A 224210-nucleotide genomic window follows, 5' to 3' on the forward strand; every position below is an offset into this window, starting at 1 on the left:
TGAACTGATCTGGGGTCCATAAACCAACGGATTCTCTTAACGTGACCATGACTTTCCTGCAAGTCGTCGAGATTTGTTTTCCTTAAACAGCCCAGGACCCGGCCCTTGCAGGGACCGGCCCTTGCAGGGACCGGCCCTTGCAGGGACCGGCCCTTGCAGGGACCGGCCCTTGCAGGGACCGGCCCTTGCAGGGACCGGCCCTTGCAGGGACCGGCCCTTGCAGGGACCGGCCCTTGCAGGGACCGGCCCTTGCAGGGACCGGCCCTTGCAGGGACCGGCCCTTGCAGGGACCGGCCCTTGCAGGGACCGGCCCTTGCAGGGACCGGCCCTTGCAGGGACCGGCCCTTGCAGGGACCGGCCCTTGCAGGGACCGGCCCTTGCAGGGACCGGCCCTTGCAGGGACCGGCCCTTGCAGGGACCGGCCCTTGCAGGGACCGGCCCTTGCAGGGACCGGCCCTTGCAGGGACCGGCCCTTGCAGGGACCGGCCCTTGCAGGGACCGGCCCTTGCAGGGACCGGCCCTTGCAGGGACCGGCCCTTGCAGGGACCGGCCCTTGCAGGGACCGGCCCTTGCAGGGACCGGCCCTTGCAGGGACCGGCCCTTGCAGGGACCGGCCCTTGCAGGGACCGGCCCTTGCAGGGACCGGCCCTTGCAGGGACCGGCCCTTGCAGGGACCGGCCCTTGCAGGGACCGGCCCTTGCAGGGACCGGCCCTTGCAGGGACCGGCCCTTGCAGGGACCGGCCCTTGCAGGGACCGGCCCTTGCAGGGACCGGCCCTTGCAGGGACCGGCCCTTGCAGGGACCGGCCCTTGCAGGGACCGGCCCTTGCAGGGACCGGCCCTTGCAGGGACCGGCCCTTGCAGGGACCGGCCCTTGCAGGGACCGGCCCTTGCAGGGACCGGCCCTTGCAGGGACCGGCCCTTGCAGGGACCGGCCCTTGCAGGGACCGGCCCTTGCAGGGACCGGCCCTTGCAGGGACCGGCCCTTGCAGGGACCGGCCCTTGCAGGGACCGGCCCTTGCAGGGACCGGCCCTTGCAGGGACCGGCCCTTGCAGGGACCGGCCCTTGCAGGGACCGGCCCTTGCAGGGACCGGCCCTTGCAGGGACCGGCCCTTGCAGGGACCGGCCCTTGCAGGGACCGGCCCTTGCAGGGACCGGCCCTTGCAGGGACCGGCCCTTGCAGGGACCGGCCCTTGCAGGGACCGGCCCTTGCAGGGACCGGCCCTTGCAGGGACCGGCCCTTGCAGGGACCGGCCCTTGCAGGGACCGGCCCTTGCAGGGACCGGCCCTTGCAGGGACCGGCCCTTGCAGGGACCGGCCCTTGCAGGGACCGGCCCTTGCAGGGACCGGCCCTTGCAGGGACCGGCCCTTGCAGGGACCGGCCCTTGCAGGGACCGGCCCTTGCAGGGACCGGCCCTTGCAGGGACCGGCCCTTGCAGGGACCGGCCCTTGCAGGGACCGGCCCTTGCAGGGACCGGCCCTTGCAGGGACCGGCCCTTGCAGGGACCGGCCCTTGCAGGGACCGGCCCTTGCAGGGACCGGCCCTTGCAGGGACCGGCCCTTGCAGGGACCGGCCCTTGCAGGGACCGGCCCTTGCAGGGACCGGCCCTTGCAGGGACCGGCCCTTGCAGGGACCGGCCCTTGCAGGGACCGGCCCTTGCAGGGACCGGCCCTTGCAGGGACCGGCCCTTGCAGGGACCGGCCCTTGCAGGGACCGGCCCTTGCAGGGACCGGCCCTTGCAGGGACCGGCCCTTGCAGGGACCGGCCCTTGCAGGGACCGGCCCTTGCAGGGACCGGCCCTTGCAGGGACCGGCCCTTGCAGGGACCGGCCCTTGCAGGGACCGGCCCTTGCAGGGACCGGCCCTTGCAGGGACCGGCCCTTGCAGGGACCGGCCCTTGCAGGGACCGGCCCTTGCAGGGACCGGCCCTTGCAGGGACCGGCCCTTGCAAGGGGACCGGCCCTTGCAGGGACCGGCCCTTGCAGGGACCGGCCCTTGCAGGGACCGGCCCTTGCAGGGACCGGCCCTTGCAGGGACCGGCCCTTGCAGGGACCGGCCCTTGCAGGGACCGGCCCTTGCAGGGACCGGCCCTTGCAGGGACCGGCCCTTGCAGGGACCGGCCCTTGCAGGGACCGGCCCTTGCAGGGACCGGCCCTTGCAGGGACCGGCCCTTGCAGGGACCGGCCCTTGCAGGGACCGGCCCTTGCAGGGACCGGCCCTTGCAGGGACCGGCCCTTGCAGGGACCGGCCCTTGCAGGGACCGGCCCTTGCAGGGACCGGCCCTTGCAGGGACCGGCCCTTGCAGGGACCGGCCCTTGCAGGGACCGGCCCTTGCAGGGACCGGCCCTTGCAGGGACCGGCCCTTGCAGGGACCGGCCCTTGCAGGGACCGGCCCTTGCAGGGACCGGCCCTTGCAGGGACCGGCCCTTGCAGGGACCGGCCCTTGCAGGGACCGGCCCTTGCAGGGACCGGCCCTTGCAGGGACCGGCCCTTGCAGGGACCGGCCCTTGCAGGGACCGGCCCTTGCAGGGACCGGCCCTTGCAGGGACCGGCCCTTGCAGGGACCGGCCCTTGCAGGGACCGGCCCTTGCAGGGACCGGCCCTTGCAGGGACCGGCCCTTGCAGGGACCGGCCCTTGCAGGGACCGGCCCTTGCAGGGACCGGCCCTTGCAGGGACCGGCCCTTGCAGGGACCGGCCCTTGCAGGGACCGGCCCTTGCAGGGACCGGCCCTTGCAGGGACCGGCCCTTGCAGGGACCGGCCCTTGCAGGGACCGGCCCTTGCAGGGACCGGCCCTTGCAGGGACCGGCCCTTGCAGGGACCGGCCCTTGCAGGGACCGGCCCTTGCAGGGACCGGCCCTTGCAGGGACCGGCCCTTGCAGGGACCGGCCCTTGCAGGGACCGGCCCTTGCAGGGACCGGCCCTTGCAGGGACCGGCCCTTGCAGGGACCGGCCCTTGCAGGGACCGGCCCTTGCAGGGACCGGCCCTTGCAGGGACCGGCCCTTGCAGGGACCGGCCCTTGCAGGGACCGGCCCTTGCAGGGACCGGCCCTTGCAGGGACCGGCCCTTGCAGGGACCGGCCCTTGCAGGGACCGGCCCTTGCAGGGACCGGCCCTTGCAGGGACCGGCCCTTGCAGGGACCGGCCCTTGCAGGGACCGGCCCTTGCAGGGACCGGCCCTTGCAGGGACCGGCCCTTGCAGGGACCGGCCCTTGCAGGGACCGGCCCTTGCAGGGACCGGCCCTTGCAGGGACCGGCCCTTGCAGGGACCGGCCCTTGCAGGGACCGGCCCTTGCAGGGACCGGCCCTTGCAGGGACCGGCCCTTGCAGGGACCGGCCCTTGCAGGGACCGGCCCTTGCAGGGACCGGCCCTTGCAGGGACCGGCCCTTGCAGGGACCGGCCCTTGCAGGGACCGGCCCTTGCAGGGACCGGCCCTTGCAGGGACCGGCCCTTGCAGGGACCGGCCCTTGCAGGGACCGGCCCTTGCAGGGACCGGCCCTTGCAGGGACCGGCCCTTGCAGGGACCGGCCCTTGCAGGGACCGGCCCTTGCAGGGACCGGCCCTTGCAGGGACCGGCCCTTGCAGGGACCGGCCCTTGCAGGGACCGGCCCTTGCAGGGACCGGCCCTTGCAGGGACCGGCCCTTGCAGGGACCGGCCCTTGCAGGGACCGGCCCTTGCAGGGACCGGCCCTTGCAGGGACCGGCCCTTGCAGGGACCGGCCCTTGCAGGGACCGGCCCTTGCAGGGACCGGCCCTTGCAGGGACCGGCCCTTGCAGGGACCGGCCCTTGCAGGGACCGGCCCTTGCAGGGACCGGCCCTTGCAGGGACCGGCCCTTGCAGGGACCGGCCCTTGCAGGGACCGGCCCTTGCAGGGACCGGCCCTTGCAGGGACCGGCCCTTGCAGGGACCGGCCCTTGCAGGGACCGGCCCTTGCAGGGACCGGCCCTTGCAGGGACCGGCCCTTGCAGGGACCGGCCCTTGCAGGGACCGGCCCTTGCAGGGACCGGCCCTTGCAGGGACCGGCCCTTGCAGGGACCGGCCCTTGCAGGGACCGGCCCTTGCAGGGACCGGCCCTTGCAGGGACCGGCCCTTGCAGGGACCGGCCCTTGCAGGGACCGGCCCTTGCAGCGGCCCTGCCCCTTGCAGGGACCGGCCCTTGCAGGGACCGGCCCTTGCAGGGACCGGCCCTTGCAGGGACCGGCCCTTGCAGGGACCGGCCCTTGCAGGGACCGGCCCTTGCAGGGACCGGCCCTTGCAGGGACCGGCCCTTGCAGGGACCGGCCCTTGCAGGGACCGGCCCTTGCAGGGACCGGCCCTTGCAGGGACCGGCCCTTGCAGGGACCGGCCCTTGCAGGGACCGGCCCTTGCAGGGACCGGCCCTTGCAGGGACCGGCCCTTGCAGGGACCGGCCCTTGCAGGGACCGGCCCTTGCAGGGACGGCCTTGCAGGGAGGTGCAGGGGACCGGCCTTGCAGGGACCGGCCGCAGGGACCGCTTGCAGGGACCGGCCCTTGCAGGGACCGGCCCTTGCAGGGACCGGCCCTTGCAGGGACCGGCCCTTGCAGGGACCGGCCCTTGCAGGGACCGGCCCTTGCAGGGACCGGCCCTTGCAGGGACCGGCCCTTGCAGGGACCGGCCCTTGCAGGGACCGGCCCTTGCAGGGACCGGCCCTTGCAGGGACCGGCCCTTGCAGGGACCGGCCCTTGCAGGGACCGGCCCTTGCAGGGACCGGCCCAGGGGTGGGGTGACTGGCAGGGAGGGCGGGGCGTGTCGTATTGCCTGGTCCCACCCACCCGCCTCCTGCACTCGGTGACTGGCAGGGAGGGCGGGGCGATTCGGGGCGGATTGCCTGGTGCCCCTCCTCCCCGCCCCCCCCCCCGCCTCCTGCACTCGGTGCAGCGCTGTGAGTGGGAGAGACGCTGTTATGATCCTTTCCGCAGCGAGAACCCCAATAGGTAACACAGAGAGAGCAGCGCCACTGCCGGACAGCGGGGGGGGGACCCCCGGACACTGGGGGGGACCCCCGGACACTGGGGGGGACCCCCGGACACTGGGGGGGACCCCCGGACACTGGGGGGACCCCCGGACACTGGGGTGAGACCCCCGGACACTGGGGGGGTGTGTGTGTGTGGAGGCGCTGCTCTGGAGGCGGATTTCCTGCAAACAGCTGAAGGATAATTGAAGTTGTTTGTGCGGGGCCTTAACCATCACTATTACCATCACCACAGCGCCCCCCCCCCCAGCCCCCTGCCCCCCCCAGCTCCCTGCCCCCCCTGCCCCCTGCCCCCCCAGCCCCCCCCAGCCCCCAGCCCCCCCCAGCCCCCAGCCCCCCCCAGCTCCCTGCCCCCCCCAGCCCCCAGCCCCCCCCAGCCCCCTGCCCCCCCAGCCCCCAGCCCCCCCCAGCCCCCAGCCCCCCCTGCCCCCCCAGCCCTCTGCCCCCCCAGCCCCCTGCCCCCCCAGTCCCCCCAGCCCCCCCCAGCCCCCTGCCCCCCCCAGCCCCCCCAGCCCCCTGCCCCCCCCAGCCCCCAGCCCCCCCAGCCCCCTGCCCCCCCCAGCCCCCAGCCCCCCCCAGCCCCCAGCCCCCCCCAGCCCTCTGCCCCCCCCAGCCCCCAGCCCCCCCAGCCCCCTGCCCCCCCAGCCCCCAGCCCCCCCAGCCCCAGCCCCCCCAGCCCCCAGCCCCCCCTGCCCCCCCCAGCCCTCTGCCCCCCCCAGCCCCTGCCCCCCAGCCCCCTGCCCCCCCCAGCCCCCTGCCCCCCCTGCTCCCCCAATATTGGGCTGTTTAAGGAAAACAAATCTCGACGACTTGCAGGAAAGTCATGGAATCAAATCCTCCACGTGTCTTTTATTTTAACGCGTGCAAAACGCGTTGTGTGCATTGTTTTAAAACCTCCGCTCATTAATTCTGGTTTCTTGAGGACTGAACAGATGCCGTTCGGATTCAGGTCTTTAATAGCACTTTTCTGTCACCAGTAAACGTGGACTTGTGCGCGACCGTTCCACAAGATACTTGTCTCTGCCATTAATAAGCCATTCTTCTCTCCGGCCCTCACTAAGCACTTTAATCCTGGCTTGGGCACGTGTGGAGGTGGCAGTGCTGGGAATTGGCTGCTTGTCTCTGTTCTTATGAAGCGTTTCTTTTAGAGTAAGGGCTGCTCTCATTAGAGACTCCTGGATTTATTAGCACAGCTCCCGTGTCTATTTAACTGTGTCTCTCTCGGGACAGGCAGCAACTGTGCAGCCACTCACACATCCTGATTGTTCTTCACTCAATGGCACCATTCTCCTGCCATCAGCTGCTCAAGCAAATTCAAGAGTTGGATATGATCTGCATGTGGCATGTTCTGCTAAATCGTATTTGTTTAAAACACGAACGAAACGGCATCGTTTTACAAGGTGCAAGCGATGCCTAATCAGTGTTGCACGCTTGTTCTTTCAGTGTTTTGACATTGCACGCATTGTGTGGAAACAGCTTCACGGGAAACTTACCACGGGTTTAATGCACATTTTCCTCTTGGTTATGTTATGCTATTAATAACGCTCTTTGCATTTGGTGTAGCTTCTTATCACATCAGAAGCACCCCTCAAAGCACAATTGCGCACAGCAATGTCCCACAAACAACCATCAAACCTGTGCCCAATTTTATTTGGCGGATTGGTTAGCCAGGACCCCGAGAGAAACTCAAATAGTGTCATGGGATCTTTACAACAACAACTTGCATTTATGCAGTGCCCTTCACCAGGGGCAGCATCCCGGAGCACTTGAACATCTCGGCAGGCAGGACCTCAGTATAACGTTACATCTGAAGGACTGCACCTCCCACAACACAACAACCTCCCCACCCCTGCCCCAGGACTGCATTGGAAAGTCAGTTTTGACTATGTGAGTTCGAGTTCCAACATGGGAATTGAACCCACAACCTTCTGACTCAGAGGCGAGAGCGCAACCATTGAGCCAAACTGACACAACTACTTCAATATGTGTAAATGCCATTGATGATGCATGCAATGTTTTAAGTATTCTGCTAGATCAATATTGAAAAAATGAGCGGCAGTTCTGTTAACAGGTTTCATGTCTACCAGCAATACCTTAATGAAGTCTTCAAAGCATTAAACTCCCTTCCCATTCTTTGTTTCAACAGGCGCAAAGTCACGTACTTCTTAGAATGCAACCAGATTACTGTTAAAAGTCATATGACTTTTAATGAAAGACTCTGAAGACTTATTTTTCTTTGTTAGTCAGGAATCTGACGCTCACTGAAACCTGTTGCTGTTTTAATATTTCCAGGTTCAGCTACTGTACTCAGAGTTTCTATTTCTGGAGTGCACAAATGGTTCCCCAGAGGAGGAACTAAGGTATTAAGGGCCTGAAAACTGATTATTTTCCAAAAAATAGGAATAATCCTATAGTTATAAATAGGTGTATTAGATATAAAGTACTACATTGCTGTATCCTGTCACTATCCTGTCACAAACTATAAAGTGCAACTTTTAATGTTAAAATAAATGAAATACCTAATACTCAATGATCACAAGCAACATAAAAATCTGATAAGATTTGATCAATAAGGTGTTCAGATATAAAAAATGCTGTAATGTTATTGTGGGCTTTCTTGGTCAGCCAGGTGTCTGACATGTGCAACAACAACTTGTATTTAGATGGTGTCTTTCATGCAGGGTAGCGTCCAGGAGAGCTTGACAGTGGTGGAGTCTGACACCAAGCCAAGGGGAGAGGAAGGGGACTGTAAACAAGCTGAAAAAGGAAAGTCCTTAGGCAGGATTTGAAAGTGGGGAGGAAGGGGGCAAGGCAGAGGGATTGAGGGAGAGCGTTCCAGAGTTCGGGCTTTGGCTTACGGGGTTAATGGAGCTGAGTGGGAACAGTCCCCTGTGATTGATCTGCCCTTCCAAGTCCTGCTGATGAGCCAGGCTGTGCTGTCATCAGGAGTGTCATGGAGCTCTGCGGACCCACCTGGCTCAGGTCCTGGACTACCGTGGCTGCTAGAGAGGGTGGGCTTGATCCTGACACTGCGTTGCCAAGTATTTCACTTTGGAGTCCAGTTCAGCTCCAAGGAGATCCCGCTTACCTCCCACCAAGGAGAATATTGTGTATAAAATTATCCAATTATATTGTATGTAGATTCTATTGTGTATCAATAGGTATTGTGTTATACAGTGCATAAAATTATATTGATTAAAGGATTAGCAAATAACAGATTAACATAGCAAATAAAGTATTAAATCAGAGTTTTAAACATAACAGATAATATATTCAATGGTATATTTTAAGAACATCGCTTGATTCTTTCAAAATTGTTATTTTCTACTGCTTTTATTTTATGTCCTTTAAAGGGGATGCAATTTTATGCCCAATGGTCTACTGGGGCTTGGGTAAAACACTTCAAACATTTACACTTAGGTAAATGTAAAACTGATGAAATTTACAATTGTACGAATTTGGCAGGATTATGTGCCTGGTCAAGTCACTGGTCAAGATTGTCAATGGTAATCTGCAGAAAATCTGTAATCTGTAATCTTCAGCACTGTAATAAGATCACTTAGAAGTAAAGAATGGAACGGCAACCTGATAAAAACAAGTGGAGGGCAGACCATGTAGCTTTGCTTAATCTGGTATAGAGTAGTGATTGTAAAGAGCAGCGTCCCTGAAGAGCTACTGTCTGAATTCTAGTGGGAGATTAAATTCTGTGTGTCAGAGGGGTGAGTGTTCAGCTGTTCAGGATCACAAACTGTTCTGGCAATGTACACTGAATTCAGCTACAAACACTAAGAGCCAAACTTTTAATGGAGAATATTAGGTCAGAATTGAAAATAATACAGAAGAATTAACAAAATGTTGGCTGGAATAATATGGACAACTCAAAAAAAGTAATATTTAATTCAAAACTAAACGCAAATGGACATTTACAAATCCAACTGCAAACTCAAATTTACTCATCAAAAAGCAACAAAGTGCCATGAAAAAAATTAAACTTTACATCATGTTTGGCTCACTTTAGGTTAAAAAAACTAAGTATAAAAGAGTAAAAATAAGCCATCAACATTCAGTAATGAAAATGGACACTCAGAATGTATGCAAACAATAATAGACTATTATGTAAATTAGAATCTGTTCAATCCAAACACAAAAGTGTAATTTTGGTAGTAATTCATTCAGACACAGTGGTGATAAAGAAATTGCTCAGTCTGGTAATTTGAGGAAAAAGTCTATTTATAGGTGAATTTTGGCCCTTTTTCATAGAAGCTTCCATGTTCATTTTCTGAAATCATTTCACAGAAACCTTCTAATTCATCAGTGCTCGAGAATCACATGGTTGTTTCTTCCCACTCCAATTCCACATCACCTATAAGAAATTCGGAGAAAGGTCAATGTTACCACATCCATCAACATATTCTATAACTACAGAAGTACACAGTGGAAGCTTATGTTGCAGTATTTCCCAAGCCTCCTGTTTCACAAACAGCAATAATGACTTTGATTGGTGCCATCCATTTGATTCTCGAACAACCTCCTATCTTCAGGAGCAGTAGTTGAAATAGAATTGGTGCTCCTAAAAGTTCACTGCAGATTTGATAGAGAAAGGATATTAAATTGATCTTATCTGCACTATAAAATACATGTTACCTATTACTGAACTAAATAGCTTAAGAGGGGTCACTGATAGTTACATGAAATGCAGACTATTACCTAAGAGAAAAATACAGATCATAACATTATAACATTGTCCCTTTCTGCTTTGTGTATTATGAGTTATGTAATAGAAATGCACCGCATTAAAAGGATAATTTGAGAAGCTATTTTAAAATGTTTTGAGAAACTAATTACTGAAAACAAATAAAAGAAACACTCATTTATTTGTATTTCTTTTTAAACCCTTTATTACTCCAGTTAGGTCCCCAATTCTGCCCTCTCCTGCAGCTGTGAAGGTGCCTCCAAGGTTCCTATCAATTCCATTCTGTGACTGGCCAACAGTAGGATAGTTGGACTTGCACTACGAGCTTTTCTTTCTGGTGTGAATGACAGTGATTTGAATTCTGCTCAGTGAATGGGATTGCACATGTCACTTCTCACACACTGTTCACACATGCTATCAGAAACACTTTATATATATAAAGGTACAGTACTCTTCTTTACCATGATATATTTCAGAGCACATCTGCCACTGGCAGTGTTATAAACAGAACAACAGAAAGTTGATCATTGATCGCCAAGTCGAAAAGTACCCATATGTGAGGCTATGGGACTGTAATATGACAGAAAGGTATTGCTGAGGATACAACTAAATTAGTACCGCTCTCACATTCTACAATTGTGTTCGTCCGTGCATAACATTAAAAACATATTGCAATATATTTAGCTACTTTATGAGTTATATGGAAATACAGGGCAGCTCGTTAGAACATCTAAAGCGCAGAACATCCAACTTCTGGGTCTGATTAGCTAGTTTCCTGCATTAAAACAAGGCCAACTTTGAACTTCTCGAGTTGCTACATACAGGAAGCTTCGTTGATGTCACTTTCCATGCACTGCGTATGCATGCTGTGTGTAGGAAGTGCCACCAATGTCACTACCTGCAGCCTGCACTTGCATTTTATGTGTATTTGTAGCAGGTTGCTGTGGACATCACTTCACCAAGGAAGTTACATCGGTACTTCTTGTATAAAGGTTGCATGTGCTACATGGAGGAAGTGATATCAGTAGTGACCTAATGACCCAGAAATTAGTCATTTTTCTACACTACATAATAATCTGACTTCTGAGATATTGAATCTAAATGACTGTTATATAATACGGTTCTTCTGTAGTACAAGGTTTTGTGTTATGCATTCAGTTTCACCAATTTTCTTTTATTACCTTCCATTGCATCCAGGGAGTCCATTTTTTGCAAAGCAGAATAATTTACAAACCACAGTGAACGACTGTTGCCTTTATTGTTCAGGAGATCCACAGCACATTGGTGTAAAAACATGTACTGCCCCTGCATTCAATGTAATAGCAAAACGAGAAATGTTACAAATTAGACAAAACCCAAATTGCAGCAAAAATAGTTTTAAAAAAGGTTTTAATTTCCGCATTAGTGCGGCAAATTATAACAATATGACTTAAGATAAATGTTCCTAACTATGATAAATAACTAGGATTCCACTTTTAAAACATGTACATTTGTGCAACATTATTGGATGAGTGTTTCATTTATTTTCCTAATCAGAAGGTAATACGTAGGTATCACTGTCAGTAACCAAATAACCCGCACACTATATCTTGACTGTGGAAGTGTGTTGTTGCTGTCAGATGTCACACTGAAAGGCAGCTGAGTGTTTGAGAGAAGGATGATTCAAGGTTTCTGAACTGGGTCTAACATGGGTCAGCTGCTGGGAAACATCATTTGTATTTAATCACACAAGGCTGTATTATATTGAGGATTTGTAACTCAAAGACTCCCAACCCAATTCATATATTTATGAAAATCAGAAACACAATTGTTGTTATTGTAGATAAATACGGTCTCCCAAGTTGTCAAGTGACTAATACATTTGTCCGTACCATGTCTTGAGGGAAAATACAATACAATTTATATTTATTTAGTGCCTTTCACATCAGGGAGCACTTCACACAGTTGGCTGAGCACCTGAATTGTGTGTGTGGGGTGGGAAGAAACTGAGTGGGGGGGTTGTTCACTGAGGGTAGGTACATTTGTTGGTATAGTAAAATCTGTATAACAACAACAACTTACACTTGTGGAGTCCTGTGGCTCAGTGGTTAGAGCACTCGCTTTGCAAGCGAGAGACCTGAGTTCAATTCCAGGCAGGGCGAAACCTTGGGCAAGTTTCCTTACTCCACACGCCTAATAATAATCCCTCCAAAAACCAAAAACAATAATAAAATTGGTCATTTTCAATCTACGACTGTTTGTGGGTCATTGCTGTGCGCAATTGGCTGCCGCGTTTGCCCACAAATATACAGTCAATTCACTTTACAGTGTGTTCTGTGAAGCGCTTTGGGACGTCCTCCTGACGTGAAAAGCGCTATATCAAATGCAAGGATTATTATTATTATTATTATTACACTTGTACATCACCTTTCACGTTGGAAAGACGTCCCAGGGCGCTGAACAATCAGGTGTTTTGGAGCCGATAAAGATAAAGCCTTATCTTTATAAAAATACCTTAGTCATATATGTAGCCTGAATCCCATTCAGTTTCTTATCAAAACCACTTTGATTTCTTTGCACTCGCTGTATTAATCATCTCTTGACTCGTAACAGAGCCCCCTATCCTCCATTACTCCCACACTTACTGGCTGCATTGAATAGCGGGAAACAGCATCCTGACCAGTTGATGCAATCGCACTTACCATCTGGCTGCATTGAACCATGGAAGACGTAGTCTTGATCAGTTGATGCATGCGCTGAAGAACGGCATTTCTCGTAATTCATTGCGATTCTAATGTTTGCCGGTAAGTGCGCATGCGGCGATGAATCAAGACACATCGAACTGTGGGAAACACGTAGTGTTTACCCATCATTGCATGCGCAATTACCGGCTGTGTTGACAAAGTACCGCATGCTCACTTACAAGATGAAATGAATTACACATGCGCAGTGTAGAATATTTAATAAATTGGATTTTAAAAGATTTATGCAGGTTGCCTGCAACTCAGACTTCGCATAAGTCATATTAAGTTTCATGTGAGTTTTACTCTTATATGAGTTTTATTCTGGGGCCCTGCCCTGCATGAGGGGCGTTATATAATTGCAAGTTGTTGTTATTATTGTACTTTCAATGTCTGGAATCCTGTAACGTTGTAAAACTCAGGGTATGGGTTCAAACTATGGATATTTTGACATACAAATAGGTGGTGGATAGGAATCAAAGATAATCTGGTGCATATTTGTGAATATCTGTAGTTTGCCAAAGTAGACGTTTCTTATTTTCTTACCAAGTTCTGCACCATGCACATTCGTTCATTTCGTAAGTCTGCCACTAATCCAAAAATGTCCACAAAGTCGTGGTGGTTCACATGCTGTATAAGGTGATCAAGTGCAATAAAGACTCCAGTCCTGCCTACTCCAGCACTGAGGGTTAAAGGAACAAACACAAATCATGTGTGGCTAATATTTTGAGGGCTATATGGACTAGATATTTCTGAAACTCACTTACAAATAGTGCAATAATATTTTTTTCACTGTATGCTTGAAATAAAATTAAATGCAACCAGTTCCTCCTATTGGGTCTTGTACTTAAAGCTCTAATAACATATTTGTCCAATAAATAATAATAATAATAATCCTTGCATTTGATATCACGCTTTTCACATCGGGAGGACGTCCCAAAGCGCTTCACAGAACATACTGTAAAGTGAATTGACTGTGTATTTGTGGCCGAACGCGACAGCCAATTGCGCACAGCAATGTCCCACAAACAGTCGTAGATTGAAAATGACCAATTTGTTATTGTTTTGGGTTTTTGGAGGGATTATTATTAGGCTCTGTGTGGAGTAAGGAAACTTGCCCAAGGTTTCGTCCTCTGCCTGGAATTGAACTCAGGTCTCTCGCTTGCAAAGCGAGTGCTCTAACCACTGAGCTACAGGACTCCACATTGAGTTTTCAGGCGTATTGTTCTATTCCTGATTGTAACTTCAAGGATTATTAGGATTATCCTTGTAAATTCAAGGATTATTCTGCAGGTCATTTCATCTTTGTAATGATGTTTTTAAAAATAAATTTCTCATCATTAAAGGATCATTGAAATTTTAACATGTCCAACATGATATTAGTTTAGAAGTTGGTGATTAGTGTTGAAAAATACTTGGTATATACATTAGTGTGAATATAATATGTGATAAGTTGCATTTGTTTATTAAGTTGTTGAGAACCTAGCCTACAGATGTCAATGAAGCATTCTATTCCATTTGTAAAGGAATTGCACTTTTGCAATCTTTGGCCAACAAAAAAACAATTTATGTCAAAATGCATTGAGCACATTTGCATTTGATTTTATTTAGTGCATAACATAAAGAATTTTTTTTACTTATTATTTGTAAATGTGTTACAGAAATAGTCAATATAGCAACCCAAGGAATTAATAAGTTTCCTTACTTTGTACTATTATTAATAAACATTTTCAAATTCAGTATAGCTTTCCAGTTTTATACCATGTGTATAAAATTGCATGAAATTGTATAAACATGTATATAAAATTGCCACAAGAAACAAATTAATCTGCTGGACATATTTTTACCTGCAATGTGCAACAATAGGTGTGCTATCATTGGCCCTGGATGCTCGAATTAGTTTCACAAAATGAATCAAAGTTGTGCTGCACTCAGGAACTCCATGTTCAGGCCAAGAAGAAAAGTTGAAATGCCTCACCATCATATAATCACCATCCTGTCCAAAACAGGTATTGTATTAAAACAATAAAGAAGGTGTCAATACAAGAACTCAAAATACCAGTAAGAATATGCTGTGTCAACTATATCTGGCAATTACGAAGGATTCAGTTTTTGCTGAGAATGGTAAAAGTAATTTTATCTATTTGAAAAATGTTGCGCACAAAGTTTTATTCAGAATGCATTTTTAAAATGCCCCTGTGTTTTTTGATCATCTCATGTTGTAAACAGAACAGAACTTTACAACATAGAAGAAGGCCATTTGGAAGTTAAATCCAATGAGATCACAGAGTTAGTCCATTTGCATGTTTGTATTATGGATAAAGCTAATAAAAAATATATAATTTTTAACAATAGCACAAAAGAGGAATGGAGATACCAGTAAATTATCAATCATATTTTCAGCTTCTGTTTGTTGATGATTTAGTTTGTGATTACTGCTGAATCAGCACCACACAATGACACTTATAGGAATAAATAAATTCATATGATTCAAGCGGAACAGAGCAAGTTCATCTAAAGTATTCAATACATTTTCCTACAACTTATTTTGTTTCAATCTTTGTTGAAGCAATTACATTTTCCAAAATATAACATGAAATCACTGTATATTTCAGTCCAGTTGATTCAAAATTCAACATACAAAACTATTCTGGGATGTTCAACAGTGTGATACCGAATGCATTTTGCAGTTACAGAAATAGAAATTATGCCCAGGAAAAATGGACCGAAATAAAGCATATGACACATTTTAGGATTGTTTCCCTCAACATTATACCCGAATATTATCTCTGTTAGTGTTGTTTGAATCAAGTTCCATTTGGTTGTATCTATTTCCATTGGGTAGGCAATCAATGACGGTTCTTTTAAATGGGTATGGGATGTTTACCATTCAATATGTTGGCAAGTGGTAGGAAACGAACGCCACACTCCACTTTTCTTGGGGATCGGCTTACATGTTTTCATAATGGTTATTGCTGATGCCAGCAAAGGACTAGGAAACCAAGAGATGGGTATTTGATCAGGGGTCGATAGTGACCCAAGTGATGAGAGGTCAGTTCATTCTGGTGACAACTAGTTCATAGATTCTTCCCAGGAACCATAACCTCTACCTCATAAAACACCTGCTGGGGATAGCAGTAGCCTAGATTTATTACTTTCTGATTTATTTGAAACCTACAGACATGCACAATTCCTTACATAGATGGAAGCAAATATTTCTGCTGAGGTTGTATTTTTACTGGGTATTAAATACAGTCTATTGCAACATGTCTGCACATAGATTAAAAAGTTCTAACCTGCTACCAACTCTGATACGTAAGGTTGGATAAGCCAGGCTGGGAATGGATTGTCACATGGTAAAGATTCAGTTCTGAGAAAGTGCATATGTGATCTATCTGTCAGGTCATGTATAGTATTATGTAAAGAGTACATTACTTGCAGAGCATTGGTTCCTGAAAAATTTCAAAGTGTTATGTGATTCATGGTAAATAAATGATCTCATGACTATGTCTTGCAATGCTACTAAAACCTATTTATAGTATAAAAAGGTCCAATGATTCAGTTCACGTAATATATAATTGGGCAGAATGACTTGTTTTGCTGCAGATTTCTTTTTTTAAAAATAAATCTTAGACCATTAATAAGTGATAGAGTGACCCTTTAAACAACAAATAGGATTACATAATGAAAACCGTACTCCCTTGTACAAAATGTGTCACAAATTAGTACAGAACTCCAGTAACATATTTACCTTTTCAATTTTTAGTTCTCGTGTAGTCCAATCTGCCTGAATGTCCTCTGTTATCTTACTGATTACAATATTTCCAAATACAGACACTGGCTTGTTGTCCTCAGGCCAATACTGGTGACATCGTATCTAAATTAACATAACTTTATTAATCAAGCATATTGAAATTTACTGTACAATATACATTTATGTAGCACCTTTCTTGTCGGGAGGGCCTCAACTGCAGGCAAGGCATCCGAACTGTGAGGTAGGAGCTGATGGGAGAGGGGGAAAATGACGGAAAGTATCGTCAAAGAGGTCAGTCTTTAGGATTTGTACATGGGCAGGGAGGGAGCGTGCAAGTCGGAGGGACTCTGGGATGGAGTTCCAGAGAGCAGGGGCAGAAATGTCTGAAAGCTCGGCCAGTGACGCTGGGGTGGATAGGGTGGGAGACATAAAACAGGGCAGGGACATGAAGCAGGTAAGTGTTTCCTGAGCGATGATAATATGAAGTAATATATATATATACACACACATATCTATATACATATTTACACACACAGGGTTTGCATTTATGTAATCAAATTAGGAATCAATTCTAAAGAGATATGTGAATAATTCTTAAGGGTAATTGAATCATCAAAAAAATCATGCTGAAAGATCTTGCCAGTCAAGTTAGCTAATCAATTTGGATTAATGGTGTTTGGATAAATAGTTCATCTTATGCTGTTGGCTGAAAATAGCAACGGTTTCACTGTTATTGTAATGGCATAGCAACCATTACTGTTTTTAACTACCAGCATAAAACAGATCCCCACTGTCCCCGCCTCCCTGAGTCTCATGTCCCACTGTATGTGTTCCCTATCAGAAACTTACTCTGCCTTTTTCAAAACATTGTGTTAACATAATTATGGATTTAGAACTAGTTTCCCAAATCATTCTCCAGAAATCCGCAACGGTTCCAGGTAAAGGACCTTGGGTTGCAATGAATTCATTCGGACACAGGTAACCCTATATAAAGAAAAACAGCAAAAATGTTCAAATGAATAAAATAGAAATGCCCTTGCAGGGACCGGCCCTTGCAGGGACCGGCCCTTGCAGGGACCGGCCCTTGCAGGGACCGGCCCTTGCAGGGACCCTTGCAGGGACCCCTTGCAGGGACCGGCCCTTGCAGGGACCGGCCCTTGCAGGGACCGGCCCTTGCAGGGACCGGCCCTTGCAGGGACCGGCCCTTGCAGGGACCGGCCCTTGCAGGGACCGGCCCTTGCAGGGACCGGCCCTTGCAGGGACCGGCCCTTGCAGGGACCGGCCCTTGCAGGGACCGGCCCTTGCAGGGACCGGCCCTTGCAGGGACCGGCCCTTGCAGGGACCGGCCCTTGCAGGGACCGGCCCTTGCAGGGACCGGCCCTTGCAGGGACCGGCCCTTGCAGGGACCGGCCCTTGCAGGGACCGGCCCTTGCAGGGACCGGCCCTTGCAGGGACCGGCCCTTGCAGGGACCGGCCCTTGCAGGGACCGGCCCTTGCAGGGACCGGCCCTTGCAGGGACCGGCCCTTGCAGGGACCGGCCCTTGCAGGGACCGGCCCTTGCAGGGACCGGCCCTTGCAGGGACCGGCCCTTGCAGGGACCGGCCCTTGCAGGGACCGGCCCTTGCAGGGACCGGCCCTTGCAGGGACCGGCCCTTGCAGGGACCGGCCCTTGCAGGGACCGGCCCTTGCAGGGACCGGCCCTTGCAGGGACCGGCCCTTGCAGGGACCGGCCCTTGCAGGGACCGGCCCTTGCAGGGACCGGCCCTTGCAGGGACCGGCCCTTGCAGGGACCGGCCCTTGCAGGGACCGGCCCTTGCAGGGACCGGCCCTTGCAGGGACCGGCCCTTGCAGGGACCGGCCCTTGCAGGGACCGGCCCTTGCAGGGACCGGCCCTTGCAGGGACCGGCCCTTGCAGGGACCGGCCCTTGCAGGGACCGGCCCTTGCAGGGACCGGCCCTTGCAGGGACCGGCCCTTGCAGGGACCGGCCCTTGCAGGGACCGGCCCTTGCAGGGACCGGCCCTTGCAGGGACCGGCCCTTGCAGGGACCGGCCCTTGCAGGGACCGGCCCTTGCAGGGACCGGCCCTTGCAGGGACCGGCCCTTGCAGGGACCGGCCCTTGCAGGGACCGGCCCTTGCAGGGACCGGCCCTTGCAGGGACCGGCCCTTGCAGGGACCGGCCCTTGCAGGGACCGGCCCTTGCAGGGACCGGCCCTTGCAGGGACCGGCCCTTGCAGGGACCGGCCCTTGCAGGGACCGGCCCTTGCAGGGACCGGCCCTTGCAGGGACCGGCCCTTGCAGGGACCGGCCCTTGCAGGGACCGGCCCTTGCAGGGACCGGCCCTTGCAGGGACCGGCCCTTGCAGGGACCGGCCCTTGCAGGGACCGGCCCTTGCAGGGACCGGCCCTTGCAGGGACCGGCCCTTGCAGGGACCGGCCCTTGCAGGGACCGGCCCTTGCAGGGACCGGCCCTTGCAGGGACCGGCCCTTGCAGGGACCGGCCCTTGCAGGGACCGGCCCTTGCAGGGACCGGCCCTTGCAGGGACCGGCCCTTGCAGGGACCGGCCCTTGCAGGGACCGGCCCTTGCAGGGACCGGCCCTTGCAGGGACCGGCCCTTGCAGGGACCGGCCCTTGCAGGGACCGGCCCTTGCAGGGACCGGCCCTTGCAGGGACCGGCCCTTGCAGGGACCGGCCCTTGCAGGGACCGGCCCTTGCAGGGACCGGCCCTTGCAGGGACCGGCCCTTGCAGGGACCGGCCCTTGCAGGGACCGGCCCTTGCAGGGACCGGCCCTTGCAGGGACCGGCCCTTGCAGGGACCGGCCCTTGCAGGGACCGGCCCTTGCAGGGACCGGCCCTTGCAGGGACCGGCCCTTGCAGGGACCGGCCCTTGCAGGGACCGGCCCTTGCAGGGACCGGCCCTTGCAGGGACCGGCCCTTGCAGGGACCGGCCCTTGCAGGGACCGGCCCTTGCAGGGACCGGCCCTTGCAGGGACCGGCCCTTGCAGGGACCGGCCCTTGCAGGGACCGGCCCTTGCAGGGACCGGCCCTTGCAGGGACCGGCCCTTGCAGGGACCGGCCCTTGCAGGGACCGGCCCTTGCAGGGACCGGCCCTTGCAGGGACCGGCCCTTGCAGGGACCGGCCCTTGCAGGGACCGGCCCTTGCAGGGACCGGCCCTTGCAGGGACCGGCCCTTGCAGGGACCGGCCCTTGCAGGGACCGGCCCTTGCAGGGACCGGCCCTTGCAGGGACCGGCCCTTGCAGGGACCGGCCCTTGCAGGGACCGGCCCTTGCAGGGACCGGCCCTTGCAGGGACCGGCCCTTGCAGGGACCGGCCCTTGCAGGGACCGGCCCTTGCAGGGACCGGCCCTTGCAGGGACCGGCCCTTGCAGGGACCGGCCCTTGCAGGGACCGGCCCTTGCAGGGACCGGCCCTTGCAGGGACCGGCCCTTGCAGGGACCGGCCCTTGCAGGGACCGGCCCTTGCAGGGACCGGCCCTTGCAGGGACCGGCCCTTGCAGGGACCGGCCCTTGCAGGGACCGGCCCTTGCAGGGACCGGCCCTTGCAGGGACCGGCCCTTGCAGGGACCGGCCCTTGCAGGGACCGGCCCTTGCAGGGACCGGCCCTTGCAGGGACCGGCCCTTGCAGGGACCGGCCCTTGCAGGGACCGGCCCTTGCAGGGACCGGCCCTTGCAGGGACCGGCCCTTGCAGGGACCGGCCCTTGCAGGGACCGGCCCTTGCAGGGACCGGCCCTTGCAGGGACCGGCCCTTGCAGGGACCGGCCCTTGCAGGGACCGGCCCTTGCAGGGACCGGCCCTTGCAGGGACCGGCCCTTGCAGGGACCGGCCCTTGCAGGGACCGGCCCTTGCAGGGACCGGCCCGGGGTGGGGTGACTGGCAGGGAGGGCGGGGCGGGGCCGGATTGCCTGGTCCCACCACCCGCCTCCTGCACTCGGTGACTGGCGGGAGGGCGGGCGTTTAGGATTGCCTGGTGCCCCCCCCCCCCCCGCCTCCTGCACTCGGTGCAGCGCATGTGAGTGGGAGAGATGCTGTTGTGATCCTTTCCGTAGCGAGAACCCCAATAGGTAACACAGAGAGAGCAGCGCCACTGCCGGACACTGGGGGGGATCCCCGGACACTGGGGGGGAACCCCGGACACTGGGGGGACCCCCGGACACTGGGGGGGACCCCCGGACACTGGGGTGTGTGTGTGTGTGGAGGCGATGCTCTGGAGGCGGATTTCCTGCAAACAGCTGAAGGATAATTGAAGCTGTTTGTGCGGGGCCTTAAACATCACTATTACCATCACCACAGCGCCCCCCCCCCTACCCAGCCCCCAGCCCCCTGCCCCCCCAGCCCCCCCCCTGCCCCCCAGCCCCCAGCCCCCCCAGCCCCCCCCCCAGCCCCCTGCCCCCCCAGCCCCCCCAGCCCCCTGCCCCCCAGCCCCCTGCCCCCCCAGCCCCCTGCCCCCCAGCCCCTGCCCCCCCCCAGCCCCCCCAGCCCCTGCCCCCCCAGCCCCCCCGCCCCCCAGCCCCCCCAGCCCCCTGCCCCCCCCCCAGCCCCCTGCCCCCCCCCAGCCCCCAGCCCCTCCCAGCCCCCCCCAGCCCCCCTGCCCCCCCCAGCCCCCTGCCCCCCCCAGCCCCCTGCCCCCCCTGCACCCCCAATATTGGGCTGTTTAAGGAAAACAAATCTCGACGACTTGCAGGAAAGTCATGGAATCAAGTCCTCCACGTGTCTTTTATTTTAACGCGTGCAAAACGCGTTGTGTGCATTGTTTTAAAACCTCCGCTTATTAATTCTGGTTTCTTGAGGACTGAACAGATGCCGTTCGGATTCAGGTCTTTAATAGCACTTTTCTGTCACCAGTAAACGTGGACTTGTGCGCGACCGTTCCACAAGATACTTGTCTCTGCCATTAATAAGCCATTCTTCTCTCCGGCCCTCACTAAGCACCTTAATCCTGGCTTGGGCACGTGTGGAGGTGGCAGTGCTGGGAATTGGTTGCTTGTCTCTGTTCTTATGAAGCGTACCTTTTAGAGTAAGGGCTGCTCTCATTAGAGACTCCTGGATTTATTAGCACAGCTCCCGTGTCTATTTAACTGTGTCTCTCTCGGGACAGGCAGCAACTGTGCAGCCACTCACACATCCTGATTGTTCTTCACTCAATGGCACCATTCTCCTGCCATCAGCTGCTCAAGCAAATTCAAGAGTTGGATATGATCTGCATGTGGCATGTTCTGCTAAATCGTATTTGTTTAAAACACGAACGAAACGGCATCGTTTTACAAGGTGCAAGCGATGCCTAATCAATGTTTCATGCTTGTTCTTTCAGTGTTTTGACATTGCACGCATTGTGTGGAAACAGCTTCACGGGAAACTTACCACGGGTTTAATGCACATTTTCCTCTTGGTTATGTTATGCTATTAATAACGCTCTTTGCATTTGGTGTAGCTTCTTATCACATCAGAAGCACCCCTCAAAGCACAATTGCGCACAGCAATGTCCCACAAACAACCATCAAACCTGTGCCCAATTTTATTTGGCGGATTGGTTAGCCAGGACCCCGAGAGAAACTCAAATAGTGTCATGGGATCTTTACAACAACAACTTGCATTTATGCAGTGCCCTTCACCAGGGGCAGCATCCCGGAGCACTTGAACATCTCGGCAGGCAGGACCTCAGTATAACGTTACATCTGAAGGACTGCACCTCCCACAACACAACAACCTCCCCACCCCTGCCCCAGGACTGCATTGGAAAGTCAGTTTTGACTATGTGAGTTCGAGTTCCAACATGGGAATTGAACCCACAACCTTCTGACTCAGAGGCGAGAGCGCAACCACTGAGCCAAACTGACACAAACTACTTCAATATGTGTAAATGCCATTGATGATGCATGCAATGTTTTAAGTATTCTGCTAGATCAATATTGAAAAAATGAGCGGCAGTTCTGTTAACAGGTTTCATGTCTACCAGCAATACCTTAATGAAGTCTTCAAAGCATTAAACTCCCTTCCCATTCTTTGTTTCAACAGGCGCAAAGTCACGTACTTCTTAGAATGCAACCAGATTACTGTTAAAAGTCATATGACTTTTAATGAAAGACTCTGAAGACTTATTTTTCTTTGTTAGTCAGGAATCTGACGCTCACTGAAACCTGTTGCTGTTTTAATATTTCCAGGTTCAGCTACTGTACTCAGAGTTTCTATTTCTGGAGTGCACAAATGGTTCCCCAGAGGAGGAACTAAGGTATTAAGGGCCTGAAAAACTGATTATTTTCCAAAAAATAGGAATAATCCTATAGTTATGAATAGGTGTATTAGATATAAAGTACTACATTGCTGTATCCTGTCACTATCCTGTCACAAACTATAAAGTGCAACTTTTAATGTTAAAATAAATGAAATACCTAATACTCAATGATCACAAGCAACATAAAAATCTGATAAGATTTGATCAATAAGGTGTTCAGATATAAAAAATGCTGTAATGTTATTGTGGGCTTTCTTGGTCAGCCAGGTGTCTGACATGTGCAACAACAACTTGTATTTAGATGGTGTCTTTCATGCAGGGTAGCGTCCAGGAGAGCTTGACAGTGGTGGAGTCTGACACCAAGCCAAGGGAGAGGAAGGGGACTGTAAACAAGCTGAAAAAGGAAAGTCCTTAGGCAGGATTTGAAAGTGGGGAGGAAGGGGGGCAAGGCAGAGGGATTGAGGGAGAGCGTTCCAGAGTTCGGGCTTTGGCTTACGGGGTTAATGGAGCTGAGTGGGAACAGTCCCCTGTGATTGATCTGCCCTTCCAAGTCCTGCTGATGAGCCAGGCTGTGCTGTCATCAGGAGTGTCATGGAGCTCTGCGGACCCACCTGGCTCAGGTCCTGGACTACCGTGGCTGCTAGAGAGGGTGGGCTTGATCCTGACACTGCGTTGCCAAGTATTTCACTTTGGAGTCCAGTTCAGCTCCAAGGAGATCCCGCTTACCTCCCACCAAGGAGAATATTGTGTATAAAATTATCCACAATTATATTGTATGTAGATTCTATTGTGTATCAATAGGTATTGTGTTATACAGTGCATAAAATTATATTGATAAAGGATTAACAAATAACAGATTAACATAGCAAATAAAGTATTAAATCAGAGTTTTAAACATAACAGATAATATATTCAATGGTATATTTTAAGAACATCGCTTGATTCTTTCAAAATTGTTACTTTCTACTGCTTTTATTTATGTCCTTTAAAGGGGATGCAATTTTATGCCAATGGTCTACTGGGGCTTGGGTAAAACACTTCAAACATTTACACTTAGGTAAATGTAAAACTGATGAAATTTACAATTGTATGAATTTGGCAGATTATGTGCCTGGTCATGTCACTGGTCAAGATTGTCAATGGTAATCTGCAGAAATCTGTAATCTGTAATCTTCAGCACTGTAATAAGATCACTTAGAAGTAAAGAATGGAACGGCAACCTGATAAAAACAAGTGGAGGGCAGACCATGTAGCTTTGCTTAATCTGGTATATAGTAGTGATTGTAAAGAGCAGCGTCCCTGAAGAGCTACTGTCTGAATTCTAGTGGGAGATTAAATTCTGTGTGTCAGAGGGGTGAGTGTTCAGCTGTTCAGGATCACAAACTGTTCTGGCAATGTACACTGAATTCAGCTACAAACACTAAGAGCCAAACTTTTAATGGAGAATATTAGGTCAGAATTGAAAATAATACAGAAGAATTAACAAAATGTTGGCTGGAATAATATGGACAACTCAAAAAAAGTAATATTTAATTCAAAACTAAACGCAAATGGACATTTACAAATCCAACTGCAAACTCAAATTTACTCATCAAAAAGCAACAAAGTGCCATGAAAAAAATTAAACTTTACATCATGTTTGGCTCACTTAGGTTAAAAAAAACTAAGTATAAAAGAGTAAAAATAAGCCATCAACATTCAGTAATGAAAATGGACACTCAGAATGTATGCAAACAATAATAGACTTATGTAAATTAGAATCTGTTCAATCCAAACACAAAAGTGTAATTTTGGTAGTAATTCATTCAGACACAGTGGTGATAAAGAAATTGCTCAGTCTGGTAATTTGAGGAAAAAGTCTATTTATAGGTGAATTTTGGCCCTTTTTCATAGAAGCTTCCATGTTCATTTTCTGAAATCATTTCACAGAAACCTTCTAATTCATCAGTGCTCGAGAATCACATGGTTGTTTCTTCCCACTCCAATTCCACATCACCTATAAGAAAATTCGGAGAAAGGTCAATGTTACCAACATCCATCAACATATTCTATAACTACAGAAGTACACAGTGGAAGCTTATGTTGCAGTATTTCCCAAGCCTCCTGTTTCACAAACAGCAATAATGACTTTGATTGGTGCCATCCATTTGATTCTCGAACAACCTCCTATCTTCAGGAGCAGTAGTTGAAATAGAATTGGTGCTCCTAAAAGTTCACTGCAGATTTTGATAGAGAAAGGATATTAAATTGATCTTATCTGCACTATAAAATACATGTTACCTATTACTGAACTAAATAGCTTAAGAGGGGTCACTGATAGTTACATGAAATGCAGACTATTACCTAAGAGAAAAATACAGATCATAACATTATAACATTATCCCTTTCTGCTTTGTGTATTATGAGTTATGTAATAGAAATGCACCCGCATTAAAAGGATAATTTGAGAAGCTATTTTAAATGTTTTGAGAAACTAATTACTGAAAACAAATAAAAGAAACACTCATTTTTATTGTATTTCTTTTAAACCCTTTATTACTCCAGTTAGGTCCCCAATTCTGCCCTCTCCTGCAGCTGTGAAGGTGCCTCCAAGGTTCCTATCAATTCCATTCTGTGACTGGGCCAACAGTAGGATAGTTGGACTTGCACTACGAGCTTTTCTTTCTGGTGTGAATGACAGTGATTTGAATTCTGCTCAGTGAATGGGATTGCACATGTCACTTCTCACACACTGTTCACACATGCTATCAGAAACACTTTATATATATAAAGGTACAGTACTCTTCTTTACCATTGATATATTTCCAGAGCACATCTGGCCACTGGCAGTGTTATAAACAGAACAACAGAAAGTTGATCATTGATCGCCAAGTCAAAAAGTACCCATATGTGAGGCTATGGGACTGGTAATATGACAGAAAGGTATTTGCTGAGGATACAACTAAATTAGTACGCGGCTCTCACATTCTACAATTGTGTTCGTCCGTGCATAACATTAAAAACATATTGCAATATATTTAGCTACTTTATGAGTTATATGGAAATACAGGGCAGCTCATTAGAACATCTAAAGCGCAGAACATCCAACTTCTGGGTCTGATTAGCTAGTTTCCTGCATTAAAACAAGGCCAACTTTGAACTTCTCGAGTTGCTACATACAGGAAGCTTCGTTGATGTCACTTTCCATGCACTGCGTATGCATGCTGTGTGTAGGAAGTGCCACCAATGTCACTACCTGCAGCCTGCACTTGCATTTTATGTGTATTTGTAGCAGGTTGCTGTGGACATCACTTCACCAAGGAAGTTACATCGGTACTTCTTGTATAAAGGTTGCATGTGCTACATGGAGGAAGTGATATCAGTAGTGACCTAATGACCCAGAAATTAGTCATTTTTCTACACTACATAATAATCTGACTTCTGAGATATTGAATCTAAATGACTGTTATATAATACGGTTCTTCTGTAGTACAAGGTTTTGTGTTATGCATTCAGTTTCACCAATTTTCTTTATTACCTTCCATTGCATCCAGGGAGTCCATTTTTGCAAAGCAGAATAATTTACAAACCACAGTGAACGACTGTTGCCTTTATTGTTCAGGAGATCCACAGCACATTGGTGTAAAAACATGTACTGCCCCTGCATTCAATGTAATAGCAAAACGAGAAATGTTACAAATTAGACAAAACCCAAATTGCAGCAAAAATAGTTTTAAAAAAGGTTTTAATTTCCGCATTAGTGCGGCAAATTATAACAATATGACTTAAGATAAATGTTCCTAACTATGATAAATAACTAGGATTCCACTTTTAAAACATGTACATTTGTGCAACATTATTGGATGAGTGTTTCATTTATTTTCCTAATCAGAAGGTAATACGAGGTATCACTGTCAGTAACCAAATAACCCGCACACTATATCTTGACTGTGGAAGTGTGTTGTTGCTGTCAGATGTCACACTGAAAGGCAGCTGAGTGTTTGAGAGAAGGATGATTCAAGGTTTCTGAACTGGGTCTAACATGGGTCAGCTGCTGGGAAACATCATTTGTATTTAATCACACAAGGCTGTATTATATTGAGGATTTGTAACTCAAAGACTCCCAACCCAATTCATATATTTATGAAAATCAGAAACACAATTGTTGTTATTGTAGATAAATACGGTCTCCCAAGTTGTCAAGTGACTAATACATTTGTCCGTACCATGTCTTGAGGGAAAATACAATACAATTTATATTTATTTAGTGCCTTTCACATCAGGGAGCACTTCACACAGTTGGCTGAGCACCTGAATTGTGTGTGTGGGGTGGGAAGAAACTGAGTGGGGGGGTTGTTCACTGAGGGTAGGTACATTTGTTGGTATAGGTAAAATCTGTATAACAACAACAACTTACACTTGTACATCACCTTTCACGTTGGAAAGACGTCCCAGGGCGCTGAACAATCAGGTGTTTTGGAGCCGATAAAGATAAAGCCTTATCTTTATAAAAATACCTTAGTCATATATGTAGCCTGAATCCCATTCAGTTTCTTATCAAAACCACTTTGATTTCTTTGCACTCGCTGTATTAATCATCTCTTGACTCGTAACAGAGCCCCCTATCCTCCATTACTCCCACACTTACTGGCTGCATTGAATAGCGGGAAACAGCATCCTGACCAGTTGATGCAATCGCACTTACCATCTGGCTGCATTGAACCATGGAAGACGTAGTCTTGATCAGTTTGATGCATGCGCCGAAGAACGGCATTTCTCGTAATTCATTGCGATTCTAATGTTTGCCGGTAAGTGCGCATGCGGCGATGAATCAAGACACATCGAACTGTGGGAAACACGTAGTGTTACCCATCATTGCATGCGCAATTACCGGCTGTGTTGACAAAGTACCGCATGCTCACTTACAAGATGAAATGAATTACACATGCGCAGTGTAGAATATTTAATAAATTGGATTTTAAAAGATTTATGCAGGTTGCCTGCAACTCAGACTTCGCATAAGTCATATTAAGTTTCATGTGAGTTTTACTCTTATATGAGTTTTATTCTGGGGCCCTGCCCTGCATGAGGGGCGTTATATAATTGCAAGTTGTTGTTATTATTGTACTTTCAAATGTCTGGAATCCCTGTAACGTTGTAAACTCAGGGTATGGGTTTCAAACTATGGATATTTTGACATACAAATAGGTGGTGGATAGGAATCAAGATAATCTGGTGCATACTTGTGAATATCTAGTTGCCAAAGTAGATGTTTTCTTATTTTCTTACCAAGTTCTGCACCATGCACATTCGTTTCAATTTCGTAAGTCTGCCACTAATCCAAAAATGTCCACAAAGTCGTGGTGGTTCACATGCTGTATAAGGTGATCAAGGTGCAATAAAGACTCCAGTCCTGCCCTACTCCAGCACTGAGGGTTAAAGGAACAAACACAAATCATGTGTGGCTAATATTTTGAGGGCTATATGGACTAGATATTTCTGAAACTCCTTACAAATAGTGCAATAATATTTTTTTCACTGTATGCTTGAAATAAAATTAAATGCAACCAGTTCCTCCTATTGGGTCTTGTACTTAAAGCTCTAATAACATATTTGTCCAATAAATAATAATAATAATAATCCTTGCATTTGATATCACGCTTTTCACATCGGGAGGACGTCCCAAAGCGCTTCACAGAACATACTGTAAAGTGAATTGACTGTGTATTTGTGGCCGAACGCGACAGCCAATTGCGCACAGCAATGTCCCACAAACAGTCATAGATTGAAAATGACCAATTTGTTATTGTTTTGGGTTTTTGGAGGGATTATTATTAGGCTCTGTGTGGAGTAAGGAAACTTGCCCAAGGTTTCGTCCTCTGCCTGGAATTGAACTCAGGTCTCTCGCTTGCAAAGCGAGTGCTCTAACCACTGAGCTACAGGACTCCACATTGAGTTTTCAGGCGTATTTTCTATTCCTGATTGTAACTTCAAGGATTATTAGGATTATCCTTGTAAATTCAAGGATTATTCTGCAGGTCATTTCATCTTTGTAATGATGTTTTTAAAAATAAATTTCTCATCATTAAAGGATCATTGAAATTTTAACATGTCCAACATGATATTAGTTTAGAAGTTGGTGATTAGTGTTGAAAAATACTTGGTATATACATTAGTGTGAATATAATATGTGATAAGTTGCATTTGTTTATTAAGTTGTTGAGAACCTAGCCTACAGATGTCAATGAAGCATTCTATTCCATTTGTAAAGGAATTGCACTTTTGCAATCTTTGGCCAACAAAAAAACAATTTATGTCAAAATGCATTGAGCACATTTGCATTTGATTTTATTTAGTGCATAACATAAAGAATTTTTTTTACTTATTATTTGTAAATGTGTTACAGAAATAGTCAATATAGCAACCCAAGGAATTAATAAGTTTCCTTACTTTGTACTATTATTAATAAACATTTTCAAATTCAGTATAGCTTTCCAGTTTTATACCATGTGTATAAAATTGCATGAAATTGTATAAACATGTATATAAAATTGCCACAAGAAACAAATTAATCTCCTGTACATATTTTTACCTGCAATGTGCAACAATAGGTGTGCTATCATTGGCCCTGGATGCTCGAATTAGTTTCACAAAATGAATCAAAGTTGTGCTGCACTCAGGAACTCCATGTTCAGGCCAAGAAGAAAAGTTGAAATGCCTCACCATCATATAATCACCATCCTGTCCAAAACAGGTATTGTATTAAAACAATAAAGAAGGTGTCAATACAAGAACTCAAAATACCAGTAAGAATATGCTGTGTCAACTATATCTGGCAATTACGAAGGATTCAGTTTTTGCTGAGAATGGTAAAAGTAATTTTATCTGTTTGAAAAATGTTGCGCACAAAGTTTTATTCAGAATGCATTTTTAAAATGCCCCTGTGTTTTTTGATCATTTCATGTTGTAAACAGAACAGAACTTTACAACATAGAAGAAGGCCATTTGGAAGTTAAATCCAATGAGATCACAGAGTTAGTCCATTTGCATGTTTGTATTATGGATAAAGCTAATAAAAAATATATAATTTTTAACAATAGCACAAAAGAGGAATGGAGATACCAGTAAATTATCAATCATATTTTCAGCTTCTGTTTGTTGATGATTTAGTTTGTGATTACTGCTGAATCAGCACCACACAATGACACTTATAGGAATATATAACTTCAGATGATTCAAGCGGAACAGAGCAAGTTCATCTAAAGTATTCAATACATTTTCCTACAACTTATTTTGTTTCAATCTTTGTTGAAGCAATTACATTTTCCAAAATATAACATGAAATCACTGTATATTTCAGTCCAGTTGATTCAAAATTCAACATACAAAACTATTCTGGGATGTTCAACAGTGTGATACCGAATGCATTTTGCAGTTACAGAAATAGAAATTATGCCCAGGAAAAATGGACCGAAATAAAGCATATGACACATTTTAGGATTGTTTCCCTCAACATTATACCCGAATATTATCTCTGTTAGTGTTGTTTGAATCAAGTTCCATTTGGTTGTATCTATTTCCATTGGGTAGGCAATCAATGACGGTTCTTTTAAATGGGTATGGGATGTTTACCATTCAATATGTTGGCAAGTGGTAGGAAACGAACGCCACACTCCACTTTTCTTGGGGATCGGCTTACATTTTTTCATAATGGTTATTGCTGATGCCAGCAAAGGACTAGGAAACCAAGAGATGGGTATTTGATCAGGGGTCGATAGTGACCCAAGTGATGAGAGGTCAGTTCATTCTGGTGACAACTAGTTCATAGATTCTTCCCAGGAACCATAACCTCTACCTCATAAAACACCTGCTGGGGATAGCAGTAGCCTAGATTTATTACTTTCTGATTTATTTGAAACCTACAGACATGCACAATTCCTTACATAGATGGAAGCAAATATTTCTGCTGAGGTTGTATTTTTACTGGGTATTAAATACAGTCTATTGCAACACGTCTGCACATAGTTTAAAAAGTTCTAACCTGCTACCAACTCTGATACGTAAGGTTGGATAAGCCAGGCTGGGAATGGTTTGTCACATGGTAAAGATTCAGTTCTGAGAAAGTGCATATGTGATCTATCTGTCAGGTCATGTATAGTATTATGTAAAGAGTACATTACTTGCAGAGCATTGGTTCCTGAAAAATTTCAAAGTGTTATGTGATTCATGGTAAATAAATGATCTCATGACTATGTCTTGCAATGCTACTAAAACCTATTTATAGTATAAAAAGGTCCAATGATTCAGTTCACGTAATATATAATTGGGCAGAATGACTTGTTTTGCTGCAGATTTCTTTTTTTAAAAATAAATCTTAGACCATTAATAAGTGATAGAGTGACCCTTTAAACAACAAATAGGATTACATAATGAAAACCGTACTCCCTTGTACAAAATGTGTCACAAATTAGTACAGAACTCCAGTAACATATATATTTACCTTTTCAATTTTTAGTTCTCGTGTAGTCCAATCTGCCTGAATGTCCTCTGTTATCTTACTGATTACAATATTTCCAAATACAGACACTGGCTTGTTGTCCTCAGGCCAATACTGGTGACATCGTATGTAAATTAACATAACTTTATTAATCAAGCATATTGAAATTTACTGTACAATATACATTTATGTAGCACCTTTCTTGTCGGGAGGGCCTCAACTGCAGGCAAGGCATCCGAACTATGAAGTAGGAGCTGATGGGAGAGGGGGAAAATGACGGAAAGTTTCGTCAAAGAGGTCAGTCTTTAGGATTTGTACATGGCAGGGAGGGAGCGTGCAAGTCGGAGGGACTCTGGGATGGAGTTCCAGAGAGCAGGGGCAGAAATGTCTGAAAGCTCGGCCAGTGACGCTGGGGTGGATAGGGTGGGAGACATAAAACAGGGCAGGGACATGAAGCAGGTAAGTGTTTCCTGAGCGATGATAATATGAAGTAATATATATATATACACACACATATCTATATACATATTTACACACACAGGGTTTGCATTTATGTAATCAAATTAGGAATCAATTCTAAAGAGATATGTGAATAATTCTTAAGGGTAATTGAATCATCAAAAAAATCATGCTGAAAGATCTTGCCGGTCAAGTTAGCTAATCAATTTGGATTAATGCTGTTTGGATAAATAGTTCATCTTATGCTGTTGGCTGAAAATAGCAACGGTTTCACTGTTATTGTAATGGCATAGCAACCATTACTGTTTTTAACTACCAGCATAAAACAGATCCCCACCGGCCCTTGCAGGGACCGGCCCTTGCAGGGACCGGCCCTTGCAGGGACCGGCCCTTGCAGGGACCGGCCCTTGCAGGGACCGGCCCTTGCAGGGACCGGCCCTTGCAGGGACCGGCCCTTGCAGGGACCGGCCCTTGCAGGGACCGGCCCTTGCAGGGACCGGCCCTTGCAGGGACCGGCCCTTGCAGGGACCGGCCCTTGCAGGGACCGGCCCTTGCAGGGACCGGCCCTTGCAGGGACCGGCCCTTGCAGGGACCGGCCCTTGCAGGGACCGGCCCTTGCAGGGACCGGCCCTTGCAGGGACCGGCCCTTGCAGGGACCGGCCCTTGCAGGGACCGGCCCTTGCAGGGACCGGCCCTTGCAGGGACCGGCCCTTGCAGGGACCGGCCCTTGCAGGGACCGGCCCTTGCAGGGACCGGCCCTTGCAGGGACCGGCCCTTGCAGGGACCGGCCCTTGCAGGGACCGGCCCTTGCAGGGACCGGCCCTTGCAGGGACCGGCCCTTGCAGGGACCGGCCCTTGCAGGGACCGGCCCTTGCAGGGACCGGCCCTTGCAGGGACCGGCCCTTGCAGGGACCGGCCCTTGCAGGGACCGGCCCTTGCAGGGACCGGCCCTTGCAGGGACCGGCCCTTGCAGGGACCGGCCCTTGCAGGGACCGGCCCTTGCAGGGACCGGCCCTTGCAGGGACCGGCCCTTGCAGGGACCGGCCCTTGCAGGGACCGGCCCTTGCAGGGACCGGCCCTTGCAGGGACCGGCCCTTGCAGGGACCGGCCCTTGCAGGGACCGGCCCTTGCAGGGACCGGCCCTTGCAGGGACCGGCCCTTGCAGGGACCGGCCCTTGCAGGGACCGGCCCTTGCAGGGACCGGCCCTTGCAGGGACCGGCCCTTGCAGGGACCGGCCCTTGCAGGGACCGGCCCTTGCAGGGACCGGCCCTTGCAGGGACCGGCCCTTGCAGGGACCGGCCCTTGCAGGGACCGGCCCTTGCAGGGACCGGCCCTTGCAGGGACCGGCCCTTGCAGGGACCGGCCCTTGCAGGGACCGGCCCTTGCAGGGACCGGCCCTTGCAGGGACCGGCCCTTGCAGGGACCGGCCCTTGCAGGGACCGGCCCTTGCAGGGACCGGCCCTTGCAGGGACCGGCCCTTGCAGGGACCGGCCCTTGCAGGGACCGGCCCTTGCAGGGACCGGCCCTTGCAGGGACCGGCCCTTGCAGGGACCGGCCCTTGCAGGGACCGGCCCTTGCAGGGACCGGCCCTTGCAGGGACCGGCCCTTGCAGGGACCGGCCCTTGCAGGGACCGGCCCTTGCAGGGACCGGCCCTTGCAGGGACCGGCCCTTGCAGGGACCGGCCCTTGCAGGGACCGGCCCTTGCAGGGACCGGCCCTTGCAGGGACCGGCCCTTGCAGGGACCGGCCCTTGCAGGGACCGGCCCTTGCAGGGACCGGCCCTTGCAGGGACCGGCCCTTGCAGGGACCGGCCCTTGCAGGGACCGGCCCTTGCAGGGACCGGCCCTTGCAGGGACCGGCCCTTGCAGGGACCGGCCCTTGCAGGGACCGGCCCTTGCAGGGACCGGCCCTTGCAGGGACCGGCCCTTGCAGGGACCGGCCCTTGCAGGGACCGGCCCTTGCAGGGACCGGCCCTTGCAGGGACCGGCCCTTGCAGGGACCGGCCCTTGCAGGGACCGGCCCTTGCAGGGACCGGCCCTTGCAGGGACCGGCCCTTGCAGGGACCGGCCCTTGCAGGGACCGGCCCTTGCAGGGACCGGCCCTTGCAGGGACCGGCCCTTGCAGGGACCGGCCCTTGCAGGGACCGGCCCTTGCAGGGACCGGCCCTTGCAGGGACCGGCCCTTGCAGGGACCGGCCCTTGCAGGGACCGGCCCTTGCAGGGACCGGCCCTTGCAGGGACCGGCCCTTGCAGGGACCGGCCCTTGCAGGGACCGGCCCTTGCAGGGACCGGCCCTTGCAGGGACCGGCCCTTGCAGGGACCGGCCCTTGCAGGGACCGGCCCTTGCAGGGACCGGCCCTTGCAGGGACCGGCCCTTGCAGGGACCGGCCCTTGCAGGGACCGGCCCTTGCAGGGACCGGCCCTTGCAGGGACCGGCCCTTGCAGGGACCGGCCCTTGCAGGGACCGGCCCTTGCAGGGACCGGCCCTTGCAGGGACCGGCCCTTGCAGGGACCGGCCCTTGCAGGGACCGGCCCTTGCAGGGACCGGCCCTTGCAGGGACCGGCCCTTGCAGGGACCGGCCCTTGCAGGGACCGGCCCTTGCAGGGACCGGCCCTTGCAGGGACCGGCCCTTGCAGGGACCGGCCCTTGCAGGGACCGGCCCTTGCAGGGACCGGCCCTTGCAGGGACCGGCCCTTGCAGGGACCGGCCCTTGCAGGGACCGGCCCTTGCAGGGACCGGCCCTTGCAGGGACCGGCCCTTGCAGGGACCGGCCCTTGCAGGGACCGGCCCTTGCAGGGACCGGCCCTTGCAGGGACCGGCCCTTGCAGGGACCGGCCCTTGCAGGGACCGGCCCTTGCAGGGACCGGCCCTTGCAGGGACCGGCCCTTGCAGGGACCGGCCCTTGCAGGGACCGGCCCTTGCAGGGACCGGCCCTTGCAGGGACCGGCCCTTGCAGGGACCGGCCCTTGCAGGGACCGGCCCTTGCAGGGACCGGCCCTTGCAGGGACCGGCCCTTGCAGGGACCGGCCCTTGCAGGGACCGGCCCTTGCAGGGACCGGCCCTTGCAGGGACCGGCCCTTGCAGGGACCGGCCCTTGCAGGGACCGGCCCTTGCAGGGACCGGCCCTTGCAGGGACCGGCCCTTGCAGGGACCGGCCCTTGCAGGGACCGGCCCTTGCAGGGACCGGCCCTTGCAGGGACCGGCCCTTGCAGGGACCGGCCCTTGCAGGGACCGGCCCTTGCAGGGACCGGCCCTTGCAGGGACCGGCCCTTGCAGGGACCGGCCCTTGCAGGGACCGGCCCTTGCAGGGACCGGCCCTTGCAGGGACCGGCCCTTGCAGGGACCGGCCCTTGCAGGGACCGGCCCTTGCAGGGACCGGCCCTTGCAGGGACCGGCCCTTGCAGGGACCGGCCCTTGCAGGGACCGGCCCTTGCAGGGACCGGCCCTTGCAGGGACCGGCCCTTGCAGGGACCGGCCCTTGCAGGGACCGGCCCTTGCAGGGACCGGCCCTTGCAGGGACCGGCCCTTGCAGGGACCGGCCCTTGCAGGGACCGGCCCTTGCAGGGACCGGCCCTTGCAGGGACCGGCCCTTGCAGGGACCGGCCCTTGCAGGGACCGGCCCTTGCAGGGACCGGCCCTTGCAGGGACCGGCCCTTGCAGGGACCGGCCCTTGCAGGGACCGGCCCTTGCAGGGACCGGCCCTTGCAGGGACCGGCCCTTGCAGGGACCGGCCCTTGCAGGGACCGGCCCTTGCAGGGACCGGCCCTTGCAGGGACCGGCCCTTGCAGGGACCGGCCCTTGCAGGGACCGGCCCTTGCAGGGACCGGCCCTTGCAGGGACCGGCCCTTGCAGGGACCGGCCCTTGCAGGGACCGGCCCTTGCAGGGACCGGCCCTTGCAGGGACCGGCCCTTGCAGGGACCGGCCCTTGCAGGGACCGGCCCTTGCAGGGACCGGCCCTTGCAGGGACCGGCCCTTGCAGGGACCGGCCCTTGCAGGGACCGGCCCTTGCAGGGACCGGCCCTTGCAGGGACCGGCCCTTGCAGGGACCGGCCCTTGCAGGGACCGGCCCTTGCAGGGACCGGCCCTTGCAGGGACCGGCCCTTGCAGGGACCGGCCCTTGCAGGGACCGGCCCTTGCAGGGACCGGCCCTTGCAGGGACCGGCCCTTGCAGGGACCGGCCCTTGCAGGGACCGGCCCTTGCAGGGACCGGCCCTTGCAGGGACCGGCCCTTGCAGGGACCGGCCCTTGCAGGGACCGGCCCTTGCAGGGACCGGCCCTTGCAGGGACCGGCCCTTGCAGGGACCGGCCCTTGCAGGGACCGGCCCTTGCAGGGACCGGCCCTTGCAGGGACCGGCCCTTGCAGGGACCGGCCCTTGCAGGGACCGGCCCTTGCAGGGACCGGCCCTTGCAGGGACCGGCCCTTGCAGGGACCGGCCCTTGCAGGGACCGGCCCAAGGGTGGGGTGACTGGCAGGGAGGGCGTGGCGGGGCGTGTCGGATTGCCTGGTCCCACCCACCCGCCTCCTGCACTCGGTGACTGGCAGGGAGGGCGCGGCGAGGCGGCGCGGATTGCCTGGTGCCCCTCCTCCCCGCCCCCTGCACTCTTTGACTGGCAGGGATGGCGGGGCGTTTCGGGGCGGATTGCCTGGTGCGCCTCCCCCCCCCGCCTCCTGCACTCGGTGCAGCGCCATGTGTGGGAGAGATGCTGTTGTGATCCTTTCCGTAGCGAGAACCCCAATAGGTAACACAGAGAGAGCAGCGCCACTGCCGGACACTGGGGGGGATCCCCGGACACTGGGGGGGACCCCCGGACACTGGGGGGACCCCCGGACACTGGGACCCCCGGACACTGGGGACCCCCGGACACTGGGGGTGTGTGTGTGTGTGTGGAGGCGCTGCTCTGGAGGCGGATTTCCTGCAAACAGCTGAAGGATAATTGAAGTTGTTTGTGCGGGGCCTTAACCATCACTATTACCATCACCACAGCCCCCCCCCCCAGCCCCCTGCCCCCCAGCCCCCTCCCCCCCTGCCCCCTGCCCCCCAGCCCCCCCAGCCCCTGCCCCCCCCAGCCCCCCGCCCCCCCCCCCTGCACCCCCCAGCCCCCCCCAGCCCCTCCCAGCCCCCCAGCCCCCAGCCCCTCCCCAGCCCCCCAGCCCCCCCCTCCCAGCCCCCCCCCAGCCCCTGCCCCCCCTCACCCCCCCAGCCCCCAGCCCCTCCCGCCCCCCCCAGCCCCAGCCCCCCCCAGCCCCCCCAGCCCCCCCCCCCCCTGCCCCCCCCAGCCCTGCCCCCCCCAGCCCCCAGCCCCCCCCAGCCCCTGCCCCCCCCAGCCCCTGCCCCCCCAGCCCCCTGCCCCCCCAGCCCCAGCCCCCCTGCACCCCCAGCCCCCTGCCCCCCCCAGCCCCCAGCCCCCAGCCCCCCCCCCCCCAGCCCCCTGCCCCCCCCAGCCCCCTGCCCCCCCCCAGCCCCTCCCCCCCCAGCCCCTGCCAGCCCCCTGCCCCCCCCCTGCCCCCCCTGCACCCCCAATATTGGGCTGTTTAAGGAAAACAAATCTCGACGACTTGCAGGAAAGTCATGGAATCAAATCCTCCACGTGTCTTTTATTTTAACGCGTGCAAAACGCGTTGTGTGCATTGTTTTAAAACCTCCGCTTATTAATTCTGGTTTCTTGAGGACTGAACAGATGCCGTTCGGATTCAGGTCTTTAATAGCACTTTTCTGTCACCAGTAAACGTGGACTTGTGCGCGACCGTTCCACAAGATACTTGTCTCTGCCATTAATAAGCCATTCTTCTCTCCGGCCCTCACTAAGCACTTTAATCCTGGCTTGGGCACGTGTGGAGGTGGCAGTGCTGGGAATTGGCTGCTTGTCTCTGTTCTTATGAAGCGTACCTTTTAGAGTAAGGGCTGCTCTCATTAGAGACTCCTGGATTTATTAGCACAGCTCCCGTGTCTATTTAACTGTGTCTCTCTCGGGACAGGCAGCAACTGTGCAGCCACTCACACATCCTGATTGTTCTTCACTCAATGGCACCATTCTCCTGCCATCAGCTGCTCAAGCAAATTCAAGAGTTGGATATGATCTGCATGTGGCATGTTCTGCTAAATCGTATTTGTTTAAAACACGAACGAAACGGCATCGTTTTACAAGGTGCAAGCGATGCCTAATCAATGTTCATGCTTGTTCTTTCAGTGTTTTGACATTGCACGCATTGTGTGGAAACAGCTTCACGGGAAACTTACCACGGGTTTAATGCACATTTTCCTCTTGGTTATGTTATGCTATTAATAACGCTCTTTGCATTTGGTGTAGCTTCTTATCACATCAGAAGCACCCCTCAAAGCACAATTGCGCACAGCAATGTCCCACAAACAACCATCAAACCTGTGCCCAATTTTATTTGGCGGATTGGTTAGCCAGGACCCCGAGAGAAACTCAAATAGTGTCATGGGATCTTTACAACAACAACTTGCATTTATGCAGTGCCCTTCACCAGGGGCAGCATCCCGGAGCACTTGAACATCTCGGCAGGCAGGACCTCAGTATAACGTTACATCTGAAGGACTGCACCTCCCACAACACAACAACCTCCCCACCCCTGCCCCAGGACTGCATTGGAAAGTCAGTTTTGACTATGTGAGTTCGAGTTCCAACATGGGAATTGAACCCACAACCTTCTGACTCAGAGGCGAGAGCGCAACCACTGAGCCAAACTGACACAACTACTTCAATATGTGTAAATGCCATTGATGATGCATGCAATGTTTTAAGTATTCTGCTAGATCAATATTGAAAAAATGAGCGGCAGTTCTGTTAACAGGTTTCATGTCTACCAGCAATACCTTAATGAAGTCTTCAAAGCATTAAACTCCCTTCCCATTCTTTGTTTCAACAGGCGCAAAGTCACGTACTTCTTAGAATGCAACCAGATTACTGTTAAAAGTCATATGACTTTTAATGAAAGACTCTGAAGACTTATTTTTCTTTGTTAGTCAGGAATCTGACGCTCACTGAAACCTGTTGCTGTTTTAATATTTCCAGGTTCAGCTACTGTACTCAGAGTTTCTATTTCTGGAGTGCACAAATGGTTCCCCAGAGGAGGAACTAAGGTATTAAGGGCCTGAAAACTGATTATTTTCCAAAAAATAGGAATAATCCTATAGTTATAAATAGGTGTATTAGATATAAAGTACTACATTGCTGTATCCTGTCACTATCCTGTCACAAACTATAAAGTGCAACTTTTAATGTTAAAATAAATGAAATACCTAATACTCAATGATCACAAGCAACATAAAAATCTGATAAGATTTGATCAATAAGGTGTTCAGATATAAAAAATGCTGTAATGTTATTGTGGGCTTTCTTGGTCAGCCAGGTGTCTGACATGTGCAACAACAACTTGTATTTAGATGGTGTCTTTCATGCAGGGTAGCGTCCAGGAGAGCTTGACAGTGGTGGAGTCTGACACCAAGCCAAGGGGAGAGGAAGGGGACTGTAAACAAGCTGAAAAAGGAAAGTCCTTAGGCAGGATTTGAAAGTGGGGAGGAAGGGGGCAAGGCAGAGGGATTGAGGGAGAGCGTTCCAGAGTTCGGGCTTTGGCTTACGGGGTTAATGGAGCTGAGTGGGAACAGTCCCCTGTGATTGATCTGCCCTTCCAAGTCCTGCTGATGAGCCAGGCTGTGCTGTCATCAGGAGTGTCATGGAGCTCTGCGGACACACCTGGCTCAGGTCCTGGACTACCGTGGCTGCTAGAGAGGGTGGGCTTGATCCTGACACTGCGTTGCCAAGTATTTCACTTTGGAGTCCAGTTCAGCTCCAAGGAGATCCCGCTTACCTCCCACCAAGGAGAATATTGTGTATAAAATTATCCACAATTATATTGTATGTAGATTCTATTGTGTATCAATAGGTATTGTGTTATACAGTGCATAAAATTATATTGATTAAAGGATTAGCAAATAACAGATTAACATAGCAAATAAAGTATTAAATCAGAGTTTTAAACATAACAGATAATATATTCAATGGTATATTTTAAGAACATCGCTTGATTCTTTCAAAATTGTTACTTTCTACTGCTTTTATTTTATGTCCTTTAAAGGGGATGCAATTTTATGCCCAATGGTCTACTGGGGCTTGGGTAAAACACTTCAAACATTTACACTTAGGTAAATGTAAAACTGATGAAATTTACAATTGTATGAATTTGGCAGGATTATGTGCCTGGTCATGTCACTGGTCAAGATTGTCAATGGTAATCTGCAGAAAATCTGTAATCTGTAATCTTCAGCACTGTAATAAGATCACTTAGAAGTAAAGAATGGAACGGCAACCTGATAAAAACAAGTGGAGGGCAGACCATGTAGCTTTGCTTAATCTGGTATAGAGTAGTGATTGTAAAGAGCAGCGTCCCTGAAGAGCTACTGTCTGAATTCTAGTGGGAGATTAAATTCTGTGTGTCAGAGGGGTGAGTGTTCAGCTGTTCAGGATCACAAACTGTTCTGGCAATGTACACTGAATTCAGCTACAAACACTAAGAGCCAAACTTTTAATGGAGAATATTAGGTCAGAATTGAAAATAATACAGAAGAATTAACAAAATGTTGGCTGGAATAATATGGACAACTCAAAAAAAGTAATATTTAATTCAAAACTAAACGCAAATGGACATTTACAAATCCAACTGCAAACTCAAATTTACTCATCAAAAAGCAACAAAGTGCCATGAAAAAAATTAAACTTTACATCATGTTTGGCTCACTTTAGGTTAAAAAAACTAAGTATAAAAGAGTAAAAATAAGCCATCAACATTCAGTAATGAAAATGGACACTCAGAATGTATGCAAACAATAATAGACTATTATGTAAATTAGAATCTGTTCAATCCAAACACAAAAGTGTAATTTTGGTAGTAATTCATTCAGACACAGTGGTGATAAAGAAATTGCTCAGTCTGGTAATTTGAGGAAAAAGTCTATTTATAGGTGAATTTTGGCCCTTTTTCATAGAAGCTTCCATGTTCATTTTCTGAAATCATTTCACAGAAACCTTCTAATTCATCAGTGCTCGAGAATCACATGGTTGTTTCTTCCCACTCCAATTCCACATCACCTATAAGAAATTCGGAGAAAGGTCAATGTTACCACATCCATCAACATATTCTATAACTACAGAAGTACACAGTGGAAGCTTATGTTGCAGTATTTCCCAAGCCTCCTGTTTCACAAACAGCAATAATGACTTTGATTGGTGCCATCCATTTGATTCTCGAACAACCTCCTATCTTCAGGAGCAGTAGTTGAAATAGAATTGGTGCTCCTAAAAGTTCACTGCAGATTTGATAGAGAAAGGATATTAAATTGATCTTATCTGCACTATAAAATACATGTTACCTATTACTGAACTAAATAGCTTAAGAGGGGTCACTGATAGTTACATGAAATGCAGACTATTACCTAAGAGAAAAATACAGATCATAACATTATAACATTGTCCCTTTCTGCTTTGTGTATTATGAGTTATGTAATAGAAATGCACCGCATTAAAAGGATAATTTGAGAAGCTATTTTAAAATGTTTTGAGAAACTAATTACTGAAAACAAATAAAAGAAACACTCATTTATTTGTATTTCTTTTTAAACCCTTTATTACTCCAGTTAGGTCCCCAATTCTGCCCTCTCCTGCAGCTGTGAAGGTGCCTCCAAGGTTCCTATCAATTCCATTCTGTGACTGGCCAACAGTAGGATAGTTGGACTTGCACTACGAGCTTTTCTTTCTGGTGTGAATGACAGTGATTTGAATTCTGCTCAGTGAATGGGATTGCACATGTCACTTCTCACACACTGTTCACACATGCTATCAGAAACACTTTATATATATAAAGGTACAGTACTCTTCTTTACCATGATATATTTCAGAGCACATCTGCCACTGGCAGTGTTATAAACAGAACAACAGAAAGTTGATCATTGATCGCCAAGTCAAAAAGTACCCATATGTGAGGCTATGGGACTGTAATATGACAGAAAGGTATTGCTGAGGATACAACTAAATTAGTACCGCTCTCACATTCTACAATTGTGTTCGTCCGTGCATAACATTAAAAACATATTGCAATATATTTAGCTACTTTATGAGTTATATGGAAATACAGGGCAGCTCATTAGAACATCTAAAGCGCAGAACATCCAACTTCTGGGTCTGATTAGCTAGTTTCCTGCATTAAAACAAGGCCAACTTTGAACTTCTCGAGTTGCTACATACAGGAAGCTTCGTTGATGTCACTTTCCATGCACTGCGTATGCATGCTGTGTGTAGGAAGTGCCACCAATGTCACTACCTGCAGCCTGCACTTGCATTTTATGTGTATTTGTAGCAGGTTGCTGTGGACATCACTTCACCAAGGAAGTTACATCGGTACTTCTTGTATAAAGGTTGCATGTGCTACATGGAGGAAGTGATATCAGTAGTGACCTAATGACCCAGAAATTAGTCATTTTTCTACACTACATAATAATCTGACTTCTGAGATATTGAATCTAAATGACTGTTATATAATACGGTTCTTCTGTAGTACAAGGTTTTGTGTTATGCATTCAGTTTCACCAATTTTCTTTTATTACCTTCCATTGCATCCAGGGAGTCCATTTTTTGCAAAGCAGAATAATTTACAAACCACAGTGAACGACTGTTGCCTTTATTGTTCAGGAGATCCACAGCACATTGGTGTAAAAACATGTACTGCCCCTGCATTCAATGTAATAGCAAAACGAGAAATGTTACAAATTAGACAAAACCCAAATTGCAGCAAAAATAGTTTTAAAAAAGGTTTTAATTTCCGCATTAGTGCGGCAAATTATAACAATATGACTTAAGATAAATGTTCCTAACTATGATAAATAACTAGGATTCCACTTTTAAAACATGTACATTTGTGCAACATTATTGGATGAGTGTTTCATTTATTTTCCTAATCAGAAGGTAATACGTAGGTATCACTGTCAGTAACCAAATAACCCGCACACTATATCTTGACTGTGGAAGTGTGTTGTTGCTGTCAGATGTCACACTGAAAGGCAGCTGAGTGTTTGAGAGAAGGATGATTCAAGGTTTCTGAACTGGGTCTAACATGGGTCAGCTGCTGGGAAACATCATTTGTATTTAATCACACAAGGCTGTATTATATTGAGGATTTGTAACTCAAAGACTCCCAACCCAATTCATATATTTATGAAAATCAGAAACACAATTGTTGTTATTGTAGATAAATACGGTCTCCCAAGTTGTCAAGTGACTAATACATTTGTCCGTACCATGTCTTGAGGGAAAATACAATACAATTTATATTTATTTAGTGCCTTTCACATCAGGGAGCACTTCACACAGTTGGCTGAGCACCTGAATTGTGTGTGTGGGGTGGGAAGAAACTGAGTGGGGGGGTTGTTCACTGAGGGTAGGTACATTTGTTGGTATAGTAAAATCTGTATAACAACAACAACTTACACTTGTACATCACCTTTCACGTTGGAAAGACGTCCCAGGGCGCTGAACAATCAGGTGTTTTGGAGCCGATAAAGATAAAGCCTTATCTTTATAAAAATACCTTAGTCATATATGTAGCCTGAATCCCATTCAGTTTCTTATCAAAACCACTTTGATTTCTTTGCACTCGCTGTATTAATCATCTCTTGACTCGTAACAGAGCCCCCTATCCTCCATTACTCCCACACTTACTGGCTGCATTGAATAGCGGGAAACAGCATCCTGACCAGTTGATGCAATCGCACTTACCATCTGGCTGCATTGAACCATGGAAGACGTAGTCTTGATCAGTTGATGCATGCGCCGAAGAACGGCATTTCTCGTAATTCATTGCGATTCTAATGTTTGCCGGTAAGTGCGCATGCGGCGATGAATCAAGACACATCGAACTGTGGGAAACACGTAGTGTTTACCCATCATTGCATGCGCAATTACCGGCTGTGTTGACAAAGTACCGCATGCTCACTTACAAGATGAAATGAATTACACATGCGCAGTGTAGAATATTTAATAAATTGGATTTTAAAAGATTTATGCAGGTTGCCTGCAACTCAGACTTCGCATAAGTCATATTAAGTTTCATGTGAGTTTTACTCTTATATGAGTTTTATTCTGGGGCCCTGCCCTGCATGAGGGGCGTTATATAATTGCAAGTTGTTGTTATTATTGTACTTTCAATGTCTGGAATCCTGTAACGTTGTAAAACTCAGGGTATGGGTTCAAACTATGGATATTTTGACATACAAATAGGTGGTGGATAGGAATCAAAGATAATCTGGTGCATATTTGTGAATATCTAGTTTGCCAAAGTAGATGTTTCTTATTTTCTTACCAAGTTCTGCACCATGCACATTCGTTCATTTCGTAAGTCTGCCACTAATCCAAAAATGTCCACAAAGTCGTGGTGGTTCACATGCTGTATAAGGTGATCAAGTGCAATAAAGACTCCAGTCCTGCCTACTCCAGCACTGAGGGTTAAAGGAACAAACACAAATCATGTGTGGCTAATATTTTGAGGGCTATATGGACTAGATATTTCTGAAACTCACTTACAAATAGTGCAATAATATTTTTTTCACTGTATGCTTGAAATAAAATTAAATGCAACCAGTTCCTCCTATTGGGTCTTGTACTTAAAGCTCTAATAACATATTTGTCCAATAAATAATAATAATAATAATCCTTGCATTTGATATCACGCTTTTCACATCGGGAGGACGTCCCAAAGCGCTTCACAGAACATACTGTAAAGTGAATTGACTGTGTATTTGTGGCCGAACGCGACAGCCAATTGCGCACAGCAATGTCCCACAAACAGTCATAGATTGAAAATGACCAATTTGTTATTGTTTTGGGTTTTTGGAGGGATTATTATTAGGCTCTGTGTGGAGTAAGGAAACTTGCCCAAGGTTTCGTCCTCTGCCTGGAATTGAACTCAGGTCTCTCGCTTGCAAAGCGAGTGCTCTAACCACTGAGCTACAGGACTCCACATTGAGTTTTCAGGCGTATTTTTCTATTCCTGATTGTAACTTCAAGGATTATTAGGATTATCCTTGTAAATTCAAGGATTATTCTGCAGGTCATTTCATCTTTGTAATGATGTTTTTAAAAATAAATTTCTCATCATTAAAGGATCATTGAAATTTTAACATGTCCAACATGATATTAGTTTAGAAGTTGGTGATTAGTGTTGAAAAATACTTGGCATATACATTAGTGTGAATATAATATGTGATAAGTTGCATTTGTTTATTAAGTTGTTGAGAACCTAGCCTACAGATGTCAATGAAGCATTCTATTCCATTTGTAAAGGAATTGCACTTTTGCAATCTTTGGCCAACAAAAAAACAATTTATGTCAAAATGCATTGAGCACATTTGCATTTGATTTTATTTAGTGCATAACATAAAGAATTTTTTTTACTTATTATTTGTAAATGTGTTACAGAAATAGTCAATATAGCAACCCAAGGAATTAATAAGTTTCCTTACTTTGTACTATTATTAATAAACATTTTCAAATTCAGTATAGCTTTCCAGTTTTATACCATGTGTATAAAATTGCATGAAATTGTATAAACATGTATATAAAATTGCCACAAGAAACAAATTAATTTCCTGTACATATTTTTACCTGCAATGTGCAACAATAGGTGTGCTATCATTGGCCCTGGATGCTCGAATTAGTTTCACAAAATGAATCAAAGTTGTGCTGCACTCAGGAACTCCATGTTCAGGCCAAGAAGAAAAGTTGAAATGCCTCACCATCATATAATCACCATCCTGTCCAAAACAGGTATTGTATTAAAACAATAAAGAAGGTGTCAATACAAGAACTCAAAATACCAGTAAGAATATGCTGTGTCAACTATATCTGGCAATTACGAAGGATTCAGTTTTTGCTGAGAATGGTAAAAGTAATTTTATCTGTTTGAAAAATGTTGCGCACAAAGTTTTATTCAGAATGCATTTTTAAAATGCCCCTGTGTTTTTTGATCATTTCATGTTGTAAACAGAACATAACTTTACAACATAGAAGAAGGCCATTTGGAAGTTAAATCCAATGAGATCACAGAGTTAGTCCATTTGCATGTTTGTATTATGGATAAAGCTAATAAAAAATATATAATTTTTAACAATAGCACAAAAGAGGAATGGAGATACCAGTAAATTATCAATCATATTTTCAGCTTCTGTTTATTGATGATTTAGTTTGTGATTACTGCTGAATCAGCACCACACAATGACACTTATAGGAATAAATAACTTCAGATGATTCAAGCGGAACAGAGCAAGTTCATCTAAAGTACTCAATACATTTTCCTACAACTTATTTTGTTTCAATCTTTGTTGAAGCAATTAAATTTTCCAAAATATAACATGAAATCACTGTATATTTCAGTCCAGTTGATTCAAAATTCAACATACAAAACTATTCTGGGATGTTCAACAGTGTGATACCTAATGCATTTTGCAGTTACAGAAATAGAAATTATGCCCAGGAAAAATGGACCGAAATAAAGCATATGACACATTTTAGGATTGTTTCCCTCAACATTATACCCGAATATTATCTCTGTTAGTGTTGTTTGAATCAAGTTCCATTTGGTTGTATCTATTTCCATTGGGTAGGCAATCAATGACGGTTCTTTTAAATGGGTATGGGATGTTTACCATTCAATATGTTGGCAAGTGGTAGGAAACGAACGCCACACTCCACTTTTCTTGGGGATCGGCTTACATGTTTTCATAATGGTTATTGCTGATGCCAGCAAAGGACTAGGAAACCAAGAGATGGGTATTTGATCAGGGGTCGATAGTGACCCAAGTGATGAGAGGTCAGTTCATTCTGGTGACAACTAGTTCATAGATTCTTCCCAGGAACCATAACCTCTACCTCATAAAACGCCTGCTGGGGGACAGCAGTAGCCTAGATTTATTACTTTCTGATTTATTTGAAACCTACAGACATGCACAATTCCTTACATAGATGGAAGCAAATATTTCTGCTGAGGTTGTATTTTTACTGGGTATTAAATACAGTCTATTGCAACACGTCTGCACATAGTTTAAAAAGTTCTAACCTGCTACCAACTCTGATACGTAAGGTTGGATAAGCCAGGCTGGGAATGGTTTGTCACATGGTAAAGATTCAGTTCTGAGAAAGTGCATATGTGATCTATCTGTCAGGTCATGTATAGTATTATGTAAAGAGTACATTACTTGCAGAGCATTGGTTCCTGAAAAATTTCAAAGTGTTATGTGATTCATGGTAAATAAATGATCTCATGACTATGTCTTGCAATGCTACTAAAACCTATTTATAGTATAAAAAGGTCCAATGATTCAGTTCACGTAATATATAATTGGGCAGAATGACTTGTTTTGCTGCAGATTTCTTTTTTTAAAATAAATCTTAGACCATTAATAAGTGATAGAGTGACCCTTTAAACAACAAATAGGATTACATAATGAAAACCGTACTCCCTTGTACAAAATGTGTCACAAATTAGTACAGAACTCCAATAACATATTTACCTTTTCAATTTTTAGTTCTCGTGTAGTCCAATCTGCCTGAATGTCCTCTGTTATCTTACTGATTACAATATCTCCAAATACAGACACTGGCTTGTTGTCCTCAGGCCAATACTGGTGACATCGTATCTAAATTAACATAACTTTATTAATCAAGCATATTGAAATCTACTGTACAATATACATTTATGTAGCACCTTTCTTGTCGGGAGGGCCTCAACTGCAGGCAAGGCATCCGAACTGTGAGGTAGGAGCTGATGGGAGAGGGGGAAAATGACAGAAAGTATCGTCAAAGAGGTCAGTCTTTAGGATTTGTACATGGGCAGGGAGGGAGCGTGCAAGTCGGAGGGACTCTGGGATGGAGTTCCAGAGAGCAGGGGCAGAAATGTCTGAAAGCTCGGCCAGTGACGCTGGGGTGGATAGGGTGGGAGACATAAAACAGGGCAGGGACATGAAGCAGGTCAGTGTTTCCTGAGCGATGATAATATGAAGTAATATATATATATATACACACACACATATCTATATACATATTTACACACACAGGGTTTGCATTTATGTAATCAAATTAGGAATCAATTCTAAAGAGATATGTGAATAATTCTTAAGGGTAATTGAATCATCAAAAAAATCATGCTGAAAGATCTTGCCAGTCAAGTTAGCTAATCAATTTGGATTAATGGTGTTTGGATAAATAGTTCATCTTATGCTGTTGGCTGAAAATAGCAACGGTTTCACTGTTATTGTAATGGCATAGCAACCATTACTGTTTTTAACTACCAGCATAAAACAGATCCCCACTGTCCCCGCCTCCCTGAGTCTCATGTCCCACTGTATGTGTTCCCTATCAGAAACTTACTCTGCCTTTTTCAAAACATTGTGTTAACATAATTATGGATTTAGACCTAGTTTCCCAAATCATTCTCCAGAAATCCGCAACGGTTCCAGGTAAAGGACCTTGGCTTGCAATGAACTCATTCGGACACAGGTAACCCTATATAAAGAAAAACAGGAAAAATGTTCAAATGAATAAAATAGAAATTTCCATACACACGACCTAACATTTAAAGAACACTGACTGAAGTTTCAGAAATTGTCAAGCCTCGGTTTACCAGTCTGTACAGATTGATTGTGTTTTGGTAGCAGTAACCACTGTAACCCATTCATTTCTGATCAAGTCAACTCTGTAATTTGTGAAGCAATGAATCCTCAAAGTCCTACGACACAATCTCCATGGGTAATACAACATTTAAAGATAATAGAAATGTCTTATAATGTTTAGTACAACGGATTTAAAATCTATTTATCTTGATCCCTTGAGACGGTCAGAGTACAAAGCAGAGTTGGACTTACTGACACATAGCTAGCGTTGATGAAATCAGACCCAGGGATACCAGCTTCAAGCATGAGCTTCACTCGGTTATTGTTATCTGCATGGAAGAAATGTCAAAGAGTTAAGTTCTTGTTTGGCATATCGTATTCGTATTGGTCCTTTCTAAATTATGCCTTTATTTCACATACATGGAATACACAAACTGGGAGCAGCTGTTCCCAATAGTTTATATTGCAGGATGTAGTTACATTAGTGGAGGAATGTCATGCTTTCCATCTCACATCACAGTTAATGCTTAAAACAATAAGAGCATTTCTCCCCTTATTAACTCAAAAATGAAGCAAGCAGTGACTATAGAGAGACAGACTCCTGTCTCCCCTGATAAGATCTTAGCCTTGGCTCGTAGGATCATGACAAAGATTACTAGGATCTTTGATCTGCTGAATGAAACTCACAAGTACCGCTGAAAACATAGTGTTGTGCTCCAAGGGAACACTCGTACACAAGCAACCAGATTCCACGGTTTTTACTTTTTTCCACTTGGGGGAAAAAACTTTAGCAAAGAATGCTAAATTGGCTGAACAGTCAGATTAGATTACAAAGCAGAAAAACTATTAAGTATATTGTTTCATGCACCTGCAGTTTAATGTTTGTATAACTGACATTAAAGCCAGGCCTTATGGTGCAGCAACAGATCTAGAAAAATCAAAAACAACCAGAAGGAGAGAAAATGAACAAGAATGTGCCAGATTTTGAAATATCTATATTAAACTAAATGTAATGTACTCACAAATTTTTATGTAATTATTCAATTTTTTTTACATAAAACATAACGTGTATGTATTATTTAAACCACATTTAAAATAGTTTCTGATTTTCTTTGGTGAACTTTAAACTTTCTTTAATAATTTTAACTTCTTTTTTAATATCATGTTTTATCTTTATCACACGGGTGGCGTGGTGGGGGGTTAACCAATGAATGTGCGTGAGAAACAATGGAGCAAATTGTCGCATAGACAGTTTCTTACTTCATCACGACTCGTGTTTGTTTTGTGAATTTGCACCGTTCCACCTCCAATTTAAAAATGATGTGCAGAAAAGCTGTGACCAAGTGCAAATGGGCTATTGTAGGCCTGGCTTTTGTAAATTGTAGTGTGCTGGACCCAAGCGAACTTAAAACAATCTCAGGAGTGTTCGTGAAAATAACATTCCCCACTGTGGTGTTTTGAGAAAAGCTTCTTTGTGAAAGGAAGCATCATTCTGCCGTAGATGGTTCTCAATCATGATGATAATTTTTTTTGGCAAGGAGACAAAGTTAAAGTGCTTGTAGATTGAGAAGATTTACAGTAATCTAAGTGTCTGGAATAGCCAAGCACAGTTTCTTTGAAAATTCCGCTTCATAGACATTGTGTTGACCATCTGGGAAAGTTAACACTTCAGCAGTTGCTTTACTTTGGTTGAGCACCGCAATCTACTGTAATGCATGTTTTAATGTTTAAAATGTTTAATGACTTTATATGAAGTAAAACTCTCTCCCCTCTGCCCCCTCACAGACAATCTCAAGCATTATGACAAAATCTTATTACCAGTGTTGACAATCTGCATCTTTCTCTTTAAAAATCTAGGTAATTGCCAACACAAGTTTTCTTCCTGTAACGGTGCTTTTCTGATACTGGGAATCAAAGTAAGATTAGAATTGTTCTCAGAATTAACCCTAAGGACATGTTGATTTGTAATGCGATCAGAGGCAAGGCAAAATTCCATATGAACATAGCAATGTTAAATGAATTTCAACACCATTACACTCTTTGAGCAAACACTGCCATTTGCTTCATACAATGTCTTTCTGAAAACACTTCAGCTCTTTGTTCTACAAAATCTTTTGAACAAAATCCTGAACCTTAACATTTTGACTTACAGGGTTTTATATTTGCAAAGCGGTTCTTGGATCGGTTCCAAGGCAAGTCAGCATCAGACGATGTGAGTTCTTGACCTACTTTTGGAAGTTCCTGTAACAAAGGAATATTTCAACGGTCACTTGGGATATCTAGGCCTAATAAGAATGCTCATGAACAGCCACTGGATCCTAGTTATTATTAAACTTCCTGCAAAAGAGATCTATTTTAAAAAAAGGTTATGCATTCCCGTTTCAGCCTTAATATTCATGGTATAAAACTATTTGCGATTATTCAAAGAGTGTAAACCTAAAGATGCAATAGCTATTAAAGCTGGAACCTTTTTTAAATATATTAAAAAAATGATATATGTCAGGCTGCAGGAAGAATCAAAAGTCTATTCATTTTTATCCTCTCACGGAAACCGTGGGTAACCTCTTCAAGATTGAGGCAATTTTCACCTAGAGTGAGAAAAAGGACAATGTTTCTCATGTCCCTTATTATCAATGCAGAACAAACATGAAGAGGAAATTTCAAATTGTTGCGAATTATTTTATGGAGGCGTGTTGATACATTTAAACACTACCCTAAGGTCATCAGTCTTCAAATGTAAAGCAACCTCTTCAATTTAAACCACTACACTTTCAGTGAGGTGAATGAGTGAGGTTAGATATCATGAGATTCATGTCACCCAACCCACCAAGATACCCGTCACACATTATACCTGACTGGTTTTAGTTCATATATGAATAATGTGGATACTTTTTTGGGTAATATTAATCATCCTGCTGTAAAAATGATTCTAGTTGAGTCCCATTCCAGAAAAGACTTAATAAATGTTAAACATGAATGAAACATAATGTCTTCCTCCCTGCCCACACATACATACATAATACTAGAGAGAAATATTGCTCAGTTTGGATCTAGGTTAAAACACAAAATGGGAAGAGAGAGTGAATGACAAGTCTGACTTTTGACATATACATAATGTTTACAGTGTACTGTGGATTTACAAATCATGTAATGAGAATCATTTGTGTGTAAATACAACTCCTGATCAATGGTACACAAAGAGGTGAGAGTTGCGTCGAGGACACTGTGAATAAAATGATGTACAGTCCCACACGTAGAGCATCTCCAACATTGAAAGAGTTAAAAAAAAACAGTATTTACATAATAAAGTATAATTTTCCTATTTCTGAATCACATTTTGTTTCCATCATTTTACTCCTATTTGAACTCTTCAGACTTCACATCAGCCTTCCTCAATCAGGGTGATGGGCCAGACCTAGTTTTCTTCCTAGTCATTTTCAGCTATTTGCTCAGAGATACAATTCCAAATACTGCCCGTGAGACACCTCTCACCTATGCTCTTCTGCTAGAGCTGCCTGCACAGAATAGCAAAATATTTTTAAAACTATAAATTTGCTAGATGAAACGCTCTCTCATTCACTATGACATCCTACGCCCTGGCAATAGAAATATCAATGTGGGGAGGTCTGCAGAGGTTCAGCCTACACTGACACGGTTGGTGAAGAGTTCTGATCAGGTTGCCACATATAGTGAAGAACCTAAATCAGTGTAACATTACTATGCAAACATTAAACCTGGTAATTAGGTATTGACTATCACGGTTGCAGTTCTTACTGGTCTCACTTGCCTCAAACTAGACATGAATTGTGACACATGAAGCTGCTAAATTCTTGGTGTGTTGTGACAACTGTTGGTGACATACCGAAAATTCTTCTTGAAACTTCAGATTGTTGTTAACACACAGGTCTTCAACATGTTGCAGGAATGATTTCTTGTTAACGGGTCTGTGGACAGAGGAAAATAAGACCAACAGTGCGTATGAAGTCCTATTATTTTGTTGCTGATGATAATCGTAGATTATTGTTAAGCAGTCTGCTGTTATGTCTATGTACATCTTTAGAATTCTGCACAACCATGCAATATTTACCGAGACAATGTATGTGGACGCAAAGCTCTTTACAAACTTCTTATTTGTACCAGAGGAAGATCTTGCTGGATTGGAAATTTGCAAAAATAATCCAAATGACTTCATTTTGATAATGACATGCTTCCTGCACTGCAAGGACTTTAAATAAGCCCGTATTGCTTCCAAAGCTAAAACACAGACATGTAAGGTTCATTCAGGAGACGGGCAGAAAGCCCTTCTCCAGTTACCATGCAATTAGTCATGCATTTATGATTTATAGTCCGGTTGGAGTTTTAGCTTTTAATCCATCCGAAAATGGAAGCAAAATCATAGATCGAATGCTATCAAAATCATGAAAAAGAACCATGAACAGCATCCTGCAATTGACTTACTTGAGAGACTTCCTATAACTGAGTAGCCTGCAATGTAAAGATTTTGTAAGGTTCCATAAAATACACTGCAATTCATTTCAAGACAGGATTATTAAGTTCAGAAATGTAACAAAGTTGTGGAAAATGCAACCAATCAAAAATTACATTTTACATAGAATATGGGATCACATTGATTTTAACTAAGGGAATTAAAATCCTCTTTGTAAATCTTTGGGATCTGACAAAGTGAATTTAATACAGTATAACTGAATCTTCACTACGGCAGATGGGGCAATGTTACTGCATTTTAAAGGATGCACACACACAGGGTCTGATGGTTATTCACTTTAACAGACTTTTCATAACATGAATGCTGTCACCAAAATTTTGGAATAACATGACTTGCTGCTATTTCATTTTTAAACCACAATCAGACTTTACAATTGCAACCATTTCACCTGAATATGAATTGATTTTACTTAGTGAATGCAGACTTAACTTGCTTTACCTTTTGTGTGCGTATTGTGTGCATAGCTATGATTAGCTGATGCATTAAGATAGGTGAGGTGAGCAAAAAAAATGGAGGCAAAAGTTTAGGACTTTAAAAATCTGCACAACCTTGAATGGGATACAAGTAGATGGTAGTTTAGCTGAATAGTTAAAAGTGAATTCCCTTTTATTCCATTGCTGCAGATAGAAGGACTTGACAATGTGTGTTAATAATGTAATTTTGCAAGTAATGGGGTTCAAGACCAGCAAATATCTTACCTAAAATGTTAACTGTAACATTATCAGGTGAAATTATACCTAATTCACCTACAGCTTTTATAAAAATATTGAAGTTTTTTTTTTGATCTGGGATCAATAATTTTAGATTACCTTAAATTCTATTATTTCTATTAATATTCAACTCCAATGAATTTATATATGCAAATTTGCCTTCTAAAACTCATATGGATTATAAAACTGGCCACTTTCACAGCTGTTCACATTGACATATTTACATGATTTTTATTCCCTAAATATGTCTTTCACATTTAGAGTATTGATTTTACTTTAAGCTCAGTTATATCTGATCTCACAGCTGGACTCTGAATAACTTTTTATAAAATTTGCTATGGTCATAAATATTATGGCAGGCTTGCATGACTACAACATTAAGGTACACATACACCCCAAGTGTTTGCTGAGAAACTGTAATCCACAATTTGATTGAATTACTAATAAAAAAACTAAAACACAACAGCATGCTCTGCAGTTAAGCGAACTGTTACATTGCAACTTCTCCCAGTGCTGTTATTATGAAGATACAGACATTAACAAATATTGTGACTTATTAAATAAGTTCAATCATTCAGCAACACTTTCATCCATTTGTATGTCATATCAGTGCATGCAAAATCCATCCACCATCAAAACAACGAGGAAAATATACTCAAAAGAACTCCAATCACTCTATTTTATGCTTAATTTGGTCAAGATTTGTGTAATATACAGTGAAGCGACAAAGTTGCAATCCACCTATAAGAAAGCTGGGAGAATTAAATTGACTGCACCAGCCCCCTGACTTGCTACCTGCATGCCAGTCGGCTCCTCCGCTAAAAAAAATACTGACCATCAGATCGCCACAGTTCCTGTATTATATATATGCTCAATGTAGGAAGTTACACAGTGGAAACCTGATGACTCAGAAATGGGCCATTTTTAGCACCCTGGGAAACACACAGGAAGTGAGTCACTGGCTACATACACATACACACTGTCAATCTGGTCCACACACCCTTGGAGGTATAAACAAACCAGTGCTCTCATGAAGCGTGTTATAACTGGTCTGCACTCTACCTTGTTAAGACATATATAAGTGGTCACTCATTCATTTGTGATTTAGAGGTCCATTACTAACATCACTATTCACTACCCCCAAATGATTGCATGGTGATAATTTTGCCTTTTTGGTCAGTTCTAAAGAAGTTCATTCTTTTTTTTTGCCATGACTGGATGTAAACACCTGCAAACCTGGAGAAGAAGCTGTAGGAAGAGTAACCAAGTCTACAGAGGCATTGATTTGGTTTGTCTTAAACAGCATTTCAAAGCCGCACATTTTAAACCCCATTAACTTTCCATGTTTCTCACAGCCCTCCACTTGCGGTACCTAGTTGCCGTGAACATTTTTGTCTTGGGAGGAATTACGATTAAGTGATGTAATTTAGAAGCTGTAATTTCTGTTTAAGCCCCACTTCCCCTGTCTATGACAGTTTCATGACTTCAGTGAGAATGATGTTATGGGGCTGGGGATTACATAAGAATTATTAGTCTGCAGGGACTCATAGTTCAAATCAGGAAAATAAATGTCATAGTATCCTAGGAGCCTGAGGCACAATAGTGGTCTGATTATAGGAGTAAGAAATAGTTAAAATCATCAACTAAATGGAGGAAGCAGCAAGTAACACCCCAACATGAATAACTTGTTACTGATATTTATATTTTCTGTATAAAGGCCCCTCATGTTAAAGATCTGCTTTCACAGTGACTGCAAATGTCTATACAGTAATTTTAGCTTGGACTAGAAAGGTGAGTTAATTATAATAATCTTTGTTCTGAAACTGTATTCAACCAGTTGAGTTTGAAAGTGTATTGCACTTAGGATTGCAGAGAGTGAAATTCAGCTAAAAATTCCCTTCTGAGTAACATCACTTGATACAGTTTGTTTGAAATTGCACTGAAACACATTGAGATAGCAAGGTTTCAAAAGAATGAGCAGTCCACTTACTGGATGACAAAAATTTCCTTGCGTCTAAAAAACAACGAGGAATAACTGAGAAGAAAGGAGCCATCAGAATATTAGTACATAAACAGCAATCATGTCAATATCAAAATAAATGTTCCAAGCTGTATGTATCAAGCATGCTTCAGTTTTTAGGTCAGTCTGATTAATGGCTCAGAGCATGTGCTGGTGACATGCAGAGCTGCTGTCAGCAGGTTAACCAGCTTTATTGTTGAATAACACAAGCAATTCTTTAAACAAGCCATCAGCACAGGTGGACGCACATTCCCACACAGGGTGCAGCACATCGATCAAGCAGCATATGCTCGAAAGCACCATCGCTCTGTGTAGGGTTAATTCTAGCAACTGCAAATTAGCAATTCACCAGGCTTGTACAAGCTTGTACAGCTTGTCATCCTTCGGCAGCACAAACAAACAGTCGCATAAACAGCTTGGAAATAAAAACAAAAGTACTTTTTGAAGATTGAAGTTCTCAAGGTTTATGACTGTAGGATGCTAATATTGTAACTCAAATGGGTTTCTTAATTTTAAATGAAAACCAATAACCTGAATGCATTTACTTCAGGTGATGACAGACATAGTTAAACATTACATACAGGTGGATAGTAGATATTGTATCTAGAAAGAGATGGAAAAACATTGCCTGTAGCTACTTATCGATGAGGAAAAGGCAACCCCTTACTATCAAGTATATTTGAGAGGAGAGCGTACCCAAAGATAATTATCGATGATCCTTGCAGTTGATATGCAACAACAACAATTCACATTTATATTGTGTCTTTCATATTGGGAGGATGTCTCAAAATGCTTCACACAGCTGACTAGAAACCCACCTGATAGCAACTTATCACATCATCGGAATGTCTCAAAAAGCCCTTCACAGGCTCTACTATCAATTGTAATGACTGTGTCCTTTGTAGGCGAATGCAGCAACCAAATATGCATACAATTTTAAACAGCCATAAAGTGAGTGATCAATTTTTATCTTGGGGGAATTGTTGGCCAAGACACCAGGAGAAACTTTTTTTTGGATCTTTAAAGTACACCTGAATAGGCAGATGGGGCCTCACCTTAATGTGTCATCTGACAGCCATCACCTCTGACAATGCAGCAATCCACTCCCCTAGTACTGTATTGGAGTATCAGGACTGGATTATGAGCTCAAAGTCCTGGTGTGTGTCTTGAACTCACAACCATTCATACTCAGAGAAAAGTGTTACCTACAGTCTGACATGTAAAGATTATGAGCAAAACATTGTATAGTAAGGATAAATTTTTGGTGTGGCTGAATAAGAACTAGAAAAGTAAAGTCAGTAAATGCCTAAAGTCGTTATTTAAACTGATGCATCTGCTGTCAGTATTTTAGATTTGTTATTGTAATTTCCTGATAGCATTTCTCACCCTTTAGACTTTTGTTAAAAAAAATTGGTGTCTTGTTTTAATCTGGTATCTAGTTAAGGTCATGTGATAATATCAACCTTTTTGAGTTAGGTAGCGTGGCAAGTGTTTATGTATAAACCCGGTGATCAGAACAATTAGTACGGGATGATTACTATTCACTCAAAATCACATGGTGTACTTGTTGGCAGGATCTTTGACTGAAGCAGGTCCTCATTTACTGTCGACTCTCATGGTAGTAAAATCCTTTTTGTTGAGATTTTAGACCAAGAAGCCTTGGGTATGTTCTTCCTCAAGGTCAGAGACAATCTTTACAAGAATTTGGTTGTTTTGTCAGGAAAATGTTCTGTCAGGGACTGGCAGTAGCTCAGGTCAAAGGTTAACAAAGGTCTTTTGGGCAGATAAAGTGAGCTTGCACTGGGAAGAGGGTGAATTTAAAGATTCAATGAACTTTTCAAAAAATTAAAATAGCTTCTACCCTGGCCAACAACCCTCCAGATTAACCGGTCAGGTTGTTTTGTAGGTCCTCACTGGTTAACAATGGCTGCTGAGTTTGTTTACGAAAACAGGCACTACAACAACACCTTGCATTTATATAGTACCTCTTACACAGGGTAGCGTCCCACTTGATTACTACACTTGGTAGTAATTACTTGTGAAGTGCTTTGATATGCTTTGATGTGACAAGGAGGTATAAAAATGCAAGTTGTTTCTTTTGTTATTAGAAAGAGCGTAAGTTCAACATATTATATGCCCATGTTGTTTAGCTCTGTCCCTGACTGTACATGTCATATATTTCACATCTTTAAAAAAGAATTAATTTGAAGCACGACATTCCAACATTAGCCGTTTTGTTTTTCATCCAACTAGTACTTTAGGAATATTTTAATGGACAACTTCCATCTAAAGAAACTTACACAGGAATTAGCAAAACAGGCACATGGGTTAACAAATGTGCCCATTGTTCAGAGATCTTCAAATCAGATCTTAGCAGTATATTGCATTTCACATAAAATAGCATTCATTTAAAGATTGTATGAATTGTTTATTTTCATTAGTAGATTTCAATGCAATATTAAGTTCATTTTGTTCCTATCTTTATTCACGCACAAAACTGTCATCACAAGTTACAGTATATCCTTTGAAGTGCTTTGAGAAATCCTCCAGTTTTGAAAGACACTATATAAATGAAATCCAATGATTACAAAATTATAACCGGTGAGCATATCAGAACCACTTTTGAAAATAATCTTTATGCATTCTACTTTATTTAACATATAGTTCAACTAACATTTTATGTTTCATACTTGCTTCCTTCAAGAATTGTGACAGTTATTATTATGACGGCCTCCAGTATTAAATTCGTAATTAATCACTGCTTCTGACAAACTGTGATACATAAGAATAACCAGGATATTTCCTTGAACTCTTGAACTTTCATGACTTATAATTGTTATTATTCCAGATGCACTTGTTCAAAGAAAGAATCCCAAAAAGCCCATTCACACGCAAAGATAATGCTAATATGAAGATGTGAAATATTAATAGGAAATGCATAACTGTATATGTAAAACAGATCATACTCTCACATTGATTACATGCCCTGGAAATTGAATAAAATATTTACTTATTCAAGGGTCACCTTCCAATAAAGCACTCTTCTCTTCAAAGAGTTCCCTTGTCCTTTACCCCTTCTATTTTCTTGCGTTTCAAAAGGAGAGGCAATCCACAGAAAAAGCACAATCACAAGTTGACATGCCAAACATCATGTACCTAGCAAAACATCAAACGAGCTATGCTTTCGTCAGATTTGTGAAATGCACCCAAGGTTTCAAAAGTGAGAGCAAGCATTGAGACATTTATTCCAGCCAGAGGGGAGATTGCCTGCTTTTATGTACACTGGTGTGAAGTGCCTAAAAGATGGAGTTTGGCCTTTGAAAAAGGAATTGATTGACCTCAGTAAATAACAGCAAAGCAAACACTTCCAAACAAGTAGAGGTCAGAATAGGGTCAGGAGTAGGACCACAGGCCCTTTGGTTGCCAGGATATTGGAAGCTCACCGTGTCAGGGTCTCCTCTTTTAGTTCCAGGTCTGCCACTGCAATCGTCTGGTCCAGCTTGGACTTTGTATCAATAATTTCGGCCTCCCTTGGGGAATATGTACCTCCTTCCTTCTGCTTTTGTCTTATTCTACAACATAAATTAAATAGATGGTGAAAAGTCAGTTCAATCCAAATGCAGAGCATAATAGGTTAGGTGGAAACATCTGAAGGTTAACAATATTTGTGCTCCATCTTCTCTGTCCTTTTGTATAATATTTTCAATATTACCCAGACAAGTGAAAAAAAATTCAATTTCTCATTTTAAGCAAATCAACTGCACAACAGTCCATAATTCAACATCAGTTAGTGCTCATGTGAATCACCACAAAATATACAGTATAAATTTGGGATGAGCCAGTGCGAATTATCCTGAGCCACCCTAGACAGTCACAGCAACGGAGTACAAATGCATCAAAAGGCAAAATACTGCAGATGTTGGAAATCTGAAACAAAAACAGAAGTCGCTGGGAACATTCAGCAGGTCAGGCAGCATCTATGGAGAGAGGAAAGTTCAGGTCAATGACCTTTCGTCAGAACTCAACTGCATCAATACTGGCTTTAATCCCCAGTGGAACAGATATATGAAGTCAATTAGATTGAGTGTGATAGTCATGCTCCCTGATCCCAAATACCAATCTTGGTGCTGAACATGAGCCTGAGTTCAGGCCCTCTTTGCTGAATAAAGGCTGCCATACTGGACATAACAGTTAAAAAAATACATCTGTATTAACTGCATTAAATAATGTAATGAATACTCTACAGCTTACTAATGCAGAGTTGAGGACATTTTTATTCCAGATTTATTGATGAGTCAGAAGAGATGGTCAGCCATCAATAACCCTTTATTCTAATCCAGAACTACCTGGCTCTTCCAGGCATATCTCCTCAAATTCAACCCCAGGGTGACCTCATTAATCTTCCCTTCCTACTAGCAGGATATATTTTTAGACATGGTGCATATTTTATTTACCCAAAAATGGATGTAGGACTGAGGTGAAGCACCAAGATTAGAATACAGAACCTTCTTAGTTTCAGTGCTCAATTAAGTCTGAGAAGCAGTAGGTAATCAACAACAAATTACATCTGTACAGGGCATTTCACATCAGGAAAACGTCCCAGGGAGCTGTTATCTGCTGGGACCAGGAGGAGGCTACAATTTATATCCTATAACACCCCCAGAAGTTTCAATTCTTGTTCACCTTACCTTGCAATCACAAAGATAGCCACGACAAGCAAGATGATAGAGAGCACACACAAAGTCACTGCAAGGATGATTTCAATAGTTCTTCCTGACAGACCATCTGCTGTAATAGAAAGAATACATATATATGAAATAAGGCCATAAGTCACTGTGCACAAGTCAAAATACATAAGTGTCCAAGATGTTCACATCAAAGAATATCTAATACTCTACAGCTTTTTGTGAGTTACTGAATTTTTATGACTGTTTTGCAACCAATTGTATCAGAAACCAAAGTGCAAATTTTATATCCGATGTCATCAACCATGGTTACAAATATTAAGTATTCATGCCTTAATTGCTAAGGCAATCTACAGTCAATATAATTTACAGGTATGAGTGGAAATATTTTGTCACAAATATTTTTTGTGCACTTACCTTACTGCTAGATTTATATTGCATAATATCTATATCAAATTACATGGCAAATATTATTTTAATAAACCTTTCTAAATTTACAGAGTGGTAACAAATAATGTTTTTCTTCAAATGGGAATAAATAAGTTAGAAATTTAAACCAGTGATTGAAAAAACAACCTTGGCATAGAAAAAAATTATATTTGGACGCTTTCATCCTAGGATCAGTACTTACGAGGTAGCATGTTTTATTAAATGGTGTTTTGGTTTTAGCCTTTTTTCAGATTTTACCAGCTTAGGCTTCACGATTTGCCATTTAAACCTCATAATATAAGTATAACCGTTAGTGTGTAGATTGGACTGTCTGGTTTTCCAATCATTTGACCTCTTGAACAGTTTGAACAATGAACACACACATCTAAGAACTGCAGGAAATAATGTGAAGTACAATTGGGAAAACACAAGACACTTGTTTCGCCAGCAGTAGCTGCATTACCTTTGATCTGAACAAAGCAACAAAGTTTTGTTTACACAGGTTTGTTTAACTGAGTGGATTAGACTGCTGTTNAAAAAAACATTCGACTCTACATTCTGGTTCTTCTGTATTATTATTTCTGCTTCTTATTACTGTTTATTAATGGTTGGAATTAACATTGCTTTAGAAACTGCTTTTAAAAATTGTATGTGGCAGATCTATTGAACTATGTTGTTTTATTTGATCTAAGAAATGTTCAAACGACATTCAAACCTAATGAGGTTAAATGTGGTGGCATAATTGACCTTTTTAAGTTGCTTTTTGCAATGACATATACTGTGAGGAACTCAGGAGCTTAACAATATAAATAACATTGAATATAAATAACAGAAGGCACTCCGGATGAATGGGAGCTATATATCACTTCACTGATGTGCCCTGTTTCCTAGAGACAGATGATTATATCCCAAGACAGGCTCTGATATCACTAAAGCTTCTTGCTTACACTAATCCTGTCAGTGTGAAACTCATGGCCAGAAAGGAGTGAGTTTGTGTTACACTGATTGAAGGGTCTTTATATTGTAAACTTTAGACGGAACGTTTCACTGCTCTGAGACGCTACCCTGTGTGACGGGCGCTATATAAATGCTAGTTGTAAAATTATAAAATTCATTTTGTAATATAAATGGAGGTAAAGACTTAGAAATATTGCGCTCTAATTGATATTATTCAATAAATATTTATTGCTAGCGATACTCTGTTGAACTCATCACCTGAAGAAAGTGATTCAAAATTATCTGAAAAATGTAAGATTTTAATAATGTAATAAGCACCACATAGAAATGGGTTTATGTATTAATAGTCATTGCATTTAATATAATGCCTTGAAAACATCTCAAAGCGTTTCACGTGATTTACTGTAAATAATAATAAACCCTGCATTTGATATAGCGCTTTTCACGTCTTCTGGACGTCTCAAAGCGCTTCACAGAACATGCTGTAAAGTGAATTGACTGTATATTTGTGGGCGAAACGCGGCAGCCAATTGCGCACAGCAGTGTCCCACAAACAGTCGTGGATTGAAAATGAACAATTTATTATTATTTTTTTGGAGAGATTATTATTAGGCGTGTGGAGTAAGGAAACTTGCCCAAGGTTTCACCCTGCCTGGAATTGAACCCAGCTGACTCACTTGCAAGGCGAGTGCTCTAACCACTGAGCTACTGGACTCCACAAGTGTAGTGAATGCATATTTGTAGATGAATGTAACAGCCAATCTGTGCACTGCAATGTCCCACAAACATTCATTAAGTTAATGACCAATTTTATTTTAGTTACTTAGACGTGTAAAATTAATGAGCACTTTGAGCCTTTATTACCATGGTTTTGTCTATCACGAGCAATGTTTAATGTTCATGCTGAGCAGACCTCGTCAAGAATAATCCATTAACCAATAATTACACCTGCTCAATAAAGTTATCGTTTGCTCCTGAAAACATGAAAGGTGTGTCTAATCCAACTAGGAATCATTATGATGAACAGAAGAAGGCAACTGAAAATAACTACTGAGAATGGTGACTTATTTTAACTGTTAATAAATCTTTCGCTTTACATTTAGAGCAGGATATAATTAATGATGGTTAAAGCCCTGAAGCTAATGACATTGCATTGTGCTGAGGGGTTGAAAATGTACTTGATTTGGCAGCAGATGTATTTTAAATACTAATTGCAATGTTCTGGTATGCTCTTGTGTTTTCTTTTTGCTGTGGAACTGGGGAAAGAAGAGTAAATATAGCACAGGCAGATTAAAGGGCCGTTACGTCTTCTCTGCTGGAAAAAAACTAATTAAAGAAATAATCACAATGACCATTCAAATGTCTGCACCATGGCGATCCATATTTTGTTTCATTTACTGAAACATCTGACGGTCAGGATGGTATTCCACTGCCCCACCTGAAAAACATATTTATTGACACCACTGGGCCAGACAGTGTTTGTACCAGTGTGACAGTGAGAAGTGATGGTGAACACACTACAGTGTTGATTTGTCTGACCCTGAGGCTGCCATATTGATATGGATCTACTGCACTGTCGTTAATGGAGAATTGAAATGCATCTCCTGGTTTGTAAGCTTCTAATGCCAACACGGCCGTGCATCAAAAGGCAATGTGCGCATTATGCACAGATAATTGAACACATATTAATTCTATGTTGGATCTGTTACCCAGGGTTCTGACTGGATCAGAGTATTCTGAGTCTGTAAACTGCATCTGGAAGTTTGTTGCTCGAAATTTGAACCTAGAACGAAAAAAAAATTTTGTGTAGAAAAGTACCTGTAGAAATTCTTAAACAGATATTTACTTCCAAGGACATCCTGATAGGAAAACATGAAAACAATTTAATTTAATGCAATCTAAGTCAAGGAAGATGATAGTGAACAAATATGTTGTATGTGTAAGCTGTCATTTTACTCTATTCAAACTTTCACAGTGATATAAATCGTACTCAAATTTTACTTACAGGTACTCTTTATTGGGCTTTAGAGGTCCATTGCAGATTTTCCCTTTACTTCCCACAGACTGACAGGATTTTTCAGCTCCAATGATATATGTCTCTTTGTTAACACTACGTCTATATTTGTTTTTGCTATCACATGACAGATTTGCAAATCCCTCATTCGCAAAATATGGTTTGGGCTTCTTTAAATAGGCTTCATACCATGTAGAAATATTTCCATTATTGATACCTGTTAAGAAATTTGACATAAAATTACATAGAACATTATAGCACGAAAACAAACTATTTGTTCCAACTCACCCAATGAGTGTTTCTACTGTACTCTACGTGAGTCTCCACCTCTCCTCATCCCCTCTCCCAAAACTTTCCCAAATCCTTCTGCCTCTTCTATGCAATTAACTGCATGTGAAGATGAACTTTGAAGCTCAGAACAGCCTGAGCAGCCTGGTGAACACAGATCGTGACAAAACGATAAATATTGATACATCAATATTTGCACAATTATCATGTTGCCACTACCTTGCAGCAAGACTGTTCAAGATTAATTTATAGTACAGTATTTTTTGTGTCTCTGCAACACTAGATTGTTCAATTCGTTAGGTTTGCAATCTGTCAAACTTTTTTCCATAAATTTTCACAGGCTGATATGGTCTACGGTGATAAAAACTCTTTTTGATTGCTCTGAAGGTATGATATCACTGTGATGTTTGGCTTGATAGTAACATCATTCCAAGATGACTAAGATGATAATAATTATCTTGAATTCAACACCTAAAATGCTTCATAAAGTTTCTGTAAAGTGTACTTGACTGTGATTGTATATTTGTAAGGTATTGTGGCAGTAATTTGCATATAGCAATGTTCCATAAACAGTTATGAAGTGAATGACCCAAGTTTATCTATTGGTTAGGTAAAATTCCCTTCTTTTTTTGAACAGTGCAATATAATTTTTATTGTCCACCTGAATAGCACCTCAGTTTAATGTTTCATCTAAATGGAATCTTGTTGTTGAAGGGTTTTATACAGCACTCCCCATCACAGTATTGGAGCGTCAGCTAGACTGTGAGCTCAAAGTCCTCATGTGGGGTTTAAACTCACAACCTTCTGACTTAGAGGCTTGACTGCTACCTACTGAGCCAGGCTGACACCAATACGTTACCAGGTTAAAACCTCAAGAGGAATCCCCCTGAAGAAACGCTCCTACCTCTTATTTCAGTCACAATTACTTGGACTGTCTTGACGGGTCCGTGGTCATCTCTGAAATAACAGTTCGGCATTCTGATCTCAATAGTAGTGGACTTGACTGACTTAACTCCGGAACTGTCCAAAGCAACAGATGGCTTTTGATCAGGTTTAGGTGGAGCTGTGGAAGATACAATGATCAGAATAACATTGGTCATACAGGTTTGTGTGTCTGGATCTGCTGTACACGTTTTTTTTCATTAATGGTCTAATTATAGTGATAAAGAGAATGTTTAATATAAATATATCTTCACACTGGATGTACTCTTGGATCTGTGCAGATAGCTCCTTAATTGTGATATTAATAAAACATTTGGAGCAGTGATTTGTCTCCAGTTTCAGCTATTTAGAACTCACTACAGCGAATACTGTGTATTTACAATCTTACCCCTGGAGTAGATTGTGCAGTCATGCCATTAGTCACAACACAAAGCTGTATCCACTCATTTCACAACTTTGCTTCATACGGATTTGCTGGTCATGACTCATTATTGATGGTTATGGAGGTCAATTTGAATGTTGGAACAACTGATGAGGGTTGGAAAGTTATTCACCTTATGGCGTTTGAAAACCTACCTTTGATGCCCATTGTTACTCTCTGTTCACTTGTCTGTGGCCCAACACCAGCTCCAGTTATAGCACGGACCTTGGAAAATATATTTTTGGATTTGAATATAGACAGGAAACAAACTTGCATTGCTCGAGTAAACCTTAACACATACCAAACATGTTCTGTTACTAAATTGTGACTTGCTCAGTTTTATGATCATCTTGAAAGAATACTTTGGGAACATATTAGGGAAAGCTCAGCTCTTGCACTGACAAGCAGCACTATCTACCAATGCTTAGGCTATTCAGCAAATACAATAAAACATGTCAATCTGATGCATTCATCCACAACTTTAAAATACAGCAAAATGTTTATAGGATTGTTACACAAGAATGTTACACAACTGAAACATGCCTCAAACATTGTTGTTATTAAATACTTTCTTATGTTTAGAAAACAAAGTTAGAAAGGATTTGTTTTTGAAACAAAAATAGCACTTACATTGCTCACAGTGAAAACAAAAGGATATAATGATGATGCAAAAATGTTTAGACGAGTTAACAGCTGAAGAGATGAACCAACATCTATATTCATAATCAATCCGGTTAAGAGTCTGCAATGCAGCTCTCATTAACATGAATACATTTCTTTAATAATCTTTAAAATGTTCTTACTTTTATTGTGTACGTGTTTCCACCTTTTAGCCCTTCTATGACAGCAATAAGTGATTGATTATTGTCAATAATTTTAAGATTGTCCACACGGATATCAGAAGTGTCCCCTTCTTTGTGAATGATAGCCTGGTAACCATTAATATCACCACTGGCGTTAGATGGTGGTATGAAAGACACATACACCTTTGTCACTTCATCAGATATCTCCTGAAGAGTAAAATTCTCCGGTGCACCCTTTGGCACTAAAAAAAGACAATGAGTAGGGTTTATTTTGCCACTCAAAAACTTAATAGTTTTAAATTATAAAACTCAAACCATTGTGGAAAGTTACATTCATTTTGTAAATAGTAGGGAGTTTCATGTACACATATAATGTAATAATAATAATCCTTGCATTTGATATAGCCTTATCATGTCTTCAAGGTGTCTCAAAGCGCTTCACAGGATAAACTGTAAAGTGAATTGACTGTATATTTTGTGGGCGAAACGCAGCAACCAATTAAGTGTCTCACTTAATTCAGTCATGGATTGAATTGACCAATTTATTATTGAAAAAATTTGAAGAAATTATTACCCCCAGAAAAGTGATCCGCAAATCGACTAACAACCAGGTTCCTACTTACTGCTAGGTAAACAGAGGCGTTTGAAGTAACTTGCCCAACATTTTGTCCTGCCCATGAATTGAACCCAGGTCCTCTCGCTTGCAAGGCGAGTGCTCTAACCACTAAGCTAAACAAAGGTAACAGCCACTAAGTTTGAATGCTCAAAATATTGAGGGGTGGGGGGGAAAGAGACCTTGCATAATGTATATCCCAAATGATTTTAAAATATGACTTAATGGCAGTAGAAGAAAGGCTTACCTGCTTCAAGTGTTCTAATAATGACAGGCTCACTGGCTTTACCGTGAACACGGGCCTCTTCCTCTTTGCCAGTAAATGCTATGACTGTCACAGAGTACCTTGTGAATGGTTTCAAACCAAATATTTCACAAGTTTTGTTCTGATCCACTGTTTTAAGAATGGTTATGTTGAATTCCTGGCTATCCTCCTATGTGGGAGGAAAAATACATTGTTAACACAATCACTTAAACCAGTTTTACTTAAATGTAGAAGCAATAATAATAATAATAATCCTTGCATTTGATATAGCGCTGTTCACGTCGGGAGGACGTCCCAAAGCGCTTCACAGAACACACTGTAAAGTGAATTGATTGTATATTTGTGGGCGAACGCGGCAGCCAATTGCGCACAGCAATGTCCCACAAACAGTCGTAGATTGAAAATGACCAATTTATTATTGTTTTTGGTTTTGGAGGGATTATTAGAAGCACTTTACAAAGTATGATATGCATGGATTTGTTTTATGTTTTGTCTCTTCTTACTTGTGCTTTTGTACACATTCATTGCACTTGTGAACATTGAATTTCCAGTTCTCAATCTTGCTCATGGCAATGAAGTCTCTAGTATAGCCGTTTGACTATCTATTTATGGTCATGTTCTGTCTTTATGAAAATCAAATAAATGGTGTATTTCCACATCATTTTGTGGTCACTTAATAATACAACACCTGCAAACTTCAAATCACATATAATTTTGTATAAAAGTAATTGCATGTAAGTATTGCAGCTGCTTTCCAATATTATTTTTCCTTTAGTTTAAAAGTCATGTTTGATGAGCTCAACTGTAGTCTATTCACTAGGTGCTGTTTGTACAGAAGAGCAGCTGCTGAAGCATTTGGTCAGCCGGGCTGTGTAATGGTGTTACATGGTACACTTTGACAGATGTGCCTCTCTAACCTCACGAAGAGCTAACCATGACTGAAACTACTGATGCACTAAACAGACTTTCATTTCCTTTACTGACAATCATGCCTTTAATCTCAGCATTTATTTGTTGAATACACTGTCTTGGCAATTTACCAATTGCTGTGCAAAATTGAAAAAAATGATTTTCTAGAACTGCAGCAACAATGTGACGAGGCACAATTGCCATGGCATTTCTTTAACACAAATTATTTCAATGGTTTTGTTAAATAAAAAAATATTCCTTTTGAATCAGAGGCTGAAAACTATTTGAAAATTAAACGCTTTGCAGTTTATTGGTAGTGTGGTGGCACTGTTCACTGCTGCTTTTCACTATGCCACAAAATGACTGGATACATCCATGGGTGCCTCAACAACAACAACAAATTACATTTATATATAGCACCTTTCATGTCAGGAGGACATCCCAAGGTGCTGGATAGTGAAGGGTTTTCACCCGAGCTGGGGCTGAAATTAAGAGGGGTGAAAGTCAGAAGATGACCGAAGGCACGGTCGAAGAGGCAGGTCTTGAGATGGGCCTTGAAGAAGGTAAGGGAGGGACAAATTAGAGGGGCTCTGGGATGGATTTCCAGAGGGTGGAGGCAGAGAGCCTGAAGGCCCGACTTCCAATGGTGCAGCGGGCAGGGCACATATAGCAGGCCAGTGCCCCATCCGAGCGGAGGGAGTGGATTTCTTAGTGTAGTTTAGCAGAGGTAGGGAGAAGGAAGACCATGGAGGGCTTTAAAGGTGAGGATGAGGGTCTTGAACTTGATCCTCTGGGGGATGGGGAGCCAGTGAAGCCGGGCGAGGGTGGGTTGAGATAAGGATGATTTCGATGAAGAGCCTCCATTCCTAATCTTCGCTCTGCTATCATAAGCAGAGGCCACGTGACACTTCCCTATAAGTAGAGAGGGACAATTCCCAGAAAAGCCAACTGGCCTACTACAAGCAGTGGCAAACACCCCAGAATCAGTCACCTGCTTGTACCTTCAGCTTGGGGTTAGTGCCTAATGAGAAGGGAAAGAAAAATAAATTAAAATTCATGCCTGTGCTAGGATAGCTCCCCTTCTTGGGGCTACCTACTCTTAATCCAATTCCCTCATCTTTCTCCACATGAGTATTCACCAATAGGTGCTAGCGTGAGAGATAAGTGGGATCAACAGGGTAGAAATATTCACAGTGCTACAAGAGTTAAGTTCAGAAATTGTCCACAAATCAGAAACCATTGCATCAGAGCCACATGATGCCTGCCTGTTTATCTACTTCCTGAATTTGGTGGTCAACTGCCCTGAAAACAATAGTTGATTATGCAAAATACAAAGCTTAAATTGTCTGTTTTATTTTTGTGGGATATAAAGTGGTGGTCTTACCGTTATGACATCTATAAGATAGGAAGTTGGACCTGTAATTATTGCAGACTGCTCCCAGGTAATTACAATGGTGTCATGGGATATTGCTGTAACAGTTATATTTTCAGGAGGGCCATCTGGATCTATAGAATACAAATTGCTTGTCAAACAACAGGTAAAATTGTCATTCAGCATTAAACACTTCCAAGCAAAGAAAATCATTGGTATCAACTTTGCAGATTCTGCTGACAATGTTGGCATAATATTAAAATTCACTTAATGGCTGTTTGTGGAACATTGCTGTGTGCACATCGGCTGCTGGGTTCACCCACAAAACATACAGTCACTGCGCTTTCCAGTACATCCTGTGAAGTGCTTTGGGATGTCCTCCTGACGTGAAAGATGCAATACCAAATGTAAGGATTATTATAATTAAAATTACTATAAACAGGCCAAGTTACCAACATAATTCATTGTCTTAGTGCACTGTTATACTGTCTCAATGTAACTATCTCCATTAAGACACTGTGCGATGGATAGATTCTATTTCACCGGTCTGGATCATGCAGCTGCATTTAGACACTTATACCTGTCACTGTCCTTCACAACTTGAGACGTAAGTTGAATCCATTCCTTTGGATACAAGATTTTTTTTGTAAGTGATAACTGTAAAGAGTCAAATATATCTAGAGTTCTGTTTCAGTAAAGTCTATGGTAAACACAAAAGTACAAACTAAAAATGTAATAATAATGATTCATGTATTGGGTATTAACCCCTTTCTTCTTGGGAGGATGTCTCAAACGCTTCACATGATTCACTTGTAAAGTGTAGTGACTGTGTACTTTTGTAAACAAGCACAGGAAATAAAGCATATTATACAGATGAACATTCTGCGGATTTTCAATACACAGAAAAATATACTTTTGTGATATTGAAGAAAATGATAATAACATGCTAATTCAAACAAGGAGAAGGTGAGGGAAGGGGTAAGGGATACTGTTTAAATGTTGAGAAACATTGTTGGATTGTTTTGAGAGACTGGATTGTGACTTCTCCATATCACACTTGACACTTGACACTAGGGTTTATCAAGCTATGGTTGCTAACAACAGAGTTCTTTTGTTGCGTATTTACAATGGAAAAAGATGGTTATTTTTAGTAATTACTGCATGATAGCTAAATTGTCTGGGGATCTTTACCATGGTCAACCACATCATGGATGTTTGTGGTTCAATTGCTGTGCGCAAATTGGTTGTCGCATTTGCCTACAAATACAAAGCCACTACATTTGACAGTAAATCTTGTGAAGTGCTTTGAGAAATCTCAACGAGATATTTTTAACCAATAATTAATAAAATATGTAGATAAGAAAAACAGTTTATTTAAAAAAAACTGGGTGATTACAAATTTAACTGGTCTTTCACAAGGATTTCCATGAACTTTTCTTGGCACAGTAGTAACTGTCACAGACTGATTTAAGATAGTTTTAAATCAAGTCCAGTAGGTACTGGTGAAGGATATTGCTCGATCTCCTGCTTATAAATCATAGCAATTTGCTCTGTAAGAATCCTCTGTCTTCATTCTTTCCTTCCTAGATAATCTGTGCACTTCCTCTTCGGAACACTGTTTCTCTCCTTTCCACAATAATGCATTTTCTGTAACTAATAACCATAATTTTCCGATTATCATGCTTCTATCGCAGCATAGGAATTTGGGCCCTAACAGAGGTCAGGACATGCCTTTTCTGCTCTCTCTATGTCAGGCTGCTGAAGCTGTGGCTAGGAAGGTTTGTAAGAGGGTAAATCTGGATATCACATCACTCAGTGGCTCATCCTCAGAATAGTTCAGGTCAGCCTATTAACAAGCGCGTCACGTCTGCCATTTGAGCTGATAACCACTGTACAGAAATATGTGTCCCGAGGTGTCAATCCTTTAAGTAATGCATGTACTTGTATATTACATCTTTCAACAGGGCTAGATAAATACTTTTAATTATTATGTATGCTAATTTTGTGTTGTTACAGTTAAATCTAATTCTAATCATTCTCAATTGTAGCAGGTGTTTTATTACCCACAAAATACTATGCAAAGCAACAGTGTAGGTAATGAAACGCCATTCAATAAAAAGCAGTCTTCTTGGTTGGCTTTACCTTTAGTGCCCAGGGAGAACATTTATTATTTAATCCTATTTTACTATGCTGTAAACACAATAAAAAGGTGCATCAAAAATTACTTTTTAAAAAAATACTTTAATAAATATTGTTTATAATGAGCAATATTTCAATTGCGTTGATTGTAATTTTTAAAGATCTTAAATGATGAAGCAATAGAAAAGATTGATTTTCTCTTCAATTCATGGAGTGCTGAAGGGGTTCAGTGGATCGAGTTTAAGTTCCTTCTACTGTTCTGTTGGAGTGTAAAGCAATTGATGCCAGAAATATACACTTGAAATATTTTACCAATATTGACTATTTTCTGTTTGACCAGTGTAGATAAGTACTCTGAGGGTTCAAAGTATTTGTTTGATGAGAAATCCAATAATATTTAATGTTATTAGCTTTTCCCAGTGTGTTTGTCAACAATCCACCCTATAGAATTGGTCATTTACTTCATGGCTGTTTGTGAGACATTTGTAGTGTGCAAATTGGCTGTCACATTTGTCTACAAAATATGCAGTCGCAGAACTTCACAGTAAAATCCTGTGAAGCACTTTGAGACGTTTCGACAACATGATAAGGTGCTATATCAAATGCGAGGATTATTATTAATACCAAGTGAGTAAAATACCAGTAATAAGCACTTACTGCAGTTACAGAATCAACTCATTCCATACTTACAGCCAGCTGCTGTCTTTGCAGAAACCCAAGCTGAATAGTTGCCATAGTCAGCATTTGTACTAGCAGCAACTCTAAACCTGTACCATCGGAATTTCTTTAGCCCTGATACAGTTGTCTCTATGGTATCATCATCATCATCCTCTTTGCCATTTGTATAGTCTTTAACTTCCTCAGTTTCAACACATCCCGAAGTTTCCCAGTCAGTGCATGAGGCAGAGCGTAGGTATACAGTGATCCTGAAGAACGTTATGTATCCAGGGACAATCTCTGGGAGTTTCCATCTCAAAGTGACAAATGTTGACTGGATGTTGACTACCTCTAGTTTCCTGGGAGCACTGGGGACTGAAAGAGTAGAATTATATTAATAATCGTTTGCATTTTACCAGCCTGTGTAAAATCAGTAACATTCAACTTGAGCTTCCTTTGAAAGATCAAACCAAGTATGTGCCAACATTTTTCTGCAATAATAATCCTTGCATTTGATATATGCCTTACCACGTCTTCGAGATGTCTCAAAGCGAATCACAGAATATAATAATAATCCTTGAATTTGATATAGCGCTTTTCACGTCTTCTAGACATCTCAAAGCGTTTCATAGAATATACCATAAAGTGGTATGGTCAAGACTATATATTTGTGGGTGAAATGTGATTATTACCCACGGAAAAAGCGATCCACCAATTGACTAACAACTGAGTTCCTACTTCTGCTCAGAGAGGCATGTGGGGTAAGGAAATTTGCCCAACATTTCACCCTGCTCGGGAATCGAACCCAGCTCCTCTTGTTTGCGAGGTGAGTGCTCTAACCACTAAGCTACAGGACTCTATACTAAGCTAGAGGACTCCATACTAAGCTAGAGGACTCCACTTCAGATAAGATCCTCCCTCGTACTAAGCTCAAAGCAGGTCTTACATTTGTTTCTTTGAATAGATTGCAGTATTTGATCTTTATAAATTCATCACATGTTAAACTATACAAATGGCAATACATGAACATTTGTCCATAGATTGACTAAGGGGTACTTAGTAATTGAGGATCTTTGCTAGCTGAACGGGGGAACAGCAAATTCAGCAAAGGATGTGAAAAGCCGATTCAAGAATATTAAAATGACGAAGTGAGTGCTGGTGATGGTACTGGCTTATGTGACATTGACCTGTAACTGAATCAAAAGGCATCTAATGCGTCAGGGGTCACGAGTGAGAGATCTGAGCCGCGAAGACCTGAAAGTGAGAGCTGGATAATGTAATCATGTGTCAGTCATAAATGCATTCTTGTTGTTGGCAGTATACCAACAGGCAATATTCAACATAACACTGCTGATTTCTGATGAATAAGCAATTTGCCTTTGGTGGCGAGACCACCGTGAAGAAGGGACTTTGTGTCAGCCGTGCTGTGCAACACTGCAGCTGCTGCAATCTTAAACAACAAATAACACAGTCACTCCACTTTACAGTATTATATCAAATGTAAAGATTTTTATTATAAACTTAAAAACATTTTTTAAAAAGTCTGCTGCTAACTATCATTGTATTTCTAATGGTAGAAAATAGATGATTACCTAGTCAGCTTTTTTCTAACTTTAGACATGGATTACAGTAGCAGTCAGAGGTCAGTGAGCAGAGTTGTGTGAATGGATTTATAAACACAACTGTTTTCTCCTGATTTGACAGAGGTGCGAGCAGGTAATGCAATCACAGCTGAGAATTCATGCTGTTCACGGAAATGTCTCAGATACTGCATCACAATAACAACAACAACAACTTGCATTTATATAGCGCCCCTCTTGCAGGGTAGTGTTGCAGAGCGCTTAATAGTGAGCTTTTAATGGAGAGCTTTGTCTTTTTTTCTTATATCCCACATGATTGCGGCAGTGAATTCTACACATTTCTAGGTTGAAGATGTTGCTACATGCTACATTTTGTTTTTATCTACCATGTAAACCTTGCGATATTATTCTGATGTGTGACTTTTTAATAGTGGTTTAAGTTGACAAAAGGTCCGGTCAGAAGGTTTTATCATTAGAGTCCTAGATGCGAGTGGAGTGAGGCCTGAATGTCTTTACAGATGAACATCAACCAAGTGGCTTTGCTAGGAAATGGAACTCAAATTTTATTGAGTAGATTTGAATGATGACGATGCCTGAGATTCAACCCTGCAGCTATTTAACTGAGAACCTTGGGTTAAAGAGTTGAAAATAAAATGTGTAGTCCTTTTATTTGAATTAAGTCAAATGTAGCACTGGTTTTGAAAAAAGGTTATTATAATTTTCTCCTAGATTCATAGATTCCAACATTTAACCTGTCAATCCACATAGGGCATCAATTGGTACCATTCAATCCAACATCATTGATACATTTTTTTAAAATTAAATTCCCTTTGTAAATTAAGGAGTGTAGAAAATGTGGCAATAGCATTGTTCAATTCAATTTGCCTTTTGCATCTTAAAAGATGCTGAAATATACAATGTGGGAGTTATGTGTGCTGGCAGATAAAACTGTGTAGCTCAGCCACAGCAGAAACCCTACTTGCTCAGAAACATAAGGAGAAGCTGTTATGCTCACCTGCCTCTTCAGATTATTTACTACTCAGATGTGGTCTGCAAAGCTGCTTACACAGAACACCAAAGTAGTGTCACGTCCACTTAACTTTGCAGGCAATAAGTCTGGAACTATGTCATGAACTCTTCTCAGAAACAACATAAAATAAATCAGGTCCCCTAAAGGTGAGACTTTTAACCAGTTTATAGATATTTACTGAAATTCCAGGATTGCGAATGCATATTTACAAGAATTGCTAATTCTACTGGGAATCATTTCCAAACTCTTGCACTCTCCCTCTCTCTCTCTCTCTCTCTCTCACACACACACACACAAACAGATACGCACATACATTCAATCACTCTCTCACACTCCCTTTCTCTTACAGGCTATAGTATAATAACAATTGTTCAAGTTCGAACAGTAAAATTGTCAGAAATTTACATGTCATCAATAGTGCAGTGATTTATTACCATAACATTTCAATAGTTCACAGATAACCTCAAAATAAAGGGGTTATCCTGCTCCATGTCCTCAAAGCAGCTAGTTGATCTTTGTGTATTTACAAAAATAACTATTTATATGCATAGGATTTAATTTCAACTTTATAAATGTAATCTAATCATTGATTAAAATTACTAACCTTAGCAAATAGATCAGATCAGCACTTAAGCCACATGAGTGAATTTCCTACATTTCCCATATGAAGAATAAGATATAATAATGTCTCTAGGCAACATATTATCTTAGGTAGATAACTGAACATTTCAGTAATTTCCAGTGCTATTGGAAAATTACACCTGAGAGAATAACATTTCATTACTGCAGGACACCAACAGCTCGCATCAGGATTGTAGCTTACATCCCAATGTTAGTTAGGTGTCAGCCTAGTTCAGATGGTAGCATTCTTGCCTCTGGCTGTGTGTTCAAGTCCTGTGTCAGGACTTTGAGCTCACAGTTCAGGTTGACACTCCAATACAGTACTGGGGGAGTGCTGCATTGATGGAGGCGATGTCCTTTGGATGAGACATTAAACTGAAGTCCTGCCTGTCTGTTCAGGTGAACATTAAAAATGCCACAACATTATTCGCAAAGAGAAGGGAATTTCTTCCAGTGTCCTAGCCAACAATCACCTCATTGTATCCTAGCTCAGTGGTAGCATTCTCACCTTTGGGTCAGAAGGTTGTGGATTCAAGCCCCACATCTGGATTTAGAATCATATAATCTAAGATGACAATGCAATGAAGTGCTGGGTGGGGAGGGTGTATATTGTCAGAGGTGCCATCGTTTGGATGAGACGTTAAACCGAGGTGCTGTCTGCTTGTCTAGGAGGATGCTGAAGATCCTATGGGACTATTTGAAAAGAGAAGAGAGTATCTCCCGGGGTCCTGGCTAACAATCCCCCGAATAAAAATTAGTAATTCACTCCATGGCTGTTTGTAGGACATTGCTGTGTGCAAACTGGCTGCTGTGTTTTGCCCTATATTACACAATCAAAACCACTTTATAGTATGTCCTGTGAAAAGCTTAGAGTTGTCTCGTGACGTGATAAGGCACTATTCCAAATGCAAGGATGATTATTATCAAAATTATTACAAAATTGGTCATTCACTTCACGGCTGTTTGTAGGACATTGCTGTATGCAAATTGGCTGCTAGGTTCACCTATAAATACACTACAGTCTACCCTGTAAAGCGCTTTGACACATCTCAATGCCAACATGATAAGGGGCTATATCAAATGTAAAGATTATTATTATGTTGTGCTTAGAATGTAAAGGTATGGAACATTCATTTCATTTAAAAGTGGCTCTGCAATGCCCTGAGCTGTCGGTCTTGTTTACACTCTGGAACGGACTTCACAACAACAACAAATTACACTTGTATAGATCCCTTCACTTCGGAAAGACGTCCCTAATATAACCACCTAAATTTATCCATGTGAAGTTGTTTAAAAGTTGCATTTGCAGCTTCCTTGACTTGGCACTTTCCCTGGTCTTTCAGCCATGAAAAAAAATACAGTGGGAAATACCCTTTACCTTGCAGTCACCAAAGGAACAAAGAAAACACCATCATCTGAGATGGTACTCCACGTCGCCAGAGGAATTAGCAATGGCTTTGTACCTTACAATGCTACTGCTGAAGGCCAGATTGACAGCCACCATGCTGGAAGGTAAATGTGGCATCAGGCAGAACTCTAACCCACTGGGGTCTTTTTTTTGTTCCATTCACTAAACATAACAAATTTTCTAATACAGACTTAGAAATGGCATTCCATTTCCAACAAGCCAACATCAAAAGATTCAGTACACTTGCTGAACAGAGCAGCATAACTTGATTCTGTTTCAATAGCCTCCCACTTTCTCATGCCATAAAAATTCAGTTTCAACTTTTCTGTCAACTTAACCCTTAGTGAGCTACTCAACGCATCAGTCTAAATCATTTTGTGCTGCCAACTTTACTTGTTTAAGCCTTCCAAAGCCCTGTCTCTGACATAATATAAAAATCACATCAGGAAGCAATCTGGTCGCATTGATGATAAAGCAATGTAATAGTCAATTAAAAATATCAATTGACTATCAACATGACTGTATCATCAATGTGACCACTTTGACTTTGGCTGTAAAATCTATTCTTATTATCCAAAAAAAGACAAAAAAAGTAAAAAGTGAAGAAACAGATATTAAAGGAAAAGATTACAAAAGGGAAAATACAGTNAAAAAAACACATGAAACAGGAGAATAAGATGATGAGCGCAGGTGAATTATTTAAAATATAATTTAACTTGATGACAGTCAACGAGTTAAGGGCTAAATGTTTTTAGAGTATATATATATACGCGGGTGGTGGGGGATGGTTAGTCCTTAACATTTTTACTCATGAAAAAAACATCTGGTAGCCTTCAAAAGTGAAGCGAATCTTATTTTTATTTCCAACAAAAATTAATTCAGGGTGACTCAGAGCTGGCTACATAACTATGACTAATTTAGTCTTTGCCTTCAGTACAGGCTCAGAAATTCCATATTACCTTTCCTGTACCAAATCGATCAGCCTCGTCCATCCTCACAAAACGATCATCAAAAAAAACTATTATACTTGGTTCTCATACGAAGCCACATCTTAAATCAATTAATTGCTATAAGGATAATTCTGAGAAAAAAAAATCGACATGATATATGACATTATTTTGCAATGCTCACTTGACCCTGGAGGGAATAGAGTGAGAAGGAATGCAACAAATCAGCCCAGATAGTTTATGTATGATATATTTTGGCACTAGATCAAATGAAACTCCGAAGCTTTATGTTCCTGGTTTAGTGCCTATATCCTTGGTTTTGTGAAAATTAGTCAAATCTTTGCAGCAATTAACCATGTGGTTTGGAGAAGAAAAGGTAACATTCCATAGAGTTACAAAGAGTGATATGGCAGAGATACAGGCCATTCAGCCTAACTAGTCCACACCAACGTTTATACTCCACACGAGCCCCCACACCTCCTATTCTTATTCTGCTATATGCCCTCCTCCTTTATGTATGCACCAGTTTTCTCTTAAACACATTTATGTTTTTTGCTTCAACCAGAGCTTCCACCAGTGAGTTCCATATGCTCACTGTTCCTCCTAAATTCCCTATTAGGTCTACCACCACTTATCTTATATTTATGTCTTCTTGCTTTGGACTCACTAACAAGCATTTTTCACACTCTTTTGTAATTCACACTCACAAGCAGTAATTTTCTTATTGCCGGTATGAACGTAGAACACAAACTCCACTGATTAACATTAGAATGGGTTGCAATTTTTTCTTGTTCAGCTGGCTGTCTGACACATGTGGAAACCCAGCGCCATGCTTAAGAATCTTCAAATCAAACTACCGAGAGTTCCACCTACATAGCATTTTTTTTTAAACAAAAGTATATCCTGTACAATAAACAAATTGTAGATTCTTCTGCCAAAGGTCTTGTGAATGAAACCTGCTGAAATTCATACCTGCTGCTGGTAATGTGCTGACAATGCAATTTGTGCCTTTTCCTTCTCCGACAGAGGTTGCAGTTACGACACTGAATTGATAGGAAGTATTTGCTTGGAGATCTGTAAATGTATATGCACGGTAACTGGGAGCAACTGTTTGATTATGATTTTCAAATATAAGTATATAATGAGTGATATTTCCATTTGGTTGTAACGGTGGGTCCCATTGGATGGTGACTGACTGCCAGCTTGATGCATAGCAGTGAAGATTTTGGACAGTTTCTGGAATTGCACATGAGGAAACAAACCATCACAAACTCTTAAAAAGATGCATCATTAATAATCTCAGTTTTCCTTCTGCATTGCAAGTTGTCACATCTCTCTAACACTGAAGGAAATGTACCGAAAGAACAAATCTACAGTGTATTTATAATAAGAGTGAGAACTCCTTTCTCTTTAAACTTTCTCATTCAAAGTCTAACTTTCTCCTCGTATGTGGGAGGGCAGGAGGGAGATAAAGAGGGTCCCACTGAACTGTCTCCATGGTGACATGCTTGGCAGTAGAATGTCAGAATCGAGTCAATCCTTTGTAGTGGTCTTATTAATAATCCAGTTTCTGAGCCAGGTGAATCCAAGTACTCCAGGCCACTGCTGATGGTTGACCAGCCAACATGGCTCATTGGAGGGGCAGATCAGTCACTTAGTTCCTATTATAACCCCGCAAGCCAAAGCCCTAATGGGTAGGGTTGTCCTAGTTGGACATACAGCAGGAGGCTTGCCAGACAACACTCTCAATAGCAAGCTATGTGATTTCAGCCAGTTACACTCCGTAAGTCCAACACACACTCTGAGGTCTCCAAGTCTTGGCTCTTGCCAACCTGCGGCTAATACTTTCCAGAATTAGGTAAGCAGGGTGCATCGCTGCAGAAAGAGGGTGCACGTTCCATTCCAGGCACACAGAAATCTCCAATGTGTTGGTGGCAAAGATATGTGGAACTCTCATTCTGGTTTGGCTATTCTTATGCATGGTGATCGGTTTGCTCATGTCTCAGACATCTGGCTGAACCCCAAAATAGAAGAACTTTGAGGAGTCAGTTGACAGATCTTTCAAAAGGGAGATCTTGATTGAGAAAGCACCACCTTATCCATGTTCTGAACATTTTAATTTACATTGAAGAAAATAAGAGCCTGGACATAGCCAAATGTGGATTAATTGTTTCCATTAAAAGGTGTCCACAAAATCATAAAATGCAGGAGTATGGTTCAATAATTAAGTTTTAAAATATTGCTATAATACTAAAGTCAAGCCTCTCATGGATTTAAATAACTTATAAAAATAGTGGTTTTATAAACAACAACAAGATTACATTTGTATAATCATTTAGAGTTCAACAAACCTGAATTATTTGTCCGGAAAATGACAATATTGCTGAATTGATTTCCATTCCCCACCTTTGTGAATGCTGACACACTGATGTAATATTCACCAGGCAATTCGAATCCAGTCAGATATGCTTCATGGAGCACTGCAGTTGTATTCTGGTAAAAAAAAAGTGGTATTGAGACATTTTATAAGTAAGAAATTGCACTTTAATGTAAACTGTACAATTGTATCATCTCTTGGGTAGAATATTGTGTGTACTGTGTCTATGAATATTACTTTCACTGAACAAACAAGCTGTCTGACTGTTAAAAATATAATTGAGTTTGTTGTTTCCTAACAATTGACAGATTTCCCGCCAGCATGATGTTCTTGAATAATAGATGGAAAATACAGTATTGATACTGGCAAAGGAAAATCTATGGAGTGGGGGTAATTCTCCACCTGTCAGTAGATGTCCCATCTTGGTGAGTGAACATTCTGTGCTGGTCAGTAAATCTATTAACCAGAAAAAAATCATCCCCAATATCTTCTTTCTGAAATGACTGAGGAAGTATTTACTGCTGATTTTAAAAAAACAGCAAGATTAATGCTGCTTAAATGATTATTTTACACTGTGGCTCAAAAACTCTAAATGATGGTAGGTGCTGTGCTGCGATGGGATTACATTGGTAAAACTGTAAGTAACAAAATGAGATCAGCAGTACCTTGAAAAATGTGCTTTGATTTCTGCTTTCAATGATTTTAAAACTGTAGAACTGCACAAGACCATTTGGCTTAGGACTGGGTTTCCACCGAACCAAGACAGAATCTGCTGAACTATTCACTATCTCCAGGTTTTGTGGAGGAGCCGATGGCACTGGAAAAAAGTCATCCAAACAAATCATACATTTTAAAATTTTAAAAAGCGATTGATTCATATGCCCATAATCATTTTATCAGCTAAAATGACACAAGGTTCTGAAGACAAGTTGGGATTCTGTTTTTGTCTGTTGTTACAGATAAACTTTTGTCATTCACAGTCTTATCAAATTGAGTCTATTTTAGTCATGAAAAAGCCATATGGTTCTGAAATGCAAATGTATGAACAAAACAAAGTTAACAATTAGTGGCATTTACCAAAAAATAGGTAAATGCTATTCTCAATACAGTTTATTGACAAATATATTTGGTATTAGGCTGGAGAAAGTGGTCACCTTAATAATGCATTATCCAAAAAGGGATGAGAATTTCTCCCGGTTTCCTGACTAACAATCCTACAGATCAAATTGGTCATTCACTTCATAGCTTTATATGGGACAATGCCGTGTATTGGCTGTTGGGATTGCCTACAGATACACAGTTGCTATGATTACAGTAACTTCGGTGATGTATTGAAAGACATCCTCCTGACGTGAAATATATCAAAATATATATCAAATGGAAGTATTATTATAATATTACAAGACAACTTGACCTGTTTATAAATATAATGGCCAGGAAATTTCTTGAGGCAAAGTAGAGGGAGCTTTACTCTGCAGTTGACTTATGTTGTATTTGAGGTCTACTCTGCAAAATATATGTGTGTTCCATTCCCCATCACTGGCAAAACCTTACGTTGATCTTCATAGTTATTTACCAGAAGTGTAAATTCATAATAATGCAAATACTGAAATTGAAAATGGATGAAATTAACTATCATAAACTATACAATGATTAGTATTCCAAGATAACTATGCGTTCCCTTTTCCTCTATGTCACCCGTGTGAATGGCAGGCCATCTAGTTCCACAACTCTTCCAATTTCCCTCTTGATGCTTCCAGAGCATTTTCCTGTGAGGAAAATATCACTTCCTTGATGAACTGTTAAGATTGGAAACTCATTATAGATGATAGTTGAACATCAATTACCATCTTACCATTTCATAGTAAAGCAAGCTGATGTATTGTTGCTATTCTCTCATTAGGTCATCTTATTAGGTCAATATATTCTTAAACTAATGTATGAAAGTCTTTCCAAATACAATACTGGCAATACTTCAGTTGATTGTTACTCACCTGATTCCTCTGTTAACACTGTGAGTGAAGAGGAGGGACCAAGACCTTTGCTTGTGTTTGCAGACACGGAGACATTATAGTGTGTGAAAGGCAAAAGGTTAGTTAAAGTAAGACTAGTCCTAGAGGTTGTTGAGAAATTAGTCCCAGACGGTCCATTGAGTTCTATGGTGTAAGATAATATAGCATCGTTCATTTCAGAAATTGGATTCCAGGATAACTGAATTGCTGTAGTTGATAGATTTCTATATGTAAGATTTGCAGGTGATGTTTCTGGAACTAAATTTTTAAAAATAAAATTAAAAATGTACTTTACCAACTGTCCCAGGACAATTAATACTCTGAATACGAGTAGAAATAATCAGTTAACATTGTAAATTAGGAAAGGAACACTTAATAAGGAATTATTGACAAATTAATCTTTGCAAGATACTACAAACATAAAGAGAAGAACATAGACGTATTTGTTTTTTGGAGCAAGCTGCTTAGATTTAAATGTTACTTTGCCATGCACAATGTTGCTACATTTCATTAAGTATTATACACAAAAAGATATACCATTCCATTCACACAATCTTCTATACATGCAAAATGCAATTTAAAAACTTCAGCCTCATAACATTTAAGTGGTCCTTTAAACAAGAACCTCAGATTTCAGTCATTAATTTTATTGACAACGGGAGAATCCAGAGGAAAACTTTAACGGGTATAAATATCATAAATATCATATATATGTATTTATGAAATTTCTTTTCTAAATGGGCTATGCCATGTATACAATACAGAACCTGTAGTAATCTCATAGTATCTGAGAATTTTTTTTTGTTTTCCTAGCCATTCACCTACAGTTAAATAATTATTTGTTTGTAACAGAGTAAATAAAATATTAGTTTATGTAACACATGGTTGTTTATCAAACTTGATTTATAACTATACAACATTAACCTTCACAGATGCCATGGTAGAAAATATGCTAGTATTTAATCTGCATCTGTTTACTGTTATAAAACAGTTACAATCTGTGTCACAACATGATGTGTATTTTAATCTACTTTGGGATTTTGCTTCCATTATCAATAAAAACAGTTCGTAAAAAAATCTGATTGTTTAGGCAGATTTTTTAAATCAGTCCAAATTAATATAAAATATTTGAACACAGTGACACTTTAGAATATCACATAATTGATAGGCCTTTCAGATATCAAATAATCCATTTGGGATATCATAGTATTTGTCATATTAAAAAATTACTTACTGCCTACATCTGTTCTGATATGTAGGATTGTTGTAGTATTTTCTGAATATCCTCTGCTTGTTGCAGGAGTGACACTGATCATATAGTCCGTGGACATCTGTAGTCCTTCAATTCGTATACTTGTGTCAGTAGTAATTTTGGAAAACTTCTGGCTGTGTGACTCAAGGACTCCTACGTCCCAGAAGATGTGGTAGAATACTTTTCCATTTGGCTGAAGAGGTGGGAGCCAGCTTATAGTTACGGATGTTGAAGAAATATTTTGAGAGGTAATATTTTGTACGGCTCCTTCTGGAACTACATAGAACAAATGCGGTAACGTTTAACTTAATATATCTACTGTAAAAAGAGAAAACAGTGTTCAACTCTGCAATAGTCAGGCAATAATAAAGCTGTCAAGACTATGTGATAATAAAAACATAATACCAATAAAATTATGAATTAGGATATTTTTCACTAAAATGCATTACTAAAAGATCACAACTGGTTAATTATGCTCAGTCATATCGTGTGACAAGGAAACATCCAACAGGTTTTATGTAGTGTTAATTAAAATGTGAGATGAAAGGTGAAAGGTAAAATTCTTGGGCCTCAAAAGGTTCTCCATTACAGCATAAGAGGTGCTGGATAAATCATTGCATGCAAGGTTTATGGCCACTCATTAGCAGGGCTCATTAGTGACTCATTAGATATTGATGAATTTAATTCAACTCATAATTTAGATATTGATGAATCAGCAAGTTTCTTCAGAATTTAGAAATTGTCTTTTCTCAACCGTGCGCCTCAATTCAGGAAGTAAAAATGAATCTTACATTTACTAAATCACAGGCTAATCAATAGTCTAGATCCCTTGAAATAGAGATTTCAAATGTTTTTATGTAATGTTCCCCCTCGGAGCTGAATGTCCCATGCACATCATCATCTTTCTTACTGAATGGTGAGTGAATGATATTTCAATTGGAAGGAACAGAACAAACTGGTATTATGGATTTTTAAGGTTTTTCTCCCTCTCTCTCTCTCTCTCTCCAAGGCCTAGCCTCACCTCACACTCCATTTCACTCACCCCCACACCCCCAACTTGGGTAAAATGCTGGTAAGACAAGAAAAAAACAGTAACCGGTGTACACCCCTCAGTTTGAAACACTCTGATCTAGAGAATACCAACAAATGTGTCTCTATCACATTTGTCTCTAAGATTTGTGACCCTCAGAACTTAGGAAAACATAATTTCATTTTTATCATTTCATTTTTACTGTGCAATATTATAAGTATTTGTTATAGATTTGTAATGCATTAATTCTAACAAAGCATGTTCCCAGGAATCCACTGTCAGTAAACAAAGTTGAATATTATATGCCAGTCAAATGATGCCGTACGTCTTGATATCTTACATTGGGTGTCAGCCTGACTCAGTTGGTAGCATTCTTGCCTCTAAGACAGAAAGGTTGTGGGTTCAAGACCTCAAGACCCATGTCCACATACCAATGTAGTGTTAGGAGAGGGCTGCATTGTCAGAGGCATTATCCCTGAAATAAGCCATTTAACCCAGGTCCTGTCTGCCTGGTCAGGTGAACAGTAAATATCCAATGGCACTATACAAAGAGAGAAAGGAGTTTCTCCCTGTGTCCTGGCCATCAATCCTCCAGATACAAATAAATTGGTTATTCACTTCATGATTGTTCATAAATTAAAAACAAAAAGTTCCATAATAAAAAGCGCTTTGAGACGTCTCAACAACATGACGAGGTGCGATATCAAATGCAAGGATTGTTTATTATTATGATTATGTGGATTTACGATAGAAAGAAAAGGTTTAAGCAACTAATGAGCATCATGTATTACACTTAACCTCATTAGTTCTGTTTTTTTGCATTTGAATGAAACTCACCATCTTCAACAGTGTACACATCAATCATTTCACTGGTCTGATTCCCATCTCCAAGAGGGGTACTGGCAGTTACCCACAGCTGATAGTGGCTGAATTTGGTCAAGTTATTCAATTGTGCTGAAACATTTGCATTTTCCACACTGCCTTCCTCATCAAAATCTGTCACATTCTGAAAAGCAAATATAAAGATTTTTTTTAACCTATCTTGCTTTCCTTTTGCATTTCAAGAATATAGGTATTAGCAACAAGAAATCTCTTGTTGTTTCCAAAGTAACTATTGAGAAATCAAAACACTGATTATTTTAGTTGAAGGTTTCCTCTCTTTGCCGCATCAATTAAGCAACAACAACTTACATTTATAGAGTGCCTTTCAGGTCAGAGGGTCATCTCAAAGTGATTCCCACAACTGACTAGGAGACAAACTCGGTGGTGGGGGTGTGGGGGGGATCCTGAGCGGAGAAGATGGATGAAAGTTGACCTTAAAACAGAAAATACCTACCAGTGTAAATACGCCAGAAGTATTTCTATAATAAATTGTGTAGTATTGAAGGTTTCCATTAGGTTTGTAAGGAGAATTCCAAAAAACCTGAACAGAAGTCGAGCTTATGTTAACATAGGAAACATTGCCTGGTGGTTCACCTGGAGCTGAAGCACAAAGATACAATATAATTCAAAATGATATTTTTGAAAAGAGTAAACGGGGTAATGCATTATTATGGAATCATAGGAGAAACACAGAAGGAGGCCATTCGGCCCATCATGCCTCTGCCGGCTCTTTGAAAGAGCAATCCAACTAGTCTCACTCCTTGCTCTTACTCCATAGCCCTGCTAATTTTTCTTTATAGATTTCCTTATCAATTATATTTATTTCTCCATCAGATTCTCATCAACAAGAGGCTAATTTATATATTTTTTAAAAATACCATTTACTATTACAAACAGTGTCACCACTCAAGTACCAGCAGGTTTCAAAACTCAATGTAAGCACTTACAACCCTCAGATGATCGGAATGTGATATTGTTGCTTTTCATTCCTCCATCACCATGCCTCGTATTCGCTGTTACAAAAGCATGGTGTTCGCGATTATGTTCTAAGTCTGTCAACAGTGCAGATGTCCCAGTCACATTTAAAGTGAGTTGTGTGGTTGTACTCCTGCAGATGAAGTAACACCAAAAAAAGAAAAAAAATCAACGCTCGTTCACATGATCAGTCATAAAAATGTTAAATTAAGGTATTAAGCCAACAATACCTTTGCAGTTTTTGTTTATAAGATGCACTTTAATTGATTTATCAGGTCAAAGGCTAATAAGACTTGTTATAGTCTGGAATGCACTGCCTGACAGGGTTGTGGAAACAGATTCAATAACAACTTTCAAAAGGGAATTGGATAGGTACTTGAAAAGGAAAAAATTGCAAAGATATGGGGCAAGATTGGGGAAGTGGGACTGATTGGGTAACTCTTCCGGCACAGAGCCGGCACATGCATGATGGACTGAGTGGCCTCCTTCTGTGCTGTAATATTCTATGATTCTATAATGAAGATTACCTACCCTTCAAATGAAGTTATCTTGAATACTCTCCCTCAATCGCACTGCCTTGTTCACTCTCTTCCCTTTTTCAAGAACCGCCTGAAAATCTTCCTTTTCATGGTCTTACAGTCACCTCCACCCCATCCCCACCCCCAGCTCGGAGGCAAGCTCTGCCACTGTTAAGCACTCTGACACGTGAACCTGAGTGGAGGGTGATATATACGTAGTTGTTGTTGTATCTTCCGCAAACCAAGGTTACATTAGGCAGTCTAACAAGGAAATCACTGGGGATCTGTAGGTCCGACCCAAGCATTCCTGGAGCCCCTGTGAACCCTTTTGTGGGCTTTTTCTGAAAGTCAATACTTGGTGCCAGGGAAGGTGGCAGGAGTAGGCAAGATAACAAAGGCTACAGCTTGGGATTGTGTCATGGTCCTTTCAACTACACAGAATTGCATGAAGTAATACAGCACGGAAACAGACCATTCAGCCCAAGCCCATGCTGGAGTTAATACTCACACAAGCCTCAACCCCTCCTAATCCCCTCTCCCATACCCCTCTATTCCCTTCTCCCGCTTAAATATGTTCCATTTTATTTTTGTCTATCTTCTTTGCAAAATGTTTTCACCTTCTTTGTGTTAAATGACTTACGTTGCAACCCTTCGAAGGGGCAGCCAGTAATCATTTGCCAATCCTTCACCAAGCATGTCATGTGTTTGCTTTTGCTTGTATAAGATGCATGCAACAATGTATACATAATATATAAGGTACATGTACCAATATTTAAAATATTTCCATGGCGTGGTCAATACACAGAGCATTTATTCCTCCATCTCACTTTCTTTTGTGAGGCAAATATTTTTACCTCTCAGCCAAGTCACTAAATTGAAATCCACCACCCCATCCCCAATAAGATCAAGCTATTCAATTTCCGAGGATGGAAAACTGATATCATTCATCTTATGTTGCTTGAATCACCCTGTAACTGGCTTATCATCATGGAACAGCAATGGATAGCAGGCATTAATTATTCTACGCCGCAGGCAGCCTAACAGGTGATATAAGTAGGCGAACAAAACATGGGAGAAACACAGGAGAAAAATCAATTATCATTTGATAATAACAGTGGAATAAATGGGAAAATGGCATGCATTCAAATTAGCAAGTGCTCTGAATGTTGAAAACCATGTTATTGTTTGCAGAAGTATCTTACCAAACATGAACAGTGTAGTACAATATAACTCCATTTGGCTCCAAGGGAGGTTCCCATGACAGACGTACAGTGGTAAAAGATAATTGTTCTGATGCCAATGATCGTGGAGGAGAGACAGGAACTGTTCAATGTGATTAAAACAGCAAAGTGCAGAATGTCAATGTTGGCTGCTACCAAATGGGGAAATATTAATACAGTAGTTGTCATTTTAAACATCTTCTTATGATGCCCTACAGGGGAACCTCTTTATAGCATGGTTGGCTGGATCCAGTTGCTCAGCGGCCATGTTATAAGCAAAGTGTTAAAAAATAACCCAAAGCTTTACCATTAAAATGCAACTACAGCATTATGTAACAAAGTACGGTTTATGTCATTATGTAATGCATTCTAACGCACATTGAACCTAGCATGCACTACAAGGCATCTAGATGCCTCACCAACCAGAAAGAAAGCAGCACTTCCTGACTTTTCCTTATTTGTAACAATAATAATCATTTATATTTGATACATCCCCTTTCATATAAGAGGAAGTCTCAAAGCACATCACAGGATACACTGTAAAGTCTAGTGACTGTATGTTTTATAGACAAACCAGCTGTCAATTTGCACACAGCATTGTTCCATAAACAATCATGAAATGAATGACCAAATGTATCTGTTGACCAGGAAATCGGGAGAAACTCCCTTCTCTTTTCCAAATAGTATCATGAGATATTTGACATCTATCTGAACTGTCAGAAGGAACTTCAGTTTAACATCTCAACTGATGGATAGCATCATCAATACAGTGCTCCCCCAGAACTGTATTGGAGTGTTATCCTGGAGTTCAAAGTCCTGACCTGGAGCTTGAACCCACAACTACCAACTGAGCCAGGCTGACACACAACAGGTGTTGAACTGTGTGCTTATCGGACCAGGATTCCAGCAAACAAAAAAGCCACCTTGATTCTCAAAGTTGCTATAAATAAAAGGTTCAGTTTTGAGGATTATGATTTAACCTTTGTGCTAACAAATTAACGAGAAGAAAACGTGATTTTAAATGATTTAGATTGCATTCTGAAAACTAAACGTAAAGCAATCAAAACAAATATTTCAATGTTCTTCAAAGTTTTACTTACCGTCTTCTCTGGTTAAAATGTACATTGATTCACTTTGATTTCCTTCGCCTTTGCTAGTACTTGCTGATATTTTTAAAATATATTTTTCATAAGTCTTTAAACCTACAACAAAATGGTAAATGCAGAAACAGTTTTGGTTTTGCATCACCAGTACATGCAAAACAAAATGTGAAAAGATAAGATATATATCTTTGAAAAGATATAACCACTCTTTAATTCCAGGGAAGGCCAGCAATTATTCTTGAACATACCTGTTATTTTAGCAGTTACATTTGTGCTGTTGATAATACGCTTTTCACTGCCATTCAAGGGTATGAGATATAATGTGTAGAAACGGATAATTCCATTTGGAGCTGTTGGTGGAGAGAAGAATACTTCTACAGCCGACGGAGAAAGGTGCACATACGTGATGTTTTGCGGTGGACCATCAGGAACTGCAATGCAAATAAATAAAAAATATGCTCAATAAAAAATATGCTCAGCCACATTTTGCTACCATTGAAAAGATATAACAGCTCTTTGCCATGAGTGAAAAATAAATAGATTTTCTGACAGCTTCATTTGACACTGTACGTCTATTCTATACTTGATACAAACTTAAGAAATGGAAAGAAAATGGAAAAATTGGAATCTCAGAATCGACCTAATGCTGAATAAGGCAAGTGTCTCAATATGCAGAGAACAAAAAAAAACACCATCTTTTCTGAGCTTATAAATAGAACACCACTGATCTTGTTACCATTCCCAAATTGTGTGCTGGCATATACAGTGAAATTGTAGTCACTCTCCCTTCAGGAGACCATTAATGAGGGCACTGCTGATGACAGCACAGCCAGCCTGGCTCATCGGCAGGCCTTGGAAGGGCTGACCAGTGCTTGGGGCAGGGAGTCATCCCACTCAGCTCCTGTTAATCCTGCAAGCAAAAGCCCTAACGGGTAGGGTGGTCCTAGCTGGACAAGCAGCGGGAAAGCTTGCTGGACAGAACTATCAATGGCAAGCTATGCGGTTTGAGCTGGCTGGACTCCAGCAGTACCCAGGATGCGTCCATCCAGCATTCCAATCCAATAATCTATCTCTGGGATTTCCACCTATGCATGTAGGTGGGATGCACGGAAACCTCATCTCAGTTGGGATACTATTAAGTATGGTGATAGGTTTCCACGTGTGTCAGACACCCGCCTGACCAGAAAAACAATGTTTAAACTCTGGTCAGTAGCATTTATTCAATTAAGTATACCACAAACTCTTATGTATGAAATTGTGAAGAACTCAATCTTGTCATTGGGATAGAAGGGCAGTGGCAAAACAGTTGTACTAGAGTTTAAGTTTTTGGTAGAGCATATTACGAGGAAGATTATCTAGAACTGCAGGAAGAATCTCAAACAACAGTCTGATTATGTAAAGCTTTTACCAATAAAGTTCAAAGTATTAGCTGTAGAAAAGTAGATATATTTAAGGTGTATTGTAGATTAAATTATTTCAAATCAATTACACCATTTCCATTGATGCTCCTATTAATTCAACTAAATTGTTACTTCCTGAAAGTAATTTAATGGTTTAAATGTAAAACCTCACCTCAATTTTGCATATCTAAAGATTATGAGTAACTAGTTACAAATATGTTACACATAACATCTCTCAATTTAGATACAAAAAAATACATGTAAATGCTATTGGTGCACACTTAACATAACTCAAGCATTTGTTGACACAGTACAGATTGCTGGAGGGACAAGATGCACTGCACACTGTTTGGATGAAATTATTGGTTTACGGAAGTTAACTGCACCCCATTTATGCCATGCGGGAATATTTGAGACCACTGCGAACACTATGAAACAGTACTTTGATAGCAGTCCTGACTGGAACCAAGCAGCAAAGTTCTTACTGGAAACTGTGCTATATTTGGTTCTTATTTCCACGACAAACACAACAGCAGCCACAAAAATAACTGAAAGGCGTGTGCTCTAAGGGCTGACATGTGAATCTCTATCAAAACTCAGCCAAATTGTGGAGTAAGTGGATTAAAAACTAAAACAGTGTCAAATGCATTTATCAGAATGGAACCAAACCCACAGTGATAGCACTTTGTTGAAATGGTTGTGCCACAGTGAAATGACTGTGCATGAAGTTTTCTCTGATAGCAAGTTTATTGAGTGAATAGAGAACTGATAAAGTAGATAAAGAGTTGTGAGATTGTGGAATGTACTAACTGCCTCAGATGACCATAAATGCACCGTACAGTATTTGAGATGTTTAAAGGAGAAATGGTTAGATACTTGGGTATCAAAGAGATATGGAGAAAGGCCAGGATATTGGATTAGAAAAATAAAGAGCTCAAGGCGAACTAATAAAATGATGCAGCAAGCTCAATGGGTGAAATGGTTTTTTACAGCAAAGGTAAAAGGGAGAGTCAAACAGCTTTGACATGAAAACTGACACGATGAAGTAAAAACATTCTTGCAACTGAATACCTGGAATCCTGTGGACACCCAGACTACAAATAATATTAGTTCAGTTCAGATATAAATTCACTATCCACTGTGAAGTTTATAATGGATAGACATATTTTGCTCCCTGTCAAAAGCTGGTGTGCAAGCTGTTTACTTTTTTTTACTTGTTTACTTTTTTAGCACATCACTCACTTGATTTTTCACTTGCAAACTCTGTAGTAGCAGAAAAAGTAACTGAGTATTGGGAAAACTTACAAATGTAGAGATGTCTCATATCGGGAAGCTTTTAATGGAGTCACAGACATTCCAATAATTTACAGTGTAGAATAATATAATACTATTGGCATTCAGTGGTGGGTTTTGTGAAACTGCTACCTCAGTGGAACTAATGCTCTTACAGGTCACATTAAAGGGCGGACTGCTAGGAGCTGTAAAGAAAGCAAGATGAGTTTGTACATTCTAAATCACGTGGACCTCTGGGCAGAGCAAAATATTGCTCCATTTGATTGTTAATCCTTTGCTTCGCAAGAAAAAGAAAAGCTTCCATTAAAGCGAATGGCCTTTAGGTGAAAAAATCTCCTGGTAGGCACAAACAGTTAAAGAGATTTCACAGCTACAGATGGCTTTTTTAATGGATCAGAATTATATCCCAGCTGCAGAAAACATGTTTGATGTATTGAGTAAGAGCTATAATTTCCCATTTTCCAAGTAACAGCAGTGCGCTTCCATGTTCTTGGCAGAAATATAAATTCCTAATACCCCAACGCTGTCTTACAGTGATAGTATTACAGATCAGTACTTACCATCTTGTTCAGTCACCACAAGCATAGTTAAAGACGTTAGATTCCCATGACCGTACTTGGTATACATTTACACAGAGACATTATAAGGAGTGAATGGCTTTAGGTTTCTGAGACAAATTCCTGTTTTTGAACTATTCATTGTGAAAGAATCAATCTGATTAGTGTAAGTGACTTCATAATTTACAATAATACCATTGGGTTTCTCTGGACGTGACCAGCTCAAGTACACAGCAGTTGCAGAAATATTTTTTAAAGGTCAAGTTTTACGGAGGTGTCTATTGCTCTGAAAGACTCAAAGAACATAACGCTTTGTTTTCAAAGACCTCCACAGCATTACTAATTTGTAACCCCTGTTCAGGAGATTGCGCCTGCGCTAGCTTTCAGTTTACAGTTCTGCATTTGACATTAATGACTGAATGGGGGTGGCAAAGGATATAGACTCCATATAAAGGTTTTATGTTTATCAAAATATGGACTTCAGTGTTAGGCTACAGACAAGTTTTGCACTCAATATACCCCAATATCACCTTTAAGGAATCCTAGTGTATGTGTGGTATAGATAGATCAGAGCGAAGTTTAAATTTCCCTCTACTTTTCCAAAAAACGAACATCGCAATTGGTTGCGCATTTTGCTCACAAAATATACAGTCAATTCACTTCACAGTATATTCTGTGAAGCGCTTTGGGACGTATCGAAGACGTGATACGATGCTATATCAAATGCAAGGATTATTATTATTATTAACATCTGAAAATAAATCACCATTCAACCACTATGACACTTCCATTCTTCATAGCTTTCACTCTGGTGTGTGTCTGAGAAAGCCAATCGACTCTAGTTCTGAGCTGTGCACCTGGCTTCAGTCAAACTGCTCAAACTCATCGTTCATAGTCCTTGTACAACCAGCAGAGATTCAATCCATGCAAGAATAAACCATTGTCTCACAGGGATAAAGTAACATGGTCTCTCCCTAATGTGTGTGTATATTTTTTTTGGGTGGGGGGCGTGGTAGAGAGAAAACGATATTGAAGCTGATTATGTAAGGGTCTTTACATTAACCTGACTCGGCAGACGGAACTCTGTTTAATGTCTTATACTAAGTATGGCACCTCAAACAATGCAGCATACCACCAATATTACATTGGAGTGTCAGCCGAGACTATGAGCTCAAAGACCAAATGTGATACACATGCACTAGCTCAAGGCATACAACATTTGCGACAATTCTCTGATTTTTAACAAAAAATGGCACAAAAAGTTAAATAAAATGGTGCGCTGCCTCACTCCCATGGCTCCTTTGCTGTTTTACAGATAATTTCGATCTGATAACTTCATAAGAAGTAACTAGTTGAAGAGATCACATTCTGAACTATTTTGAGGATCTAGGCAAAATCTTATAATCATGACACAACAATGAATGAAAATGTTACAGATCAAAATAAATATATTTGCAAGTCACAATCATAATTTATGGTTAATAGAATAAAAGAATAAAGTAATAAGAAAAATCTCAGCTTAAAATGAAAGGTACCCTTGTGTATTTCTGTGAACAGATCATTGCTACACTTTTTCTTACCATCTTCAAGAGTTTGCACAAAAATGTTATCTCTTTCAGAGAGAGAGCTTTCACCAATAGCAGTCGATGCTGTCAGTCGAACTTTATAAATTGTGTATTTTTTCAGATCTACAAATAGAAGCAGAAAAACAAAACAAGTTTTAGATTCTGTAGATAAGTTACTGTCAGAATAGCAAATTCAAATGTTCCTTAACTATTTCCTTGCCCCATTTCCTTGCCTTTGGCCCTTCCCTACTCTCCTTCAAAATCCATTTTAAGACCTATCTCTTGGACCAAACTTTGGGCTACCTTTCTTCTCTCCCCCCCAACCAGGCTCCCAGCTGGGTGAAACACTTTGAGACGTCCTCCCGACATGAAAGGTGAATAAAAATGTAAATTGCATTTGTAATTTTAATTTCAGTTGGTGAGTTTAAAAATGTACAAAAGCATAAGAATATTTCTAGGTATAATACTGCTGGCACAATATTCGACCAGTGAAGAGTAATTTGTTTTTGGTGGAGGCTATTTTATCAATTATGATATATTTGGAACCAATTCAAGACATAAATGATTTTTATTTATAAATCATTTGCAAATTTTTGGAATGTAGTGAGCACAAACAGCCTGTGAAATAACCAATCATCCTAACTAGAAAACAATTTTACTAGTAAATACAGTTCATGCCCAGATTACCGGCTGGGTTAACATTTAAAAAATTAACACAGTATAAATAGGGCATAAATAATTGCAACTTCTTTTAATTAGATGTTTTAAGTTTTTTTCCAAAAATAATAATGAAAATGATTTGCATGTTCACCCTCCACTGGTGAAATACAATTCATCACTGAGACATCGATTTTGCTTGTCTACACAATTGAATTCAGCTTGTTAGTAATTAAAATACCTGTTAGAGTAACGTTGGTGTTTACTGTTACTTTGTGAAAGGCTTTTTTAGTGTCCATCGCCACAGCATAGTAGATGGTGTAGTGAGTGATTACACCGTTATGGAAAGCAGGAGGGTCCCAAAATAAGAGAATAGATGTGGAAGTGAGATTTTTATAAATTATATTCTGCACTGAACTTGGCACTGAAAACAGTAAAGGAAAAAGTTTAGTTAACATTGAGAAATCTGAGACACCAAAGTAATGTTTAAAATAAACACCATAGTTTCTTAGGTAACATACCATGCTGCTGCGTCTTTAAGGATATATTGGTTGGTGGTCCCTCTCCAACAATAGTGAAGGCTGACACTCTGATAATGTAATCAGTGTAAGGTATGAGTTGCCTCACAACATATGACAGCTGCTCAGATGTAAGGTCAATGACCTGGAGACTGCTTTCACTCCCTGCACAAGGTAGAAAAAGCAAAACTTCCTCCGTCTCATATTTCTTACATTTCGTAAGGTTCACACACACACACATTTGTACTTGAAGACAAAATAAATGACTATGAAAATGTGGAAGCAACGCAGAAAGCAAAAGGCAGAAGCAGAAATAAATATTAACGCGCGCAATTGAAAATAACTTTTAAAACTCCCTCATAAGTGTTAAATGAGAACAAGCTGCATTAATAAAGAAGAGCAAAAATGTGGGGAGCGTTCCTAAAAACAGAAGAATAAAAGGGTTTTTTTTTGGTTTGTATTCTAGGAAAGCCTGACAACGATTAATGTAGATAGGACTTTAAATCCTTTAAATGATTCTTTAAATCCCATTCTTTATAAGAGAACTCTTGCTTGCACTGTCAAACACACATTCCTTATAAAGTATTTTAGTTGATTCTGAAAAGCAAGTGTATGCACTAATGACATCACCATGCTACAGGGTCATCTCCACCTGTTGTCAATGCATACTGGAGCAGTGACCTATTTACCTTTGGTGCTGTTTTGAAAGCCATTAGCCAAAGCCCTGAATAGAGGGGGTAGTGGGGAACCTGGAGGTAGCAAAGTCTCCACGGTCCCACCTGCCTTGACAACTGTCATAACTGATCTTCTGTGTAACTTTGCTCTTGACTGAAGAGTCCTGCTGACGGTAGGAGGAGATTCAAAGGGCCCCAAGGAGTTAGAGACTGTCTGTGTGGTAAATGCAGTAGTGTAGAATCCAGCAGAAGCCACCGAGTGAGTCGTGGCAGGCAGTGATGTTTTAGGATAAATTACTGGTGAAGAGAAAGCTTGGGCATGCGATGTTAGTTGAGCAGGTGAAGATACAGTTGGGTCTTTTTCATAAAAAGTAGATGCCTCGGACATTTCAGTACGAGAAGTGCCTATTATTTCAGCGAGCGCAGAAGTTGTCGAGATTACTGCGGGCTCTAATGAGGACTCAGAAAACAGAGCAGATGAGCCTTCATATAAGTCCGTAAATATCAGTGCATCATCCTCAGAAGTGGTTATGATCGTATTTGATTCTGTATCCAACGTACCAGTATTTACTGGTTCAGGAGAGGTATCAATTTCCTAGAACAAAAAAAGTTAATAGTCTTTTAGACAAATTTAAATGGACTGATATTAAAAGAGTTAAGAGTCTTTTTCTGGTATCAGATGATTCGCTTTGGTTCACAACACATAAAGTGGTTGGTTTGAAACAAATCAAGCAATATAATTTAGTGCAGTATATTTGGTCTTGTTTTTAAACTGTGATCACAACAGAATAAACTTAATTTTTTTATGTGGAGTCCTGTAGCTCAGTGGTTAGAGCACTCGCTTTGCAAGTGAGAGACCTGAGTTCAATTCCAGGCAGAGGGCGAAACCTTGGGCAAGTTTCTTTACTCCACACGCCTAATAATAATCCCTCCAAAAAAAAAACAATAATTAAATTGGTCATTTTCAATCTACGACTGTTTGTGGGACATTGCTGTGCGCAATTGGCTGCCACGTTCGCCCACAAATATACAGTCAATTCACTTTACAGTGTGTTCTGTGAAGCGCTTTGGGACGTCCTCCCGACGTGAAAAGCGCTATATCAAATGCAAGGATTATTATTATATATTGTAAAAAAAGCACAGGTCTTTTTGCTTTAGGTTACACTTATTGCATGTATAATGAGTGCACCATCTTAAAAAAATCAAGAGCTTATTATTTTAGGTGTCCATTACATGAAAGTCATCTGGGCCCAATAGTTCAGAGGTTGCCTTACAAGCAAATGGCCTATTTCCAGTTGGCACGTACGTCACTTCCTGTGGACTGTGCATGCACACAGTAAGTGTGATTAGCAATGCTGCCTGTGCATAGCACAGATAAAAGAACAATAGCAATGCTTCCGCTAGAAATTACATCAGTGATGCTTCCAGTGTATAGTGCGCAATACACAGGAAGTGATGTGATGTGATAGTACCGGCAACTCGATGACCCAGAAGTTGTTCAGAGTGCTAGAAATGTGCGTGAATCACTCTTCCGGATAGTGTGGGTCCACAGAATGTCAGCATGTCATCAAAGTGTGCTACAACAGGGATCCCCTACATTTCATTGTGGTAATCTCTCAGGCGCAAAACACAATGAAAGTACATCCAACTCTTTTTAAGGGATAGTTTATTCTCTTATTGGAAGACGTCAGTTATCATCTGTTCACAGCTGAAAATTTGGCAACAATTTTTGATTCAGCAATTGCTTGCATACTTTGTGGAAATTATTTGAAGTGCTCCCATACCATTATTGCTTTTAACCGCTTTATGATCCATCTGATGAACCCAATGGCTGATCACCAGCAATATAAATCAGGGATAAATATGATATCAAGTCAGAGCTTGAGACCTTTTTTGGACTCATAAAGTTAATTCTGAGCTCTTCTGTTGCCCTAGCTTCAAAATGCCTGAAGATTTTGTGGCCAAATGTACTGCGTTATTTAGTAATTAATCCCGCTACGAAGTCTCACAATAACTTCTCTTTTCTAACGTTTAAAATGTGTTAATGGTCTGAAATTGTTGTTTCTGTAATGAAGCCTTGTTGACTGATGAGAACACTTGCTGCTTCATTGCGAGTTCCCACAAGTTTAATACTGACAATGAACGTCCACAATTACTCCCTTACATACGAGTGAAGATAAAAGGAAACACCAGAAAATTTCAATCATATTAGAAAACACTTCTTCAGGTGCAAAATGTTCAAATTCATTCTTCAGCAGAAGGATGGTTTATATTTTTTTAAAAACAAAGTGGAATATTTAACATCATTTTACATATTTACATGGAATATTTTACATCATAACATGTATGAAAAACAATGAATATTTATAAAGCCTAAATTCCACCTTGTTTTAACATTAGGACCATTTTGTCTAACACTTTGAGACCATGCAAAATTCTTAAATTTGGAATCCTTTCAAGAACCATGGAAACCAACATTCCAATTTAAAATTGAATTGAAGTATTTTCCACACGTCTGCATGATCCTAAGATTGAAGACAAAATACTCTTGCAGGTTACCACTTAGTGGCATTTCAGGCCTATAATTTCCAAATAAAATACAAGGGGGAAACAATGTACCTGGAGGTTTTCAGTCAAGATTATATTTTGTACAGATGTTTGTGATTTCGTTAGCAGAACATTAATTCGATACCGGGTAATAACACCATTTGGCTGGCGAGGCTTTCTCCATTCCAGTGTCACAGACTCAGCTTCTACTTCTGTTGCTGTTAAATGAGAGACTTTGCCTGGAACTTATGAAAAAAAAGCAGAGCAGTTAAAGTTAAAGATTTTCATTATAATTTTGAAAATGAAGCTTTAGTAACATTCAAATTTTNAAAAATACCAGGGATACCACAAGATATCCCTGCCTACCGGGAAAGTAATTTATATAGTTAACTTAACTATATACTTAATTATATACTTAACATGGTTAATCACATGACCCTGTTTTATTGCATTTAAATGTAAGGAATATATGGGGTGAAATTCTACCTGGGTTTAAATTTACTCAGTTTATGTGGTTCTCAATAGAATTTACCCAGAAAACTGTCTTACATATTAAGGCTGTAACTAAGATTTTTGATTTGAACGCTCTAAAATGCCACATAAGTAGAGTAAATCTTTTCCCAGGTGGAATTTCTCTCCAATAAAATAAATCGGGTTAAATTACTGAGCACTGTGTGGCACACTAAGGCGTGCTTAACTGCTTCAATGTATTGACCTAAGGAATGGTGGGATACTGTTCCACAGCCACAATTCCTGAGTTTTAGATCTCAGCCATACCATCAACTGATCCTGCAAGACTGTGTTTTCTCACAGGGGTTGAGAGAAAATTAATCAGTGAGTAATCCAGGATTATTTTGTGCACCTCCCACTGTGATATTCGCAAACAACAAATTTCAAATCCTCAAAGTCAGCAAACTCCAAAAATGGCTGGCGAACATTAGTCAGAATCGTTCTTGGAGAAAATGTATTCCCACTTAGCATTTTTTCCTGTTATCTGTCAATTGCTGCCATCTAATGGTGGCAGTGTAAAAATCTTCATTCTCTGCTGTAACACAAAAGAAAAGTCACCAGGCAAAATGATCCCTATCGCAAAACAAATGTTTCTGCATTACCTTTCACTACCTTATTGGAAATTAATTAAGAGTGAGATGGGAAAGGAAGGCATTCAGCCAGACAGGCAGAGATGCATTGAGAGAGAAAAGCAGGGATCTGTTTACACCTTATTGTTATCTGTCAGTATACTGAATAAATTGCTGTTTCAGTTTGAATTGTGCAGGCAGTAACAAAATAGCATTTTGTTTTAACCTTAATGTGTTTGCAATCGAGGCTCTTAAAAATGCCTCCCTCCCATTCTGGTGGAGAAAAACTGGTGGGGAAAAAATTCAAATGGGAATTTAATTAAAATCACTCATCCGAATCACCTAAAAGTATGAAGTGTTATGTTATAGACATTTCTATTTCAACATTGTGCAGTAGGTTTACACTGTACCTTCTGGAGATGTAATGACTGTCACATTGGCTTTTGGTCCAGGTCCCACTGCCGTCTCTGGGGTAACAATGACTTCATATTTTATAAAAGGCAGCAGATTCACAAAGAAAAACCTAAGGTCTCTGGTGGTGTTATACGATATTCGTCCTAAATCCAGATAGATAAATCATTATACATTGCAAATAATTTAAATAGAAAGTGTTTGAGATTACTGTAGGGCCATCAGGCATTAGTTTGTCTCCATTGGTAGCACTCACAAATCTGGATCATAGGCTTGTGAGTTCAAGCCCCAAGTTGGGATTTAAACTCATAGTCCAGGGCAGTACTGGAGAAATGCTGTATTGCTCACTTTGAGATGTCATCCTGATGTGAAAAGCGCTATATTGAATGCCAGGATAATTAATCGTTATTATTGTTATTATTGAGGTAACATTCTTCAGATGTTGTATCAGGTTGGTCAGGTGAATATCAAAGATCCCATAACACTGTGGGTTTCGGACACTCTTAAGAATAGTGATGGGTTTCTGCATGTGTCAGGCACACAACCTGACGCCAAAATAATAGTACTGGAGAGCAATGACATCTCAGATTTCAAGCTCTCTACCCCAGCTCTACTTTATAATATTTTCAACTCTATTATAGACTGAACAGCTGGATTCTAATGCATGGCTTGTTTACTTTGTGATACATAATAAACACCTATCCATGAAATGATCACTTTTTAAAACTAGGGTCAGTTTAACACTATTAAAGAAGGTTGCAGCATAATTGGAAGCTATGCTGTGTGCGAGGCAGTGTTTGAGTGCTCATTCAATTAATTCACTGCTCGTCAGCAGTTGCACTCTATGTTGCAGAGGGGCCTGGAGCATCCAGTATGTACAGCCCACTTCAGCCTACTGTTCAACCAACTAAGCGATGTGAACCTACTAGTCGAGAGTATCAGACTCTGCCCACTAAGCAGGTCAAAGTCATTTGCATCGTGTCAGCTCCAGCTGATCTTCTGGAACCCACAAAATTTGAATTCACAGTCACAGCCCTTCTCTCCTCCATATCACACACAGATATTTTTCCAAGTGTTTGACCTTAATCTGTGCCCTTTGGAGTAGAGTTTCAGATAAATTAGTTCACTGTATGTTGGACCAATCAGTTTATGACTGACACCAATACCAATCCAACGCTACCTTGACAACTGTGTAATTTGTACAATGTGTTCTGAATTTAGAGGGATGTTTTATTCCAGCAAAAAGAAATGTAAAGGAAGTATTTGTGGATCAGGCCGATTGAAATTAGAGAGTTTTTCAGTTCTCTATTTGACTTTCCAATGCTGTTAACAAAGGAGTCACTGAACTGAGATGGCAAGCGACACAGTGGTCCAAGGATTCATTCTGAGGGGACTGAATTAAATAGGCCAGAGCTTTCCTTGTTGTTGATAGCAACATAGTGTGAAAAAGCAGAATAAACTAAAATTAAAGTTTACTTTTTCTGCATTTATTTTTAAAGTTTTAATAGTTTCCGTGTAAATTAGCTATTCAAAAGTCGACAGTAAAAGAAACAAATCACTTTCTGGAATAATCACACCACTTACCTGAAGGCCCTCGAAGCTCAACTCTGTAAAATAATCTTCCTGTTATAGTCAGTGGTGGATCCCAGTTGATTATAAATGACTTTGATGTGAGGTTACGGAAGACTAGGTTTTGAGGTGGTTCTTCTGGAACTGAAAATCATTGTTCAGCCTTTAGCTCAGTGATCACGAACTGTTCAATGCACATTGATGAAATGCAATTCACCAGAATATCACAGTTAAGAATGTTACTTTTTTAAAATATATTAATTTTTTTCTAGCACAAACTACCTGGCAATGTCACATGGACTGAGGTTCAAGGTGTTTAATAAAGGGCAGATCTTACACTGAGACTAAACATAATGAATAGAGTAAGTCAAGTATTAACAAAGGTGTTTCTTCACTTTACAGAAACTTCATATGTAGCATTAATAATACAAACATGACTAACATATAATACATCCTTACCGTTACAACAGAAGACCGTTAATTCAGCAAGGAATAAAATTACTATTATGTTCATTTCCAGCAGTTTTAGAGTTTTTCATATGTTTAAGCAACGTTTCAGCAAAGCTGGGTTTTCGACATGGCTCACAAACAGCCTCACTCATCCTTAGTCTTGTAATATGCTCTTGTAAGTGATCCTTCCATAATCATTTTCATTAAATGATCAGTCCGCAGAAATCTAGTAGGATTAACCTAAAACTCACTGACAATCCCATTCTAGCTGTAAAGTTCAAGGCTTTGACAAATACACAACTTTCATGAAGTAAAGAGCGATAAAGTGCCAATGCAAACGTTTACAAAGAACAGGGATTGATCCTGGAATATGTTGTGGCTATAGGTCATGCCTTTGCATACTTAAGGTCAACATGCTTTTTTATTAGTACTACTGACAGTCTGTTGACATTCACCAGATGGTTTCAACTGAAAACTCACTGAGGAACTGAGAAAGCTGGGAAGTTCTGCCTCCTACTGATCCGTGGGAAATACAGATGTTTGCGCAGATGGAATACACCTTAGCCAAGCGGGCATTATTTTCTGTTTGCGTAGAACATTTATGGCAAAATTCCTACATTTACATGACAAAATGACAACACAGGAACATCTCTCTTAAATTACATTTGCGAAGAATTTCAATTGTGTGTGGCTCAGTGAACACGGCTAATTACAATTTGCAAAACTCCCCATGGTTTAGCTGTAAGTGCGTCATTGACTGGATCGAGACATGAATTGCTACATTTCCAACAGCTGTGGAGAATTAAGCACAGATAATTATGATCTGGCTCAGGCAAACTTCAATGTAAGAACTTTTCATTGGTTGCTGGCCTTCAAAGCACTTTTTGGAAAAGGTTCCTTCTGCTTTCCCAGTGAAAAAGTATATCGCTGAGGTTAAATGTACTGCTCAAAATGTACACAACTGGTCAGCTCAGGGAGACAGGATAGTCTGCAGGCAGCCCAGGGGTTCAAGAAATACAAACTAAATTTACATTGATAGCACAGTTTTGTATTACTTTGTTCCTGACATCAAGAAAGCAAGGTTAATTCTAAAGTGTTGTGTTTAATCAGGGAGTGGCTCTAACATTCCACTGATATCTTTAAAGCCAGGAAAGAACAGATGGTATAGATCATTCCAACTTTTGGATGAGTTTCTATGTAAAAGAATGCTTAGGAGGTTGTTACAGTTCACAGATTTCACATAAGTCATGAGGCAAGATCAACCATCAAATAAATATATTAGAAATGTTTTTTTTAAAAAAGAGTTGTGCAATTCTAAAATAAATTATTTTTCTTTCTCTGTTCAAGATCTAACACCAGATGTGCTTAATACTGATTCAAAAGCATATTGTTTTAGTTATACAAACATCATACTTTACTTGGCTGATGAAAAGTTGCACTCAGTGCAACAAAGAACTGATGTTTTGAATATGAATATGCATAGCAAAGAGTGCAACAACACTTACTCCACTCTGGTGTTCTGAACAAGGCACTTGTTATCTGACCTTCCCCTTCTTTGGTAAACGCAGACCCTTCACACAGGTAGGTGGTGTACGGGTTCAGATGAGTCACCAGAACGCTGGCAGACTGGAGTGCTACTCTCCCTGGGTTTTCCGACGTGACTGATTGAAATGCAGTGCCAGCAGATGCTGAAGTTGAAAGCGATGCTGAAGGAGTGGTACTTGATGAAACGTCATCCTACACAACCACAAAAGTCAATATTCACCTGTAAATCACTAATCAGTCTGTGTTTAGAATTGTGCCAAGTAATCGTCCCGTGTTAACATTGCATTCGAGGACAGCTTGGAAATACAACTCATTGGAACAGAATTGGAAGAGACCTAGGAACAGCCAAATTAAGATCTAGAGACTATTTATGCAGAACTTTCACTCAGATGCTTACATGGGATAGGATTCAATAATCATATATGATCCGTGAAAAGATTGACTTTCTCATTTCTTTATATTGTTAAATAAAAGTTAGTTCAGTCTTTTTTTTTAATTAAATTTAATGTTGTGATGAAGAACAGTAGTATGGTTATTTGGAAGGATGAGAATAAATTGGCTGAAAGGCCTCCTTCATCTTGTGATCTTTTGTGATCTAAAGCCCTGTGAGATAGATATATTTTGGTACATTAGAAAATTGGATTCAGTATATTTTTGAGTGGGTCACATTTCACAAAACCTGCAGATTTTCTTGGGGTTTTTATGCATAATTGGTTCATTAAAATAATTATTTCAAAACACTGTAAAAAGAAAGATAACTGTATTTCTCAACATATAAACCATGCTGGTATTCAACAACTTGCATTTATATAATAATCCTTACATTTGATATAGTGCATGCAAATGATGGCACCTCCACCAATGCAGCACACCCCCAGCACTGCAATGGAGTGTTAAACTAGACTTTATGAGTTCCAAGTCGAGACACGGGGCTTGAACCCACAACCTTCTGACCCAGAGGGCAAATTTCCACCAACTGAGCCAGGCTAATACACAATTAACTTTAACCACAAGGAAAAACTGAGTAGGTTCTTCAAACTGAGTTCTTCTCACCTACCTCACATTGTGTTAAAGTGTTTGGGAAAAGCAAGTCTGCCTTCAGAGTCATATTTTTCGACAGCTTTCCACTTCTTGCAAATTTTACAATTATTCTGAATTGAGTAATCTTCCCATTCGGTTGTTGAGGTAGAAACCATGTCACATTGGCCGTTGTGTGATTGACAGCAGTTGCAGAAAGCAAGGAAACGGCACCGGGAGCTGGAAAACAAGCATGTAAGAAAAGTAAATTCAATGTTCTGAAAACATTTTACTTGACCTTTCAAAATGGCTGCAAGTGCTTTGTATGGAAAGGTGTGTTGATCATTTCAACTTAGTGAAACAAACCCATAAAACAAAAATATTCTTAACACGTATAATTATTTTTAGACTTCTCTGCTTCTGGTCCTGTCTCCTCTTGCAGAGATGTGGGTCCACAGGTACTGGTTGCCCTCCAGTATCCCACCCATGGGATCCTTGGCACTAATATCTTTAAAGCCAGCCAAGAACAGAGTGGCAGCAGCCCACCGAACTGTACAGGGCATCGCAAGACTGACCTCTCCCTATTCAGCTGCCCCACAATGCTCAATAATAGAGAGGGCTGAGGTGCAGGAACTTTGTCTGGTTTTAGCCTCCCTAACCCTTGGGTGTCTAGGGCCTAATTTACGTCCATGAATTTGTTAAAACTAGCAAGCTCATGGCAAACTAGGATTCAAAGTAGTGAGCTACTGGTCTGTAAGCTGCAGCTCCATCCACTGCACCATCAGGGCTGTCAGACATGGACAGGTTCACAGTGCTGCACGGGAGCTATTTTAACATTAGGACTGAAGTACATATTGGAATGTAGTGAAGGGATTTTTTACTGTGCATCCATCCATTATATATTTGACTTAATAGTGTTTCATGGTGCCGATTCGATAACAACTTTAAGAGAGAAGCTAATTGGGAAGGACAAGTTTGCAGGGCTATGGGATTTGCGGGGGAGTGGGATTGACTTGGATAGCTCTTTTCAAAGAGCCGGAACAGACATCATGGGCCGAATGGCTTCCTTCGTTGCTGTAGAATTCTATGATTCTATGCTGACACTGGGCTAATGCATTTCATGATCTAGATAACTTTGGAATTCTGCGTAAGAGAAAAATAGTAAAGATCATCGTCTTGTTTTAAAATTGATCAATGTGACCAATGACACTTGGCACACAATGATTTTCCAGCAGTGTAAATGTAGGTGTAGCCTCAAAATGATGACAATAATATTAGACTTACCACTCTCTGCTGTTACAACTCTTCGAAAGTTACCAAAAGCTCCAATACCTGCACCATTTTCAGCTGCAACCTGGTATTGTAAATAAAATGCAACATGAAATCAGTATTGCTCTCTGAAAAAAAGTTTAGATATTAACACCCTGAAACTGTTGCAGAATCTAGTTTTAAAATATTCAAATTTTTACAACTGCTTATTTTTTAAAATAAAACAGTATGATGACAAAAGGTATAATGTTTATTCCTTCTTCGTCTTATGGGAACATGAAGTGGCATTTTAAAATATATAACAGGTGTGATTTTAAACAGATTTTTCTGATTTTTTAAATCAATATTGCAGCAATAACCTACATTCATATGTAGTGTTACACATTAAAAGAAATTTCAAAGAGCTTTATAGAATGAGATTTATTAGAAATCCACGGAATGTTTTTGTGGAAGCAAAAACAGGCATATAATTTGTGCCAGCAACTTGTATTTCATTGAAAACAAAATCTTACCTGAATTTTATAAGCTGTTCCTGGTTTCAGGTTATTGAGAAGGAACTCTGGAGTTTCTGAATTTGTCATAAGTTGGATAAAGCTGGCTTGTTGAACAGGACAGACCTCTTTGTACTTCACCACATAAGAAAATATCCTTCCACTTGGACTCAAGGGTACACTCCAAGCCAGCATTATTGCAGTGGCGCCAATTGGTTCATCTACAATATCATATGGAGGATCTGGCACTGTGAAAAATAATACATCAATATAAAAAGTAATGTAATATTATATGGAGTCTTGTAGCTTAGTGGTGAGAGCACTCGTCTCACAAGTGAGAAGACCTGAGCTTGATTCCCGAACAGTACGTGATGTTGAGCAAGTTTCCTTACACCACACACCTCTGTTTACCTAGTAGTAAATAGGAACCCGGTTGTTAGTCGATTGGCGGATCGCTTTTCTGGGGGCAATATCCCTTCAAAAAATAAATAATAATAACTTGGTCACTCAATCCACGACTGTTTGTGGGACACTGCTGTTTGCAATTGGCTGCTATATTTCGTCCACAAAATATACAGTCAATTCACTCTACAGCATATATTGTGAAGCACTTTAAGACATCTCGAAGATGTGATAAGGCGCTATATCAAACACATGGATTATTATTATTATATATGGATATATGTTGATACATAGCGTTACCCAGCAATGAATAATGATGAACATCAGACAATGTACTATGGAAATTAATAAGAAAGTTAATATGAATTCACAAAAAAAATGGAACCTTTATGTTTGTGGCTATAATAGCCCTTTATATTAATGAGTTTATTGTTTCTAATGAAATCACACGCCTATTAACTATAATCAGCAAAAATGGAAACTCAGTAAATGGTGAGAAAGGCTTACGTTTGCACACGTTGCAAAGAATAACATAGTGTGGAATTGGTTGTAAGGCAGCGTTAGCCCTTTAGGTTGAGATGACATGATAAAACTTCACTCTTTTACTTCATAGTTTCACCCAATGGTGCAAAATTTCATTGGGATACAGGTGAGTTAATGATAGGATTTCAAGAGTAAGCAGCACAAGCCNTTTTTTTGACAACGTAAGAAATTCCACAGGGCTTTTTGTTGGAATAAAACAAATGTGCTAGTTCCATCAAAACAACAACAACTTGCATTTATAAAGCGGTCCATCGTCCAGGACAGCTTAGCAATTGCGGAGCCTGATGCCGAGCCGGGGGGAGGGAGGAGGTGACCGTTTGTACAATCAAAGAGAAAGGTCTTATTTTTAATGACACTCGATTAACCACTTACGTAAGGCCCAGTTATCCTCAGCAATGAATTGAAAAGACTGCCAAGCATATAAGAAAATAGAACTGACTAAAGTGTTGATTTTTTTCCCCTTATATGGACTACCCAGAATAATTTCGTACCATGTTGCACATAGACTTGCTACGTGTTATTTGACAATCTGAACGACAACATCCTGACAACATATTAGAAAAATCACAACTAAAATCATCATCTCAACCAGCAAAATATCTGTAAAACAGCAGATTCAGCATTAACGTATGAGACAAGGTTTACACGCTTGAACGTCCATCTTTCCTCGACAAATAATTAATAATGAAATAATGGAAACATTATCTAATTTGAACTCTTGCCAATTAATAAAATGCTGGATTCCTATTACAGTGTTACCCTGTGGCTGCGCTACATACACGTGTATACACATAAACAGTGGATTTCTGTAGCTGATTGGTTAGAGCACTCGCTTTGGAAATGAGAGACCTGGGTTCGATTCCCAGCAGGGTGAAACCTTGGGCAAGTTTCCTTATTCCACACGCCTGATAATAATCCCTCAAGAAAATAAAACAATAATAAATTGGTCACTTCAAGTCATGACTGTTTGTGGGACACTGCTGTGCGCAATTGGCTGCCGCATTTTGCCCACAAATATACAGTCAATTCACTTTACAGTCTATTCTATGAAGCGCTTTTAGACGTCTAGTGAAAAGTGAAAGTGAAAAGTGAAAAGCCCTATATCAAATGCAAGGATTATTATTTATTATGTAACTGGCCGAGAAACAATGTTAAAACCCAATTACTCAGACAGTGGTATTGGCACTTAATTATTTTTCCACACCTTCCACTTCGTAGCTGTGATCTTAGCTTTTTCTGGATTTCAAACTGATCTGCCAGCCTCAGTTTGTATACATAGTTGTATCCATGTTACCAGAATCTTATTAGAGATTGACTGAGCTACTGTTTTTGTTTATTGCCGGGAAAAGCCTTTAAACATTCCTTGTTTTCAAATTTCAATCTAGAAAAAGTAAGGTATGCTAAAGACAAACAACGGTCATAGCCTTTCCCTCATCTCTATACAGTATTGTACAGCAGGTTATTTGAATGGAAAATCTTTAGGTTTTACACGACTATAATCTAGATATCATAACTCCAGTCACACACCACCATTTCTTGTTTGGAATGTGCTAGTACACAGGTTGTTAAATTAGTGGATATATAATTATGTTACAAACAACCAGTCATAAATATTCATGATCACATTGCTGACTGTAGTTTATTAACCTGAAGAAAACAAAATGGATTTAGAATTTAAGTCTGTTTTAGCCCCTTCTTTGAGACACAGCACCATTTTCTTAAGACTATCAAAAAAAGGCATTTTGCAGCTGTTTTATAACTATTTGGCTTGATTTATTTAAAAAACTAGAATCATTAATTTTATTTTATTTGGTGCATTCCACTGAACTTACGTAAAGGGTGTGTGACTTATTCTTATCTCCATTCCAATGGTGGAACTTATTCCCACCGTAAACTCTTTATGCTGTTCGCATTGTATTTAACTACCAAATTCAGACAATGCAAGGCAAAGTACTGCAGATGCTGGAAATCTGGTATAAACACAGAAGTTGCTGGGAACACACAGCAGGTCAAGCAGCATCCATGGAGAGAGGAAAATGAGTTAAAGTTTCAGGTCTATAACTGTGCAAGGTTGTAGTGATGTTTTTGACATCTCAGATCTCATCTAATAAACAATTTATATAATTTCAATAAAAATATTAATTCTAATTTCAGAAAAGCAATCAACTTATTGTTTGAAAAAACACTATTCTGCGGTTTAGTAACCACTCAGAAATATGCCATCAGTTAAAACATTTATAAAATGTATTGTTCATTATCACATCTGCTTATTTTTAAAAAATCACAAACAGTTTAACAAAATGACAATCAACCTTTATCATTTCACAAATAGGCACATGTTCCCAAATGCAACACACCTACTTACAAGATTCATTTGTCGTAAATGATCTGCTGACAGACTTGCTAAACGATGAAGAGACTGAAGAGACAGTGACGGTGTAATCTATGCCAGGGGTAGCACCAGAAACAACAGCCTAGTTAAGTACAAGCAAAGGCAAAATATGATTTGAGACAAATATCCAATTGAACAAATGTAGAACTATCAAATGCTATTTTGCGTCACCAAGTTCAAAAAGTCTTTGTCTTTTGAAAATACTGTGTGTACATCCAGTTTCCAATACCTTAGCTATCTGAACTAAAACAATCATTAACTTCATCATAAGTCAGTGATCATGAAAATCATATTTAAAATAAAGTGAATACCTTTGTCCTTGTGGCTCCAAATATGAATGCAATTGAAGATAAAATAAACAGTGCCATCATTATTGCATTGTAGTTGTCAGCACAGTTCACTGAAGTTCGGCTGTGCCTACTTCTCTCGATTGGACTATGATATGGGACAGGTCATTAAACATTTAGCAGACCTGCTGGGCAGGCTGCGTAATTAATGTCATTGTGTTGAATATCACCACACTTCCTGCACTACAGTATTCATGAACCTCCAACAAATAACTATACCTGAGGTAAATCCCTCAAAAAGTTTATGAGGTTCTTGTAAGAATCAGCAAAATGGAAACAGGCAAAGGTAGCCTGGTTTTCAATCGTTTTTCAAGCAATTCTAGCTTCATCCATGCATGTGCATATGGTCAATTACTTTATAGTGCCTACAGCACTCTAAGAATCAACCCTTCCTTATAGGTCACTTAATGAAAGTCATACCTGGAAACTACCATCCCCCAAGTCTGTGACATGAACAAAGCCTTGATCAGGATCAAGATCCACTTTGTAGCGATCCACATGTCCAAAAGGCGCTCTCCAATGCACAACAAACGATCTTGACAAAACATTTGAAATTTCCAGCATCCGAGGTTTTTCGGGTACTTGACGTAAAAACAATATTTCTTTTTTGGAACTTTTAATGCATGTATGCTTCAGAATATTTTAACTATGTATAAATATTACCAGAATTTAAAAAAAATTAACAGATACTTACAACACAAATCTTATTTTAATTATTATAATTAGAAATAATGGGGTGAGAGATCATATGTTACACAAACAATTGTCTAATATACACTTAAAACATTCTACAACCTGATGTCCTCCCGATGTGAAATGCGCTATACAAATGTAATTTTGTTTTGTAATTTGCCTTGAAAATGCACATTTACTTTGAATAGGATTATTCTATTCTATTCTCTAAGCAAATTGTCGTGTGCATATATGGAATTCCTGAGCCTTGAACACACAATTGCTCCCAAATGGTGTATGTTGCAGTAGAATGCAATTCTGCCTGTCTGCACCGCTTCCCAAATGACATTGATAGCATTGGTGTACCTTTGGGATGATAGTTTTAATACATTATTAAATTTAGATTATAGTTTTAATACATCCTCCTGACATGAAAGGCATTATATTAAGGTGTATTGTACTAACAGAGATACTTCTGATAGACTGCGATGACATTAGCAGCTGCAGCAAAATAACAAGTAGATCATTGGAGGCCTTACTTGTTGTTACTCTCTTCACAATGAGGTCACTGCAATCCTTGCCTTTAATGGTTTTCACCTGAAAAATATATTCTTCTCCAGGAATAAGGTCTTTGATCCTAAACTTATTGCCATGTATAGTTGTTTCATATATTGCTTTATTGCCACGAGACAAGAAGTACTTCAGCTGTGAAAAGATCACAAGTAAAATTGGTATTTATTTTAGGTGTATTGTATTTATAATAATGTGATTATGAACCTATAAACATCTGGTTAATCATCTCCAAATTCTGAACTAAGTTCAGTGTAAAGAGGAAAATATACCACACACAATGGCTTGAAATAGAAAGATAGTAAGGCAGGGTAAATGGCAGGACAGGAATCATAATGTATATGTTTATTTCTATAATGAAATGATCGTGCAAGATGATAAAAATAGGAACATAACCAGGAGTTAGTACTAGAGGAAAAAAATTAAACTGCATCTGCCCCCGCCACTATTCTATATCTTCCTCCACTTTCTTTAATTCTTCTTCAAAGTTTGCATTACACCCAATGTATTACCATCAGGAAATTAGATATCACTCCTCCCAGCCTTATTTTGGAATCATTTACATACAATTTCATACATCAGGATAAAATTAAACAGGATTGAGCACAACTTGAAGAAAATAAATTCCACAAAGTGCTCGATTTCCAGTTGATTTATTTTGATCAACATGTTAAAATGAAAAAGCAGAATTGAGTGTTATAACAACAGAAACAACTATTTGAATATATATATATAATTCCCTTCATGTTGGATAATGTATTGGAGAGTTGGATGCTGAGCAAGAAGGAAAGGGGAGATGATAATACGTGTGGCCAAAGAGGCAGGTTTTAAGGTGGGATTTCAAGATAGATGGGTGGTGGGGGAGGCAAAGGGAAAAGGGGCAGAGTTCCAGACATTGGGAGCATAATGACTGATGGCTTGGCCACAAACAATGGCATATAGGGAGATAAAGATACATATATATATATATGTATAAAACAGATGAAGTATCAGTCAGTAGTGAGCAGGCAGAACGTTTGGTTGCAGCCATACATTTTTCTTTTGATATATAATAAAAGATATGATGAAGAATCGCATCCAAATAGTTAACATGTATTTTGCTCTCCTTCAAATACTAATTGCCTTATTGTGGATTTCAAGTTATTTGTGTTTTCCTTTTGTGCTCTTTATTGATCGTGTTTTGTGTCCTGAACCAGCAGCTGAATTCTAGCTAATGTCTAACCTTACATGTTTTATGATAAAATATAATGTTGTACACTGGCATAAGTTAGACTTACTCATTGTACAGATACTTTGCTACAACTCCTTCTCAATTATTACTCTAACACTCAAATATATCTAAAAAGAACAAGCTATCCATTAATTAATTTTACATGAGTAGAAACTTAATCCAGCTTTTACAGGTCCATATTGCAAGGTGACCCATCTAATGATGCCTGAATCATTAAATATTAAAACATAGCTTCATTTGTTTAAAAAAAAGATCTCCATTTGTTTCCCATAGATAAGGTGTAAATTTAGTAAAGCAAAATTAGTTTTCTGCATCACCAGGTATAAAACAAAAACAAAAGTATAATTTAATAATTATGTTATTTTAAGAGTATATTACAATTAATAGCAAACTTTTAGTAAACTTACGCATTTGCCCATAAAACATACTTCACATGAAGCACTCCTATGAAGCACTTTGAGACATCTTCCCAATGTGAAAGGGGCTAGACCAAATATAAGGATAGCAATACACAAAAGTTTTACTCACCTTAAAAGCATCAAATTGCCCCCGAGGAGATTTCCAAACCAGATAAGCTGAATTCTCATCCTGTTCAACAAATTCCAAATCTGCTGGAGGTTCAGGTACTGAGCAAAACAGATTTCTTATTACTATCATTATTACCACTATTTTTATATTATTATTATTTTCAATATTTCAGTCCTAACCATCTAGGACATACATGTGACGTAGTGTACATACATGAGCAATATGCATATTACTAAATGCAAGTTTGGCAGGTATTCTTTGCAGATACAGAATATAATTTTGAAACCAACACAGAAAAATATTCAATAAAATGTACTGTGTCATCACTGTATATGGTACAATAATAACATCTCAGCAGCACAACAAGAAAGCGTTGATTTAACTTCAGCTGCTGTCTTCAAACACTGGAATGTTCTCAGGTGTGAATGTTAAGACATGAGAACACATGATAAATGTGTATTAGCTATCTGGTTATCAAAACGTATCCCCATTTCCCACTTCACATTGAGTGGTTTGCTACAGTGCTGTACCAAAACTCTCGATTTCAAGATCCTCACACTTGTCTTCAAATCCCTTCATGCCCTGGCACTGCCCTACCTCTCTGACCCTCTTACTCCCCAACCCATTACCGCTGCTCCATTCGACTGGCTCTGGCCTCCTGCTTGCTTGTCCCACATGCCCTACTTTCCACCATCGGTGGCCGCACTTTCAGGCACTACATCCCGAAACTCTGGAAGACTCTTCCTCTATCCCTTCGCCTTGAGCCATCATTCCCCATCTTCAGGTCATGCCTGACAACCTTCCTCTTCAACTGTGCCTTCGGTCACCTCCCCCCTCCATCCGACTCGGTACTCCACCACTGCTCAGCGCTCTGGAAAGCTACCCTGCATGAGTGGTGCTACATAAATGCAAATTGTTGTTGTCTCATAATTACACAAACCATAAACACAAGCACGCTAGCCAGTCAACATAGGTGTTTTTTAATTAATTAAATTATATTGTCATTTTCAAAGTAGTCACTGAAGTCAGTGTGGGAAAAAATTAAAGCAAACTTTAACAGACTTATTGTACAAGCAGTACAGCTTGCCTCTCATTGAGTAGATCACAATAAACATATGTAAGTCATAAGTTCAGGTCTACCTGATTTTAATTGAGTACATTCTTTCCAGGTGTCCACCTGGCTCAACAACAATTACATTTCTAATCGTAATTCAGTTAATAAGACTCAGACTCAGTTAATAAATTGTTAGAGGTTCAGCTGCAAGTTAAACTGATGTCTGCATGTTCACATGGACGTAAAAGAACCCATTGCACTAATCATAAAGAGGAGGGAGTTTTCTCCCAGTGTTCAAGCCAACAATCCTCCAAATAAAAAGAAATGGTCACTCACTTAATTCCTGTGTGCCCAATGGTTGCTGCATTTGCCTGTAAATATACAATTACTAACCTTTAAAGAAAAAAACTCTTGTGTTTTGAGATTTTTTGGTGTGGTAAGATACTATATCAAATGCAAGGATTATTATTAATAAATGCACCTCACAGACTGGCTGAAACCAGTGTCAGGAAATATTCACAACTGATATTATCTGGAATAATCATAGCACAGCCCAAAATGCCTCAACCATCTGATTGGCTGAGGCTATCTAATGGTGTGTCATCAGAATAATTTGTAAAATAAACAATGATGAGATCCATATACAATAGTTACATGAATATGTTCATAACAAGTACAAATGCGGGGGGAGTTTTACCAAGACATTCTTGGCTTTAATAATTAAACTTACATGTTCTAACACTGATTGTTGTGGGGTGGCTTCTCTTTGTTGACCGAGTTGTATGAATGGTTACAAAGTAGATGGTTCCTGGTGTTAGGTTGTCAAAATTATATATTCTGTTCAAAATCAATCACAGAAAGAAATTGCTACTTATATTAAGTCATCTACCAAGTCTTCTGTTATTCAGTATACTGTATATTAATTACATGACATGTTACGTTTACTATAATTTAATTACTGTGGATAAATAATATTACAGTCATATAGTTTAGATTATTTACAATTGAAATGCGAGGAAGGCCTAATTTAAAGATCATATTAATATCTTACCGGGGGTGTGTAACTGGTAGTTTGATTGTCTGAAGGATTTTTTCACGGGATAGTGTAACATTATATCCATCACATGAGTCAGCTGGTTCTTGCCAGTTGACACTTATTGAATTAGAAGTCTTGCTATAATTAAAATATTCCACTGGGCTGGGCACTGAATTAGAAAAAATACTCATAACAATGAATGATTGGTTAACAATCAATTATTTATAAAAGAACTCAGATTCAACATTTATAATAATCCAAAAGTGATGTGCATTTATGAAGAAATGGACAAATTATTTTTTCAACAAAGAGCAGAGGCAGTAAATGCAATTCAATCCACATCTGAAAAAGATGTGATGCCATTTGACACCATACTCTTTTATTAAATGAACATTTGGAAATGAAATTTGGCTAAATAGGACTTTTTATTCTTCCATGTGTTCACCGGAAATAATATAGAGCGGTAAAGTACCAAACATACAGTCAATTCACTTTACAGTATATTCTGTGAACTCTTTGAGACGTCTCGAAGACGTGATAATGCGCTATATCAAATGCAAGGATTATTATTATTATATAAGTATCAGAACCTCTCATCAGTGGAAAATCTATATGACAGTCGACTACTATTATAAATAAAATACAGAAATAACTATTGAAAAAGCTTTAAAGAATATTGAAAATATTATATTTCCTTGTAAACTATCGTAATCCATGTCTTTAGTTTTGAAAGCCTACTGAAGAGACTGATATCTGTTAATCAATGATGTTGTATCACATTTATATTTAGAATTAATTTGGCATATTAAAATGCTGTAAAATAAAACTAATCTTATTGCATCCTTACTTGTAAATATTTGCTGTATTACTTGCGTGCTATCTCGGTAGCCTTCCTTCTCTGTTCGAAGTGAAACGTTATACAATGTTCCAGGGGCCAAATGTGTAAATTCTGCATGCTCTTGTTTGACCTTTCTAACCTGAAAGTGGTCAATTACACTATCAATTTGACAGTTTTGTTACACTTCTCACTCAACACACATATTACGAAACATATTTCAAAAATGAAAGTGGATGTTAACCAGAAAGGGAAACTTGTCCTAAGACAATTGGCTAAAGATAATTTCAGAACATTAGGGAGGATTTACTGACTTCTAAGCTAACTACGTATACTAACAGATATTGATGGAGCAAAAGAAAGCATATTCAGCTCAGGGTGCAGTGGTCACTATGTTTTTTTTTAAATGTAGTTATACTTCCGATCAATATAGGTCTACTTTAGAAAAATATTCTTATTCCTATCAATCCTGAGATCTAAATGTGTATGTTTTTTGACATTTAGAACTATCAGTCATGCATATGGGCAAGATATCAATTAGTGTAAAGATAAATAAAACAAGAATATTGCATCACTGAAACTTATTTATACTTAAACCTCTAATCACATGAAATTAAAATAATGGTCTTAAAATACACAGCATTATTGCATATTTTCTAGAGTGTATACTTTCATATAAACAATGAGGCCTCATTTGTAAGTTACCATCAGTTGCATGTCACAGTTTGTACATAAAACTTCATATTGGTAAAAGTGACCATCTGCCTTATCCCACAGCAATTCCATTGATGTTTCTGTAACTCTGCCTTCACGCACATTAGTGGGTGGTGCTAAGCCTAGAACATACAAAGTTCATCAGTTTTACCAAACTGACCCAAAAATAAATTGGATCATGATATGTGCTTAAAAACAACATAAATTACTCCCAAAGTTTACAAGGGAGATACAGCTGGCCAGGTAACTATTGCAGCAGTTACTGGATCACATCAGAAGAAAGATTTGCCTTTGTTACATTTCACTTTGTACCAGAGTAGAACACATCATCATTTCTGCTTCTAAATTGATGCAAGTCAATTAAAAGGTTATTGTGGTTTACTGTTTGAACTATACATGCAAGTTATGGTTGTTTTTAAATGGATCTTAGTGCAACACAGATACTCACATGTTTTCACAACTGGGACTCGATAGACTTTGCTTTTCATGTTGCCACTGGTGGTATACATGGCGAAACTGTACTCTCTGCCTGGTACCAGGTTTTCTATCGTTAGATTTACATCTCCCTTTGCTGCAACTGTTCTTTCGATTTCATCTTCATACATAACATTAAGACCATCGTATGAACCAATGTTTGGCATTCCAACATACAGCACTGTTGAGTGAGTTTGAACATCAATTGGAACAACTATTTCAACAGGTCTAGGCTCTGAAATAGAGAGACGAAGGAAACATCAAGGTCACAACTGATAGAAATCAAGATACTTTTAGCTATTTACTAATAGAATGCCATAAAAATTCTCATTCTCAACATTTGACTTACTCATGGTTTGCGTGATAATGTTTGGTTCACTTCTCTTACCACTCTTTACCATTGCCACTTCAATATCATAGGTGATACCAGGAATCATAAAATTACATTGAAAGGTAGTTTTGTTTATATTAGAGTTCGAATGTTCAATGACGACATCACCACTTTCACTGATTTTCACTTGTATATAGTATTCATCAATGTCTTCAGATGGTGGTTCCCAATTCACAATAAATCTGTCTTCCCAAACATCCTCATGGTTAATAAATACCTTGGCAGGAGGGCTGGGAGCTAAATAAACATTGAATAATTAGTAAATTGGTAGTATATAACTTCTAATAATTTACCCAACATAACAGTCTTTCCTTTTTATTATTATTAATAACAATAATCCTTGCATTTGATATTGTGCCTTTCAGTTCAGAAGGAAGTCTGATCACGGAATTTACTGTGTGATGAGACAATGTCTCAAAGCACTTTACATGTATTATTTTAAAGTGATGTGACTGTGCACTTTGTAGGCAATTGCTTAAGTCAAATATGGTACGCAGTTAATTAGCTCACTTTCCTTGTGTTCATTCATCATGTTCCTCTAAACTTACCTGTGGATGCAAGTACTGGTCCCTCAGCACAACTTAATGATCCTGATTCAGCCACAGTTTGTACATAAACTTTGTAAGAGTGTAATGGCTTGAGGTTTCTGAGCACCACAGAGGTTTCTTCACTCCTGGCAGTTTCAGTGCCCTGATTATTTGATTCAAATTCAATGTAAGTGACAAAATAGCGCTGAAATGATGCATTCTGTGAGCTGTCAGGAGGGGTCCAATGAAACCATAATACAGTGGATGATACTTTTCCAGATGTAACATCTCTTGGTGGATTTGGTCCTGTCAAGTTGCAATGAACAGTCATCAAATAATAGAAAACATATTGATACAGTATAGCACAAACAAGATAGAAAGTGAATTTTGAACTGAAAACATGTTCAACAACATACCAACATAATCAAAACCATATGTTACAGTTTAATTACAAAGTATAGAGATAACCAACGTTGTGCATCTAGCTGGTCCTGTTCAATTTGTGACAAGGTATTCCTTTATAATCCGATTCCCAGACAAAATTTAAGTTGCACAGAATGTAACACTGATGGTACAATCTCTTAACAGTGCAAAGTCTTTACAACTTACGTGTGTATAAACTCAAAATTGGACTAAGAGTTATTTGGGCTCCTGCCACATCTCTTAACTTCAATGCAAAATAGTAGAGGTGTCCAGGGTACAGACCAGAGATAAGTATTCTTGTAGAGTTTGGTAATATGCTGTAGGAATGTCGGTTTTCGTCAGTAGTTTGGTACCAAATAAATAGTTCGGATTCGGTTGTGAATGAATCTTGTAAATCATCCCAGACAAAGGTGGCTCTACTTTCTTGCACATCTACTAATTCTAAACGAACATTCTTTGGAAGAACTAGGACATAAGAACAAAACACTTGAAACGCACAATGCTCAGAATCATTGAAAAAGCACAAATATGGTAAAATTTCAAGTAGATCTGGATTGAATCTGTTAACTTGACATTTCAGTGTGTGTACAATTTGACAAATTGCTGAATTGAGTTTTAAATCTGAAGCTGGCTTTCTAGTAGTTTTCTGTAGAAAACTGAAAACAGGCTTCGAAATTAAACACGGTGTTTAGGAATTCTGGACTCTCTGAAATGTTACATTAATAGAGTAAATCCAAATCATGGTGTCATTTTTATTCAATAGAATGTTAGCATGCTACCGAAACCCATGTGGGCTGAATATAGATGACCTAGTTGTTAATTTGGACATTTCTTGTGGTCAGCCAGGTGTCTGACACATGCATAAACCCATCACCATGCTTACGAGTATCCAAACGAAACTGAGAATTCCATGCATCCCACCTACACATGGAAATTCCAGAGATGACGTGTTGGAGTGGAATGCACAGTCTCTCCCTGGAGGGACACATCCTGTTTACCTAATTCCGGAAAGCATTAGATGCAGGTTGGCAGGAGTCAAGGTTTGAGGACCCCAAAGTGTGCGTTGGCGTCTGACCAGCTAAATCCACATAGCTTGTCATTGACAAGATTGTCTGGCAAGCTTCCCTGTTGCTTGTCCAGCTCAGACCACTCTACCCATTTGGACTTTAGCTTGCAGAATTAACAGGAGATGAGTGGGAGGATTCCCTGCCTCCAGTGACTGGTCATTTAGTTATAAATCTTCTGTGCATATTGCAGAGCCAATGTCAACATTAATAAACACTCATGTGCTTCCTAGCATTGTTAAGCAATCACTTAACAGCAGCTAACCAAAACACAATGTGTGAAAAATTCCTTTTACGATCAAGTTAGTGTCTCTGACACGGTGGGCTTATTCTGGAATTTTCCATTACCAGTGCATGTCAAAGACTTCACACTGTGCAGCCAAAGCAATTGAATCATCTTCATGTGCAAAGCAAACCTCAAATTAAAAAGAAAACCAAAATGCAATCGAAAAGCAGCAGAGATTCGTATTATTGCAAGTCTTAAGGTACAACAATGACTATTACCCAGCGTTTAATTCTCAACATATGATACACTGACAGATAGAAAAGTAAACTAACTACACTCCAGAAATTGAACAGGATAATTATACATTAGTATTATTATTACTGCAGCTGTTGTTTTGAATTAGCATTAAATAGCTTAAATTCATTTTTGGAGTTCGTTACTGCTAGCAATATAACGTTAAAAGTGTGTTACCTTCATATTCACAAATGTATGGTAAAGACAGAAAGCAATAAAACTCTGTAAGCACGTAGTCAGGGCCTATTGGATTCAATTGCAATGCAAAGCAATCAGTCTCATTTGATGGAAGATTCTGCTTAAAGATATTTCTTAGATAGGCAGATTTGTCAGTCCACTGAAGATCTCTTTCTGTCTAAGGAAAGAAGAGGAAAAAAATATTGCTATATAGATCTGTTGCACAGAGTAAAATTAATAATTTCAACTCATACTGGGATTTGTACACTTTCTGTTTGAAGTAACTCTAATATCAATTTCTTAAATCCATGTGCTGTAGCATTTTCTCTACAAGGTACTCTCCATTTTGCTGCACAACCATTCAGCCTGAAATTTCATGTTTGGGCTATTTTGGCACATCTTTTAGGTTACCTCATGAGTGACTATAGATTACCAGGTAGAGATGAAGATTGGCTATCTTGATTTCATGCACCTGTTAAAGACATTCGTGACCCAGTGACTAGAGAGGGCACAAGAGGGGTTTAACATGCCCTCTGATTTTCCCTCCCTCATTCAGATAAAGCTTATTGCTTCTTCCTTTTCCTATACCCTCATAGCATCGCTTAGGAATCAAAAGTGGGAACCAACGTTCTGCAGCTCTGGGATATAACTTGATGCGTCAAAATAGTGAATCAATACATCGCAGTAGGGTTCTAGCCTGCTTATTTTCAAGCACTCTGGGATGCTAACCTGCACGAGTAGGACTATATAAATGCAAGTTGATGTTGTCGTATTTGTTGTTGTTGGGATGCTAACCTGCATGAGCAGGACTATATAAATGCAAGTTGAATGTTGTTGTATTTGTTGTTGTTTATGGTGTCTTCATCTATTGTCAACTATTTCTTTCTATTTCTTCCCCAATGTGTTTCAGTGGAAAAACAATTGCAACAAAGTTAAAGGTAGTCTTGTAAAGCATGTGACTTGATAGTTTTTTTTCCTCAGGGCTAACCTACTTGTCTCCATTGTGATGGTAGTATTCGGTTTCCCTCTTATACCTCAAAAAAAGCATGTCGTGTAAAAGGCTGACTGTTGGAAATAGGAATGTTTCCCTGGCAAAACAAAGCAGCAAAAAACAATGCTGTGATTGTTACTGACTGTGATGTCTAGAGTCCTGTTTGGACAGTTGCTTAACAATTCCGGCTCACATGATACAATTCTTATAGAGAGAGACACTCTTGGTTCAATCCAGGTAAAGTACCTATGTGTACCAATAATCTAATATCATACATTCCCATTTTTGTGATTGGTTTAGGATAGCAAAATATTGTTAGATTAATATCCAATATCTATTGCTGTTGTAATTTGTTATGCATGACAGTACGTCTTTCAACCTTCTACAACTGTGGTTATAATCTTGAACCATACTGTCTCCAGCACAGACCTTGGTTCTTGTCTTCAGTATCAACAATTAATTAGACATTTGAGTCTTTGAGTTAAAGTTACACTGTGCCTGTCATACACTGAAATTTCCATTCAACTTTGACTGAAGACTATCCCTGTGCTGCCCATTAACTCTTGTCACTGACTTATTCAACAAATCATCACTGAACTTTACCACAGAACATAAATTTACTGCATGCTACATGTATGTGAGATGCAGCACACAACATCTGAGTTTAGCATTTAGATTGTGAAATTATATTTTAGGAATAGATTTTGTAAAAATAAATCAAGTGCAACAGTGTCCTTTATTTTGGCCTTTTTAGTCATTTGAGACTGCAGCACTGAATAACGTTCATGTGTTAAAATCAGAGCATGCCTTCAGATGGATGAGCTTTTCTCTGTAATCTTAAATGCATTGTGTTCAGAGGGCAGCAATCATCTCGACAACCACTATCTCCATTTAAATTAAACACAGTTTCAAGAATGCTGGCAACAACACAGCCATTGAGAGGAGCTCACCACTTTTCATCCATTAGAAAGATAATTATCCACTAACAAAGGTTATTGGATTGTCCACCTTTTTAAAATATAAAAATACAGTATTCACAATGACGTTTTACATATTATACATAACTCAAAATTAGCCCACACGTCAGAAGAGAATTTTTTTGTAAACAAAATCCATGGAATGCATTAACGTTTGTACATCAATTACAATAGTTCATATCTATAACTTAAAGTAATCTCTTTGTAAACAGTTACTGCCTATGATTTAGATTCAGTTAAAAATACCTAATTCAACAATAACCTTTTTTTTCTGGAAACAGCACATTTTGGAAGGTTTCATACAAAAGGAAAGACATTGAATCTACTCAAAATAAAAAACAACTTCTGTAACAAGCAAAACTTCATAACAGCACTAGATACTAGATTAATATTGTAAATGTTTATAAGAAAACAAGTCTGATGCAGTAAATAAATACTAAAGTACTATTTCTTTTTTCTATTCTGTCCAGGGACTCCATAAAGATTAAGTATCATGCTGTCAAAAGGAAGCATATTCTACCTAATATACCATTCAGCATTAACTTCATTATGAAGTTCAAACATGAGCAGGAACCACTCCCTTGGTTAATTAAATTGGCCAAACTCCCTCAGCAAGTAAATCAGCTGTCTAAAATATTCAACAGTTCACAATAATAACCCAAATAATGGTGTACCAATTGCAGGAAACTGATAATTAATTGTATAGTTCATAGTAACAAGGACTTTCAGACATATTGTACATATATGTTGTAGAAAAAAAACATTCCGCAATATTGTATTAAAAAAATAGGCATATGAAAAATTAACAGATATAACTTGTTAATTTGGAATTATAAAAATAATAATCCTTGCATTTGATATAGCTCCTTATCACCTTGTTGAGACGTCTCAAAGCGCTTTGAATTGCTAGATTAGAAAAGTTTTCAGAGATTTATATTTTGATTAATGCAGAATGTTTTTAAGGTCAACTTCAGTTCTGGTTATACTAAAAAGAGGATTATGAATGCTATGTTCTTTCCAGTGGAAACAGCAGAGTTATTAATATCAAGTGGAAAACATGCTACATGCAGCATTAGTATAACGTTAAACAGCAGCTCAAAATAATGCACTTCATTCATCTCATTCATTAAAAATAAATAATTGTCTTTGACTGAGAGTCACTCAATCATTAGGTTAAGAGGTCATGTTTACCACATCTGGGTCATCTCTAAGCCACTAGCATTTGCATAACCAACTGGTTGTAAAGTGTAATGTTTGTAATTTTAAAACATAGTTTCGATTCACTTGTTCCTTTATTTAAACCTTACACTTCCACTCTCTTCCACAATCTGCCCAGTCCCTTTCTCAGAATCCTTTTATACTTGCTTGCTTTTTATTGTCAATGTCCAATTGCCAATTAAGTCATTAAAGTAATATGCAACAAATATACTATACACACTCCGCAATCCAAAGGGTGATTTGCTAAATAACATTTTTTTATCAAATTTGCAAAACTTCAAATTGTTACAGCAACATGATTTGAAGAAGGGGAAAGAAAAATCGAACTGCTGGAAATCTGAAGTAAGAACAAGAAATGTTGGATATTCACAGGCAGACAATCAGAACCTAGTTTTTTGGGGGTCTTATTTTCCCTAAGGTAGCTAAATAGTTTAGGTCTGACACCAGGAAATATTTATTTCTATAAAACCTAATCAGCAGCAGGAAAGATGTTAGAACCAGGATTCTGGATTTGCTTAAGATATAGTATGATGCTGTACTGGGAAGATAGTAGATTTGGTATTCTGAGGCAATGGGATAATAGGAAGATAGGATTCTACCATCTGAGGAATGACAAGCCCAGAAACGACCACTGCTTCATCTGTCCATTCCCATTTTCAAATACTATTCATCTCTAGTTCTAGCTCACATAACCCTTTGCTTGAAATTCGGTCTTGAACTGGCCTCCTTGGCAAATTGCTCCGGATGTTAACTGCATACAGCAGCACAGGAGGTCTAGTCTGCCTGACAGATAAATGTTAAAGATCCCATGGCATTACTTGGAAAGAGAAGGGAGTTTGTGTTGGTATTCTGACAAACAAACCCAGATACAACTGATCATTTACTGTTTGTGGGTCATTACTGTGAGCACATTGTGTTCATCTAATATAATCAAATTTGTAGTTGATACAAATACAAACACTCCACTTTGCAATAAACCATGTGAAGCACTTTGAGATATGTTACAACATGGTAAGATAATAATAATCCTTGCATTTGATATAGGCTCTTATCATGTAGTTGAGATGTCTCAAAGTGCTTCACAGATTATACTGGATGCTGTATCAAATGCGACAATTATTATTGCATGTTAATTACCCTCTGTGTAATGTAGTTAAATTGAAACTTTCTATTCATCTTCCCCTTTTGAAATAAGACCAAGACTCCTCATTGTGGATCTCCTGATCATATTCAATAATATCATATTGGACAAAATGCTTTCTTCAACTGAATCATAATTCAACTGATTTGCAATATTTATGAAATCGAAGATTTGACACTCACCTCAATGTCATTCAGACCAGTCCATAGCATGTTGTAATTATTCAGAGACCTGAGGTGCGAGGATATGAGCATATGTTCTTCTTCAGTATTTATGTCAAGAAGGTGAGCTCCAGTTGCTGCTGATTCACAGAAATGGAGTGCCTCTTTCCATTTCATGTGCTCTTTTCTTATCCAGTAACAACTATATTTTGATCCAATCCAGTCTGGAGGACATGACACTATAAAGGCAACAACAGTATGATCAGCTTATGAAACTGCAAGTCTTCCATAAGCAGAGCAGATAAAGAAAGAAAGTTAACAACTTGACACCATTCAATCCTTGTTACCATAGAATCAATCATCGAATTATACAGCATAGAAGGAGGCCATTTGGATCATCGTGTCTGCCGGCTTTTTGAAAAGAACTATCCAATTCAATCCCACTCCCCCGCGCTCTCCCCATAGCTCTGCAAACTTGTCCTCCCCTGTTATAGTTTACAATAAACAGCTGTATGAATTTTAAATTTTTTTTTAAAAATACTAACTTTCTCCTTTTCTGCATCTCAAACTGAGAAGTATAGATTTACATGTAACAGAAACCATTGAGTGAATGGTGCAAGTGGACATCCTCATGACTGAGTCTTGACAGTGACAGTTAATGGATTATTTCCCTGTTATAATGATAATAATCCTTGACAGTTGATGTAATGCCTGTAACATTGAGAACATCGCAAAGTATTGCACAAAGTTTCTGTAAAGTGTAGTGACTGTGTATTTGTTGACAATCGTGACAACCTGTTTGCGTGCACCATTGACCCACAAACAGCCATGAAATGGATGTCCAATTTCTGTTGTCACGACACCAAGAGGAACTCCTGTCACTTTTCGAATAGTGCTATGGAATCTTTAAAATAAACCTTATCAGGCAGAGGGGACCTTGTTTCAATATTTCATCTGAAGGACAGCACCTCAAAGAATACAGCGCTTCACCGGCATTATAAACTCAGACCCAACATAGGGTTTCATCCTATGTTGGTTTGGGTAGGGCACTTCACAACAAAGCCCAATTTATTTCTATTCATACGGTTTGCAACAATTTGCCACAGTTTCCTTGGACTAGACAAATGGGAGGAAATATCCAGGTCATGCAATTCGCATCACTGTCCAGTAATCCTACTGGAAAGTGCAAGTGTCTAGCTATCAGGTGAAGACATTATCAATTGCAGTGTATTAACACATTGTATGAACAGATTTACATATTGAAGTGTAAATCTGTGCCAGTCAGGAGAAAAAGGGAGAAAATGGTACCACTAAACCTAATAACACATAGAAAATTATTTTGCACTGATCAGTAAATTTACCAACCTTGGTTGCATGCTTGTGTGATGGGATTTACCAGCAGTGTATCCCACCCACAGTCTTTGTTAATGCCCAGACTTTGAAAGCCACATTGGCATTGTTAAATCAATTGATTCTGACCTTTATGCCAATAACACATTGGCTCTTTTATAAAATATTCTGCTTCCCCCAACACCGAGTTTTTAATCAGTCACAATGCCAACTAAATAACATATGAATTTGAACTAAATTGTTTTTCATACCTGTTTCGATGAGAATATCAAAGATTTGCGTCAAATTTATTCCAACGAGATGCACTTGCTTGAATTCCAAAGAGAAATTATGCAGCGTTCCAGGTGTTAATTCATTCCACACATACTCAGTTTTATTCAGTGGAATAGTGTGTGAAGTGAAATTAAGGGTTATCACAGCAAGAAGTTTTAAATCTCCAAACTCCTTCCAATCAAATAAAACACTCGTTGCTGAAACATTTACTTTTATAGCAGCTTCACTGAGCAGACCTGAGAGATAGAAAATGTGTTAGTATTCCTGTTGCCAAAATATTAGCTATACATTTTGAATGCTAAGTTAGGTTTGTATTCGTAAGTCTCAACAGTTTAAGCTTTTACCAACAAACAATCACAAGCAATACATATTGTTAATTACATTGTTCAATAGCAGTTTTCAGTTTTATAATGGCAGGTGTACTGTAGTTGATATCAATCAAACTAATATTAATCCCCAGTAAAAATACATTTTTTGACAAATTATTCCAGTGAATCTTCAGAATTAATAAAGACTGAGATTGCACTTAGGAAATGCTGTATCTATCTTTCAAAAGCAAATATGCTCATATACTGTTAACCTTATAAGCAACTTACATTATCAAATTTACTCATTCGTAAAAAAAACCAAAGAATTATGTATGACTTTATTTTGTTTGAGCTCTGCTGTATAATATTATTGCAATAACTTCCATTTTGCATAAGAGTACTAAGAGATTCTTCATTAAAAAAAAGATAATCAGGCTACGTGTTATTGAAGACATTTCAAGGTTACAGATTTTTTAAACCAGTGAGTGCAAAGTACCTCTATAATAAACTCCACATGTGAGGAATAAAGCAATGTTTGATGGGGAATATTGACAGTGAGGAATGAGATGAGGGAAGTTCCATCTCACAGAGAATAATGAGAATTGGATAGATACTGAGCAATACAAATAACAGTCAATTCACTTTACGGTATATTCTGTGAAGCGCTTTGAGATGTCTCGAAGATGTGATAAGACGCTATATCAAATGCAAGGATTGTATTATATTGAGCAATATTGTGGAAAGCTAGGGAAGCAAGATCAAGGGAGGCTTGTAATACAGTATTTGGGCCAAGGAATAGTCTGTGGCGAAGAGGATTCAATGGGCCACAGGGCCTTAGGAAATCCTAATTTCCTATGTTCCTATTAGCAAATTATTCTTTCCCCTCTCCTCGTACACATACACAAATACACACACAAACATACCACACACAGACAGAAATATATAACTTTAGTACATGAATATTTTTAATTTGTCTAAACTCTGCAGGTTTTACAACTGCTGATCACAATGAAGGTTATCTCCTAACAAATGTTTATTAAAGGTTCCGATTAGTATCATGCATGAAACCTTCTTAGTTTTCTACATATTTACAAGTTTCCTACACTACAAAGTGACCTTTTGGAATAAATTAACCTGTGAGATTCAGACTATTTTGTGTTAAATCATTTTCTAAACATTCATGTATTGCAAGTTAGAAAACAAGGACTGATTTTACAACTTGCAATATAACGTCTCATGGCTTGGAGTGCTTCACAAAAACAGGGTGAAATGTCAAGAGCGGAAGGGGAAGCTAGCCATAGGTGCAGTCAAAGAGGTCCTTTTTAGGCATGATATAAAGACAGTTAGAATTCAAGATCCTCATCCTCACCTACAAGGCCATTCACGGCCTTGCTCCCTCCTACCTCTCCGACCTACTATCCCCCTACTTACCTGCCCGTACCCTCCGTTCCTCTGGCTCTGGTTTGCTCCACATCCCCCACCCCAACCGCCCTACCATCGGGGCCGGGCCTTCAGCCTCTCAGCCCCGAGGCTCTGGAACTCTATCCCTCAGTGCCTTCGCCGCCTCCTCCCTTTCCTCCTTCAAGGCCGGTCTCAAGACCTTTCTCTTTGACCGAGCCTTCAGCTCCCCTCTTGACTCTCTACCCCATCCTCGCTCCCTCCCTTCCCTCCCCCTGACCATTTCCCCCTTGCTCGGGTCCCAACCCAACTGTACAGCGCCTTGGGACGTCCTCCCGACGTGAAAGGCGCTCAATAAATGGAATCTTGTTGTTGTTGTTGTTGTTAGAGAGGGGGTGAGATAGAAAGGTAGATGGAGGGAATTCAATGGTTGCATCAAGGAGAAAACGACCTCAGCAGCGCTTTGCATGCACAATGCGCAACAAGTGACGCCAGTGGTTATCTCATGACCTGAAAGTTAGCTACGTTTTAGCAGGAAGCCGGGTGTACCATACTTCCGGGACAGCACAAGTGACTGAATTAAACGTAAGGGCACAGAAGGACACTCAAGCTGTAACCAAAGAGTGTCCCGAAAAGTATGTACGGTAAACTTGTGCGTACGGTGCACAACGGGGCGCCTTCTGAAAGCACCAAGTACGCCTTATCCGGGTGTGTGCAGGTGCGCACATGGATGTGGTGTACACAGGGGCAACTCCCAACTGTTTTAAAGGGAGTTTCCCAAAAAACGTGTGCACAACCTATGTGCGGTGAATGAATGCACTGTAAACAACGGAATTTTTTTTGTATTGAGAGAAAGGGGAAAAAATGGAACAGAAAATATTGTATGTTGTGTTTGTTTGGGATTTTTGTTGTACCAAATATTGTATTTATAAATAAATATATATATTTTTAAAAAGCATAGTAGCCCCTCGCTTTAAGGGAACCAGCACTCAACAGATGGCAGTTCTAATACGGCAGTCCTGTAGAATTATTGTAGCAGAGCAAATACTTACCTACTCATTAGCCTTCATTTCCACTGAATCATAGAAAATGTTTTTCTGATTCTCGCCAAGTCCATCTGATTGCAACTTACATAAGTTAAGACAGCAAACTGGTGCTTACGTGTCGTAAAAGATTTGCTGTCCAAGGGTTCTCCGTGTCTCAGCGACTTTGTACTAAAGTAATAGTTTGTATCTTCATGAAGGTCACTCAGTGTGATACTTGATCCTTGAACAGATTTCTGAGGAGCAGAAAGAAACTGTGCTGGTTTAAAATTTGAAATGAACATGTGAGTCATTGTATGCTTAATAAAAAGCGTAGTGCATAATTACTCATGGGCATGAAATAATAACTATATCTCTGAACAATTTGGCCCAACTGGTCCATGCTGGTGTCATTCACTGGGATTTCACCTTTCGGCACTGCAATGTTCTTTGTAAAGATATCAGCTACAAAACATTTAAAAAAGATAACTTACAATTACATGTCAAGTACATTACAAATGATAACTAAAAGTTGGCAGGCATTCATCATAATAATAATGCTTACATTTGGTGTAGCCCATTTCATGTCGGGAGGATGTCCCAAAGCCGATTATAGGATAAACTGTAATGTGCAGCGATTGTACAATGGTTGTTGGCCAGAACACTGGGAGAAACAACCTTCTCTTTTTGAATAGTGCGGTGGGATCTTTAACATCCACTTTAACAAGCAGACATCATCCTCGGTACCTCAATGCAGTACTGCATTGGAGTGTCAGCTTAGACTATATGAGTTCCAATTCCCAATGTGGGGCTTGAAACCATAGCCATCTGACTTAGAGTCGAGAGTGCTACCAACTGAAAATAAAGACATTCAGCTCTTGCACCAGAAACCATCCATTCCTTGAACAGTATATGAATATATTATGTTGTAGATAAAATACTTGTTCAAAAAATCACGTTGTTTCAATCACTTGATAAAAGTCAGGTCATAAAAATTAGAAATATAACATAACGTGGTAGATTTAGTTATTGTGATATCTTTACCGTGGTACTGGAAAAGGTTGGGGCCAGTGTTCCGTATGTTATTAGATAGGTTTCTGTCTGTTCTTCAGGAAACACGTTCCACTCAATCAACACCCTTATTGTTGAACGATTCGCAGCTAACTGGCAATTCAAGCATCCTGCAAACTAGAATTAGTGCTGCTTACTTACATGTCAGTTGTGGTGATAACAATAAAAGTAACATATAATCATCATATCACAATGCTAGAAGCAGAGGAATTGAAGTATTAAACTTATTTTAAGGGTTCAGAATATCTAGTCTGACACAAATTGATAAGTAAAATAATACGTCTGAGGATTTTAAACTGATATTCAATCTATTTTGTAGATGTTCTCTCTGTAAACGCAGATAGATGAATTGCAATATTGTACATGCAGATTCATATCAACTTCAATCCTGGCCTTGATAACAATACAAGTAGCATATAGTCTAGAAATCTAGAAGGCTGGAAACACATAAAAGTAACTTTGAATCAGATTTCTGGACAAAAGAAAATCTATGTGATGTATCTAACTTTGGGGCACGAACAGTACAGCAATCCTCAAATGGTTAACAGCAACAACTTGCACTTATATAGCAGGGTAACATCTCAGAGCGCTTAACAGTGGCGGAGCCTGACTCCGAGCCAGGGGAGCTGGGGTGAGGGACGGCCATAAGAATGGTTTGGGTAAGTTAATTCAGTAATAGTCTGACTAGGTCAAAGCATTTTTGACATCAGAAGACAATTTGGCGATCAAACATATTTTTATTGAACTTCTTAAGTTGACACATTTGTTTCACTGTAAACACTATCAAAAGGAGATTAAAAAGTTAAGCTTTTCATTTGGCTGTACATTTTTGTCTAACTACACTGAGCAGATTCTGTTAATAATTAATAGAAAAAAATTCAAATTGTCTCTCTGGTACTGTGATTGTTTTGTTCTCCATAACCAGCGCTCCAAGACGCTGTCCTGTGTGAAGGGCACTATATAAATGCAATTTGTTGTTCTTTGTTATTTTATAAAACATGTGGCTACCGCACTCATTGCATAAACAGTTAAAATGCTCCAAACTTCAATACTATAATAATAATATAATAATAATCCTTGCATTTGATATAGCGCTTTTCACGTCGAGAGGACGTCCCAAAGCGCTTCACAGAACACACTGCAAAGTGAATTGACTGTATATTTGTGGGCGAACGCGGCAGCCAATTGCGCACAGCAATGTCCCACAAACAGTCGTAGATTGAAAATGACCAATTTATTATTGTTTTTGGTTTTTGGAGGGATTATTATTAGGCTCTGTGTGGAGTAAGGAAACTTGCCCAAGGTTTCGCCCTCTGCCTGGAATTGAACTCAGGTCTCTCACTTGCAAAGCGAGTGCTCTAACCACTGAGCTACAGGACTCCACAAGCTACAGAACTGAGCTACAGGACTCTACTAGCTGGAAAATTGTCTCAACGTAGTTACCCCTAATAGATCTTCATGTTTGATTATGTTGCATGTTACAATGTATTCACAATAGTCTTCCTAAATGTAGCAAAGCGCAGAGCGAAAACATTAAATTCAAACAAGAGAGAATTTGAATTGTTTAAATGTTGCCAATGGCCACACACTATAATCATCAGTTTACGCTGCTGAGATAATTTCTGCCTTAATAATAAATGTATTCCTACCTGAAAAACATACTTTAGAAAACACAAACACAAAAGGGACTGGTCCATATGGGAAATTGGTTTCATTCTGCCTTGTGTAACATTCAAATGCAGCTTCTCAGCATCACACAGCTTCTACTCCACAACAAGCTGCAAAACCAAATGAAATCAAAACTAAAAGTGAGAAACATGATTTTTACTTCCTGCTCCTCGCAGACAATGAACAGCATGCCACAAAAACAGATATTAGTAACCAAATCTGTAATAGCGTTAATCATCCTTTAAAATCTTTGGGCCATCCATTGACTTAATTTAAAATAATAATAATAATAATCCTTGAATTTGATATAGCGCTTTTCACGTCGGGCGGACGTCCCAAAGTGCTTCACAGAACACACTGTAAAGTGAATTGACTGCATATTTGTGGGTGAACGCGGCAGCCAATTGCGCACAGCAATGTCCCACAAACAGTCGTAGATGGAAAATGACCAATTTTTATTATTGTTTTTGGTTTTGGAGGGATTATTATTAGGCGTGTGGAGTAAGGAAACTTGCCCAAGGTTTGGCCCTGCCTGGAATTGAACTCAGGTCTCTCGCTTGCAAAGCGAGTGCTCTAACCACTGAGCTACAGGACTCCACAAATGGACTATTGGTAGAGTGGAGCAGTGCTAATTTGCATTGCTATACTTATAATATTGTGGTGCAATGCCGAGTGCTTCCAGCATTGCAGCAATTTGGACTGAGAAGCCTAATCTTTACTTCACATTCCACTTTGAATCTAGGGCTGCTTTTGAACAAATACCCAATTGCAGAGTTCAGCTATGGGCACTGCACAATATTCATAAATGAGTTGTTTGTTAATTAATAAGTGTTCTCCTAAAATGTTACAGGAATGGATTGTGATTCATAATTCTGGTACCTTGACAAAAAAAAGTCATTAAACATAAATGAGACTTGACTCTGAGCATTGGTAAGATTTTCAACAGTGGGGTGTCATACCTGAACACAATCCTGTCCACACTTGATGGCTGCATTCACAACCCCTCCAGCATGGTTCGCTGGGTCAGAAACAGGAACCCTGGATGAAACTTCTTTCGTTCTGGCTCTAGTACATTGAACGCAATTCTCATGTCCCAACTGTTGCCCCAACAAATATCAGCAAACTCAGCATAAACTCAGCATTTGACAAGTTTCCACTCCAGACCAGTACTGTGCAATATGGTCCAATTCTATATAATAGACCAGTATTGTACAATATGGGACAGTGCTTGTGATTTGTTGACCAGTATCTGGGTGATCTGGGCTAGTGCTGTAAAATCTGTGGACCAGTGCAATATATTAATGCTAACATACTGTGTAATATAGATCGGTGGTGTGCAATATGGACCAAAAAAATTCAAATTGTCTCTCTGGTACTGTGATTGTTTTGTTCTCCATAACCAGCGCTCCAAGACGCTGTCCTGTGTGAAGGGCACTATATAAATGCAATTTGTTGTTCTTTGTTATTTTATAAAACATGTGGCTACCGCACTCATTGCATAAACAGTTAAAATGCTCCAAACTTCAATACTATAATAATAATATAATAATAATCCTTGCATTTGATATAGCGCTTTTCACGTCGAGAGGACGTCCCAAAGCGCTTCACAGAACACACTGCAAAGTGAATTGACTGTATATTTGTGGGCGAACGCGGCAGCCAATTGCGCACAGCAATGTCCCACAAACAGTCGTAGATTGAAAATGACCAATTTATTATTGTTTTTTGTTTTTGGAGGGATTATTATTAGGCGTGTGGAGTAAGGAAACTTGCCCAAGGTTTCGCCCTCTGCCTGGAATTGAACTCAGGTCTCTCACTTGCAAAGCGAGTGCTCTAACCACTGAGCTACAGGACTCCACAAGCTACAGAACTGAGCTACAGGACTCTACTAGCTGGAAAATTGTCTCAACGTAGTTACCCCTAATAGATCTTCATGTTTGATTATGTTGCATGTTACAATGTATTCACAATAGTCTTCCTAAATGTAGCAAAGCGCAGAGCGAAAACATTAAATTCAAACAAGAGAGAATTTGAATTGTTTAAATGTTGCCAATGGCCACACACTATAATCATCAGTTTACGCTGCTGAGATAATTTCTGCCTTAATAATAAATGTATTCCTACCTGAAAAACATACTTTAGAAAACACAAACACAAAAGGGACTGGTCCATATGGGAAATTGGTTTCATTCTGCCTTGTGTAACATTCAAATGTAGCTTCTCAGCATCACACAGCTTCTACTCCACAACAAGCTGCAAAACCAAATGAAATCAAAACTAAAAGTGAGAAACATGATTTTTACTTCCTGCTCCTCGCAGACAATGAACAGCATGCCACAAAAACAGATATTAGTAACCAAATCTGTAATAGCGTTAATCATCCTTTAAAATCTTTGGGCCATCCATTGACTTAATTTAAAATAATAATAATAATAATCCTTGAATTTGATATAGCGCTTTTCACGTCGGGCGGACGTCCCAAAGTGCTTCACAGAACACACTGTAAAGTGAATTGACTGCATATTTGTGGGTGAACGCGGCAGCCAATTGCGCACAGCAATGTCCCACAAACAGTCGTAGATGGAAAATGACCAATTTTTATTATTGTTTTTGGTTTTGGAGGGATTATTATTAGGCGTGTGGAGTAAGGAAACTTGCCCAAGGTTTGGCCCTGCCTGGAATTGAACTCAGGTCTCTCGCTTGCAAAGCGAGTGCTCTAACCACTGAGCTACAGGACTCCACAAATGGACTATTGGTAGAGTGGAGCAGTGCTAATTTGCATTGCTATACTTATAATATTGTGGTGCAATGCCGAGTGCTTCCAGCATTGCAGCAATTTGGACTGAGAAGCCTAATCTTTACTTCACATTCCACTTTGAATCTAGGGCTGCTTTTGAACAAATACCCAATTGCAGAGTTCAGCTATGGGCACTGCACAATATTCATAAATGAGTTGTTTGTTAATTAATAAGTGTTCTCCTAAAATGTTACAGGAATGGATTGTGATTCATAATTCTGGTACCTTGACAAAAAAAGTCATTAAACATAAATGAGACTTGACTCTGAGCATTGGTAAGATTTTCAACAGTGGGGTGTCATACCTGAACACAATCCTGTCCACACTTGATGGCTGCATTCACAACCCCTCCAGCATGGTTCGCTGGGTCAGAAACAGGAACCCTGGATGAAACTTCTTTCGTTCTGGCTCTAGTACATTGAACGCAATTCTCATGTCCCAACTGTTGCCCCAACAAATATCAGCAAACTCAGCATAAACTCAGCATTTGACAAGTTTCCACTCCAGACCAGTACTGTGCAATATGGTCCAATTCTATATAATAGACCAGTATTGTACAATATGGGACAGTGCTTGTGATTTGTTGACCAGTATCTGGGTGATCTGGGTTAGTGCTGTAAAATCTGTGGACCAGTGCAATATATGAATGCTAACATACTGTGTAATATAGATCGGTGGTGTGCAATATGGACCAATGCTGGGTGACTGTGCCTTTAATCACAGGGTTATCAAAAAGAGGACCTGTACCTATAGTTCTAAACTCATATTTTTAAACACATCAGTATTGATATGGAGCTATAACATCTCAAAACGGTTCGCAAAGTTTTTTTTGGAAAAGTGCAGTGACTGTATATTTGTAGGTGAACTCTGCAGCCAAGTTGCAAAGTCCCACAAGCAGCCCATGAGGTGAGTGAACCTACTTTATCTGGAGGATGGTTGGCCAGGACGCTGGGAGCAAGTAATCCTGTTGAAAGACAACCACCAGCTTTGACCCATTCATTGCCTGTCCACTGTGGATGGTTCACCTAAAGCAACAGGAGCCCTGGAAAGTGAAGAGCAAATAACTTAAAAGGCAGAAGTTCTGCTGCTGTCCAGTTTGGAGCTCTCCACCAGCACAGCCAAATAAATCAGCAAAGGCAGGAGAGAGGCGAGGAGTCAGAGACATCTTTCAAGCCAACTATTAAATGCTGGGGTTGTGCGGGGGGGGTGGGTGGGGGGTGGGGAGGGGGGGGGGGGGGGGGGGTTGCGTGCATTTTGCACGTGCAATTTGAAACGACAGACATGACCCAAAAGTAACTTAGAATGAATTACCTGCACTACCAGCACAGCTCTCAGTGTGGGACTCAGCTCGAGCTCAGCTCAGGCGTTTAAATCCTGTGCTTCCCGTTTTGTTTGCTGGAGAGGGAGGGAGGGAGGGAGGGGGGGGAGGGAGGGGGGAGGGAGGGAGGGGGGAGACTATTGCACTGTGCACCCCCTCGCTCTGTCTGCAGCCCCCCCCCCCCCCCCCTCTTTTTTTCTCTCTTTGTTCCTGAAGGATGATGTTACCATAGGGATGGAGGTTGGCGGCTCAGCGCGGCTTTGATTGACAGCGGCTCAGTGGGTGCGCTCTGGGGGCTGCGGAGAGCTCAGCGCAAAAAAGAGGAGCGCCCGCAGGCACTGTCAGCCCGCAAACCCTCCACTGTCAGCCCGCAAACCCCCCACTGTCAGCCCGCAAACCCCCCACTGTCAGCCCGCAAACCCCCCACTGTCAGCCCGCAAACCCTGCACTGTCACCCTGCAAACCCTGCACTGTCAGCCCGCAAACCCTGCACTGTCAACCCGCAAACCCTCCACTGTCAGCCCGCAAACCCTCCACTGTCACCCCGCAAACCCTCCACTGTCACCCCGCAAACCCCCCACTGTCAGCCCGCAAACCCTGCACTGTCACCCTGCAAACCCCCCACTGTCAGCCCGCAAACCCTGCACTGTCTCCCTGCAAACCCTGCACTGTCAGCCCGCAAACTCCCCACTGTCAGCCCGCAAACTCCCCACTGTCAGCCCGCAAACCCCCCACTGTCAGCCCGCAAACCCTCCACTGTCAGCCCGCAAACCCTCCACTGTCAGCCCGCAAACTCCCCACTGTCAGCCCGCAAACCCCCACTGTCAGCCCGCAAACCCCCCACTGTCAGCCCGCAAACCCTGCACTGTCAGCCCGCAAACCCCCCACTGTCAGCCCGCAAACCCTCCACTGTCAGCCCGCAAACCCCCCACTGTCAGCCCGCAAACCCTCCACTGTCAGCCCGCAAACCCTGCACTGTCAGCCCGCAAACCCTGCACTGTCAGCCCGCAAACCCCCCACTGTCAGCCCGCAAACCCTGCACTGTCAGCCCGCAAACCCCCACTGTCAGCCCGCAAACCCCCCACTGTCAGCCCGCAAACCCCCCACTGTCAGCCCGCAAACCCTGCACTGTCAGCCCGCAAACCCCCCACTGTCAGCCCGCAAACCCCCCACTGTCAGCCCGCAAACCCCCCACTGTCAGCCCGCAAACCCCACTGTCAGCCCGCAAAACCCCCACTGTCAGCCCGCAAACCCTGCACTGTCAGCCCGCAAACCCTCCACTGTCAGCCCGCAAACCCCCCACTGTCAGCCCGCAAACCCTCCACTGTCAGCCCGCAAACCCCCCACTGTCAGCCCGCAAACCCCCCACTGTCACCCTGCAAACCCCCCACTGTCAACCCGCAAACCCTCCACTGTCACCCTGCAAACCCTCCACTGTCAGCCCGCAAACCCCCCACTGTCAGCCCGCAAAACCTCCACTGTCACCCTGCAAAACCCTCCACTGTCACCCTGCAAAACCCTCCACTGTCACCCTGCAAAACCCTCCACTGTCACCCTGCAAAACCCTCCACTGTCAGCCCGCAAACTCTCCACTGTCAGCCCGCAAACCCTCCACTGTCAGCCCGCAAACCCTCCACTGTCAGCCCGCAAACCCTGCACTGTCACCCTGCAAAACCCTCCAATGTCAGCCCGCAAACCCTCCACTGTCACCCTGCAAACCCCCCACTGTCACCCTGCAAACCCTCCACTGTCAACCCGCAAACCCTCCACTGTCACCCTGCAAACCCCCCACTGTCACCCTGCAAACCCCCCACTGTCACCCTGCAAACCCCCCACTGTCACCCTGCAAACCCCCCACTGTCACCCTGCAAACCCCCCACTGTCACCCTGCAAACCCCCCACTGTCACCCTGCAAACCCTGCACTGTCAGTCCGCAAACCCTCCACTGTCAGCCCGCAAACTCTCCACTGTCAGCCCGCAAACTCTCCACTGTCAGCCCGCAAACTCTCCACTGTCAGCTTGCAAGACCCTCAACTGCAGTGGAAAATGGACATAACAACAGCTCCAAGGGCAATGCTCATTCATTTAATCCTGATTTACTGTTCCCACAATTTTAATGCATGTTCTTAATCCTATTCATATTGGACTGGAAATTATTTACCATTAGTTGTTAAGACATTCAATTTGCATACATTGGGTGTTGTATTCTATGACACATTTAGTGATGATAATAATAATAAACACCCACACCAGTGTATCAGTTGCTCTCTAAATGTTTCTGCAATGACCAGGTTTGCAGTAAGGAGGTTCTTTTGGCTGATGTACAAAGGCAGCAGTGAAATGGAACAATAAACTAGCACAATGTGATTTTTTTTCGCTTTCTTGTACTTTTCTCTCTTTTACATCTGAAGGTATTGTCATCGATTAGTACAAGAGTGTGGCACTAAACTGTTAAAATTTTCAGGGACGAGGATCAAACAAGCTTGTTCTGTGTGGTTGACCTGAATAATATTGCTGAATAATATTGTGAATGAGAATGGGGTGGGATGATTCAGGGGTAAGATGTATAACCTCCAGTCACAGCCCATCACAAGAGATTAGCTGGAGGCTTAGCCTCCCCCAAATTTTGTAAAATAAAAACTGTAACTTTAAAATATTAAAAAATATATAAATAACACAAAATGGGCATCATCATAATAATAATCCTTGTATTTGTATAGCACCTATCATATCATTAATATGTCCCAAAACACTTGACTAGAATTGCAGTAGCATGTTGTCACTGTGTATTTGTAAGCGAAAGTGCTTACGTCTAGGAAAATACTGAAATTTTCATTTAATAAGGAGGATGTAGGAGTCTATTTCATTTAGTTTAGTTGTATATTATGTTTACTTACAATTATCTTTGTGTGGAAGGAGGCATGTAAAGTATAACGCCACCACCCCCGGAATTCTTTCCTCAACGTTGAAAAGAGTTTTAATGGTATGGTTTACAGCTGTTTGTGTGATTTCATTTTAGCTTTGTTTTAAAACAAATGCTGGCATTTTATTTTAAATGGTTAAAATTGTTCCTTGTCAATTGTATGTTTTTTCTAGTATGTCCTTTGGATAATAATTTTCAAAAATTAGAAGAACATCAATGAAATTAGGATCTTGGAATATCCATAGTGTAGCCATAAGTTCCCAAAGAATTAAATCTACTTTGTTGCCTTTTGCATACTCTCATTATGAATGCCAGTCCTGGAAAAGTCACATACAGTAAACTTCTGATAACTCATTACTACATGGGAATAAGGACTTGGTAATGAGTTACCTGGAGTGGCAAGTTAGGCATATGTATCAATACATAAATAAATGCAGCCAGAATATAACATTAATAATAATCCTTGCATTTGGTATAGCATCTTATCATGTCTTTGAGACATCTCAAAGCGTTTCACAGAATATACTGTGAAGTGAATTGACTGTATTTTGTGGGTGAAATGCGGCAGCCAATTGCGCACAGCAGTGTCCCACAAGTAAACTTGCCCAACATTTCGCCCTGCCAGGAATCGAACTCAGGTCCCTCGCTTGCAAAGTGAGTGCTCTCATCACTGAGTTACAGGACTCCGCATAGGACTTCTGTAGTAAGCTACAGGACTTCACATCATATTCACATCATTATTACTTAAGTGGTAGTGACAAGTTAAGCCAGGGTTGAGTTATCAAGAGTTTACTGTAATTCCAATTTAGCTCCAAGTTTCTGAATTAGAATTACAGTAAACTCTTGATAATTCAATCCTGTTTAACCCCCACCCCACCCCCAAATATTTAAATAGGGCTGCTGTTGTGTGTATACAAAATGTGTATTCAATTAAGATAGGGTTAATGGAAGTCTTAAAACTAGATTCTTATGCTCCACTGTATTGCATTCTATTTAAAAGGATGATGGATACTTTAAAATGTATTCCTTCTGACAATGTAAGGTTTTCAATGAGAAATATCATCATGGGTTTGTGCACTGATCATCTTGGCAGTTTCTATGAACCAGCAGTTGAGGAAAGGGTGGAAATATCTGGCAAGGGTACCTGACTGGCTGAGAACTGCTAAATAATACAATACCCCGCAGTTATCCATGTCTACATTCCTGTTGTTTTTGTTGAACACCACTCCAGGTGACAGAGAGACTGGAGTCTAAAGTATATTAATATATGCAAGTAGCATTCCTGAGGTCATCTTATTAATCATTTGTACTGTATTTACTGCATCACCAATAATTTCAAACATCCACGTTAACTATTTAGTATTTATTTTGACCTTGAACTTTATGTACAGTAGTCACGCTCAGTCATTTGGTATCCAAAGTGCCTTCATGTTATTCTGGGGTACAAAACACTGTTAAGCGAATAAAGGTTCTGTATAAATGCTAAAGAAATGTTTCAAATACATGTAATGGAGAGTGGATATTGCAGAAGCCACAGTAATTTACTGCAACAATATTTTTTGCAGATTCCGGGAAGCAATGGTAATCGTTTGAATATGGGTTCGGAATATAACTTGTGCCGCAATACAGTTTGAAATGCATAATGTCAGCAATTCTTTGAACATTTTACACTCCTTTACATGTTAGCTGATGGCCCCAAATGACAGGAAAGAAAAAAAAACATTTCAACTACAGGTACTTATGAAATGTATAGGAATTGTATTCAAAACAAATTAAGAAACACATACTTGAGTATATAAAGTAAAGGTTTCAGCCATGTTTGTATTTCAAAACAGGAATAGTTATCACTCAAACAAATTAAACAGTGTTTAAAATAAGTACAATGTATAATTTTCACTATGTATCCAAATAAACTTGATCCAACACTAACCTTGGCAAAATAGTGTAACCACTCACATCAATGCAACTGTTGACAAAGTAACATAATTCTATAGTTAATTTACAAGTGTTTATTATTAAACAAAAACAAGGTTTGATGCTGCTCAGAAATGCACTTTAAAAGAGCTGTAGACTAGAAGGAAGATTAACATATTTAATTCCATCTACAGGAACAGTCTGTTGGCTCTTGAAATATAAAGTCTATCCAAGTTGAATTTCCTGTGCAGAAAAGTGGTACAATCCGATCGCTTAGCCCACCTTCTCTGCAGCATTTGCAGAATTTTGCATAGCCGTTGATATTGGAGTTGAAAATCACAGCAGATGGGCATTTGCCATCACAGGAAGCCACGTTTACCTGGCAAGAGGAAGAATAACTTGTTCAATCATCCTGGTTTACAAACTAGGATTGTGCTATAAAATCTATCTACTAACTACAGATAATCTGTTAATGTTTTGCTTGATTCTCAAGGACATACTTTTTCTAAAGCAAATCATTCCGTTTTCTATTATTTAACGTGCCTTTATGCAAAATGCCCGAGATAGATTGTATGAATGGAATGGGCACTCCGTCTCTGTGGAGGGATGCATCCTGCTTACCTAATTTCAAAAGTATTAGGCACATGTTGGCAAGGCTTGGGGTCCCTAGAGTGTGTGTTGGAGTGCTGCTGGAGTCTAACCAGTTAAAACTGCATAGCGTGCCATTGATAATAATACTTTCATTTGATATACCGCCTTATCACGTCGTTGAGACATCTCACAGCACTTCACAGAATATACTGTAAAACAAATTGACTGTGCAATTTCTGAGTGAAATGTGGCAGCCAATTATGCACAGCTGTGTCCCACAAATAGTCGTGGATTGAGTGACCAAATTGTTTTTATATGAGGGGCTTATTACCCCCTTGATATTGCTGTCTTGGAAGCTTCTCCGCTGCTTTCCAGCTAGGACCACCCTACCCATTATGGCTTTGTTTTGTAGGGTTAACAGGAGCTGAGTGGGATGACTCCCTGCCTCCAATGACTGGTCTGCCCCTCCAGGTCCTGCAATGAATCAGGTTATCTGTGCTATTATCAGCAGTGTCCTGAAATACTGCGGACCCGTTTGGCTCAGGAACTGGATTACCGAGACTGCCACAGAGAGCTGGCGCGATTCCGATATTCCTTTGCCAAATATGTCACCTTGGAGCCAGTTCAGCTGAGCTGGTTGCTGAGAAAACTGGAAATTAAACAGCACTTCTAATATTGTTTTGATCCACAAACATAAATGAAATTTGAGTTGTACATACAGAACTAGTGGTGCGGCAGTCATCTTTTCTGATGATCATTCTGACAGCTAATTTCTGGCAAGGCTTTCCATCTTCTTTGCCTAGTAACAAATGAATACATTATGAAATTTTAAACATTGGAATACATTGTTATTATGCCGTTGCAAAAACAATCATTAATATTAATCTCAAATTGTGCCCTTATCTGTTTCATAAATAGGATGAAGTCATTAAGAGCTTGAATTGTCTTAAATTATTGCACAGTAAAGTACAGATTCAAGTCTTGAGCATTAAGTCCAACCTCATCTTAGTATTTTCAGATCAATGACTTTCTATTCCAATTTCTATAAAGTGATAGCAGCTACAATAAAACTTGTACACGATCTTAAATCAATTGACTGAAGGAAATGTTAATCATAACTTCTCCTCATCTCTGCATAGTATTAAATTATATCCAATAGAAAACTTTGATTTTACTAATACAGTGAAACACCACCAATCCTTGCAATTAATTTAGTGCCTCTAAATGCCAGGATGTCTCAAAGTACTTCACAGAATTTACTGTAAAGTGTAATGACTGTAATTTGTAGGCGAATCTGTTCATTTGGAAATAATTTCATATTATAATCTCAGAACAACACTCAGTAGCACTTAAAATGACACGTCTGAGAATAACACAAAAAGGTAATGGAAAAATATTTCACAAAAAAGAAATTTACCACATGGCAGAGCCCCAGCCTTTGCAAAAAAAGAGATTAATTGACAAGAACTCGGAACATTGAGTCAGAGCACAATCTCACACAACATTAAGCAACATAACATTAAGAAACCATTAGCAATAAGAACATTTCCCATTAAGAGCACGTGGCTATTTAACATGAGAACATTCTTGGTAGATTTCACTATACTCTCCTTAACCATGGAACCGACAGAAGGATTTCTAGGAAAAAAGTTTGAAAGAAGAGCCATATTTTATCTCATTAACTACCGACCAACATTTCATTTTAAACCTAACTTCTTGTCACGTTTGCAATTGATACTGATAATTGAGTGTCACATATGTAATAAATACTGCCGGTGTCTGAAATATTGTATCACCTGCCTTATGAGTTTAGAATCAGCTTCTTGAACTGGCAAAAGGGAGAAAAAACAGTCACAAAGGAAGCTAGGTCAAAATGGAAGGCACATTGGAATGGGATCTCAGAAGGTATCTGCTGGGATTCTCCTGTTCCTAGTATTACAATATAATAACAATCTTTGCATCTGATAATGCGCTGTACATATTGAGACGTCTCAAAGCACTTTGCAGGATTTTACAGTGAGATGTAGTGACTGTACATCTTCTATTTCCTACCTCTTTGCCCTCCCTCACCCCAACCCTGCCCCCACCATGCTCGGATCCTGATCCCCGACTGATCAGCACTTTGAGTTGTCCTCCCGACATGAAAGGCCCTTTACAAATGTAATTTTGTTGTTGTTGTATTTTGTAGGCAAACTACAAAATATGTACATAAATTATCTGAATTTGTGGAATCATTGCAAAGTAGTTGCATTTCCAGGTGACAATAAGCTAAAGTTGGAGGGGAACGGGATAAGGACCATGGAATCACAGGGGGCAGCAAAGATCTAACAAAGAAAACAAATTGAACTGAATTTCAATACAATTAAATAACAAGTTACTACATGTAGGATGACCCCCATAAAGAGAAAGGGTTGAGTTATGTGCAATAATTAGGTAAGAAAGTTCCAGGTGGAATTTCATCTTCAGTGTGCCTTAACCTCAACTTTGCTCAGTTTCGTCTAGTAGAAATCTTCCCATTTCCTACTGATTCTGACACGGTTTGAGTGAGATTCGCAATTGAATGACAAATTACACATCAGCACATTTCAGTGACAAACTAGCAAACGTGGCTTGTAAAAATAGGGTGGGAATCAACTCCTGTGAGTTGGAAGATGGCACTTAAAAATAATTAACAGCAAATAACATGGTTACAAAAAACAACTAGCACATCATCTCCATCTACCACCCTCAAAAAACAAGTAAAATTTATTCTATGAATAATGTTTTAAACATCATGCATTTCACATAAAATTGGCTTATGGTAACATTTTTGTCGTCGAAAAAGACACTGAAATTTAAAAAATATATACAGTAATGGGAATAGTACCTGTGTCACAATTAGTACTACCAGTAGGGACTACTGGGCTAATGGTAAAAGGTAATAAACCCAATCCAGAACCTGGCAGAATTATCAATATCAGTTTATTGTAAATAACAGTGTAAATTACATTGAAATATGACAATTTCTGGCATGCATTAGATTAAGCTGGTACGTAAGAATATGTTGCTGTTTTAAATGGGTTAAGTATAAACACAAGCTGGTGTTTGAACTTGGAAGGCCATTCAAGTGCACATGCTTTTAGTCTGTGATGGCATGTTTATAAATCAACACTAAAGAATCACAGGTAAGCAGGTGATTTGGTGCAATCTCTGCAGTCACATCAATTTATGATGATGTACAATTCTGAAGTATAACAGTTTTTTTGTGTTTGTGCAAACTGCTTTCCCTTGCAATGGATTTTCTTTGGAAAAATACACACACTATAATGGATGTAGAAAGAGTTAAAAGGTTAAACAGCAATATTTACTTTGAATTGTTAGTTCCCCCCACACCCCCATTCAGTTGCATATGCTTGCAGTTTGCAGCAATGAAAAACAAATAATATGAATGAAAAAAAGCAAACCTAAAGGAAAGAACATTTAAAAAAAATTAGAAAGAAAGGGGTTTACATGGAATGATACATGATAAGGCAGAGGAACAGGCCATCGGCCCAACTAATCTGTATCTCTGTATAAGTTCATTCGAGCTCCCACCCATCCTATTCCCCTCACCTGTTGTTCCTCCATTGAGGTTTGTGGAGAAGTTAATATATTCAAATCATTCAGAAAGTAAGTTATTCTAAGAAAATAAGCAAAGCAAAGCAGTGTTGCCCTCCCCAGCTAACAGAGGTTAAAGGTTTTGAATAAGGTTCATTGAAAATTAAAGAAGTGAGCTTCAGGCTGATAACTGCATGAGTTATTATTGTCTCTGTTCCACACTTATATCTATTGAAGGGAAAAATAATCTAAAGTTGCAATTACAGTTTTGCTTCAATGTTATTACAGTATGTTATTCCAGAATTCTGCCAGACATTAAGGTACTTCCAAACTGAATGGAAGGGGTGTTAATTCCTAATTATATTCCTAATTTACATTTCCAAAGAGGAAATAAGGTGGCATCTATTTCTTGTTTACTTAACAGTTATACTCCAGAATAATAAGGTCGAGATCAACCGTGCCAGCAGCCCGCATGGTTTAGACTGCAGCCCCAGAGAAGCAGTGCAATAAGACGGACACGACTTTTTATAAAATGTTATCTTAGCACCGTTCACCCAGATTCAAATACTACATGCTTTCCTCCTTCATTCTCCCAGTAATTCAGTTTTATACCACAGCACTCCGAAACCAAAGCCAAACAAGCACAATATGCAGCCTTGCTCACTTACAAGTCTTGCAGCAGCCATCCACGTAGGTCTTTACGATTCCCCCATTCTGCAAAAATGTTAACATTTTAACACAAGTACCATTAAAACGGCCTAACGCCTTTTGTTAGTGATCACAGGAATGCATTGCGTTAAGTTTCCTGCAGTGGCATGGTGGCAATTACTAATTTCCAATATTGTAGCTTCACTCAGATTCTCTCTTTCCATTTGGGTGGCAGTACATGCCAGGTTACGATTCCATAGCAAGATTGAGTTCTCTGGTCCTCATACCACATAGCCTTTTTTTATGTCTGACACTGGATAGTGGCTATTGACTGACATCTACCACAATTATACATTGCTGGCTCGTACACACACTTCCACATGCAGGATAATGTATTCTCAGCTTTCTGTCAATGTAGAACTGTTTGCCTGACAAGCCAGTTGTATATGTGCAGGAGAACTGCAACGTATCAATAATTCTATGATATTGCACACTAGAGGCAGCAGCACCAGAACAATTTAATTTAAGTGCTAGTTTGAATCGCTTATATTTTCTTCAACTAAATACAGACCCTCACAGTGGTGCAAATAATTATTAAAGAGGCACACGGAAAGCTAAACTTAACTTTATTATAGGAACACAGGTCCAAAAAAAAAGACTATTATACTCTGATTGCTCTCACATCAAATACCATGTCTTGTCATCTCACATAACTCTCTAACTATTTCTTTAAAGATAAATCATTCGAGTAAGCATAGCATTCCAATACATTATACATCCCAATGTGATATGCAGAAGGGATATCTAGTGCTCCAGTGTGAAGAATACAAACCTGTATACATTCAGTGTCATTAAACGGTGGGCAGACAACTCCAGAGCCAAGTATCGCAACCCCAACAGCAGTCTCCAGACATTCATATCTGATGCAGTTTGAAACCCAAGATGTTCCTGCCTGGAGTGAGAGACAGTCAGCATAAAGAGAGTTACAGTATCATTGCTTCAGCTGCTATTATTTTACTGAATTTAATTTGAATGTAGAATAATGCTCCGTTCATTCTGTACCTTTACCCAGGGAAGATGAGTAACCTATTCAGCTGGCTCCAACAATTTATTCGTTCACAGCATTGCTTCTTTAAAATCTGATCCCTGGTCTAATTTGAGCAAATAGGTAAGAGACATTTGTCCTGCAGCCCAATAGTTGCTCTATAACAAAAGGACAGTTGGGCTATCTATCTAATCTGGAGGACTATAGGTGAATCTTGGCTGTTTGAGAACAGGAAATGGGCAACATCTACAACAGCTGCTTGTGGGTTAGGAAGAAGGGGGCTGAGATACACAAACAGCATAGACTGGGATTTAAAAAGTCTGATCTATACAGCCATCACTTAGTCTTTTGCATAGACATGTGGATACACTGAGTTCAAACCTTAGATTTTGCTTGTGATACAATTAAAGGAAAGTGGATTAGAGGTAAGAACTGTTCTAATGGTCAAACATACCTTGTTTAAAATGGTTTCTCCACTCTCATTCTCAGATGGGCATGAAATATTCTTACAAGAACCACAGCAAAAGTGAGGGTCAGATGAAGGAATGTAGACTTGATGCTATTGATAAGTAAAATAATACAATAAATCCACAACATTTCCAAAATGTTGTATATTTTGGGCAATTATCTTGACAGTATATTCCGTGAAAGCACCCAACATAAGGTGCTAAATCAAATGCAAGAATTATTACTATTAAAATTGCAGGGTCTCTGATAAAAGTCGTCAGTGAAATCAGTTTAGCTTTGGGGTAAATCAATACCAATAAGGTACACTACCAACCCAAGCTAACTGTGAATTAGATAAAGAGAAAATGTAGATCAAAACTGTACAGGCGTGTTTAATTGTGTAGTTATTATTATTAGTTTACCACCAACGAAAAGCATTAAAGGTAATTATTTTCATTGATGAATTATTATACAATAAGACTTCTGGATAGACCTAGACAGCCTTCAAAAGAGGATACAGTCAAGTTCTCACTAGTGGCAGTAAATGTTTATATATACTTACAGGTTCACATTTTTCTGAACAGGCAACTATGTTAATCTCCATTGAATGGAACTCAGTAACAGGATCTATCGAGTGCAAACAATTGACTGTGTGACACAGTTCACCTTCAAAAGACTGGATCATTGACTGGCCAGGTTTCAAGACAGTCACACCTTGGAACAGGCACACTTTATCCTTTTCTGAAACAAATAATAAATCTTAATGTGTATAGCGCGACTTACAATTACACTTGATTTATAACCAAAATTATTCAGCTAAAATAGTCAGCATTATTACTTTTTAGCATTTATCCCCATTTTTAATACAATGCTTCTTAACGCTCAATCTAGTAACATTTCATAGTCTGAATAAAGCTATCAGGGTACAGTAACAACTGCCTACAATCATCAACAAGCAATTGTAAAGAATTTACAAAGGTGTGGTAAGTGCATTTAATGCTTCATAACCTTAATTTTTCTGCACAATCCAATAAGGACCAGTAACAATGATCAAAACACAGGCTTTGATACAACTTACTGCAGATATAGCGAATGCAGCCACAGACATTGTGAAAGTCAGGATCCTCTTTGAGAACTTCTCCCTGAGTTTATTAATAAATCAGAAACTTGAATTATTCATCAAATTTTTAAAAAGTACTATTATAAAGCAACATACAGCAACAATGCAATACAAAGTTAGCAGACAGTGTACTGAATCCTTGTTTTACTATTGGATGCAAAAGAAAGTATTAATGTAGAGTCAAATCACTCGGTCTGACGATAAGGCCAATTATTATCTCAGCATTTGTGAGTCATCTACTAGTGATTATATTGAATGTTTCAATGTGTTTTATGCTGACTTGTGGGTACATTAAAGCACTTCTCAGTGCCTTATGCATTAACAGTCCAGAATAATGAACAACTGTATGTTCATCATGACCATAAGATTGTGTTGTAATTGAGAATATGTACATAGATGCATTAGCTTCACTTCGTTCTTATACAATGTACCACATTACACCAGTATAAGAAAGCAACTAGGTGATCTAAAAGAGAACTTAGGAGGAATTTCTTCCCACAGATGGCCCTGATGTAATGTGGACGGGCTGTTTACAATCAGGTTTCCTGCTCCAATAGTGGAAATTAAACTGCTTTGTTTCCAGCAGTGTAAACACAGCGATAACAAACCAAATGGAGAATATTCTCACTAAAAATACTTAAACGCACCACTTTACATGATGTAACATCCGAAATTTCACAGTTGCATTCTGGAAAACAAGAATGGAAGAGGTTTGAATATTTCAAACGTCCCCCGACCCACCCACTCCACCATTGGCAGGAGAGCCTTCAGCCACTCTGCCCCCAACCTCTGGAATTCCATCCCCCAATTACTCCACGTCGCCCCTTCCCTAGCCTCCTTCAAGACCCGCCTCAAAACCCTCCTCTTTGACCATGCCATCGGTCCCCCCCCTTTCCCCTCCCCTCCCTTCTGCCTCCCTGACCCCACTCGGGTCTGAAATGCTGTATACTGTCCAAAGCCTTGGGACGTCCTCCTGACGTGAAAGGCGTTATACAAATATAATCTTGTTGCTGTTGTTCAAAGCAATCTTAATTCATTTGAAACTTTCTGCTTAAACATAACTTAAGTGGTCGTTACCGCATTGCCATTCAGGGCAGCAGATCTCTGGAACATCTTTCTTTACCAACTTTGTTCCAGATTCACAACTCTTGTCAGGCGGAGGACACATATTGGCATCACAGACTGAAGGAAAAGGGGAAATGGAGGCAAAAGAAGAATCACTTCAGAGTATTTATTTCAGTAAGGATTTAAATGCTTCATATTTGCATAGGTTAACAATACCATCGTTTTTTCAAGCTTGACTCTAAGGTGCTCAGTCAATAGTTCATGTTCCAGTGTGAGACACAGACACGGTTGAAACACAAGATGCAATTTGCAATGCAAAAACAAAAATATTGTTGACTCGAGATTACTTATTTTGTGATGCTAATGCACCAGGAATAAGTGCTTTTGGCACAGGGTGCTTGCTGAAATTATCAACCCCTTTCGTGGAAGCATTTAGCAGAGAAACAAGAGAGCAACATAAAGGAGGAACAGGAGGTGATTTAAGAAACAAATATGAAGCTCAGAGAGAAAGAGGTAGTAGATGCAGGCAAGCAAAAGATGGCGGGAGGGAACAGAGAGGAGTATGGAAAGGAGACACCAAAGAGACAGAGAAGCAGAGACTCAGAAAGGATTAAAACATTTAGATAATCCATCTCCTCACATTCATTCTTATCCCATAGACTTCACTTACATATATGCAACATACATAAACTACTATTCTCCATCACACATTGAACAAAGAAGAAGTGAGAGAGTGAGGTGACCATAGATGCGATCGAAGAGGTAGGTCCAGATGTGATTTAAAGATGGATAAAGAGGTTTACTTTGAAATGGTCACAGAATGTTGTAACAGCAAAGGTAGTGGTTGACTCACCACAGTGGTACAGCGGACAGCACCGGTTTGTGCTGTTGAGATCTACTGCAAGGATTTCTCCTTCACTGCATATGGGAATTGGGTCAATGCAAGATTCACACACTGGAAAATTAAAAAGGAATTAAAGAATGAGAAACTATTCTCATTATGTAAATGCTAAATATTTTTAAAAGCAAACATGGCATTTATTTGCAGTAAACACCTGATCAACCTTTTTTTATAAGGAAATTAAGGTACTAATGCTTGATGATAATAATTATCAATCTTGCATTTGATTTAACAGATTATTGTGTCATTGAAACATCTCAAAGCACTTCACAGGAATTATTGTAACATGTAATGACTGCAGGCAACTCTTGTAGCACAAGTTTTAAGTCTAACTTTTAATTGTGATGGCCATACAATCTAGTTGATAAGAGCAAATGCTTTTGGTAATCAGAAACTTCTGACGTTATCCATTGTCAATATCCATATCTATTTATCCTCTTAATTTTTTTTACATTGGGATTTCTGTTATATACTCGCTATATACACATTGAGACTCATGAACATCAACCATCATACTACATGTAGAAAACAGACACCATTTTTTCGAGTCTCACAAGGATATGGGTGAATAGCAAAAACAATTGGAAACTTTTAATGAAAAAATATTTTACATACAGTAGATTTTCTAGTATGTTGCAGTCATGGCTTGGCATGCCATATTCTTACCACATTGAAAGGAGAAACAGCAGGAGTAATCCTTGCGCACTTCGACAAGAAACTGATCCTCCCTACATTCAGGGGGTGAACTAGTTGGGCAGGGCAGTGGGTCACATTCTGTGCAGGAAAAGGAAATAGACAACATTACGGGGGGCTTGTACTCAGTGCAGCAGCTTCACAAACACTAAAAATAATAATCACCATTTCATATTTTGTATTGTTCCAGCATTTAAAACAATTAAATATTTTCAATGTTCTTCATTATCCCAACTTTCACATTTGATAAACTTACTTCAATATACTTTTCTGATCTACACAGGAACATTTTGAGTAGAATTTTGCTTGTGATAACCAAAATCTTTTTACAAATAGACGTATCCATTATGGAAATTGGCCACAGCTACTTCTGCTAAAGTAGTTCCCTCCAGCCTATATTGTAAGATCTTCATAATTTCCAAAATTTGTTTATTCTTCTATTATTATTACCTCTCACAATATTATCAAAATAATGAACATGCAAATGAAAAGATGCAAGTAAGGCTATATGAATATCTAGATTAATCCAGACATAAAAATATGCAATTCAGTCCTTTCCCTGAACACAGGACTTGAATCTCAGATTCTCACAGTGCTTATTCCTGTTAAATCAATCTCTGACAACTTACCACATCTGTAATCAGGACAACATGAAATGCTGCTGTAGCCTATTACCAATTTATTTCCATTCTCACACGCTGGAACTTCATTGCCACATATTGTCAGATTGCATTCTGAAAATATAAGTGATCAGAGGATTTAAATTTTTCATGACAATATTAACTTTTGCTGCTTTAAAGACACAGTGCACTTTTCATTGTGATACATTCAAAATTATGCTTTATATATAGAAAAGTACCCATCATTATTTTACAGCACAGTAGTTTATTTTGACATAAGATCTCTCTCTCTCTCGTTTGCCTTTGTCACACTGCGCGGTGAGCTCAGAACTTTACATTCAAAAAAACATGTTCTGAATATTATGAAGTAGGATTATAAACCAAAGATCTTTGATCATATTGAAATGGAAACATAAATTTGAATTCAATTCACTTTCAAATACCTCTAATAATGTATTTTTTAAACAAGGGTACAGTACTTCTTATTAAAAAAGTTTCTGCCATCTTTAATGAAGTTTATTGTATTGCTCGATACTAATTAATTTAACACATACCACAAATCTTCTTTGGGCAACAGACTCCCTCCTCAATGACATTGATAACCACTTCTCCCTCCCGTTCACAGATTGGTGATGATACTTCACTGCAAGTGGGTTTCACTGCAATAATTGTTCCATTGTCCAAGCATTTCTGCATACAGCATCCTCTTTGTGATCCATTCCAAGTCTCACTCGCTGACCTTGGCCTGCCTTCATTGTCCGTGCAAGCTGGGGAGATAAAATACACAAACAAGCAACTAAGCAGCAAGAATTAACTGTCCAGTCTCAGGTTGACAGTAATTTTGCACTGTGAAATAATGTTTATGTCTCTGTCCCTCAGTGTCTATAAAACAAATCAAACACTGTACAGATCCAAACTCCTCACTTCTCCTCACTACTCATGTGATCTTTAAAATAGTCCACCTTCACCAAAAGAGAACAACAATAACAACTAACAAGATTACTTACTGTTAAGGTTGTAATACGGGAATAAGAATGACAAAAATGGATAAAAGTATAAGCAATTTCATTGAACCCAACATCTGAGAAGCTGTATATATATAGTAGCAATTGTAGCAGTTGTTACCAATAGGCAATTGCCAATGGCTCTGGATACTAACCGCACTGTTGCTCTGTAACACAGTAGTTAGAGTCCGGTTGATGAAGTACAGTTCCGTAGGGACAGACACAACTCTCGCTGATGAACAAACAGGTTGAATCATTCTCCAAATAGAAGTCCTTATTCTGGCATGTTTTACTCTCACAAGCTGGTACACAAGGTTGGTATTCCATACCCATTGGGCAGCTAAGTGCTGTATGTACCGAAGTAAAATAATTATTAGATTATTGAACATTTTTTTTCAAATGTAGACTGTAGAGTTTACTTAAAACAAAATATGTTAAGATTAAATTTTTTTATGATATAAAACTGACAATATAATATCGCATAGCAAATCGAATTCTGTTATTGAAACTTCTGGATCACAATTATATTCATCATCATTTATTGCCCTTTGGGATGTCCTCCCAATGTGAAAGGTACTATATAAATGCAATTTGTTGTTGTACTACAGAAATCCAAATACTGGGTGTACCACTGAAAAAGACACATCTGAATCTTCTATGTCAAATGTCTCTGCAGTTCCCACTTACGCCCGCTAAGTGATTGCTATTCTGTTTAAACAGCTAAACTGATTACTGTTGCATTGTGTCCTTAATATTAATATTGAAATCTGGTTCTCCACATTATTTGAGAGGCCCTATGCATATAAAAAGAGTGTAGATAATTGGTCATCAAGCAAAATACAAATTGGCTACAATATTAATCAAAATGGTATAACTTTCAGCATAAGTTATACTGTCACATTGTGTCAGCCCTTGCGTGTCTGCCTATCTGTAACTCTATCTTTAACTCAACATCGTACATAAACAGATTTCTAAATAAACACTTGCCTTCACTCTGCAGGTTCGTAATCACCCTGTGCAGGAAAATTGAATTCCGACTAATTTATACACATGTGCATAACTACATTTTCCCCCCAGTATTGAGGCCTTGAGTTCAATTCCAAATTGTAACCCATTGTGAATAAATTGACCTGAGGAAAGTTGTCATTGCAAATACCCAAAGATGTACTATACTTTGTTTCAAAGAACTATGAAAAGTCTCAATTTTAAGAAAGTCTTACAACTTACGACAAAAGTTTGGAGTTCTCCACTGAATACAAATGTTGTATTTGTTGCAAGCAGCTGCATATACAGCCAGAGCATCGCACTGATGGGTCGTGTAGTGAAAATCCCGAATCCACAGCTCACAAAATATCTCTGGAGTAACCTTAGGGTGAAAAGGAACATCAGATACAACATGAAACAATCCATGCAGCACCTTTCAAACTTGGTTAGAAATCAGCCTCTACTATTCTAATCGTGTTTCATATACCCAGCATTTTCTGACCTGGTTTACTATTTCATTGCTTTTGCTACAAATCTTTGAAACTGAGCCTGAAATGAAACAGAACTTACTTACCTGAATATTTCACAACAGTATCAAATTATACATATTGTAAACTCTAAAATATATATTGCCAGTGTATTGTAGTGGGTTAGGGTTACATTTTAATTAATAAAGCTGTTCCTAATGTTTGAGAATTTTTAATACTGTAGTATTAGTGGGGGGAGGAGGGATAAAACACTGGACAATGTGCATTACAGGTCAACACCCACAGTCTCTATTGTAGAGACTGGGGTTATTGCTGGGGTTTAGTTTGTTGTGTAGTTCATGTTACCTGGCGAGGCCTTTATATTTGTAATTCATCTGTCAGATATCAGTGAATCTAACCTACATAATATTGAAATCTGTTCCACTGATATATTTCACCACGGAGCTGTACTGACTGGTACATTTAACAGCAAATATTGGCTACACTTACAAATGGATTCCGTTCCAGTCAGTAATTGCTTATTAATGTTTGATGTATTCCACTACCAGAATCACAAGATCATAATAGAGGTTTGAATGAAGAAAGCCCTTCAACCCATTTCATCTACTCATTCCAGAATACCTTACCATTACTGCATCTAACTTTTTAAATAAGCCCAATGTCCAGTTCTCTCTGCTTCATGTTAAACTAATCCAGCTGCTGATACACTTGCAAAGAATTTAATTCCTTGTGTCTGCGCTAAACTTGCTCTTCACAACCCTAAACCCATAAATGAACCCATGTCCTGCTGCCTTGGCATATCTGAAAGTGTCATTATGGATTTATTTTCTTTCTCCCTTTTAACATTATATAATAACCCTTGTGCTTGATATAGTTTGATATATCTTGCCAAAATGTCTCAAAGTGCTTCTCAGGATTTACTCTAAAGTGGTGTGACTGTACGTGTTGTGGGCAAGCCTTAACCACTCTTAATCAGGTCCCTTTGTGCAACTATTTTAGTAACCCATGACTTACATTTGGGGTTACATTCTCTTCTCAATTCTAAATTCTCTTCTTACCTGCTGGTGACACTGTGTCCAGGGGCTTTGGTTCAGCATTTCAAAACAAGCAGTGCAGTTGGCAGTGGTGCAGTTCTGCTTTCGGCATCTAAAACAATCAGTCTCTCGTCCAGATGTTTCAACCATCCAACTCTCAAGGAAAAGACCAATATTTTCCACTTCTGTAATGAAGGTCCCATTTGGCAGCTTGAGGTCATCAGCAGGGCTGCCATTACAACAGCCTAAAACCAAAAGAAATTCATTGGCCTGAGAGTTAGTGGTAGGATTACTATTGCAACTGATCCTGCTGATGAGTTAGACCAACGGCAATCAGGCCTATGCATTAAGTTAACTTTATTCACATACAGTGGGATGTACAAGTAAAATGTTCTGAATTAAATATAAACTGTGTAAGATCATTGTGATAATTCAGCAAACAATTCCTCTATTGCAAGTATTGCAGGTACTTTATTTTTCACTGGCATTATGTATTACTTAGCACCATCCAAAGCATTTTTGTTCAAACTTATATTTATTTGTTCCAATGAAAGATTAACACAAGTCTCACACTATGCCATTTGTTATTATTATAATATTTTCCCAATAGGGAATTAGTATCTAGAGTTTACTCACCACACAGCCCTTTAGTGCTTATGGTTCTGTTGGAAGGCAAACCAAACTCTAAGACAATAATGCCTGTGCTGCGATACCACTGAATAGTAACCCCAGCTGGGGTATGAATCAGGTACATTGTTCCTGTGTCCACTATATGGAAGCCAAGCTTTGTGAATGGGAGCCGAGCATGTCTAGAGTTCACCGTTGTCTGGAAACCAAAAGCACAATCAGTAAATCTCCTTATAAAATGTTCAGCGCAAGCTCTACAATTACACATTTTTAACTATTCATGATCACAGATTGATGTACAGTGATCACAGATTGATATACAGTGACTTTATTAAGTGGAGTTTATTAAGTCACTGTCAGTCAATCTGCACGTCAATAAATAGCCTTTCTGCACACGATTTGCTAACCTTTGGACAGAGGGTATGATCTCAAGAAAAATACTCAGTGTTTACTTATAAATCTTCAAGCTTATTTCAAAATATAGGTACCATTTACTGCCCTCTTAAGACCTTTTGTTGGGGACTGTGGCTCTAGGCTCTTAGTTGAGATTAATGCTTTTCACATAGATCTTGGCAGTCAGCAAAAAAGAAGAGGGTTTCAATTTAGTCTGTATGGATTTATCTCAGAGTCCCTCCGTCTCACCCCCACTATAAACCCTGCCTTAAGGCTACCTCTTCAACTGCACTTTTAGCCATCCTTTCTGTCTCTCCACCCCCCAACTGTGTGAAGCATTTTGAGATGTCCTCCTGACCTAAAATGAGCTATTATAAATGTAAACTGCCAGTTGTGTATTTCTTTATATGAAATGATACTGTTAATACTTTCTAATGTGTTCTTATTTATTAATTTGAGTATTGGCCAGATAATTGTGGGTGTTTGACCAAAAATCGCATGGTCACTCCACTTTAAAGCGCTGTGAAGCACTTTCGGTTATTCTCCCAATGCAAAACGTGCTATATCAAATGCAAGGATTATTATTGTTAAAATGAGTTAATTGTGGTACCAAAGATTATTGGGAATAGAATAGCACTGACTGCTCCCTCACTTAATAGAATCACTCTTAAAAGTGCAACTCACCGTCCTTTCCAGTCGATTGATCAGAACTTTGTGGGTCCTTGAAGTGATGTTCAGTTTTTTAAAGCACAATCCAGAATTTCCTCCAGGCACCTCAACAGCAAAAGCAGGGATAGTAAATAAACTAATTTCACCCAAACATCACCTTAGCTTAACTAAAGTTTTCAAACAAACAAAAATGAAATCAATGTGTACTTACAGGGCGCCTTATGGAATTTGCACTCTGTAATTACAAAAAATGTTTTGGGCATGTCAATAATCCAGCAATATTGTTATTTTTCAGATATAATAAAATGTACTTTAAAATACCATTCTTTAATAGTTATCTTTAAACATTTTCCATAATAAGATGTCAATGCAGTACAGCATTCATATTGCTGAAAACAGTATATATTAATGTATGCAATAATATATTAATATTTATTCATTCTTAACCGGTGAGACAGATGTCATTTAATTTCTGTGCTTTGAAGAAATTACCAAAATTTCACTTTGTCATCAGTTTTTTCTTTCTTTATCTCTTTCTCGTTTTATGGAAAAGCCATAACTTACCTCACGAGTGGAGCACTGTTCAATATGAGCAACGATAGTTTCTTGTGGTAGCAGGGTCAGTACGTAGGCTTCAGCATCATACACTCCCACATCATTGCCATCAAATGTGATTATGTGTAGGTCAGAAAACATTGAACAGCGACCTGAGATGTAAAATTATAATAAAGATTGTATCAGATTGTATTATATAACACATTGAAATTATTGGAAATATTTCACACTATTTTCACAATATTTTCCCCAAATCACGAAAATCTTTCCAACTAACGGATAAAAACAATGTGTGTGCATCTCATCGCCTGCATATACTATCAAGTTAAATATCTGAATAATACTACTATTAAACTAGGTATGTTGCAACAGTATTAAGGTGCCATAGTAAAAAATATTTACTTTATTTAGTACTTTATATTGTCAGAGAAGAAAAACATTATTGTGCTCACTAGCGACAAGTTTGTGAGGATATGTGCTTTCCAAACACTTCACATTGTCATACAGAAACTACAGGTGTAAAGCAAGGACAGGGGAGACTGTTAAAGACAGAGTCAGGGGCGAAAGAGCAATGAAGAAACACAAAAGACAAAGTTACAAGATTGAGAAATAAAGTGAAAAATCAGACTGTAAAGAGATCAGAGGCTGTACAACAAGACAGTGAATTGAGAAGGAAACAGCACTCAAGAGAAGTACACAAGTGAAAAACTCAAATTATCAGGAAGAGGTTTGTCCATGTCTATCATTGGTGCTCTGCTATTTCAAAGTAGGTATCACATTTTAGAACAATGGTACAATAGTATTAACTATTCGCTTGTTGTGAAGTAGTATGAGAATGTAAATCTAACACCCAAACTCACATGGGCATTCCCACTGAGGACAGCACTTATCACTGTTTACTTGGAGAGGCATCCCCAGAAAGCCACAGCTTGGCTGTGTCACGTTAAAAGTACACTGCAAAGAAATTATACAAAACAAAACAAATGCATCAGAACAGGTAAACACGCAGTACTACACTTACTCGTAAAACTGATCATTCACTTTATGACTATTTGTGGGTCATTGTTGCATGCAAATTTGCCTACAAATACGCAATCACTACACTCTACAGTCAAATCGTGTGAAGTGCTTTGAGATGTTTTGATGACAAAAGACCGTCTACAATATACAATAAATATTTTTATTATTAACATTATCCACCAACTACAAACAATGAAATTGTGAAAGAAATTATTGGACTATATATTCTTCAAGCCTGTCTTAGAATCTGGTCAAAGAGTGAGTGACATTGCAGGAACATTGGAATAATCTGCAGTCCAGAGTCTCATCCTTTTGGTAGACACCAAGGGTATGATGATAGATAATAATAATCTTTGAATTTGCATTTGATATGGTGCTTTCGCATTTGGCAGACATCTCAAAACGCTTCACAGGATATACTGTAAAGTGTAATGACGGTGTATTTTGTGGGGAAACACAGCAACCAACCTGAATACAGCAATGTCGCACAGACAGCCAATTAAATGAAATGCCAAGTTTATTTAGGGAATGTTGGCTGGGATACTGGGAGAAAGTCTCTTCTTTTTAAATAGTGGCAGGAGATTTTTAACATGGGGCTTGAACCCACAACCTTCTGATTTAGAGGTACCAGTGCTACCAACTGAGCCAGGTTGACACAGACTAATGATAGATAGCAATAATGACATCAAGGAGGATATATGAAATACAACTTCTTTTCAAAAGATCTATTGCTGTCAATAGCTATAATGTGCACTTTTTTTAAGTTTTAAAATAAATTACGGCCAAATGTTGTTAACGAAGTTACGCATTCTTTCTAATTAAGAAACTGCTCGTACTGTGCACTGCGGGGCAGAGGGTGTTGCTGATGGTGCTACAGTTTGAGAATCAGAGAGTGTAACTGAGCTGTCAAACGGAATTGCACTTTCTGGATGAGGAGCTGTTGCAGCCTCGGATGTGAGAGAAGTCAGGGTGGGAGGAAAAGATGAAGGCAGCTCGGAGACAACTGTTCTATAAGATGAGGAAGTAAAATTAGCTGGAACAGAGGATGTTGACGTGGAGGTTGCTGCTGGTGTGGCTTTCTCCTCAAAATCTGTGGCTGAAATCGAGCTGACTGTGAGTGGTACAGGATACATGGGGGGTTCTGGTGTAGGTGTTGCAGGTTTGGTTGGCTTCACTATCCCATCAGTGCCACTTATCTGGGGAGTCAAAACAGCACTGGTTGATGTAAGGATGAGTGTAGGTGAAGATTTGAATGGTGCTCTGGTGTGCCAAGTGTCCTGTATCTCTTTGGTTCCTGCTGCAGTTGCAATTGCCGGCTCTGTTGTTTTAGTTAGCGTTGTCCTCAGCTCGGTGAATAGCATTGCAGACATGGTTGTTGCCACAGTTGTCCGTTTTGTTGTTGTGGATTCCACGCTTCTAGGGGATGTGTAATACCTTGTCTGTAGGACCTGTGCTGTAGTTACCAAATGAGTGTCAGTGAAAGGTTGTCCAATAGTCACTGATACGGTTTTGTGTGGACTAGCAGATGATGCGGCAACATGGGTGCTCTGTGTGGAATAGCCAGTGGCTTCAGATCTTTTGGTAAAAGCACTGTGTGAAGCAGTAACTGAGGGAGAGAGTGTTTCTTGAGTCGCAGAAATGGGAGTTTTAGACTGGCTTGTAACAGCTGCTGTTGAAAAGTTACTTGTAGCTCCAGTAATCCCGACAGAAGTGGTGGTGAGCAGAGGCACAGTGGGTGTTGTCAGAGTTGAGGTTACATTAGCCGTTGCGGGAACTGTAGTGGAGCCTGTGACCTCTGTTGTTAAAGCACTTGAAGGTAACTGGCGGGAACTTGTGACAGCTGAACTTGTAGTGGTCCTGGCTGAAGATGCTGTCAATGCCAGAGGAGTAGTCAGTTGGGATAACAAAGTTGTTCCAGGTGGCATTATTGTTGTGGATTTTTCTGTCAAGCCTGTTGTCACCCGTAATGTTGTTGGAGTCACTGACCTAGCAGGAGGACTGTATGCTGCTTCTGTTGCAGTGGATGTTTTACCAGGTGTTGGAAGATAAGGTAATTCTGTAGCAGTTATATTGATACCTGCAATAAAATATGCAGTCAATGAATGATTCATTTTGCTTAAAAATTATCAGTATTATCTTTTTTTCTGTTAACTCCACTAAAGGGACAACTATTGATTCTCTTTCTAATTTTATTAAGATGTTTCCCTCTAATGATTCTACTGGTGCCACTCACCCTATGTTTACTCACACAGGTGGCCATTTTACATGTGTAAGCCTTGACAATGCAATTCACAGGTAAATCAAATCACATCCTCCCCATTAGGAGTCGCTCGGTTGTGATGAGGAGCAGGAGCCATATCATATTTTTACCCCTTAATCAGAAGCACGAAGCTCAGTTGTATTGCTGGGCTTGAGATCAGCAATCTCATCACTGACCAGGAACAAACCTGGAACCTCCTGACCTGCAGGTTAATATAACATCTACACATTGTTAAATCAAAAAGCTGAGAATTATTGTTCTTTTGTAAATAAGGATTAGAATTCTAACAGTTTATTCCCTTACTGTAGCCTCCCTGTTCCTTGTTAACTATAGTATTGTTTTCAAGGGTTCGCTTTAGGTATGGAACAAGACTGTAATTACTCTAATTTAAGCATATCTTAATTCTGTCCAATATTTCTTTTATATTATTTCACAGACCAGAATACCCATCATTTCCTATTAAATAAAAGCAGCTGGCATCTTCTTCAGCAATTCAGCCTCTGCGAAAACTGAATGGAAATATAATAACCTTGATAAATGAGAGTGCAGTAGTTGTCATTTTGTGGCTCAAAGATAAGGGGAAACTGAAATGAAAGCATAATTTTTCTGACCAGCAGGATAACAGGCTGAGCAATGTTAGGTACTTACACTGGAAGCTACTCTCCGACCCACCCTTCCCTCATGTTAGTCAGCAACAGACAATGCAAAAGGGGTTAAAGAAAAAGACACTCACAGTCCTCTAGATAAACACATCTACGAGTGACTTCATCAAGAAGCATAAGCTTTGGACAATGTGCCATACAGCCCTCTACTCTGCATGAGAGAAAAAAAAGATAAGATAAGGTTTGTTTTTCCCCTGGAGTTCACATCCTTCCATCTTCTCTGAAGATCTCCCTGATCCAGTGGTCAACTGCAACTGAGAGGACAGGGGCCTGTCTGCTCCCAGCCAATGCTGGCGGTGCTATGAACCAGTCAAAAGGAGAATAATAAACAATAACCATCTTTGCCTTTGATATTGTGCCTTTCACATTGGGAGGATGCTTTAAAGTCTATTCCAATATTTTCTGTAAAGTGTAGTGACTACGTATTTGTAGGTGAACACAGCAGCCAATTTGTGCACAGCAAAAACATGAAGTGAGTGACCAATTTTACCTGGGGGATTGTTTGCAAGGACACTTGGGAGAAACTCCCTTCACTAACTGGCTCTGGGACAACTCTCTTGGTGATTTTCCTTCTCTCCTTGCCATGGTCAGGCACTGCTTCTCAACATTTCCTCCACAGAAGTGAGACTTATTGGGAACTCATTAGAATAGGAGGTCAGAGCGGGAAAAAAATCTACAGCCCATTATTTCACATAACTGTGTATTGGTGGGGTTTGAATCCGCAATCTTCTGACTCAAAGGCAAAAGTGCCTCCAACTGAGCGAGGCTGACACAAGGTAATATTTGCTAGAACTATCAGTAGAAGAATGGGCCAGAGTCATAAACTGAATCCCAGCTTTAACTATCGCTCAAACTTCACCACTAACGTGAAGAAATAAGCTTAACTGTCAGTCGAACTACTTCGTGGTAATAAAGGGTGGCACCCAGTGGGTCCAAGGGGAATGACATGTTAGCAAGGCCAGTCATGTAGAATGAGGCTACATTTCTGCTGACCCACATTGACAGCAACTGTGCAGAGATCCACAGACCACGTTTTTTGCTCTCCAGAGTCACCTTAAAGGAGCTGAAAAGAATGATTTGGGGCAGAAATACAATTCACTATCAAATTCGAAAGCAAACATGCTCGATAGGCACTGAAAGCCAGCAAATCCTATTTTTAGCTTCCAACCTTTCTTTGGATTTTTTTAAGGGCTTTTTTTGGCCAAAAAATGGCTCAGTAGCAAAACGTGGTTAGAGGTGCCATCCTTTGGATTAGACATTAATTTAAGGTCCTGTCTGCCTGTTCAGATGATCCAATAGCAATGTTCAAAAAGAGGAGTGTCCAGGCCAACAATCTCCAAATAAAATTGTTTTTTCAATTCATGACTATTTATAGGATTTTAATGTAAGTGAATTGGCTGCCATGTTTGCCCTCAAATTACACAGTCACTTCATTTCATAACTTATTGTAGAGTCCTGTAGCTCAGTGGTTAGAGCACTCGTCTCGCAATTGAGAGACCTGGGTTCGATTCCCGGCAGGGCAAAATGTTGGGCAAGTTTCCTTACTCCACACACCTCTGTTTACCTAGCAGGAAGTAGAAACCTAGTGTTAGTTGATTGGTGGATCACTTTTCCAGGGATAATAATCCTTCAAAAAAAACAATAATTTGGTCACTCAATCCACGACTGTTTGTGGGACACTGTGTTGCACAATTGGCTGCCACGTTTTGCCCACAAATATACAGTCAATTCACTTTACAGTATATTTTGTGAAGCGCTTTGAGACGTCTAGATTATATCCTGTGAGGCACTTGTTCTCATATTTTGTCCTCCTGTTGTGAAAGGTGCTCTATGAAATGTAAGGATCATTATTATTAAGTCATACAAACAGCCATATAAATTAGTTCATCATATGTCACATCTGTGTCCTGCCTATTCAGCTTTCCTCCACTTCTGCAACTTTGCCTACCTCTGCCACTATTCTCCCCTCGGGCTGCGAAGACCCTTATTGATTCTTTTAGCAATTCTTTTTATACCAAGCTTTCCAACCTTTCCATCTACAAGATCATCCAGATCTCTGCATCTTATGTTCTCTCCTGCACTAGGCTCCATGAGCCTATAACCCCTTGCCCGTCTCCACTGGCTCCCATTCCCCAGAGCATTGAATTCAAGATCTTCTTCCTAACTTTCAAATCCTTCCACTGTCATGCTCCACCCTACTTCTGAGACCTTCTAAAACCTTACCAACCTACCCACTCCCTCCACTCGGCAGGCACTGGACTGCTTCACATCTCCCGCCCTGCCTGCCGCACCATCAGCGGTCTGGCTTTTAACTCCACCCTACTTCTGAGACCTTCTAAAACCTTACCAACCTACCCACTCCCTCCACTCGGCAGGCACTGGACTGCTTCACATCTCCCGCCCTGCCTGCCGCACCATCAGCGGTCTGGCTTTTAACTTTTCTGCCCCTATGCTATGGAACTCCATCATTCAAGGTCTGTCTCCAGACTTTCCTCTTCGACTGCCTTCGGTTCTCTTTCCCTACCACTCCCACTGCTCTTGGCCCCCAGCTCCCACCAAATCCAACCCCAGCTCAGGTACAAACCCTCAACTGTCCAGCAGCTTGGGACATCTTCCCGGCGTGAAAGGTGTTATGTAAATTCAAATTGTTGCTGCTGTTGACATTAATACACGCAGACACTTACAGGGGTAGAAACTTGCACGCTGTACCGTGGGGATCACTGCAGGTTTTGATGCATGGACTGGCACAGACCTTGTGTCTAAATTCACACATTGTTCTGTATGGAATAACTGTGCTGCTTTCTGAAAGGAAAGAAATGGTTAAATGTCCTGTGTCCTCATGTAATGCTAAAAGAAAATAAAGACGCCTCTAAGGCAATGATAACTACTCAGCTTACCTTTATGAATCAATTGTACGTTTTTACATTCCTATCCGGTTAAGACAGCCGTTCCAGTTTGGGCCTTCGCTCACAGGGTATATCTATGTCTCATTGATAAACCAGACAGGCTGGTTAACCATCAACAGTGCCTTCCATTATTGTAGGCATTACCAGCCATGTTGCACATTGGACCTCATCCCTCCAGAATACCAACCCCTTTGTTTTTCCATTGCAACATTAAATCAACACGATTTCATTTATAGAGCGCCTTTCACGTCGGGAGGATGTCCCAAGGCACTGGACAGTTGGGTCGGGACCCGAGCAGGGGGGAAATGGTCAGGGTGAGGGGAGGGAAGGGAGGAAGCGAGGATGGGGTAGAGAGTCGAGAGGGGAGCTGAAGGCACGGTCGAAGAGAAAGGTCTTGAGACCGGCCTTGAAGGAGGAAAGGGAGGAAGCAAGGCAAAGGCACTGGGGGATGGAGTTCCAGAGCCTAGAGGCTCAGAGGCTGAAGGCCTGGCCATCGATGGTAGGGTGGTTAGGGCAAGGGATGTGGAGCAGACCGGAGCCAGAGGAACAGAGGGTACGGGCAGGTAAGTAGGGGGATAGTAGGTCGGAGAGGTAGAGGAAGCAAAGCCATGAATGGCCTTGTAGGTGAGGATGAGGATCTTGAATTCAATCCTCTGGGGGATGGAACAGAGGGAGGTTGTGGGAGGGTCAAGTGGGGATAGAAGGCGAGGGGGACGGAGAGAGGGGGAGGAGCGAGAGAAGAAGAGTATGGGAGGTGATGGGGGCAAGAGTGTCAAGTGTGGAGGAGAGGGTGTTGTGGAGGAGGGTGAGAGCAGAAGAGGGGTCAGTGAGGGTTGAAGGCCAGAGGGAGAGGAGTTCAGAGGACTCCAAGGCAGTGGTTAGGGATTGTGGGGGTAACTTCTTCCAGGGGCGGTAGAAGATGGTGGTGGGTCTGGTGGAGGTGGGGAGGGGGGTGGAGGTGGTGAAGGAGATGAAGTGGTGATCGGAGACGGCCTTGTCGGTAATGGTGACATCCGAGACACTGAGGCCCCGGGTGATCACCAAATCGAGTGGGTGGCCGTGACTGTGAGTGGCGGAGTTGATGTGGAGGGAGAGGTTGAGCGAGGAGAGCAGGGAGGAGAAGTCCGAGGAGATGGAGCAGGAGGGGGTGAAGTGTAGGTTGAAGTCGCCCAGGATGATGAGGCAATCAGAGCAGAGACGAGAGATGTTAGTAAGGTAGAAATATCGGAGATGAAGGTCGGAGAGGTTTTAAGGGGCCGGTAGAGGAGGAGTATTTTTAGTGAGAGAAAGGAGGGTTGGGAGAGGTTGAGGTGCTCAAAAGAAGGGAAAGAGCCAGAGGAGTAGGGGGATAGGGCAAGTGGTTTCCTTGCGATAAGGGCTAAACCACTGCCACGGCAGCTGGGGCGAGGGATGTGATGGGAGGTGTAGCCGGGTGGTTTGGCCTCCGTGAGAGGGAAGGTGTCGCCTGGGGTGTGCCAGGTTTCCGTTAAGGCCATGATGTCAACGCTCTCATCAAGGATGAGATCGTTGATGACCAGGGCCTTGTTACAGAGGGAGCGGACGTTTTGTAGTCCGATGTGGAGGGAGCGGTTGACAGAAGGGTGTGTGGGGAGGGAGGGGGTCCAGGTTGTGAGGCAGAGGTGGGGGGAATGGGGATGAGGGAGGAGAGGTTGGCTCCCCGGGTCTGTGTCCGGGGTGGCTGGCGAGTGTGGTGGGGAATGGGGCAGTCGGTGTGGCTGCTGCTGGACAGCCAACGCCGAGTGCCACGGTGAGCCCGGCGGAGGATTCCCAGGCTGGAACAGAGGGAGGTTGTGGGAGGGTCAAGTGGGGATAGAAGGCGAGGGGGACGGAGAGAGAGGAGGACAGAGTGGGAGAGATGCAGAGGGGGGAGGGTTTGGGGGGGAGGGAGGAGGGGGGAGGGAGGGAGGAAGGGGGAGGGAGGGAGGGTGTGAGGGGGCTCGGGTCAGAGCGGCAGCCATAGTGCGCACGCGGGGACCGGGAGCGAGCAGTCAGGTGGATGGCATTAGCCCATAGGCTGGGCTGGGGCAGCCAACCCAATAGGACCATGGTGGTCCCTGATGCGAGCCCTGGGCGGGCGCAGAGGGTTTTTTTTGCATTTGCATTGTGTAATAGGCTGACAATGGCTAATGTCTGTCGGAGCTGCAGCATTCATTATTTCACCCTTTTGGAGACAGCAATGGTTGTCCTCCAACAAAAGGGTGAGGAGGTGCAATATCCTTTCTGGCAAAGATCTTGAGTACATGAGTAACACATTACGATAAGATTATCTAGCGACAAGAACAATAGCAACTTGCATTTATATAGAGCAATTCACACCTTGGAGTCCTTGTGATATCTTTTTTTTTGTAACTTTATATCGCGATTCCAAATTTCTGCTAACAATTACCCCTCAACAAAAATCAAAGCCATTCAGCACTGCCAACAAATTCTGTCTGCTCTGGTAGTACTTTGTAGACATCATACTGTATGACTGGTAATGTTACACGTTTAAATCAATCATTTACAAGTGCCTAGAGTCTGAGGAACTGATCCCTGTCTGTATCTCGCCTGTATCAAATTGGCTGGGATTTGCCACTGGTTCGAATGATCCACAAAAATGGGTCAAGAAATATTGTACATTAACGCCAAAGAAATTTTACCTGATCGTACTTCAGTTTTTCAGATGTCGTGGTACATTCTGTAAAATTACTTAAATTTACCTGAATTACCCGATATGGTTCTGTTAAAACTCAAATTGAATAAACAATAATATTAAAAAAATGCCCCTACAGGATGAAGAATGTTGGAGCCATTACAAGACATTCAGATAATATCAAAACAACAACAATGATTTCCATTTATACAGCGTTTTTCATGTTGGGAAGATGTCTCAAAGCACTTCACACGTTTGACTTGGCACCCAAGCTGCGGGCGGGGGAAGTTGAGGAGTTTGGGGGTCGGGGGGGGGCATGGGAGTTGAGGAGTTTGGGTGGGGTTGGGGCGGGTATAAAGATGACTGAAAGTGTGGTCAATGAAACTGCAATACTACACGAGCAAAATAGGATGATCACATTTGATGATCACATCAAATTATATCATAGTTTGGGATTTACTTCCAGGGAAGGGTTCTGTGCTGTTTCAATTGTGCATACATAATTCCAGTTTTTGTTCCAGTAACAGCTGTCAGCGAACTTCATGACCCTGATGATGTTTTCTCGAGGGGGTTGATATTTCTTGATGAATTTACTGCATTCTAGCGGAAAATACTTGCAGCTGATTATTGGAAGCTTCCACATCCAGAGTTTATAACATGGAAAATACATTGTTTGGTTTCTATACTTCTATCCGTGACATGGATTTGCCACATAATGCACTATCCAGAGGCTTTCACTGGAATGGGCGACACCAAAATAAACCAGAGGAAAAAAAGGAAAAGGAGAATTCACTTGTTATATTTTTTGCTACAGTTCATGAATGTTGCTGCAAATCACAAAGGTTTAATTTATCAGTCCACAGCACAAAGCAAGGAAGAGCAAACTTAAGAATCTATATTTGTTTTGTTCTTTCAGCTGTTCACTTGTCGGAATTAAATCTGTCCATCGATGACCTCCAGCACAGTATGCACTGCCAATATAGTCCAGCAAAAGGGCAGAGGTAACCCAACACCATGGAAATGTCGCAAGGCTCTTTGTTCGCCACATTATTGTTACTCCACACAGGAATTCATGTATAATCTATGAGCCCAGCAGGTGAGAATCTGACTACATCTGATGGTGGTAAAACGTTACAGCTTCTTGCTAATGTAATACTATTTTAGTATTTGGCCATTTATGGGACACTTGCTGTGTGCAAATTGACTGCCATGTTAACCTACAAAATAAAGTCACTACACTTTACAGTATATCCTGTGAAGCTCTTTGATATGTCCTCATGACATGAAAGACGCTATATCAAATACAAGGATTATTAATAATAGGGTTCATCATTAAGGATTATTATGAATAAGGATTTTAATATTAATAAGGATTATTATTACAATTAATTATTATTGCTTCTATGGGATGAAAATAAATCTACAACAATAGGATTATGTGAGATTCTGCATTTTAAAAACTATTCTCTCCTTAATATATTAAAGCAGTTTAAAAATGGAACACACTAAAAGGTGGTATTTCAACCAGCTACAGCATAGTTACATAATTTGCCGACATCTTTTGATTAGGTAAATGAGGGACCTTTTCCACTGATCAAGGGGTCAGTAACAAGGGCTTAAACTGAAGATTATCACCAAAAGTTTTTTTTATACACACACGGAGGGTTGTTGCAATGGAATGCATCAGGACAGATACACTGAACCAAATAACCTCCTTCTGTGCTACAACTACAATGTGGATCAGTGCACTGGCATGATTGATTGAAATTCGTTTTTTGGAAAATGCAACAGTATACATAGCAGTCAAGCCCACTGCTGTTAAGATCTACAACATTGCGTGGCACAGTATCATTTGCATTAGCATGTGTGCAGCTTATTTTCCTTCCTATAAAATATGAACTTTCAGAAACGGAGGCCGAAATATTTTTCTTATCCCAATATGTAGGCAGCTGTACCAGTTAGCAGATACGGTTACAAGCAACTTCCGTGAACAGAGCAACCTTTTCCCCTTTGGAGTATTAGCTGACTTTTGCTATGCAGAGTGTCATGAGTAAAATTCAAGGGCTGAGCCTACACAGTAGAGCCGCCTTGAAGAGAGAGCATTGTTCAGGCAAATTCTGGCTGCCCTCGGTTTGAATAGCTTTAGTTTCACCTCAATCCTTCTTACTCTCCTTTTACATTCCAGCACTTCAGGATTATGTAGTTACTATTGTACCATGGAAAATAACCTAACTCGGCAGCTAATCAAAGCTTGGCACTTGCATAAGGGAGCACAGGAGCCCAGTGCTGTCCTTTATACGGCAATATTTAATTACCATATGCTGAAGCCAACACTTTGGAGTCTTCATTACACTCCATGTGGAAATAACTGCTACAAGTGCAGTTTGGCCAGAGAAAAATCATGGGTAACAAATTATCTATCACACAGTTTCTGCAGGCCTGCATGTTTCCCACAGAGATGGAATGAAATGGGAATCCGAAGTGGTTTTGCTCTTGGCAACAGTATTCAAGCGCTTCAGCTGGAGCAGCAAGCATACTATTTATTGTTATTTTTACATATTGAAAATCCCAATTAAAACACATACTGTTCCTCGCTGCTCTTGCCAGACCCTTTTTTATTAGAATTTTATTTTATCAGAATGTTAGGAATCTCCAAGGCATCTAAAGCCAAGTAAAAGAAATGGCATGGCATGGACTTTAACCTTTACTTCCAGTTAAATCCCAATGACAACCATCTCATGTCATTTTCTGTTTCTGATCTCACTGACGTGGCATTTATTATTGTAAAGGAGAAATTCTATCTAAGTAACACTTCATAGTAAAACAGATTTTTAAATATAAAATGACTTGTTAAGTCCTCCATTTAGATACTAAAAAGCAGCATAAATATTACCTGTAAATTATATTTTCAGATATTTGCCATTAAAATAAATGAAAATTAACAATAACCTTGCCGTCTCTGGAACTGATTTTAACCTTGCAATAATAAACTTCTATTGATTGCCAACATTTGTAGCAAGGTGGCATAGTATAATATCCTGCTCTATTGTTTGAAATTAAAGGAATATGCAAGTAATAGAAAAAAGGACAAGTTAATATAAGGAATGCAAGTTGTGTTGCAAGGCAGACAGGATGGTTTTATGTTACAACTTCATAAACTGTCATTGGAATGTGCTTGTAGCATTTCTGTACAAGTACTATTCCAGATGTCATTCCCACAAATGTACAAAACTGAGGGACTGCTAGAATCCATTTCAAATTATTTCTAAACATTATGGGTTGTGCTAATTGGAATTATTGCACACTTCTAGCTATGTTCACCTCCAATATAGTGCCAGTAGTTTGAACAATGAAGAATCAGTTGCCATATGTGATATGATAACCATTTTGCCCCACGATGTGAGACAAAGTTGTATTTTACTAAATTGTGTTTGAATTGTTTATCTATTGATTGAAGCTGCGTTTTTTGCCATTGAAGGTTCTCTCCAACAGCCTCAGTGGGTAAATGCGCCAAGCTGTTCAGCTCAAAAGGAATGCAGACTTCATCCCCGATGTGTGCTGAGAAAGCTGATATCTGCCAGAATGGCCCCAGAGTTGGGAGACCAGAGAGGAGAATCGAATCAGCCAGATTCCCTTCTTTCAGTACTGAATAACACCCTATTGGAATGTGTGCAGGTGTGGACCATTGGTCTAACATGCTTTTTGGTAGCAAACACTATCAGCGTGAAACAAAATGTTTGCCAACTTTAGTAAACTGTAGATTATACCCCTTGGCAAGAAGACAGCATTTGTTCACAGATAAATGTACAAGATAGGAGGAGACCACTATCGTGATTCCAGCTAAGACTGAATATGCTGTCCTAATATGACATGGTCGCTCAATTTAATTTCAGTTTAATTTCTACTATAGCTAAGAGTATTTTGGCCCTGCAACTTTCTGTAGCTTATGAAAAATTGGGAACTATATTCCTAAACTCTCGCAATTTCCACCTTTTATCGCCATATGTATCAAGTAAAGACGACAGGCTGGTTGTCGGTTGCCTATGTTTCATAGTTAGTCTCCTGTACTAATCAATAATGATTTTCAATATATCAAAAAGATCCTTTATTATTATCCACGCTCCAAATGTCTCTTCTCCTATTTTGAAAGGACTGTCATTTCATGCCACTCCCTAGTACTTCAACTAAATGACTATTCTTTACATTTGAGCACAGACAATAGAGGGGGCAAGGGTACAACAGCCAAGCCTGTGCTCACCTGACATACACATGTCTATCTATTAAAAGCTATCATAAGGAGTGCTGGCTGAGATCAGCAAACTCAACCAATACTAGGAACACAACCTCAAACCTTCGTGGATTACATCATGATAATAAACTTTGCATTTGATAATAGTGCCTTATCACGTCTTTGAGATGTCTCAATGTGCTTCACAGAATATACTGTAAAGTGAATTGACTGTATTTTGTGGGCTACAGAATGTTACAGGGGCAAAATTTTCTAAGCTATAGAGGAAATTAAAATGAGTGACCATCTCATATTAGGACAGCATATTCAGTGAGGAATTGAGCCATGTAATTTCACCCACAAATCACATGGCTCAATACCTCACTGCACACTAAACTAAGAAATCAGGAAAGTTCAAACTCCCATTGTTTTATTTTCAATGTTTATGTCAAACTTAGTAATAAATAAGGGGATCAGTCATATTTGGAGAACACCAAACTGCAAGACCATGAGGATCCTTATTCCAAATGCCAGACATCTTCAAATTCCTCAGTTAAAAAATTATCCCTCAAACAAGCATATTTTTTGCCACAATCCAAAGAATCAGATACATCTTACACCACATACCTTCAATAGCAAAGCTGCTTGAGAGTTTAAATTTATCGGAGTAATCGTAATGAACTGCTGTCACAAATGATGGTGTGACTCTGACAAAAGCTCCTTTCCTATTGTATAATTCAAAGGTACTGTAGCCAGAGATCCATTTATTATGATGTTGGATGAATGAAGATTCTTTCCAGAAAGTTCACTGTCTCTCCATTTCTCCAAACGAAGGGAACCATTTACCCCAGCGTGTAAAAAATAATTTGGTCTTTCAGCAGATTCGAAGGAAACAATTGGCAGATCTGCAACAAGATATAATACTCAATCACTGTCTTGCTTTTATTATCATCAATAAGAGAATTCCCTCATTTTATAATTAAAACAAAATTTTAAAATCTACATCCAAAATAAAAAACGATTCCAAATGTAAAATGCCTTTGCCAAACTGTAATCTACACAATCGTCATTGTTATGATGAACTCAAAGTTAATCTGAAACTCAATTAGCTAAATGTCATCCGTTATCATCAGTTTTCATTTGCAAATGTCAGGCCAGGCAGATGAAAACTGAAAATAAAATACAAAACTGAAGTTATGGAACATTGCAGAAATGTTAAAGTTAAATAAAACTTACTGAATTGCCTTCCTTTGTATAGTCCAGGTGCAATCATGAAATTTATCAAAATATTCCCTCCAGCACAGTTTCTTTGACAAGGGAAGACATCCCCAGTTGTCATGTTGGCTCCGATAACAGTGTTATTGTACAAATAGCTGAGGAACACATATGGCCCTTCGCCAAGATCTGAAATATTAAACAAGATGCAATGAGGTTAGGATACAACAACAACAACTTGGATTTATATAGCGCCCTCCAAGCCGGATGGCGTCTCAGAGCACTTTACAGTAAGGGATCCCGGGCCCGAGCCAGGGGGAAGGGGAGGAAGGTGACTAAAGGCACGGTCGAAAAGAAAGGTCCATAAAAGGAAAGAAAAGAAAGTAATGTCTGTGAAATGTCTCAACAACATGATAAGATGCTATATCAAATGCAAGGATTATTATTATTATTAAACATAGAACTGTAGTAACCTATAAGACAAGCAAGAGTCCATTCAACCCTTTATTTTAGTGTTGGTGTTTGCTTCTCCAATGAAGCAGTCTATCCTAATCAGTTTTTCTGAATAAATATGCTATAGCAATAACTAATTGATATAGTTATAAAATGGACCAAATAATTCTGTAAAGGCAAACTTTCCATAAGGTATAATTACAGTAGCTAACATTTTTATTAAAAGTTTATAAAATTAGAGAATTAATTATTAATTAATATTATTAAAACTTGTATAAATACATGAACATTACATACCTCGGTTGTAGAATTCACAGTCAAAAGCTGAAAGATTAAAAACAATTAAAACTTAGTTGTGTTTAAATATTTGTTATTTTTTGATGAAATGTTCTGTGGGTCTTAGTTTACTCAGAATTAAAGTGATAATCAACAGGTGCCATTAATGTATGATTCGGGAGAAAATTCCACTCAGGTCTAGATTTACTAACGGAGCATTTTAGAGAGTTCAGAATTTGGCAAATTGCTGATTCAGTCTTTACTCTGAAGTCTGTTTGCTGTCATTCTTAAAAGAGCTTAAGAGAAAAACAACTTCAAAATTAAAGCTGTATTTAAGAATTTGCCAAATTCTTAAATGGTATATAAATAAGAGCAAATCTAGACCAGGCATTTCTGTTCAGATGTCCATCAAAGCTCAATGTCATCTTTACCCATTACCAATTTTCTTCAATGTCATATGTCAAAACCCACAAACTTAAGGCTTCAAAGAATATGCCATGCAGTCATTAATAAGAATTTAATTTCACCAGTTTCCCTTAAAATTTTGTCAAAGGGACTGTAATACATTAGCTTTATTTTAAAATGCACATGTAAATGATTTAACAGCATTAAACACAATCAATTCCTATATGCCCAAGTTTATGTACAACAGAACAGCTCATTGTATCAGAAAAAAATTGAAAGAAGCGTTCCTAAACTAACCAAATGAATTTCTACGTATTATGATAAATTAAATCATAACCCACACTATTTTGCAATACATTATTGGCCAAGAATGTCAGTGTGGATCATGTCCAGACACATTGTATTCAAATGTTCTATATTTACAGACGGAATATTTTGTGTTAAGTCAGTTTTTTAGAAGCAAATCTTATAGCGGATAAACAAACTATTACTATTTATTGTATACATTTTCCAATAGGAAAGTAAGGAACACGAAGACTATTCATCCCATTCAGTCAATTCCTTCCACCAAATCATGTACAATTTGTGTTGTCGTCATAAGCTGTCTCTACCACAAGAAATAAAACTAGCTAGGAATAAATAGGAAGGCATAGTGGTGCCAGATATATATAAGCAAAAAACATTTAACCTGATTGAATGAATTTCACAAATGACATTCCTATGTTGAAAACTGGACTGGAATGGAATCACAGAACATTCGATCATCCATGCCTGTAAGTCATCGTCAGTCATGATCAGAATAAGATATTCTTTCAGCAGCTTTTTAAACAAGTTAATTTCTTTAAAGGGTGGAATAAATTGGACATACTTTTAAAGGCTGTTTAAGAAGTAAATCCATTACAACAACAACTTGCATTTATTGCAAGACAGACACCATACTCTTTGGCTCCTGTCAACGTCTTCTCTCCTGAGAGTCTGAACTCCTCAACCACCCTGGGCTCTCCCTCAGACTCACCAACCCGCGTGCAACTTATGCGTGAGGTTCAATCCCCAGCTTTCGTTTCTACCTCATATCTATTCCCTGACTGCTTTTTTCTACCTCTGTTATGTTGCCCACCTCTGTCCGTACCTCACAGCCAATGCAGCCGAAACCCTCATCCATGCCTTCATCACTTCCCGGCTGGACAATTCCAATGCCCTCCTTACTGGTCTCCCCAGCTCCACCATACCCAAAATTCAACTAATGCAAAACTCTGCCACCCGGATACTCACACGCACGAAACTCTGTACCCTCATCACACCAGTGCTTGCCAGGCTCCACTAGTTCCCAATTACTGAACCTATCGATTTCAAGATCCTCTCACTCGTTTACAAAATCCCTTCATGCTCTTGCATCTCCCTACGTATCCGATCTGCTTAGCCCCTGCTCCTCTACTCAGCTGACTCTACCATCGGTGGCCATGCCTTCAGCCTCTACGCCCCAAAACTCTGAAAGTCTCTCCCATAATCCCTCCGTCTTGCCCCTTCCCTCCCCACTTTCAAATCCTGCCTAAAGATTTTCCTTTTTGATTGTGTTTAAAATCACCTCCCCCCTCCCTCTCCCCCTGGCTCATTGTCAGACTCTTGCCACTGTCAAGCGCTCCAAGACGCTACCCTGAGTGAAGGGTGCTATGTAAATGCAAGTTGTTGTTGTTGAAATGCATTAATTTGCTAAGTGAATGGAATTCCAGTAAAGTAAGGAATGTATTATATAATTATACTGCACAAGACCCACCAGAGCGCGAAGATTTCCCCCAGATTAACCTTATCTATTGTACTACTGAATGTTTCAAAAAGCTGAATGTAAATACCTTGCAATTGGGATTATGAACACATTATTTGAAGTGTGACACCAACCTGCGTCGGAGTGAGCCAATAAGCATCTGTGGGTAGGCTGCAATACTGGTACAGAAACATTCACAGTCCCCACCACAGTTACAGTTACATGTGTCTGTCAGGCAAGGGACTAATCAGCATGTTCGAGGAGATGCAGTAAGCGAACACTCTAGGTAGAAAGTGAATCGTCTTTGGGAATGTGAAGATAATTAATGCATTGGGAAAGGAGAGAATTGTAAATCAGGGAAAGGAGAGAGGAAGATCAGCATTAGATTCAGGAGGATGTCAGTCACAGATCTACAGGCACGTTCATCGATCCAAAGAAGCAAGTGTCACCAAGGAAGCCTTGGGTCTGGGAAACAAAACCCAATATCACGTCAGGAAAGAAGAGTGACCCTGATGTCAGGTTGGAGAAGAATAGGGAGCCTAATGGCCAAATTCCATTTGGTCCTTTTTCCGTCACAAACCCTAATGGCAATGAAACTTTAATAATTAGCTCCATTGATTCTCACAAAAGCTACCATATGTTAACTTATCAGACCATAGAAAACGATGTTATCCTGGCCTTTATTGTCAGCCTGACCCACCCCTCCCACACTCCCACCCCCACACACCCTTTTCAGTTATGAAGAAAGAAGTGTCAGTGCTTTTGAAGAATGTGCTGTTCTTTATGTACAAAACCACTCTCCATGATGTGGAAACTGAAATTTATTCCTGTTTCAATGCATCACTTTGAAACACATTTTGGCTAAATAGCTTCATCCATCGGTGCATCAAATTGAGAACAAAGTTGGTTTATTTAAAGAACGTGTCTCTGGTAATACTTACGACAAACACTGGGTGATCGCCAGTTCACTGATATTCCTTTCTGACAGCACTTGTGAGCATAGGCTGCAACACTGGTACAGAAACATTCACAGTCCCCACCACGGTTACAGTTACATGTGTCTGTCAGGCAATTCTTATAAAACCAGGTAACGTCGACCTGTGAACAACCAGATTTGTGGAGTAAACTACAAAAATACACAGTCGCTACACTTTACAGTGAAACACATTGAGATCTCCTCCTGATAGCCGCTGAATCAAATACAATTATTTTTACTCTTATTATGTGGTAAGGCACTGCCACCTGGAGGTATGTTACATTATTGCTGTTCTGACCAGGACCTCAAACTGTTCTCAGATGCTGAAACAACAATGCCTAAAATGAAAAACAAATCACCCCCCAAAAAAGTTTGCTTAAGTAAATAATAAAAGGCATAAAACCTAATTGATCTCAAAGACTCAAGGGTCTTCTGTTGTGTCAAATTGTCCTGAAAAAGCAAACTTTGAAAATGTTTCTTAATCTGTTACTGTTTATGAATTTAGGCAGGTAGCAGTGTGAATATGAAACAACTATGTATTTTCTGATTCAGCTGCACTTCAAGCCAGACCATCTAAGGAGAGGATTTGTTTTTGAGGGGAGGGGGGAGTTCCTTTATACTTGAACTCCCAGGCTTGCAATCTGAACAAGCCTCTGAGGAGGTGGCTTAAAGCAGTGTCACTTTAATATAGCAATCAGAACTACCATAACTCTCCCAAAACCAAAGTGCAAGCTGTCAATACTAAATGCATTATCAAACTGTCCTGTCCTCCAAAGAGCCCAACCTCTTGACTGCCTGATTGCTATTATTAAATAGATTTTAAGTGTCTATAACTGAACAAAGTGGGATATATAAGTGCTCAAGACGCTGCCGGTGTGAAGGATGCTATATAAATGCAAGTTGTTGTACAAATTGGTTGCTCCAGTTTCCTTCAAAGCACAGTGCGCCACAGTACTTGTACTGATTTAGATCCCTAAATACATATGTACAACTTTCAGAAGAAAACAGCCTTGCTGATCAGGGAAACTACAACAATGATATTGAAAATCACTCGATTTTACTTAATGTAAGTTACTGATCCCAGTGTCCTTCAAATAGCAAGAGTATCAGCAATTGTCTTCAAATAGTTTAGTAAATTGCTTGCAGACGGAATTAAAGTTAATTAGCTGAAGTATTAGTTACGTGCTTGGCTATGAAATAATTATGAACTTTTGACCCTCATGCCTTGACGGATTCACAAGTAATAATAATGAAATAAACATTCCAATGCATTCAGCAAATAATGAATGACGCAAGTAGCCTCTCCAGAAAGGCTAAATATGCCATAATTATTTAATTATATCAATGCAGTAAATGGGTATGGGAACATTTTCGATTAAGATTCGTGCTAAATAATGTAAACTTACCACATTGTGACAAGGAGCAAATACTTCGCTGAACAGAATGGCACATTCTCTCTTAGCAAATGGCTGCCGAATTAGATCTGCTTCACATGGCCTGGTGATATCGTCCCTACTGACACACTGAAAGAAAAAAGTATTGGAGACAACTGTAAATTAATCCATGTATTTGTCAACATCTTATTTGCAATGGTGATCTGCTGCATTCTCTCACAGTTACATAATTACATACATGTTGGAGGAACACAGGAAAACAGGAACAGGAGCAAGGCACTCAGCCCATCAAGCCTGTTGCACTAGTTGGTAACATTCTGACTTGGAAGTGAGAGCGTCAACAACTGAACTAGGCTGACAACTGCACAATGCAGGTTTTGTCAAATTGACCAATTAATAAGCTTCATCAAATTGAAAGTTTCATAGGAAGTTATTTGGAAGAATCAATTGGAATAATCAATAGTAGTATCTAGTAAATTACACATAATCATAATAATTCTTGTATTTGATATAGCACCTCATCAAGCGAATTAACTGTATATTTTGTGGACGAAACGCAGAAGTGAATTGCTCATAGTAATGTCCCATGGATTGTCATGAATTGAGTGACCAAATTATCATTTTTATTTGAAAACCCCAAATTAGGAGGGTGTCGATCTATCTCACAGCTTTGTCTTCCCTCGACACAACAAATACACATTATTTGCTGCCGTTACAACTGTCTGTACATGACTAGGGAAAAAAAAGTAATCTTACATTTATATATTTATATGCAAGGAGCAGACTTGAGAACCAAGTTAGCTTTTTTTGTTCCATACAATCTTATAACTATTTTAAATGCAATATTAATTCTTACCTGGCCAAGAGCCCAGCTGTCTCCAAACGCCTGAGTATTGCTCACTTCCATGTTGTTTGAAGTGGTCATGTCATTTGCTGTACTTTTGTCAAAATTTCCACACATGCCCATCAGTTTACCCTGGCAAATGGTATAAATTATAATCACAACTATAATTTAGCTGTGTATTTACCCAGTGAAAATGGTAGAAATGTATTTTGCTAATACAGAGGAAATTTTTATTCATAGAACTGTTTGTCACTCAAAGCCTGGAGGAGACTGGATAATTAAAAACGTCTACTAATTTTATCCTATTTTGTCTTCATGAGGAAAAGCCACTTGCAGCCAATATTGCAAAATATACGAGGCACAACGTCGAGCAGAATTTCAACCCACATGTGCGTTTTTTTTTGCATGTGCTCACTATCTATTCTGTCTGGAAACGAACCCCAAAATTCCAGCGCATCTTAACCTATAAATCCATTCTGTCTTTAAAACACTTCACGGGATTTATTGTAAAGTGTAATGACCATCTATTTTGTAGGTAGGTGAATGCATATTTTCTGCAGCACTTTAAAAGAACCAGACGGAATTTCGGACAGAGTGAGTTTTGGGGGGATGCATCAGCACTACTAATCCCATTTTGGCAAACCAGCATTGTGGAATTTCCCAATATCTGATCATTTCAAATTTTCAACTCAGTTCAGCACTCATCCCGACTGTGAAACATAATTTACTGTAGATGGGTGAGATCTCACAAAGTATCTACTTACCCTCCACTGAGGTCCAACCTGAATGTGCACAGTTGTCTTTTTATCCCAAAGGATTATAATCTCTTGCATTGGAAAGTGTATTGCTACATAGTACCCAGCCTTCCACAGTTGAAAATCATCCCCTTCTCTCTTTACACTGGATAAACGCTAGAACAACAAGCATTTACAAGTAATACTAGTGATTCTGTGTTGGGTTACAGACTTTCCAAAATACTTCAGTACATGCCAAAATTATTAAGCTTTGCAGTTACAAAGCATTCACTGGATAAATCAACTGAGTGAATCTAACTCAGTTTCTTGTAAATTCAATTTTCTTCTTTTAAATAAATAAAATTCATATACCTTTGTACTCTTTTGTTATTAAAACATTTTTCAGAGTTAACTTTGCATTGTTGGATAATTGTGGCACAATGAAGGCGAGAAATACCTGTATACTTAGACCACAATGTCTGTCTTAAAGCACTTTGTGGCTTTGTACAGAAATTGCTAGTACATTACACCAGTTATGTACAGTGTATTGGATTTTAGGTCCAATGCAGAAATTAGTGTTGTTGCAATACTGATTTAAATGTACAGCATTTAGCTACTACATAAGCATTAAAATATAGAGCATTTCAGTGGTTTGCCCTGATGTGTACGGCTCAATAATTGCACCATGTGGTACAATTATCCATATTTGCATGAGTGAACTTAGATACTCTTTCAGAACATAGAGTCTCAGTATTTTACAACCTGTCCAACCAGGTTTTACATGCTAGCGTATGAGCATGTTTTGCTTTCTTCCAAGCAACGATCAAGGAAAAAAAATCAGAATTAATTTACGATTAAGCAGCATAATTACTCACTGGCTTTCCAGAGTTGTCATTAAAATAAAGATGAGTCCTTCCAATGGAGATCATTAGGGTCTTCATGCAAATAATCCCACTGTCATAGCAATCCATATTCTGAGCTGATACAGAGACATTCAGTGCACCAGTGGTCTGGAACATAGGGGAATTAATCAGATACATTAGCAGGATTCTCACTCATACTGAATACAGCTTTAATATAGCCTATTAATATACAGTCCATTCGAAGTTATAAATGAATGTATAATTCCTTTGGGCTATCAATGGAAAATGCATTATATATCTCCCAGACTTTTTCATCTGTTGTTCATCTGTCCATGGCAAGTATGTAACATACCGAAATATGGTTCACTCGATTTGAATCAAACCTTTTCTCATTAAATATTGGGGCACTTTTCAAAGTATTTGTTTACCTCAGCGGTTAGGAGAGGCAGATAGAAATTGTCCATCTTTACTGCTAAAGTAAATGTTGTATTAATAACAATAATCCTTACATTTGGTAGAGTACTTTTCACGTTGGGAGGACATCTCAAAACACTTCACAGGATTTATGGTAAAGTGTGTATTTTATAAGCAACTAAAATGAGCTAGAAATTCAATAAAAACAACTAGCATTTATATAGCGCCCTTCACACGGGGTAGAGTTTTGGAATGTTTGATTCAGTTCAAATGTTTCCTTAATTTGACTGAGAGAATACATGAAAACAATTTCAATTGTACGGTATTAAAGTTCTCCAAAACATTTTTTTGAATTTTGTTTGTAAGAAGTTTCCCCCCATTTCATTAAATCGAAGAAATGAGAATTGTGGTGAAAGTCATTAATAAGTAGATAAATTATTTTGGATTTCCTCCCTTATTTTTTTTACGCCTTATTGTGGAGTCCTGTAGCTCAATGGTTGGACCACTTGCCTCACAAGCGAGAGACCTGGTTTAGATTCCCGGCAGGGCAAAACGTTGGGCAAGTTTACTTACTCCACATGCCTGATAATAACTCCTCAAGAAAAAAAACAATAAAAATTTGGTCACTCAATCCACGACTATTTGTGGGACGCTGCTGTGCGCAATTGGTTGCCACGTTTCACCCACAAATATACAGTCAATTCACTTTACAGTATATTCTGTGAAGCATTTTGAGACGTCTTGAAGACGTGATAAGGCACTATATCAAATGCAAGGATTATTACTATTATTACAGCTCTCCTTTGCCATTTAATGTCCCCTATTCAACACAGAGATCTGCTTCATCAGCTCCCATCCCCTAGTGGATTGAATTCAAGGGCCTTGTGTTCCTCTCCCCACCTTAATTCTGTGACGTCCTGCAACTCTGCCACCCCTGCTATTCACCCCACTCAACAAACAGCAGCCTCTTCATGTTTCCTGCCTGAGCTTTCAGCTATTCTACCTCCTCTCTCTGGAGCTCCATCCCAGAGTCCCTCCACCTCCCCCTCTCTACCCACCTTTAAAGTAAGCCTTGGGTCTCTCCTTTAGATCGTACTTTTGGTCACCTTTCCATCAACTACCAGTCAGTTTGTGAAGCGCTTTGAGAAATCCCCATGACGTGAAGAGCCTTTTGTAAATGTAAATTTTTCTTGTAATAGTTGGGTGAGAGAAAATTAAGATGATTCATCTTCTACATTCTTGCTTTCATTCTTTATTGGTTAGAGTCTGGCCTCTGCTCTTCCCTCCCCAATAGCAAAGCTGAGATCAGTGCTCAGTGAATGATGGATGTCAGTCACTTGCCACAGCAATTCATTAGTTGCTTATGTCTTAAGTGGTGCACACTGTTGTTAAACATTTGGATAATCCACACAAAAATACTTCCTTCAATTTGCTTTTAATTCTAGCATAACCACTGCTACTGTACTACCGAGTGGTCATTTTGGAAACTCCAAATGCATTCAATTGGAAACTCAAGGCTACTGATATTCAGGTCATTTTGAGCTGAAACCACTGAACAAAGCCTGTGCCCTTCAGAAATTACTGTAAGAATGTCAAGACCTTCATAACATCTGAGGATCTAATCTTACACAGCTCAGCATCTGCGAGAAGTAAATCCCTGACGTTTCTTTTCTGTGTCGTCTGAAAGGGACCTTTTGTTCGTGATTTTCTACCTAGCTGGTTCCACTGCATGCAGTTCAAAATTGCTTTCCTCAGGGATGAGTAAAACCTTCTGCATTCAAAATGAGATGGATACAGCACTCAAATCACAATTTGTGTGCCATATTCATTTAATTTTTTCTTTCTGGTTTTAGGTTACAAATTTGTCTTACTTTGACACACCTACCAGGAATATATCAAAACCACAATTAATAGTAGTCTTGTGTTATTCACAGTGTTAAGTTCAAATCTTTTTATTTTCAAGTTCTTTGAGAACTTCTCCCAACACGAAAGGTGGTATATAAATGTAAATTGTATTGAAATTGAAATCAAACGTATGATCCAATGACACATTCAGCTACTAATAGCATTTCCTAAATTATCACAAATCTGCAGTTTTTGAAGTGAGACAATCTTTTATATGGAAACCTACATATTCACAAGCAAATAGTTAAACTTGAAAAAGATGCAAATCCAGTGAGAAAAGACAAAAACATTAAGAAAACAAAAGACAGCAATACAAACCTCCACAATGTCCCCTAGGTCTGGGAAACAGAACCCAGAAAATTACCGAAACAAGTTCCTCTTTGTTTTGTAGTTTAACGTTGCCCTGTTTATCCTTTGGATTTGACATTTCATGGGGTTACGTTACAGCAATCCCGTTCTAATTAAAAATGCCTCTGATTTTCCCAAGATTAAGGCTTTGAAAAAGCCCAGGTATCTGTTTCTTAGTGATATAATCTGCCCCACTGCAGATTGCTTTGAGTTTGGCGGGGGGAGTTGTTGCTCTGCTCTGTGCTATTACTAGGACTGCGCGTTTTGAACATACATATTTACAGCACGTTTTAAATAACATCAGATAATCATACATGTGCAATTAAGTATAGCAGAGCATAAGATACACCTCTAATGACTTAATGAGGAGCACAGTGTGCTGGTGCCCGTAAGCACAATGCTACATAGAGCTAAGACAAGACTTTCACGTGCAATGGGGTGGAACGGGGTTGTATTCAGAATAAGATTCAAAAATATTGAATTCCGTGAGAATTCCACTTTGGGGTATTTCACACACATAAAAACGCTTTACAATATATCCTGTGAAGTGCTTTGAGACATCTCGACAAAGTGATAAGGCGCTATTAAAATTCTAGGATTAATATTATTTATTATTGTGTGAGAGGCACTATATTAGTGTAATTTGTTAGTGGTGTTGTTTGCTGGGAAGAGGGAGAGTGGCCGGTGCAGTAGAATCATAGGAATGAGGCAAGGTGGGGCCTGATTCCACGCTACTTTCCTTTGACTTATCTTGTGGTCTATTTTCTCCCTTAGTACAAAAACAGTGCTGTTACTCTGGCATCTCCCTGGTAACAAGGTCAAAAGCGGTGGCTGAGAGATCATTTGCAAACCTAACCTCTCAAGCAAGGAATCAGTGGCAGAAAGGATCTAAAGTGGAATAAAGAGCAAAACCGTTCATACCATTGTAATGTTGTGCAAACAAAGCTCTTCACAAACATTTGTATGACATGCTTACCGGAGCACAATTGGAAAGAAATAGAATAATTCAAGCTCTTTCAAACTGCAACACAACTTTTCAGTTTACAGTGGAAAACACCATTAGACTGGAAGGTATGCAGTGTAACACATTTGACTCATTTGGTGAAAGTTGACTATTCATTCCTAAATTTAATCCCAGAAAGAGGAATAAAGGTGTTGTATCCTTGGCTTTGCTGGGCTGTTGCACTTGCATATCCAGAAATGAAGCAGTTCAATAAGGTTAAGTTTACAGACCACTCAGCATGCGGTCACATAATGTACAAGTCTCCACAACAAAGCTCTCTTTCTGCAAATGCTAATGAGAGCGGTGGGGCTCAACTGGCTTTCCCCATCAAACGCACCATTCAAACAGACATTAAACAGGCCGTGTGTACTTTAGCCCAATATCTTGCACTCATTTTCTTCAAGATATTAATCCACTTTCTCTTAAAATTAAGGAATGAGAGGTACATGGTTAATAGAAAAAGAGTAAATTGGATATATTGTTCCATCAATTAGAAAAATGCGCGTGTAATTCAGCCCATAGAATTCAGTGATTTTGTAATGGATTCTCTGGATAACTGCCAATGTATTTTTTTAAAAATGCTGACTAAGCAAATACTTCGGACTCCTGAAAGACAAATTACCTACAAATGCAATGATAGACTTCATATAGAACAAAAGTGTGGAATTTAATTTGTCGTACTGCTGAAAGATAAGTTTCAAAGTCAATTCAAATTCAATTATTCCTAATTCAGGTTAAACGCTAGAAGAATGGTCCCATTTTATTGAAATCTAATCGCTAATTTAATATGCCTTCAGCTAAAGCAATGGATGTATCATTTGCAATAGGAAATAGCTAACATTTCCATAAGTGCTCTGGGAGAAGACTGGTACTTCACATTACCTCCAGAGCCCCAGTAAAACATGAACAGAAATCGGTTATTGGCCCATAGTCTCATTAACAAATGCACAGCAATAAAGCAGAGAATCGACAGCATGAATTTGGCTTGCCAGGAGCTGATTTCCTTTCCTAGTGAACAGAATTAAACCTGACGAATGACTCAAGTGGACTTTTACCCCCAGAGGTTCAGCAGGTGGCTGAATACCCCACAAAACTACCTCTTGTTCAATAACAGCCATAGGCAGGGCTGGCAGTAATCTTTGGGTCTCTTCCCCTCAGCAGAAGGAAGCAGAGTCTCACAAGTCTACCTTTCCATCACTCCCGTCTAGGGAATCTACCTTAATGATGCCAAATAGTGAAACTTCAGCAAAGAGTTAAAATATTTACAAACATTTGTATTTCCTGCCTCCTGCACTTCCCTTGTACCTTCAGCCACTCATCTCCAAACCTAGGCAACCCTCTTCCTCAATTCCCCATGCCTTGCCTTTTCCTTCCCCTTCTTTAGATCAAACCTGAAGATGCTCCTCTTCGACCATTCCCCCCTCTCCCAGCTTGGTGTCAAGCTCCATCATTGTTGAGAGCTCCAAGACACTTCCCCACGTGAAGGCCACTATATAACTTCAAGTTGTTGTTGTTCAGTTAAATGTAGTAAAGGAACCACATCAAAAAAGACAGGTGTGATGCAATTATTAGTCATCATTTGACTGAAAAATAAACTGGATCCCATCAGATCTAAAACTCAATACAGGGCAATCCCACTAAAACCTGATCATGTGGGCCAAAAATCTCAAATGAAGAATGACATTGATGTTATTTTCTTTATGAACTGTACAGGCACTTCCTGAAGTATGTGTGTTTGCCTACTAACGTACAGTCAATTCTCTTTCCAGTAAGTCCTATGAAGCCCTTTGAGACATGATAAGAATCCATATCAAATATGAGGATTATTATTGTTATTATTGCTCGTTATTATTATTGCTCTTTCGTTATCTACGGATATAGATTATTTTGATTCTGGAAATTGTCAGAGTCCTATCTTTGACCAGAGCATTTTTGGCTTATAAATAGATTTTCATAGTAGATTAAAAACATGGCTGAATGGATCACTGCTGCATAAAAATGCATTGTTAAGAAAATGAAAATGGCTTCAGTCAGTAGCAAATCTCCAGACGTGCATTGTTGACAGAAAGCTCATGTAAGTGATACATCTCACCTGTAAAACTCAATGAACCGATGCCAATATTCCTTTGCTATTCTACAGGTGGACGTAGTTGATACATTCTCAAGTTTTGTATCTTGAAATAAAATATCATGTATCTTGAAACAAAACCTAAGTCATAGGTGCTTATGGTGATTTATTTGAGGGTCATCAATCATCCTTAAACATAGAAAATAATTCAACTTAAGAATTCAAATAATGTTTAAAAATGTGCATTGTGACAGAAACGTGTACATAATCGAGCAATTGTATTGTATATTATTAACATAATTCTTTCAGACTTAATAAAAAATACCGAAACCTGCATTACCAGGAACTGAACTCAACAGAAGCTAAAACAAAATACTGCATGTATGCAAGTTATTAATTTTCCATTAATGCAGAGCATAAACGTTAAATATAGATTTAACAATAAAAACTACTCACCTTCACCAAATATACTTGACAGTCACTGACATAATCATACTCCAGTCCATCAAACGTCCGATAATGCCGATCATTATATATAGTGCACACTTCAGGACATGGGTGGTAGGTGCAGTTAAACAATCCTCTTTGACACACACTGTCAGAAAGTAAGTAAAGAATTAGAGGAATGAGAGTAAAAATTGTAACATTGGCCAAAATTACAGGGTGACTAAAGTCGTGATATTATTATTCTATTATCTAAAAAAAAACTTAATTTCTTTAAGACTTATTAGACATTGTAATGGTACCACAACTTTTTGGTCGCCCTGTATTTGTAATTCTTAACCACAGAATATCAATGCTTCAAGCAACATGTTTTTCCAAAATGTTTCTTTAACAAGTAAAAGGAGGACTAAGCCCTAGCAAATGGTCTGGTGGAGATTCAGGATTGGCTCCACAGAATCACTGAAATCTGCCACAAACTATTGTGCCAGTGCTGATTTGGGTTAGTAAGAGCTACATGAAACCCTTTACTTTCTGGAGTCCAGACATCCGGAATTCAGGCTTAGCTGGACCCGACCTAAAACCCCCCCAAAAAAAATTCATTGTACACTTTCATCAGCCCTGACAAACGGCCACATCGCACTGAGCACCCTCACTGTCCTTGCTGGCCTTCACAGGAGCCAACTTTGACTCTGATTATTTGAATCCTGGGAGCAAAAAATATCTTATTTGCTACCTTCTCCTCACAGGATTCATTTAGCTAGAGATTCCAGCTCGCCGGATTAGATTAGTTCGACCAGCTGCGGTTTTCATGTATTTACCTAGTCCCGTTCTCTCGTCTTTCCCCATATCCTCCATCACTTGATTTTGGTCTATTTAGATGGTCAATCACAGGGATGTCAAAAAAAGGAATGGCATTTAACAGGAATCAATTCCCCTCAATTCTCAAGAACCTGACTCAGTTCCACAGTTGGTGTATTGCATGACTCAGATTGGTTATTAAGGAAGATATTGAGAAATGTCACAAATTGAACCCCGTTCTGAAAGACTGCTATCTCTCCCTACAAAAAAAGAGGAAAATTGTTCCATTACCACTAGACAAGACTTTTATCATTGTTATGATATCATTGGCCTGTGATATCTTTTACCATGACTAATCTAAGATGTTACAACAGGCATTACAAACAAAGATAAATACTGTAAATAAATACCGTGCACCTGAAACTCGGATATCAGTTTGTTCTTTACTGCTAACAATAAAATCTTAGAAAGGAAGTTTCAGGAAATAACGTAGATTCATTTGAAAAATCTGAAATGGATTTGCACGTACCAAGTGTAACAGACAGAGGAGACCACTTCTCCTGGTAAATATTCCTGACCTTTCCAACGGCAAGGGCAGTTGTCGGGCAGAAAGCAGTCCCCACCGTGTCTCACCAGCCTGAAAAACAATGGAAAAACACAATCCAATTCAAATTCTACGAGTCTCTATACATCCATCACAAGACATTGCTAGAAAAATATAAGTTAAAAACAATTTCAGTAGTATTTCAGTAAGTTTACAAAATTACACTGCAAGAATAAATTGTGAGATTCACAAAAGGATGTCTGAAGAGCAAATTCTGGATGTGTCACCACCACAGAGCCTTGGACACTCATCTCATTCCAACTTCCGCAGATTTAATATCCAAACCAACATCTGGACAATTGCTCCATATCCAGAGTTCAAATGAATTGATAGAAATCATTCAAGTTTTATTTTATCTGCGCTCTAGTATTTAAAGCATTTACCCAGGAGGACAAACACAGCCTGACATACAAGGTGTGATGGGTGGACAGGTGAGGTTCATCATAAGGTTTTCACATGTGATTTCACACGCTGTTCCAGTCCAAGGCAGGCCAGGCGGAGGATCTCTGCAGTCAAAGTATCTCTTATTGTCAGGACACTCTCCAGGGTCAGGTTCTGGACACAGTGCAAACATAGCAATTGTTCATGGTTCACAAATAAAGGAATTAAGTTATTAAAATGTTACCAGTTACTGATCAAATTACAAAACTGCAATGAAAACAATTGGATAAACATCTATATTCCTACCTGATTCTGGAGGGGAACACTCCATCCTTCCATTCCTGCATAGACTAAAATACATGGAGAAATCACTATTTTGGCTGGTGGCAGATGTCATATCTTACTTGAAGGAGATGGGAATAGGGAGGTATGGGAGAGGGGATCAGAAAGAGTGTAGGCTCATATGGAATATAAACACCGGTATAGATTATTGGGGCCGAATGACCCGTTTCCATCCTTTCACAATCTATTTTTATTTCTATTTATCAACTTTAGAGCTGTCATGGTTACTGGCAAATTCTTCAAAGAAATCTGAAATGTAACAACACTGTTTTTTCCATTATTCAGTCAGATGTTCTAAATAGAAGATAATTACATGCAATGTCTGGTTATCAGAAAATGTCACATAAGTTGTATCAGTTGGGACCATACAGTTAATATGACTTATGCAAAGAGTTATGTTATGTGTTGTGTCAAACTTGCATAGAATATAAACTCCTGAACAGGACTTGAGCAGATGTATGACTTTGGCAATTGTACAATTTATACACATCAGACTTGTGCGAGTTTTATTGTATTTTTTATTGTTGATACATCTGCAACAATCCTTTTAAGCTGCAATTATACTGCACATGTTACTGTAATTCGTGGGGCAATGTGTACAATATAATGTCAAGCAGGGCAGATTTTGCTGAAGCTGAGTTTCTAAAAACACGCTGGTGCAGGTGGCTTGAGGAGTAATGCAACTCACTGGCACATAACTTGTACAGTGCCTTTTACGTAGATGAACGACTTGAAGTGCAAATCATGTCAAAACATTTAAAACTTCTCAGTGTTTTTTCTGTAAAGTGTAAAGTGTCTGGGACAAATGCAGCATGAAGTGAATAACCAACTTTTTTTTATCTGAAGGAGGGAATTGTTGGCCAGGACACTGAGAGAAACTCCCTTCTTCAAATAGTGCATGGTACTACTTAACATCCTCCTGAACAGACAGATGGGACCTCGGATTAACGTAATTTTGTAGCCAAGTTCAAAGCAATGTAAACCAGCCCTCTCCTCGTCTCATAGAAAACCTCATCCTTGGGAAAGAAAGATGTAATAAATTCAATCAAATTTAATCCAGACTCAGTAAAGGTTTAGAAACATTATCTTTCTAATTCTCTCCTAAGGGTGTCATACTTTGAATCACAATCTAAAGCAAAGAAGGAAGAGGAGAAATCTTACCATGGTCCTGAGTTACTGAACGTGACCTCTCCTGACTGATACAGTCCTCCGAGAAATTGACATGAGCACTGGGACCTGGAAGAGGAAGACAATGCTTCAATATGATTGAAAACTCCTGAACTATTCATTCATATTATTTAATTAATGTATAATAATGCGCAACTCGTGTCACGTAAAAGATATGCAAAAGAGGTAAAATGATCAATGTTAAGAAATTGCAAATTTAAAGACAGTTCCATTTTGAAGTCTGTAAATGTTCTCTTAACAAAAGCAGAAGTTATTTCCTGCCCAATCTAATAACCAATTAGCAAACAATGAAAGAAAAATGAGGAATAAGCTTCAGGGCATAAAGCAGGCAATGTGCACATTGATATCAATGTGCACGGGTGGTTAGTGGGCTGTCTTGCTCCCATTTATCCCCACCAGTATTGCCATAGTGACACAACCTGGAAAAGTAGTGATGGATTAGGATTGGGGCTGATAGGATTGTTTCTAAACCCTCAGACAGCCTTTAGAGGGGTAATAGTAGTAGAAATTAATTGAATTTGAAAGAGAATCCTCCCTTTTCTGTTCTTCTCCAGACTCTGATTTGACCCGTTCTCTTGCCTTGCTCCACAGCCAACAACAACAACTTGCATTTATATAGCACCCTTCATATAGGGTAGCACCCCAGAGCCATTACGAGGTGTTCATAAAACGTTTGTAGAGCCATGTGGCTGTTATATAAATATAGCAGCAATATTGGTTCCAGAGGCAGGGGTTCATTCTAAAGACTAAGTCATTCGCAAAGCAATAAAGCGAACGGAGACATGTGATTTCATTTATTATCAAATGGAAACGCTGTAATGCTGTAAAATATATAATGGCAAAATAAAAACTTACTTCAGGACACAGTGGCGCAACACCTCATGGTAGAATGTCCCATTCGGACAATTGCAGCCTTCAGCACAATCGTCACTGCAGACCTCGTTTATAGAAAGTGACTGACAAGTGCGTCCACAAGAGGAAGAACAGGTGTGATACAACATGTTGGACTGGCAGATGACACCTGTACCGAAGAAAAACATGCAATGTGAATGCTACTAAAAGCATAAACCAATTCACTGCGCTCTCTCGAAAGTGATTTATCAGAAGAGGGCGTTTTGTCTAGAGAGCTACAAATTATTGGGATGAAATTCCACCCAGGTCGAGATTTACTCTATGTAATATTTTAGAGTGTCCAGAATTTGGAAAACTCTTAAATACACTTCTAATTTTTAGGTCAATTCCACAAGCACTTTTAAGAACTAGAGGAAACCAACTTCAAAGTCGAGGCTTAAATCAACAATTTGCTAAATTCTGGACACTCTAAAATATTATATAAATAGAGGTGGAATTTCTCTCAGCTGTCTATCACAGCTCAATATCATTTCCACCCAATTAGCAATCAGTTTCTTTGATGTTGCACGTCAAAATCGCACACAAAAGGTTCACTTTGATCAAAGAATTTACTGTGCAGTCATTACGAAGCATTTAAGTTCACCGTTTTCCCATAACATTTACTGATGCATTCACTCAAAGAGTGAAACATGCTGCTCCACAACGGTCTCGAAGTTAGTCTGTGGTCAGCCAGCCAGAGATGCAATTCAAGTGTAATAGGACAGGCAGTATCAGTTTTCATCTCCCTGGATGGAGCACTTCATGTCTGTGATGTGTTCCATCCAGCAACTGGAGTGTGAACTGAGAAAATAAAAGTCCTCCAAATGACCTCAGTAATTCAGACTGATACTGTTCTAATTTGAGTGCCAAGCCCAAATATATACTTTACTTTAATAAAAACAGAGGGCAGGTCTGATGAATGTGAGCTATGTTACCGTTTACTTCAACCAGTGTGTTGCTACAAAGTGATCTGACAACTTACCACAGTCTGATACGACTGATCTGAAGTCAATGCGAATTCTGTGTTTGGCACAAAGAGATGCATAGTGTCCAAGGGCTGTACACATGCACAAGCGTCCACACTTGCAGGCATCATAACGGCACCGCTGGTAATAGGGGCTGGGATTCACAAAGGAATGGCAAGGTGCAAACAGTTCTTGATTGAGGATATCACACATTGTTGAAGAATACAAAGCTGGATGTGCAGATATTAAAACAGCTTTTAATAATCAGTTCTTATTCAAATAAGTTAAAACTTTATAAATTACTCTCAGAACTAAAGTAACAAAGTACATTTTCTACGACACCACAAGAATCAAACATAGATACCGTTTTGTTGATTTGTGTCACAGGGGTCAATCAGAGGGACATTTAGTGGTGTTACACACGCAGATGATATCTTCCATGCATTGGCGTGTAATTGTGGAGTCCCTTCAATCATACCTGCAGGTGAACTAGTAGTGAAGAAGGAAAACATTTAAAGGACAGTCAGCAAAATTCTCCATGCAAACAAACTAATGAAAAGATGATGTAAAGTCACTTAGGCAAATCCCACAGTCTAAGAGACTAGCTATTCGATGCATGTTTAATTTCTGTGTTCAATTTCTTCATTAAGTAAGATAATAGTGGATTCCATTATCAACTGCCTTCAAAACACCACGTCACAAGATATGTTGAACTGCCAGTTTTCTCCACTCGTTCAATTTTGAAGTATTTTCTACTTTAACCCACACCAGTCTCTTGATTCTGTATAACTCAAATAATTATTGCTGATATAATGCAGCATTCTACTTGGACTCTGAAGTCTATAAAGAAAGGGAGGTGACTCAATTGAATGCTCAACTAAAGTTGATGAATTGTTCTTGAACTGATCCAAGCATGCATGTCTTTAAAGGTTCAATTCCTAATCCAGACTGTACTTGTGACATACGTATTATTGGCAATATAGGCAGGTTATAACACTGCACAGGTTTGATATGCTGCAAACCAGCACAATCCCTCAGTTTTGGTCTAAAGGCATTTTCACAATTAGCATCAATGGATACAATACTAGAGGGCGATTTTCCAATCACCAACGAATATATTGACTTTGGCTGTGGGAATTTATAATGTTGTTTCCCTATTGCCTTTCCCGTTTTGATACTATCTCAGGAAGATCAATAAACAAATGATAATTATCACCAACATTTATGTCACATTTCTTAAGAGTTGTACTAAGTGTGAAATATATCTCATTTTTATTTAGCAGTATGAGCTCCAAGACTCCATCCGGTGTGAATGACGCTATATAAATGCAAGTTGTCATTGTTGTTATGAACTCACAGAAAGTCATCTCGTAAGTTTCCATTAAATGTTCCACACAAACCAACAGTTCCTCCCTTCCAACTGCTGTCAACCTGAAGATAGAGTCTTCCTCCTTCTTTGTCAAACTGTAGCCGGAGACCAAACGTTGTTTTCACTTGCACGAATATAGACGACAATTTACGAATTTCAGTAACTCCTGCGAGTAACAAAATCCGAACTTCACAAAACTTTACACAAATCAGGTTAATGAGTGAAAGTGACAACTTCCAATTTTTTTTAGCTTTACTGGAAGGATTTTATATTTTACAATACCAACTATTTTGGAATATTTATCTACTTTGAATGCATGATGTAGAAGTGGGCCAATTACCATTGAAGTACGGAAGGCTAATTGCTTGATTGATGCCAAGCTGGATTTCTCCTGCTCTGGTTAGGGTGATCTGTTTACTCGTATCCTCATCTATCAATAGGGTGACTGACTGAATGCAGCTGTGGTCCAAATTCTAAAAACAATATGAAAGAAACATATAATGCTGTGTTACCCAAACCAAATCTCTAAATCGTTTTTGATTGTCTCTACATTCAATTGTTTTACAATGAAGCAAATGTTCTCTAGAATGATACAAAAACCCATTTGTATTATTATTATTGTATTTGATATAGAGCCTTTCACGTCATCGAGACATCTCAAACCGTCACAGGATTTTACTGTGTATTTTGTAGGTATATTCTAGCACACAATAAGTTTTTTTTAATAATTTCAGAAAATATTCTTTTATATTGACACTGACTTGAAATGCTTTGAAAATGTTGTGATTTGATCCATTTGTGGAGTCCTGTAGCTCAGTGGTTAGAGCACTCGCTTTGCAAGCGAGAGACCTGAGTTCAATTCCAGGCAGGGCGAAACCTTGGGCAAGTTTCCTTACTCCACACAGAGCCTAATAATAATCCCTCCAAAAAAAAAAAAAAAATTGGTCAATTTCAATCTATGACTGTTGTGGGACATTGCTGTGCACAATTGGCTGCCGCGTTCGTCCACAAATATGCAGTCAATTCACTTTACAGTGTGTTCTGTGAAGCGCTTTGGGACATCCTCCCGACGTGAAAAGCGTGATACCAAATGCAAGGATTATTATTAGCGTTGGTTTAAAAGTTTGCATTTGTTGCTGGGCAAAGTTTATATATTTCCTTCCAGTGTTACATTTAAAACATAAAACATATAATCACAATATAGCCACTCCAACTACTGAGACCAATAATTCATCTTACAGGTGATTTTACATGACATTTCCCAATGTGAAAGTCACTATATAAACGCAATTTGTTGTGGCTGTTAATTGATCGAAATAGGAGGCAGCATCTGTGTCTGCAAAGAATACAACCAATTTGATTATGTTACCAAGTCTTTTTGTGAAACTGAAGCATACGGTTGTAAAATGTATAAACAGGATTTACATATGTTTGCCAATGTTTGACAATATGGCTCAGTAAAAATCTAGGTTTGACAGCCTTGCGCAAGTTGACCAATCTCCTGAAATTTAAGAGTTGACAGGAATTTTAATCCTGCATTATAACCGTTTCAATATTATTCTCCTACCTGACCACAGGGCACATTCTGCAGTGTCGCTGTGAATCTGTTACTCCTGTGACTCTTTGCAAAGATATACTGGCAGGTGCCAAGAAAAGTAAAAATCCGGCCGTCAAAAGTGGTGAAATGCATATCTCCTGTGACAGAGCATTCAGCTAAAAGAAAGGATAAATGTTTAGGAATTTCATCAAACCTTTCCCTAATTGTATTCATTTCTTCTTTTGCAGCAAATGACAGGACATTTCAAGTGTATCACTGGTTGTCATCTTCCTGAGCATCAATAATAATATACAACATTTTGTAAACACTATACACAACCTTACAACACAGTTATTACCTGGGCAATCATTGTCTGTACAGTTCCACACACCACCACTGCAAATGCTACAAAAAAAGGAACACAGCCAATTATTGCTCTCATCTGAATGCTGCATTTGATTTAATTTTTATCAAAGTAGGAAAGGAAAAAGTAAATATTTTATCATGTCAAGAACAAGGAAAATTAAAATGGGGTTTAGAATATTTTATTCTATGACTGAATGACTGAATGACTGATACAATGTTAAGACAAAGTTGTCTCTATCCTTTTCATAATCTATCAGTATTATCAAGCTCGTCTGATATATGGGAACATACCATTCATTGCAACCCTCCTGTAAGTGAGACCCGATGGGATAGATCGCTCCATGGTATATACATGGACAATTGTATACTGAGATGCATGTTCCATTCTCCATGATAAGTCCTGAAAAATACAAAAGATACAAACAAATCCGTGTTTCTTCCTCCTGCAGTCTGTCATTATGTGCACTGTACAGTTAATGAATTATTTTACAGAAGCGCTTATCTCCTGCTTTTTTTAACTGAGTGTGAGAAAAGATGTTAAACTGGTAAATGCTGGATAAGCAGCCTTTGGACTTGCAGTTATCATGTTGACAACCACAAGGAGGCTGTGAGGGTTCCTGCAGCCTCACAAGGTGCTTTAGTATATTTGTAGCTTCTGCAATGGCTCCTGAGGGATCACATGTGTATTTAGCTGTACTATCAGCAAGGTCACCAAACAAAAAAGCAATGTAGCAAGCGGAAGCAAGGAGAAGGCAACTTGTGACACTTCAGCAGCACTTCCCTATCAGTCTGTATATAAGTATAATTTCCAGAATTAATGATCATCCACCACAATCCCACTAGAGAATGGTATGGGTACAAAGTACTCACCGTCTGGACAGTAACACCCATCCAAGCAATGCAGGCTACTTCCCAGACATTCCTTTTCAAATGTGCAGGTGGGCGGGCAGCAACTGATGCAGTCACGGTGAACAAGACTCTCTTCACACTGTTCAACTTTAAACACAAGGGAAAGTCAGCCCAATTAATTCATTGTCTGAATTTTTTAATACTTTATTCGGCCATGGCCACTTGTAAGAGGGATATTACACTCACTTAAACTACATCAAAACACATCCATGGATCACAGGAATATCATCCGTGCATCATAATAATAGTAATAGTGCTTTTCATACAGCGGCTTATCTCAAAGTAGCCTCAGAGGTGACTGTGGTGTTGTGACTGTGTTTTGTTGGTTGTACACAGGAAATAATTTGCAACCTACAATGTTTCACGCACAGCTATGAAGTGAATATTTTATCTGGAGGATTGTTGGCTAGCACATCAGGAGAAACTCCCTTCTTTCTTAGAATAGTGGCATGGGATCTTTAATGTCCACCTGAACAGGGAAACACGATCTAACATCTCATCTAAAAGACAGCACCTCCAGCAATGCAGCGTTCTCCCAGCACTGGACTGGAATGTTAACCTGAACTGTGAGCTCAATGCCCTGACCAAAACCTTTGACTCAGAGGTGAGAGTGCTACCAACTCTTGTACTGCAAGAATATATTACTATTTGTGAGTATGTGTATATGAATGCGTGTTGACATTGTGACTAAAAGGTGGTACTGCTCCTGTGGCTTTTTTCTCTCTCCTATGAAGGCATTCTTCCCTTAATAAGTGTTAATTGGCCTTTGCAATCAGACATAGATAGAATTAAATGGCCGTGTAGCATAGAAACAAGGAAGTCAGCCAAACAAGTCAGCTGTTAGTTTTTATATTCCACATGAGGCTGCATCCCTCCCAATACCCCTCTCCTTTACCCCTCCATTCCCTTCTCACCGTATGTAACTGACAGGTTAATGCTTCAAAGCACCTTGAGCATTCTTGTCTGAAAGGTATTGCATTCAGGGAGACACCGCTGGCTAAGCTCCAAGTCTGGACTAAAGGATTTACAAAATTTCTTTTGCCAAATTTTTCACCTCAACCTCTTCTGAAGGCACTGTCTCTTGCCTGGGTTTGATTTTGTGGGCATCAGCTAGTATCTGGCTCAACTGACCAACTGAGAGCCTAGATACAGAATACTGTATTTGGAGTCCATTGAAAGACACAAGGCCTCCCAGCTCAACAATCTTATCCTCACCAATGGGACAAAAAAATCCATGCAACAACTTTGACAATGCACAAGTACAATGGGGAAATACTGTTAGAGGAGATTGTAAATGTGATTACAATGAATGCCAATTGGAATTTCAACTCTGAGTTGACCCAAGGCCAATTGTAACAACACAACAATCTACATTTAACGCCTTTCCTGAAAGGGCAAATAATTTGGTATTCCCAGCATAACAATTATAAGCGTTACAATGAAAGCAAAACTTACTACAAGCGGGGAAGTCATCTCTCCACTCCCGTAGAGGATAGCCGGCATGAGAACATGCCCTAGTGTACTCTGTCACTGATCGACAATAGGTTTCACTATCGTCCGTCCTGTTTCACAGAATTATAAGCTTAATAATAACAACAACAACAATCTGCACCAGCGTATGACTTTTATGTAGGGAGAATGTTTCAAAGCACTTTACAAATACATTGTGGGAGCATGAGGGAGATGGGAGAAGGGAGTAGAGGAAGATGGGAGGGGTGAGTAGAGAGAGGTACCTGAAGGCAAAGTGAAAGAAATTGGTTTATAGGTGGCTTTTGAAAGCAGTGAGGGATGGCACGAGGTGGAAAAATTTCAGAAGACAGTTCCAGAGGGTGGGACAAAGTATCTGAAAGCTTCTCTGCCAATTATGAGGTACAGCGGACAGAGCCATTAAGCAAACTAAAATTGGTGGCTTGGAGGGAGTGGTCAGGGAAATAGGGTCACAGGAGTTCACAGAGTAGGGTGGGACATGTCCACAGGGCATTTGAAAGTAGGGATGTAGATCTTAAAGATGGAGCCTTGTTGGGAAAGAATGCAGGATTGCTTGCATTTGATGTAGTGTCCATAATATGAAGTGAGCAATTCAGTACTCACGTGCATAGATCATTGATACAACTGGCGACATAGGAATTAGGCTGGACGTGGTTACGACAAGAAAAGAAAGGGAAACTGACCAGAACTTCACATTTTACAATGATATCCTAAAGAAAAAATAATATGATTTAGTAAGCATTACAAGCCGTTAACAATTATAATATACACAACTTTAACATAAGGCTACATTTTCCATATAATCTCTTTGTACAAAATATATTGGGAATCCTTTCTTTTATACAATCATAATACAATTCTGATCACGTAAGCTGACATGGGTATAATTCAGGATTTAATGGTAAAATTTTCCCCATACTTTTGTCATGTTTATCTTAATGAAACCACAAAGTTTTCTATTATCAATTGATCTTGCATCCTAAAATACCTTGTATTCTACAAAATATACAGTCAATACACTTAAAACTGTGAAGAGCTTTGAGACGAATCAAAAAATTACTTGTTATTCTGCCCCACAATATATGACATTACTGCATTATCTATGTATACTAGGTGTAAAGATTAATTTCCTTTCCGCAATAAACCTTCACCAATGCACAAAGTTTGAAAATCACTTACATTAACTGATTCTCCTTTGCCCCTGCAAGGGCTAGGAAAGTTGAGAGATACGGGTTCACATGGAGTATCAGAGGGAGACTGTGACATCCAACTGTTTCCAAAAACAGCAATGTCCTCAGTCAGCATGCCTGAAAAAAGCAAGAAGCCAATACAGCAGCAGAATAAAACACCCGCAGAATAATTTCTATAAAGAAGAATAAACTGGTGAGAAAAACTTTGACATCTATGTCAAACTGGTTTCCATATAATAGCTTTGGCTATTTAATAAACATCTCTGAATGAGACTGAAACTATTGTCAATTATTGGTGGATAATATGTAATCATTATGAAAAATAATTACATTATAAATGCTTAAGGCGTGATACTCCTTTGGCAGAAACTTAGTAGATCTTGGCAGTAAGCGTAATTATTGGTTAGAAAGCACTCAGCAAATCATAGGAAAGGTTCAAATTGGGAAGGCCCTCCACCTATGGTCCCATTAATTAGAATACCCAAGTGACCATCTCCCCTGAGTCCTGCGCCTCCTGATAACCCATTCCGGGGCTTGCGTATACCCTTTCTATAAAGAAATATCTCTATGATAAAAATTGTCATCCACAATTATGGACTTGTGCTCTATAGTCCTGCTGCTGTGATCTGAACCTTTTTTTCTTGGATTACTTTTTTCATCCACTTTAGCATCTTATATTCATCTATAATTTATCCAGGGAAAAATCTAAACACACATAAATGTAAAAGACTTGCTTACTGTAGCTCGAATTCAGATCATCAGACATGTCTCCATTGTAGTTGCCGCATAGACCACAGGATTTCCCTTTGTGCTCAACTGTAAGTTTGATATAAATACCAGAGAGTCCATCCCAAGCCAGGGAAAATCCAAATGTTGTTTTCACAAGAATGTAGTCAGCTAACCTTTCGAAGAATACATGTCTCACCATCTGAGGCAATTTCAGCCTAAGAAAGATTTAAAAATCTACAATGATTATAACAAAACAATATTAAGACCTACTTACATGCCAAAGCATTAATGCAACTCTGACATGGGACTACGAGGAACACGGTAATGTGTTACAGCAAACCCAAATGTCTGGCAATATTATCTCAAAAGGTTAAAAGTTGCTTTCTTTTTTATTGCATCAAATACTCAAATGTAACCTTTTACAATAAATTTGGACAAATGATACAATATGTTCCATAAAAGCAGGATTGTCAGTACTTGACATCACTTCCATGGCCAGATGCAGTCACAATTCTATGCAGAACCTACCTAGCCCATTTCACAAATATAAAACTCCTAAGCTATTAGCCCAGAACTTTTTCTATATTACAAGATGTATCAGTGGTAAACTCTACTGACGAATTCCCAATATAAAAGGATCAAGCATGCCAAAGAATCTCCATTTGAATTACTGTGATGAATATATTTAAATAATGCAGATCCAAATCGGTTCAATGTATCAATATCCACTGTTAATAACCCACTGTTGAAAAATACAATATTGTTTTCATTTTCACATAGACGTGTTTACAGAAGCATTAAGTACTGATTGCAATCTACAGGTAAAGTCCTAAAAGTTCTGATATAAGGTTTCCCTGTTGAGCATTCGGTAATTTCACAAGTAATTCTCCTTTGTCTGCTTCCAGTAGGAATCTCCTTTTTCTCAGCAATCTACATACATTTTAATGAGAACAATCATGGGAAGTTCACCTGATTCCTCCTTTCATAACTTGATGGCCAATAATAATTATTTCCTCTTCATTTGGAAAGAACAAGCTGATGGATCTTGAGCATGAGTATGAGGAGGTGCACGCTGCACTATTATGGACCTGAACATATAGGAAAAAGCTAGGCATTAAGACCAATAACTCCAATAATTTGTACAGTTAATTGATTTAACTGGATCATCATTGTTCTTGTTTTCTAATGGCTGAGTAGGAAGTGTTTTAGTCTGTGTCCACTACTGTTTATTATGGGGTGGTGTCTCAATCAATTGCAATACACCTGGTTGATCCTGCCATCAGCATATGCTTGTCTCATAGACATGCATGTCTACGTACACACAGTCAGTGCAGTGAAACTGTGAATCCCTCTTGAAATCAAAATTTGGCTGCTGAGCAATGATATATGAAGTTTGATCCCTGATAATAGCCTATGTTAGCAGATCCCGCCCAGGATCTCGAAATGCCTCTGTGTAAGAGAAGGGGAAAGTCAAGCCTTTGATCATTATCCAGTGATCAATGTTGAAACGTGGGCATTGTATGAGGGCAACATTGGGCTCAGCTACAGCTTGTTTGACTATCAAACAGTCAGCCAACAGCCACTGCCCAATCTCAAAAAAGATCACCCACTTGGGTGAGACACTAAAGTATTACTAGTGCCAATAGAATAATATTCCAGCAGGAATGAGGAGAGGAAAATTAGAAAATTAAAAGATACATTTTTTTTAACAGTGACAATGTAATAGATTTAATAACACTGTACCTGAACCACATACTGAGGCTGTGCTGTCCTGCAGTCTTTTGCAAGAATGTAGGAGCATTTTCCAGGAAAGTAAAAATAAATCCCATCAAAGGTTTCAAAATGGTATTGGCCCCACGATCTGCATATTCCTTCTCTGTTTTCAGCCATATTTAAAACTAATAAAATAAAAGTTGCAATATTCTGATTACATTTGCGCAATGTGCATTATTGCACAGATTAAAGGTGAAAAAAAATGTTTAGGAGCAGTTTGGTAAATTCCAACAATTAACATTGGATCATATTCAGTAACTATAGCAATATTTTGTGCAGTGTTTATATTGGGAAATGCTATTACAAGCGCACCAAAATAAACTTTTCCTCAAGGACATTGCTGGCTCCCGTGACTTCAATCGTATTGAGTTTGGCCTGAGACACATTGCTGAGGTAGAGTTGAGGGAGTTTTAAGACTATAACTCTACCTGATCTGCTAAATCTGTTGTGGGCATTTGCCCACAGACCATTGTCAATGTGACTGGATTTAAAAGCAAGAGAAACTTGTGTGAAAGGGAAAGTGTTCCATTTGCTAGTTCTAACATACCACACTTCGATCAGCACAAAATTTGCCAAAATTTATCTTATTTAGAAAAAGGAAAAATATCCCACAATATAATCTGATACCAACCAGTCTGACAACGAGTTCCATTGCCTTGAACTTCACTGCAATCACATGTGCCATCCTCGCCACAGAAGCCACCATTGAGACAGTCTTGAGGGCAAGCATCTGGAAGATCACATTTTATAGAAACTGTGCGTTTGTTAACAGAACAAGAATAACATGAAATAGAAGATACAATATCTTTTAGATTTTTAAATCGTTAAACCTTAAACCCCTCCTCAGTTCCCCACACACCTACCACACCCCCTCCCCCCACGCCTCACCGCTCACTTTGAAAGGTGCTATATTAATGTAATTATTGTTGGTCACTCTTTCAAAACAGAGACATAATAATTATTTAGTCTACGTCCAGATACCAATGCAGAAATAAATGAGCACCTGTAGACAATGGGCATAAAACAAAATGCGATGTTTATATCTAATTTACGCAGAAAAAACAAAGTCAATAATAAAATCAATTGTTATTTCTAAATTCTGGGATTTCTGCATGGGTATGAATTTCCCCCTAAAAGTACTGCGCTTGCAGAATAATAATTGTGGACAAGGCAAAGTCACAGGATTGACTCTGCTGTACCTTCAGGATAAGGTAAATTTGTATTGTAGGCAGCACTTCTGCGGGCTCGATGGGCAGCAAAATTTGTTCTGTAATTCTGTAGGAAGTTAAAGAACAGTGCATTATTTAAAACCCAATGCAAGAATGTGTAATGAAGTACAGGTTAAGATTCATTCAATGGGGTTGACAATCATTCATTTGGGTTTAGTTTAATCTATTCTGATAGGAACAGGAGTAGGCCATTTGATCAGCTGAGTTTATTCCACCATTTTATTTCATCCTGTATACACATATATATATATATATCCTGTGAAGCACTTTGAGATGTCTCGAAGACATGATAAGGCACTAAATCAAATGGAAGGATTATTATTATATCCTGACAGATCCTTTATTCCGATGTGCTGCAGTTACTCACTGACGTATGCTGTTCTTAAAATAAGTGTAGCTCCCCATGTTAATCAAAAGATTTCACGCTGTATATTGACGTCTAGAAGATGTGAAAAGTGCTATATCAAATGCGAGTATTATTATTATTAAGCTTGCTCATTGCTAATATCACTTCTTTCATTCCTCCCCACCCCACCCATGGTGGTTGGTGTTCAATAACGGCAAATATAGGTTCAAAGGAAAACCAAGCCCCAAAGTGTGCAGTACCTGTTTTCTGACCATACAAAAATATAATGCGTACACGTGCTGAAACCAATAGGTAGCAAGCTGAGTCCATCAACCACAATGCTCATAATTGAGTAGATGGTCTGTTTTTGGGTGCTATGGCTGCTTCAGTTGTACTGAAACCAGCATATCGCGATTCATCATTCTAACTATGCATTAGTGAGCTTTCTATAAAATGACAAATTGCACGAATTTTGGATACAGATTCCATTCCATTCTACTGTCCCTTTTGGAAATCTGTTCATACTTAAACACATAGACTTGAACTTTTCATTCATTCCAGCTATCCTTAAATGCTTGTTGAAATGGTTAAACAATTGAAGAAAAATAATCAAAGTTTATTATTGACACTTGTACTGGGGGTGAAAATAGAAAAAAATATAATTAATGGCTTGATTTTGTATTATTGTTCGTTTTTTATCTTATACAAATCAATTTAAGTCTTTACATCTGTTCGCAGCAGAAATATGTAAATATGTTATAATTCAATATTTTATATTTAAACATTTTCTCTTATTTTGCTTATAATATTTTAAATATTTGCAACACAATGTGCTTTAAGAATATATTAAAATATTCTTTGTGAATTCATTGGTGTTCTTGTTGCTATTCTTACCCATTGCAATCTTATCTTAATTTCATTGTAATTTCCCCAAATGCCATTCTCAAAGTCTAGATTGTAATTTACTCCACTTTCACAAATAGCTTCGGTATTGGTATTACCGATAGTAGCGATGGCATTTGATTTCACAACACAATTTGAAACTGGGAGTAATTTAGCAACCGAAACGTAATTGAACATGTCCGAATCAAGCAGGAGCCCTGAAACCCCAGCTCTTAAGTAATGTTTTTGCTGCGACACAAAGGAACCATTATAAAGTAGAAATTGTTTCAGAGTACACTTTGGCTGTAGTGTACCTCTTCAGCTGGGAGATCCCGTTTCTGACGAAATGCATTCAACCTGCTCCTGTAAGAGAAACGGTAGCATATTATACAAGGGCTAAGTCGACCTGCATTTCTATCAAATACACATATTAATAATAATAATAATAATAATCCTTGCATTTGATATAGCGCTTTTCACGTCGGGAGGACATCCCAAAGCGCTTCACAGAACACACTGTAAAGTGAATTAACTGTATATTTGTGGGTGAACGCGGTAGCCAATTGCGCACAGCAATGTCCCACAAACAGTCGTGGATTGAAAATGACCAATTTATTATTATTTTTTTGGTTTTGGAGGGATTATTATTAGGCGTGTGGAGTAAGGAAACTTGCCCAAGGTTTCGCCCTGCCTGGAATTGAACTCAGGTCTCTCGCTTGCAAAGCGAGCGCTCTAACCACTGAGCTACAGGACTCCACATTGACTCCATATTGTAAACTGATGAATTCCAAAGAACTTCAGATACTGTTATTTGCCGGAATAGTTTAAATGTCACATTGCTATGAATCCTATTTCCATTACAGGCTTATTTATTGTCTTTCAAAAGTGCGCTGAATGCAAAGGTCGAATGATCAGATGGTGAGATATACATTTGATGTGTATTTCACATTGTGTCTTGTACATCAATCTTGTACTGTTTTTTCTTCTCTGGGGATCAAATCGAGAATCGTAATTAAACACTTGGATGTGTATACTTCAAACTCTGCTTTGTTCACATGTATGAAGGCTGATTACCTTCTTAATCTGTTCTGTCCAAGACCTGTGAGTTCACAATACGATTCTGCCAAAAGAGAGAATATTATTTTACATCCAAGTTCAGTTGCAACTATGTCTTTCACTGGAAATACGTGTTTCAATCTCTGTTCTCCTGACTTGTAAACTCTACCAGACAGGTTATATGAGAGAGAAAGAGAAACGTAAAATCCGAAAGAAAGTTAAAAATACTGAAATAGCAGCTGGTGGATCGGTTGTCCAAAAAATACATAATTTTTACCCTTTTCGCGAAAGAAACTTAATCGGAAGAATTTGTGAAACTTTATTTTTGCTTTATTTTAGCAGCAACTTTTCTCAGTGTGTAATGTTAATAATCTTGTATAAAAAGCAAGAGGATAAGTATAGCCTGATTGTGTGTGGGTTTTTTTTCTTGCTAAACAACTCTTTTATGGATTCAGCGGTCAGTAGTCATACATTATGGTTCTAAGGCTCTTTATGGCTGTTGCCTCCACTAGTTATACAGTATACAAGCTGATCATCCTCTATTTTTATCTCTTTCCTTTGTAAAAAAAAAGTAACTGAGAAACAGAATTCGCACATATATTTGCACTGTTAAGTAAAATAGGTTTGCGTTTCTAACTATTCTCTTAACGAAAAGGAATTTTTTTTTGCTAAAAGAAATTCGGGAATATTAAATTACATACCTAACCCATTTAAACCACTGACAATCGCATCATCAATTTAATTTATTTTAAAGAACGATTCATTTTTGCACATACTCAATTGTGCAAATATTCCCCTGAGCTTTTTGCAACCGAGGTATTGCTGTGAGAGCCGGTACAGTGTTGGCTTCTAACTGTGCTGAACTATAAGCATTACAGCCTTACCTTGAAACAGCTGAAGAAGTGAATAGAGCAACAGCACACTCCAGGGTATCATTAATTTCAGAAGAGGAGCAACGTTCATCTCAGTAGGTCTTCGCTCTGAACCCGAACAGTGAAGGTTCTTTCCAGACAAGTTGAATCTAAAATGTCATCTTAGACTAAAACGCTTGTCAAACTTACTGCGTTTTGCTTCCAACTTAGGAAATGCGAAGCATGATTCTTTGAGTTAAGAAACCAGCTCTGAATTCTTACGAAAGCTCCTTTGGCAAGAGTGCAAACTCAAGTGCATTGGCAAAGCGTCCCAGCTTGGAGAGGGCAGGGTTGTGGGAGTGACACTAATGTAGGAGCAGCCTTCATATGGAACCGATTTCGTGTCCGCCCCTCTTGAAATAAAATCCCTAGATTGTTCCTGATTCAACTTTTTTTTTAATACAAAACAACGTGTTCTTCGCAAACTAAATTGCAAACGTTTTAAAGCGTAACCAGTGCAATAGGTTCCATCTAACACTGATATTAGTATTATAATAATCTAATATTTTAGTTGCGTTTGTCTCTCTCAGGAGAAGTCTGAAACTGTGCACCTCTCTTGTAAATAGAAATACATCACATCCAACTTAAGAGTTTCAATTCATCGCACAACACAAAAACAAACAGATAGTTACATTACAAAAGGAACTGAAATTACTCTAGTTATTTGCTTTAGGTTTTTTTCGAACAACTGTATTTCAACAGTTGAAATCTATTGCTCACAAAGCGAAGCCAGGGATTTTCAAGAATATATTTTTCAGGACTGTTTAATTTTACTTTAAACATTTTGCTGCAAGACTGTATCATAGACCTTATTCGCACCAACAAAATCTTGGGAAAATAATTGATAAAACGTTATGAAATGGAAAATAATTGATAAAACGTTATGAAATGAAAAGGTATAAAGGAGATAACCGATATCTTAATATTCAGTGAAAATATCTGAACAATAATTCACCGGATGGTGACAGCAGCCTCACTTTGCCTGCTTTTTTTAAAAAATTATTTTGCACTCGCGATTCACTGTGCACGATAAGTAATATTGGATGGATCCTAAAAGAGCCAAATATTTTTCTTTCATCTAATAATGTGTTTGGTACTGAACTGCAAATAACTCTAACCCAAGTACCAGTCAAAGATAAACGATCTCCGCGCTGTAAGAACGTTGAAGAACTTCATTAGCAAGTATGTGTGTTTATCAATGATGGATTTAATGCTTTAAATAGTTTACCCCCAATGTTGTTCTCTTTGAAAAGGAAATAAATGGACGAATTTAACAATTTCGTCCGTATACGAAACTTTGACCTAATTTGTTAGTATTTTCCACACGTTATTTAACTCCTAAACCACCTTCATTAGTCAGGAAATATAACACCCAATGAAAAATAACAGGCTTGAGGAGAGCATGCAAAATTCAAATGTGCAGTCTCCAGAGAATCTAGGCGTGCAGTGCAATGCATACGATGCATATAGCGTCCAGTCTGCCAGTAAGGTGAAACTTTGCACTTGTGGTGCAACAAAAAGCCACAATATTGTATATTCAGGATTGCGTTTGAGTTTAGTCGGTATCTACGCACTGTGAAACTTATACTCCACTTTTGTGTTTCATTCTAAGTAGTTGTAGGGTATGAGGAGAGACTAATAGAACTGAGCTCATTTGCATTGGGACAGAGAAATGTGTTCCTGCATTGCATGAAAAACTGAGTCGTTAATAATAATAAATAATCCTTGCGTTTGATAGTGTCTTATCAATTCATTGAGACGTCTCAAAATGCTTCACAGGATGCACTGTGTGTTTTGTGGGTGAAACATGGCAGCCAATTGCGTACAGCAATGTTTTAGTCATGGATTGAATGACCACATTATTTTTTTTTAAACTTTAAAACATGGTGCAGTTATTTCTACTTGTGAGTCAGTGACTGGAAGGACATCAACTTAAGATACAGGTAATTAGCAAAGAATTAAAGGGCAAATTAGAATTTTTTTCAGTTAATAATAATAATCCTTGCATTTGGCATAATGCCTTATCATGTCATCAAAATATCTGAGCACTTCACATGATATACTGTAAAGTCACGTGACTGTGGTATCGTATGAGCAAATTGTTAATTGTGGATCACTTTTTTTTGGTTCAGCTGCTTGTCCGACACATGCAGAAATCCAAACCAAAGTGAGAATTCTGTGCATCTCATCTACAATTCCAGAGACAAGATCGTGGAAATGGAATGGGCACTCCCTCCTTGGAGGGACACATCCTGTTTACCTAATTCCAGCAAATATTGGGCACAGTATGGCAGGAGCCAAGGCTTGGGGACCCCAGAGTGTGTGTTGGGGTACTGCTGGAGTCTAACCAGCTAAAACCGCATAGCTTGCCATCAATAGCACTATCTGGCAAGCTTTCCCACTGCTTGTTCAACCAGGACCACCCTATCTGTTAGGGCTTTGGCTTACAGGATGAACAGGAGCCGATTGTGAGGATTCCCTGTACCCAGTGACTGGTCTGCCCTTCCATTATAAAATTACAGCTTTCTCTGCAGCACAACCGGAGTAACTGGGTAAACTCTCATATGTAGTACATCTGACATTTCAATCATCATTACCTGTGATACATCTAATCTTTTAAATCGGCTTAGTAGCCTCAAAAATGACATTGTTCTTTTAAATCACTGTGCACCCATGAGAGGTGACTTATCCCCTCAGTATTTAACAACTTACAACTTTTTTCCACACTCTGGTATAAAGACAATTTCAATGTGTTTGCTCATTACATTTTAAAATTATGATGTATGAGATAAGTTTTAGCAATGGAGCAGAATATTTTCAGGGAGGATAGGAAAAGAATTAACATAGACAATCAATCAGCCTACGTGACAGTCACAAATTTATTTGCCACAAAAAAATAACATTTAACGGTAAGACTTCTGGTAACGGGCACGGGCACCAGGTCCACCAAATTTCTTTGCTTCACAACGACGAGGATCAGCAACCAACAGGGTCCTGTCATACTGAATGAGAATGTCCTTGATCTCCTTCTTGGAAGCTTCATCCACATCTGTAGAAAGTAAGAAAATATTTGAATTAATCATTAAATGTTTTTAAAAAATAACATAACATGTAGGAGCAGGAGTAGGCCATTCAGCCCTTCGAGCCTGCCCCGCCATTCAATCATGGCTGATCTTCTAATCTAACTCCAGCTAATAACCTAACCCTGCCTTATCCCCATATCCCTTAATCCCTTTTACAGTAAGAAATCTATCTGTCTCAGTCTTGAATATGTTCAAGGACTGAGCGTCAACAGCCTTTTGGGGTAGTGAGTTCCATACATTCACCACCCTTTGAGTGAAGAAGTTCTTCCTCAACTCAGTGCGAAAGGGCTGGCCTCTGATTTTAAGGTTGTGACCCCTGGTTTTAGTTTCTCCATCCAGGGGAAACAATCTCCCACTATCTACTCTCTCATCCCCTCTAATTCTTCTATATTCTAGAGAATATAGGCCCAAATTGGTCAGCCTAACCTCGTAACTCAACCCCTTCATCCCTGGTACTAACCTAGTAAATCTACGCTGCACCCCCTCCAAGGCAAGTACATCCTTCCTTAAATGAGACCAAAACTGGACACAGTATTCCAGGTGTGGTCTCACCAGGGCCCTATACAGTTGCAGCAAGACTTCCCTACTCTTATACTCTAATCCTTTCATAATGAATGCTAACATACTGTTAGCCTTCCTAATTGCTGCTGCACCTGCAGACTAACTTTCTGTGATTGGTGTACAAGGACACCCAAGTCCCTCTGGACGCTAACACATTCCAATCTCTCCCCTTCTAAAAAATAACCCGCTCTACTGTTTTTGCTACCTAGGTGGATGTCTTCGCACTTCCCTACATTATACTTCATCTGCCACCTACCTGCCCAATCACCTAACTTATCTATGTATCTATATATAAGGGAGTCGTTTCTCAAAAAGTGTAAAACCAAAAGGCTAAAAACTTACATTTCTGGTAATAGGCAACCAATGCTTTGGAGATGGATTGACGGATGGCTGTTGAAGAAAATAAACATAAGAACATAAGAAAGGCTAGATGAAAAAAGACCAAGGTCCATCTAGTTCGCCTTCCTGGTGATCACAATGCACATATATCCCGAACTACCTATGTACAATATCCCATGTTATTTCCTAAACATTACATTATACACCAAAGGAAAACTAAATATTGTATTTGATGTCAGTTTTATCAAGTCATCAAAACATTTATTGTCTATTGTAGTGACAGTGTATTTGTAGGCAAAACCAGCAGTCAATATGCACACAGTAATGTCCCAAACAGCCATTAAGTAAATGACCAATTTTATCTGTGGGATTGCCGGCCGAAACGCAAGAGAAATTCCATTCTCTTTTCAAATAGTGCCATCGGATCTTTAATGTCCACCTGAGCAACCAGACAAGACCCCGTCTGAAGGTTGGCAACACTCCCTCCAATGTTGCACTGTACAGTCAGCCCAGACTATGAGCTCAAAGTCCCAATGGAGGGCTTGAACCTACAACCTTCTGACTTAAGAGGCAAAAATTCTGTCAACTGAGCCAGGCTGATACCAAAATAACCCAGTATCAAAATTATTTACATAATTTATGACATTGTTACCTACCATAAATTTGAGCCACATGACCACCACCCTTCACACGAACTCTGATGTCAACACCAGCAAATCGTTCCTTGCCCAACAGAAGAACTGGCTCCAACAGCTGTGAATAATAAAAAAAAAGTATTAAAACAACTAAACTTACTATTTACAGTAAATGTAGCACATAACTACTCCCCTTGCAGGGTCCCAATTTTCCAGAGGTAAATTTGCAAAATGTGCAAGTACATATTGCAGTGCTAGATGGTAATTGTTCCAGGGTAATAGACAAAAGACAAAACCATTAAGAGAGCGCCAAAATATAAAGACACATACACTCACTGTGTGTATGTATGGGGAGGGAAAAGAGTCAGCATTGTTTGGGGAGCCAACATTGTTTAAGAAAAAGAGAGACATCAGGCTCTCTACCACACAAGTAGTGGTACAATTTTGAAAGTATTAATTGAATATCTACTTAAAAAGTAGTTCAGCATCATAAACTAGCAGCAAACCAATTGTTGAGACCTCCAAATATCAAATGTATGCTTTTAAGGTCCAATATTATACTGATACGTGATCAATGATATTCCAGGTCTTAGGGTAGGTTTAAAATAATGAAGACCCCCAAACTAGTTTCAATTTCACATAGACCACTCAGAACAAATTGCAGACATCTGTATTAAATATTTACTGCTTCTGGAATATTCATTCAAATTTGTTCCACGTTTCAATTTGGAGTTTACAATTTCCAATAATCTAATGCATACATGTCCTATCAAGAACAAGAAACAATAGCTAACTCTCCAAGTTTTGAAACTCAAACAGTAACAGACCAAATGTATTTATATCCCCTTACAACCATCCGTCACAAGGGGTGGAACGAATGATGGTCATATGAAAGACCACTCACTTTGTACTGCAGAGTTCGTGGCTCAATCTGGTCCAGAGGCCTTCCATTCACTTTGATAAGGCCATTCCCTCTTTTACAGTGGGCAACAGCAGTTGCTGTTTTCTGCAAAACAAGTTAAAAAAGATCACGAGCAGATTCTTCTACGGTGTGTTCATGAATAACACTCTCTATTATTAGAGTCATGGTCAAACAATGCATCATGAACGCCAATATTGGACAATTTCATCGATGATTTAATTCAGTTACCCACGCCTGAGACACATGAAGTACAAAGGCTGCAGTTCTGGACACTAAACAGGGCACTTTAGGATGAAATGCATGTCCTTCCAGCTTGTGAAGCCTTTCAACAACCTCCCTGTTTTACGAAGGCCCCATTTCCCTTCCTCGGCAAACATGGGAGGCCGACAATCAGGGCTACAATTCTGGAGGCAGCTCCAGTCAGTCAGTCTCTGTGGTAAATGAAAGGGCCTAAAAATCAGCGACAGCCACCATTAACCCATGGGGTGAGTGAAGCGAAGGCAAGTGATGCGAGGCCCCGACCCACCGGGCAGTCACCCGGGGTCACCCAACCCGAGCCAGACGGTCTCGGCTGGGTGTCTCCGGCTGTTGACAGGCCGTCGGGGCCCAGGCGGCTTCGGCAAATCAGGCCTTCTTCCCTCCCCTCGGTGCAGGGCCTCGGCTGACAGGCAATGGCGAGGGGGTCGGGCAAGTGGGCCACGTTAGCCAATTCCCGGCCGGCCTCGACTCTCCCTTCCACACCCTCCCCCTTCCATCTGCCCGCCGCTCGGGCCTCACAAGATGGTGCTCCCATGGGGGGAGAGGGGGGGGGGGGGCGGAACTTCCCGCTCTCGCCCGGCTTACTCGGCGCTCCCCCGGGTGAAGAACGACAACCCGAGGGCGGGCGAGCGACACACTCCCTTCCGGGTGAGAAGGAAACCCGAGGCCCTGGGTGGCCCTGTTTGGGCCGCGGCGCCGGCCTCGCCTCGTGGTTCAGGCGGACCCTCGAGCGTGTCGACCGAAGGGGTTAAAGTGCTGACCTTACGCCCGAAGACCTGCACTGACTGAAGGGGACCTTTGGCCGGCATCGTCCTGCAGAGACAGAGAGAGGGAGAGAGAGTGAGGGAGAGTGACGGTTACTGGCCGTTAATGACCGTTGCTGTCGCGCGCGCGCCGCCTCAGCCCCGGAGCTCGCGCGGCTCACCTCCTCTGCTCGCGTTCGCCCACAGCGAAAAGAGCGAACGGGGCTCCCCTCCCGCAACAGCACGGGCTGTCCTTTCGCGACACTGCCGTAAAGCTCGCCTGTCTGACGCGCGACCCACTTTACCGGATTGGGCGGGTTCACGCCCGACTTGGGCGGGTGTTGTTCTGTGGTCCGTCCCCCCCGTGAGTGATAATAAATGCATAATATTGGGCTACTTTTGGGCTCGGTATTTGGGCGGACCTTAATGATAATAATCCTTGCATTTGATATAGCGCTTTTCACGTCACGTCGGGAGGACGTCCCAAAGCGCTTCACAGAACACACTGTAAAGTGAATTGACTGTATATATTTGTGGGCGAACGCGGCAGCCAATTGCGCACAGCAATGTCCCGCAAACTGTCGTAGATTGAAAATGACCAATTTATTATTATTTTGGGTTTTTGGAGGGATTATCATTAGGCTCTGTGTGGAGTAAGGAAACTTGCCCAAGATTTCGCCCTCTGCCTGGAATTGAACTCAGGTCTCTCGCTTGCAAAGCGAGTGCTCTAATCACTGAGCTACAGAACTCCACAATTTGGTTGATTGGCGGATCGGTTTTCCAGGGGTATTAATCCCTTACAAAAAAAATTGGTCACTCAATCCACGACTGTTTGTGGGACACAGCGGTGCGCAATTGGCTGCTGCGTTTCGCCCCCACCAAATATACAGTCAATTCACTCCACAGTATATTTCTGTGAACCGTTTTGAGACGTCTCGAAGATGTGATAAGGCGCTACCATCAAGTGCAAGGATTATTATTGATCATTGTACTGTTAAATGGGTTCGCTGTGTATTTTGTGGGCAAATCGCGGAGGCGTTGCACACATTAATGTCTGACATACAGTCATGGTGTGAGTGACCAGTTTTATTTGGGGGGATTTGTTGGCCAGGACAATTCTAAGAGAAACTCCCTTTTCTTTTTGAATAATATCCACCTGGACAGGCAGACACGACCTTGGTCTGACGGCAAAGGACGGCAACTCCGACAATGCAGCAAATCCCTCACCCCCACCTAGTACTGAATTGGACTATCAGCTTAGACTATTCCAAGTCCCGACGTCAGACTTGAACCCACAACCTTCTGACTCAGAGGCGAGAGTGCTACCACTGTACCAGGCCAACACACGGTTTTTGTTTTACTTGCTTGTAGCAAAGTGCTCCCGCGGCTCAGGAATGCTCCACTAACCGGTGGTTGATGCAGAATCCATGAAAATCTTCCATGTAATTGATATAACACCTTGTCATGTCATCGAGACATCTCAAAGCACTTCACAGGATTTTATGGTCAATTGTGGTGACTGTGTTTATAGACGAACATAGCAGTTTTTTTTGAATGAGAATCGAATAATAATGTTTGCTTTTGCCACAGATTGCCCACAAGATACAGTCACTACACTTTATAATAAATTCTGTGAAACGCTTTGAGACACCCTCTTGACATGAAAAGGATTATTCATATTATTATGATTATCATTATATATTGTGACAATTTGGGGCAAACAAAGATGGACCACACTAGTCTTTTCCAGCCCTGTATACTCAAATTCAACAGGTGACTAACTTTACAATTACTCTAATGTAGTTTGTCTTTTCAATGGGTCGCTATATTTCACTTTTGTAATTCTGTTGCGGTGTCTGTAAAAGAAAGCATTTATTTTATAGCATTCTGCCCACAAGATACACAGTTAATTCACTTTGCGGTATATCCCACGAAGCACTTTTAAGACATCTCAATGACGCGATAAGGCTCCGTATCAAATGCAAGGATTATCAATTTTTTTTTAGAATTTTCTTACGAAGTAATTGGAAGACAGGTGTTATTACCACTGCTACTGTATATTCTTTCAATCTACCGACCACAATAAAGCTGAGATGCAACTCAAACCCACTGGCTCCCCACCTCCAGCAGATTGTGTTCAGCATCCTCATCCTTCCACAGCCTCACTCCAACCCCCTACCTCTGGGATGATCCCTTACCACTCTGCAGCTCTGTGGGCACTCAGCAAAATACTACCAACCTTCTTCGTGATCCACACCCGACTTGCACCAGGTCGTTAATTGAGCATTGAAGCCATTCTGCCTCACTTCTTTAGCACTCCATCCCGGAGTCACTTTGCCTCATCCCCTTCCCTGCCTTTAAAGCCTATCTATTTTTTGGGGGAACCAGAAAGCAAAGGTTGTCCTTTGCATGAACCCAGCACCTCTCTGCATGGAGTCACAGGGATCAAATGGCACAGAGGCTGAAGCGCACGGGACAAACGTGCAGTGATTAACTGCGCTGCAGAGAGAGGGAGAGGGGGGTATCCCTTTGCCGGACGCTGCGTCCGTGCAGACCACCACGTCGGTGGGTGGGTGTGTGGGGAGGAGGGGGGGTGTTGATTTATCTTTCAGGTTGCACCTCTCATCACTGCTGACCAGGCAAAGAAAAAGAAAAGCAACGCAACCGATCCTCTGCATTGTGTGTGTGTGTGTGTGTGTGTGTTCCCCACTTTCTGCTCTGGGGGTGTGTGTGTGTGTGGGGGGGAAAAGGACTATCAGAGACCAGAGAAAAAAATTCCTGCTTTACATGGACCCGGACACTGGAGTACATAACGAAGAATTTTGGGGGGCAACGAAATGTAAGTGTTACAAACGAAAGAGTCAGCTCACTCCCTCCCTTGGTTTGGTTTTTGTTTTGCTTTTTTTTTCAGCCAAGTGTTCTTTCATGTTAAGTTTGCATTATTCATTGTGCTTTGATTCACCAGTAATCCAGAGAGGGTTAGGAATCTGAGCATCTGACAGTAACCAGAGATGTCACTGCGAAAGGCAACGCAAGTTGCAGCCCAGCAGCGAAAAGTTAAAAGAGAAACCCTTCTTCCTCCTGTGTGGAGAGTGCCAGACACCCTTTTATATTATATTATATTATTATTATTAATGTGCAACCTTGTGATCTGGAAAGAGCAGCTGAGATCAGTTGCACATTTTTTAAATCTGCAACAGTTCTGCCTGAAGAGGGGGAATGACTTATATTTAAACAGGACTTTCAGAAAATTAAGTGATGCATCAGGACTGATTGTGATATAACATGTCTTGCCATTTCTGTGCAATGCTCATTCTTGGGCATACCCATGTTCAATTTGATCAGGTGTTTATTACTGAAGATCGAGATGTTTTATTGTGTGTGAATGAATAGTCTGGTTCACTTGATAGCACTTTCAGAAGGCTGTGGATTCAAGCCACAGTCAGGTCTTTGAGCTCACATAGTCCAGGCCGGCACCCTAAAGCAGGGTGCTGAAGGTGTGCTGCATTGCTAGAGAGGCTGTCCTTCAGATGAGAAGTTTAAGATCCATTCCGCCTGTTCAGTTGGACATTAAAGATCCCATGCCATAATTCAAAAAAGAAAATGGAGTTTCTGCTAGAGTCCTGACCAACAATCTCCCAGATAAAATTGATCATTGACTTCATGACAGTTAGTGGGATGTTGTTGTGCACTAATTGACTACTGGATTTGTCTACAAAATAATCACTGCACTCTACAGCAAAATCAGGTGAAATGCTTTGATGTCCTCCCAATGTGAAAGGCGCTATATCAAATGCAAGGATTATTATATCCAAATGGAGTTTTGTTTTTACATATGCACGTCACTTAGACAGGGAAGTGATGTAAAGTTTTTACAGCCGTTATGGAAAGCTGGAAAAATATGAAGCAATCATTGGGGTAAAAATGTGGAATTTATAACACTCAGCTATTCGAAATGTAGATCAGCAATATATATATTATAATAATCTTGATCATCCGTGCATTTGATTTAGTGCCTTAGCATGTCACTGAAATGTCACAAAGTGGTTCACAGGATTTCACTGTAATGTGCAGTGATTCTGTTTGTAGATGAACAAAGCAGCCAATTTGCACACAACAATGTCCCACAAAGAGCCAGAAGGTGAATCATTTTTTTTAGCTGTATGCATGTGTGGGGGAGAGGGGAGTTATTGGTTAGTATACCAGGAGAAACCCCATTCAGATTTCCTTATTGCTGTAAATAAATCTGGCTGTGCCTTTTTTTTAAAAAACAAACAAGCATATATTTTTCTCCCTAACCTGTTGGTCTCTGTATCACCTGCTATCAGGCCTCTGCTAATGCGTGTCTTGAATAAGCTGTCAATAGTAGGCATCTGAGAGTACTCTGGGGTGCCTGACTCTGGGAGATTTTATTTATTTTCGGAATGAATGCTGTGGGTTGTTGAGGCAGAGTCCATAAATTCTTTTTCAAGTTTTAGGAAAAGAAGGAATCTTAAAGATAAAAGGGTGTGAGCAGGAATGTGGGATCAGATTATATGGCTCATGTGAAGAAAAACACTAGCATAGGTTTAATGGTCCATAGGCGCTGTGTTGTAACAATCCTCTTCCTATAGGGAAATATCTGACCTTTGGTTGGGATCTATTTATGGTGATCTGGCTGATAACAGGTGTCTGTCTCTAAGGGGAATTGAAAACACAATCCCACACTTTGCTATTGTGCTGCACAGCTAGCCTTTAGGTTATCGACACCCAGAAAATACATCTCTGCCTGACTCACCAGGCCCCTGAGGTGTAGAGTGACCTGCTATTTGGCCTTTGTCAATGTCTCTTTGGAATGAATGACAAACAGGTTCACAGGGGCAGTTTGTCTGACTATCCCTATCAGAATTGTAGTTTAAAATGCCTTTAAAGAATTTTATTTCTGCTCAACCTGTCTTTCTGCCGTTCACTCTCTGTCCTAACTCCTTCCACCCGCTACCAGCTCCATTCTCTCTTCTTCTCCACTGTCTTTCTGAGCCTCTGGGTTCCACTGTTCATTTTGCAGCTGGGAATGACACCATAAACATTTATGTTTAATTAACTGAAGAAGAAATCCAATGTCTTTTGTTTTATCCAAATGTGGGTCAGCAGAGTAAAAGACTCCATTGGTCAATATCAAAGATGTGTCAATTTCAACTCTTGTCCTATTTTTCAGCATTAAATACCAAACATTACCACTTAAAGATTTGTCTATCTTGTCAGCATATTACACTGAGGGTTACTTAAGAGAAATAAGAACTCTTATTTGCAGCTTCGCTTGGTCTCCTATTTATAAACCTAAGAGCCTAATTTACTACATTACAGGGTGCTTGGACTGAACATTCCTGCCTGTGCAATAGCAGTGGCCATAATAGCAGTAATTCTTGGCATTTACCTGCTTCCTTCTCCAATAGATCCAGAACCTTTCATGTAAGTACATGTCTTTAAGGGAAGTGTGTAGTTACATTTCTTCTCCTCACTCCCCAATTTGTATCTGTAACCCAGAGATTAATATAAATGACTAACATTGCAAACAGATTATAATGTTACTATATTAAAAATAGTTATTTGAAACTTTCGAGAGGTTTCAATCCCTAGTTTTCACTGTCATCACAAGATTGTAAGGTTGGTTTGGGCGAATAAGGCATTTTGATCTATCTGATCTCGTACAACAGGCTGAACCAACTAGAACGAACTAGACCTATTTTGCTGCCGGTGAGCCACTATTCTCTATTAAAGCATTTCTTTGTTATTTTATGCTAGTTTTGAAAAGCCACCACCAGCACTTATTGGACCATTGCAGGTCAACCAAAGGCTCCATCAGGCACAGAGGCTCTTTTCTGGACTACTGAAAGGACCAGAGTCATTTGCTGCAGATAGCAACGGTAACTAAATCGTTTCAATTTTACCTATGTCAGGACTTTGATCTAACAAGTTAGGCTGATCTTCCAGTGCAGTGCTGGATGAGCATGGCATTCTCTGAGATGCTGTCCTTTGGATGAGATATTAAACTGAGATCATCTCCATCTGTTCACGGGAGTGTTAAAGATCCCATGCCATTACTCAAAAAGAGAAGATAGTTTAGGCAAAAGCAGCAGCCAATTTGTGCAGAGCAATATCTAGTAATAAAAACAACTTGTAGTTTGTGGGCATTTTGCCCACAAAATACACAGTCAATTCACTTTACATTATAATCAGTGAAGCGCTTTGAGACGTCGTGAAGATGTGATAAGGCGATATATCAATTATTATTATAGCTCCCTTCACAAAGTAAGATTTGTGTATTTAGGAGAAAGAAAAATTGGGCAGCAAGAAGCCAAAAACTTTGATGAAAGGGAGATATATTGTATTTAGATGCTTACATTGGTGGGGATTTTTTTTCTCTTAAAGCACTTTGATAACTATATTGGAACAAATCACTGCCTTCAACCTTGTATTTCCCGGTATTTTGGTTTCAGGTGATGTGTACACAGGTACAGTGGATGGGAAACTGTGGAGAATCCATGATAACCAGTTGACTTTTGTTGCTCAGATGGGTCAAGATGTCTCGGGCTGTGGTGAGTCAATGTGACAGATTATTAAAAGTTTCAGTGAGGTAATACATTATCTAAACCCCCCGTGACTGAGGATGTTCTTGGGATGCAAAGTTCAATAGAAGATATTAAAGAATAAATACAGATAACATGAAGCAAAACCAAAACTATAACATTTAAAAAAGAGAATCTAATTTCTTAAAGTGGCAACTCCAAAAATGATCAATATTGCATCTTAATGTTTAAAGTTTTAGTGTGGTGATATGTGTAAGTATTTTAGGAATGGTACATCTATTAAGATTAATGAAAAACATTAGATTGTCAGATTCAGTACTATCAAAGTATTGGTTCCAGGAAAATGTTATGAATATACTTTTTAAATTCTGAATGCACTCATTTTTCATTTGACTTTTTAACAAATATATTAACTATGTGATACTAATAAGAACAAATCTGATCCTAGGCTCTACATCTCCAGTTTGACTTTATATTCTGATCTCCAATGATATTAAATATTGATCTTATTCCACAGAGATTGACTCACTTTACAAATACTATAACAGTGCAATTTATTAACCAAATTAAAACATATGGGCTGTAATTTAGGTAAATATTTCCAGACTGAACTGTCATACTGAGATATGCTTATATGTATTTACAACACAGACTTTCTTCTTTCCATTCCTGATCTTTTTACCTGATTAATAAGTTGAGATTGGGAACTTAAAAGTCTGAAATAGGAAATGTATCTCTGGTAAATGTCATCCAAGACTTGGCTTGGACTTCAAACATTTTCCATTCAGCTATTATCCTGCCAACCTTCAACTTAGGTTTAGTCAATATTTTTCAAAGTTTTTTTTAGCTATAGCTGCAAATGCCATACATTGCCTGGGTCATTACACTTTTGTAATTTGACTAAAATATCTAGATAACTGCCATAGCCTTTACACTTAGAACACAGGGATAGATATTAACTAAAAAACGTTCTATCTCCTTGTGCTAGGTAGTTTTGAGAGTGAGGCTCTTTGTGGCCGGCCTCATGGAGTGCGGTTTGATAAGGATGGCTACCTGATTGTGGCAGATTCTTACTATGGCCTTTACAGAGTTCATCCGTTGACAGGAGAAAAATCCCTGCTCGTCTCAAACAGTGAAGGTGAGTTAAATAGCACAGAACTGCTCTCTAGGCTGTTTCTACTGCTGTGTTATAATTTCTGTCTGAGGTGTCACAGTCAGTCATTTTTATTCTCCTCCATTTGTGGCTTATGTTAAACTTTTCTGTTTCTTCCACCATAACCCAAATCCTGTTTATTGTTCCCCTTGTCTGGTAACAAAGAACGTGTAAAGCAAGCAACATGTACGCTTCATTAAGCACTCTGAGTCCTACCCCATGAGAAAGATGTTATTTAAGTGAAAGTTGTTCATTTAATTGTTCCAGTAAAAGTATATTCCATCCCTTTAAGTGATCAGGAACTAGACTATTCAACCCTCATCTTGGTAATATCAGATGTTTTAGGGAATAAAGGTGTCAGCAATGGCTGTTTAGCTGGATAGATCTGAACCCAATAGAATCCAAAAGAGTTTTAAATTTACTCCATTACACTGGATCTTGTTAATTCAAAATGTATTACGGCTCTAGTGTAGTAGTGAAGCAGTTGCAGTATAAAGAACCCGAAGAAGCTACTCTTGCAACCAGTTTAATTTAATCAGCCTTCTCTCTTTCATCTGGCATTTTTATTTGTCCTTGAAAGGGCTTGATCTTTCCTTCTTATGCATCTTTATCCCTGAAGATTAAGAAAATGTGCTATTGAACTCGTTAGTATCCCTTGTTCACATATTTGCACACATATCCATTTGGGAGAACTGCTGTGGGAGGACTCCTGTTGAGAGGACTCATTGGAAGGCCTCAGTGGGAGGATTCCTGGTTGGGAGAACTCCTGACACATAGACAGACATTTCATGTTTATTAGTATAGATGTATTTCTTTAGAAGGGTGTATGACCTTTGTCACTACTTTGTTGCAGAATACCCATGCCTACCTTTTTGGGGCTTAATTAAAACATTTTTAAATATATTTTTTAATATAGCTCATCAACGATAGGAGATCCCTCTAGAATAACCATGACCCTCCCCCATGCAAGACCTTTCAGATGAGGTGTAAATCATTTCTCTAGATCAATCGGTTATTGCGTTCTTGGTGGACACACATACACACACACAGACATTTCGTCTTTATTAGTATAGATGAGTTTAATTCTTTTAATGAACCAAAGAAACCTATGTTAAAATACACAAAAGCATTTTTTTACCCAAAGGGTAATCAACACCTGCAAAGTGTTAACAAGAAATCTGACAGCTATCAGGATACAGGACACGTTTTAAGGTTGAAGCTGTAATGGGAAATACTTAGGGTGGACATTCTGGAAGGATGAATTCAAATGGCTCAATATATCTTCATCCAAACCTCTTCTCTGATCAAGCAGTAATTCAGATAAATGGTTAAAACTGACATACACGAACAACGTTGGTACACAAAGCGCCACCCAATGGTTATCATTCGTACTTATACACAAATTGCTATTCAACTTTGATATTCACAAAATTCACAACTGGTTTCATGATGTACATCAACCTATGAAGGTCCCAAATTCAATGCCACATTTGGGACATTTATTGGTATATATTTAGTGAATATTTCAATATTTCATGCTTATTTTAAAATATTTATAAGTATAATGGATAAGTGTATGCTGCACTCTTATAGACCTGTGTTATTATATTTTTGTTACACAAACTTTTACAGTTTTGCATGTTATATTCAGATGGCAAAAGCATGTGAAGAAAGCGCATAGAAAACATATAGTATCTATAAAGTTCTGGTTCATGATTAACAATTGTTAATGGATATAAAAAATGAATCTTCTTTTCTTGCATTTGCAATCTATCTACAGAGGTTTGGAAATGCTATTTTTCTTCTGTTCTTGACCCCTCTTGCCATTCAGATGGATAAAATTTTATATTTTAATATATGGTTCGTTAGAAATCTTTAGCTGTGCGTGTTTATAATATTACAAATGTAGTTGAACATTGTGGCTGAAATGCTGGTAACAGGAATGTGCTGCCTATTCAGTAGTCAAGGAACATGTGGAAGCAGGAAATGGGGCCCTGTTACACGTGCCGGGTGTTAAGACTGCATGCTGACACTGGTGAATCACAATCTGGGCATTGAAGAGGCACAAAGTGAATGTAGAACACCTCTTAACATGGATAAAGGGCAACTCTCAGCTTGAATCAGTCAGGGTCCCCTCACACTCCAGTCCTCGTGATGGATATGACAGCAGCAATGCTGAAATATTTATTGAAGTATAATGCTGTACAAACTGAGTAATGGATGCTTTGCCAATTGCGATGATCACAGAACAGACGATGGATTATAATGGGAATTTAAGGTTGATGACAGTTTGGACTGTTGTAGCTACATTATTGTAGCTGCACTTCAAAAGTAATTTGTTTTGTGAAGTACTTTGAGCTTGTTTTTTCTGAAATCCATAGAACCGGGACATTTACAGCACAGAAGAAGGCCAAGTGGTCCACTTGTCAATATTTAGCCCTTTAATATTTATCTGTATTTAATATTTAATGGCTGGAAATGTAGGTTCAGAAGTTCTTGTTCCAAACCCGCTGATTTGAATAAAAATTTCGTGACTGTGTTAAAACATGTCTTTTCTCCTGCAGGTGCAGATGGAATTCTTTTTAAGTTTCTCAACGGATTAGAAATTGCCAAAAATGGAACCATCTTTTTCACAGATTCCAGCAGTAAATGGGGCTGTCGGCATCACAGATACGAGGTAAGGACCTGAATTTTTTTCAGGTTCCTATGTAGCATGTCTGACCTCTGCTGAGTTTACTGGGAGCCAGTAGGAACATTACAGTGGACCTCAGCACAATTAACCAGAAAGGGGAAAATAAAAAGGAAAGGTTCCTGCTTCGAATAACTATGTAGTGATCTTATGCTTATTCTTATAACTATTCCATTGTAAATTTAACTAATTTATATGAAGAGTAATCTCAGAGAATAGATTATTAAAATAAACTAACAATCTACATTGTTCTTATCACGTATGTATCTAATACTAAATACAAGATTTGTACACTGTATAGCTTTTGGAAAAGGAATAGAAAATCTGTTTTGGGGAGGTTCAAACCTTTAAGGCACTTTCATTGCCCTTTGTTAAACTGTACTGATTTAAGTAACAGAGCACTGTGCTTCTTTAGGTGATAGAAGCAAATCATATGGGGCGTCTGCTGGCGTATGATTCTTCAAGTCAGAAAGTAAGGATGGTACTGGATGGCCTGTACATGGCAAATGGACTTGCCCTGTCGCCGGATGAAGATTATATATTAATAGCAGAGACGAGCGTATGCAGAATTATACGGTGAGTGGATTTCATCCTGCTTCTCTGAATGCTTTGCAGGGTGCATTTGTACCATAGAACCACTCCAATTAGAAATGGCTGAGCGGGCAATGCTGTGGAATTAGCCCTTGTTCGTTGCGTAATAATGCACAGCACAGTTGTAACAGGCAAATGCGATGTTACATGTCGTGCACATTTCTTTGGGAAGGTCTGCGTAGACCAGTGATCAGGATACCTATCATTGACTTACATAGGCTTATGTTTCTTTCAGTGGGTACCAGCAGCATTTACACTTCTGCTTTGCAAAATTGCTTCGAAAACCCTGAGCCAAGTGAGGTGATCTCTTTCCCTCTTTTACTTCATCGTGTCACTGCTGAAATCCCAGCTGCTCTTTCCCACAGCCAACAAGATATAATTCACCCAGAGAATTGAATCTTCATCTGTAGATGTTAGCAGCCTTACCCGTTGCAAGAATAGACTGTGAATAAATATTTTATCTGACTGACTGTACTTCCAACCTCTATATCTAGTAAGATGTTGGTGACGTTATTGCTAAATATTCATCCTGTTGGATTAAAATTACAGTTACTGGCTGAAGGGACCCAAGACTGGTACGAAAGAAATCTTTGCTGATAACCTGCCAGGCTACCCGGACAACATACGACAGACCAAAGTCGGGACATATCGGGTTGGTCTCACAACAACTCGCCTTTCCAGCTACATTAGACCTTTCCTGGACATCCTGGGGCCTTATCCTATGTTGAAGAGAATTGTTGCCAAGGTAATAATTACTTTATTACATTGTTACCATTATGCTTCAAATAAAAATGCAATGCCACCAGCTGCTTATGAAAGCATGGTTCAAAATATCTTTTGATATTTTATAAATTTTTCTCCTCCTCCCTGAAGCATTGCTTCATACTGGAATATGGTTCCAAAGGTGCTGGCTGTCCTCCAATACCTTGCCCAAGTGGTCAGTACCATATAATAATAAATAAATAATAATCCTTGCATTTGATTTAGCACCTTATAACATCTTCGAGACGTCTCAAATGCTTCACAGAATATATTGTAAAGTGAATTGACTGTATATAATAAATGAATAATAATCCTTGCATTTGATATAGCGCTTTTCACGTCTTCTCGACGTCTCAAAGCGCTTCACAGAATAGACTGTAAAGTGAATTGACCGTATATTTGTGGGCGAAAATATTATGTAAGCATAGAGAGTGTGGACAGGTTATTCAATTGTGAGGGACATTCATTGATGTTTTAATTGATAATATGGCACACATAATAGTTATTATATATAGCATTCTTCATATAGTTTATATATATATGTAATATACCATATTTTTCTGTCTTTTCAGGTTACTCCACTGTCATTTTACACTGTTTTTCTTCACAAATATGGATTACTCCTGGAGCTTAATGACAGAGGACAGATTGTAGACAGCTTCCATGACCCAAATGGCACAGTCACATGGGCAATCAGTGATGCGTTTGAGAACAATGGTAAACTGTACTTGGGCAGCACAGACCTGCCATTTCTGGTTGTGCTGGAATTGCCAGACTAACCTGTGCTGCACGTCAACACCCTGTACGTCCTCATTGACCTCATGTGGAGTCCTGTAGCTCAGTGGTTAGAGCACCCGCTTTGCAAGCGAGAGATCTGAGTTCAATTCCAGGCAGGGGGCGAAACCTTGGGCAAGTTTCCTTACTCCACACAGAGCCTAATAATAATCCCTCCAAAACCAAAAATAATAAATTGGTCATTTTCAATCTACGACTGTTTGTGGGACATTGCTGTGCGCAATTGGCTGCCACGTTCGCCCACAAATATACAGTCAATTCACTTTACAGTGTGTTCTGTGAAGCGCTTTGGGACGTCCTCCCGACGTGAAAAGCGCTATATCAAATGCAAGAATTATTATTATTATGTGATTATAATGTATAATGATAAAAGTGAAGAGTCTATATTTTCCTACAAATACACAGTTGCTACACTTCACAGAAATGAAAATAATGAAGAAAATAATCCTTACACTCGATATTGTGCCGTTCATGTCAGGAGTATGTCTCAAAGTGCTATACAGGATTCACTGTTACATTTTGTAGACATTTTGTGAAGCGCTTTTGAGACATTTTTTGAATGTTTGGCATCATATTGAATGCTAGGATTATTTTAGTTATTCTTCTCAAATTAGGAGAAATTCAGACAATGACGGTCAAAAATGCATCAACTGACTTTAATGTGCATTTTAAAGTGAAGGGCAATAA

General features: G+C 40.6%; 5 protein-coding genes and 1 long non-coding RNA gene across 6 annotated transcripts; 1 reads left to right on the forward strand and 5 right to left on the reverse strand.

Moving 5' to 3' along the window:
- Positions 1-8865: 8865 nt before the first annotated feature.
- LOC103172391 (phosphatidylinositol phosphatase PTPRQ-like) lies at positions 8866-17090 on the reverse strand. Its single transcript, XM_042335614.1, has 6 exons — positions 17010-17090; positions 16158-16283; positions 14254-14402; positions 12953-13088; positions 10868-10991; positions 8866-9356 (listed from the first exon to the last, which is right to left on the reverse strand). Exons 1-6 carry the CDS (start codon positions 17070-17072, stop codon positions 9319-9321), a joined length of 636 nt encoding a protein of 211 aa, XP_042191548.1. The 5' UTR covers positions 17073-17090; the 3' UTR covers positions 8866-9318.
- A 7087-nt stretch (positions 17091-24177) lies between these two features.
- Positions 24178-27700, reverse strand: LOC121849234. The gene is made up of 3 exons (XR_006085165.1): positions 27677-27700; positions 25926-26048; positions 24178-24404 (listed from the first exon to the last, which is right to left on the reverse strand). It is a non-coding gene; the product is annotated as an uncharacterized LOC121849234 (long non-coding RNA).
- Positions 27701-39965: 12265 nt separating this feature from the next.
- On the reverse strand, positions 39966-128802 carry ptprq (protein tyrosine phosphatase receptor type Q). The gene is given in 62 exon segments (XM_042335062.1): positions 39966-40456; positions 41968-42091; positions 43719-43854; positions 45020-45168; positions 46924-47049; positions 47780-47914; positions 48274-48350; positions 50172-50262; positions 51884-51965; positions 52480-52506; positions 55229-55273; positions 58702-58830; positions 59947-60046; positions 63039-63112; positions 63335-63560; positions 64536-64694; positions 65150-65219; positions 65798-66039; positions 66658-66844; positions 68969-69090; positions 71786-72127; positions 78311-78574; positions 79690-79831; positions 80381-80532; positions 81710-81985; positions 82962-83255; positions 84847-85015; positions 85346-85491; positions 85839-85999; positions 87587-87707; positions 88705-88806; positions 88956-89138; positions 91457-91585; positions 91961-92213; positions 92215-92243; positions 93538-93645; positions 94421-94603; positions 94701-94862; positions 95933-95966; positions 97991-98163; positions 99408-99554; positions 100993-101121; positions 102933-103164; positions 104030-104229; positions 105274-105343; positions 105771-105997; positions 109060-109168; positions 109854-110014; positions 110645-110810; positions 112435-112532; positions 114219-114325; positions 114540-114693; positions 115372-115501; positions 116065-116195; positions 116522-116782; positions 116897-117175; positions 117487-117771; positions 118075-118353; positions 119650-119827; positions 124159-124376; positions 125739-125996; positions 128628-128802. Coding segments are annotated over 62 exon segments (9756 nt in total). The 3' UTR covers positions 39966-40418.
- An 11555-nt stretch (positions 128803-140357) lies between these two features.
- On the reverse strand, positions 140358-204478 carry otogl (otogelin-like). Its single transcript, XM_042335063.1, is given in 58 exon segments — positions 140358-140558; positions 141490-141569; positions 145015-145060; positions 145827-145946; positions 146494-146598; positions 147049-147227; positions 147565-147628; positions 148254-148294; positions 148684-148788; positions 149525-149626; positions 150239-150346; positions 150895-150999; positions 151440-151652; positions 152045-152236; positions 153117-153255; positions 154420-154640; positions 155032-155221; positions 156100-156189; positions 156296-156319; positions 156649-156791; positions 157500-157593; positions 158496-159736; positions 160653-160732; positions 163266-163383; positions 170996-171172; positions 171175-171273; positions 171605-171772; positions 172334-172360; positions 175421-175577; positions 176862-176978; positions 177706-177825; positions 178458-178604; positions 179303-179437; positions 185485-185623; positions 186800-186907; positions 187258-187429; positions 187562-187605; positions 188759-188833; positions 189641-189806; positions 190659-190871; positions 191006-191130; positions 191999-192176; positions 192351-192483; positions 193578-193723; positions 193906-193952; positions 194205-194313; positions 194784-194909; positions 196278-196384; positions 196914-197020; positions 197490-197617; positions 198239-198444; positions 199199-199317; positions 199973-200127; positions 200634-200756; positions 201202-201277; positions 202774-202822; positions 203534-203579; positions 204400-204478. Coding segments are annotated over 58 exon segments (8124 nt in total).
- Positions 204479-207292: 2814 nt separating this feature from the next.
- rps16 (ribosomal protein S16) lies at positions 207293-211181 on the reverse strand. The gene is made up of 6 exons (NM_001292762.1): positions 211150-211181; positions 210986-211037; positions 209949-210050; positions 209066-209162; positions 208413-208460; positions 207293-207475 (listed from the first exon to the last, which is right to left on the reverse strand). Exons 2-6 carry the CDS (start codon positions 211031-211033, stop codon positions 207330-207332), a joined length of 441 nt encoding a protein of 146 aa, NP_001279691.1. The 5' UTR covers positions 211034-211037; positions 211150-211181; the 3' UTR covers positions 207293-207329.
- Positions 211182-213692: 2511 nt separating this feature from the next.
- On the forward strand, positions 213693-223592 carry zgc:194209 (uncharacterized protein LOC570908 homolog). The gene is made up of 9 exons (XM_007904936.2): positions 213693-213806; positions 216311-216415; positions 216749-216870; positions 217444-217542; positions 218522-218671; positions 221251-221363; positions 221791-221951; positions 222516-222711; positions 223301-223592. Coding segments are annotated over exons 1-9 (1155 nt in total). The 5' UTR covers positions 213693-213804; the 3' UTR covers positions 223508-223592.
- The last annotated feature ends 618 nt before the right edge of the window (positions 223593-224210 follow it).

This window comes from Callorhinchus milii, unplaced genomic scaffold, assembly GCF_018977255.1.
Source record: "Callorhinchus milii isolate IMCB2004 unplaced genomic scaffold, IMCB_Cmil_1.0 Scaffold5, whole genome shotgun sequence".
Lineage (NCBI taxonomy): Eukaryota > Metazoa > Chordata > Chondrichthyes > Chimaeriformes > Callorhinchidae > Callorhinchus > Callorhinchus milii.

Coding starts and splice junctions, on each gene's coding strand:
- LOC103172391 (XM_042335614.1), bottom strand. CDS start 17,072: ATGATTTGGGAAACTAGTTCTAAATCCATAATTATGTTAACACAATGT. Junction 14,403..16,157: donor GAGAACTAAAAATTGAAAAG/GTAAATATGTTA, acceptor TGTTTTGGACAG/GATGGTGATTATATGATGGT. Junction 10,992..12,952: donor TGTGCATGGTGCAGAACTTG/GTAAGAAAATAA, acceptor CATTGAATGCAG/GGGCAGTACATGTTTTTACA.
- rps16 (NM_001292762.1), bottom strand. CDS start 211,033: ATGCCGGCCAAAGGTCCCCTTCAGTCAGTGCAGGTCTTCGGGCGTAAG. Junction 209,163..209,948: donor CACGAACTCTGCAGTACAAA/GTGAGTGGTCTT, acceptor TATTATTCACAG/CTGTTGGAGCCAGTTCTTCT. Junction 207,476..208,412: donor GGTTGCCTATTACCAGAAAT/GTAAGTTTTTAG, acceptor TACTTTCTACAG/ATGTGGATGAAGCTTCCAAG.
- zgc:194209 (XM_007904936.2), top strand. Junction 217,543..218,521: donor TCAAGATGTCTCGGGCTGTG/GTGAGTCAATGT, acceptor TCCTTGTGCTAG/GTAGTTTTGAGAGTGAGGCT. Junction 221,952..222,515: donor AGCGTATGCAGAATTATACG/GTGAGTGGATTT, acceptor TTAAAATTACAG/TTACTGGCTGAAGGGACCCA.